A 275066-nucleotide genomic window follows, 5' to 3' on the forward strand; every position below is an offset into this window, starting at 1 on the left:
AAGCAAAAATAAAATCAACACTGGCTTATCGATAGCTCTATATCAAAGTCAATGCCAGCGAAATCATGACTTGCCAGCGCTTTCCATATGGCAAGGTAAGTTGAAGTCCTAAAACAAAGCAGAGCACTCGTCGAAGTCAATTAATTAAGTCAAAAGCCAAAGGACCTGCCGCTTCGTAGGGCTTTCCCCATTGTTTACCAGCTTTCCATTCAAATGTGAGCATAGGTGCTGCACTCCCCCGTTAAGCTTCGGCTTGTGCAAATGAAGGGTATGCAAAGATAGAAAAAATAATCTTTATTTGGAATGAGGACTTTCGAGTTGTTGAAAAATTGTGCATTGCGCATTTGCTCAAACACTTTCTTTTGCAGCTTGCTGACTGAGCCTCCGTCTGCTGTTCAGACCTATCCTCCTGTCAGGCACACTCTATTTAGTTATATCTACTCTCACTCTCACAAGCGTCCTACGAAAACTGCCATTGTACTGGGTTCTGCTGCTTCTGATGCTGCTGCCTTTTCCTGTAATGTGCTGCTGTGTATCATATGTGCATCGCAAAATGAGTTATAAAAAGAAAAAAGTATAAAATTGAAAATAAGTGTATTCAGAGCAGCTTCTTCTCCTGCGCGCATGCAAATGTGCCTTTGCCAGGGATTGGTATGCTGGATTCAAGGCATTGAAGACGTATTCTAAAAGGTACAGGCACACACACACACACACACACACACACATACACACACGGGAGTCCCTCCACTCATCCTGCAGGGCAACGGAAATGTAAGCGTTGTACACATATTGAATCCATAAATAAATCCTTAAGCAAAAATTGTAAATGTCGGATTAAGTGTATCTCGAGGGCAGATGACAGTATGGGTTATGTGTGTGTTCTCGCATAAATATATACAAAACGTACAAATATCAGAGAGTGGGGAATTACACTAAAAACTAAATGGCAAAAACAGTTTATATTTTCCCACTGCTCTCCTGTTAAGTCGGATTCAGACGTGATTAGATCGAAACAAAGTTAATTCCCCATAGAGCAGTTTTATGGAATCAGCAAACAAACTCACACCCATACACATACCCATACCCACACCCATACCCACACCCATACCCACACCCACACCCACACCCACACCCACACTTACACCGTTAGTAATTACTGGAAACATTGTAATCCTCTTAACACTAGGATTCACACGTCGTGGCGTACACAAAGCGTGGGGACCCCCGCCAGCCCGCAGAAAAATCATAAAGCAGCGGGGCAATAAATTGTCATACTTACATCTTTTAGCGTGGCTGGAAATTGAAACACTGAACCAGACAGAGCAGAGGCACAAAAAAAAAAAACCAGACAGAAACTTCGCCAAATATGATGGGTATTGGGTGTACACTCTACAGGAGACTCGAAACTCTAAGACTCTCTAAGCTGAACAGCACGAAATTCTTTACGTTAGACACGTGCACACACTGCCAAGTCCCCAAGAAGACTGAAGGAGTAGTCTCCGTGAAGCAGGAGCTGGAGCTGGAGCTGGAGAAAACGGTAGACTCACAAACGGAGTTCGGCGGCAGCACGAAGTTGCTCCCACCCTCCCCCCCCCCCCCCCCCCCCCCCCCCCCCCCCCCCCCCCCCCCCCCCCCCCCCCCCCCCCCCCCCCCAGAGCACCCAGCGGGAGGAGGTGGGATTGGGCGGAATAAAAAGACTGTTGCGCGCAGGGGAAATTCCCTCGATTCTTGTCTGTCTGCCTGTGAGCCTGGGGAAAATGTCCCTGGCGTGTACTAAAATACCATCCATATCCATCCACCCATTGCCTACCCTGGGAGCCTTCAGCGCAACAGTTTGTTGGGCCATCAGGGTCATCCTTGTACGCATCACTTGACATCTTGCGAAACATGAGTACGCACCACGTACACATGTATGTGCTTATCAATAGCCCAAAAAATATTTGCATGCAATGGGCGGCAGCTGTGGGACGAAAGTTCGTGCACACTGGAGGCGGGTTAGATGCGTTGAAGCGTATGAGGAGCAGAGCTGGAAGCAGCAGTCCTCCCTCCGCCTCTGTCACCGCCTCTGCCACCGCCACCACCACCGCACTTTTGTCAATGTCAAAGTTGGTGGAGGGTTGCGACGAATTGGGTATCCAATGGAATGGACTGCTGCGGAGTGGGCAGAGCAACTAGTGGTTCTCATATTTCCACAGTAACAAATTTGTTTACGCTTAATTGGTCTACGCTTACATTGGATCAGGGACACCGGCCGCGCTTCCATCATCATCATCCATGGTCCAATCCGCCCCCATGGTATCAAGGCTGCCAAACGGGCAGGCAGCAGTCAGGCTCTCGTTTATATACCCGTAAAAAGTTTTTCGTTATTCAAAAATTGACTCTCAGCAGCCCCCGAAATGTATGGTTTATGGTGCAGAGTATCATATAAAGTGAATTATGATTCAGTTTTGCATGAGGAGCGTCCTTGCTTTATACACTGAGAAGATCTAGATCTAAACACAGGGAGCAGGCTTTCATGACTAAGAAATATTGTAATATTTCCCTTATGAAATACAAATCATGGGAATAACAGCATGATTGAAGATTGCAGATATTATTTCCTAGAACTAGATCCAAAAACTACATTGAAGTTGCACATTTTACCTCGGCGTGTATTCAGTAAAAATGTCAGCATATCGATGCAAGATATTCTCCATCAATTGTCATGGCCTTTTGTACTGGAGAAATGAAACATTTGCATGATTTATATGATCCCCCAACTGGTGGGCATTAAGGGAACGAAACCCGAAACCAGGTCGAGCTGTAAAAATGGACCTCAGAGATTTCAAGAGCACAGGCGTACTATGTCATATTCGAGCCTGTTCCCTTTTTTGTGCATGTGTGTGTGTGTGTGGGAGCATAAATCAGAATGGGAGCCGCCGCAGACAATGGCCATTTGGCCATTTGGCTTACTCTAAACAGACGCAGAGAGCGGCACAAAGGTGTCATGCCATGCATGGATGGCAGGATGGGCGGGTGTATTCTTTGGGTACGCATCTCGACGGCGTCATAAAAAACAGTTTACACATGGGTTCTGGCACATTTCGCTGGCCATTTTATAAGGCCACAGACAGCAATTCATTCAGCGCAACAACGAAATATATATGTGCCTCATATGTACATATGTACATATCTACGAGTAGTGCACATCCAAGTGATGGAAGGTGAAGGTGAAGGTGGAACACAAAGGTGATTCAATTAATCTAAGTGCAGGCCACTCAAATGCACCATTTAGACATAGATCTAGAAGGAAACTTTCCATATTTATTATCTGCACCTAATTAAAAGTACATAAGCGCTGTTGGAACCAGACGCCACATCACAGAAGCAATCGGAAACCAAAGGGGATTCTATGCCATCAAACGAATCGAACGGCTAAAGGTCAATCGAATCCAATTCGAATCGATTTAATTAAATCTCTAAATGTGTCCTAATGATGTGCACTTGAGCTGCGGTCGGGGTCCGCAGATGGAGAAGAGGATGCGTGGAGGACCATACTCAGTGCTAATTAAAAGCGCAGCTGATTGATGATTCGGCTTCAGTGCAGCACACAGATCCCTTCCAGTGCAGTTCCTCGTACCTTGGGGGGGGGGGCTATCAGGGGATAATCAAGTGAATTTCATTACCGCTCACACTTCAAATCGAGACCAAATTATTTATAGCAAATGTTCAATATAATGGCAACCGGAAGATGGCAACAGGAAGACGGCTACGGCAACAGCAACAGCAACAGAAACAGCAACGACAGCGACGGGAAGACAGCTCCTAACAAGCATCGACACGACCCTTAGGACATTTGGCCAGAAGTATGTGTGTGCTTCCTTTCTGTACATATACATATACCATACATATTTATTCCTGTCTTGAAGCAAATTGTTGATTTTTCTATACCCTTACATTCCAAAATATTTTCTTTTGGGAATTGATCAGAATTTAACAAGAAAGCTTTGCTTAACCTTTTAGGAGACTAATTTACAGGCAGTAGATCTAAAAACTTAAAGAACGAATCCTGAAAAATCAAAGATCCTTTCGGTTTCCTTTCCTCCATTGTTATCTGGCCTTGGTGTTTATTCAAAGCTCATCCACAATTCAATCTCATAGCCAAAGATAGACAGACCATCTCCATCCGCTTACTGTTGCAGCCATCCAGGAGCTAGTGAAAGCCCCGGCAGGGTCCAGGTCCCTATTTGCTCATCCTCTGCAGATAGACAAACTCATTACTAAAAATGAGCCTCCTGCGGCGTTCAAACAAAGCAAGGACCAAACCTGTAAACGGGCCCCCTGGCTAGGTTTACGTACGTCTACTGCGAGTATGTGTGCGTCTGGTGGGGCCCCGCTTGTTGCTTGTTTATGCCAAAAATCATATACTCGCACACCACCCACCCACATATCGATTTTGTTTGATGTTTAGGCAGAGGACAGGACACACGGCCACACGGGAGCATGGCAGGACGGCCACGATAGTCATGGCCCTCGGACGCCCTCTTCAACCAAAGCAACAGAAACAAAGGCCTGTACACGCATACACACGCAAACACACACAGTCGAACAACACACACGCACACGCACACCTCATCATTATTTCCGTTTGTGGGCCATCCTACATTACGACGTCGCGCCGCGTATTTTAAATATTTAAAGAGCATAAATGCCGAAAATGCTGTGTGTTACGCGGTGGATACAGGGTCTAAAAGAGAGGGGAATTGGATTGCTTCTCAAATTAACTGAAAATGTACTCTAAAGAGTAGGCTCATATATAATTCCCTAGACAAATCGAATCAGAAATTATGCATTGCTTGCTTAATCAGAATAAATCGTATCTCCTAGGCTTAAATTACTGTAGTTACAGACTGAAATAATCCAGCATTTCAGTATTTTCTTCAGAAAGAGTCACTTACCCGAGCGAAAACTTTTAAAACTTTACGAGCACGTAGGTTCGTTCTCTCGTTTCACTTTCTCTTTCGTTTCAATCTTATTAGTATTCTTACTCATGATGGAGTACAGGTGCATGCTGCTGCGGTTGATCGTGTATCCTATATATCGCTTTCATATACCAGGGATGGCGTAACAATAGAAATGGGTATCGTCAAGAAAAGATCGATATTGATATTGAAAAAAATATCACAGAATATCGAAGATATCGTATCTTTATAAATATGGGATTGCCATGAATTACCATGAATATCAATCAGCTCTATATTAATAAGTACATATAGCGCTCAAAAGCAATCACCTGGACAAATAGAAGATGCTCAAATTTTCTCTCAGGGAAACCCATGTAGATGAGAAAATATTTGTTCAAATATCAGACAAAAATCGATGCATTCGACGAGTATCGTCATATCGTTTTTAATATACAATATCGATATCGCCATATTTATATTGATCACACAAATGGGCGCGAAACAGGCTCAAAAGGAAATCATTTAAATCGGGACGAGTACCAAAGTACACCCTGTTTCGTGGTCTTTCAAGAGCTTCCTCTTTAAGCCACTGTTTTGCTACAGTTTTTTACGAGCTCGTTCGCCCGCTTTATGGCAGAACAATGGCGTTTGTTTTCCGACCCGACTGAGTGGCTGTTTCGCGATGGTGTTTGACCCGCTTATTGCGATGCTTGTGTCGTGGTTCTGGTCTGATTGCTGTCTTTTGTGGAAGAGGCAGGTTTTATGCGCGTGACTAGCTAATTAGCTTCCAGGGATCGCCGCTCCCTGTGGGAGTCCTTCAAGCGACAGCGGCTGGTAAAAAAGAAGACGAACTCCTTAATTTGCTCTTGGAGAAACGCGCAACAGCAGGGACAGGACCACGACAGCCTTCAGCGCTCAGTCCCACACAAGCAACGCAGCGCAACGGTCTTGAAAAAGCGCGCAACAAAAGGGCCAGGACCACGACAGCCTTCAACGCTCACTCCTACGCAAGGAGCGCAGGGCAGCGCAATCCTGGCTTTGTGCCTGTTCACTTTTATTTCAAACAGCAATTGCATTGTGCCATTCCCAATCCGCTTACCCTGGGAATCCGCTCCCCCGACACTGCCCTATCCTGATCCAGGGCAAACAATGCACTCAGGCAGCAGCTCCTGTTGCTCCAACAACACTTGTCCGTGGCTGGTAAGTGCTGTGCGTGCGTATGATAAAAGCTTGTAATATTTTTTTTTGTTTTGCATCTGTTGTCTTCCCGCTAGTCGTCCGGCCCTCATCTCATCCGCAGCTCCGTTCTGCAGATTTCTCGACTCACTTAATACCAGCACTCGACGCTAACCCGTGCTTACTTATACAAACCAGAGCACTTTTATTAGCTTACCACTGACGGACCTTCCCGCCAGCAAGGTCGGCAAAGGATGCCCACACTCCGCTCACAGCATAATTTCCTGGGGTAAGGCTGCGCCAACCCGCACCAAAAATGTGTACTAAAATACCAATGGGTTATTTCCCCTGCAAAAGCTTTCTCTCTCTCTCTATCTCGTGGGGCAGCTTTCGTTTGTGGGAGCGGGCGCATCCGTTTGGCCTTGGCATAGGTATTGACGCACCGCTCCGTCCACCTTGCGATATGAACCAAAATTAATTAATTACACATGAGCATGGTGGAACAAGGCAATTAAAACTTTTGACAACGTTGACATTGACATTGAAATGCGCATAAAGGGAAATGCATCTGGCCATGGAACTTCTATTAAAACTAATTAGAATCATCTTTATTTGTGTACATTAGCATGTTCGTTGGATTTGTGGTTTGTGTATTGTTATTTTTATACATTTGCTTTTAACAGATTTTTGCCCCTTTACACATTTATATTCGCTCGTAAATATAAACAGAAAATAGCTCTGGGATAGATATAACTATAGTATAAGATAATTAATGTTTCGGCGACACAGCCAGGAACCAGAAGCAGCCGGGATGCTACCACAAGCAACGAAGCCGTGTCTAGTCAGAAGGGGGTAGTGGTTTGTCTTTTTTCCTAAGCGCTACGAGTATTTGTTGTTTCGGGTTTTTTTGTTATCGCTGTCCACATGAAGCATAATACTTGGACAGAGCTTCTTCTTCTTCGTGGGCCTGTGGGGATACCTTTCATCTTTCATCATCTTATTATCTAAACACATTGTATGCCATCGCGTGGAACACCAACTCAAAGAGGGAACCGAACCGGACCTAGCTTAAGTATACTGTTTACTCTTAATTCGTACTAAGGCATTCTATAGGTTGTTGGGCTTGAAAAGACAACATCAGTTGTTGTGTAATTTCGAATTTTTACAAGTCAAGTTATGTGAAATAAATAATAAACGAAGCGGCGGCAGCGGGTACAAAATAATTGCCAACGATAACATTAACGTAACGTAAACGTAAAGCCAACTGAACAATATATTTCCCACTAAACTCTGGACTGGAGGTGGATGGTGATATTCATCGGTGATTGTGATGCTCATGGTGGCTGCGACTATTCCGCATCGAGCGAGAGGCAGGCCAGACCAGCCATTCCCGGATGATTCGGCTGTTGGCGCGGCTGCATGGACGGTGCATGCTCGCGATATGTCTTCAGCTTCGTCTCCATCGCCTGCAAGACAACAGAATGGGCAGAGTGTTAGCCAATGTGGGACAATCACCAAGTAATTACAGTAACAACAAAACAAAAGATGTCCGTAAGGTAAAAAAAATAGTTTGTATTTATTAACCAAAGCAATTAATAAATGCAAGCGTGGAGCACTTAAAAGTAGCCTTAAATTCGATGCGCAATGTCAGAGCGGTAGCTCTGCGTCCGTAGAGTTGCGCATGCGCTCGGCAAAGCGTTTGAAAATGTTTGTGCCTAGGTTCAGACTGCTAGAGCTGCTGCTCGAACAGCCGCCATCGCTGACGGGCGTGGTCTGGGCGCTTGTCACAACGGAGCCGCTGCTGCCGCCAAAGGCACGACGAAACAGGCTCGAGTCGCTGGCCGATGGCGGCGGCGGCGACTGGAGCGTGGACGGGCGCTCGCAAATGCAGCGAAACTTTTCGCATTCAGGACATAACAAGGCCTTATCCCACTAAAAACATATGGAAAAACATTTAAACCAGGCGGGGAAAGAGTGCAGAGGATGGAAATAATAGAACAGAAAATGGAGAAGACTCTAAGGGCATGCTATATTAGTGTGATGTGTGATAGTGGTTGATATCAGTTATTGGTATTTGGTTTTGGAGGGACTTACGTTTAGTTTTCTTAACATGTCGGCCACAATGTTGAGCGCCGTTGTGCGGGAGCTGGCTTTAATGGAATTGCCATTGATAAGGTTCTCGGGATCTGCAAGAGGAAGCACACATACACAGCAGGTTAGTTAATAGTAATACAGCGGTTCGGTTAGTTGGTCAACTAGGAGCTACAGACGCACACAAAACGCACAATTTGCCTACAAGAAATGTCCCAAACTTTCGTTACATTTGATTGGAGTCTTAATTTTAATTATTTACTATACAATTACAAATAAAAAAGGAACTTAAACGTGCTAACAAAATAAACAAAATGTGTTTTTGTGTACGATTGGCAAATAAAAATGAAACAATAAATTATAATGTAATGGAACATAAAACGATAATCACAATTAAATGCAAAATGGAAGGCGTAACTATTTCATAAGCTTTATATGGCGACTCGATTTGGATAACTTGAAGACGCGTTTGGTACGCTTTAAGGAAAGAAGTATCTTACTTTTAAGCGAATTTTGCTGATTATATTCGTTTTTATTGTTAACTAAACTGCCGTTGAGAGCGCTAACACTGACGCTGGTGACTTTTGTAGCAGCGGTGTTGTCGACATGTGGCGGCGTCACATCGCCGTTGGCCAAAATGCCATTAGGTAAAGAGGCGGATGAGTTCATGGTGCTGTTGGCAGCGGTGGTGCCTACTGCTGCGGTGTTGCTCGTGCCATTCGCTGGCGTGTAGCGTGTCTTCACATTGAGCTCTTGTTTGAGATCTGTAACAGATGGAAATGTAGTCCAGAGCCTGCAGTCTGTCTGCGTTATGCCTCTGGTCTCACCTCGCGTCTCATCCATTAGCCGTTGCAGCTTCTCTTGCAGCAGACCCTTTTCATCCACCTCCAACTCGAGCAGAGCATTCTTCTCATATGCTTGATCCAACATCTTTTCAAAGTTCTCTATGCTTTCGTTGAGTATGCGGTGGGCACGCTCCAGGTCGTCGTTTTTCTGCTCCAGTTGCCGCAGGTATACCTTCATGGAGTCGCGCTCCTTTTTCACTGTGTCCAACTGCTTCTCCATATTGGACATATCAATGCAGTTTGAGTCCAGCTTCAGCTGCGTAAAGTGAATATTATTATTAAAGGTTATGGAGTCTACAGGATACAGTCGCCATTATACATTCAGTTATACTTTACCTTAAGGGAATCGTTTTGTTTCTCAAACATATTAAGCCTGGCTCTGAGATCTTTGATAATACTCTGTTTTTGCTCCAGAGTGGCGTCCATTTCTATTTCCATTTCGCGGGACTGTTCGACAAACTCATCGTACTCCTGTTTCACGTCTGTCCATCTATAATCGGTGGACATGTAATTGATTAATGTGGCTCCTACCGTGGACTAAATATGGATGTACTTACTCTTTATGGTATTGTTTGGAGCGTTCCTTCCAATATCTGCACTCATCCTCGACGCTGTTGAACATTGGTGGGGCGTCCATATCTCCTGATTTGTCTGCGAATTTTATGGTGTGTACTTGTCGGTGGCCAAAATCGGCTTGCAAATTCGTTCGTTCGAATAATTTTTACTTAAAAATTCTAATCAATACTAGGGCTATGGTTGGTCTAAGAGGGGAACATGTTTTGCAGCTAATTCCTTTTTAATTCATCTGATTAAAAATGCCAGAACACAGTTGTTGAATTTGAAGTCGGATGAAATGATCTGTAGGCAAACGGGAAAAATGTGAAAAATCAATTAGGAACAGGTGTTCTCGACGTTTTCGCTACCGCTGTGGCTCTGGCTACGACTGGCGCTGTGCTGTTTTAGTTGTTGGCTGGTGCCCTAAATGGCAGGCAGATAAACGCAAACGAACGAACCATGCTTTGCCCTCCACTAAACAAAAATTTTGAGCGTCGCTGTGTCTGTTGTCGTCGGCGCCCAGCAGTAGCAGCACAGCAGCCGTGGGTACAACAGCAACAACAATAGCAACAGCATCAAGCAAAGCTACGACGAAGTTTCCAATACAACAACGCGCAGTGTGAAAATGAAATCATCAAAGATTTTGGGAGGCCATTTAAGCCGTTGTTCGGACAGCATTTAATGATATCTTATATCCTATGGCAGCTGAGAGGCTTTACTTACACTTTGCACTTAATTTTCCTACGTTTAATTTATTTTATTTACATAAAATCGTGTAAATAGTTATGCTCGTAAAAATTGACCACTACTCCAAAATGCACCAACCAACCCTGGGCCTGAAGCAGTGCTGTGCAACGCACGACACACCTCATTTGTCAGCCCTGCGCGCACATTTCAGTTTCAAATGTGGTGGTTTCCTTTTGCGTTGCTTATTCTTTGTATATTTTCTTTTTTGGTCGTTTTTTACGTTTGTATTTCTTTTTGATAAAGTCCAAATCAGTTTTTCCCAGTGGACGACCAACAAATTTAATTGATTTGTTCGCCGGTTCTTCGTTGCTCGTGTCGGATATGTGGAACTCGGATTCCGAACTGTCGTCAATGATGTGAGCGGGGCCTAATGTTATATCCCGGGCAGAGCTTGAATATCCCGAAATGGAAGCAGACTGATCCCCCACAACACGCATGGGTAGAGCTTGATAGTGGTAGGAAAAGCTGCGCACGGATCTGCGACGTAGTTTCCCGTATCTACTATTTTCGATGTCACCGGAGCTGCTGGTCTCATCGCTGTTGCTGTTCACTGTTTCATTAAGTTGTTCTGCGTCTTTGCAGTGAATTATGTTTGATTTATTAGTATTTTCGGCCATTTGATTTATCAACGTGCAGCAGCCAGAGTTGTTTTGGTTCCGATCTGAGCTGGTGACGAACTAGTTTTTTGGTTATTGCATTTACCTTCCATATAATAATGCATTCCATACAGGGCAATGAGCCATTACGTGTAGAGTCTCTGTTTTGTTAGGCAATTAAGTACATATATTGATTGTAATAAAAAAAAAACACAATTCTTGGGACTGTTTTGTGTGCACCAGGGCTATAGAAAATGAATTCCTTTATGCAGCCCTGCACCGTGAGTGCTGCCAGATCAAAAGACGAGTGTGGCCAGATCGAGTCGACAGCAGTGCATTTTCAACAAAATAAGGTAAAATATAGCAGGAATATGGCCAACAATTATTAAACAATTAGACAAATTAAACGACTTTCGACTATAACAAATGTAATCGTTGCACCCGACCTATGGGGGTAGTGCAGTAAAGGTGCCGACAATTGATTATTGCGGCGCATGCCGAAGAGGGAGGATATTCAACAGAAACGAGTGTAAAAACCGAGGAAAACGAAAAACAAGTGACTGCAATCAAACAAAGAACAAATTGTGCACTGCACTTTGGTGCTGTGGTATATTTATTGCCTGCCTTCAGAGAATATGTGGGATATGTGATACTTTAATAAGCCGTGTACTCTTGTTTTTTTCCAGTTGTGGCGTTGCGTTACAGAAAAGAGTCAGCAACAACAAATACAACAGCGAGAACGGCAATTTGTGTCCAGCAGTAACGGGAGTTGTTCTTGTCACACGAAGAAAAAGTGCACCCTTCAGGAATCTCGATAATCCAGCATGGCCGACCCCGAAAGGCAGAGCTTGATCAACAAGGATGAATCGATCATGTACACCTCGTCCGCTGCCGTCGACGAGGGTGCCGAGAATCCTGGGAGCAGCACAGCCGCAGTCCCCAATGAGGATGGTGCGTACAAATGATTATTGACCCTGTGTAGGCCGCGAAGTACATTCAACTTGGTGTAAAATCCCCCCACAACCCGCATGTATCGATGCACTATACGGGTCTATTGGCGTGCGGGCTGTGTCGGTGCCGGTGTCGCTGTGCTCCGCTTCGCATTTGAAACCCAACAAGTGTGCGCTCTACTTATCCGCAACTGTGATTTGAAGTTGTCGCCGAAGCCTCCCAGTCTTGCATTTCATAGATTTTTCACACTTCCCCCAACTGAGTCATGGCCCTAGCCCACCGTGTCTATAAACGTAGACGTAGACGTGGGCGTGGGCGTGGGCATTGGTATCTGGTAGCATTTATTAGTAACACGACGCCAAAGCGCAGCCACTACTTTTGTTATTGTTTATGCTCCCCGTATCAGCAGAAAGCAGCGTTTCTCTACAGCTGTTTAATCAACATCGATTCGCGGGCAACTGCTTCGGGGGGCGCACTCCAGGCAGAAGCCAAATTTATGACTCATCGTCACTTGCGCTGCCTTATCGCTGAGCACAGCAAGGAAAAAGAGACACAGCCCTGCCTCAGTTTTGTTGTACGCCAAGGAACCTGATCATTGGCTCATTGAGCGCCCCATTCATATCATTAAAGTCTCGACTCTCTTTTGCATACTCTTTTAAACGCGTTCAATTACGACTTGGTTGCATGGATGCGCTCACAAGTATTCTGCTTGCCATAGAGTCCGGAGAAAACGAGTATTCATAATTTGACTTTGATTTTTGTTTATTTTCTCGCTTTGTACAAGTTCGAACTTGTTTGAGCCACCCAATGGCTCATCCCAAGAGTCTAGGATGGGCTAGTGATTGCGGACAGGAGCTTTGCATTCATAGCACCAAAACATTGACCCATTTGTCTTTATCGCATCTTCCTCAACCTACACACTATCACAAGACCAGTTCTCTCTTGCTCTGAGGCTGGGACTGGGGCTGGGGCTCTGGCTGACTGCAATGAAAGCAGAAAATGTAGCAGTTTAGCCTATAGGCCTCTGCTGGCGAGATGTATTTATTTTACACAAAAGGTCTAGGCTTTGTACGAGTATATAAATGTTAATTTGCTGATCTTTTGGGTTTCATTGGAATCGCAGGCAATGGAGCACCGACTGCAGTGCCTTGTATTGGACCCGATGAGCTGCCACCGCCCTATCAGCAGAGTAGCAACACTGGAGGGGTGCCAATGGTCACCTGTCGCGTGTGTCAGCACATGATTGACATTACTACGAAGAGGGAGCAGCATGTGGTCAAGTGCACCCATTGCAATGAGGCGACTGTAAGTGACTAATAATTATTGAATGGATTACTTAAGGTAATCGCTTACGCTATTGATCACAGCCCATTAGGAACGCTCCGCCGGGCAAGAAGTACGTACGCTGCCCGTGCAATTGTCTGTTAATCTGCAAGAGCTCTTCGCAGCGCATCGCTTGTCCCCGACCCAATTGCAAGCGAATCATTAACTTGGCCCCAAGTCCCGTCACCCCACCCGTGCCAACCATGCCGGGCATGTGTCGCGTCATCTGTGGTCACTGTTCGGACACGTTTTTGGTAAGCTGACAAGCAGCAATATCTCACATAGCAGAGAGTAATGCCTATAATGTTTCTACCTGCAGTTTAACACCTATCACAATGCCCTGGCTCGCTGTCCGCATTGCAGAAAGGTCTCCTCGGTGGGTTCGCGCTTCGCCAACAGCCGCGGCGTTATGTTTGCCATTGTGGCGTTGCTGTTCCTTGTGGCGGGCATTGCCGTGACCATAGGCACAATCTCGTATGCATCGGTAAGTAAACCGTCCCAGAATTCAAGTCGGGCGATTCTTTACATAAACTTAAATCTTTGTTTGTTGACAGGCTCACGGCGGCATGTATATTCTCTATGTGGCATTGTTTGTAATCGCGGTGAGCATGTTGGCCCGATCCGCGTACTATTTCCGCCTTAAAGTGAGCGCCATTGATGGGCCCATGTAAGAGTCGCGTTGCGGTGCAAGAACAGAAGTGCATTGTTTTATTTTTATATATGTATATACATATATATATATTATGCATATATATCATTCCTTTTGATATTAAATGTAACCCGCAATCTAAACAAACAGCCAATAGCAGACGAAACAATGAACATTTCCCCAGGAACAGCATCAGCAGAAGCAGCAGTCCACAATCCCAGCTCCAAAAGGATTCTAAATGTTGAACAAATTTAATGAAAAGCTAGCTAAATTATTCGAGACGAAGCCAGCCCCCATATAAAGTGATTTCTAAAACCATATTTTTAGGACATTAAGACCCGTAACTAACTACACACTAATGAATATACTAAAAGCGAAATATTTCCAAAGTAAAAGTCAAGTGCTAAAGGGAAACCCAGAACAGAACTGTAGGCAGTCATTAGCTAGTAGATCATTGGAACGAAAACAATCTTTTAAACTCGTAAAGCTCACTTTTTATAGTTCTCGCTACTAAAGCTGTTCTCGCTACTCAGTTTTTAAAGATTTCGCCACTTCTCAAGCGTTTTTTTTTTTGTGTACAGATGTGTTTTTTCAGTGTACATTTTTTTTCCTTTTCTGTTTTGTGCCTGTCCCCAGCAATTATTTGTTTCGGTATTTATTATCTAGAAATCATAAAACAAACGAAGCGCTTTGATCTATTTGTTGCCTCTTCTGCTAAGAATTTATCCAAAGCACTTTTTCTCGGTTTATGATAAATCAGAAGCAAAGAGTACTCTTTTTTTTGTTTTTAGGCCTAAAGATACTGCTAATGAAGGTACATGCAAACACCTACACCACACACCCCCACATTTATATACATACATAAATATAATTATAATAAACGAAACATAAATCTTCTTGGAAAAACAAAAAATACAAAACAAAAAGAACAAGCAACGCAACGTGCAGCAACAACAATTTAGACAGCAAAATGCTAAACTGCGAAATTATATATATATTATATACGATTATATGATAAAAAGGAACGGTTTACTTTTGAAAAACAACATTTATATTTAGTACATTATTAATTAGCGTACATACACTGTAAATAAAATGAAATAAAACACACAAAAAAAATCGAACTGTTAGTCGGGACCATATAGGGACCATTGCTTTCAAAAAGAGACTTCGACTATCATACTTTAATCCGGATCTCAATCTGTGACTCAACATTGGCTCTCCGGCACTCCAACTACAAGTCTCCGTACTCTGATTGACGCCACAGAGCAGAGGGGGACCCATGGCCCAGGCTCCATCTTTGTACTGCAGCACGTGATCACCGACCCACCCTATGGGATTGCCAATGTCAGTAGTCAGCAAGAGGCGCCGAAACCTATGCACCATGTCCAGCGGACTGTGCAGCACCTCCAAAATAATCACCATTGAAACACATTTCCATGGCAACAGAGATATTATAACACAAGTACGCACGCTCTCGCTGGAGCGTTGTTTATCAAAAAAACAAACGAAAAATTGAAATATGTACACTCGTAAATGTGAATCTAGTACACTCACATTGACTTTTCGCTATCTGCCTTAAGGGACAAAAATCTCTCACAAATAGACTTGTATGCTAGTACTTTCAACTTGTTCTTTCCACCCAAATTAACCATGGCTGATGACGATGATAAACCCAAGAAGCATACCCTGGACACGCTATTTATAGTGTACTGCAACTATAAGGTATACCCGAATTATATATTTTGTATTTTTGGCCTTTCTGCATTACTATTGTGACGCAGGTTATTGCAACGGAGCTGGAGAACGAGGAGTTTGACTGCATTCTTCTCTCGCAAATCGATGCCTGGATAGAGCAGGCCAAGCTAATGCCTAATCCCATAACTCGAACACAGACTGGTCTCATCTACATGCGCTATAAGTACGTATCCCCCACTCAATAATGGTATCCATCTTATGGAGGTCTCTCCTAGGAAGTGGCGGTTGGAATTCGAGGACTTTGTTGAGCTGCTTACGCAATTGGCCTCCGAAAACGACCTGGTCTTTGACGAGTTCAAGCAGCTCCTAGTCGAAGCTGGTCCTCCGACCGGTGCCACCGATATCGTCATGGTCAAGTAGTTGTAATCGCAAATCTGCAGTTTATTTAAAAAAAACATTAGCACACAACAACATCATTTAAAGACAATAACAATAAGATTACAAACAATATTTTTGGGTATTATTTTCGTTAGTTTGTTCGCAAGTTTCCAAAGGCTTAGCCTCTTTCGAAGTTAGTTTTACATTTATCAAAAATATTACACATAGAAAAAAGTTTACATTCGATAGTTTGACATTTTGAGATTTCTAATCGGATCATTAATACAACTTTTCTGATGATTTCATTGATTAAATTTAACGATACTGGGCATTGCTTATTCTCTTTAGGATTACAATGATTCGATGAGTAATTGAGTCGCTTTGGATTGCGCTCTCCAAACTCTTCCCAACTTTTATTCAAGTATGTACATATGTACATACATACATACGTAGTAACAAATAGGGAGCACTGTTCGTTTCAGTTTATCACCTGAACAAACACGGCGGTTGTCGGTTCAGCGATTGCAATAATATTAGAACAAATAAAAAAGTTACATATATGGATTTTATATGTAGTAAATATTGACTTAATTATAGAATATTTGATGGCTGTACGAGGATTTCGTAGCGTAAGTAATGGATTAGTAATGCACATTTCAGGTTCAGTTTGTACTGGCAAATTTCCGGCTTTAAATGAGGTGCATAAAATGCCTAGAAGAATTTTGTATGTTTACTCTTAGTCATCCCTCCAGCAGACGTATTAAAAGCGCTCTATAAAGCGTCTAGTATATACAGTTTTTAATATATGAACGACTGTCTGTGTTGTATACAAAGCACCATTGGGTTTTGTGGCGTTTATCGTGTATCGCCACCTCGAGCTATTCCAAGGTCACTTCAATTACCGCACATTATTTCCGGTTTTGGTCGTTTGATAAGATTCATTAGTTGGCATGGTGTATGACTGTATCTCAATCTGCAGGTTGTACAAGTAACGTCATGGTTCTGTATTTTCTCATGCAGCATCATGTGTAGAATGTGGATTAAGTAAATGTGGCACTTAGGATTAGATTAGTATCAATTGAAAGCGATTGTATTTGCAACTATTGTGGCCTGGCCTCCATTCGTCTATGAGTATATGGTGCGCTCGAGCCAATCGTCCAGGTTGAAGAAGGCCGTATCGGAATTGTCCGTGTCCCGTTCGCGGAACATCTCGATGAAGGTCCTCACTTTGATGGCACACATCAGGAAGTCATCGAACGGTATCTGTCCCTCATGGGAGCCGTAGCGATGCGCCAAGGCATTGAGTAGTCGGTTGTTCAGATGATAGCCAGCCGAATTGAGGGCTCCGCGCAAATGGAAGCCATCGATGCTGCCGGTACGCCGGGTGTCGTACAGCTTGAAGACGGCCCGCCACTTGGCAATGTCCGTCAGCAGAGCCTCGAACTCATCGAAACCCAGGCGGCCAGAGCGATCCTTGTCCAGCATGGCCACCATTGAACGCACAGCATCCTTGGAGAAGCCATCAGTGCCCATCATAACATCGCGCATTGAGTGGTCCAGAATGCGCTTAAGCTCCTGCCAGTCCACCTCCTCGTCGCTTCCGGCCACGCTGTCGAAGAGGCGTCGCAGGGCGATGCGCTGAGGATCATCCTCTTCCTTGGGGGTGGGTGGCGGCAAAGCGGGAGCAATGCGATCGTCTGTATCTCCGAAGCCGACCTCATCGTCATTCTCCTCCATGTTATTCATTGTCTCGGAGAAGACGCGAATGATAAACTCTCCCTCCTCGTTGGGGTCAAAGGTTGAGGGCACGATCAGATAGTGTCCAGGCGGCAGCTTGAAGCGGGCGCACACCTCACGCGTGTTGATGAAATGCGGAGAACGTGCCACCGAGGCGCGATACTTGAAGAAGTTTAGAGCCTGCGGCTTTACCTGAAGGTCGCGGTCCGTGAGATGGTAGATGGCAAAGCCAATGGTGAGGCAGTCGATGCCCACTTTGCGCTTGCTGCGACGATTCTTCTGCATCAGGGCCACAATGACTGTGCACTTGCCGTCGTCATCCCCGTCGTCGGGATCCTCTAGCGAAATTACGTACTGCGGATTGTGCCAGAACGTCTCCAAGAAGTTGCGGCATCCCCCGGCCGTCACTCCCGAGGTCCATTCGCCCTCAAACATCGACATCTCCCACTTCCGGCGCGAACTGTTTTGTTGATCTTCCGTCAGCGAGTCCGGGTTTAAGTTGCAGATCTCCACACGATCAAAGTGATTCAGGAAATCCTGGAAGGACATCCAAAACTCGCCGTCGCGATCAAAGTTCAGACCAATCTCTTCCTTTACATGCTCTGGAATGAAACGCCACTCGGGCGAACTGTCACTCCACGGACCGCTCCACTCAGCGTCGTTGCCCCATGGATTCCTCATTCGGATCATTGGCATCTTGCCCTGGCGATTCGGCGTCGATATATCCATGAGGCAGACTTTGGTGATGGAGTACGCGTGTCCACGAATCAGACCCTCGCGTGTCTCGGCCTCCAGGACATGGGGATCCGGCTCCAGGGAGCAGCCCATCATCGAGCCACGTTCGGCGGCCTTCATCATGATGCTGAATAGATTTGGTGGAGCCTCCTTGATGTCGTACCATTCGGTAACGCCGCCGGTGAAGTCCTCCATTGCCTCGCAAGTGGTGCCACCTAGAAGTAGATAGTTTTGATGAAATAAATCCATACAACAGGGAGTTCTATGACTAGATGTTACCCTTGAGAGCCTCGTAGGAGCCATGTAGCTTGGCGTAGGCCTTCTCTAACAGGGCACTCCAGAATTCGTTCCTCTCCGTGGAGTGCATGTAGATCAGCTCGCCGTTGTAGGTGGGCAAGCGATCATCGATGACCACCTCCACCCATTTGCCGTACTGCCAAAACTTGAAGTGGAATATGCCGGCATAGTTCTCCTGGAAGCTCTGGTCCGGTGGGATGACGCGGAAAAACAACGTGGAGTCCTGAGTGAGATTCGCCGCAGCGGCCAAAAGCCAGCAATCTCCAAGCTCGCCCTGCTGGACGTCGAAGCGTGAGTAGCCCTCTACAAAGAACTGTGGATCGCCCACAATGTCGCCCGGGCGAAGCCATTCAATGTAGCGATCGGGACGTTTGGAGAACATTAAGGAGGCATTGTTGGCCGGGAAGTCGGGATCCTCGAACATCGTCCCATTGATCACGCAAGAGTCGCGGAGCGAGGCAAAGTCATCGCCTCGAATGCTTGTCTGCCGGGTGCTGGTAGCCTTGCGGCCCATCCAAAACATATTCTGATTCTCCGGCACCTTGACGCTGGTGAAGCTCAGCTCGGCAATTCCCACAGACGGCTCCTCCTCTTGTGTGGGCGCACTGGCTGGTGGCGGCGCTGTCGGGTAAGGCAAGGACGGGAAACCGCCAGCCTGCTGGGGAGCTGGACTTGTTGGCAGGGGGGCGTAAGGCATTGGCATGCTCGGAAATACAGTATTCGCATTTGGATACGGGGCCAGTGGAGCGGATGGATACGGAAGTCCAGGTTGTGGCATGCTCGGATACGGCATCGACGAGGGATACGGTGCCAGGGGCGCAGATGGATACGGCAACGATGAAGATGCAGACGGTAAACTGGGATACAGACCGGCTCCTGGATATGGCGCGGCACCTGGATATGGTGCGGCACCTGGATATGGCGCGGCACTTGCATACGGGGCCGATGGTCCAGGCGTTGGCATGCTTATCCCGACGCTCATTCCCGGGTACGAGGCATTCTGTGAGTGACTCGCCTGCTGCTTTACAACATATGGCATGCCACCCACGGACTCGGATGAGGGGTATGGCAGCGAAGGGTAGAGCCCTGCCTTCGGCTTTGCGTTCTCCGAGTTCCCGCCGCTGACTTCATTCTTGCTGTAGCCCAAAGCTGCCAAATTGACAAGTCCAATGCCACTGGCATGATAATTCTTGGGGTAATTATCAATACCGTACATTATTTATTTTCAATGGGTTCTCTGGTTTTTTCCTAATTTTTTTATGCGTAGCACTCCTAGAAAACTACGAATTTGTGTCTCCAGGTGGTTAACTTCTCGTCGTCGAACTAAAACTGCTGACTCGGTTGGGAAATATACTTTTTGAATGGGGGAAAGATCCAAATTTAACTTTCTCGGTAAATGATTCATAATCTTTAACCCTTGAGCAAACTGATTGTTTTTAACCGCGCAATTGTTGTTTTTCGCGGTTTTCCCCATATAGGTAACGAAGAGATATATAGTCCAATTAAGTGCAATTAATAAGAGCTAAGGACGCCATTTTATTTCAAAAAAATTCGATTTTTTGTATTATATATTTTATAAAATACGTTAAAGTTTCGACGACGGACTTGATAAAATACATGAAACAGTATAAAGGTTAAACTGCACCTATTGGGCACCAAAAGCATCCGAACGATTAACCCATTGTCGACCAGTGGGTATTTAGATACATACACGAATATTTTGAAACTTCAAGAATTTTAGCTCAGTTAAGTTGAAAGATATGGTGGTTGTTTTTGCAAGTAAAGAGGAAAGATGGGATGGATCTACAAGAAGAATTTACAAACAGTATTATTTTACGCGATTTAGCTCAAGCTGTTATCCTACTTCAATAAAGAGGGGTTAAGTGGGCTGAGTTCGTTTTTTCATCGGTATGATTTTAAAATGAGACGGTATATTTTGGTATATTTCCGAGGGTCGGACCGTATATTTGATCGATAGGTCTGCGATAGCGATAAGTCATAAGAATGCTGTGTTTTTAATAACAAATGAAAGTTTTTTTTTGTTTTCGGTTGGAATAAACTAAGACTCTGCGATGGATGTGCAACCTGAGGTGCCTGAGGCACCGCTTCGCCCATTCAAATTATAAGTACCCTTTCAACGTTCCTCAAAATCAGCGTTTAATGTTTTTTCGTTCTACCGCAGCACGGCGCATCAGGTTGTGAGCCTCACGGGCATCAGTTTTGAGAGGCGCAATCTAATGGTAAGTACTAAACTTGCATTTATTTACAATATTTAATCAAATAATACGCTTATAGGGCATGGTGGAGCTGACCATAGTGCCGAACAGCGATAGCTTACGCCTTATTCGACTGAATGCCAAGCAGATGAGGATTTACAGTGTCGTCCTCAACGACGTGTGTCATGCCAAGTTCCATTACTTTGACCCCTTTATGAAAATTTGCGCAAGGGATCCCAAAACACGATCGCTCGAGCACTACCGCGAAGCACATTTGAACGCAGCCCAGCTTACCGATCCGGATATAAACAATGGCGAGCTGTTTATTGAAGTGCCACCTGATGGATTTTCCCTCATTCAAGAGGGACGTGGCCTGCGCATAAGCATTGAGTTCTCATTGGAGAACCCCAAGAGCGGCGTGCACTTTGTCATTCCACGTGCGGGCAAGGACGAGGAGAAGCTACTTAACTGCTCACACATGTTCACCAATTGCTATGAGAACTCCACTCGGTTGTGGTTTCCCTGCGTGGACAGCTTTGCCGATCCCTGCACTTGGAAACTGGAGTTCACGGTGGACAAGAATCTGACGGCTGTCTCGTGCGGAGAGCTGATAGAGGTCATAATGACGCCAGATTTGCGCAGGAAAACATTTCATTATACGGTGACAACGCCCGTGTGTGCTCCCAACATTGCCTTGGCTGTAGGCCCCTTCGAGATCTATGTCGATCCTCACATGCACGAGGTGACGCACTTCTGCCTGCCCGGAATGCTGCCCCTGCTGAAGAACACGGTGCGCTACTTGCACGAGGCGTTCGAGTTCTTCGAGGAGACCCTCTCCACTCGCTATCCCTTCTCCTGCTACAAACAGGTGTTTGTAGACGAGCTGGACACGGACATCAGTGCCTATGCGACGCTGAGCATAGCCTCAGTCAACCTTCTGCACTCCATAGCCATTATTGACCAGACGTACATCAGCCGCACATTCATGTCCCGCGCAGTGGCCGAACAGTTCTTCGGCTGCTTCATCACCTCCCACCATTGGTCGGACACCTGGCTGGCGAAGGGAATAGCCGAGTACCTCTGTGGCCTGTATTCCCGCAAATGCTTTGGCAACAACGAGTACCGCGAGTGGGTGCAAACGGAACTGGCCCGAGTGGTCAAGTATGAGGAAAAGTACGGAGGCATCATTCTTGACTGCAGCCAGCCGCCCGCCCCATTGCCCGTGTCGAGCACAAATCCCTCGGCAGCTGCCAGCAAGCAGCAGGAGATTGTTCACTACTTTCCTATCAAGAGTCTCCACACGGTGTCGCCCAAGTATGTGGAGGCTATGCGTCGCAAGGCTCATCTTGTCATTCGGATGCTGGAGCACCGCATTGGACAGCAGCTACTCATACAGGTGTTCAACAAGCAGCTGGCCTTGGCGACGAATGCTGCCTCGACCAAAATCGGGGCTGGTCTCTGGTCCCAGCTGCTCATCTCCACCAATATCTTCATCAAAGCCATCTTCACTGTCACTGGCAAGGACATGTCCGTCTTTATGGATCAGTCGGTGCGCACTGGCGGCCATGCCAAGTTCTCCCTGTCCTCGGTATTCAATCGCAAGCGAAACACCATCGAGCTGGAGATTCGTCAAGACTTTGTCAATCATCGCGGGGTCAGGAAGTACAACGGTCCGTTGCTGGTTCAACTGCAGGAGCTGGATGGAACCTTCAAGCACACGCTGCAGATCGAGAACACTCTAGTCAAGGCGGATATTACCTGTCACTCGAAGAGCAGGCGAAACAAGAAAAAGAAGATTCCCCTCTCCACGGGCGAAGAGGTGGACATGGATCTCTCTGCCATGGAGTAAGTCTCAGCTAGATTTCCATACAATATGTATGCCTTATGCTTTGTGTATTTAGCGATTCGCCTGTGCTTTGGATACGCCTTGATCCGGAAATGATTCTGCTGCGGGACCTGATTATCGAGCAACCCGACTTTCAGTGGCAATACCAGCTGCGCCATGAGCGCGATGTTACGGCTCAGTTCCAGGCCATCCAGGCGCTCCAGCAGTACCCGACAAACGCCACGCGACTTGCCCTCACCGACACCATTGAGAGCGATCGCTGCTTCTATAAGGTGCGGGTCCAGGCAGCGCACAGCCTTACCAAAGTTGCAAACCAGATGGTGGCCTCGTGGAGCGGTCCCCCCGCCATGCTGAATATATTCAGGAAGTTCTTTGGCTCCTTCAGTGCGCCGCACATTATCAAGCTGAACAACTTTTCCAATTTTCAATTGTACTTTCTGCAAAAGGCGATTCCTGTGGCTATGGCAGGTGAGTATTGAGTTCTTCTTTGATCCTTAACTGATTCGGTTCTCTGGCAGGCCTGCGCACCTCGCATGGCATTTGTCCGCCAGAAGTGATGCGCTTTCTCTTCGATCTCTTCAAGTACAACGAGAACTCGCGCAATCACTACACGGATGCGTACTACAGAGCTGCTCTGGTGGAGGCGTTGGGCGAAACGCTGACACCCGTGGTCTCAGTGTCAATGCACGGTACACAGATCACCACCGACAGCCTGTCCACTGATGCCAAGTAAGAATCAATGCCACTCTTTAAAGATTCCATATAATTTTTGTATTCTCTTTAGGCTGGTGCTGGATGAGATGACTCGATTGCTGAACATGGAGAAGAGTCTGCCGTCGTATAAGTATGTCGTGTCCGTCTCCTGTTTGAAGGTCATTCGAAAGCTGCAAAAGTTTGGACATCTCCCGTCGCTGCCTAACTTCTACCACAGATATGCGGCATACGGTGTCTTTCTTGATCTGCGAATCGCTGCCATGGAATGCCTGGTGGACTTTGTGAAAGTTGATGGACGCAGCGAGGATCTGGACCATTTGATCAACCTGTTAGAGACTGATCCCGACCCGGCTGCCCGGCATGCTTTGGCACAGCTGCTGATCGATAATCCACCCTTTACCCGTGAGATAAAAAAAAGCGCCTTGGACAACCCCAATCTGGTCGAACGCCTTTGGGAGAGAATAAACACCAAGGAGAATGGTAACACCAAACTGCGCTGCGATACCGTCGATCTATACTATGCGCTCTACGGCAGCAAGCGTCCCAACTGCCTTCAGGCCAGCGAGAATCAGAGCTTCTACAAAGACCTCCTCAAAGACGGTGCAAGCAGCGGACCTAGCTTTAAGAAGCACAGCGACTCCAAGCAATCCCAAGCGCTGACGGAGATCATTAAAACTGAGTCGCATGAACGGCATAAGCCCGCCATGGTCACCATCAAACGAACGGCCACAGAAGCGTTTGCGGTGGGCGATCAGATCATCAAGCTAGAGGTGGAGCATAGCGAGGTGGTGACAGTGGTAGACGATCCATCCCATACTCAGGCCTACGACAGTGAGACCAAAGTGAAAACCCTGCCAGCAGATGAGGGATCGGTTGACGGTCAAACGAGCAAGCGCATCAAGACGGAGATATACGCCGAGGATGAAAATTCGATGACGGTACTCGACATGGCCGAGTCGACACGATACGAGAGCAGCTACGACGAAGGCAAGTTCAAGCCTAGCGATGGCCTCGTCAAGAAAAAAAAGAAGAAGGACAAGAAGAAGCACAAGCATAAACACAAACACAAGCACAGCAAGGACAAGGAGCGAGAGCGCAAAGACAAGGAAAAAGATAAACGCGATCCACAAATTTCCCGCCTGCAGACCAAGGAGACGGCCACTCCGGACACGCTCAGTTCGGCGGACAGCAGCAACAGTAACAGCAATTCGGGATTCGGCCCAAACTAAGTGAGGGACCCCGATCCCAAAAATCAGAACCTTGAGTGTAAGAACAACTATTCTTGATCATGTTTGGAGTATCGAAAATAATATGTAATGTAATCGTCCTCGCGCTCTTTTGTTAGGTTTCCGTATTTTATTTTTTTTATAATTTAACATTGCGCAAGTGCTGAAACATTTTTACAATACTTATAAACTAGACAAGGACATTTTAACTAAAAAAAAAACAGGAAGCCGCTTGCCTCATTGAGCCTTCTGTGCTGTCTGCGGTCGCGCTTTCGCCTCTGGTGCGGCCGCCTTGGTCTCACTGCCCGCCACGGCCGTGTCCTGCTCATCTCTCGGACGTCGCTTCTGTAGGGCGTGGGCATGTGCATGCAGATGGGCTTGTTGTCCCTCGATGGGCTGCAAATAGGTGACGCTGCCGCCGCCAATGCCCGTTGCCGTCTGCTGCTGTAGATCGCTGGCCGTGGGCGAGGAGATGATCTTCACCGACGGCTCCGAGGGGGCGGCCAACGAGCGATGATGGTGATGCTGCTGTTGCTGCTGTTGGGTGGCCAACTGGCGCGTGGCCAGTCGCATGAGGTGGGCATAGTCCACTGGAGGGTGATTGCGATACTCGGGATGATCCTTGACGTATTGCTCGTATGGGACGGGCACTGGCACTGGCACCGCCTTCACCGGGTATCCGGCATCGACCAGCGCCTGGAACTCGGCCTGGGTGAGGGGCTTTCCGTTAGGGGGCGGCAGATTCAGTTGCTTCACTTCGTCCAGCGTCCGCAGCTTCTGGACCGGCGTGCCTGTGGGCGTAGCGCGGGATGGCGTCACGATTCCAGTGCCCTGCGAAACATAGATGCTGGACTGCGAAGGCGACGGCGAGGGATAGTCGGGCAGGGGAAGAGATGTGGGTGTCACTCCTAGGGTTCTCTGTGTGTGCTTTATCGGATCCGGCGGACTGGGATAGAAGCTGGACGAAGCCGACTGCGGTGGCGGTGGTCCCTGACTGCGATCGTAGTCGGCATAGAGCAGAGCCTTCGAGGGTGCGGCCAGTTTATAGTGCTTGGAGCGAAGGTAGGGCTTTGGGTGGGGGGATGGCTTGGGACCGGCAGTGGGTGCCGCCTCCTGGTAGTAGTATTGCGAGGGCTGTGGTTGGTTGGCGGTCTGCGTAGGGTACACCACGGGTCCTAGCCTCTTGGGCTCTGAAAGGGGAGCGGCCTGAGTGGGATAGATGGGCGTGGGCTGCTGGTAGTTGCTGAACTTGAAGAGTGACGGGACGAAGGGCTGGTTGTTAGCGTCCAACAGGGAGTTGGGGGTACTGGCCAGGTAGGCCTTGGGTTGGCGCAGTGCTGGATGCGAGGTGGGCGGCGGCGGATGCTGTAGAGGCAGCGGGTGGCGAGCCGATGGCTGCTGGTGGTTATAGGTCGGCTCATTACTGCTGTCGACATAGGCAAGGGCCGGTCCGGGCTTATTGGCAGCCAGCAGTTTCTCAATCTCACTTTCCAGCGAGGACTTGGCTAGCGGATGGTTGGGCAGGGTCTTGTAGCTGATCTGCGGTTGGTAGTAGGCAATCTGTGGGGGAAGACCGGAGATTAGTTGCTGCTGATGCGGTTGTCCCTGATGGTGGATGGGCTTGTGTAGATGACTGCGCTGGGCCTGCTGCTGTTGCTGCTGCTGGGCCACCTCCTCCTCCTCGAATTGCTGGGCCTGTGACAAGGGCAGATACTTGGGACCCCCTCGGGACTGGGATTGTGAATAGGCAGGCGACACAAGCTCCTGCTCGGCCACCAAACGATCGCGATAGCCGCCCAAGCCCAGAGACGGTTCCGCCTGCTGGAGCACCTTGTGGGTGGCCGCTGTGCTGTGGATGGACAATTGCTTGTGCTGCTGTTGTTGCGCCTGCTGCTGGGAATGCTGTTGCTGTTGCTGCTGTTGCTGCTGATGCTGCTGTTGCTGCTGATGCTGCTGCTGCTGCTGTTGTTGACGCAGTTGCTCGTGGTAGGCTCTCGCCTGCAACTCTTCCTCCAGCAGTTTCAGGAACTGCTCCTCGGGTATGACCTGATATGGCTGCTGGGATTGGTGCTGGTGTTGATGCTGTTGGGGATGACCCTGCTGATGCTGGGGAGCAGGCAATGGTAGTGGTAGCTGGTAGGGACCCACTCCGGGATAGGGACGAGGGCGTTGCTGCAGCTGCGGCTGCGGCTGAATGGAAACGGCATAGCGCTGCTCCGCCTCCTGCTCCTGTTCCTCTTCAGCGACCGGTGTGGACGACTTCTTCGGGTTGCTGGCCGCACCCTTGCCTTGACCTGAGGCCCCCAGGGCCTTGGGCTGGTGATGGCGCATAATATCTTGCAGGTAGACATAATGCTGCACCTACAGTGGCAAGAAGAGAGAGAGATCGAGAGACGTGTAATTATGGATTTCAACTGTGGGCTGCTGTGGGTGTGTGAACCACCAACTTTCAGCCAGCGGCGGCCAATGTCAGCAGCTGTTTAATGTGGAGCCCACTGCCACCAATAACAACAACAACAGAAACTGCGGTGGCAGCCACATGGCAGGTGCTTCGCAGTCACAGACGTTGTGAGAATGGCGTGGCATCTAAAAAATATGTTTATATAACACTTGTGGCAAGAGTTTGGCAACGCCAACAACAACCGCAGCACCATGGCTAAATGCTGCAACAATCTGTGACCAACATAGGACACCAATAATTACACTGTGCAAAAAAAGGTTGTCATACATATAACTTTATCTGTGCGAATCATAAACAACTTTTGGATTAAATTTTCCCCAATGAAAAAAACAAGGAGTTAAGCTTAAAACAGTTCGAATCTTTTGTAAACCTGCTGTACAGTGTTGCTAGCGTGTAATTCACATTATTGTGGCAAATAAAGCCGCACCGCCGGCAATTCAAGGCGCCACCACCACATTCAAGCCACAGAAAACTCAACTGGCGGAGCAGACCAAAAGTGGGGGTGATTATAACATTATGTCAACTTTCTTCCCACGACCACTCAAAGCTGCCGCGCCGCCATTGTTTCGCTGTCGCGAATGATGGAGCAGAAGAAACATAAGAAGAAGAAGAGGAAGAAGAAGAAGCCACAGCAGAAGCAAAAGAAGTAGACGGAAAGGTGGAAATGGTTGCGGGTGGGAAATGGAAAGGGAATGGAATGGAATTCGTTATTTAACGCGTAATACAAAAAAATACCATAATGTTGCAATTATGCATTTGTTACTGCGTTGCCTGTCGCCATGCCATGTCGTGACTTAGTTCTGCCGATTTCATTTATAATAATCATATTATTATTATTATTATATTTGCCAGGCCAGCGCATTTAATTTCTATACATTTTGTAATAGAAACATTGTCTTTGCCTAATTGTAATTGTCTTTGTCTATCGCAATTTGTTCCGAAAATAAACCTTTGGGCCACTGGGAGATATTGGTCAAGGTTTCTTGGCCTCGGCGAAAGGGAGAATTTGACAATTTATCTGGGGCTTGGGTCTTGGGGATTGTGACTGGGGGACTGGGGGACTGCGACAAGCTGTGGCTTGATGTTGAGATGTTTACATCCGGCATTTTGCAAAGAATCGTGTAACTGCAACCGATTCCCAGTCACGATGCCAGGTCGTCCGATCTCCGATGTCTGATGTCTGATGGCCGCGGGGCCAAGCAGCGACATGATGAAACGCCCCTCGATTTGCACAAAGCAAACAAACAAATGAACAGCGAAATCCCTCACAGCCAAAACCCCATCAATCAATCGATTGTGTTCCCCACTCACCTCTTGGCTCTGCTCCAGCAGTTGGGCGGCATGCGGCCGGGAGTTGGCCGCCGCAAAGTTCCGTAGCTGCGGCTCCTGGTGCCCCTCGTGCTGCTGATGCTGATGCGGGGCAATGGGTCGTATGATGAACTGATTCGGCTTCGTGCCGTAAATGGTCTCCTGCCCGTCCTCGGGATCGTCGGCTGCCGCTGGATCCGCACTGCGGTGATTGGGATAGAGGGGCGTCTCCTTGCTGCTCACCTGGCGCTTGTCCTTAGACGCCTCCGACTCCAGCGGCGTGGAGGCGGCGCTCTTGCTATCGCCGATGCTGCTGGTGCTGTCGCTCTTGGCGTTGGTTTCCAGTGCCTGGGCGCAGAGGAGGCCTGTGTGGGAGGAGACAGAGGATAGATAGGTGGAACAAGTGTGAATATCATGGGAATATTTAATATTATGGTTGATCTTTGACATTTACTGTGTGTTTAATGTGAATGAACGTGTTTTATTGGTGTGGTTATGGATGTCATTAATTCCAAGATTAGACAATAGTTAAAGATACGAGTGATAATTTAGGTATAGTAGAGCATTAAGCATGTTTCTTTCTATTTATGTGTATCTCACGACAAGATTTATAGCAATCCGTTTATTCTTTATTCTATATTTACATTTGTAGAATATTAATTTTGTAATTCTGCAAAGTTACAAGAACTTTCCATGGTTTGTCTTCAATCCTTATAAAAAAAACAGATAGTTTACTTATAACGGAGGTTCATTTAAAGAATCTAATTCATTTTTTTGTATAAACTTCAAAAATATTTCATTGCGTTGAAGAAATTGAGGGTCCTACACTGTCAAAAATATATTTCTTGAGCTTTCTTGTACAACTTTCTTCAGGCCGTATAATCATAAGTTTAAAAAAAATTGTATAATTTCGATACAATTTGTACTTTTTACAGTAATAAAAAACAAATAATGTATTACGATTTGATAAGAAGTTTTCATCATTAAAAAGAAACTCTAATCCCTGTAGCAGTATGTATGTATATATGTATGTACATGCCAACATTACTTATAGAATCCTTCAAGAATCTATTTCTATAATGCTCTAATTACAGGCAAGGGATATTTCGACTTCTACACCGATTCGTGGAAACGATCAATGGGGTACTCACCCAGCAAAAGTGTTAGGACCCATATTTGAATCCTCATGGTGTTGCAGCACTCCGACACAACTGCCACACCGCCAACAGCAACAAAAAAAAAACAACAACAACAAAAAATAACAGGCCCTAGGCAATGCCAAAGAGACTAGTAATTGAATATCTGTATCTGGATCTGTCCGTTGGTTACTTTCACAGTCACTGGGGATATTTTGTCAGTTGTTGTTTTTCGGTTGTTTCCTTGTCAGGCAGTCAGGGGGTTACGATGGCTGCATCTGCTGCATCTGCATTGAGCATTGCCGGCTGCAACAAAAAACAAAAATAGAAAAACACGACACAGAGACGGCGATTATTATTTTTTTAGTTATATAATTGAAGATTCGACACAATCCAACATTGGCACCGAAACATTGCGAAACCGAAAGCGAAACTGAATTTGAATTTGCATCTGAATTGGAGTCTTGCGAGTAGTCTCAATCCAAAACTCAATTGGCACTCGTATCCCGTAATCCTTGGATGCGTTTTGCAACAGATTTTCTTTGGCGCGAATTTAGTAACGCTCCAAAGATGACGGATGGATGGATCGATGCTTTACCGTGTCTTTCCTGCAAGGAGAGTGAATCGAGTCGAGTCGAGTCGAGTCGGATGGGATTTAATGGATCGCGCGCGCTGCACGTTCAGCAACGAATCTTTGCCGTTGTGCGGCCAACACTTGTATTTATAAAACCCGTGGCCGAGACTCGTCTTGGCCGAGAGCCGAACCGAGTACTGCGGCCGACCTTTGCGGCTCGTCGTGCCGGGCCAGGCCAGATCAGCAAGCCAACCAGCCAACCAGCCAGCCAGCCAGCCAGCCAACCATCCAGCACCAACACAAAGAGAAAGGTCTGTCTGCGGCCGCCACAACATCGTCTGCTGCTCCTCCACTTTGAATCGGAATCCGAAGCCGAGTCCAACTCCTATCCCAACTCCGACTGCGTCTGCGATTCCGTTTTCAGGGGGCCAATTGAACGTTGACGGCTCTGTCGGTGGCTAACCGCTAGTTAACCGCCCGCCTAATGGCAAGGCTCGGGCATTTGACTGCCGCCTGGAAGCGCCCCAAAATGCTAACGTGACACTAAATTGCCCGCCCACCCTCTCTGCCACAGAGTATGACTCTGCACACACTCGTACGCCCAGAAGACGACGGCTGCCGGCCATGGCTATTTGGGCTGGTCGAGGCTAAAGGGCACTTTTGTTTTGGCTTTGGTCTTTCCTTTATCTGTAGCTGTGGCTGTGGCTGTGGCTGTGGCTGTGGCTTTGGCTTCTAGTCGTATTGCCATTGCAAATTGGGCGCATTACTTTTAACAAGCGTTTTCGATTCGGATGCGAGTATCGATTTGCATTAGCATTGCATATTTAATATGCTTAAGCCCCAGCCCAGTCTTAGATCCAGCCCCTTCGAGCAAGTTCGCTGCTTAAGTCTTTCGTTTGACATTTGCAATTGCCGCACAGTGTGGCACAGTGTGCCAGAGACATGTGGAAAAGGGATCGATAGCGACCAACAAAAAGGGAAAAAGGAAACAAAATGTATTCCAGCACAAGCAGCAATCTACTTTCGCTCCCTTCTGAAGGAACATCCTCGAGTATGATGCCGTTTCTAGAGGTGGTCTGGAATTCTCTTTGTTTGTTGGCAGGACTCGTACCACTGTGGTGGCAGTGTCGGGTGAGGATTGAGAATTAACATTTCAGCGCATGCGTGGGCAGCTACACTTAACCCCTGGCAGAGAGCTGGCAGCATCAATTTCGATCTCCGGCTGACGGACGGAGTCAAGTCGGTGGCCAATTTGGGCAATTGCCGTGCGAGTTAATTGAGGAGCTTACCTAATGCTAATGCCAGGCCACATCCACATCCACATCCACGTCCATAGATTGGTCTCCTTTTGGGTTTGGGTTTGGGTTCGGTTTTGGTTTTGGTTTGGGTTCGGATCTGCGTTGGTGGTGTCAAAGTTAACACGGTAGCTGTGAAATTTGGCGCTGAGGAAATCCGTGGAAATTGGCGATGCTGATGCAAGCTCCCCGGCTGCCATTTCCTCATCCTTAGCAAATTGATTAGGACAGTTTGGCTGCAAACTAACCAAATAAATAAGTTTATAATTAAGTGGAAGATTTGCGGCTGCAGCTTTTGTTTTGTTTTGTCTTTTTTTTTGCGCAACATTGATCAGAGTTGGTGCAACAACAGCAGCAGCAGAAGCAGCAGCAGCAGCGGTGGCAGCAAGAGAGTTACTTATTATAAATTCTCCTGGTTGCCGCCGCTGCCACTGATGCTGCTTCTGTTGTTGTTATTTTGTTCACATTGTCATTTAGTTGTCTGCGTGCCGCTTGTGAAATTGTTGCATGGCATGGCAAGTCAACAACTTCAGCAGCAGCAGAAACAGCAGACGATGCCATCAGCAGCAGCAGCAGCAGCAGCAACAAATGCAGTGGCAACATCTTCTTTTCTTTTACTACTATTTATTATTGTATTAGTTTCTGTTTTTTTTTTTTGCTGTCTTCAGCTGCTTTTAATTTCAAGTGCTTGTTGCTGCTGCTGCTGCTGCTTTTTGTTGAAGTTGCAACCAGAAATGCAACAGTTTCCAGTTGACTCCACTTAAATCAATGCTGATCATGACGTGGATGCTGATGATGATGACGACGATGGTGATGCTCTCAAGCTCCACTGGCAGTTCAGTTCACATTTTGGCATTTGCATTCAGCAATTCTACATCCACATTCACATTCACATCCACATTCGCTGCTGCAATTTTTTCCCTCCGACAGTTTTATGCTCCAAATTTTATGTGTATCAATTTATCGACTCGGACAGAGTCAACCTTAACATTTAGTTTATGCTTTTGATATACTCGGGAACTTGCATTCGGACTCGCAGTTGACCGAAAACATTTGCTGAGGTCTTAATTGGCAACTCTGTGGATACATTTTGACGTTTTTTTACATGCCTCTACCTCATGTTGGTACCTCTGCCTCTGCCACTGCCACTGCCGCCGTTGTTAATGAAAAGTGGTTGGACAATGAAATTGCACAATCGAATCGTCTGTGGGGTGACCTGTGAAGATACCAAACCACACGCCACAGCAGAGCATTGCACAGCTACAAACAAAAAGAAAATGTATCGCCAGGTTGTAGTTAAAATTGCCATGGATAGCGCCATATGACAGGGTAAATGTTAATGCCAGTACTCAGTATAAATAATGTGTAATTTACCAGCGTCAGATGACAATTAAAATGCCATTCCGGTGAACTACACCACTCTTACGACTATGCGGTAGCTCTCAGCCATAAGCATTTCGGATACACATATCCCCAGTTGATCTTAACTGCAATGGGATAATCAATACTCTGTTGAAGCCAAAAATACACTGCAAAGGATCTTGGCTATTTTAACTGTGCCACAAAGCGGTACAGTATTTAAAGGATTTTTTTTGTTTGCACTCATACGTTTGACTGAGGTTTTTATGTAGCATGTACTTAATATAGTTGAGTGGACAAAAGTATAATATACCTCAAGTTGTATTCGTTATACGTTCTTTATATAGACATTCATATATAGTCTTATATAGTCTAAAGGACAAATTTATGGGACACCCATTAAGGTGGACACATACTAGCGATAACCCATGACTAAAAGCAATCTGCTTGCTGCCTAAAAAGTGCTCAGATGACAAGAGACATTCGCTACCATTAAACCAGGTTATGACTCCAAATTCTTTACCTTATGCCCAACATGGCTCATAAACATCTGCTTGCCGAGCGCAAATAAATGTCTTCAACTGAGATATCCTATCGTATCTGTCCGTCTAGACGGCAGACACAGATTTGTATCTATCAATTACGTTTCCAGACCTCCCCTCTAGACCAGACCAGACCAGACTAGACCGACTATAAACGTCAGAGTGAACAATTTATGAATCATAAAAAAAAAAAAAACTGTAGAGTAAATGGCGAAATGAAAATGAAAAGTGCATTCTAACTCATTTAAATACAATTAAACTGCTCCAAAATGGAAAACGCTTTTGGAACTACTCAAGCATAGGCCATACATATTTCGTGATCTGAACGAGCGACAATCCCTGTCCGTCTGGGGGTCCGTGTCCGGGTTGGGTCCCTCTCGGTTCCATTGAAGCGTGGCCCCCCCATGCAAACACCAAAATAATTTGCTAATGAGCTTGGCCAAAGTATAGCGTCCAGGACCACTCAACTGTAGAGGATTTCCATGAGATGGTAGATGGCAGAGGGGCTGGCTGAGATTACATGATCATGATGTCTGGGAGGGGGAATCTTTGGTTTGCCTGACTTTTGACTTGTATTGTTATATGATTTTCGGCCTTTTCCTGGTTTTTAATATTGGAGAGCAGTCTCAAGTGTTTCGTATAATCGCAGCAAATACCTGGGCAGCATTTAATGACCAGCTAAAGCACTTCATGTGGATTTTCACCACCCCAGCGAACGCTTGTGTGTTAATTTGGACCAGCTCTAAATCCATATATCGGCTATAATGTCTGCTATCTGCTGTCTGCGGAGTGGTGTCGGCGGGGCAATAACTTAATGCTTTCCATTCACGCCAAGCCAGATACGATAATGAGGCAGGGGGCCAGTCAATTGATGTGAGTATACGCGATCGTGTCTATGGTTATGATCATTTCTATGAGAGGCGGCATCTCTCTCCCGACTTGGCGACCTTGTGGGTATTTATGGACTCCTATATGTATACATATATCGAGTCAGTGAATACTCGATCCCATCGATTAGGCAATTGGAGGAGTCGTCAAATGTCAGAGATCAGAGGGTGAAGAAAAGCTTTCTTTGAAGTTTCGATTGTTACGCGCTGATCAGATGACTCGCTCATTGTTTTCCCCACCATTCCGATTGCACCATAAATCGCAGACTTTAATGAATGAAATCGGGAAAGCGTTGCAATCATCAAGGGCCCCCCTCTACCACCCTACAATGCTCACTCGTACCCAAATCTCTGGTCGCGAACAATGAGCACACACGGACAATGACAGACTTATGAATGAGTGTTGAAAAATATTCATAAAATAAGAAAAAGAAGGAGAAACAAGATTTTCACACTAGTACCAAATCGTCGGAGCTGTAGTCGCAGGCAGCGAGGCATGTAAACCCGTAGCTTTCGTCGTTGGCGGCTGACTTGGCTTGGCATTAGCCAAGTGGCTCTTGGCCCCCTGCCCCCTTCCGACTGACTCCACTGACACACCCGGATAACTTCATTTACATTTTGGGCGTGAGAAGAATATATATATGTATGTATACGGCAATACAGAAGATCTGCTTCATTGGCTCAGGCTCTGGCTCTGGCACACGGGTTGCCTTAATTAGATTATAACCTGCCGGCAGTTCCACATGCAGCGGTATCTGGTATCTGGCCCCAGAGATCTCCTCGTGGCTCATTTGAATTGCGTGCTAAAAATTGTTATCGCGCGGTTGCACAACACTACCGAAGCAAGGCGGAACTGGGTCCATCATCCATAAAGTGCATTTGCCTATTGTCCCAATTGGCCGCTTGGCCATGGCTACTGGCTTGGCCATAAGCAGCAGTAGCACAATTAACTTGTCTTGTAAATGCTTGCGGTTGCGGCCAAGAACTGTGTGAAATTTTCACACATTACATTTGATTATTAGCAGCCATTTGAATTCCACAACTTCGGTTTGATAAGTAGTTCGGTAGTATGTCGCGACATGTTGCATAGCGAGCCAATCGACAATCGACGTTAACAGTTATATTTTTTTCTACTTATAGTATTGCCAATTTCGCACAAAACACAAAGACAGCGACAAATCGCAGATTACTAATGCCCACAATCCACAATCAAATCATTACCAACATATATTTCTTTAATCTCGGCGCTTTTGTAAATGTATGCTAATTCCCGCGCCGGGTCTTTGAGTGCCAAGGCTCTTTACAAGAGAAAACAGACAGAAACAGAAACAGAAACAGAAATAATCCCTGGGCCAGGCAAAAGACAAATAAACATATATTTAACGATGTGAAAATGTTCACAACAAAGCATTTTGGCCAAAGACCAGCAATTAGCCACGCACCCGCACGGTTCTGCGATGGTTGGCCATGGGCAACATAAAATCCACTGGCATCCACTAGCATCCACTGACATTTCAATAGAACCGTCAAATGATTCCATTTAACACAATTTATGAGCTGCTTCTGATTCTTAGATTCCGCACACATAAGTATAACGAATGCGTCCAAGTGCTGGTGGCATTAACCAAATTGTGTGTCCGCTGATAACTGGATTCCGAGTCCCAGCGGCAAGCACACCACCTTGGCATTTAAAACCAAAGCAGTGGGCAAAAAAAGTGGCCAAGCAACAGGAAGATGGCAAAAAAAAAACACAAAATCAACCATTGCCGTTGAAAATTTCTTAATAGAAGCGCCGAAAAGCAAAAACGTAACTAAAAAGCTGCGGTCGGTCTCAGCATTGACTTGGAATCACAAATTAAATGTTAATAGTAATACCTAGGCAAAGGCTAAGGCAAAGGGGCAGAGGCAACAATGGATCGGAGCCTCGGCGCTTGAGGCAAAAACCGGATTTGTGGCAGACACAGACAGAACAATGTGCGCATAAATCTGGCGTCAAAACATGAATGCAATTTACCCGAACTGAATGAGCGATTGCCAGGGATTAGCTTCAGCTGGATAGAGGGGGCCTGATCTCACTTTAGCCAGTCCGGGATCTGGCAAAACCTGCTGCCGCTGTACCACTAACGTAATCGTAATCGTAATCAAATCAAAACTTGACATTGTCTGACTCTGAGCCCCACTTAAGAGTGTGGTAGGTAGAAAGGAAGCAGCTGGGATCATTGGGAAGACCAAGACCAAAGACCTCTCACACGAACACGCATATAAAATGACAGATTGCATAATAACCGAAGCCACTCGCGTACAGGGGGATCTCGTCTCGCGGTTTCAAAATCCACTTCCACACAATCCTACGGAGACATGCAGTGAAAGTTAATTTGGCAAAAATATGTAGAAAAATTATGAAATGAAATGTATTTTCCTTTCGTTTGCCACTGCATTGGCATTGTCTTTTGCCGCTGCCACACCGCCAAGTGGCAAGTAGCAAGTAGCAAGTAGCAAGCGGTTGGCGGTTACCGTTAGTGCGGCAAGCGGAAATGGTAACGAAAACGGCAAACGGCAGTGGGAGCAGACAGTGCAACGCTTGGGCCGCCCAATAGGTTAATAAATACATTTATACTCGTACATCCAATGGAATAAGGAAGAGGGCGAGCAGCATCACGCCAAGATCGACCACTCTCCGGACAAAGAGATAAGCGGTGGGTTATTCAATGTCAAGCCTCAGCTTAGCTTTTCGCTTACATTAAGAATGATTGGGGGAAACTAACACGGAATAGTTAAGCTACAGTAAACAGAAATGGGTCTCAATTACACTACAGTCCCTATATGCAACAAATCGTTAGGCGGCAAGGGCTCCCCAGGCAAGGTCTGCAGCCATCGCTTAATCACATTTAGCGTGCGCCATTTCACGTTTGTGGGGATATCTCTCAGCTGAGGCTGACAATTACATGTAACCACCTTGAAGGGGGCAGCAAATTGGCGACCGAAAGGCATTTCGCTGCCATTGTTCGGGCCAGGTGGCAGGCAGGCGCACTTGTCCGCGATGCTGCCAGTTTAGAAAGGCCCAGCGCGAAACGGTCGAGTGGCACAGCGAAAGGTACCCCAAAAGTACTCCACATGCATGCTCCAATCCAATCGTCGAATAAATACACACCAGATATGTACAACAAGTTGGTTGATTTAGGTCTAGACATTTATTACACAGGCCGGGCTCGATTATATGACGATAAGAGCTCTTTCTTGCTGCTGTGCTGTATGTAATTTTCGTGAGCTAAAGTTTAGTTATATTTTAAATATGTTTTTTGTTGCAACCAAATCACTGGATTTTGGTTGTTGTTGTTTTTGTTGGTACATTCATATTTTGTGTTACTATTGTTATTTTTGTTGGTGCTTGCTTCCAGCTTACTTGGAATCGGCTGCCGCATTGCTAGACTTGGTGGCAGCTTTGATGGCCGCCGCCGATGTGCGTTTCACATTGACCAAGACATTGCGCTTGGTTGAAGCCGGGCCTGGTTTGCCGACTTTGGCCGCAGCTGCCTTGGGCGGTGCTTTCTTGACCGGCTGTTTGACAGCAGGTGTCTTGGATGGTGTGGATGTAGCAGAGCCTGCTGCTGCGCCGGCAGTGGCAGCGGTGGTCTTTTTCTCTGCAGACTTGACGACTGCTGGAGCATTTTCTTTCGGAGCGGCGGCCTTCTTCTCCTCCTCCTCATCATCGCCATTTGCTTCCTCTTTGGCATCTTTAAGCTTGTTTTTTTCGCTGCAATTAGACAAGTTTTATATAATCTAGCAATTTAATTTAAAGACAACGGGAAAACATACCTTTCAATGTCAATGTTGAGGACAGATTCGTCCTCATCTTCCTCCTCCTCGTGGCTCATCGGATCCACTTCGGCGAGCAGGTCACCCAAGTCCTTATCGACCTCTTCCCATAGATTCTCATCTTGGGGTTCATCGCCAATTTCAGCATCTCCATAGTCTTCGTCATCCTCCTCATCGATTTTGGCGTCAGCATCCATTTCTTCATCGACATCTGCCTCGTCATCGCCAGCCTTTTTGTCATCCTCGTTCTCATCATCCTTACGGTTCTTCTTTTCGGTTTCCTCCTTTTGACGCAAGAACGCCTTGACGTGGGAATGCTGCAGACAATGCTTTTTGGTGTAATCCTCCAAAGAAACATCGTCCGTCTTATTGGAGTAATGATTGCAGAGGCCGCAATAGAAAGCCTCAATGGCCTTGATGGAGTCCGAGCCAATCATGCCACGCTTGCGCGTCTCCTCGTCAGTACTCTTCTGAGCGGTTTCAGCCTCCATTACCATAGCATCCACATCGGCATCCATCACGTCGACATCGGTCTCACCAACAGAGTCCACCGTAAGGAATTTATTTAAATCTATCTCACGCTCATCGACACTATCGTCCGAGCCGGACTCATCGTTTCTGGCCTTGTTCTGCAAACAAAATTAGAAGATTGATCAGTATTTATGCTTGAAAGGGTTTTGGGACTATAAACTTACGCGGATATGCTCCAGGGAGCAACGATGATTCTCATAGAGCATGGCGTTCTTGAATGCCAAGTGGCAGGAGCCGCAGTAGGGCATGAGGAACTTCTTGATGGTCTTGTGGTGCTCGGAGGCCTGATGCAGATTCTTTTGCTGGCGGTAGGCCAGGCGACAGAGGCGGCAATAGCGCGACTCATGCTCCTCCTTGCTGTTCTCCTCGATCTCGCGCTGAGTGGTGCGCTGACGGGCGCGCATACGCTGTAGATCGGCGCGCTGGTTGAGGGCCACCTGGCGCATCGCGTTCTTGTGAGTGCGCGAGTTCAAGTGGTAGTTGTACTCCTGTGGTTGAATATATAGGGAATACGTCAAGAAATGCTGGCAGCTGATCCACATTAGAATTTTTGGTGGAGACACCCACCTTGAAGGTCACACACTTGCAATTGCAGTGAACGCAAGTGAGCTTAATGAAACTGCGCTTGCGGTTGTTGTGGTCATCGTCGCGATGGCGCGAGCTGCGATGGTCCTTGCTGTTCTCATCGTCACTGTCGTCCTTGTCTTTGCGTGAGCGCTCCTTCTTGCTGGGCGTCTTCTTTGACTTGGAGTCCTTGGTGTCCTTGGTGGCGTCGCCATCTTTATCCTTTTTCTTACCTGTCTTATCGGCTGTGCTGGATTTGGCCTTGTCTTCAGACTTGTCACCATCGGCACTCTCATCTTCAGCCTTTACCTTGTCGTCGTCATCTGAGGCTTTGGCATTCTTGCTATCAGACTCATTCAAGGACTTCTCCTGATCATCATCGTCGCCGCCTTCGGCGTCACTCTTGTCCTCGTTTGCCGACTTGCTGTTGCGCTTTTTGCCAGGTGACTTCTTATTCTTTTCGCCCTTCTTCTCACCATCGACGGCATCCTTCTCATCATCATCATCGTCTTCGTCGACGTCTTCGTCATCGTCATTGTCTTTGCCTTTCTTCTTCTTGCTATTCTCAGCATCATCGTCGTCCTTGTCCTCATTGTCACTGGAATTATCGCTGCTATTCCCTCCCAGGCGTTGGCGGCGCAACGAGCTACATTGATTTGGGTGGAATGAATTCGAATTTGAAGTCATGTGCAGGTGGGAGGGAGGCGCAAATGCAAATTTTTGTGTTTAGTACAGAATAAGCTGGGAATAAGCTAACAAATTACTATTCTTGTCATAGTGTCTGGTGTTGGTTGGTTGGTTGAATTGGTTGGTTGGTTGGTTGGTTGGTTGGTTGGTTGGTCATTATTTTTGCATAGTACATTTCAATTTCAATTTCTACTAATCACACACAAACAATAATAATGTATACTTGTCTACGAAGAATGCGGGTGGCCCTCTTATCTCAATTGATCTCAATCTCAATCCAGCCAATAGCATCGCGTTATATTCAAATAGTTCTTTGGCTTTGGCATATTATTATCTTGGTCAATGGTCAATGATGCAAATTGGTACACACACAATTGATAAATTGAAGCTCCGTTTCCGGATAAACTTTATCGTATATAACTCGGTTTTTGTTTTCTATTTGTCTTTTGTCTATTTACCTTTTCAGCTGTTGAATCTTAAGCAGGCGAGCCCGATCTTTCTGCTGTGCATAGAGCAACTGGCGGCGCATGGTGCGCAGATCATTGGACTCGTTGACGTTGCGGGTACGCACAACGCGCATGGCTCCAACCCGCATATTTCCACGTGTCATGCCGCCTCCACGCATGGACATTGAGCCGCGTGGGCGCGATATATAATTGGTGCCGGCCACACTACGCATCATACGCTTTGGCGGTCCCATTGACGACTCGCGCTGATTCCGGCTACCAGAGTTCGAGTCATCGCGCGGGCGATACGAGCTCGAGCTAGCGCTTCCGCCGGTGTTGCTGCGCTGATGGTAGTTGGACGATGAGGAGCCAACGTTCTGCGATGATGACGATGGGCGATCGCTGCGATCGTTTGACGAGGACGTGCGACGATAATCCTATTGACGATTGACGAGTAGGAAGGAGTGTAGGAGCATATTTTGTTTGTTTTGTTTTTTTTTTTTTTGATGTGATATCGAATATAGGTAGATATTTATATAAACATTTATATACTTGTTGGATGATAAAGAACTGCTATTGTTATAGAAACTGTATTACTCTCTGATCTTATCTGATTTGTGGGTGGTTATCGCAACGATTATGCTGTTATATATCCTGCAGCGTGTAGGTGTGTGGTAGCATGATGAAGAAACCTTACACTCTTAGCTATTTTTTAGATTTGGATCGATACACAGACGCATATGCGTATATAGATAGATTATCTGTTGGCGGATTGATTATATTATTGATTATTTGGTATGGGGAGAGAATTAACTGCACTGCTGATGGTACGGTACAAGGCACAAGATAAAAGATTACAGATCAAAATCGCTTCAATCACATTTCTATACAGAAGTTTTTGCTTTCAGATCGACAGTTTAGTGAGTGACTGAGTGGTAGGCAATATTTATCTGCAGCCTTTTGGCTGCACTCTCAAATCGATCGGTCGCTGGCCAAATATTTGCCTATTTGCCATGCGTTGCCTCGACGCTGCTGACTCTATGGACAACACAGATATATTGTAATATATATTTGATATATATATATATATATAGTAAATAGAGCACTCGCTCTCGCGCTCCCAAAGTGCTTTTTCTGGCTACTTTGAGTTCCGTGCTGCTCGCTGTTTGGGATATGTTTTGCTTTAACGCTCGCTCAATAGAATCCCGCGTTTAAACTCCACAAACAGTGCTATAAATATTGGAAGAGTCATTAACATTACAGAGAACATGGCGGCGTACAACTTAATGCATAATGATAACCTCAGAAATTACGTGCGCTTAGCGTTTTGGAAATGTCAATATTTAACTTACGTCTATGCGCGGACGCTTGCTGCGATCATCGGTGCGATCGCGTGATGAATCCTAGACACAATAAAAATAGAATGCAGAAAATAAATAGAATTTTCATATGGAAATATGCTCGATAGCACTTCTGTTTCGTAACATACATTGTAGTTGCGCTTGTGGCTGGAGCTGGACTCGTAGCGCCCGCTGCTGCTCGAATTATGGTGGGTGAACTTGTCGCGACTGCGGTTTTCATAGTTGCTATTGTTGCCGCCACCGCCTCCTCCTCCTCCACCGCTGTAGCGGTTGTTGTTGTTGTTGTAGTTGTTCTCGTAGCGTCCCCCGTTGGGGCGGTAGTTTCCCTGGGTACGTGTGTTCACGTAATTGCTCGAGTTGCGATTATTGTAATAGCCACCGCGTGTGTTACCACTTCCACGTGGAATGAATCCGCCGCGTCCACGCATTTTTCTCTGCAAATATAAACCAACAAAAATTGAAGTCACTTTTTCCGGTTACGAACGTATGTATGTATGCACACATGCGTATGTAGAATTTGCCCAGCGCAGCACCCCATTCAGCAGTGCGCCGGCGGCGTCGCTTATGTGTGTGAACAAAAATCGATATTGCCGGTGCACTTTTTCTTGCGAAAATATTCAATTGATTTTGCGGGTCCTTACCTTTTCTTTGATATTTTTCACAAGAGAAAATTGACTATTTATTAGCTTACAACTTTTTCCCCACTGAAATTACACGTTTCCTTTGATTTATCTCAAAATTTTCTCAGACTAACAGACTGACTGACTGGAAAATGGCGAAAATAGTGTGACCCAGTAGATGGATGAAAAAACGAACATAACCCACTTAGCCCCCTCTGTTTAAACTGGTGAACAACTTGAGCTGACGGGCGGGATATGGCACTGCATGTAATTTCTTCTTGCAGATCCATCCTATCCTTTCTCTTTACTAACCAAAAAACACGATACCGTTCACCTGAACTGCGGAAAAATTCTTCAAAATTTATAATTTTCGTGGAGTGTATTTTGATACCCACTGGTCGACAATGGGTTAATGTAACCTTTGCACTGACGGAAATCTGTCTGTTACTAGCTAGCTAGGACCCTGAGCCCTGAACACATGACTTTATCCGATTGAATCAATTTCCCTACAAGACTGGCCAATTTTAACGAATTTTACTGGTTTGCTTATAAAACAGTTTTAAACAAAAAAGGGCAAGAAAAAATTGATTTTTTTACATGGTAACTACACGATAACTACATATTTGACGCAAAGGAATTACATATTTATGGAGTATGAACATTTTGATACCCTATTTCTTTTAAATTAATGTTTAAGGCTTTTTCCAATCTTATTTGAAACCTAAATAATAATGCATTTTTCTCAGATAGACATATTTAAGTTTCATTCATGCATTTAACTAGATTTCTTTATATATCTCGATCCCGATACATACTCTCGCTATCAGTAAGAAATACATTGGAAAATTTCTCTGAGATAGCTTTGAAAATTTAGAATTCATTGTTGGTTTTGCGGGTAGGGGGCTTGCATTTAGCTAATGCCCTTTTCAACAAATAACCTATTCTATTAAAATTTAAAAATATTTTATCTCTTTTCATTTTCCGCTACATCTGTCTCTATCTCTCTCACGCTTCTCACACCAACTTTAGCTGTGTTACTCTCTCGCTTCCCTCTACCATGGGAGGCGGTGCGCACTGCACGATTAAGAGCGAGAAAGAGAAAAAGAAAGATTGAAAACTAATATATCCCTAAACTCTTCGAGTACCGGGGAACAAAAATGAATTTAGTGGACATTTTTGTTGATCTTTTTCGTTTAAACCTTATTTTATAAATTTTGCAGAAAATGTATTAACTAATAGAATAATAGTATACAATTATTCTAAACCGCATATAAAAATCAATGAACACCATTTCAGATCATAAACAAAGAGGTTTTTTAATGGTGGGTTAAGGTGAACTTATTCAGGTCGACATTCCTTTTTATTCATTTAAAATAAATAGTCCGCAATAATTTTTCTAAGATTATTTGTAGAATTTAATACGATCAAACGTCCAGTTCACACACATGCATTTAGTTTACTCAAAGTAAAAGTAATAAAAGTTATAGTAAATTGCAGTATGGCTAAATTAAGTTATACAAATGTACACACACAGAGATACCATGCCAGGATAGTTCGTCTTGCAGTATGATAGCATCAAATTACTCTTTGGAATGCGCTGCAGCAAAAATTGGCAAGTTGACTTCAACGTAGCATTCTGTGCTTAAACTATGCCCGTTGGACGCACATTTGTGGGAGGCTGGGCGGTACTGGGCTTGGTCATTATGTCCATGGCATTCTTGAAGAGCTGCGTCTTGACAAAGTCTGTGGCGGCGCTGTTCAGATCCTTCCCAGCACCGTAGTTGCACTTGATGTAGCCATACAGGTTTGCAGCATTTAGGGCTATGGCAATCATGACCAGTAACAACCATTTGAATTTCAGTCCAAACAGGGCCATCAAAAAGAACAGGCCCCAGAAAACCGGGCAGAGTATCAATCCTAGCCAGAAAATGCGCTGCTCGTGCTTGTTGATGCGGCTCTGGTAAGATTCAGACTGCGTTTCATTAGCAAGTGGTCCGAATTTCACGGCTGCGTGACTCACATTTTTTGACTCGAACACCCAGTGGGACACTCCATCGTCATCAACGTAATTCCACCAGCGCAGCCCAACGAGAAGTCTTCCGGAGATATTCTTCACCGTCCAGAAGTCGGCGGAGAGAAACAGCACAACAAAGACGAAGCTAGTAATGAAGGAGTCACTGAACCATCCACAGAACATGTAGATCACGATGGCTGCACCCCGGAAGAACAGGTGAAAGAAGGTGACGTATGGGTGCCTAGGGGCCCAGACAGTTTAGGACATTTCAGATATACAGTGTTGCGGCAGTTATGCTTACGTGTATTTTTCCCCCGCGCGACTGGGATCGCGCATTTCATCCTCTTCGCCGAAGGGTATCGTGTCATCATCGAGAAGTGGCACCTGCGAACACGTTAATAAATTAGTTCTACTCTTTAAAAAGACACTTTTAAGTGTTATAGGCAGAATCTCAGTTTGTCTGACGTTGTCGTTGGCAGACCTGAAAGCTTCGTGTTAGGGGTTAGTGCGGCATACATACATTTCTTACCGTAGCGGATGCCATGATTATGTTAAGGATTGACTAAATTGAATTCAATTGTATCAAAGCGTGGTAAGTTAATAAGTTATACGAGTTTTAATGCATTTTCTTTGCTTTTTGTTGTTGCTTTTGTGCCTGCGTATCAGATTATCAGATCGGATTTATCGATAAAATATACCTCAGAAATATACCGAAATATACCGTCTCATTTTAAAAATATATCGTAAATATACTGACGAATTCAAGTTCTATTGTACATATTCCTCTTTTTTGATATTCCGTCGAATATTACTAGCTAGATAGATCTCTCAGACCTGCCCACATAATTTTATCCAATTGTTGAATCAATTTTTTACTTGACTGGCTTAATTTAAATACTTGATTATAAAAAAAAAAAGTTTAAGCAAAAACAGTCAGTTTTAAAAATTGTTGGACTTTTTTATATAAGCCCCATGGAAGCGCCAGTGTAAAAAACCTCCGTTAATCCATTTTTCGATGGTACTATTTTTTCTCGACATTTTTAAAAAAATATAGTTTTTGATGATCACGAATTAGTATTCTGTATTATTAGATCTGCTAGTATATGGTGATTAGTAGTGTGAGGTTACGTATAAAGGCGTATTTCCCGCGCAATCCCCCACACCAATCAATTACCCATGGGCAGGTTTGTGAACTTTGTCCTGATTATTCTTTAAAGAGACTCGTTTTACAAAATAATCAATGAGAGTCGACTATTCGAAAAGCGCATAGCAAATGTGTATGACTCGGCTTGTTGTACTCTGTGGGTGCGTTGCAAAACAAGAATAAGTGGAACGAACAGTGAATAAAACCGCAATGGGAGCAAAGCATCGTCAGAATAGGCCGACAAAAGTCAGCCACAGCTCGAAAAATCAATCAGTATCTTGTCGATCGTCTTGGTAGCTTGTTAAATCCTGTTTAAGCCATGCGTCAGAGCCGAGAAACCGTCCGAATTTTAGTTGTTGGAGCAGGAGCCTCTGGTATAGCTTCTGCCACTCGTCTCCTGGAGAAGGGCTTCAATAACGTGCAGATCCTGGAGGCTGAGAGCCGGATTGGCGGTCGCATACACACCATTCAATTTTCTGAAAATGTTGTCGACCTGGGAGCCCAGTGGTGCCATGGAGAGAAGGGGAATGCCGTTCACGAGCTGGTCAAGGATCTCTATCTCCTCGAGCGGACTGGAGACTTATATAGTACGGTGCGGTGCGTACGATCCAACAAAGAGGAAGTACCTCAGGAGCTGGCTATCACCTTAAGAGGAATCGCTTCGAGCTCAGTACCAGACGGATCCAATCCGTACAAGGGGTCTGTGGGAGATTATCTGACACAAAGATATTGGAAGGAGATTGACACGCAGCTGCCATCGGTCGACCGCGTCCTGGCCAACGAGATGCTGGAAAGCTTCAAGAGATCCGAAAGTTCTTTCGAGGGCTCTGACAACTTGCTTGAAGTTTCGGGACGCGGACATTTGGAATTCGCCGAGTCTGAAGGCGATCAGCTGCTGAATTGGCGCGATCAGGGCTTCGAGAGATTCCTTCGACTTCTGATGAGCGCCAGTGATCAGCCCGATGACCTTGGAGTGCTCAAGGGACGTGTACATTTCCAGAAGAAGGTTACTGAGATCAACTGCGATTGTCCTTGCAATTTGAATGTTCGGTGCTCGGATGGAGAAACCTTCAACGCAGACCATGTCATTTGCACCGTCTCCCTGGGAGTACTGCAAGAGCAGCATGAGACGTTGTTTGTGCCTGCCCTGCCGGCAGCCAAGGTTAATGCGATTAAAAGCCTAAAACTGGGCACAGTGGACAAATTCTATATGGAGTTTGCGGCACCGCCGTTTCCAACTGATTGTGCGGGATTCTACTGTCTGTGGATGGAGCAGGATCTGCAGGACCTACGCAGTTCGGAGCTCTTTTGGCTGGAGAGCATCAGCGGCTGTCATCGGGTCACCTATCAGCCTCGCCTGCTGGAGGCTTGGATTGCGGGTGAGCACGCCCGCCACATGGAGACTCTCAAGGAGGAAAAGGTGCTGGAGGGTCTGAGCTGGCTTTTCCGAAAATTTCTCAGCTTTGATGTGCCCCAACCTAACCGATTTGTGCGCACCCAATGGCATTCCAATCCCAACTTCCGTGGCAGTTATAGCTTTCGTACCACACTAGCCGATGAGCTGAATACTGGTCCCTGGGATCTGCAGACTCCTGTGATGAGTGACAATGGTCACCCAATATTGCTGTTTGCGGGCGAGGCCTCGAGCAAAACTCACTATTCCACAGTACATGGTGCCGTTGAAGCTGGTTGGCGGGAGGCGGAAAGATTAAATGATTTTTACCAAGATATTTCTTAAGTTCAATAAAATTATTTAACAGCGTGAAAGTCTTTTAAATACTCCATTAACGTACATTACATATTTGTTACAGTTTGTGCATTTGGTTGCCCAAAGATGGACGATAGCCGAGGTTGTCGAATGACAACGAAGTGTTCAAGAGATTCTTCTAATACATGTTGGATTAGATTACACGTTTCGTAAGATATAATTATAATTATATTATAATTCTCACGATTCGTTTTTGATTTTTATATTACATCGATATGAGCGATATATGGCAGTATCGCAACTGGTTTCGTGGACAGGTGTCTCCATTACCATTTCATCCCTGTGTAGTTGCCGTGTAGCAAAATTAACTCTATTTTATGTGGAAATTTTTTTGTTAAATAATGCAATGAAAGTGAGTACCTAAAAATTAGCCAGTCTCGTTAAAATCTTTGATGTATCGGATAAAATTCAGTGCTCTTATCTAAACCGAATATTAAAATCGAGGCATATCAAGATATCGAAAGATAGTTTCCGGTGTTCAACAGAACTCTTTCTCTGGCCGCATACAACAATGTAAACAACATTTGTTTCAATATACATATGTATATATATATTTTGGAATATATATATCCAACAGCCCTATTCTTGACTATTTCGACCCAAGAAAGATGAGGTAAATTGAGGAAATGACACTGGCACACCGGGCACTCTTTACGTGGTTCATAGTACTCGTCTTCCTCATCCTATTATGCCTGCGTCTTGATCCGCGCACCACCTGGAACTGGTTTGTTACCTTTACGCCGCTGTGGTTCTTCGACTGCATTCTCATCATCTACGTGATCATAAAATTCATACGCAAGTGGCGGAATCTGAACCGCCTGACAGACCTGCTGCTTCTGTACAAATGGAACATAGGCGGTGTGCTGCTGACCATCACATCGCAGGTAATGATCTGCCTGACGTTGGAATATCCCCAGCAGATTCCCATCTACGTGACCATCGCCCCTTTAATACTGCTGCTGAGCACCGCAATTTTCTATGTAGGCAGCAGGCTCGGAAAGCGGGAGGGCTGGTTGAATTAAAACCCGGATTAGTGTACCATTAAATGTATTTTTTAAGTTAGCTCGTAAATAAAATGGAAATTCAGAAACCATATTTGCTTTGTGTGGCCCGTCGAGTTTGCCGGTTGGCTGACCACATTGCCTGGAGCTCGGCTTCGTTGGCCTTGGCCTTGTGCGCCAGGTAAGTGATTTGATGCTTGCGTCTGGTGCCGGCCACAGGCTCTTCGTCCGTTAGCACGCCCGTAGGCTGAAAAGTGGTGGAAGAGGCCAAGGCGGTGCGCATCCATTCCTCGCGGTCGGGCAGCACCTGCGACCCAGATATATCAATCACTTGTATGTCCTTAGTCTCCTTTCGACGGCGCTTGGCATTCTTGCCCACCAACGCATCCATGGCTTCCGGATCAAGCTTTTGTTCATGATAGCGCTTTTGTGCGTGCTGCATCTGTTCGTCTTGGAGTCGAGCAGCCTCTGCTTCTGCTGCCTCGGCCGCATCACGAGCGGCCATCTCTTCCAGGTATTTGCCGCTTGCCTCCACCATTTTGGCAGCCCGCTTAGCTACCAAGGCGCTGATTTCGTTGCTGCTCACCTCCGGAAGTTTCTGTTCTGTGTTTAGCGAGAAAAAGTCCCCAGAACCTTCGTCATCATCCTCATCACTATCGCTTACATTCACCAGAGCGGCTGAAGGCTTCTTTTGCTGGTTTTGGGCGACACTAGCCCCTTGGGTATTGGGTAAAGGCTTCTTAGCAGATGATTTCACGCCATCAACTCCTTCTGTATTGTGGGCAGCGCGACGGTGCTTCACTGTATCCGGCACAAAGGCTGGAGCAGTAGCACGAGGCTGTGGCATTGTGCTCGTTGACTTTGGAGCAGTTGCGGTGTTCGTGGTAGGTTTTGCAGCCTCTGCTGATGAGGATTTTGCGAAATTACGCTCAGACTTTGCTTGTGGCAATAGACTTAACAGTCCACATCCTTTGGGCATGTTGGGCTTGGTGTCTTTGTTCTTTAATTTCTCTGCCTTTTCCTTGTCCACATCCGAAAAGTCTCTCAGCGATGGTATGCTAATCTTAACACGCTCTTTGACTGGTGGAGGTGGAGGCTTTTCCAACGCATCGCCCTCGATTGGCACGGGCTTTTTGTGCAGGAATTCATCGTCCTTTTCCTCTATAAAGACGTTGCCTACCGCTGCTGCGCGTGGCATGGGCAGCTTGGCAAACGGGAGTGTCACCTGTTCGTGTACATCTTCCTCTTGAATCTCCTCAAAAGCCACTTTTGGCTTGGGTAGTGCTAGCGACAGTCGACCACTGGTGATTTTTAGCTGCTGCAAGGACGCCTCTTGTGGTACAAAGTCATCATCCTCGTCACTAATATGACCATTAAATAGCTTTTCTTTCACGGGCAGCGCGGGTGTTCCTGTTGTATTCGTCGTAGACTGCGGTTTTATCAGTTCCACTTGTGGCCCAATGTTATCGTCTTCATTCTCGGACTCTTCATCGCTGCTGGCGGCATAAGCAACAAGAGACATGCTTATTTAATTTTTTAGTTTAATAACAAAATACAAAATGCAGCTGATTGCATAGAGCTGCCACCTGATGTGACATAAATCGTTGCCACTTAGTTTTACTGTGGCGCTAACCAGCACTGTTGTAAGGGCCGTTAAGCCATTTGTTTTCTTTAAAACTATATGTATAAGTGCCACAATTATCTGCGATCTAACGCGTTTACCTGTTTATATATTTACCTGTCGTATGCTTACCGCAGCTGCTCAATTGAATCATAAAACATTTCAGGTAGCGCACAACACAACCAAGTACCAAGCCATGGGCCTCTTATAGGGTATATATAATCACGAATATTTCCACAGAGTTCAGTCAATATTCTCTACTTGCAGAGTGCAGTAACAAGAAAATGCATCACCATCAAAATCTAGGAGACGCAGCTGCCATGCCGGGCATGCTTCCGCCATATGAAGCAATGGCGATGTACGAGCAACCCAAGCCCCGCTTCATCTTCAAAATGCCCCGAGTTGTGCCCGATCAGAAATCAAAGTACGATAGCGATGAGCTGTTCCGGCGTCTTTGTCGAGAGACCGAGGTTCGCTATACTGGATACAGGGAGCGTGCCATAGACGAGCGCCGCATGAGATTTGTCAACGACTGCCGGAAGGGCTATGCGGAGCTCTCCTTTGTCACATCGGGCACCAACGTCCAGCTCTACTTCAATGCCAACCACAATCCCTATGCCCAGGACCAGGAGTGCGACTTTGAGCGGGAGCGCGGAAAGGTGCATCTCCGCTCTCATTTCATTATGAACGGAGTTTGTGTGCGCTTCCGTGGCTGGGTGGATCTGGATCGATTGGACGGCGTCGCCACACTGGAGTTTGACGAGGGGCGCGCCCTGCAGGAAGATGTCCAGCTGCGGGAACAGATCGAGAGCTACAACCAACGCATGAACGAATCGAAGCGCATCTATCCCGTACCTCACACGCCTCCCGAGGACCACATTCGGCGTGGCGGACCAGGTATGCCGGGGGGACCGATGGGATGGTAGGGATGGTAGGGGTTTGACTTCGAAATGCAATATAGCAAAATCGTTGGATGACCGATTTGTAAAATCACCTTCATTACCAGTAGACTAAGTAAAAATTTAAGTACCTTCTGAATATACATATTTCTCATGTCATTTAATGATTGTTTTGCTTGTGCTCCTTAAGGGTTGTGTCGCTCTTACTGTGTCGGGGTAGCCGGGGTCTTCGGCCTTAATTACGACAGTTTTCCAACCAACCACCACCAGTGCCATTGCCACCACCCAACCTCCCAACCACCTAAACATACAGTCCAGCTGCCGTTCTCCCTGCTGCTGCTGCTGCTGCTGCTGCTGAGAGGCAGAATCGCGTCGCCCTACTACTTGCGAGCACCGACCGAGCATGTGAGCATATCTATGTACTATATTGATTTTCTGACATTTTGCTTCGGATGCTGCCGAAATAAACTTTGCAACTGGTCCGCGCCTCAGTCTCTTTTCGAACGCGAGCGCGCCGTGCCGTTTGGACGAGGAACAGCAGCCGAGAAAACGCTCAGGAACGCCGCAGAAAAGGAATTCATAAAATTATACATACTACAAAAAGCGGTTTGCAAAACATTCAAATTTCTGCTTGAAATTGCTGTTGCTGTTGTACTTTTCCGTTCGGCACGAAAAAGCTGCGACGTGGGCTAAATTTAGCGACCGGTGTATTTTTTTAGGGTGCTGTTTGTACGAGTATATGGGATCCCAGTGAACTACGCCCCCCAACCCCTTCGAGAGGTGCGCGCGCGCCCCACACTTGCTGCCCTGTCCCCCTTGTGAATAATATATATTCGGGATACATACCTATATAAATATATTAAAGATAGGAAAAGCCATACCATCCACCAAGGGTGTTTACCGATAAATCGTTGGAGAGCAGAAGCAGACCGCACAAGATGCCCACATCCAACACGATTGTGCTGAAGAGCCTCTCCGTACTGCTCGGACTGTTTTTCATATTTGTCGGAACCCTGAAGCTGACGCCAGCCATCAGCAAGGATCTCTACAAGGATTTGGTGAGTGGAAAATCGATTCTAACGGTCTTCAGGGGTTGGGGTTCCATTTCCCTTAGGCGGCATGTGCGCTGCGGCTCATCGATTTTTCATTATATGTGGATGTACTTCCACTGGCCCTACTCCAGATCAAGCGATGCACTATAAAGTGTATTCCTATGTCTCTAAAAGAGCTCTTATATAAATGGAAATGCACTGAGAAGAAACTCATAATAGAATTCTACTTATAAATACGATTATGACTGTCTAATGGGCATTGAACTCGACCCAAATCAATGCCAAACTTTGGCATTCAAATTTTCATAAACACAATGTTCTTCAAAGATATTTCAAGAAATCTGAAAATATATGATTTTATTATCCAAATAGCTTTGTGGTTTGAGTGAAGATCTAAGCGTAACGCCTAATGAGAAAGATATTTGGCAGATTTCACTCATGGAGGCCGAATAATATTTGAATTTTTGGAATTTAGAGGTTTGAGGAAATGCAAAATCTCTGTGAATATTTTCAATAATAACAATTCTCACCTTGCTATGTATACAATAATGTACATATATAAATCATAGACTTCTGAAAGATTTATGGTATAGCAGTTGTTGCTTATTTTTATTTGTTTACCTTCTGTAAAAAAGTAAGCCCCACCCCCATAGTTATAATTTTCATTACTAAATTCTTTGCATGCCACAATGCAAACAATGCCTCAGACAATGCCTTAGAACTTTTTACCTTCTGAAAAAAAGTAAGCCCCACCCCCATAGTTATAATTTTCATTACTAAATTCTTTGCATGCCACAATGCAAACAATGCCTCAGAACTACCCCAAATGACGTTCACTCCCAAATCAAATTTAGGTACGTACATATGTACATATATTCGGATTTTACTCATATATACTTAAATATGTTTGTATATCATGCATTTGTTTTTATACGAATGTTTTCGATTTGGCATTGCATTGGTCTCGCGCCATTTTACTTTCATTTCTCATGTCTTTTATCATTTTGTTTGGTAGGGTATGTTAATTTAGAAATATTTTCGTCTGAAGAATCTCTGTGGCAATTCCCAAACGTGTAATTACCTTCGTATTACCACAAACACTTGGCTTGGGGGGACAGCCGATGCCAAATAAAACACAATCATACATATTTACAAGCACACATGTTTCTATAAAAATTTGACAAAAAGAAAAGTTTGTTTTCATTTAAAAATAAACATGCTGCACTGCCTTCTGCTGGGCTGGTCGAAATATATGCCACTGAGGGGTTCGGTTCTAGGAATGATTAATTATATCCCCATGCTCATATTCTATTTCCCTCCCAATTTCAGCGCACAGAGTACGTTAAGTATGCGAAAGTATTTCCACTTACTGCCCTTTTTGGAGTGAAAATACCCTCGAAATGGTATCGACGCACAATTGGCATTTTGGAGATCGTTTGCGGACTGGCCATGGCGCTGATTCCCTATCGTAAGTAGAGCAAAGAATGACACTAGAGAATACCTCACTAATACTTGTGTTTTTACCACAGATAAAGTCAAGAACGTAGCCAATGTAACGCTGCTGGTGCTGATGCTGCTGGGAATCTACCAGCACTGGATGGTCAGTGACCCGTTCGAGCGCTCTGGACCGGCGCTGGTGTTCACCTTCATGCTGGGAGGCCGACTGGTGGTTTGGTATCAGACAGCCCGCCTGCAGGATGAAATGGCGGCGGCCACTCAAGCACCAGCGAACGGCGTCAAGCAAGATTAGAGGCTGCCAGCGATTATAGCAATCATAGTATCATAGTCATTCACTGATTCATTGATCCAATCCACACATTCATTGCCACACACCTGTAAACAGCTTTTTTTGTAGCACTTTAAGTTGGATTCTAAAACGATTGGCGCACAATCTTCGGGTTAGAAATTCATTCACATCATCATTCTAGGGAAATCGAAATTCATGTTCATGTTTCACTTTGGTGCCAAACAATTATCATATGCAGAAATATTATATATATAGAATGGAAAACGATATTAACTAATAACTATATGAGTAATAGTAGAGCTACATTATAAAGACAATGACAAAGACCAGACGAGACGACTAGTTACACATTCAAGCATAAATCAAATCAAAATCAAGTTGTACTCGCACTCAAACTCCAACTTCGTCTCGGGCACGGCAGCCAATATAGTCGAAATATAATTGAAATTACGGCGCATTCAATGGCGGCGCCATCCTTTTAGAAACAATTTTAATAAATTTGAACAACTCATATTTAAAATTAAATTTTCCAACGTCAGTCGTTTTAAATGTATTTGTAATTAATTAGCAACTCACAATTTCAGTGGAGATTATAGTTATGGGTATTATACTGGTCAAGAGTGCGTGCTCTAAGCTATAACATCAGTGCATTACATCTATTTATGTGAGGGTCCTCTTACTCGGAGCCAGTGCTGAGCAGCTTCAATGCCTTCTGCAGGTTTTCAATGGCCGTAGTCACGTCGTCGTAGTTGAGGGCACTGCCCGCGTATTTGCAATACTTCTGCGCTGTGATCATCTGATCTGGAGTGATGTGTACGCCAACAGCCGGTACAATGGGCTGGTAAATGGTGGCAGCGATGGCCGGATTTGGCTGCGCTGTGGGCACGTATGGCTCAAAACCTCCTGGCTTTTCCTCATCGACCGGGGGACTGGGCAATTTGTTCGGATTATTAAGCACCTCCTCGGCAGTGGGAGGCGTTATATTGGATGTCGGTGACGACGGAGTGGGCGGTTGCACCGGTTCGGGCTGGAAGGCTGCGGCTTCATTTTCGGGTGGCGTGATTGCAGAGCTACTAGCCCCGCCATTACCGCCACTACCTCCAGGGGATAGATTGTCTTCAGCAAATTCAGCTTCGTCGTCGTCATCGGGCAGGGGACCGGGTATGGGTGTCTCGCCGTTCTTCAGGCAGTTGTGTATGTAGGCGGCTTTCCATTTGGCGTACTTGCGATTTTGCATTGCCTCCTCGCTCAGTTCCCCAAAGGTTTGCAGTATATCATAGAGCACACCGCTGGAGTAGAAGGCCTTTACTACATTTCTGAAAACGGAGAACGTTATTTTCCGTAACCGGGGTCAATTATGTAGGACTTGAAACTCACTTGCCAAAGTTCTCCTCACGGTCCTGCTTATCGGCGTAAAGAAACAATTTCAGAGCATAGTTTTCGATGTGTGCCTGGGCAGGCACTTCGTGCGTCAAGGCCTCGTTGTCGGCATGCTGCTTCTTCATGAGCTCCAACCAATCCATAATAGCTGCGAGCCGTAGGGAAATCCAAAACAAATACGGATGAGTCATAATTGCAATTTGCGTATTTGTGTTTTTGCTTACCCAGCAGAAGCTTTGTCTCCTCCCCGGTTTGCGTGGAGGCCTTTAGGCCTACTTGCAGGGCACTGCACAGTAGATGAAACAATTAATATTCGTTTAGTAAAAAAAAAAACAAAGGTACTCACTAAATTCTTGCCCAGTAGGCGATCACAATGTCGCGATTGTCGTGCTCCTGGGCCAGCTTCAGGAAGTGCTGAATGGACTTTAGCGAAGGAGGACATGGTGGAAACTCCATCGCAATTTTAGCAGAGCAGACAATTAAACAAAGGATCGTACAAGTAAAGTTATTTAGTTACAGTGGATGTGACTGTGGATCGATCAAATATACTGACAATATATATACCTTAAAAATATACCAAAATATATCGTCTCAATTTAAAAATATACCGTAAATGTACTGACGAATTCAAGTTCTATTGTACATATTCCTCTTTTTTGATATTCCGTCGAATATTACTAGCTAGATAGATCTCTCAGCCTTGCCAACACAATTTTATCCAATTAGTGAACTTATTTTCTACTTGACTGGTTTATGTTAAATACTTGCTTTTATTGGATCGATATCGATAGGTATCGATGTTTCCTAGAACTTTTCTCATCGATTGGACACTATGCGATAGTTCCTACAGTTTTATTAAAATAATTAATGCTAATAAAAAATCCACAGGTGCTTATCGTGGATTGACAGTCGATTAGTTACGCTCCACCACTTTGGTCTCCTTGGGTAATTTCGGCTGGGGTCTTAAACCGGTTATTTTTGTTATCAGCTCTTCGAGTTGCACTTTGCACTTTAGCCCGCGAAATCTGCATTATATGGAACGACTTCATTCTCAATTACAGACATAAGCAATAGCAAGATGTCCCTCTCGAAGCCACTTTTTTCGCTCATTGGCACTTATCTGGAACAACTTTTCAATCATCCGGTTCGCACGAAGTCCATAACGGCGTGAGTACAACGCTTATCACCCTCCCACCCGCCCGTAAACCATAAAGCACTTGACGTCTAACGGGGTCGACATGTTTCAGGTGTATTTTGGCCACCTCGGCCAATGTGACCTCGCAGCGTCTGGCCGGAGCCAAGAAATTGAACCAGAACAGCGCCTTCGCGTATGGACTGTTTGGCCTGCTCTTCGGTGGAAGTGTCCCCCACTACTTCTACCAGACCGTGGAGCGTCTGTTCAGTCATGACTTGCGCTTCAGGAAGTTCTTTTTGTTCTTGTCTGAACGACTAGTCTACGCCCCCATCTACCAGGCGCTTTCGCTTTACTTCTTGACACTGTTCGAGGTGCGTACTCATCATTCTTTAAGGCGGTTTTCTTCATAACACCTGATATTTTGCAGGGCAACTCCCACGGCACCGCTGTTAAGAGTGTCGAAAAACTGTATTTGCCCCTGCTGAAGGCCAACTGGCAGTACTTGTCCTTGTTTGTGTACCTGAACTTTGCCTATGTGCCGCCCATGTTCCGTTCCATTAGTATGGCCATAATTTCCTTCATTTGGGTAGTTTACATTGCCAAGAAGCGTCGTCGCTTCGCGAATAAGCAGGCTGCTGACAAGTCGAAATAAACATTCCAGTGGGGACCCCAAGACTTTTCAACTATATTAATGTTGCTTTAGCTTTTTTTATGATTAAGTTACTTTCAACCGTGTTTACAAAGTCGAAAGTTTTATTTGACTTCCACGTCTTGCACTGGCTGTTGCTTTAATTTAATATTCAGATTACAAACTAGATTACGATTGGCTTTATCTTCGTTGCGTTTAAACGAAGAAAGGAATATTGCTCTAGATTGCAAAAACTATTGCGAGTCGGTACGTTTGCGCGATTCGTGTGTGGGCTTAAGATAAGCAATAGCTACTGGCACAGACAGCCTTATCGCCTGGATATAGTAAAGCCCTTAATTTTTGTATCTTTTACGTGCAAAAAATAAACGTATACATTTACACAGATCATTCGAGATGGCAACAAATAATATATTTATTTAAAACTCAGCTTAAAATTAGCAAATAATTCGATTAGAGGCTTATAAACGAGTATTATTGGCATAATATCGTGGCTACTATATAATTTCGCTAGTAAATTCCGGGCACATGACTGCGAAATTAAATATCTAACTAAGTGTCGGGGAAATGCGTGTAAAACAAATGTCCTTCGGCATAACAACTATCTTATCCTAGTGGTTTCAGGAGTATGGTGCATGTGGCGACTATGAGTCTGACTAGTGCGATTCACTAGGAGTTCCTTTTCGACTAAAAGTCTGACTAGTGCGATACACTAGGTGTTCCTTCGCTCACGACTCGCCGCACATTTTGCGCAGCGAATCGGTTAACACTCAAAAGGCGGCCATCGAGGGGCTCCGACTGTTCCGCAGCGGAGTGCAGATGGGCGTGGCCGGTGTGCTGGCCCGACTGAAGCAGCTCGAGCAGCAGCTGGAGGCCTCCTCTGCCTCAGCAGCACCCCCCTCAGTGCCACCGGCTGCCTTGTGGTGGTAGGGAATGGGTCGCTTGCGAGCACTGTGAATATAGATCGGGATATATTAAAGCAGGTATTTCCTCAACTGAGATTAGGGGACTACTATGCTGATAACTCACCAACTGAAAATTGTAATCAACACAATAAAAATACGCTAAAAATAAATTATAGAAATTATGTCCTAGGAAACAATAAGATGTAAGAGATGACATGTTTTATTGGCGTGTGTTCCACAAAATCAATGGATCTTGCGCTAAATACAAGAAATAATCAGAAAAAAAATTTTACAAGCACACACAAGTATATGTATTGCATTGAAAGGAAGAAATAAATTTGAAAATCAAACTATAAGTAGTTCCTGAGTCAGCTGAAAAAAAGAATAATCAAGATCAATTAAATAAAATCAGGTGCCGTGTTTAAACAAATTGGGAAATCAATGCAACACAAAGTTCAATGGAAACCAACTAGCGTCTGGTGCTGGGCGGCGGCCGACGGCTACGGGAAATTAAGTAAATCAATTAAAATAATATATTAATATAAAAAAATATCAAAAAATCAAAAGGGATTCTATAACAAATTTCGTGCTATTTTCATCTCAACTACCTCGTAATGCGACGTCTGTCTAGAAAGCTGGGTGAGCCCCGACGCCGTGGTATAGATGGGGAACGTGAGCCAGACTGTGATGTGCCTGAGCCGCTGCTGGAGGAGCTGCCCGAGCTGCTTTGGGATGAGCAGCTGGAACGAGATGATTGCGAGCCAGAGCGGGACCTAGAACTGCGCGAGCCGCTGGCACTGCTGCTGGAGCTGGAGCGTCTGTGGGGAAAGAAAAAGAGTGTAAATTCATTGTGTGCCAAAAAACAACAGAGAGGGGGACACTTACGATCTTGAGCGACTACTGGAGTGATGATGGTGATGACTGCCACTCGTGTGCCGATTGCTGCGGCTGTGACTGCTTCGGCGTGAACGGCTCCGACTTCGACGAGCTGCACTCTCCGCTGCAGCCACAGTGGCCGTGGACACCTTGGAGACGATGGCGTCTACCAGACTGCTGTCGGCGAGTGCCGCAACTAAGGGCTGTGGATCCAGAAGTTTGAATGGTTTTATTAAAATTTTCGGTTTCTGTTGCTGGTGATGATGATGATAGCTTATACTATTGGCTGCCACGGCCGCAGCCGCTGCAGCCGCGTTGAAACTAATGCTACCGGTCCTCGCATGCTGGGGATGACTAAGCAAGGCCAGGCCCGCAGCAGGTCCGCCACCACCGCCCAGGCCCAAAAGGCCCCCAACGGCATGACGTCCATGATGCTGGCCGCCAGCGGCCAGTAAAGCCTGCTGCTGCCCAAGGCCGAAGAGACTAGGGTTATAGACAAGACCATGCGCCAGATGCTGCTGCTGGTGGTCGCGTCGACCGAGCAGAGCTTGCTGTTGCATGCTGTTCTGATGGTTCTTGCATATATTGTAATGGGTGGCCGTCAGCAGCGGACCGTGATTAAGGCGGTTCGTTGTGCGGTTGTAGGTGCCCGGCGTGCCGGCCAGGAACGGCAGCATACCGGGATTGCTATTGGAATGAGGGACACCACCACCACATGCATGAATGTTGTTGTTGCTGTTGTTGTTGTTAGTATTATGTCTACTGTTAGGGTTATTGTTCAGCGTTCGGTTGTGAAAGATTCGCTTCGTCTGGTGTGGGTGCGAATGCTGTTGCTGGTGTGGATGCTGGTGTTGATGCGACTGCTGGTGGTGCTGGTGCTGCTGCTGCTGCTGCTGCTGTGGAGGCCTTTGATGGATCTTAGTTATCATGTTCGTTGCTGGTGGACTTTTAACGTCGCCATTGGCAGCCACTTGGGGCGCTTTGCAAATAGGCGGCGTCGTGGTGTCGTCTCTTTTTTGGTTTGGCTCCTCTACAGACTGATGCTGCTGCTGCGGCTTCTGCTCCTGTAGCTGCGGATGTGGCTGTGCCTGCGGTAGGATCACAGCCATGAGTGGCGGGGGTGTTGTCGTAGTCGTTGTCGTTGTCAATGGGTTAATCAAAGCTGTTACATTGTTAGCAACAAGGAATTCACTTAGCGAATTACGTTTAGTAGCCGTCACCAGTTCGTTGCCACTTACTTCACTGCCCTCCTTGGCAGAATCCTTGCTCGCGTCCCCGTTCTTCTCCATAGTCTTGATCTTCTGCTTTGCCTTGGCGGCGATCCCCGACTTGAGCTGCTCCAGCATACGCAGCTCCTGCAGTTCCTCGCGCTCTTGCTTGCTCTGCTGGAACTCGTCAAGTGCTGCTGCATCCACATTGGAGCCACTCGCATCGGCATCGCTGCCGTCATCGCTCTGGGCCCTCAGGCGCACCACGGGCGCGGGCTTCGTTGTGGAAAGGTCGCGTGCCTTCGATGGCCGCTTCTTGTCTTGTATGATGTCCTGATAGCGCTCTGGATGTCGTTCTGCTGGCGAGTAGCGCAGTTCCGAAGAGCTTGAGCTGTGCGAGCGTCGCTTTGCTGGCTTCGGACTGGGTGTGGTCGCCTTTCCCTTTGGCTTGGGCTTTTGTGGAGTGCTTGACCGTTCACGCTTCACGCTGGTCTGGCGCGGGGTACGACGATCTCGCTTGGGGCTCCTCTCCTTCTTGATCGGATCGGGTGTTTTGCTGCGTCGTCGCAGTTTGCCAGGCTTGGGCTTGGGCGAAGGTGTCCGGGATGCAGACGAGCTGCTACTGGAGCTACCCGATGCCGAGCTAGAGCTGGAGACTGCCCGCTTGCGCTTGGTCTTTTCCAGTTCCACAATCACCGACTTGGTGCCCAGTATATCGTTGACAGTGTCTTCTGCAGCCTTAAAGGGATTGAATGCCGGTGGCGCAGCCTTCTTGGGTGGAACCTCTGGGGAATGACTGCGTCGGCTGCTCCCGACAACTGCGGCCGGCGACTGCTGCTTGCGGGAACGGGAAAGTGATCTAGAACTGCGAGTAGGCTTGCGATTATCGGTTGAATTTTTGGCCGAGGTCGATGGCGATCTCTGGCGCCGGGTACGTTCCTTAGAGACGGCTAGGTTTGGCACTCCCTGTCGCTCCTTGGATCGTTGACGGTCTTTTGATCGTTGTCGCTCCTTGGAACGCTTTTTCTCATTCGATTGTTGACCGCGATCCTTAGAACGTCGTCTTTCTTTTGAGCGCTGTCTCTCCTTTGATCTTTGTCGACCTTTGGACATATCTCGCTCCTTCGAGGGTGCCTTATCCACCGATCGTTTCCTCTCCTTTGATCGCTGTCGATCCTTTGATCTGTCGCGCTTGATTTCAACTACTGGTTTATCCTTTGATCGCGCCCTCTCCTTGGATCGCAGTCTTTCTTTCGAATAAAGTCTCGCCTTTGATCGCTGCCTCTCCTTTGACCTCTGTCTCTCTTTTGACCTCTGCCTATCCTTAGATCTCTGTCTATCCTTAGACTTTTGCCTCTCTTTAGAGCGTGGCCTTTCCTTTGAACGCTGTCTTTCTTTGGAGCGGAGCCTCTCCTTCGATCGCTGTCTTTCCCTCGACCTCTGTCTCTCCTTCGATTTTGGTCGTTCCTTTGATCGCTGTCTTTCTTTCGAGCGTTGTCTTTCCTTCGAACGAAGTCTTTCCTTTGATCGCTGTCTTTCTTTTGATCGTTGCCTTTCTTTTGATCGAAGTCTCTCCTTAGAACTTTCGCGCTTTCTTTCCGGCTCTTTGCGAGGTGGAGTACGGGTGGTTGCCCCCCGTTCATTGGACTTGGGACGTCGACTGCGACTATCGCTACGCTCGCGCTTGTCCCTTCGACCGTCGGCCGATGATTCGTTGGGCCGCTTTAATTCCCTGCGACGTTCGCGGGACCTGCTCCGGAAGGGATTCTCCCGCGATGTGCCATTGTCTTCAGCTTTGGTAGCTGTTGGATCGCGGGATTTGCCCGACTTCTTGCCTTTGCGTTCATTACGCGACGGTGAGCTGAAAAATAAAATGTTCAAATTAGTTTAAAGTGATATGTTAGCACCTTTTTCAACATACTTGGAGGGCTCCGAGTCCGAGGAGCTGGCACGGGCACGTGACTTCTTTTTCAGCTTCTTGTCGCGCTTTTTCTGCATAATAGAAAAGATAAGATCATTAATAATCGTTCGCTTGGTATTCGATCTTGCTAAGAGTCTAACTTTTAGCAATATATATTTAAAAGATCGAACGATCATTCATTATGGCGCATGATAGACATATGAAGTTTCGGTTTGGTGCAAAACATTTTCGCTCTTTTTTCTTGAATTTGTACAAATGTATTCTTGTTCATTTATCATTTATCAACATTTATCACTTCACACTAGTTATCATATGATTGTTGGAGTATTAGTATCTTAAGGAAAACAGTCAAATGAAAGTACTTACAAAACTACAAGAGAGCCATTGAAAGCTATCCTATATCAATGAAGCGCCAAGGGTTTTTATAAACAAAATATAAATTTCTTTTTCGTTTCTTCAAAATTTACTTAAACTTATTGGATTTGGATTTTTGGTTAAAAAAAAAACACAAGCTACGAATTAATATTAAATACAAAAAAAAAAAACAGAGGCCATCCATAGTCTTGAAATTTCGAAGTTAAATATGAATAGTATTTAGAACATATTGGATTAAATCAGCGGTGGGCGGGCACTCTTTTGGAGTTTGGCAGTAGCGTTTCGCACACGGTGTGTATTTCGTTTTTGCATTCTCGGGAGCGAGTCTCAAACTCAACGCGCAAAGCATGTTGTTCACTTTTCGCTTTGTCGAAGAATAAATCTCGGCGCAATAGGAAGGAAGTGCAAGCTCACCGCTGCATTAGATCGTTATGAGGATAGCCCCTCTCAAATAATTTTCGTCTAGCAATAATTGGAACGAAAAGGAAAAGAAAGAGAATCCATTGATAAAATAAATCATAGGGTTATACTAGATTGTGAATGCGTTTGAAGCCTTTTTACCTTTCGAAAATATTTTGGGTGATATTTCTGATTTGTATTTTTCTTTGTTCGATTACTAATTAAGTTGTATGCTTTAGTATTTATAGGATATACAATGTTAACGTTTTGTATGCAGGATTTATATAGTTCAGTAAGCACTGAGTGGTTATTTTTTGTCAATCGTTATTATTGAATGTTTCATTTTGGTGGAAAAAGAAGTAAATAAGCAAGAGAAGAAATGGCGCATGTTTAATATTTTGGTGAACAATTGAAACAACGAAACGAAAAGTCAAACAAGAGTTATCATCATATACAGGTAATAAATATTTTAATAAATATATTGTATAGAGAGAGAGGCCAGTACTTCCATTTGGATTGTATTATTAATATTTTTTTTTTTTGGTGGTGAGTCAGAAGTAATGATTGCTTGATTAGTCGGTATAAATATATGTTACATCATTAATGGGTTTAATTTGATTTTGAATGGAGAAATAGTTGGAGAAACAGCGTTAGAGGTAAGAGTTCATTAGAAGTGTTCATGAGATAGACAGGTAGTATATTAATGTATGGGATATATTGTATATTCTGTGAATCACAGTGACACATGCACGCGCTTCTTTCCACAGTTCTCTTCGCTCTTCGCTCTCCGCTAGCTCTTTTTGATGTTAGTGGGTATCCTCATACGGAGCTTATGCATACCTTGTCCTTCTTGGCTTTCTTGCGTGCGCTCTTTAGCTCACGATCGCGTTCGCGCTCCTCATCGCTGCTGCCCGCCGCCTCCTCGTCACTGTCCTTGTCGGTTTCCTTGTCGGTGAAACTGGCGCTGTGCTTGCGCTTGCGGGACTTCTTCTTTTTGGACTTACTGCAAGTAGAATCGTAGTGGGGACAGGGGATTAGTAGATCTCCTGGGTTGGTGGTGGGAGTGTGTGTTTTTCTTTGATAGTGACATTTTGTGCTGGCTACAACACACATTTATTTGGACGAGGCGTTATGGGGGAACCGGTGCACACAGCACAGCTCCAAGATACTGGTTTTTAGCAGCAAATGTTAAGAAATAGGTTTTACTTGTGGTTTAGTGCTTTACCTTCATCGAAAACTGCTCAAATTGCATTGTCTTAACATTAAAGAAGGTAATCATAATAATAGAAAGAAAGATGAGAAAGTAATTGGCTTTTAATTGTTGCGACACACAAAAATATTTCTTTGCATTCCTTAACAGAGAGAGAGATAGAGATAGACCTCTTAGACTTTATGGTATCGTATCGTATCATATTTTTGTAATGTATAATATTGTATTCTAGTTTTCTTTTTTGTTCTTGTTTGTTCGCAATGCAGAGGTTGTTCTTTTGTCAACTAAAGTTTTGTTAAGAATTGTAGAATCGAATTATTACTTACCGCCGGGCAGTTTTTTTTTTTTTTTTTGGGAAAATGTGAATGATGCAAAGATTGTGTGGGATTGGAGATTAGTATGGATTGGATGGTATGATATGGTTTGTGTGTTAGAGTGGGAATCGTGTTGTTAGCTATTAGTCGACCCATCATACATACATCAATAGTAAATCAGATCCCTGATAAATCTACTCACTCCCCGCTGCACACAGATTCAAATAAAAGATTGTCTTGGCAAATGTTAGGATATCGAAAGTAGTATATATTGCAGAGAGGCGCATTTGAAACACATTTCATTTTCATTTAATTTCACTTCATTGATTGGATTGATTTAATTGGTTCTTATGGTTCTGTGTGTGGTTGTGTGTGTGTGTGTGTTTAAGTGTAGGATCTCGTTTATAACTAAGTGTGTATTTCATTTGTACATAACTTTTCGCTTTTTTTTACTTTCTTTCTCATATGAGTCCCTTTTGTGGTTTCAAATGCAATGTAAAAGAAGGAGTAGAGACGAAAAACACAAAATGTATTAAGCAATTTGATAGTTTGATAGTTACAAAAGATTCTTTGGTTTTATGTTTTTTTTTTTGTCACGCTCTAGGCACAAATTGTTTACAGTTTACTATGGACTATGTACGATAAGGATTAAAGGATAAACCGAAAAAGTTCATGACTGTAGAGTCCAACCAAGGAGCAACGAAAGAAACGACAAAACTAACACAGAGAGCTACAACTGTTTGAAGGCCGCAGGATCTGCAGGATCTGGGCTTCAGTCTATTGCTTACCTCTCTTTCTTGTGCTTCTTTGACTTCTTTTTCTTGTCCTTTTTGCGCTCAGGACTGGCAGAGCTAAGGAACAGAACAGAAAAAGGGAAAACCTGCCATTTAGTATCATCTTTTTTTTGGATAATCTCCATCCCTTACCTTTCTCTGGCGCGCTTCTTGCGCTTCTTCTTGTCCGACTTTGAGACATGCTCGCGCTCATCGCCACTGGCGGCGGCAACATGGCCCTCTCCATCCCGATCTCGCTCTCGGGATGGGGTACGGACCAGAGCATATCGCTTGCCCGTCTCCTTGTCCTTGCCTGCAGCAGCTGCTGCAGCCGCTGCCGCCGCTGCCAGGCTTTCGCGCTGTGCGTCCAGTTCCTTTTGTAGAGCCACGCTTTTGGCCAGATCCTCTTTTGCTTTGCGATCGTTGTCGAAGCTGCTGCCCTCCACAAAGTAGCTGGATATGTTGAAGGCCTCGCGCAGCCTTGCGTTCTTTTGCTGCTGTGCCTCGGCTATCTGATGGGTGTTGCGAGCACTGCAATAAGAAACAACATGAGATTGCGTTAGTAAAGTTCAGAGTAGGCTATCAAGGCTCAAATCATGGGTTTTAAGTAAAGCTGTGCAAATAAGGTGCTACCTCGATGACACAGCACTGCCAGCACCGAGCAGTGTCTCCAGCAATGTGTTCGAGGAGTGCTTCAGCAGCTCGAGCAGTATCTGGCCATCGATATTGATCTTTGATGCGTTCACGTTTGCGCTTCCGTTTCCCCACTGCGACGTGGACAGTGGCAAGTCCTGGTGCGTGGCAACAGCTGTTCGCTGGCTGGGTTCCGCGGCCGGCTCCGTCACTGCGGATTGGCAGGCGCAGGCGCAGTCAGGGTTCGACTTTCTGGGCATTCCTGGTCGCCTGGTTTTCTTGGCGCCGCTTGCTAACGCCGGCCGCAAGGGCTTGAACTTTTTCGCCACCGCCGCATAGTTCAGCGCAGCTGCGCCCGATGCCGTGTGGTGCGCCGTGAGTTGAAAGCTCTCGTACTTTGCCAAGTACTCCCGATTGTCGTGCTGGAAGTATTGGGCCTTACACTTCCTGCCACCGTTTGCTGTCGGTAGGGAAACGCTTCCTGCCTGGGGGTGTGTGTGGGTGTGGGGACTGCCGAGGTGGCTGGCTGTGGCGGCAGCAGCTGTGATGGTGGTGGTGGTGGAGGCGGCACCAATTGCGTGACCTGCGCGTTTCCGACGCTTGCGGCGTTTTCTCGCTTTCACCACTTGCAAAGTGGTGGCTGTTGTTGTTGTTGTGGTTGCCACTGAGGCAGCAGCAGAAGCAGAAGCAGCAGCAGCTGAAGTTATCCCCACTGCCGACATAGCCGTGGAGGTGGTCGTATTGGTGTAGATTTCCGAGGAGAGCATTTTGGGTTTGTTGTTAGTTCAATTTTTGTTTTTATATATTTTATTTATATTTTAACTTTTTTTAATGTTTATAAAATTTGAAAAAAATAGTTCTTTATAGTTTCTTTTTTATGATTATTCAAATATTAATTTCCACATTTAATTACGGAAGACAGTGGATTTTACCCGAATGTTAATTCGTCATATACGCGTTTAGTTTATTTAATATTTATATATATGATTACTTTTTTTATAAATCCATGTATTTGGAAGACAGTGGACTCTTTAAACACTTTGTATAGGTACAAAAATATATAACTTTTCATCGGTTATTGGAAGACGATGGATTAGCATTGGTTTGGCTTCACATTCGTTTGATTTGACTACATTATGCCCCGCATTATCCGAATGCAAGTTTAATATATTTTTTGTTGTTGCTTATCGTTATGGAAGACGTCGGGTAATTTGTAGGAGACATTGGATTAGCCTTAATATTATAAAACGATTCGCATACGAATTTTATGCCTTGTTGGTTTACTCCGTTTGCCGCAACTGTTGGCTCTCTGCGCACTTCTTGACTCCACTTCACGACTTAGACGACTAATTAATTACTGGCTAGGTTTGGAAGACTTATTTAGTGATTTGTTGCATTTAGTTTGGCATCAGTGTGGCCTGTGGCTGTGCTCTGTCTCTTCGCTGCTATCGCCGCTGCCTTAACACCATATTGTAATGGGGCTCCACCTAACACTTGCAACAACCACTAGAATAGTACACACACAACGACATCCAACGACTTGAGCCCTTAATCCACGGCTGGGCATGAACACCAGTGACAGTGGGTTGCACTGCTGCTTTAGGGGTGGAAGACGACACCACCACCACCACCATCTGGCTGCCTTTTAGTTGCTGCATTTTGTTCTCCTTTTTATTGTATTTTCGTTGCACTTGAAGGGCTGCCTCAGGGCATAGGAGGGGGTTCCCCAGTTTAGTGTCTCTATTGTATATTTTATATTTTGGTTTTTGCCTATGGCTGCATCTCCGGCCAGACGGCGGCTTGTGGGTGGCTGATTATTTTTATTGATTTTTCCAGAGCTTGGAGTGAAAATTTCGGGATCTTTTCGGGCACCCTGTGGCGGCCTCTCTGCAGCATTGCCATTGCATGGGACCCCTTGTCCTTGTGTTCTTGCCCAAGGACACTTGGTTGCTTGTCTTATTATTTATTCATTTAATAATATTTATCTATTTTAATTGGTATTTAATTATTCCTGAGCGGTGCAGCCATGTTGCTTTGGCTTTGGAAGACTCGAAGTGACTGAAAACGGGAGTGCGCATCCCCAAAATCTTTGCAGCAGCCTTTTCTCTATACCACTCCTCGAAGCCGATTGGCCAGCATGTCCCAGCAGCAGGGTTGAGTTGCTCATGTGGTGGGCGGCCGGCCACATGCTGTGCGCACCACCCAGCGGCGCAATGGCGGGGCGCACGTTGCCTGGCTGGGGGGGCCTACAGCTGTAGCTGGCCGAGATTGTGGCACGCGTTTTGTTTAACCGTTTATTGATTTGTCAACTAGGCCCACTTTTTGTTTAAATTACATAAGCCTGAATGGATATACTACTCACGCTACGCGTCCAAATTCATCCTTTGGAGCATCTGTCTTCCCTTGGCCCAACAACTTCTGACGGAACGAGTCCACTTGCGATTTGATGTCCTCCGGTGTGCGTCTGTTTGGATCATAAACCAATACGTTATTATTCAGAAACATTTCACGTGTTTAAATTCTTAAAAAAGTACCTTGGAGAATACCTTACACCCAGATTGATAGATTGGCAGAATTGTTCGATGAATAACAAGGCTTTTGGGTATGATTTCACTTATATTAGAGGCTGCACTACATTAAAAATTAAACTTTAATGGGAGTTCTCAGATTGTTTGAAACTTTTGTCCGTGCGGCACGCGACACGCGGATGTCTTCTATTGAAATAATCTCTACAACTGAAATGCACTTTTTTCACCACCAGGGCAGGCCAGTGCCAGGCCCAGGCCCAGGCCTTGGGTAGGGTGTCGGAGCGGTCACCGGAAGAGCGCCGCAGTGCTCATATGTGACGCATGGTAGGGGTTGGTGGTTGCGCGAGTGCGTATGCGCGCTCGTGGCGAGAAAAACGAGACGTCGACGCTGCTACCAGGCGCAATCCGTAAACAGAGAAAATATACAGAGGAAGCAGCGGACACATAAACAGAAGTAGCAGCACCACCAGCGGCGGTAGGTTGGTCGCTTGCAGCGCAGTAAATGCGTTGGGGTCACCGGCATTATATAACTAGGGATTGCATTTACAAGGCCCTTACATGGAATATGGATCATCTTACCCCTGCTTCTCGAGTATCTCCTCGAATTCCAAGCACTTGACTTCGATCTTGCGCTTGCGGTCATGGTCAAGAATTTCCTTGTTTGGCGGACGATTCAGCTGGGCGTCCAACTTTTTGATGTCATCTTCGCTGCGATAGTCCTTGTCCTTTTTGCCCGGCCGGACGAATGCACAATTGCGCTGCACATGTCCGTTGGTACCGGAGCCGCGGGCGGTTGTCAAGCCAATTCCGTTGTACATGATGCCTCCGGGTAGCTATTTATCAGTGCATCAATGTCCTCGAGGGGGGTACTTAGTGGTCCACCAATACTGCAGTTCGCAAAAAGACAAAATCGATTTTGGTTGCAATGTTGGCAATGACGTTGAGGCACACAGTCTATTGAAACAGCTACAAACCTCTCTTTTGTTCACTGCAACACATTCGGAAATACGTTCCGGCTTTATTAACTATTTTCTACAACTTGCGGCACAAAAAATAAAAATTATTCTTTGCGAAATTCCTTTGATAGATGCCGCTTTTTTTCGATATATGGAATGCACTGCAATGCTGCACGGTCTTATCGATAACATATACCCCGTCTGACCCTCGGAAATATACCGTCTCATTTTTAAAATATACCGTTAATATACTGACGAATTATCCGAGGACCATCATACATACTCCTCGTTTTTGATATTCCGAATATTACTAGCTAGATAGGTGCCCCAGCTCTGCCCATATAACTTTATCCGATTAATGAATCATCGATTGAAATACGGCATGCATTTTAATTTTGCATACGAATATCATCTTTAATTCGGACGATGGAAAATTTTGCTGATCTGGGATATACCCGTAAAAATCCCTTAAATATGGAGCAAATATCAATATTATATGCTGCAACTATACTATCGATAACTAAACATATCAACTCGATATATTGGTAGCGATTATCGCGCACGCGACGTCCAAGAAAATAAACAAATCGCATTTTCATAAAAATAAAACCATAAACAAATAAAAGAATGAGCGATGCGGCTGATGAAACGAAGACTGAGGGCGCGACGACAAAGGTCTTCTTCAAGAAGTCCTCACGCAAAAATCTGCGACAACGCAAGAACTCCGATGACGAGGAAAAGGAGGAAAAGTGAGTAAAATCAGCGAAAATGCTTTCATTTTTAATGGCAATTTCTCCACAGGCTAACGCTGGACGATATTAAGGAACGCCAACGTCTGCGTCATCGTCCAAATGGTGTCAGCCTTGTGGGTCTGGCCCTTGGCAAGAAAATCGCTCCGGAGGAGGAGTTGGCCATAAAGGATCCCTTCAATGTGAAATCTGGGGGCCTGGTCAACATGGCCACATTGAAATCTGGCAAAATGAAGGAAGCCGAGGATCCTTACGATGTGGGCATTGGCACACAGTTCTCTGCTGAGACGAACAAACGCGATGAAGACGAGGAGATGATGAAATATATTGAGCTAGAGCTGCAGAAGCGAAAGGGTGGTGGCACAGATGCCGCAGACAATGACGACGGTGATGTGAATAAATATCTAACACCCGAAGACGCGGCACTATATGCACTGCCTGACCACTTGCGGCAATCGTCCACGCACAGATCCGAGGAGATGTTGTCCAATCAAATGTTAAACGGCATTCCTGAAGTAGACCTGGGCATTCAGGCCAAGATCTGCAATATAGAGGCCACGGAGGATGCAAAACAGAAACTGCTGCAGGATGCCAAGAACAAGAAGGACGGGCCGTCACAGTTTGTGCCCACGAACATGGCTGTCAACTTTATGCAACACAATCGATGTAAGTACGACCCTTTCTCATCCCATATCTTATGTACATCTCGTTTTATTAAATGCAGTCAATATCGAGGAGAACAGCGAACAGCGAAGACGCAAACGGGAGGAAAGGGAGGGCAAAAAAACAGCACAGAACCACACAGGTCCCAATGGTGTGAAGCGTGCGACCGACGACTATCATTATGACAAGTTTAGGAAACAGTTCCGCAGATATTAAAAGTTCAATGGTTTTAATTATAAGAAAATAGCTTGTTTTATTGTCAAATTAACTACAACTATATTTATATAGGAATAGAAGTGGTGCGTGTTCCACCATCTGAAAAAAGAGAAAACAGCATTGATTAGTCATCAGATTTCTCGCAGGGTCTTTAAATAATTCACTAAACATATCAGTAAGAGACAAACTTATTTCAAAGCAACGAATGACTGAAGCTCAATGAGATTCCTACTCAAAAAATCATCACAATATACTAATTAACAGGATCATGAACTCTACACACCTTTTGGGAAATATTCCAAGCAACCACATATGGGTAATCTGTAATATGTAGAGAAAATTTTGATTAGATGGGATTTACAAAGAACAATTTAGTTTCAGTTTCGTATTACAAATAATATAATCAGTAAGAGATAAAGTTAATTTCATAGCAACGAATGACTGAAGCTCAGTGAGATTCCTACTCGAAAATCATCACAAGATACAAATTTGTATAGGATAATAAATTCTACACACCTTCGGGAAACGATGACCTCCAAGGCTCCATTTTGGGACAACTGAAACAAATATGGAGAATATTTTGATTAGATGGGTACATGAATAAAAGCAATTTGGTATAACTATTGGTATAATCAGAAAGATAAATTGATTTCAAAGCAACGAATGACTGAAGCTCAGTGAGATTCCTACGAAAAATCATCAGAAAAAAAAATATATAATCTGTTTCTAAAATCGCATATCCTTAGTAATTACCTTTTATGCTGGTGGTCCATCTTTTTCGCTCATAAGCAAAGAATCTGTAAAGAAATTAGATTGTTAAAAATGGTATGTTTTAGCTTATGCAAACTTACCTTTAATGATGTGGCTCTTGGATGAATTCTGAAAATAATCGCTAAAAAAAGAAGAAAACCCACCCAGAATCAAGCAAGTTAATGGTTTCTTTTTGAGTGGTTTTTATTATACCCAGTCGACAACTTAGAAACGTTCATCCTCGCGCTCTGTCAGCTTAGTTATTATGTTGTTTATAGAAAGAATTCTATATAGAAATGTAGAATGCGACGCACGTTCCCCACACTTTGCTTGTCTATATGATGCCGATCTTGTTGGCAATATCCAGAGCATCGTAGTCACGCGCCAGGCGCACATAAGCCTTCTTCTGACCATCGGGTCTGATCAGAACGTTCACCTTGGCCACCTTGATGTCATAGAGCTTGCGGACCGCAGCACGCACGTGGTTCTTGTTGGCGCGCAGGTGCGTGAGGAAGACCAGGGTGTTGTTGTCCTCAATCTTCTTCATGGCTGCTTCTGTGGTCAAGGGGTACTTGATGATATTGTAAGCATCCATGCGGTTCCTGGTGGGCACCGACTTCCTGGGGTACTTGGGGTTACGGGGCAGCTTCAAGGTCGTGGGACGACGGAAGTGCACGTTGGTGCGGACCTTGCGAGTGCGGGTACCGAAAGCGCCCTTGATGATCTACACGATTCAGGGACAAGCAGGGATTAGCCAAGAGTAGGGAAAATTGTTCACAGCGAACTCACCTTCTTCTGGACCTTCTTGGCGTTCAGCAGAGCAACAGCCTTGGCCTTAGCAGTGCCCTTGGCGGGCTTAGCACCAACCTTGACTGCCTTCTTAGCCTTAGCGGCAGCGCGAGCCTTAGCCGAGAGCTTGGCCAGCACCGAATGTGGCTTCTTGCCTGCAACCAGCTTCTTCTTGGCATCCTTGACCTTTGGCTTGGCCTTGGTTGCCACCTTCTTCACGGCTGTGGGCTTCTTGACAGCAGCGGTAGCTGGCTTCTTGGCAGGAGCAGCCGCCTTCTTGGGAGCAGCAGCCGCGGGCTTGGCAGCAGCTGGTGCCTCCTTCTTGGCAGCAGCCGGGGCCGCAGCCTTCTTCTGCTCTGGCTTCTTATCGCCAGGCTTGGCTGCAAGCGGAACACCAAATCATATTGATTAGTAAACATCACGGAATGTGATACACACAAAGTTAGGTTAAGCCTGATCTATCACCACCGAAGCAAGCGTCGTCGTGGTCTATATTAAATTTCAACTGGGAATTTCACTTGAAAATAATGGTAAAAAAAAATCGGCTTGATTGTAGCACTGGGCAAGCTCGCATATTGTTAGCCGTGGTTGGACGCAGCCACACCGCACGTGGCGAATACATTTAAACTATTTTCTGCCTTAAATTCGTGATTTAATGCAATTTCTTTATTTCTGATTATAGTCCATGCTTTAGCATTGCTTTGGTGATAAATCCACACATTTTTAGCTGATTTTTATATGAAAAATCCTTACCGGATTTCTCAGTTGGCTTTTTGGGTGGCATTTCTACGAGAAAAAGAAATGAAAAGAACAACCGAGGGGCAGTTGTCAAAAAGCGGAAGCGTAATGTGACAGTAGAGTGGCCAGACCACTAAATATTTGCACTTGACAGCACTGAATGTTGCGCCTAACAGCACTCAAGATAGCGCTTTTACATACCAAACTTTTTTATTAATTAGAATAAGCCAAATATCTCTTTGCTAAAAGTTGCTATACAAAATTAGAAGCATAGCTCCCAAATAAATAACTTGAAGTCGAAGAAAACGAGACAACACATTACGTTTGTGCGCGCAACAGCACTGAAGATAGCGCTTTACAGCACATTACGTTAATGTGTGCAATGACACTCAAGATAGCACTTTACAGCACATTACGTTTGTGCGCGCAACAGCCCTCAAGATAGTGCTTTACAGCACATTACGTTTGTGCGCGCAACAGCACCAAAACGATCGTGCTGTTAAAATGAATGGCAAGGCTATCCACAAACAACAGTTTTTCTTCAAATATCTTTTATTTATTGGCTCCTTAACTTAAAATTGTGAAGGCTAGCAAGCACATCCACTTTTTTGTCTTGAAAAGCGACTACTGAAATAGCTGCGTAAATCTGCAAGAACATTTTCGTAAGGCCAATGACTTGTGACTTCAATAAAAAATATTACCAAATGTTTGCGATTTCACAGATGCCAGCGTCGCCTGTTCCTGTGTTGTGCCTTTGAGGGATCCTAGCTGCTGCTTCACTGCCTCCTCAAAGGCCAATGCAGCTAGCCGTTGGAACAGCTCCGTCACCTTAAAGCCGGAACGCGCCGATACGGACCAATACTCCGCCTGAATTTCTGCGGCTGCGTTGCCCGCCAAGCGCTCCATACGCATGAATTCCTCCTTTGTCTTCGAGGTGAATGTGATTATTATTTATCTATAATTTTACATAGAAATGTAGTTCTCTCACCAAGAGATCTGCCTTTGTGCCCACTAGAAAGACCAATGGTCTCTGGCTTGTATTGTAGTTCAGTGCGCTGGCAAGCCATTTCTTGGCCGAATCCAGGGTATCGCGTCTCGACATGTCATAGGTCACGACAATCACTGAAGGATATTAGTTCTAAGAATCAATATATGATACTTTTCAGTACATACCTCTTGCATTGCGATAATAGGCGCCAGCAATACACTTGAAGCGCTCTTGTCCGGCCGTATCCCACCTGGAAACCAAGCAAAAATATAAATAAAGAAAGAGGAAGGCAGAGTACACCACACGTACATCTCCAGGCTGTAATTGTGGCCAAGTATATTAAAGTTCTCCAGCTCAAAGTCCACACCAATTGTTGCCTTGTAATTGGATTGAAACTTGTCATAGCAGAAGCTAAGGAAGAACGAACCGAACGATTATCATCTTCTACGGGATGGTCTGATCCTGCTCTCACCGATTGGCTATGGCCGTTTTGCCAACGGAGCAGTCGCCTACAAAGATGACCTTGCAGGGCCGGAACTTTGGCTTGCGTGGCAGCTCCAAATGATAGCGCACCTGTGGGGCAAAATCCTTCTCCCGGCTATGTGGCGTCTGTGCGGGACTGTAGGCCGGAGGAAGGTTTCGCAGTGTTGTCCGTGTATCGTGCATTGTGGCCGTGGGAGAAACGGGCAATTGCCGTAGTAGATGAGGCATTGTTAACGTTTCTATTTCAACTAAACAACGCGTCGACATCCGAAAGTCGGCGTCATCGACTGCGCCACAAAACCACAAACTTGGTCGTCGTTGTTGTCAGCGGGGGCGGCTTGAACTTGGTCGCTATGATATGCTCAAGGTACTCGGGGCTATCTTACACTCCGAGCTGTGTTTTGAATTGTAAATACAGGTGTCTGATAAGAGCAACTAAAACCAGGCTTACTTCATGGTTCAAGGTGGCAGGCAATGGAACATTTTCAATTGGAACGCTTCTTTATTCATTAATAATTAAACGCCTTTGGCTGTTTGTTGCCAGCGGGATAGCCAAAGTAGCCGACACTCTTCACCTGCTGATGGAGATCGGGTTCCATGGCCAGCGCCTTGAAGATGGCTCTCTTCAGCTGCTTGTACTGAAAGTGCGGGGGAAAAGGCATGTCCTCGAACGAAAGCATCAGCAGATTGCCGGCCTCGTTGCCCACCGCCAAAGAGTGACCACAGTGGGAAAACCTGAAAGATCATCAACAGATCAGCGAACAAATACGGACAAATCACTTCAAGCGCACCCACCGAAAGGTTGTGTAGTAGATGTTGGCATCTATCGTGGTCGAGGACACGGGCTTCAGGGTGCTGTTGCGCAAATCCCAAATGTCCACGGTGCTGCGGGTAAGCGATACCAGTATGGTAGAGTGGGTGCGACTCCAGCGGGCGCTGTGCACGGGCGAGAGATGGTGGCGCAATGTGATGACCGGCGAGAGAATGCCAGCCAGCCAAATCCTTATGCACCTGTGGGACAAACCAAATAAGTAGAGGTGGAGACTGTAGAGATTCAGGCCTCACCAGTCGCTGCCGCAGGTGAGGTACATCTTGGGGGACCAAGGAGAGAACTCCATGCCCACGGCCGGGCCATTGTGCACCTGCCGCTGCTCCAGATGCTGCAGCGGATAGTTGGTGGAGTACTTGTAGAGGGTGCCCTCGTCAGTGAGGACATAGTAGATGTCTGCCTGCACCGGATCCAGTACCAGTTCCAGGCACTGCGGATGCCGATTGGCCTGCAGCGAGGCCGCCGGCACCGGGCGATCGATCTTTAGGCCCTCCAGCTCGCCCTCGGCCCGCTGCAGACGCTGCTGTTCGAAGCCCAGCAGATGGGGACTGTTTATCAGGCGATACTTGGTGACGGCGCCAGCCCGGGTTATGGCCAGGAAGGGTGTGATAACGGCCGGGCCACCTACATCGCCTGCTATTCGAATCCACCTGATGGCTGTCACTGGCTCAAAGTGGGGCGATGTGCTGCGGTGAGAAATGGCTAGCGGCGGCTGCTCCGGCTGCGAAATATTACGGACCTCGACGCTGCCATTATGCAGGCCGATGGCCAGCAGTTGGGGAGCTGATGGGGAGAACTCCACGGTGACCACTGGCACCTCGTAGTTGAAGCAGCGTTCGGGGTTCACTGGATTCTTGATGTTCCACACGTAAACGTAGCCGCAACGCGGCAATCGGGACATATTGGCATGACTATATACGCCATAGGCCACGGCCATGATGTCGCCGTTGCTGGGGCAGAAGCTCACGTCGCTCACCGCTTGATGGACCCTAGGTAGCGGGGAGGGCGGACTCAGGCGCCACAGAAGACCCAACCGGTACTTGAACTTGACATCCTCAGCCAGCGGATCAGGCATGGCCATATTCCGGTATCGTCGCTGCTGCGGCTCGTACACATTGCTCGCCAGGATGCGCATGGTGAGCATTAGGGCCAGCTTGAAGTTGGGCATGCTGTTGATCGCTACAAACTGGTCCACGCCTCCCACGTGATATGTGGTGACCTCCATTTTCTGGGCGCCCTGCACCTGCACACTCGTGGTGGACGTTTCCAGGTCCTGGTACGTATCGAACATCTCAAAGTTGGACACATACGAGCCAATCTGCTCGGTTGTCAGGCGCTCCGTGTTCACCAGGCGCGACTTCTTCAGCGCCGTAATGGTTTGGGTGTCCGAGTCGACGGTGCGTCGCGACTTGTCCGTGCCCGCCAGCAGCTCCTCGTACCGCTGGTTATCCTCGAGCACCAGCCGGCCCTCTTCGGTGTCTGCTAGGGCCGTCATGCTGTGACGTTCGAACAGCACCACGGTGGGCGTCTTGCGCAGCAGTACCTTGATGAAGGGCGTGGCAGGAGATTTGGCCGACTTGGGGGGCCTGTGAACAGAGGCAGCAACAGAGCCAGGAGTAAAGGTCTCTGGGATGGATGGTTGCTGCGGTTGCTTCGCCTCGCCCAGATGCAGCTTGTAGAGATTGATCTGAAATAGAGCAGCCTATGAGGCTATCCATCAGCGATTGATCCACTCACCCCCAGGGCAATGTCATCCAACGAGGCCCGCATCACGCACTTGGTGCGATACTCGGCCGTCCGCAGTTTCTGCATCTGCTGCTGCTCCGCCGTGGAAGTCCTCATTATCGGATGGTTCCGGATCTCACGGCTCAGCTGCTCGAAATCCGCGGTGCGGTAATCCTTCTTCAGTGTGCGGGACATTTTTCGCTAATGCAGAGCTCGTGCCGCCGGTGGTGGCTCATCCAATTGTTTGTGTGGATGATGACATGGCAACGTTTCGTTGCCACAACCACCACGCGCATATTGCATTGTGCCTGTTGCAAGATGGAATTTCATTAGCCATATTACACATTACTGCATCTATCGGTGGTGCATCTATAAATATTTATAATACATATTTTCAAAAGCATGCAACAACGATGCATAATGGTAGGGAGGAAAGTGGCAGTGGGATGATTACCAAGACCGGAATACTCTAACCGAAACTCCATACAATATGATGTAGATATGCATTTAAGTGTGTGTCTAGATATCCATATTTAGGTATAGCAGATCATTCGACCCAATCCAATTCGAAATACATGTTTTTGTAAACAAACCGCCATTTTTAAGTGTGACCGTTTTGCACATTTCAGTCTTCCTCTTTCATAATCCATAGCGGCTGTTCCGCACGACTGCATTCGATCTATTGTGAATGGACACCTGAAAGCACATCAATCAAAAACTATTTTTGAATTGCAATTCCGCAACAGAAACGCATACTCTCACGGAAGGGGGACAGAAAATATATAGTACACTGTGGATCATAGGGAATACAAATTTGCAACAACCATCCAGCCAGTCTTTAACTAATACGTGAGTTTAAAATTGTTCTTTCAAAATGCCCGCTTCCTATCTTCTTGTTTCTTCCTTTTTTTCCTTTCCCCACTCGTTTCACATGGCTGCAGTCACTGTCTACTGTGAATGGACCACACAAATTTCCGCGCGAAGCTGAACGAAAAATTGTTAGTGCTATGACCTGTCGCAAGAAAAAACACACTCCACTCGAAAAAGAAGAGACCAAAAAGCAAGAAAAAACAATTCAAATGAAATTTGTATTCCAATTAGACGCGTTCCAAAGCAATTTGCCCGGACGAAGGCATTAGAAAAAGGGTCTTTAATTCCGCCACAGCGGCTGACAATGGCCAAAAGATGGAACAGAGGAAGAAGTACTCTGATGTGTGTCCAAATACACACATCCACACAGATCCGCACACTCATATCTGTAAGTAGAAGTCGAAAAAGAAGTTGTTTTATGTTAATTTGCTTTTATGCTTCGCTACGCTGATTCGCTTAATGAACAGACTGCGGCAGAAGCAGCGAACCGGCAGCGGTAAGCCAAGTGCAATATGTCAAATGGAGAGGAGAGGCAACCGTCCGCATGATGAGGAAGAAGTTTACTCCAGCATGGGGGCTCCGGGCTCCACTGTCCATTGCACGTTGATCAGCACAGCGGCAGCAGGCGGCAGGAACAACTCAGTCAACGCATCAAAGCGTTAAGCAATAAATGTGCAGGCGAACAAGAGCAACAAAAGCCAGAAACATTTCCCGACAGTCTTTCAGCTTTGCGTGCATTATGAACTTTGCACGAGCCAGCGATCACCTGTTGTTGTTACACATTTTTGGCCCACAGCCCAAGACGTCAGCAGAAGCAGAAGCAGCAGCAGCAGCAGCAACAATGCAGTCGGCGAAATTCACTGAACCGCCACCAACGCAACGCTGGCTTCGGTGTTGGTGCTGGTTTTGGCGTCGGCAGCGACTGCGACTTCTCTGTCGCCAGTGTGCACACACTGAATAAATCTGGAAATATTTGGATTGTGTTTTAATAATATTTGAGGTAAGTTTTAATTGGAAATAAGGTGAAAATAAAGAAAATTCCATTGTTTGACCCACAGCCAACCGACGCAGCACTTGTAGCAGCAAAAATGCAGATAGCCAGCAATGCAACGGCACCAGCGATGCTCTCTCTCTCTCTCTGCTACTTCACGGACAGAATCTTTAAGGAGGTACGTCCTATCATCAATTTTTATTGTCAATTGCTGGAAATAATTGACAAACTCCAACCATTCCAACGACATTTTGTGGTCACCCTCCTAAACACGTTCATAAAGTATCTTTTTACGAAGATCTAATTGTCCCCAGCACGCCCTTTAAACACATAAAACTTTATGTCCATTCAGTGGTTCATCTCGATCTGGCCTATCAAATGTTGCCAGGCCCTTAAATATCATTCTTGTTCATAGTTCATTCATTCATATCAGTTTTTACACCTGTTTTATGCCTCCACTGGCCCCAATGTGCGCTGGGCGACGTCGACAGTGACGCTGACGTGAACGCCAACGGCTACGCCGGCAGTCCGCAGTCGGCGCAACTGTTTGGTGTAACATATTTTCTTTTTATTTTTTTATTGTAGCACGGAGCTCCGCAGCAGAGCACGATAGTAGCAGGGCCCAGACGCGTTTAAGCCAAGCTCATATATATACTTTTTTTCGTAACAAAAACCGACTTTTTATTCGTTAATTAACCGTCGTGAGGGGCAGAAGTGTTTTGGCTTTGGCTCTGGCTCTGGGTCTACTCTGGCTCCGGGTGTTTGGGCGTGAAAATCGCTTAACGGAAGCTCTTGCGGAAACTTGCGGCGGGGACAGGTCCCACAATTGAGTCCACTGTCTCACCCGATGACACATGACACTTTGACTTTGACAAAAACAAATCGAAAACGCTGCTGCTAAAGAAGAAGTAGGGGAAAAACGAGAAACACCTGAGCTAATCGCTCCACATTGAGCATAACTTTCTTGAAACACCGGCCGCTCTGTCGCTGCCACTGTCCGTGTGTCTGTGTGTGAGTGAGCGCAGTCATAATTTGTGTCGCGCACCACTTTCGGACGCCCAAGCTCGGTCTTGGTCTCGGTCTCGGCTCTGCCCTCGTCGACTGCAGACTGCAGTTACAGTTGCATTTGAACCCGGCGCGTGCTTGTGCTTGGACGACTTGTCGCCCGCTCCATTCCGTCCCATTCCCAGGGTGTGCAACACTAACAGACGACTCCCGGCGCAGTTAGTTTTTTTGGTTTTGTTTTTGTTTTACTGCTTCCATCTGAAGGTGGCGCGTGCTCAGTGAATGACTCAAGAATGTGTCTAGTGCCGGTGGAACACTGAGTAATTCAAATTTTATGTTAATCAGTGCCGATCCGCGCTTCGATTTGCTTTCCATAATTAATGCGAGCTCTGTCAAATGTTAACAGCATTTCGCAATAATCAAAAACCAAAAAAAAAAGAAACACCCGCATAACCCTAAACGTGTTCACATAACGAAACTAATCAACGATCTTATCAATCGGACAACAAATTCAATCAGCAAAATGTTGTTTTGGAAGCGTCTTCGTCGTACCCCCAATGCTGCAACACTCACAGACGACTCTCGGCGCAGTAAGTTTTTTGTTTTTGTTTCAGTTTCTGTTTCTGTTTTTTCCGTTTCCATATGAATATGTAAGGCCACGCCCCCCGCCCACATGGCGCCCATCGGAAAGAATTGGGCAAGAAAGAAAAATTGATTTTTGGTTAGTCAGGTGGAATATCGGTTTTGGTTTCGAATATTTCTCGGCTTGGGCCACACGAAATCTCATCTCATTTGCATAATTTGCATCTTAAAAATTATTTCTGTTTCGGTTGCTGGTTTGTTGTTGCTTTTGACTGGTTTTTATTGATTTGATTTTGAGATTTTGTGATTCCCGTCTCCGTCTCCGAGCAGACCCATGTCCATGCCCCTGAATCTGAGCCCATCCTCATCTTGAGTGTCGCCGCATAATAAATAACCAAGCAACATTTTATCACCTACAAAATACCTCAAACCTTAGGCCTAAAGCCTGAAGCCTCCTCCAAGCCAGACAAATACAAATGAGAGCGAGAGCTAGAGCAAGACCTAGCCCTATCCATTCCATTCCATTCCATTCACTGGAATGAATAATATCTTCTATCTGCTCATTATTCGAATTCTCACAGAACTGGCGCACATCTCGTCTGCTGCTAAAAAGATTTATGAATGGATATAATGTGTTTAACATAATTATGCATATCGCAGAGACTGCCAGAAGATAATATCTTACTATTCCTTTGCTCAGTTATTGAAAGAGAAGTTTGGAAAGCTCCAGAGAGCTATCAAAGAATGAATATTCTTTGAATAATCCATGTTTAGATATCCTCCTATCATTGCGTACTCCTTTCTGTGATCTGTTTTCCAACTCAGACCGCAATCAGGTGTCACCACAGATTTGTCCCAATGGCCAACGAGGTGTAGCGCCCAAGTGCCAGCGCCATTCCATCAGCAGATTCCTTCATTTTTTCAGATGTGGTTGCGCCTGCGCTTCTCCCATTTCATTTCAGCTCCATAACTTTCCACCTAAGTGCCGCCGACTATCTGTCTGAGCCGATGATGACGGTGGAGACTCTGTCGCTGCCTCTCCTCTGTCACCCTGCGTCTGGCGATCACAGTTCTTGGGTTTTTATTTTGGTGAACATGACTTTGACTTGTGGTAATTTGATGTTAATGACAATCATCAGCCGAGGGACACAGACAGCACCAACAGCCAAAGTCGCAGCCGCAGCGGCAGCCGCAGCCACAGTCATAGCCAGAGCAGTGGTAAGACATCGACACCGCCAACAAGTAAACAAGTAGAAGAACCCCTCCCCCAACTCCTTGGACTCCAGAGCACGCTTAACACGATTCTGGAAGATCACCGAATCGTCTGCCTGCCTGCCTGCCTGGCTGACAGCCAGAGAGACATTTTTATGTGCGTTCCGTTCCCAAAAGTCGTGGCCCATAATCGGCTTAGACATAGGTCGTCTCTCTCTCTCTCCTCCCTCTCTCACTCCTGTTGCGGTCTGGCGTTGACACTTTTGGCTATTGAGTCCATTTAGGCGTTCGTGTTATTAGTTCGTGGCCAGGGTCTTCTGTTTTTCCACTATCCACAATCCACAATCCACTCTCCCCTATCCCCCATTTCCTATAAACTAGCTTGTTTTATAGCTTTTGGTTGCTGCCCAGTGCGATATCAAAAAATGAGTTCAGCGTTTTGTTGTGACACTTTAATGGGTTTCAGGGAGAGGGAGAGCAACAGAGAACGAGAAACTATCTTCTGACCCTTTTTCAGATGGTTATCAATGTTACAAAATAGTTTTCGATTGTCTAGCTGAAATTCGTAGAGGTCTTAGAGTTGTAAATCGATTAATGCCACAGTTTCGTTAACAAAATATTCAAATTCGCGAATGATTTAGATTTGTATGTACTTTGGCCTCTATTTTTGTCCATAGCAACCTACCTATGTTATGTGTCTGTTCGCTTATGGGAACTGTTCATCCAACGTTCGCGCTTGACTGGCAATTCACCATTCACTTAAAATAGAACAGGAGACTTTCTGGCTGGTAAAGAATTATTGAATTAACCCGAAAATCGGGATTAATACTAAGCGTTTTTGAATTATCGGTATCTCTTTGGTATTTCATTATAAAACAAATCACGAATCGCTCGGGGCGAATGGTCCATTCTCCTTGCCATTCGAAACGAACGTGTCTATTCGCTTAGCGGAAATTTCGAACAGCGAATCAGTTCGTAAATGTGACCTAGTGGACACAAGTGCCCCGCGCTCTTATGATTCATTCCATAAGTAAAAAACTATCTTTTATAAGTTGTTTAATTCCCATAAATTCCGTTTATAGATCTTTCACTTAACCCGCTCTCTCCCCCTCCCCATACACACACACAAACACTCCACCACTTGCTGTGATTCCTGCACTCTCTCCCTCTGTACATTCCGCATATTGTCTGAGGGGGGATTCGTGGTCGTCTTGAAAATCGTCTGCAAATTGCTCATAAATTACATGAAAAACCGTCGCAATGCCAAAAGCCTGCACCTACACCATCATTATCAGCTTGTAAATAAAAAGACTTTATCAATCGTTAAGCCCCAAGCGGAATATAACCGCCGCATGTCCAGGGCCAGGTTCCAGGGTCCAGGGTCCAGGGTCGTGGCAGACACAAGGGGCCGGACCGAGGAGCCGAGCAAAGATTTTGGCCCCGAAAGCCAACTCTCTCACCTAATAACATAAAAGTTATCTGCAAGGAAGAGAGCTCAAGGAGGTGGCAGAAGGCAGGACGAAGTGGGAGCTGGAGCTGAAGCCGGAGCTGGAGCTGGAGCTGAGGTTGAAGCTGGAAGATGAAGGTGGATCCCCCGAACCGAAGTACAAATATTTTTATTTATGATTTTACAGATCAGCATATTGCTCAATAATTTTACCGCAACACACAGCAACAAAATAACTTTAAAATTATGATTATCCCCCCCCACCCACCAACCCACCGAAAACCCTTCTTCTTCTTCTGGTTCAGTATCCAGGCAGATGGATCGAATCCTCTCGCTTAAGTGCACCAATTTTGAAATTATTATTGCCGGCTGCGTATGCAGATAATCGTGACCTGATAGAAGGGGGGGGGAGCCCCGTTCCGTCGCAATAATTCAACCCAAAACCGAAATTCCATTGCAAAAAGTTCTCAAAGCGCTCTGTGATATTCTTGTGTAGATGGTAGATGGCAGATGGTGCTTGTAGATTGCAGGATAACCGATGGAACATTTATTTAATTACTCTATTTGTGATAGTTTTGGGTCAAGATATCTGGGATAACTTGGTTGGGGCCCTAGGATCCATCTCTGGGTCGCCGGGTATTTGGGGCAGCGTTAATATTTTCCCATAAATTATTTGGGGGCTAAGAGAAAATTACTTTAAAATTTATGGGGCCCCGTGTGCCAGTGCTCGTACGGGGCAGCATCTTACACGCTGATTTGGCCCTTTTTTCGTTTTTGTTTTTGTTTTTTGGTTTCTTTTGCAATTTATGTGCCAGGCATGAGAACAGGTAAAGCGGCGACCTGGCGGTGGTGCTGTTGGTGCTTTATGCCTTTTATACGTGGACTGCAATGATATCCACAGAATAACGTGTTTACCCCCCGTCCGTCCTGCAAGTGGGCGGACCTTGGAAAGTTCGCACGATTGATGATCGACTGACTCTCCTACTCCGTCTCCGACTCCAACTCCAACTCGAACTCCGAGTGCGAGTCGAATTCAGACTTGAACTTGGGTGAGCGACTGTCGGTCGTCGTCTGGCAGTTCCGATGACGCCGTCCTGTCACCGCACTGACATCGCCGTTTATGTAATTACACGCTCGCCGATCTACCGATCCGCTGATCCGCCCGATCCGCCGCACCGCGCCTATCACAAAGCGATCGCGATCGCACACACAGCTGCGAGTATATGTACATGTACGTCTCCTGCTACGGCTCCCCAGCTTGTAATTATTTTCTACTTAATCTTCATCACATGTGAAACATGTCGAAAAGTTAAGCGTACGGTATGGGTGCGTGGCATCCACCACACACACCACACACACCCCACACACCCCACACACTCCACAGTCCACTCCCTCTCGCAGCGGGCGTTGCATTTCTTTGGATTTCACTTGCATTCGATTGGGATTGGTGGGCCTTGCATTTCTAATTGATAATAGCTTTCGGTAATTGCCTGTGAGCTGTGAAGAAAGATCTTGAAGAAGATGTTGTAGGGCAATCCAAAGAAATTTGAGATGGGCCAAGATCTGCGATAGAACCAATATGTTGCAATCGGATCATTATTTTAGCCAAGGGAATTCTTTCTCTAATTCTCTCTCTGAATAGGAGCCTAAGATCCCAAAGAGATCTTCCAACAAAAGTAAACGTTTTCTTTTTTGTTCGTTTAACAAAGAAATTTCAAGTTAATAAACATTCAGTGACTCCAACAAAGACCCCATTACACATTGAAGAAATCACGTAATCGTCTGTAAATCACATGGAACAATCCCCACATCTGGTTATCAACCGTTGCTGTTCCCCCCGCTGGGCTGCTGCCGGCACGTTCGTTTTGGCCCTGACTCTGACTCTGGCTCTGACTCTGACTCTGGCTCTGACTCGAGTGAAAATGAAATGGTCAATGTGCGTGCAAAAGATCTTTCCGCAAGAGTTCCCCCACTCACACTCGCAGTCTCTTCTCTTCTCCCGCATTCTCACACTCTGTTTTTGTGTGTTCTCTTTTGTGGCCGTCGTCGTCGTCGTCGTCGTACGTGTAGGTGCATTGCATATCAGGTGTTTTGGGGTCTGGCATGCAGATGAATCCTAAAGGAGATCTCGTTCGCGTTTTGGGGGAAGTCAACCTCTGACCGAATTTCAAGCGATAATTATCGGCTGGCGTGCAAATATGCGGAAAGAATTCCTCCCCTCTATTCCTGGGATTATTTTTGGGGCTGCGTTTTAAATGGAACTAATTAAATTTCGGTTCAGAAAGCGTTGAATTTCGTTGTGTTCGGGGAACACACACACACACAGATACATAATTGGGGGGCTTGTAAATCAGTTCGGCCGCTCGGCAACGCCCCCACAACACAACACACACACACACATACACACACACTCGAAGCCTCATTCGATGCTGCTCTAATATGCAGCCAAATTGGGGCACAAGCACTCGGCACTCGACACTCGACATTCGGCACTTGCCACTCGGCACTCCCCCCAGCACTCGCCTCACACACTTCGCACTGATTTAGTGTCATATAAAGTTGTAAGTGAAGATTATGTTACCAGAATTAATTGCAGCCAAGGTGGAGGTAACAAGGCACAGGAGAGAAAAGAGAGAGACTGTGCGTCCCTTTTCCAGTCTGGTTTTGTTCGGCCCTTCCTTCCGTTTGTCCCCTCGTTGACAGCACGTGCTAAAGTCTCCTCCGTCACCTTCTCAGAATATGCGGGGAGTGGAAAAGTGGAAGAGCAGAAGAGGGAAAGAGAGGAACAGAGGAAGAGAGGAAGAGGAGTTCCCCTTGGCTTGGTCTGGGATTTTGCTGGTAATTTTTATAATTTAATTGAAAAAATGACAGGTTTGCCCCGCAGTGGAGTGGTGGAGTGGTGGATTGGATCGTTGAAGCCTTAAAAATGCTGGAAATTGATGTGATATTGATTTTGTGCCCGCCGCCCATGCACCACACCAAGCACACCAAGCACACCAAGCACTTTACGTGTATAAGGATGTAACTTCCTATGCGTGTGTGTACTTCATTTAAGTGTCGTTTGGCCGGGGCCTAACCTCTGGGGGGATGGGCCGTAAATTGACTTTTTACTGCGACAGGAAGAGCAGGAGCAAACGGGGGACGGGGGGGGGAGCAGGCACAGGTGTGCGACGGGCTGGGATTTAATGTCATGGCCAAAGGAGTTCCGGGCTTACACTCTGTAAATTGCGAAATTTATCTTGTGTTCTGTTTCGAGGTTTGCTTACAGTTATGATTAGTCCATTCTACCGTTATCTATAATATCTATCACTGAAACATGTGGGGCCTTTGTTGGACATGCTCTAGAGTTCGATGTCATTGCTTGCTCTCCCGTTTTGGATTCTTCTTCTGTTTGGGGGGGATTCCGTTTGATGAACATTAGATAAATATTCCATATTTCTATGTATGCTGGCTGCCAAAGCAAACAGACTTTGGGTACATTTACATACATACATATATGTATGTACAGTGAATGATCGTACATCCGCACTAGGTAGGGGCTTAACAAAGGGTCTGCATAGAGGGGCTTTCACTGTACTAACATATGTACATACATACATATGTATGCATGTATTTGTGTGCATGCCTGCTCTTGCATATGTATGTATGTATGTATTTGCGAACAGTAACTAAACCCAATCAAACAAATATTTGAGTTGCGTTTCACTGTGCAACTCTGTGCCCCCCTCCCCTCCCCTCTACCACTCAAACTCCCACTTTAACCCCCCTCTCCACCCGCTCCACCCTCTCGTTCTCTTGTTCTTTTGCATTTCCTGCATGAGTTGATTTTATGAATATTTGCAGGAGCCACAACAACTAGAACCGCAGCAATTGCAGATTCAGAAGCAAGGTATATTTATTCCTACAGCTGCTGCTGCTCCTGCCGCTCCTGCTCCTGCTCCTCCACCTGCTGCGAGAAAGAGACTGTACTAGCCGCAACTTCAACATTGAATTAAATAATGCGGGGCGTTATTTAACCCACTGTGGATGAGTGAGAGTGTGTATGTGTGGTGAAAATGTTGCCATTTAAAGGGTCGCGTCGAGTGGCAAAAAGTGAAAAATAAACGGTACTTGGCTGACGGCTGCTTTCGCTCGACCTCTGCTACGCTACGCTCTCTCTCTCTCTCTCCCTGTCTCTCCCGTTCTCCCTGTTGCCATTTATCGTTCGTTTTGCTTCGCACGAATGTAGGCAGCTTTAATTCCAGTCGCTACCGATTCCCGTCTCCAACTCACCCGCAACGAAGTCAATTTGGTTTAAATGTAGCATAACTCTCGGCTCTCGCAATGTACTCGTACACCTTGAGTGCCCCTCCTCTCCCTCTCCCACTCCCTCACCCTCTCTCGCTTTCCATCATAATTATGTATGAACGCAATTACAACCGCCTGTGGGTTGGGCGGTGTGCGGTGTGCGGGGTGCGGTGTGCCTGCCCTTTCACTGCATGCAGCAGTGCAGCACAAACATTGCTCGGAACAGGAATAGCGAATGTTGCGGATTTCGGTTTCCAGCTACAACGTGATGTAACAAAACAAAACAAAAACAATTACCATATGGCAGCAACAGCAGCTGGTGTCTTCCCGATTCCAGGGCTCCTCCCCTCTGCACCCCACCACCCCACCACCTGCCGCCTTCCACTGTTATGTAATCCTTTTCGAGCCGTCAGCAAAGTTGTTGGCGAAATTGTTTAGATTTTTTTCATACATGCATTTCGTATGCACCTTCCCCCGCCACATTCTCTATTCTATTTGGCTCTTACTTCCTCTTGCACTATCTTCGTTTTATTTGAATACCCTCTCCGAGGAGGGTACTTCCATTTTGAGCAGCTCAGAGAAAGTTGAACGATGCACTTCTATGCACGAGTATGTGGATATATTCTGGATCAAGATCTGAATCGGTAATCGAATCGAATCGTAGGCCGCTCTTTTTGCTGCACGAATTATCCATAGAATTTGGAACATCTACCATTAAAGGGTAACAAAGTCTTGGACATGCGAAAGTACGTTTTGTTTCTTGTATTTTTGATAAGATTTTTGTTTTGTTTTGTTGCATTTCTGAGTGGTTCAGTGGAAGAGAAAGAAAGAAAGAATGAAAAGCGAATTTTGTAGAATATTTGATGCGAGGTAAATGTGCAGTTTGCACTGAAAGAAATACATACATGACAGTTGTTTTCAATGTATGTATGTATGTATATATCTATTTTTGCTGATAAATATTCGCCTTAACTGTGAACTCTGAGAGGGAGAGGGGGAGACGGAAAGGAAGAGCGATAGAGAACCATTGGAGTGGCTTCTAATCCCCTCCATTGAAAGAGCACTGGTAGAGCCCTGGAGCCGCACACACAGAGTAACCCTAACGAAAAGGAGTGAGAGAGATGGCCATATGACAGGGGAACTCAAAACAAAGGCAAAGGCGGAATCCAAAGAAGAGAAAATGCGAAACGCGTGCCTTGCTGGAGTTCCCTCGGTCTCTCTCTCTCTCTCTTTCTCTCTAGCGCTGAGGGGGAGGTAGCAATAACAGAAACAACAACGGAAAGGAGCAGAAGATGACGAGAAACTTGAGCGTCAAGCAGGCAGAAGCTTTAAGCCGCTAAATTGTATCGGATTACAGCAAATTCCAAGCCACGAAGCTGGAAATTCCTTACCCACAGGCGGCGGGCAATCCTCCCCAGCATGGATGTTACTACCTCGCTCCCTCCCCCACTCCCGCACTGCAGTTGGTATGTTAATGAAGGTGCTTCACTCGACGGAGGGTCGGCGGCTGGCTGGTGTGGGTGTCGTCCTCGACAACTAAAAAAAAATGGCTGCAGGGCAACTGCATAGAAACGGATCAGAGACGCGAGAGAGAAAGAGAAAGAGAGAGCGAGAGAGAGAGTGGAGGAAGGCAGGCAGGATGACACACAAGTGCGGCCCGCTGAACCCGTGAACCCGCTACGGGGCTGATGGGAAAGTGGATAGGGAATAGGAATTATGAAAACCAGAACAACAGAGAAATCTTAACACAGTTTCCCCGCAACACGAACATTTAAACAAAGACAATCGATGGCCAGTAATCTCTCGAGAGAGCCGAAAAAAAACACAAAACGTTGCAACGCGAAAGGGAGCCCACAGAAATTGCAGACAATTTGCCTAATTCGCGTTCATCGCTCTCTCACCCTCCCTCCCTCCCTGGCCCACCTTCTGCTTCTAAGAACAGGATGAGCATTCCGCATTCCGCATTCCGCACTCCGCACTCCGCATTCCCTTTCCCGTTTCAGGGGCAAAACAGCAACAAAAATTGCTGCGGTTTTGGCGGGGGCTTTGGCTTAGGTAACTGCAATTATTGTTTGCGGCTTTTCAATTGCCTCGCGAGCACCACTACCCCGTGCCACTCCCCGTTGGAGTCCCATCATCCATCCATCCATCCAACCCGAACCCAAACCCAAACCCAAACCCAATCCCAGTTTCGGGTCGAGTCTGGGGCTGGGGGCTGGGGCTGGGGCTGGGGCTGCCTTGCAGTCAGTCATCATAAGGTGAGAATATAATAGCGCAATCGTGAGATGCGTGACTGCAATTGCCCCTACGCCCGAGTCCGACTATGCACAGTGGGATGAATGCAAGCATTATCCAGTGATAATTTGTAGAAAATTATCCAGAATGATTAAAATGGGGAGATTTTGTCAAAAGGCTGATTTGTGGAAAAATAAAAAGAAATGCCCTTGCAGATCGCCTCTTTGGCAGCTTAATCTATTGACACCCACAGTGCCTGTGTGAGTGACTGGGAATTCAGATCTGAGTCTTCGGGGCTCCAGCTGATAAGCAGCCCCCGAACAAACAAATAATAATGCACGATTTGTGGGCTGGGTCAGGGGCAGGGGCTGCGGCTGCGGCAGAGGCAGAGGCAGGGGCAGGGGCAGGGGCAGCGGACTGAGCGGAAACCGTGTGCGCTCTTTGATTGAGCAGCGCGCGCTCGCCGTTAACTAATTGAGCTTTATTGTGGGAGGGCGGGACTGGAAGTGGAATTGGAAGTGGAACTGGAACTGGAGCTGTAACTGGAACGCTGGGCCTTTATTCTCTGCCTTTTGCTGTTGTTGCTGTTGCGGTGCTCTTTTGCCGCAGACAACTTTCCTGGACACCCGCTCACTATCCCACGCTCGCTCTCAACTCTCTCTGAAATGGAATGGCAAGGGGAGGGGTAGGAAAAGGGGAAGGGTCTCGTAGGACTGGGACCCTGTGTCTGCCATTTAATTAAAAATGAAAAGTTCTTGTTAAGAAAAGGTTCCGCAAAACATTTTGCGGAAAATTAAAAGTTTTCCCTTTTATTTGTTCCTGCCGTTTTTTTTTTTTTTTTTTTTGGTAAACGTCACATGTGAAGGAGCAGCACATTTGTGGTACAACACATATGTACATTCGGAATTTTCACCAGTTTTCAGCTGGGCAATTGTCTGAGAGGTTTTGTTTGTTTGTCAACTTTCGGAGGACGAGTGGGGGGCGGGGATAGGCCTTTAAGATTTATTTTTTTGATGAGATGAGTGTTCTTTTATTTTTGTAAAACAGAATTAACAGAATTTCAGTCTTATTAAGGGGAACCTTTCTTGAGAGTATCAGCGATATATGGTACTTACTTTCATTTATCTCCTCTGACCATTATCTATAGTTCCCCAGAGCTGCCCTCCTGCGAGTTCCTTTGAATTATTTGTACTATAATAATGTTGTACATACTCCCATTTTTAGGGCAGACAATTTGCATAGTCAATCATTTTTCCATCATAATAATCCCAGTGGGGGCTACCATAGTTTACTGCACAAAACTTTCCCCCTTTCAGGGTTCAGAGTTCAAGCCATGTCCTCATTGCGCAACAGCCAAAGTCATAAAATCAAAATAAAAACTTTTTGTTCAATCCGTAGCACAAAGAGAGAGAGAGAGGAGAGGAGAGAGCGAAAAATCTGAAATATTAAAGCCAGGTCTATTAAACTTTTTTTTCGCCCTGGCAGACTGTGGGCCAACTTTTGCCATGTATAAAACATATGATTTTTGCTTGATGGCCCCGCGGGCCAATTTATGTGTAGAACAAATGGCTCTGGCACACAAAAGCAGGAAAGCAGGAAGGAGTCGGGACTAGGGACTCGGGACTCGGGACTCGGGACTCCTTTGCCTGCACTGGCTGCTCTTGCTGCTGCGTTACTCTAATAAAATAAACCTGAAGCCCCGCCAGTTGCCTGTGGGCTGTAAATTTGAGCGCCTCTGCGCCTCTCGTGCAGACATAAATTGTGTGTTAAATACATTTTATGCGTTTGCCAAGGACAGACGTGGTCTCCAGCCACACGGCCTCGAAAAGGAGGAGTGTCTTGGTTCCTGCCTTGGAAGAAAGTCAGTCATGCTGCAAACCTAATCAAGGCCGCTTCTTGCTCTGACTGCTACGCCGACTCTGACTCCGACTCCTGCCTCCATTCTTCCTCCCTGTTGACATGGCTCCGGGCTACGTTTTCTCCCGTTTTTGATGTATGGCCACAGCCGAAGTCAGTGGCAGATTCAGAGTCCGTACAACGTGTCGTATGCGTATTATTAACGCACGTAAGTCGCTTGCCTTTCCCCGTTCGTTCTCCGGCTCTTGCTCCTGTTCCTGCTTCTGTCTGCCTGCCTGCCTGCTTGCCTGCCTGCCTGCCTGCTTGCTTGCCTGCCTCTTTGGTAATCCTTTTGCTGTTGCTAGCTTGCCTCCTTTGTTGTTGCCACGGCACCAGCTGAGCACATACACATGTTTGTGTCACATTTGGACCTACATACTCGCACACTCCTCGCACGCACTCCTCGTATTCCTCGGGAAATTCCCTCTAAATGGGACCCTTCTCGCCCACAAATGGTTGAGGGAGGGGAGGCGGCTGACGGTTTTGTGTTTGTGTTTGTCTGCTTGTTTGAGTCGCCTCCGTTTGGCATTTCCTTTGTATATTATAAAGAAATTTGTTGGGTCTTGCTGTTGCTGCTGCTGCTGCTGTTTCTGCTGCTGCTGCTGTTTCTGCTGCTGCGGCAGAGTGCTCCAGTATTGTGGGCGTGGTCGTGGTACCTTGTCGACTTTCAGCTACTCTACTAGAAAGCCTTTTCCTTGGCGTTTGCATACTTTTAGCGCATTCCATAGGTTCTGTTCTTGGCCGGAAATGCTTTAAGTTGTTGCTCCTTGCTTTTTGGGACTTGGAACTTGTTTGCTCTCAGTCCTGGCTGCTGGGTGCTGGCTGCTTCGTGATTCGTATTCTGCTCCTGCCACGCCTTCGTCGCTTCTTTATTCCCGTTTAAATTCCATTTTAATTTGTTGTGTTTCGTTTCATTTTTCATGTTTTTCCACAACGTATTTAAAACATTTCGTTTTTTCTTGTGTTTTTTTTTTTTTTTTGCCGGTGAGCTCAAGAGCGCTTAATTACCAGCATTTCTATGGCATCCTCTGGAAGGCACGGCGAGGAGTCCTTTGGATGTGGGGTCTTTGGGGCTGGCGCCAGGAGCTGTTGAAATGATTTTCGTTAATTTGGTTCGCTTTCGCCAGAGCGGAACTGCTTGCAACAGTCACAGTCGACTCTTCCGGGGCGACTCGATTGTATTCCATTTTATTGCAATTCATTTGATTTCGTTTCATTTAATTTGATGAGGAAATGGAAACCAATTGTGGGCCTGTGGGGGCGGTGCGGGCTGCGCTAGATCCGTTTTGTGGCCTGCGCTTCAATTTGTAAATTGTTGATTTTCATTTTTTTTTTTTGCCACCAAGAACATTTCCGTTTTCCTCTCTCAAAGCGAACTTAATAACTGCAGAGGTCTTTAATGGTGGTAAAAGATGATTAAAGTGTTCCATTAGGGAATGTTTTTTGGGGGGGGAGTAACGTAAGAATTGAACAGCAAATGAATACGGATATGGATACGTGGTTGGGTACACAGAATTTGGCACATATCTGGCAGAAACAGCAATTGATCTTAAACCTACTCGTATAATAGGCAAAACTCGATCTGATCCAAGCTCGATAAGGTCTATAATAGCGTATCTATTAAATAAATTCGATAATAACTGTATTGATTTCTTCTTGAAATACTCACGCGTCGTGCAGCAGCGCCTCTCGGTCTGTTGGATGCGATTCTGCCTGGAATCCGCGTGGATCTTCGCCTATGGCTCCTTGATGGTGCAGTCCAGTAATCCCATTGTAAGAGTCCATTAATATCAACTGCAAATAATGTTGCCATTGAAACAAACCCAAATTGTTTATATTTTTCTTTGGAATACGAAGTATGGACTAGTCAGCTTGAGCTCTTCTTTATTGATTGATAGATTTTAAAGCCTCGTCTTCAAGACACATAAGAGCCCTGCATGCTCTTGTCTGCGTATTACCTGGTTCTTCTTGATTTCCGCATTCAATTCCAGCAATTATCCAAGGCATCTATTATTCAATGAGAGCATGGAAATTATTGTTCGACTGTAGGACTGTAGGGCTGCATGCGTGGAAAATGTGTGGGAAAACAGCCATCAAGTGTGGTAACAATAAAATAGTTTTTAGTTGGTTAAGCACGAGCTACCGCAAAATGGATTCCATGGATGTCTGTGAGTTGGTGAGTGGGGGGGGTGGCGCCGGACAAAAGCCTGCCGTTTGCCTGCCGCTTCAAGGAGCAGAGAAGTGGAAATGGATTCTTGTTGGAAATATTTTAATTGATTTTAAATATATAAAATATGCGTGTATTTTATTAAATATTCATTTGCAATGGGTTTCTGCCTGTCTGCCTTTTATTTGTGCAAATGAAAATGATTTCATTTTGGAATTTTCCACACACACATTTACACTCATTTACACTCGCACTCTGTCCTTTTATTTTGTTGTTTTTGAGCATGGCAAAAACATTTGCATAATCGGCTTATTCCACTAATCAGCTAAGTAAATTATACAGAACCATTGATGCAATCAATACAGAGAGATTTATACAGATGTAGGTGTAGATGTAGATGTATCTCTGGCTGGCTATATCCATTACAAAGAGTGGAAACACGCTTTGATGTTGCTGCCACTCGATGCGGCATTCATGGGAATCAATTGAATGCCCCTCAAAGCGCTCTCTAAACAATCCGCAACTACTTAGGATCCCCCCTTTATCCCCTTTGAATCGCCTCCCCATCCTTTGTATGAACAAAAGACAACAACGAAATAATCGCCAAAGAAAGAGTAGAAGGAGGGGCTGGGACCCCGGCATTAGAGATAGATGCCATGCCTTTGTGTCACTGCAATTGACAAAATAATCACTGCTACATGGCTGGGTTGCTGCAGCTTACAACAGCGGCTTCTTCTGGCTCCTGGGTTCTGAGTTCTGGCTACCACAACACACATATTTTTCCCGCCTAAACGAACAAACGGGCAACACCAACAACAACATGTAGGAATTCTATAAATGAAATTCGGACTAAAAGATACCCCTCGAAGCGGTAGCTAAAGATAATCTAATTTCTTTGTTGATTTCTTTACAAAAAGAGAGCCATACTAGTATATGTTTGAAATTACATATATATTGATGATGGGATTACTTTAGAAGCACCATCAGTCGAAGATCGGCACGTAGTCCACGCAGAAGCTCATACCTCAAACCGAGGGGCGTTGCTGCACGAAGCGAGATTATTTTAAGTAGTACTTTTAGAACATAAAGTGGATGGTGAATTTCTATCATATTTGGGTTATTATGGACCTCATGTGGATGTATTAACGGTTAACAGTAGAATCTCCCCATATCCAGACAATCTCCAAACAATCGGCTATATCCCTGCTTATTTCGCTTACAGGGTATCCAAAACACAAACAACAACACTATTAAACGTTTAGCAACATTTTCTCATGCGCACGTTTGTGGCATCCAAGCAACATTTGCCGCTGAGATGATGCTGCTTGCAACATGTGTACACCACGAGCATCGTTTTGGAGCTCCAGCTTCGGCCCTGGCTCTGGGGCTCTGGCTCTGGCTCTGGCGGCACTGTGGCTTCGGCTTTGGCTTTGGCTCTACATCTGCTGCTGCTAGCTGTTGTTCTTGTTGCTGCTGCTGCTGCCTGCTGCCTCGTGGCCTCGTGTGGTCTTCGTGTGTGCGCTCGTGTGTGCGTTTCCACTACACATTTTCCGTGCGATTTTTCAACAGTTTGCAAAAAAGCAGTGTTTTTGCGCGCCGAACACGAGGCCTCAGCTCCAGCTTTCAGTCTGTGTTCGCTGTCTGTTGCTTGCGGTTCGACTTTAGACAGCAACCGGGGCTCCCCAACAGCAGCAGCAGAGGCAGAAGCAGAAGCATTCCGTTCCTCGATCCGTTGCATCCACACAGCGTGCGTTGAACATTTTTTTTGAGAATTGTTTTTAAATCAAAAGGAGCCACCTATCAGAGAAGAAGTTGGAAAAAAATATGAAATAAAACTACGAAAAAAATAAAATAAAACTTGTGAAAACAAAAAAAATCATACAAAAAAAAAACACGTAGAACCGTACTCCTGGTACGTATTCCGGGGTAATCCCCCAAGCGGCTTTTCTCTACATATGCATGTATGTGTGTGGGTGTTTGTTGTTTTTTGTTATTTTTTTGTTGTTTGTGTGTGTGTCTCAGAGCGGAAGTCGTTGCCGTCGCCATTGTTGTGGAGGGGAAAACCCCTTAAAAATAGAGCCGGGGCAGAGGCAACAACGGAAGTGTGTTATTAGTGGCGCCTCAAAATTATATTTACTTACACAAAAAGTACTCCATCCGATGCGCCATCAGATTTATGAAGTAACAAAAGTTGGCGGCGCTCTCCACTCGAATTAGATTCATTAAAATTTATGCAAAAGTTTGCCTCCAAATATTCCATATGTCTGTGGCTGTGTGTACGAGTGGAGTGTTCTGTTGTGTGTGTGTGTCTGTGTGTGTGTTTGTGTGTGTCTTTTGTGGCAAAAGTTTTAATTGAAGAAAACTTATCGCCGCATAAATGCTGGCTACGCTATGGAAATGCTATGCTAATTGAAATATAACGTTTGCAACACTGTAACAACGGTTTATTTATCGAGTGCTAAAGAAGGGACGGGGAAAAGGGACAGATAAGGAAATAGAGCAGAAAGGGCGAGAGATGGATGGAGGCAGGGAGCTTCCAAGTGAAACAGTGTGGGTATTCCGAGGGTTAAATGGGGGTTCAAGTTTCGACTTGATCTTCCGATCTGAGCATAATTTCTCTATCATACAATTAGTTTTACGCAAGCTCTTCTTGGTGGAAGATGATTCCAAAATGAAGAATTGAGGGACTCCCAAAAAGATCTATCAAAAATGAAGATCCCATTCCAAAGGAGTGTGCCATTACTGACCTCATAATTTGTTTAGCAAGATATCCCACAGGGAAGTGTAACCTGAGATATGACCTCAAGAAATTGAAATTAGTAGAGATACAACCCTCAGGTACAGGATCGTCCATAAATTCCTATTGGCCGGTTAAAAAGAAGCAAGTCCTTGTACATATAAATAATCCTAGAATATTTTGTGGGATATGTAGAAACGGATTAGCGGGTAAACCACAACCACAGCGTTCTCTAGTAATTCTGGCTGTAGTTCTAGTAGTTTAAGATGGTTAAAATACAGATGAATGCACTAGAACTGCGGTACAGTGGAAATGTTGGCAATAAACACATTATCCCTTAATCCTGTCCCTATTTACGATTAATCCAGCAATTACATGATTATTTAGTAGAGACCCCCTTTTGAACCATACCCCACCCACAATCCTTTTATACAATATTTGCTTTCAGAGACTGATGCTCTTGAATAAACATTCCTCTCGACGTGTATTACCATTCGATCCACCCCCTTGACAGTCAGTTTTATTCGAAAACCAAAAAAACCAAAAAAACCTTCCCTCGTTAATCATTGAAGCCCATAAAACACATGGGGCTATAAAAGCGTCCGTTCGGTCTTTCGTTAATCTGAGCGCCTTTTAAACTTTTCTAACTCGTTATTAAAAACTTTTTTAATATCCTTGCGAAAAAGAAAAGCAGAAACTTCCGCATTGAGCGACGGCCCGACCGCATATCAAATTCAATAATCACTTAAAACTCATAAATATTTTGTTGGCTCTCTGACAGAGAAAAATTCCACTTGCCACAGTTTGGGAAAAAAAGCGAGTCGCCCTCTGTGGCTGCGGCATGGCCCTGACATCACGGGGGAGTGTGGAGTCTGCTGCTGTCAATGTCACTTCAATGATTAAAACTTCAACACAAATAAAAACGGGCAAAAGGATAGCGCGCGGACAGGCCAGGACCAAACCGAAACGAAACGAGCTGTACCGAGCCGAGCCCAAAGCACAACCCAATCATCCACCGACGCACTGACCCCCATACCACCTATACCACCCGTCAACCCATCAGCCCATCAGCCATCCCACCCATGATTCGGATTCTCCTTTTTTTTTTTTTTTTTTTTAATGAAAACATAAACATCTCCTTTACCCCGAAGTACCTCCTGCAATTTACTCTTCGCGCACTTCCTGTTTTCCTGCCGCCTGCCGCCTGGCGCCTTTGTTTTCTTTCTGCTGTGGTTCGTAATAAATTTTTAATTTTGCTTAATTGAAAATGGCCCCGCCTTCAGCAGCGGATTCAGCGAAAAGAAGGAACAAGAATAATGGGAAATAAAGAAAATATCGGAACTTAATATTGGAAAGTAAATTTAACAACTTGATTTCCATGCTGCCCCCAGAAAAGAGACTCCTGGAATGGGTTCTGGGTGATGGCTATGGCTATGGCTGGGTATACTGTAACCTCTCATTGTCTGGTGGCTCGGTGGCTCGCACGTGCTCCGAGGGATCAGTAGAGAGCCACTGAGACACGTTCAAATGTCGCTTCATGGCAGCTCTGGAGTGTGTGTTTGTGTGTGTGTGTGTGCCACTCAAGTGTGGCGGGGGCAAGGTGCTAAAAGCTGTTCACATATTTATATAGCTGACTGTACCATATATGGGCAAACATTTAAACAAACAACAGCAGCAGACACTCCGCTTAGATGGGAGGGGCGGCGGGGGAGACTCTATGGGGGGGGAAAAAGAGCCACTGTACGGGTGCTAAAAATGGGTCACATTCTTGTCTCGTGCACGTTGCCCCATGAATGGCGTTCATTTTGTGGCGCCAAGGCATTGCAACTTGCACTGAGAGAAAGGAAAGGTTCTGCAAATAATGCAGAACGGGGTCTGATAACAATTGCCAGCCGGTTCGAGGAAGAGAAATGCAAGGAAACTAAATAAAAAGGCATGTGCTTTCAGAAGAAGTAGAAACAGTAAAGCTATGATAAATCCACAGGAAATCCTCTCTTGTTCGTAGCGACAGTAGATCTTTACGCTCATGGGAATGGGGGCCATGTCATAAACAGCTATCTTTCTCTCTCTCCTAAATCATCGAAATTCCCTCTTTTTATTGTTAGATGTTTTTGCTTTTCTCTAAGTGTCTGCGTCCGACACACAAAAGTAGCTCTCTCTCTCTAGGGGCCCTCTACAGAGGCTTCTCCCTCTCCATTGGCCCTCTCCCGCTGCAGGCTCGTTAACACTTTTCCCAGCAGCAGCAGCAGAAGCAGCTTATTTATTGCATATCAAGTGACGCCTCAATCCCAGGGCAGTCCATGCAACACCGCCACCAAAAGAAGAAGCAGAAGAAGGGGGCGCTGGTAGCCAACTGTCCGATGGGTCTGTCCGTCTCCATTCTCCATCGTTTCTGCCAGGCCAAATGATGTCGTCAACGTCGCTTCAGAAATGTTTTGGCATAAATTAAACAAGGCCGCCGCACTCTCGGCTCCATTCCTCGGGCCTGGTTCCCGGGCATTGTCCAGATGGAGATGCAGGAGGAGAAGGAGGAAAACGAGGAGAAGGAGGGTGTTGCCCCATTGGGGGACCGTTCTCGTTCTCCTCCCTTCCCTTCCCTTTCCTTCCGCTGTTTGCATTGCATTTTGTCACACGTGGAGAGCTCAAAAAGCGACGCCAATTTGTCTGAAATGTTTTGAATTCTAAGCGCTTCTGAAGAGGAGAACAGGACGATGACAGGGGGAGAAGGGAACTGCAGGAGGGGGAGGGTGAGGGGGAGGTGGAGTATATATCAGGATGGGGGACTGGCTGATGATGGCCAGATCTTGATGGGGCATGCGGATGTGTTGCTGGCGTTGAATGCGGGATTCTGTGTGCCCTTTGTGTCGTCTGCCATATTTACCTAGTGGAGCGTACTCCTGGCTGAATGTGTGGCAGGTTGCAGGTTCCCTGAAGAGTCCCCAGGCTATTTGGCCAGCTCCAGCTCCACCGCATCCTCCGCTCTGACGTTTGATTTTTCCATTTTGGTACCACTACCCACCCTCCCCCACGGCGAGAGTCAATCAATCCATGCCCCCCCAGTTCCACTCTCACTCCCACTCCCACTCCCCGTCTCTCTCCCTCTCCCTCTTCCGTGTGAATTATGTGGCGATAAAGTTGGTGCAGAACGGTGCAGGATTGGTGCACGGTGCAACTTGTTACCCATATTGTGTGGCAGCAGCATCAGCAGCAGCAGCAGCAGCAGCCTGAAAGCGAAACACCTGCTGCAGATGCCACAGTCTGTCCAGGGTCCAGGGCCAGCTCCAGGGTCTGTCGTCTCTCTGCGGACCACAGGACCCATAGCCATAGCCATAGCCATAGCCATAGCCAGGGCCAGGGCCACGGCCAGGCCAGGCGGCTGGTCTCTTCCCTCACACACGCTGATCTTATCGCCGCTGCACTGCACACACCCAAAACGAAAGAGTTCGCCCCAAAAAAAAGAGAACAAAACTTGAGTGTCTGGGGTGGGTGGTGCGAGGGGGAGACAAGAAGAACAGAAGAATTGCGCGGCTTCTTCACTCCCCCTCAATTTCGTGGGCTGCTGTGCTACACCAACACCAATACCAACACCAACACCAACAACAACACCAACAACAACACCAACACCAATGGCCCGCGATTATCTCTTCGCTGACTTCGGGAATGATGATGACGATGATGTTGCTGTGCTTCTCTCACTAGCTGCGAGAATGACGATTATGATGATGATGAAGATGCTTTTATGCTCTCACTGACCATCACAACGATTATGGTGCTCTTATGCTCTTGAGCAGGGGCCCAATGAGCAGGATTTGCTATTTGAATAAGGTGGGGCAGAGTTGCCTTTCGCTCTTGTGTGTAACGAGGAAAGGAAACAGAATTTACGAGTTATTTCTGGCCATTCCTCACCCTATTTAAATACATCTTGCACGTGAGAATGATCATTATGATTTTGAGCTCCTCGCGCTGCCTTGGCCTTGGGCATTATTCTGACTGTCTCCACTTGCACCTCCTCCTTCTCCTCTATCTCCTCGCTCTATCTTTCTCTTGGCGTTTCTGTTTTTGTCGCTGATTCGTTGCCCATTACCTCTAGCACCAGTTCTTATGTTTTTTTTCCTTCGCTTTTGCTTTTGCTTTGGCCATTTGCTCCTGGCTCTCCTGCTTCGTGGGCCTCTCCTGGTTCTCCTCTCCCCCTTTGCCTGGGACTGGCAATGGGACTCGGCCAAGTCAAGGGCCTCGGCTCGCCTCATTGTCTGGCCACGATGCGGCTGGCCAAGAAGCCGGTGGATGTTGGCCCCGCTAATTTCACCTTTTCACAGATCTCCCTGCCTCCGTCGTCCCTCCACCTCTGTCGGGTTGCTCCTTTTGCAATGTTCGCTGTGGAGTTTGTGTGTGGGTTGCAGCTCAGGCGCATTCCTGGGCCACAGTTTCAACGTCTTCTGGCTCTTGAGAATTGAATTTTAACGATGGCATATGCCCTATGACGTTACGTTTGAGCTGAATTGATATTTTATACGTCCGATTAATCATATCACCGCACTGTTTTACTCTTAAATTGTTTTTGTAGTGGAAATTTATGATAATTCTAAAAATACTTGCTATAAGAAACGCTCTAAGCCTTCAAAATGCAAAATACTTCTCTAGAGTGTATTCAAAAGTCCACATTAAGCCTCACTTCACTTCCTCACTTTTGCTGCTGTCTTGGCTTGTGGGAGGCTCATGAAAAATTGAGCAAGTGCCGCACTTGCAATTTCAACAGCTCATCTGCCGCAGCGCCGACCAATTTCTTGCCCCAAACTCCAGTCTTCAGACTTCGACTCTCAGCTTCATCTTCAGCTTCGGCAGTGGGCTGCTGACAGACCTCGGAAATTGTGAAATCCTTGGGCTTTTGGATGGGTTCTGGGCCTTTGGCCCCTTGGTAGTTTTTTCAACCGGGGAGTGTCTTAAATTTTAGTTTTATTTTGCAGCAGAACAAACCAAAAGGAAACACTTTCCATTGCGGTTGGAATCACAACAGCAAGGCAATTCCCCCTTGATTGTATTTTTGGGTGTGAATTATGCATAAATGAAAATTGGCAAACGAAACTGATTTAAAGTGTGGAAGAAAAACCATGGGAATCTGAAAGTTAATTGTGGAATTGAAAAAAGAGAGAAGCTCCGCACTTCCCCAATTGGTGGCTCAAGTTCCTCCACAGCTCACGATAGCCGTCGATACCTCCAAATATCGTTGACATTTGATCAGTCCAATTACTGGGGAATTGTCATCTCCAATAGGGAGATTCCTTCTTCCTTTGAGGGCTCTTATACCAAGATCGATTAGAACATTTGCAGTTCTGTCAATGACAAAAGCCACCTTCCTTCCTCTCTTCCTTCCTTCGTCAAATGGTAGTCCTCCAAAAGTACGAATTCAATTACGTAGCTCAGCAGGAGACATCTCTCCATCCATCTGCATTTCTCTGTACGAAGAGAAATACCTCTTCTATGTCATGTCAATGACCAGGTTCTCAGAGCTCATCGCTTACTCACCTGGCGACCTGTCACCACCGACAGGAGCAGGAACGGGAATGGGAAGGGGAGCAGGGACTAGGACAGAGATAGGGACATCGACAACAGGGAGGAAAATGGGGCACAAAGACATAGTTCGAAAGATAAAGCTCTCTCCGGCATGAATATGCAGCTGATGTGCACTTTCCTCTCCTTTCCTTTCCATTCCTTTCCTTTCCCTCCCATCCATCCATCTGTTCCATCCTTTGGCTTAGTCTATGCTATGGGTGCGCTTGCCTTAAGCTCCTGCTGCTCACATTCCTCACAGACGACAGTCTTTTGCACTTGCCCGTGCAGTTTGAATGCCCTACAAGAAGGCAGGCTATTATTGGTTTAGAGAGTAGTTTGTTAGATAAGGTGCTGCTTTTGAAAGTACTTCCATAAACTTAACCGAAAACTACTTCGAAGGCAAACTACTGGGCAAGGAATAGGTACTTTAACCCATCTGAAAGAGCTGGGAAAATGTCCTAGATCTGAAGAAAATTCAACGAATCTCTACAGCTTAGGGTCTAACAAGAATCTGCCTATTTCGGATTGAATTTCATATTGAAAATACTTTTATGTTTTAACAAAGGAAACTAAAAAACTTAAATCTTATCTGCATAATTCTACCAACATCTATATTATATAGCTCTCATAGGAATGAGATCCCCGATGAGTCATTTAAGGAATCTACAAACCTCTGCACGCGACGTGTATTTTGTTTTTTCACTCTCGGGACCGAGCTTCGGTCCTGCTTGTGCACCCTGGCGCCGGTGGCCAATGAATAATTTTCGTAGGGTATCGAAACCTTCGTCACTCCTTCCCCGATAGTTACTTCCGTTCTTGGCGTTGTTTTTGTTTTGGTTTTTGTTGAAGGAGGGAGTAAAAACATTGTAAAGCGAGTCATAGATTTCCGTTTGTGTGTGCCTCGGAAACAATGGCATTTTCATGTTGCACGTAAAACGAGAGAAAAATAAACCAAAACGGTGGCAGGAACAACAATTGATAACGACGCGTCGCTGCAAGAGACAAACGGAGGGCAGAGGACGATAGACACTCGCACAATATACTTTTAAGTGCAATTTCAATTCTACCATCGATATTCCACTGCCACTGGCACTGGCCCTGGCGCCTTCTGCTAAGTGAACACAAAAAACGAATCACCACAGCGATACGAGTGGGAATATGGAAGCCAAAGTGCCCCTAAAGATTGGGAATTTCGATGGACTTCCTGTCAGAGATAAGCAGAGGAAAAGGTTCCGTTCCTCCCAGATCTGTATAAATAGTCGGGCAAACCTGAGGGAAAGACACAGTTCAACTGAAACCCTCAACATGGTAAGTAATCCACGAGAAAGAAAAGGTCTCTCCGGGTCTAACCATGGACTCTCTCCCCGACTTCTCATCAAGCAATCTCTGCGTCTACTGGTTATACTTGCTCTTCTGATGGCAACGGCTCGGGCCAGGATCATAGAGAGTGGAGCGGCGACTGGGCAGGAGCTTAGTGCTTCCCCGGAAGCAGTCAAACCTGTGGAAGCAGTCAAACCCGTGGAGAAGCTAAAGGAAAACCAAGACATTCAGGAGAGCCAAGTGCCTGTCCAGGCAAACCAAGTGGTACAGGAGCGAAGCAAAGTGATCGAAGAGAACCAAGTGATCCAGGAAACTCCAGAAGTAAAGCCTGAAACCCACCAATCAGCTGGCAATGAAATACCCAAGGATCAGGCACCCATCGAGAAAGTGGAAGGCCAAAGCCACCAACAGGCAGAGCAACAGAAGGAACAGCCACAGCAGGGAGAGGCAGTGCAGCCGAAGGGACAGGTAGAGCAACAGAAGGGACAAATTAAAGGTCGCGAGATCGAACTGGTCTTCGAGCAGCCCGGACAAACCCTGCTGCAGTACGAGAATGTGGGCCAGCTCCAAGGACAGCTACCCAATCTGGACAAGATCTTCAAGTATCCGGGAGCCCAGCTGCTGAATGCCAGCGATGTACAGTACTCGCATCTCTTCAACAAGTTCCAGACGGCCCCCAGGGTGGAGTACGTACCCACACTGAACACGACGGGCGCCAATGTCACACAGCACATACACAACCACACGCACTACTACCAGAACCAGAACCAGAAGAAGCCATTCCCCTTCCTGCCCAATCCCTTCGAGAAGCAGGAGACGACCTATGTGAACCGCACCTCTCCCTCGGGCAACGTGACCTACGTGTACGAGGAGGGAAAGCCGTCGGGAGGAGGCGCCTTCCCATTCCCTGCACTGCCCAATCCCTTTACCGATTTCCCCAAGGTCGTGGGCCTCAGTCTGGTGCTGCTGCCGAATCCCTTCTACAAGGGACAGTCGTCCAGTGCCAATGATTCTTCTGTAAGTCCCATCGAACCTACGAAAGCACATCACTACTTTGAGAAGTTCCGCGGCTTTGCCGATGAGCCATCCTCCAATCAGCAGCAGAATCAGCAGCAAAAGGCCGGAAACCGTTTCTACTTGATCTCCAATCCCCTGCTGAACCACGGCTCCGAGGAAGGTCGCGGCGAGAAGGTCCAGAGCACGAATGTCCTGCTGCCAGTGAATCTGGCTGCCTTGCCGCTTCTGGTGCCTGCCCCAGAGGCCAACCAGGAGACTGCACCCAAGCAGGAACCGACTGTGGGCCACATAAAGATCGAGGATCTGCTCAAGACATCCAAGTTCTATGTGGGACAGCCACTGCAGTTCCAGCCGGTCAATGGCAATGGCATCGGCGTCGGCAACGGTCAGAAGCAGAGCCAGGATGCAGCCTTTCGGCAGTTGATTCTCACACAATTCAACCAGCAACAGCAGCAGCTGCAACAACAGCTGAAGCTGCCCCTTAAGGACGAACGTCGCTCACAGTCTGCTGCCGTCCCTGTGGAGGAGGGCGAGGAGAGCTCTGTCCTGTTTGCAGTGGAGATACCCAAACCCATCTATCGCTTCTTCAAGGGGATCTTCGGCGGATTCTCGGGCTAACTAAAAGAACTTCCAATGACCCACAGAAAACACCAACCAACGACTAAGGAACCCTTCTAATACCTAGATTTAATTATTTTTTTTTTTTACTAAAAACTAAACCCCGCTCCGCATGGTATCCTTATGATTACCATCTCATCTTCATGCAATATATTAAAAAATACTACTCAAAAAAATCAATAATCATTCCTTTAGAGAATTCTAACCTTAAACAATGCAAAGATTCTCCTTAAGAAGTGTCCCAGCCATGTGTCTAATTAAATTGGAGAAATTAGATTTCCACCTGCTCTAAAGGAAACATCTTTAATTCAGGGACACATTAATGAGGTTTCCCCCCCAGAAGAAAACTCATGCAAATATGATAAATGTGTGCATTTAGGAATCATTTTCCAGGCATCACTCTCCCCCCTCGTTCAGCTCCCCTCTTGTGGGGTGGGAGCGCACATATTAGGTTATCATCATAATCAAAATGTGAGAAAACCCATCCACAGATGGAGAGATGGAGCCATTATGCAAAATATATAAACACACTCGTACGTATGTATATTCCACACAAATGCATTCATGACTCCTGGAGCAGACCTTGTCCCTGCTCTGCCCTGCCCTGTCCTATCCCTTCGGATGTCAGTATTTTCATTTCATTTCGTTTGCTGAAAGAGAAGGACGCTCGGAAGGCGGACGTATGTATCTGTGTGCATATGTACGTATATCCTTTTGCCGTTTGCCATTTTAATGAATACATAATTAGTCTTTTTGCCAAGTTTCCTTCCACTCGTTCCCTCTATCCTAGTATTGCTGCTGTTGCTATTGCTGCCACTGCTCCTGCTCCTTCTCCACCTCCTTCTAGAGCTTCTGCTGCTGCTGTTGCACCTGTTCAAATCATTTCACATTTCTCTGAATTTAATGCTCATGCAGCGTCACGTTCTGACCATGGATGCTGCATGTGGCAGTGGTTCTCCTCCTCCTACTCCTCCTGCTCCTGCTCCTGCTCATGCTCCTCCTTCTCCACATATTGGTTCACTTTATACTTTCATGCAATATGGAGATAATGTTTGCTCTTCGGGAGTGAGAACAGCAGCAGCAGCAGCAGGCACATAATTGCCAGGATTACGCTGGCTCATAAAGTTTTCGCCGAGCATTGTGCAATTGTGTTTGCCTTTCACTTCAATATCCTGGGGGAAAATCATAGAGAGAGAGAGAGAGAGAGAGATGTTTGGTTTATTTAATATTTAATTGATTTCATGGGCTGTTTTTTCCATTAGCCATGGCAAGATCCATTCTCCATTCCCCATTCCCCATTCTCCATTCTCAGGTGCTCCACAGTGGTCATTGTCCTGTGCAGCTTTTTGGAGCAGTATCCCCAACCTAATTCCACCACGGATTGGTTCAGTATTCAGTATTCAGTATTTAAATAAATTCTCCATCGATTGGTACGTGCCACAGGACCGCAATAGCCGCGGTTTGCGGATCAGCCCCAACTTATCAGCATCATTTTCCTGCGGCTCCCACGCGGCGTATAGTTAATAATCTTCTCTCGATATAAAAGCCGACTTTAAACTGTGCGAAAGGGAAGCTGTGGAAAAAAGGGAAATAAATTAATAACTCAAGTTCAAGTTGTAAGCCGCATCCCTTGCTGGGCAGGCAGGCAGGGCAGGCAGGGCAGGACTTGTGCCGAGGCCCCCAAGTTTATTACTCAAAGGAATTGGACAGCGCCCCAAAAGTAGCAGCGGCAGCGGATGCCCATAAATATATCATGAAATCAAAAACTTTGCCACAACTTCTGCCACTGCTACTGCGTCTGCTTCTTCTTCTGCTGCCTGCCACTTTGTTGGCTGTTCTTTTTGATTGGGGCGCCACTTCGAACCACACTTTCTGACCCCCACCCGTAAGCTTGCGTGTAAACGTGTGGGCCAAAGTGCTGGCCACACGAACAGCACAGAACAGAACAGAACAGAACACAGGAACAACATCCCTCTCTTCAGCTGAAAAGCAGAGGAGTAATGCGTTTCCGTTTCCGGCCCCCAGCTCCTTCCTGCTGCTCCGTGGTGCTCCTTGCTTGCCACTCAATTCAATAAAACTTGTGTCCATTTCATTTAAAATTCTCTATTCTATCTCCTCGGTGAAGGAGCAGCCAGGACTCTTTTGGACTCCTCTGCTCCTTCCTCCTCTGTGTTCTGGGCTCTGTGGGCTGTGGGCTGTGGGTTGCCTGCTGCTCCATGGTCTCGCCTCGCAAATTAATGGTGTTAAAATTAGTGCCGTAGACGGAGCCCAGCCCGCATCATCCTTCTGGCCCCTGGCGGTAGAGGGAAACTTTGCCATTTGGCACTCTCTTCTATTTATTTAGTTGTCACTTTGTTGAAAATTATGCCTGCTGCCTGCCTGGTTGTTGCTTCTTCGCGCGACACGTGTAACTGGGGAGCAGGTTCTGCCCAGAAAACTCACCTTAAAGTTTTCATTCTGCCCAGAACTTTTGACTAACTTTTTTACACCCAACTTCTTACCTTCCTTCTTTCCTTCACTCTTTCAGGCTCGACTCAGGAACGTCGCTTTTTTGGTATCCTACGTTCGACCAAACGGAAAGAAGGTAAGTGGGGACTTCTGCCGGGAGGCAAGGGGCAAAGAGATACCCGAAAAATCGTAAACCGTAAACCGAGAACGGAAAACCGAACATTTCCCTAATGAAACCAATTAGGCAAACAGCAAAATGGCCAAAAATTGTGGCTGTCAAAAAATGGAATGAAAATGAAAAATCAAAGGCCAGACAAAGGGTAAACAAGCCGGCAGCCGCTGTGTGAGAAAAAGGGAGAGTGAAAATGGTGCAAATGTGAGGCAAAAGTGGGGATTGGCTCAATTACGGAATGAACACACAACAGAACGAGAAACAGACACAGAATCACCGGAAAAGTTTGCATTGATTGATGGATGATTTTGCATACACGAGTGTGTAAATGTTTTGTGGTACTCCCAACAAATGAGATATGTAGAAGATAAAACATTTACAATATTGTCCCATAATTGCAACAATTGATGGCCTTTGAAGTTGTATAGTTATTTAATGAAATACCCAGGAAGGGTATCCAGATTTAGAGTAGATCATTCAGATGTGCCAATTCTGACGAGGATGGAGGATAGAATAGGCTGGAGTGTGGAGCGTGGAGTTTGTGCCATGCAGAAAGCCATTTGCCAAAATCAATACATTTATTTAGACCGCAGGCCAGAGAGCAGGCAGGCAGGCCAAAAGCCAAAGCGAAAAGCAAATCAAATACTCGTACACAAGAACACGAGAACGAGAACGAATGCGAGAACAAGCGACCCACAAATGTATTTAGCATTTGGTGGAGCATTTTCTAGTGCAGCCAAATATTGTAAAGGTAACTTGACCACCGGTTACTCCATCCTCCATCCCCCATCCCCCATCCTCCACTCTGCACTCCAGTCTCCATCTGCATCTCTGTGCCTACATTCGTGGCGACTGTAGCGACTGCCTATTTGGTTTTGGCCAAATCGTTTTACGCTTTGTTGCCGCCAGGCATTCGGGCCCCAGCCAGGATGCAAATATGTGCAAAGGCTTAACGTATCCAATAATGCCAGAGTAGGAGTGGGAGTAGCAGTAGGAGTAGGAGATGGAGCAGAATGCCAGGAGATGGAGCCACAGCCGGAGCTGATGGACAAAGCTCTGTGGAGCTCAACCCGTCATCATTGGACACTGGTGGACGTAAGCAGCTCAGTCGCTCAGTTGTTTAGCTGCTCATCTATACGGTTGAATTTGATACCCTGCATAAGGCCTGTTCTTGGGGATATAAGAGGCACGAGGAACGCAGCTGAGAGAAGGAATCTATTGGTTTTGGCCTTTTCTTCTTAGAATCCATTTGGGGGAGTTAATAAATAGGAATGAAAAGATTAACTATGAGAAATGAGCTACAATCGATAATAACAATAGATATATGTAGATGGAAATTACACTTCAAAATAACTGATTCAATCAGAAATCGGTCAAAAACTAGACATAATCGATACAAATTTGAGACGATGTATGAGACATATATATGAGAAATGGGAGGCAATCAATCCGAAGAAATAATCGAGGGTATCCAGTAGTCGTAATGGCATTCTATGGCATCATTGATGATGGAACTTTACCACGTGCCGGGTGGATTAGGTGCGGCTTAAAGCCTAACAACTTCATTTGATCTCTGAGGGCCATACAACTCTCTCTCTCTCTCTGTCTCTCTCTCTCTCTCTCTCTCTCTCTCTCTCTCTCTCTCTCTCTCTGCTCTGTCCCCCTTTGCTGTCTGAGTGCAACAATGTTGCTGCTGCTGCTGCTGCTGCTGCTGGTGGGTCTCTGTGGTGGTGCGATTTATATCGCTGGACTTAAATGTCATTACCAGCTAAATGCCTTTAAATAGCCCACATCCATATCCACTGACCAGTTGGCGCCAGTCAAAAGTGCCATGCGGCCCACCCGTCGAGCAGCCGTCGAGGCCCAAGCGGCAGCCGGATCGGGTTCGGATTCAGATTCAGATTCGGATTCGGTTCTCAATTGTGGCCCAGAGCCATGGACCGAGCACGGGCCCGGGCCCGGCCCGGGTAGACGCATTTATCATTTCGACCCGTGACGCGCTGTCGCCTTCAATTACACGCAAATTATTTTGCGCTCAGCGAGCGGCACCTGTGTTTGGGGCTGGCAGTTTGCCTGCAACTGTGGGGCGGATGGAAGGGGGCGAGGCAGGGGTGGGGAGGTGCGTCTTCCCAGAAGAGTGATCAATCTGCCTTATGTCAAACGGTGGCTAACTGATGCCAGTGATGCTCCAGTTCAAACGGCATCCCAGGCAGCGATTAAAATTGATTGATCAATGGCCTAATACTCATCCTAATACAAGTACTAGTACTAACACGAAACGAGCACGCATGGAACGATCTATCAGAAGTGGACAACCAACTGGCAAGGTGTTATCTTCATCTTGATACCAGTTCTAAGAGCTACAGATAGAGCTAAAGATGGACAGAGATGAGCAGTGAAAAATGCAGGAAGAGTATCGCCAGAATGCTGGCTTGGGTAGAGGCTACACGTTCAGAGCCCAAAGAAGAAATTCCTCAACTGCTCTTGCAGTATGTCTAAAGGTGTACACTCAGGATACCATACCCACTCTAGGGCTAAGTCATGGAGCATGTTTTTTGGCTTTAGAACGGTTGAACAGATCAAATGAATCAAACCTAAAGGACACCTGTCTCTCCGTAGCAAAAACTATTCTTTGCCACTCGTTCTCGTACTTATATCGCATTCATTCATTCATTCATTCGGTCGTTCGTTCGCTCGCTCATTGGGGAATCGTTTCACTTAATTGTCCACTAAAATATGCGCCCGGGGCCGCGCCGCTCTCGAGTCGAGAGCTATGCAAATACTTGACGTTGGCCTCGAGTGCCCGACGGACTGCAGTCCTCTCTTTGCACTCGCCCCTGCGACTCCTTCTGCTTCTCTAATTAAACAATACAAATGCGGATTCAAAGTGGGATTCGGCGGGCAGTCGGAGACAAAGACACAAATTGCGAGCTTCATGGCTGAGGCGGCAAGTTTTTGGGATTGGAATTCGGGGAACTTGGGGGCTGCTTCGTCAACAATTTTGTAATTACTTTGGAGCCGCATGCAAATACAGGAGCTGCTGCTGCTGCAGGAAGAGGAATCATTCGGGAGGAATTTTATAATTAATCGGCAATGTTTTCCCACACGTAACTTTATTCACAACCAGCCATCCCGAACATCTATGAACTCGTCCTGCTCCTCGTCAAAGTCCGCCGCCATGGCATCCAAGGCATCCTCCCGTTCGTCGTGGCGCGAGTAATGATTGAAAATCATGTCCCGATGCGCCGGCACCACCTTGCCGCTCTCGCATCCGTGCATATCCTCGTACGTGATTTCGCCATGACCCATGCCCCCCAAGCCGCCCATGTCATAGCTGCCATAGCCACCGCCAGTTCCGCCGCCGACGATTCCTCCCTTTCCGTGTGTGGAGTAGCCGAGCACTTTGTAGACGGTTTGCTTGATCCCTCCGCCGCCGCCGCCGCCGCCGCCGCCACCGCCACCGTGGGAGCCGTGGAGCGCCTTGTAGACCGTGTGGGTGTGATGGTGGGTCTTCACCTTGACGGGCACATGGATGATGAGGCGCCGGTGAGCGATGCGGCGTGCCTCGAGCCCTGTGGCCGCCAGCAGCAGCAGCATCAGAGCCAAGATGTTCCCGACTAACGGAGGTCGCTGCGGTGTTGGCTGTTCCGACAGAGAAAGGAGCTTTAAGAGTGTGTTCTAAACCTGTCGTTATGAGTACAGGAGTACAGTGTACAGTGAAGGGTCAACGGCCATGGTCAACCCATGCAACCCATGGTTCCAGCAAGTGCTCCTGTACTCCCTGTACAAGCAACGATTTCGCTTTAAAAGTTGACTCACTTTGGCCATTCTGTATTTGCTTAGTGGGTCCTTTAGTTGGTCCTTTAATTAATCCTGCAAGCTTATCCCACTATCTGACCACCGATTGGAGCGCGTTCGCTTTTCACACTGTGTGGGCCGTCGGGGATCCATGGGGCTTTTATACGAAATGTTCATGTAATCAGGTTCAGTGCACCATGGCCGCGGCATGTGGCGTACTTTGCGGTCTCCATCCATCCATCATTATCATCACCGTCGGGCAGCAGCAGCAGCAGCAGCAGCAGCAGCAGCAGCAGGAGTGTCGATTTCCATGCAGCTTCCATGGGCCGCCGACATTTGCATGTGCACCACATTACAGCAGCACAGTCGCGTCCAGAGTTACGTGTGTCTAATTATTGCTTACATGAGGTGGCAGAGGGGGCGCGGCTACTGCTGCTGCTGCTGCTGTTCATTCGTGCGCTCCGAAAAAGCCGGCAAAACAATTTTCGCCACAGCTTCTTCTGTGCATCAGTGTCGTACACCCTGCTGCCTAAACGGAAGCCGCAATTGGTGACTGGCGCTGTAAGCCGATGCAATGGTAATGCTCGACGCTGGAATCTCACATGCCATACATCGGAATCCACTCGAATTCAATCCAATCCAATCCAATCCAATCCAATTTGATCCGATCCACCCTCCAATTCATTTTGTTCAACATTTTATGCAATGCCGCGAAATGCGGAAAAGACATAGATTCGCGCTCGCCTTTGTTTTCCACTTAACCATGATTACGTTAATTAGCTGCCAAGCCTGTGAGCGCTGCACAGCGGGGGCATACATATATGTATATGTATGTATTTAAAAGTATATTGCGTATTAACATATGCATTTCATTACGCTGCGATCGATTACATTTGCATTAATATGTTGGACAAGCGTTCACCTACTTCGTTATGGTTGCTAAATGGATGAACGTGGCTGTTAGATCGTAGCTGTCAACGTATTATGTGACCAGCAGTGTTTGTTCTCTTTCTATTCTGTTATTCTTTGAAAGAGAGCAGAGCCGTTCTGTTATCCGTTCGAGAGAAGGAGACAACTGTAGACGGCGAGCAACACAGTAAAGGGCTGAGTATTGTGCCTAGGCTATGATCTTCGTTAATTTGTTGGTTCCACTTAATATTCTTGCCAATTAAGTAATCCCCCGGATAACTGGCTATAACTACAGTTATAGCGAGATTATATGCACTTCACATGCCTCAACCCTCCATTATATGAATTTAATATCGCGCACACAATGTGCAGTCGTAAAAAGTACAGGCAAACACACGAAAACTTACGCAAAATACTGCATGAATCTGCAGAAGAGGGCCCAGGGAGGGCATACGTAGGCCAGCCATATGCCGTAGCTAATAAAATGTGGCCCCCCTCCGAAAGTTTATCCTTTGCCACCACTCCGGCTGGACAGATAAACTGCAGTAATAAGTAAACTCCGAAATGCGTTGTGGAAAACGTGCGCCATGAATCCCATAACTTTATGGCAATGGGCCACACACTCTAATTGTCCCAGAACATGGCCACGCTTCCAGTGAGCAGGCAGGAGAGAGTGCGGCCTGGACTTGTACAACAGCAAGAGCGTTGAGCCCTTTACTCTTTCTCCACCCACGCTTCCGCTGCTCCTTCCTCCTCTTCTATGCAAGGTTTTCTCTGGGTGGAGTAATAATTTTGATCAACTTTTATAAGCGGCATCGTCCTCAACGTGTGCGAAGTGGGCTGGGGCTGTGGCTGGGGCTGGGGATGGGGTGTGGCGAAGGACGTCTAACAGCTGCATGAGCCCCTGACTTGTTGTTGTTTTAGTTGTTATGCCTAGCCATAAACTGCATGCGAAATTACCAAAAGAGAACACACACATACACACCCACTCTCTCTCTCTCTCTATCTCGCTCTGTCTTATGTTCAAGGGGAGATACAGTCAAGGGCACAAAAAGTTGCCTCATTTACAGCAATCTGGTTGAGCAGGATTCATGGCGGAATGGTTGGTGTAGATTTCCAGGGTTCAGGGAGGAGGATGCTGCTAATAAAATGAGGCGCCCCAAAAACAGAGTCGAGGCGCTAACAATCCACAGCGGACAGGACCATGACCGGGAACAGGGACAGGGACAGAACCTTGCTCCGGAAAGTCCCATGCCCGGCAGTGAAACTACGAGTAACCCAACCCCAACGCAAGCCAAGTCGTAAATCCTGCCTCCTCGGCACGGCTATTGCCAAAACACCATCCCCCCACCCACCATCGGCAACCGGATGACCCCACCCCACTACTCTGTGCACTATCCCGAACCCGTATCCGGGGCTAAGCAAACTCGTAAATTTGAGGAAATTACAACATGAAAGTCCTGCCTGGCATAGCGCGACTCTAAATTAAATAAAAATACGCTGGGGTGAGGCTGTGGAAATAGGTAGAGCATGGCATGGCATAGGATGGGCTAGAAGGGCCAGGGACAAGGGCTCTGGTCGGTCAAAACTTTCTGCACCTGTTGGCCAAACTCTGTGCATGTGGCAGGAGCAGGAGGAGGAGCAGCAGCAGGACGAGGCTCAGCAATCCCAAAAACCCGGCGTTAATTAAAGCTGCAACATAAGCTCCCACTGGACGCGCTGATCCTAGGGCGCGTCGAGTGTGTGGAAGGGAATCATGGGCATGGAGGGGCATGGAGGGGTAAGCATGGGCTGGGGGCACTTGGGAGTGCGCGAGGCACAGATTTGTGTGGCGAAAGCAAAACTTTTGCCATCCGCTCGAGATTTATGTCAAACTAAAGCACTTGATGGCAGAATAGTTGGCATTTAATGGCTGCATTATTGGAGTTTGTTTGGAAAGTGCCGTAACTAATGGGTCACGGATCTATGCGCTTGGCGGAGAGCAAATTCGGATGCGGAATGGGGCTTAATGCGAACAAATCGCCATTTATCAGAACGGGAACTTTTGAAGCCACTTGCCAGCTGCTAAGCACAGGTGAGAGTCCAGGTGTCTCCTGGAGTCAATCGGATTTATCTTGTGGTGGCAGTTGTTCTCTTTAGTGATGGTAAGGACTTACCATCCCATTTTCCATCTGTTTATTTCATTCCCTGATCATTTCCAAGCTCAGATCAAGCGATTGTTATAGGGAAAAATCCGCAAGCTCCGAAGGAATCTAATCTCTGTCTGAAAATTAACATTCTCCCGCATCTGCCATTTCGTTCGTCTTAGCCTCCTTCTCGCTTTGGTTATGGCTCTGGCTCTGACTCTGACTCTGACTCTGGCTCTGCCTTTGGCCCCAAGTCAAATGTTGCGCACATCAAACGGTTGCCCATCAAAGCCACCTGTGCATATCGAAGTATCCCTACTTCCTACTCCCCAAAGAGTAGGCCTCCTCCACAGCCGCTCGTCTAAACTAACGACGTGGCCGGGCCTGTGTGTGGTGTGCTCCCGATAGAATGAGAATGGAGCCAAGCCCTAAGGAGAGGCTCTTTCAGCTCTCTGGCAGCAGCTATGCAAGGCAATAAATTTCGATTACATAATTTGTAAATTGTTATAACCCGGCGATGAAATTACCATGAAATCTTTCACAAAGCATTAAAAAATCTGCCACTTCTGGCTGGCGGTGGATTCTGCTCTGTTCTGCTCTGTTCTGGCCTGTTCGGTTCTCTTCTGTTCATAAACTTTTATGGTGTTTGACTGTGGAGCATCTGACAAAAACAATGAGCGTTTTGGGCGCGTTCAGCATGTTAGCCATGAAACGAGGCCTCCTCCTCCTCCTTCGTTTGGGCCTACATTTTGGCGGGGGCCTTGCACTTCCTGCTTGGGTGGCCGGTTACGCATCAGTGAGCGCAATTTCATAGATGATTTCTGTAAGGCTGCGATTAGTTTTTATGCCCCAGCCACCCATTTGAATCTGAATCTGAATCTCTGTGGCAGGAGGGGCGGGAGGTCCAGGACCAGCCTTGAAATATGTAAGAGTCTCCTCCTTCCTCTTTAATTAATGGCAAATTGAAAGAGAATCGTTTATCTAGCACTTGTTATCAGCCCGAGAGCCCGAGATTCTTTTGGAGGCTGTCGGGCTATAGCGGCAATGTCGGCTATGGGCCATAAATCAACAGCCAATTACAATAAAAATTTATCATGCACAATAAAAGCGTGGCATGGCGGAAAAAATGACGCAGAAATAATTTACATGGCGCATTTTTCACATTTTTCACAATTTTCAGCAAAGGAATTTATAACAATGTCCCCAAAGGGACAACCCCCGATAGAAGCTCCCCGTTCTTTTTGGCGGAAAGAAAGAAATTTTAATAAAGCACGCGGGCGGCATGTCAAAGGGAGACAAAGGACCCTGATGCCGAAAAGCAAAAGCGAAAGCAAAACCAAAACCAAAACCAAAACCCGACTCTGGCTACGATTCCGGTTCCTGCAACGACTTCTTGTCCTGGCCTCCCCCTCCCGCTTGGAGATCTGCGATTTGCGTTTGAGCTCCCACTGGATGACACTCGAAGACATATTTGCTGGAGGGGCCAAAGTGCACTTGCGCTCCATCTGCGGCGCTCCTTAAAGCCCTTCGTTCGGAGCGCGCGGTTCATCAACATCTTGGCCAGCAAATCAAAGTGCGTTGCGCGTATTTTCCTTTCCGGCCATGTTGGTGTAGGTCCGGATTTGGCAACGGCTTTGGCTTTGGGTTCGGGCTGTGGCTCGGAGTTCAAGGTTCGGTTCTTCGGTTGAGATATTCTACTCTCTCCCCCGTTTCTTTCGTTCCCCGGCATTCGCGTATTTCAATTTACATTCCGCCCCCAGGACTTATTGCTTTTTTGCTTTGATGTTTCCCCCGTCCTTGTGCCTTCCAGCAGCTAGTGGCTTTTAATGGAGCTCTTATTTGGGGGTAGCCCATGTCCTTTGACGCTTATCTTGACGCCAGTACAGGACGAAGCGGCATTTGTCTTTTGTTAACTCGATTTCGCCTTGGCCCGAACCGAGAACAGCAGAGGCAGAGGCAGAAGCACAAGCAGAAGTCCAGCCACTTGGCCATATGTTGGAGTGGCTAGAAGTGCTCCTAGTTGGTCAATGAGGCATAAATACGCACTTGCCCAACAATTCCTTGACTGTCCTTGGCCATGCGGCTGCCCTCCCTACCTCTCTATCTCTCTATCTCACTATCTGTCTGCTTTTTGAAATCCAGTCTAAGGAACAGGAGTCTTGCAAAGAAAAAAGCTGTCTCCGGCTCCAAGTTTTCCCTAAGAAATGGAAAATAACTGGCTTTTGTTTGGAACTTATGGAATCTAAGAGATAAACACATTTTGAAGCCTGAATTGGGGACTGAAAAGGGGCGAAAAGACATGGATTGAGGCATGTGGCATGGCGAATGAAGTCCAACGAACAAACTTCATGAATTCTTTGCAAAATAAATCACACAAAATTAATGTCCTGTGTCGTGTGCTGTGCCTCGATGAAACCAACTTTTGATTCCTGGCACCTTGTCAATTGTGTGGCCACACCTTTTGCACAGCTTTCCACGTGGGTCGTCCAACCACATCATTTAAATTTATTAAGGCCATAAAATGATATTTTTGTGGGGCTATGGGGCTATGGGGCTGTGAGCAAACGATGCTACAAATGGGCTCATAAATATTTAAAACCGCTTAAGACACACGCACCAAAACCGAAACGAACCGAGCCGAGCCGAACCGAACCCCACATCAACAGCCGAAAAGCTAACAAACGTTTAATTTTATTGCCATGGCCAGAAACCGCAACCCCCCCCATCCATAGAAACAGCCCACAGACACACAGATACACAGACAACAACAACAAAAAGGGCTGCTCCTTTGGGCAGTCATGAGCATAAAAAAAGTTAATTCATTTTTGATCGCGTTCGGGAATCGCACCTATTGAAATCTTTGAAATGTCTTGACCACCCAAAGCCGAACAGGGCATTAAAAAGTCATAAAAATAGGCTTAATAGACCCCACATCACTCGACACTCCACACTCCACACACAGTCGAGACTCCATGGCGATCCCAGAGGAACATCCACACCACCTGAAACCCTGGCTAATTGAAAAGCTAAAAAACTGAAATTTGTGTAAATTATTTGTGGCATAAATTTTCCTATTTGATGGGCCAGTGCCAGTGCGCCCATCCCATCCCATCCCATCCCAGTGCCCAGTGCCCAGTGGTTGCAGTGGCAAGGCATGTGTTGGCACCTGGTGAAGCTCTCTGCCTCCAACTCCAACTCCAATCTTCGACTTGTCAACAAGGATTGGGAGTTGCCTTGGACACTGTGGACACTGGTGGGGATAGCTGACAGTCATGGAAGTTTATGCTGGATTTTATGATTTCTGGCGGGACAGAGTCGTCGGTGGTTTGGTTTGGTGGTCGATTTGATGGGCCTGATCATGCGACTGGCACTGGCTGTGATGGTCATTAAAGATTTGATGATCCTGCAGAAGCATTTTAATTTGTTTTGGCACCTCAGCAAGGTCCCATTCGATTTGAAGCGAATCGAAGTTCAATTTTAATTAAATCTCAACGAAATCAGAGTTTTATTTATTTGTCTGCCTGACTGCCGGACTGTCCGTGGCGTTTTGTTAACCCATTAGCAGGCAGGCTGGAAGGCAGGCAGCAGCGGCAGCCGCAGCCGCCGCAGCCGCCGCGGCATATGGCTGCCATAGCCATGGTCATAGCCGTTTTACAGTTGTTTGGCCTAAAGCAAAGACAGAGATAGACAGAGATCAAGTGAAAGAGAGAGGGAGAGGGAGGAGGAGGGAGAGCTGTATGTCTGTGGCGCTGCCATGTTTAGTGGCAATTAAAATGTTTTTATCTTATTAGTGCGTCTTATCTGCTGCTGCCATTTAAGATATATATGCGAGGGACGTGCGCGAAACGCCGTCCGAAAACAGTTATCGATTGTGCGGCATGCAGCATCTAGTATGTTGCAGCCACAGCAGCAGAAAGAAAGAAACAAAGAAAGAGCGAATGAAAAGAGAGTGATGGAAGGCGAGGGGAGCAGTCTGTGCATTAGAGATCATCCTGGAGATCGAAGCTTCCCACACTTGGAGCTATTTTCAGGTTAACTTTTCACTTAATCGCAGAATTATCGCGGAATTTATCGATAGACATAGACATAGATAGGAAAAAACTGTTGTACGTCAGAACAGAGAGTGCGGAAACACAGAGAGCGTATAATATAAGAGTGTGACCCAAATACTCGCATGTGACGTCAACCAAGAAACTCTTCAAAATTGGAAAGGCTTGCCACGCTGGGAAGAACAGTACTCTACCCCGAACAGTATATATATGGGTACATACGGGATTTGGTACGCAAATCCCAACCAAATGATGAGCAGATCCCTAGACAAAACGAGCGGCAACGATGATACGATACGATCCCTAAAGAAACGACGAGCAACGAAGGGAAAGTGAGTGTGTTCACAACACATTTATTCACTTTATTCATTTACTGAACACTATTAAAACTAAAACTATTAAACCTTAAATAAATAGAGCCTTAAGAGCCCCTTATATATTCTGGATCAGCACCCAATTACGTCTCAATTACGTTTCTTCTCATTCAGTTATGTGGATGCCTTCTTTGCATGCCGCTCTGCGATGAGATGAGTGTTCCTGTGGCATCTCTTGACGCTCGTCATGTGGCACTTAATCACATGCAGCTCCAATCAATTCCGAGCGCCTTTTAAGCCAGCGGGGCACACACAAATCAAACAAAGTGATTTGCACGCCTCGACATTTCTCGATTGAATTATTATCACCAAAGTCGCATTGGGGACCCAGGCCTGAACTGGTGTCCAGGGGCCAGAAACAAGCGTCCAGTCAGCGAGTGACAGCTGTCGCTTCGACTGGTCCCCGGTCCCCGGTCCCCATCCCGAGTCTCTGGTCTCTGGTCTCTGGTCTCGACTTGGCCCGGCCACAATGCCCCAGTGGCCATGTTCATGTTGCAGCCAGCGACCAAACGACAGACCGGCCATATTTGCAACGGGCGGACCAACAAGTTGCAAAACAAATTTGTCAGAGTTTTATCCATTTTTGGGCAGGCGTTGCAACTTTGGATTTGTGATTTGTGATTTGTGCAATGGGTTGTCGTTGTTGCAGTTGCCATTGCAGTTGTTATTGCTATTCCTATTGCTATTGCTGTTGCTGTTGCTGTTGCAGTTGTTGGAGTCGCTGGTTCCGGCGCAATGTTGTCATTAGCTAATTTGGCAGCCGTCTGCGTTTAATTAGAGGGCAGCCACAGAGCAGCACAGATGGAGCGCTGTAACTAAAACACTTTCGTTTTCTTTGCCTGCCACCCGGCCCCACCACTGTGCCATGCCCTCGCTGCGGCCACAGGTCTCCGCATGCCCATCCCGCTGCCTGCCAGAGATCACGTCTCACGTAGAGGCCATTAAAGGCCACAGCATCACGATCGAGTCGAAGCTGGAGCTGTGGCTGTGGCTGGAGTCGGAGTCGGAGTAGGAGTAGGAGTCGACGGACTGAATGACTTTGAGCCGGCCTGTCGTCACACCCCCATGTAATCCTCGCACGATCTCTGCGCTTGAACCTTTTTGATTAGGCTCGTGGTGGCGGTAGGCGAGAGGAACCAAGAACTGGCCAACTGACTGACAAACCCCTCAGCCCCTCAACTTCACCACTCTGCCACTCGTTCCACTGTTCCGTTGTGGAGGTCGTTAAAGTCGCTGCATCGCTGTTGCTGCTGTTGCTGCTGGGCCCGCAGATTTTGCCTGGTTTCCAGGGCTCAGGGCCTTGTCCTTTCTGCGCTTCATCAGGCCTTAGTTATGGATATGGGAGTCTACTCTATCCTTTCGAAGCGTGTTCACTACTTTGTAGGAGTTTCTCTAGACTTTAGAGGGGTTTTCGGATGAATTTCTGATCCCAGAATGGACCAGCATTACCTAAGAACAGACTCCATGATTAGCACCTTGAAGTAATGCCAGAAGTCAGAATGGACGTAATAGTAGGGCCACATTGTCTGAATTCCAGCCACCTTTTGTTATCGTTGCCATTAGTTTTGGGTGTGAAAATGGGACCCATGAAGGCGTCACATACGGCGTCCAGTTCGCCACTTGAATAAATCCGATTTGAAAATGTGTTTGTAGCATTCCTTTAATATTTATTACATTCCCCGCAAATCATAATTATTTATTGGACTTCCACTTTGTCCATGTTTTAATTTGTGACAATTTGTTGGGCTTTGAATTCCATTTGCAATTTCTCTGGCCATATTGGTGTGTGATTGGTGTGTGATATAAATTTAACAGAATTCTATATATGGATAGGGTGTACGCTAGTGTCTTATGCGACGAGTATCCTGGCCTAAAAGTCGAGGTTTTCTCTTTCCATTGAACGTTGTGCGAATGGGCCGAAACAGAGCCAGGCAGAGAGCGAGAGAAGGGAAAGGGGTAGACTGGATGCTGCTCCAATCCAATATTTGGTATTTTTGAAATACCGTCACGTTTCCACATTTTACTACTCACTTGTGGCACGTTGTTGCCATTGAGCATATCAGTTTGGAATTTTATTGGCCACGCTTCTTCCTGCACCTTCCTTTCGGCCTTCTCCTTCTCCTCCTCCTCTCTCCTTCGTCTTGGCCATTTGGAGAGCCTCTCGCTGATCTTGGCCTTGATAGCCAGGCGGCCACAAACTATTGGCGTAGTCAGAAAGCGGCTTCCATTCCACTCTCCCGCCGGCTCCTGACATTTATATTGGCAAATATTTTAAATATTCCCCTCCCCCATATTCCACTGTTCTCCCCTTTGCCCTTCACTGCTCTGCTGTGCTCTGCTCCCACGTGTGGGTGTTGTCCTCCCATGCCGCCGCTTCAGGCGTCGTCGTTATCGCCTCACAATGGTCTTTATGACTGGAATGAGATGTGGGAATAGTCGGACGGACAGGGCACATCATTGTTTTTTTGAATCGAAAGAATCTTTAATATAATTGGAATTTTTATTGTCATGTGAAGTCTTGAAAGAAGGAGGATGGACAGGGAGGAGGATGATGAGGAGAGACAACACCAAGTGGCTGCTGCTTGTGGGCCCCGGATCACTCTCCATCTCTAGCGCGTGTCCAATCAACCCTTTTGCGGATATAACTATGGAAAACAGGTCTTAAACTAGGTACAAGGAGGGGGAGCGTTGTGAGCCGCGGCAAAGCCCGCTGCTCTACTTGTTTACCTGGTACTCAGTCAATAAACAGTGCCGTACTCAAGTGTTGGCACAGCAATTTTATTGTAATGTTTTGTACAACATCGTAAGCGAAAGAAGGCGAACAAACGTTTAGCATTTAGCATTTAGCACTTGTTAATGAGCCATGTTCTTGTAATTTAACCATATGGTAATTTATTTGGCTAAGGCCAAAGAGAGATAAGGAAACCACATAATCTGAGAATACAATCATTCTGCATTTTCCTAACCAGGGCCAATCGCAGACTGAAAGTATGGAAATTACAAATAGAGCTACCGACTTTCATAAGGTGTATAGTTCAACAATTCAAAAGCGACAGACGGACGGACAGACAGACATGGCTATATCGACTTTGTTATCGATGCTGATCAAGAATATATGTACTTTAAGGGGTCGGAAACGCCTCCTTCTGGGTGTTACACACATCACCTTCCATCACAAATCCAATATACCCCTATTTTCTGTGCATTCCCGGTATACAGACAAAGGTATATTCCAACTTTCTGGGACTGAAAATGACACTGATTATTCTCCATTTAACTTTCGCCCCACAGTTGCCACACCACCGCCGACCTACCGCCCGAATGGCGGCGATCCAATCGCTACGGATGCCCCGTCTGGGGATGGACATGGACACCCACTGGGCTATGAAGATGCCGTTACTATAGAGCTGCAGACGCAGGAGAACGACTACGTTTTGGAAGAGTCCAGCCGTCGAGTGCATTCCACGCCGCCGCCATTCTACTGCCCCCTGCCGCTGACACCGCCGCCCAGCTACACAGAGTGGCAGGGAACGGGACCGGGAACAGGAGCAAGGTCAGGTCCGCCGCAGCTGGCGGAGAATGCAGCGTCGCCCACGCGAGCAACAGCCAACGAAGCAGCAGCGCGACAGCAGCAGGCAAGACGTCGCCGACGACTGCGGGAATTGCAGCAGCAGGAATTGCGATTCGCCTCTAGTACCGACAGCTCCAGCAGCAGCGGATCCAGCAGCGACTGCGCGTTGGGCAGCGGCGGCAGCGCAGTTAGACGCCAGCGCCGACGCAGACGCAGCCGCGGGCTGAGGGGTAAGCAGAGAAGAAAAGAGCCGCGGAGCTCCATCTAATACAAAATTTAATCCTTCAAACCCTGCAGATGCCTATTGTCCGGACCTTTTGCACGCCTGCGCCCTGATTCTCCAGCAGCCCGGAAGCAGCGACAGTTCTGTGGGCAACTTTACGGCCACGCCTCCACCGCCACCACCAGCACCAACGCCCGGGCAGGAAGTGGGTGAGGAGGACGAGGAGGGACTCGAGTACAGCTCAGACTATGTGGAGATCGACGAGCTGCTGCCACTAGTCGCTGCTGCCGTAGTGCCGAGAGCCAAAAGCACACCCCAACTGCAGCATGCTGTAGGACTAGGTCTCGACGACGACGCTATGGGTCAGAATCTGAGCCTGCGACGGCCTCGAATCTCACTCACCTGGGTCCTCCGGGAGCAGCAGCAGCCGCAGCCGGCGGCGCCAGAGCAGACCCCGAACCAGGACTCCAACGAGGTCAAGTCCTCGGATCTGGGTGGCGACCAGAAAGAGAACGAACCGCTGCAGACATCCATCAGCAATGGAAATGGTTGTCAGACGAGAACGGAGCCAGTGCCCACGCAGCTGGATGTCACCAAGAAGCGGTACAGGGTCAAGCAGCTGCCGGGCGGAGCGGAGCCGCTCAATGGGTACGCCACCACGCCTACGGGGCACCAGGCACCGGGCAACGGTCATCTGGGCCAGCAAAAGTTCTTCAGCAACCAGAATCTGCTGGACTACAAGGAAAGGGCGGTTCCACGTAGCCAGAGCCATGCGCAGGCCGGCGCTCCGGTGTCCGGCGCCTCCACCAAAGAGTTGCTCTTCGTGTGCACGCCCCAACGGGCGCCCAAGAGCGATGCGCACAGCGAGGCCCTGCTGCTGGCCCGGAAGCGGAACGAGATCCGCAAGAAGCTGGCCAGCCGGCTGCAGCAGGCGCGTTCCATGGGCGCTGGCGCCGCCTCCACCAACGCGGGAGAATCGTCCAACGGCCAGGCGAGGGCTTCGACAGTCACGACAGCGGACTCGCTGAAGTGCACCTACTCGGAGCCCAGCCTTGTGGCAGCCTCGGAAGGGGGCTGCGGAGTGGCAGGAGGAGCGATCCCTCAGCAGCAGCGACGTCATCGTCACCGCAAGCGAAGGGACCGGAATCGGGTCCAGCGCTTCGGCTATGAGATTCACAACGTGGACGAGTTCCTGTCGCGCTGTTCGCTAGCCACACCGGGAAACATACCCGTGGTCCTGGCCACGGCCAGCACCCTCTACCAGACGCGGCCGGGTGGGTATCAGCTGGAGATTCCCCTGCCGTTGGGCATGGTCGTGAATGCTGTCTTCAAGAACCAGAACTGGCTGTACGTGCAGACACCGCATGCGGAGGAGGGCTACGTGGGCTATGCCTGCTGCCTGCCGCTGGGAATCCTCCCGCAGGCGGCTCGAAGCGGCTCCCGGCACACTCCATGCTGGGAATCCAACGCCGACGTCTTTCCCCGTCCCTGCGGCAATATGACCGACTCGGAGAAGGAGATTCGGATGCGCGGCGGCACCCGCTCCGATGGCGCCCGCACTCCACGCAGTTCAAAGCCCGTCGAGGAGCTGCTGCCCCTGAGCATCAACAACAACAACAACAGCATTAGCCAACATCAGGTGACCAAAGGCGGCAGCACGACCAGCTCCCTGTACGGGGAGCAGCATGTGGACAAGCTATATTTGCGTGCCGCCTCGCAGCCAAAGCTCGTGGAGAAGGCCTACGCTCAGCTGCGCTCCACCAAGCAGGTGGGCTTGGCCTCCGGCTCAGCCTCGGTGCGGAGCGGAGCCTCTAACGACGAGTACGTCACGCTGCAGCAGCAGCAGAAGAACATCAAGAAGCAGCCGCATCTGCATGTGTCCCAGGCTCAGTCGCAGGCAGCGCGACGCGTCTCGAACGTCTCGTACATCACCAATGGCCACAACGGCCAGCATCTGCATCCAAAGACCCTTCCCCAGCAGCCGCCTCAGCAGCCGCAGCAGCAGCCAGCGGTGGCAACAGCACTGAGCGTGCTACGAAAGCAGCAGCACAACGGGCTACGTCAAACTCTAGTCGCCATCAACTCGGACTACGTCACGGAGAGCATCGCGGTGCACAAGGGGGAGATTGTGACGCTGTGCGAGTGCCGCGAATCTAAGGATCAGCGCCAGTGGTTCTATGTGAAGACGCGCGACGGTCGCGAGGGCTTCATACCGGCTGAGGTGGCCGGCCATGGCTACCTGTAGACCTCCCCAGCCCTTAGTTCACACCCAACCCACCTGTCAGCTCCCCCCAAAACAAGTCAAGCTCTACGTGTAACTCAATTAGCATTATATCCATCTTAAGAACATTAATCCACTACATTCGCGCTCCTTAGTACGCTTCTAGTTTGTACGAGTATCTTGTATGTGAATCGGCATTTGTATATGGTATTGTATATGTATGTTCGTGTGTATCCAGTGGGTTACGTGTCCACGAGTATCTCTAGCCCTAGCCTAACGAGTAGACTATGTAATAGAAAACTTGCTAAACGAAAATCAAAGACGAGAGCGCAGAAGGAAACTATTTATATGATTATTGTACTTGATGCTTCTACTAAATAACATTAACACTGATATTTAAATATATTAATTCCAAAATCGTATGTTTTTCTGTCCCTGATTCTTGGTCTGTATGTTCTTGGTCTGTATTCTCTGCAAAGTACTGTATGCATTGTTATACCCGATACTCAAAATGAGTATGTATATTGAGGGGTATATTAGATTTGTGGTGAAAGTGAATGTGTGTTACGTCCAGAAGGAAGCTTTTCCGACCCTATAAAGTATAAATATCCTTGATCAGCATCAATAGCCGAGTCGATAGAGCTATGTTTGTCTGTCCGTCTGTCCGTCCCCCATTCGATTGGCAGGACTCGCCCCATCACGAAAAGACAAAATCTCGACCACGAAAATGAGGCCGATTTTTGGCAAATTTAATGATGTAACCATCATGATTTTTTGCGAAAATCGTGATGGAATGGATGTACTTTTTTCTGGTGCCAATCGGTTGGCAGGACTCTCGCGGTCACGAAATGACATGCCGCGCCCCGATCGGCCGCTATGTCGCAGAGATATAGAGTGCAGAAGAAACCAGTATTTGCATGATGTGCAGATACAAATCTTCGGAAGGCTATATCTCAGGCGAATAGGGCCAGATCGGTGAAGGACCTACTTTGCAAGGACAGTGGGGATGTAGCCTGTCGAATGGCGTCAAAAGATTGGCTACGAAAATGAGGCCGATTTTTGGCAAATTTAATGATGTAACCATCATGATATTTTGCGAAAATCGTGATGGAATATGGATGTCCTTTTTTCTGGTGCCAATCGGTTGGCAGGACTCTCGCGGTCACGAAATAACATGCCGCGCCCCGATCGGCCGCTATGTCGCAGAGATATAGCGTGCAGAAGAAACCAGTATTTGAATGATGTGCAGATACAAATCTTCGGAAGGCTATATCTCAGGCAAATAGGGCCAGATCGGGGAAGGACCTAATTTGCCAGGACCGCGGGGATGTAGCCTGTCGAATGGCGTCACAATCTCGACCACGAAAATGAGGCCGATTTTTGGCAAATTTAATGGCATCATTTTGGCATCATGATTTTTTGCGAAAATCGTGATGGAATGGATGTCCTTTTTTCTGGTGCCAATCGGTTGGCAGGACTCTCGCGATCACGAAATGACATGCTCGCCCCGATCGGCCGCTATGTCGCAGAGATATAGCGTGCAGAAGAAACCAGTATTTGCATGATGTGCAGATACAAATCTTCGGAAGGCTATATCTCAGGCGAATAGGGCCAGATCGGTGAAGGACCTACTTTGCAAGGACTGTGTGGATGTAGCCTGTCGAATGGCGTCAAAAGATTGGCTACGAAAATGAGGCCGATTTTTTGCAAATTTAATGATGTAACCATCATAATTTTTTGCGAAAATCGTGATGGAATGGATGTCCTTTTTTCTGGTGCCAATCGGTTGGCAGGACTCTCGCGGTCACGAAATGACATGCCGCGCCCCGATCGGCCGCTATGTCGCAGAGATATAGCGTGCAGAAGAAACCAGTATTTGCATGATGTGCAGATACAAATCTTCGGAAGGCTATATCTCAGGGAAATAGGGCCAGATCGGTGAAGGACCTACTATGCCAGGACCGTGGGGATGTAGCCTGTCGAATGGCGTCAAAAGATTGGCTACGAAAATGAGGCCGATTTTTTGCAAATTTAATGATGTAACCATCATTTTTTGCGAAAATCGTGATGGAATGGATGTCCTTTTTTCTGGTGCCAATCGGTTGGCAGGACTCTCGCGGTCACGAAATGACATGCCGCGCCCCGATCGGCCGCTATGTCGCAGAGATATAGCGTGCAGAAGAAACCAGTATTTGCATGATGTGCAGATACAAATCTTCGGAAGGCTATATCTCAGGGAAATAGGGCCAGATCGGCGAAGGACCTACTTTCCCAGGACCGTGGGGATGTAGCCTGTCGAACGGCGTCAAAATCTCGACTACGAAAATGAGGCCGATTTTTGGCAAATTTAATGATGTAACCATCATGATTTTTTGCGAAAATCGTGATGGAATGGATGTCCTTTTTTCTGGTGCCAATCGGTTGGCAGGACTCTCGCGGTCACGAAATGACATGCCACGTCCCGATCGGCTGCCGCATTGCAGAGATATAGCGTGCAGAAGAAACCAGTATTTGCATGATGTGCAGATACAAATCTTCGGAAGGCTATATCTCAGGGAAATAGGGCCAGATCGGCGAAGGACCTACTTTCCCAGGACCGTGGGGATGTAGCCTGTCGAACGGCGTCAAAATCTCGACTACGAAAATGAGGCCGATTTTTTGCAAATTTAATGATGTAACCATCATGATTTTTTGCGAAAATCGTGATGGAATGGATGTCCTTTTTTCTGGTGCCAATCGGTTGGCAGGACTCTCGCGGTCACGAAATGACATGCCTCGCCCAGATCAGTCCATATATAGTCATGATATAGCCAAAGAAAATATGAAAAAATCGGCCATTATGGTCGCAAGATAAGAATTGTTGTAGCACAACAAAAAAAATCCGTTTTTTTCTAATTTTTGTTGTAGAACAATTAACAACAACAACAGACTACAACAAGCCTGTTTTGGTTTATTGTTTTCTCAGCTATTTGTGGCCCGATCAGTTTGATGGCTTCCTGTGAGCCCTTATCAAGAATCCAAAATATTTTTCCCAATCAAACATTTTAGTATTTATTTATTTATTTTATTATTCGACAACGGAATCAAAATAATCCTTAACTAACTTATTACTATCTTAAATAATAACAAATAATTACAAAATCATACATGAAATAAGAAAAAATCTATAATCAACAGTCTGATGGCTCCTTTCCCCTCGCAAAGGTCAAATCGCATCCCAGCCGACAAAACATTGTGCTGGCGAAGAGGCCAACAGATGGGCTTATTATTGCCATAGTTGGTCCGTTGGAGCTCAACCACAAAGGGTGCATGGGTCCTTAGGCTCCTTGCAGGCGGTCTCAAGCCAATCCTACTAAGCAAGTCAGGGCAATCTATGTTACCCACTACGAGGTTATAGATATATATGTGAGCAGAAATGGTCCTTCGATACTCGAGGGAGGAGAGATGCACGAGGCGAAATCTGCGCACTTTCTGGATAAGATCCCAGGCTTTTCGGCTCTGGCGTTCGGCTACCGCCGCATCATCATGAGCCAGCCATGACACCGAATCAAACGATGGGCTACAGCTTCAAAACGCGTAAGTGAATCAGTATATAATTGTGGACATATTTTAAAATTTATCTTCCTTCACAGAGGACTTATGTACCCTTCGCTTTGCCATTAACCGAGTCGTTTCCGACTTCCCACTGCCAAAAGTCGTCCTATTCAAGCATTACCGAGGCTGGTTCGAGACAGACCGAGTCCAATCCCAGCCAGACAGAATCGTATCCCAGCAGGGCAGAAGCGCACCCCTTGCAAGATCCGAACCCAACAAGCCATCGTCATCCTTCGACCTGGCCATCGACAACAAGGACTTTCCCTATGGCAACCAAGGGAGGGGCTACGCGGGCTACTAGACTCTAGATAGATCTCGTTTTTCTTAAGTTTAAGGATATACGCGTACATATATTTAAATAGTAGATACATATCTTTTCCACTTGTTTTTTTATTTATACTAAGCTAAGGTTTTATCAATAAAACTATTAAAAAATACTCCTTGCTGTGTCCTTTATCCTGGAAACTATCCCGATTATCCCGATCGGTTCACAAATAGCGGAGAAAACTAAATAGTTTGTATTGCGGAAAATGTCCTTGATCCTTGATAAGGACTCCATCAAATCAGGGACATTTTTTCGATCACAGAAAACAGGATATATATTTATGGAGAAAATATCCTTGATCCTTGGTCCTTGATAAGGACTCCATTAAATCAGGGACATTTTTTCGATCACAGAAAGCCGTCGCACGTCCCGATCGGGCCACAAATAACCGAGAAAACTAAATATGTATGATTGGAGTCCTTACCGAAGGATCAAGGACATTTTTCTGGTCACGGCGGTACATGGCACGCCCCGATCGGGCCAGAAATAAAAGAAAAAACAAGATATTATATGTCTGGAGAAAATATCCTTGATCCTTGGTCCTTGATAAGGACTTCAATAGATCAAGGATGTTATTCCGAACGCAGGAAGCCATCGCACGTCCCGATCGGGCCACAAGTAAGGAAGAAACCAAGATATATATGTCTGGAGAAAATATCCTTGATCCTTGGTCCTTGACAAGGACTCCATCAGATCAGAAAAAACTTTCCAAGCACAGGAAGTCATCGCACGCCCAGATCGGGCCATAAATAACGGAGAAAATTAGTATTTTTGATCCTTGATATCCTTGGTCCTTGAAAAGGACTTAATTAGATCAGGGACATTTTTCCGAGTACAGGAAGCCGTCGCACGCCCAGATCGGCCCACAAATAACGGACAAAACGAAACTGGCCTGTAATTTATTTTTGATAATGTAGTTCAAGAAATGGCCAATAGGGGCGACACCGTACAAAAAAAAAACTCGCGTCAAATGGCCAAAATCTGGATGGGATACCAGGCGAACAGAATCAGCAGCAAGCAAATTTAGAAAATGCAAAAAAGTGGTGCATACTTATGGGGGCTACAAAATTTAAAAAAAAATTCAGCGACCTTCTGCTGATTTCTGTTCGCCTGGTATCCCATCCAGATTTTGGCCATTTGACGCGAGTTTTTATTTTTGTACGGTGGCGCCCCTATTGGCCATTTCTTGAACTACATTTTCAAAAATAAATTACAGGCCAGTTTCGTTTTCTCCGTTATTTGTGGGCCGATCTGGGCGTGCGACAGCTTCCTGTGCTCGCAAAAGTGTCCCTGATTTAATTAAGTCCTTTTCAAGGACCAAGGATATCAAGGATCAAAAATACTCACTTTCTCCGTTATTTATGGCCCGATCTGGGCGTGCGATGGCTTCCTGTGCTTGGAAAGATTTTCCTGAACTGATGGAGTCCTTGTCAAGGACCAAGGATCAGGGATATTTTCTCCAGACATATATATCTTGGTTTCTTCCTTATTTGTGGCCCGATTGGGACGAACGATGGCTCCCTTTATTCGAAATAGCATCCTTGATCTAATGCAGTCCTTTTCAAGGACCAAGGATCAAGGATATTTTTTCCATACATATATATCTTGTTTCCTAAGATTGAAAAAATGTTTCCGATTTGATGAAGTCCTTATAAAGGATCAAGGACATTTTACCCAATCAGAAATATTTAGTTTTCTCCGCTATTTGTTAACCGATCTGGACGTGCCACGCCTTTTTGTAATCGGGATACAGGATAAAACAAGGATGATTTGTGAATGGTTTTATTCATCGAAACTTAACTTAGTATATATAAATAAACAAGTGGGAAACATTTGTATCTATCTTAAACCTAACAACAACGATATCTATCTTGGTTGCCATAGGGAAAGTCCTTGTTGTCGATGGCCAGGTCTAAGGTTGACGATGGCTTTTTAGGCTTCTATCCTGCAGGGATGCGATTCAGTTTGGCTGGGAGAGAACTCGGTCTGTCTCGAATACACCTCGGTCATGCTTGGATAGGACTCTGGTCTGGCGGGGGAAATAGGATACTACTCGGCTTGTTTCAAAGCGTAGGGTACATAAATTCTCTGTGAAGGAAGATATATTTTAAAATTTATTCACAATTATATACTGATTTACTTACGCGTCTCGAAGCTGAAGCCCACCGTTTGATTCGGCGACGAGTGAGTGGGTGGGTTGCTGAAATTTTTCCAGTGGTCATGAACCAACAATTACTCCGTCGACCACTGGTCCATGCTGCAGCCGACGGAACACCACATTGCCGACTCAGCAACACAGCAGTGGCATCAGCCAGTGGCTGCCACAGTCCAACCAAGAGCACATCCCTTGAACATCCCGAGAGGACGAGGAACTACGGCGGAATCACCCAGCCCAAAGACCACACCCTCGCGCGACAGAAAACATGTCCCGTGGGGCACATAGTCAGGCGTCTAGAAGGACAGTCGTCATCGAGATCACACTGGCTTATATGAACTGGAAGACCAAAAGGGCTACGTCGCCGGTAAATGATGTTGGCAATATCGGTGTCTGCGGGCACGCAAGAGGTATTCCATGCCACCGGACGGTCCGACCTGATAAAATGAAAGGAAGAGCTTAATAAAGTATATGGATAAATAATACCTTATTAACTTTACCTGGCGGTTGTAAGAGGAGGCTATCGCGGCATAGCAGTTGGTGGCCAGAGAGGGTCTCGGACAATAGAGCTGGAGGGAATACAAAAATAAGAGAAGAACAACGAAAAAAAAACACAAGAAAAACTTACCCAGTCAAAGCCGATGAGATAAAGCATGGTGCTTTACACGGAAAAGGGAAGGTTGAAGCTTCTGGCCGCTAAAAACACGCAAAATACGCGAGAATGCGTGTGCACACCTGCCTGCCTGACTGAATATCTAAATTTGAGTAAAAATTTGTATCTTACATTAGATATGACAAAATATTTAGCTGCATTTCGGGTATGCTGCCAACAAATTGCGCAAATCCCAACATTTTACATTCCACACTGACGCCTCCAGCCGGAGAGCGGCAAACGCTGGAAAGCTCTTAAACTAAATTTTACATTTCACGTTCTGCAGACTAAACATGTTTAACAACATCTACAGCTGATACATCTGAGTATCGTACTGACTGTAGAATTGCGGACGTAGAGGCGAATAACAGCGTTCCGCCTCGTCTTATATTTATAGCCTGCTCAACAGCTATCAATGCGCAACTTTCGCCGCTTTCCGGTTGTGGGCGCTAGTGAATAAGGACTCCATCAAATTAAGGATTTTCTTTCCAATACACGCATTGATTTGACAGAGTCGTTATTACAATTTCGTTTTTATTATTTCCATAGTTATGCATACATACTTACCTATCGTTATCATGCGCTATACAAATGTAACTCGGTTATTTCTCCAGGTCTTCGATGTCCTTAGCAAGGCGCTTTACCTTTGGTACAATATTTTAAATCTAAGGCAAACAGCCTCATATCGACGAAGGACCAACTTTGCCAACATGAGGAAACGGCTACTCTCAAAAGGTTTGAATTAAAAAAAGGCATCGGAATTTGGTATCGTTTTTAAATTTCACATTTTATTTTCTTTTGTTTTTCACTTCAAAAGGATTCGTAATTTAATCATTTGTCACACATTTTCACTATCCTTATTTCGAGTGTTAAGTTGCATTTGCAATTGTATAATCATTGTGTATTTTCTTTTTATTTTTCTTTTGCTGTTGCATATTTTTTTCTTATCTTTGTTTTTCTTGTTCAAAAAAAATTATTAACATCCATTGCACGTTTTTTGTTCTTGCTCTTGTTGCAGCTGCTAATTATGTTTTTTGTTCTTTGTTTTTTTGTTTAATAAAAATTGAATTTGTATGCTGTTCATTGTTCATTTTGTTAATAACTACAATTTTTTTCAATGCTATTAAGTTCTTTTTCTTTGTATTGAATTTGGATTTCGTTTCGTGTCGTGTTGCTGACTTATAAATCGTAATAAATATGCAATTGTTACCCTCGTGTATCCCGCTGCCCTTGCACTTGGACTTGCCAAAAGTAAAGTGTGATAAGAGATAACTAACAATTATGCTCAAACAAGACAAATACCCGATAACAATTTTTTAAAAGAGATTCAGCGCATCGGCGTGCACGTGAACTTAATTAAATGAGTACATTGTTTGGCTGTCAAACATTCGTATAATAGAGACTATGTATATATATTTAAAAAAATGCTTTAAAAATAGTCAAATGCGTACAAAAAGTTTCACGCCATTTCGAATGTTGCCATCGCTCATCATTCGCCATCAAATGAGTTTCATAATTTTACTATTTCATTTCGCTAAAGTCTTCCAACCGACTGCCACGCGTCCTGCCGAGTTTTGTTCATTATCATTAATTGTATTATTTATCATTTAACCTCTGTCAAACTTATACAAACTGTAAAAATTATGTTAAAATGTTGTGATTTTGGTATTTGGTAATGTTCTCTTTGTTTGTCCTCTGTGTTCGACTGACACGCACCGATCGGTAGATCGATCAACGATGCACATTTATCAATTAGACTGTTGTATACGTTTTAGAATTTCTATTTACTCGACATCTTCTTATAGCTTTCTATGGTCTGTAGTTTCAATTATCATTATTATTATTCTTCAATCATCGTTTAATTAAAGATTACATTTGTATATTTACTCGTAATTCAATTTGATTGGAAACCTAAAAAATGTTTTGATTATGTTTCGATTTGTTGCTACATGGTTCAATGGGGCTTGGGGTTTTCAAAATATGAATGAATTAACCTGTGAATGAGTGTGAGCAATGCCTGCAAGTACACTGAAAAACAAGACCATTGACAATCGCCACTTGTACGAATAGTGTACGTGTACCGGAGGAATAAACAAATGTTCAGCAATTGGGGAATTTCATTATATTCCTGAATCGAATTAACATCCAAGCTGCATTCACAACCAATTAATTATTATTTCCCATTTTTTGGTAGAATTTTCATTGAGTTTTGTATTACTTGTATTGTATGTTTTGTTAGTTATTCCTCTAAAATTCCTCCTACGAAAATTGAAAACCATATTGAGAGATAGAGAAATCAAACAAATGTTCAATTTAGATCTCGAAAATTGTGCATTTGTCTATGGAGTTTTTTTTTTGGATTCGGGGTTTGCTTCTTTGCTTATCTATAACTCGGTTGTCATCGATACCCATTTTTCTCAAAGTGTTCGAAGTGAAGTTCTTAATTATTATTGTAATTCTGCTAGAGAGTGTCGTCTTCTTTTGGTTTGTGTTCGTTTTCTTGCTTTATGCTTATATATTCTTGTGGTATTATTCATGCTTTTGTATAGTTTATAATTTATTTTTTAATGCTTGCCCGCCTTAACGTGTTAGGTTGTAGTCTGCTTTGAGTTATTTTTGCTGCAATTAACGTTTGGTTTTCTTGTACGAGTACTGTGTCGATTGGGGTCGGGTCGGGTCTGTTGAGGGGCCTTGAGCGTAATTTGGGTGTTTGGAATTGTGTTGTGTCGCTTCGTGTTGTTATTAGTTTTCTTTTGTTAGTTTACCATTTAACATTTTGACTAAATTGTTGCTATTTTCTTTTCTTTCGTTACGTTTCGTTTTGTTTCGTTTACGTGTAGTATGCGGTTTTTGTATGGTATCTTTTGTGTTTTTTTCAGTGTACTTCCTACAGACTAAACATTTGCATCGCTGCTGTCATTTTCATTTTCATTTTCATTTTTAATTTTCCATTTACGATTACGAGTGTGTTGATTTGCTTCAGTGTGTGAGTGTGGGTGTTGCTTAATTGGCTAAAATTTCCATCTTTCTTTTATGCTTTTTAGCTTTTTGCTTTTGTTTAAGTTTGCCTTTGACTTTGTTTTCTTGCTGCAATTCTCTTGCTTTTTATGTTTTTCGTTTGTGTTTGTGTTTAAGTTTTATAATTTAAATTCTCTAATCCTAAATACAATGTTTGCAATTGGTTTACGGTTTACTTCATCTTCATCTTCCTCAATAAATGTATTTAAATCGAAATTTACGTTCAAGTCTTTTTCAGCGACAAATGCATTTGAATTTGTTCTCATATTTCTTAATCATTTTTATTCTTAATTCTTATTAAATCTGCTCAAAATCCTTTGCTTTAATTATGCTTTTATTATATGTTTTGCACTTTAAATACAATCAATATAAATCAAAGTCTTCTTCATTTTGGTTTTACTTCTAAAAAAGATCTCTAAGTATCTTTTATGTGTGTGATTTCTATTCTTTTCTTTTCTTCTCTTCGTTAAAAACGTAAACGTAAAAATGACACAAAACTTCTTCGATGTTTTATCCTTTAAAAAAGAGAGGACACACAGAAACACAGAAACCGAAACCCAAGCATTTCTCAAGAGCCAACTTCCACTTCCACTTCCATTCAATTTATGGTCGCAATGCATCTTCATTTGGCGGAGGTACAGTTGTACTTGAGAAATTCTTTGGGCTTGGGGTCTGCTCTGCTCTGTTCTGTTCTGTTCTGCTTTGAACTTTGAACTGCTGCCTCTGCTGTTGCTGTTGCTGGCTGTTGCCTCACACTTGATTAGTTACTCGTAAAATTGAGAAATCGAACAAAGGAATTGAAGCTGTGAAGGCTTACGAGCTCTTATGTTTGCTTAGCTTGATACTAAAGGTTTTGTTTTGCTTTTTCTGACTTAGTTTTTCACATCGTCTTTGCGGGTTGTTGACTGTGGATCTGTGCCTAAATTTATCATGTCTCGTGGTTTCCACACCGGGGACCCTACAATTAAATGAAAGAAAGGAAAAGATACAATGGAAACCATACATATATGAAAAATTATGAAATATTTTCGTTTTGGTTTTGGTTTTTGCAGAACTTAATTTGTAGTTTCGTTTTCGGTTTTCGGTTTTAGTTTTAGTTTTAAGTTTCTTTTTATATAGAAAATATAGAGAGAAAGAGTTAGAAACAGAGAGTGAGAGAAAGACAGACAGAGAGAGCGAGTGGGAGGAGGGGCATCTCCATTTGGTTATATACAATCGTGTCGAACACATTTTAATTAATAAATTTGCAGCCAATTAGTATTCGGGGGTTATTCGTTTACTTCAAAAAAGCATGCAAGCAGCGCGACCAAAATACTCGACTTTGGGCGCACTTTTGGTTAGAAAAAATATAAGCAAAACTAATTATTGTTTAATGTAATGAGCACTACTTATAAACGGGGTTTCGCTACTCAATATAGTTAGGGCGGACTGTTTTGGACTGGGCTGGGGCTGGGGCTGGGGTTGGGTCTGTGGGGGGATCAACACTAAGTTCAACAACTAATATTTGTGGGGTTAGGCTTAGTTTGAGTACAGTTGTGTTGGCTAAAATGTTGACATCGCTTGGTCTGGTATTTCCATTCATTTCGATTCTTTCTTTATTGTTTTTGTTTTGTTTTGGTTCTTTTTTTGCTTCTATAGATATAAACTAGGTAAATTTTTCGAATTTCTGATCAACAGTTTTGCATTTTATGCCAACATTTTCCTTTCTGTCTCTGAAGTTTTGTGTGTGTCTTGCTTGCGCGGGCGGGGGGCGGGGACTCCAATTCGTGATACAAATGAAGTAGAGAGATATACATATACACAGATATACATATGAAGGTGGAAAGGCGGAAGGGGGGAATGGGGGTAGTAATAATTTTGAAAATTGTGTTGGGATGAGCGGCCAAGCATTTCCCTAATTTCGAGATGAGTTTTTCAAATGCAAAAGTCAAAGAGAGCGTGATTCAAAATGATGAAAAAGATTGTGCAATGCGAATAGATGGGAGTTTCACAAAATTCAATTTATGTATATTTTATTATATTTTGTTTAGTGGCACACAAAAAGTTCCGTTGGTACAGCAAACAGAAAATAAAATTTCTGGGCAAAAACTTTGTGTGGGTGGAGAAGGGGAGGACGAGGGTGTGGAATAATGCCGAATAAATTGAGGAAAATAGTGATTTAATTGAAGGAGTAGTGGTGGAAGTGGTGGTAGTGGTGGAAGTTGTGGCAGGTCGAGTTGTGGGGGCACGTGTGTGTAACCATAAGACATATATATATAGTTGTATAAATATATAATTCGATTATAATGTACTTTTGCATTAGATATTAGCGCTCTTTCGGCAGTACAAGATTTGGTTTCAGATCTGTGGCACACTCTCGATACTTCGATGTCTATTTTGTTATTTGATTTTGTTAGTTTGTGATTTTTCTTTTGAGAAAATGCAAAACGTTCAAATTGGAAAAATAAAACTTGCAAAGTTCTTTTGTTGGTTTCAGTTTCAGTTTTAGTTTCAGTTCTGTTTCTGGTTTGTTAGTTTGTTAATTAGTTAATCAAGCGATGCCAACTAATAATATCAAGTGTTTTGTAACAGACACAACAGATACACAGATACACTATATGGATATATATTGTATGGATAAGAGATGCATCCACATCGAAATAGGCGGGAAAAGAAAACCTAGTACTAACTTAACATGCCTTCGCCTCGTCCTCGTCCTCGTTCCGACCTTGACTTCGACTTATATATAGTATGTATATATATGTATTTATGTATGTATCTAACTCAATTCAACTTTATTCAAACTTGTGTGTCATTAGATATCTGGGATTTTAGTTATCTTTGAGATAATTTGTGTGTGTGTCTGTGTGTATGTGTAAACAAAATGGAATATCACCCGATTAATTGTTTAAGGACTAATTCAATTCGACATTTCGACCGCTTTACTGCTTTCTGTCTTCTGTCGCCTAATTACAAATGAATATTGTTGCACTTACCTGCTAAGCAACTACAAAATAAATTTAAATGCATAACTAATTGAGGGAGAGGGGACTATCTCACTGTCTCAGTATCTCAGGGGGTGACGAGTATCGAGTATATTTATGAGGGGGGATAGGCCAGGTAATCGCTGCATGAACTCGATTCGATTTCTGTCTCTCTGTCCTTCAAGGGTTGTACGGGTGTCTGTACGGGTACAGGGTACAGGGTACAGGGTACGGGTGTACGTATAAGAGTATTGTATTTGTATTCATATAGTTAGTACTGTATGTTATGTATAGTATGTTGTATATTTCCCATATCTCGTTTCGTTTAATTGCATTTCAATTGCTTTAGTTGGAGTTGGAGTTTAGTTTAGTTACGAGTTTTCCCATTATTATTAGTTATATTTATATTTGTTTTTCGTTTTAGTGTTAGTTTTTATGCATTTGATTTTGAAGTTGTAGCTCGTTCGCTCGCTCGTTTGTTGTTTATTTTTTGATTATTTGTTTTGTGGATTTCGGTGTTTGAACACCAACATTTCGCTGTCCGTTCGACAGTTTGTCTGTTTGTGTGTGCACACATGTATTACCGATTACCGATTACATTTGATATTTGTTTTAGCTTTTACTGTGGTACTGTCGCACACTGTTAAATGTCCTCCCGTTTGCGGTCTCCGCTTATTTCTATTTAGTTGCATTTACTTTTGTATTCTTATATACTCGTATTTCTGAGGATTCCCATTTAAACTGCTGTATATGCTGCTGTATATATGTATGTATATATATATGCCATATTCATGGTGTATATTTTTGATTTTTGAAAATGATTTTTCCCTTTTGATTTTGCTGCTGTGAAGCCCAGTGTAAACTGTAAACTGTAAACGTTTCTTGAAGCTTAAAACTATTTTGACTATGACTTTCATTAGTTTAGTAATTTTCTCCCTTTGAATTCTTGTGTTACAACAACCTGAAATTTGATCGTAATCATTTTGCTAGTAGAGTGTTTGTTTCGGGGGTTCGGGCAGGCAGGTTTAGAAAAGGTTATTCCTTTCACCTGGCCCCTGGAGATGGGCGGAAGGGAGTGTTTCGGATATACAATATAGTATGTTTGAGTATTTTCTGTAGCTACCTTTTGTATACATATACATATATAATACTGAACATTGAGGTACGACTTACGATTATCATTCTTGGAATACACATCGATTGCCTGGTATTCTGTTTATTGTATTTTCTGATTTAGTGAAATGTTAAAATGGAAATGCTGGAAAACAAACGAGTTCGAGTACGAGTACGAGTTGTACGGGCTGTACGAGTTGTACAAGTAGGAAAATGTGATTTGGTTTCGATTTGTATATGCATGTATATTTTTTTATATACTCTATAAAAAACCTATAAAAATCATACAAAAACCATATGCATATATGCAAATTATTTGTCACAACATTATTCTCACACACACTCGAAAATTTGTCTAACTAATTTTATTTTTTGTTTTCCGTGTAAATATTCCCGCTTTAGGTATACGTTTTGTTAGGTATTTATTCTGTTAACCCTATAGAATGTTGGCCAAAACCCCCGCATTGGGCCAGCTCAGTTGCAGTTGCAGTTTTGCAGTTTCCTTTCCTTTGCTTTCATTTAATTTTATTTCATTTCGCTTGAAGGGTAATTAAAATTTGTTGATTTCATTCGCAGATTCCACTCCTGGCTGCCGCAGGGCATCCTCTGCGGAAATGTTGCCAGTGACATAGTTTTCCCATCTATGTTCTCTCAGCTCTCTCTCTCTCTCTCTCTCTGCTCAACTAATAGTTTGTTGGTCGGCGACTTCCCTTTTCTTTCTTTTTTTTACCCCTGTGTGGTACGTACATATATGTATGTGTGGGTGTGCGAGTGCATATAGTTTTATTTTTCTTGCTTTCTGCTTCTTGTAATTTTCCCCCCATCTATGTTTCAAGTTGAGTTCAGTTTCAGTTTGCCAGTAAGTTGGGGATGCATGTCTCTTGGTAGTTTACTTGAGTGCGAGTATGAATATCAACTTTAGTTTTAGTTTCTTTTCTCTGCTGTTGCGTTCTCTGCGTTGTTTTGTTTTGTTCTGTTCTGTTGTTGTTTTCCTTCGTAATTACGGCACTTGAGTATTGTGTGTGCAACGCGGCGTATACGTAATATTTCTTCACGGCACCCCTTCGTGTGCCACATGGCGGAACTCCCGCCATTTTCTGTGTAAATCATGGTGAAATGCTCGGCGACTGCAGCTTAAATAATTAACTAGAAATGGTGGTGGCGCACACATTATGCAACCACCACCTCACCTGCATCATCCTCGGGCCTCCGGCCTCCAGCCTCCATGCTTCATCCTCCTTGGGTTTTGATTAGTTTTCGGTATGAACTACGGTACTCTAAAGAGTCAAAAAATTTGCGTTCGGATTGGGGTGACTTACATGCTAAACACTTACACAACGAGTACGAGTAGCGAGTAACGAGTGAATTTTGAGTTTTCTTTGTGAGTGTTTTTGGGTTATGCTTTCTTCGGTTATGCTTTGTAGATTGTATTTACTGTTGTATACTGTATATTGTATACTGTATGCTAGGTCTTTGATTTCAATCCCTTGTGTTGTTGAAGTTCGAGTACGAATACGAGTATTTCCGTTATTTGTTATGTTATGTTGCTTTTTGCATTGCTTTTACGTATATCTGAGCTGAGTTCGGTTAAAATTAGTTTTGTTGAGGCATTCGGGTTGTTGTTGCTGTTATCTTTGGTTGCATTCTGAGTGGATTCAAATAACTCTAGTCTAGATACGTTCCCTCCTCAGTCCTCTCTCTGTGCCAGCTCTGAGCGAGCTCTGTGCCTAGACGTGTATCTCGAAGTAGTCGTGACAGTCGACACATCCTCCGGACTCGCCGCCACCCATCTCTGGCACGAATCCTATCCCTCCCGTGGCCGTCGGCTGCGCACTGACAACCACCATGCCTCGGGGCGTTTTCTTCCGCGTGCGACTTTGCCGCACGCGGGACTTATGCTAGGAGGGTCGCTTCTGGTACAGACAGTCAATGCATGTGGTGTACTCGGGCGCCGAGGAGCTCAGCTGGTAGCCGCCACCTCCACCCGCCTGCTGCTGCGGATCGTGAGAGCAGCCTCCTGTATAGCCAGAGGGTGGTCCGTAGCCACCCATCTCGGGAACATAGCTGACGTACTGCTGCGGCTGGTGCGGCGACTGGTGCAGCGGCACCGGCTGCCTGGGCACCGGATCGTAAATGGGCTGTGAGAAGGTGTTCTCCGCCGACTGGGATCGCAGTGGTCCAGAGCTGTAGACCACGTAGTTGCGGTCCGGAGAGACCCCATACGCCCGTTGTCCATAGGAGCTGCTTGTCGTGGTGCTGTCACGGGATGTGGAGCGCTCCAGGGATTTGCTCAGGCGACTGCGTCCGCGCCCGCCTCCACCTCCACCTCCACCTCCACCTCCACCTCCACCTCCACCACCGCCTGCACTGGCATACCGTCCACTGGGCGCGGCGGCCACATAGTGATCGCTGCAGGTCTGGTTGTCGTAGACCGGATAGTACTGATATGTCTCCTGGGGACGCGGCTTGGTGCCCGTCTCGAAGCTGCCGTGGGCAGACATGCTGCGTTTGCGCCCGCCGTACGGCAAATCCAGATTGTGATCGGATCCGCCGTGGCTGTCGAAGCTGCTGCGAGGCGAGTGCCGGAGACAGGTGCTGCCCCGTTCCGGGGAGAGATGGTCCAGGCTGCTGCGTGGCGAGATGTGCGGCGAGAGAGTCTCCACGCTGCACACATGCGATGGTCCCCCCTTCTTCAGGCAGCTGCGATCGGGACTCTTTGACTTGGCCGGACTGGAGGGTGGCTTCAGTATGCCAGGAGCCGGACTGGTGTGCTTCAGAATGCCACCTCCCTCTGAGGATCGCCGGGGACTTGGAGTGCGCCGGCCGCCGGAAATACGATCTTGGGAGTTGTCCCGCGAAGAGCAGACACTCAGCCGCTTTCCCTGATCGCTGAGACTCGTGCGCGGCGACTTGATCTTGATGATGCGCACCGGGGAGCTGCCCTGGGACTTGCATCGGTCTGGCGATATGTAGATACTTTGCCGCTTGCCGCTCTTCGGCTTCGAGGAGACGGGACGCTCCGGGGACTTTGCCTTGAATATCTTGTCTACCTTCTTGTCAATCACCACGATGTGGGAGGCCAAGCCGGAACTGGTGGTGGCCTCCTCCTCGGTTTCATCGCCGGACCGCTCCGAGGGTCCTGTGGTGGTGCCCGTGCTGTCCGACTCGGTGGCAGGGCGCGAGGGCGACTCAATGTCCACGATCACCGTCTGCTGGGTGTTTTCCACGATGGTCTGCGGCTCTGGCGACAGACTGGAGTCATTTTGCTGCTGATCGGCCGCCTCTTCGCCCAGATCCTGCGGATCGAAGGCCTTCTCGCGCAGACCAGCCATGTAGGCCACGATGTCACAGGTACCATCCGCCAGATTCTCCTGCTCAAGGTCGCTGAGGTGCTTGTCCATGAAGCGAGCTGTGGCGTCCGTCTCGGTCGGTTCTCGGTCACGGTCACGGTCGCGTCGTTGCTTATGCAAGGACTCCCTGGCCTGGCCCGCTGAATGGTGCTGGTGAACCACTGCCACCTGCTGCGAGGCGGCGAGACGCTCCGCCTCGCTCTCAAATATCTCGATCACCTCGATGTCCTGCTTGGGCGACTGTCGGGGCGACTGACGGGGCGACTGACGCGGGGACAGGTGTAGGGTCTGGTTCTGTGTCTGATTCTGATTCTGTGATTGGGTCTGGTTGGGGTCGGAACTGGCAAACAAGCTACCACTACTGCCTAGACTTATATTAAAGGAGGCCGCCACCTGGGCGGCATGCACCTCGGACTCCGACCTCGAGTCCGTCTCCGACTCGTCGCTGGGCTTACCTAGGTCCTTCATCAGCACTGGCTGGTAGCTGGCCGGTGGATGCGATGATTGTATCAGACGCGCCTGGCTCCCAGTGCTGCCCACTGAGAGTGTCGATGTGGTGCTACAGGATTCAGATGGGATTCAGGGCGAGAAACGAAGAAATGCAGAGAGCGTAAGGCGTAAGGGTCGAGCAATAATCTCGAGGAGCATTGGCTCTTGGATCTACGGGATCTACCGGATCCTTTCACTTACCTCAGCGTCAGATGATTGGGCGTGCGGCCCAGTGTGGCCTTGGGTCTGATTGTGCCCTGCTGTGAGTCCTCCTCCCCCTCCGATTTAGTACCCGGATCGATCCGCTCGATGTCGCTACTGTGGTGATGCAAGTGCGGCTGCCTGATCGGCGGCGGTGGTGGCTCCCTGGGATGCGGGTGTGGATGGGGATGTGGATGCGGATGGGTCTGCTGCTGCTGCTGCTGTTGTTGCTGCTGTTGCTGCTGCTGCTGCTGGGGATCTATGGAGGAGTAAGCGATTTCTTTATGGCATGAATGTGTGAGATGAATCGGGGGATGGAGTGTAAGCGTAGTGACATTGTTAGCGAGCGAGTTAGAAAGCGGCCGGGAGTCCCATCGAACTGTCACACTCACCTGTCACATCGCCCACCGTCTTGCTGCGGCTGCGGAAGCCACTCGGCTGCATCGGCTGGCCGTGGCTGTGGCCAGGGCCAAAGTGCACGCTCGGCGGCAGATCGTCGGCCTCCTGGCTGCCCGAAAGGTTGTCATAGTCGATGTTGCCCGCCGAGTGCCGCTGAGAGCCGGACTTCTTCTTCGGTTTGCCCAGTGTGTGAGAGCCATGAACGATGGTAATCTGCGGAGTATAGTACGAGATCCCCTGGGAGATTAGAAGATCCATCCAGAGGAGTCTTCCCCCCCCCCTGAGTTTACCTGCTGCTTGGGCCGTTCCAGGGTCTGGGAGTTGCCCGCATAGCCGTGTCCGTGCCCGCTCATCCCCTGCGAGGAGTGGCCCGAAACGGAGCCGGAGCTCCCGCCAAAGTTCTTCATGGGAATTGACATGTTCCGCACGCTCTCGCGTATGATCTGGCGTATGGTCTTGAGGAAGGCGTTCCGGAAGTCCGCAGTGCTATTGGACAGCACGTAGACCTTCTCGGAGCGGCGCTGCAGCTGCGAGCGCAGATGGATGAGCTCCCACAGGAAGTGCGAGTCCATGTCCTTGGCCGAGCTGGCACGCACCTGAACCTCGGTAACAGGTATGAGCACTTGGTAGCGTATAATCTCTACCTCGTTGGTGGCATTCTTGCTCGAGACGCCCTATGAGAAAGATTGGTTATATCTGGAGGTTTTTTAACGGATTTTCGCTTCTCTTACCATCAATTTCTTCTTTTGTCGCAAGCGCTCCTTACAGAGGAACACAACCGCCGACTTGAACACAAAGCACATGGCATGCAGCTCAAGTCCCTTCTTAATCTTGCCCAGAAAATCGGAGATATTGAGCCACTCGACCCCGCCGTAGTACAGCAGGTCGCCTAAAAGAGCACAAAGATTTTCATATTACAGTCTATATTCGGAGGTAATTCTTGAAGTTTAAGATCTCACCTGGACTCAAATCAATGGGCTGCTTGCAGGACTTTTGATGCTGCCTGAACAAGTGATCAAATATGGCGCCGTATTCTTCGTGGATGCGCTGCATTTCATTGATGTGCTCGGCCACCTTCTCCATGCCTTTGAGGGCCTCTGTAGAATGGGAAATAAATTAACGATTTTCCATCTGTGTAAACGGTTTCATGTACATATTTACATACTCGTATGTACAAGGACTTACCGCACAGATGTACATGCTCGTCGGCCCGGGTATCGGTTAGATTGCGCATCTGCTGGAGCAGCAGCGGATACTTGAGAATGCGCTGAATGGGCTTGATCAGATATGACTCCAGGGTGCTGCTGTGCTGCTGCTTCGGATTGCGTGCCGCCAAGAACTCCTGCAGGGCATGATTGCCTTCATCTGGGTGTGGCACATGCGGATGCCGATTCAAGAAGGTTGATGGCGAATGGTGGATGGTAGATGGCAGATGGTAGGGTAAAGAGATGCAAAATGGAAATGTAAATTGAGACATTTGCCAAATGATTCGATTTCAATGGACGTTCGTTCGAGTCGGTGTAATTAATTGCGACGTTGGCCCATTAAGGGACCGACGAGAACGGGGGTACAGAGGCAGCACAAGGATATGCAGTTACAGGGATAACAGCCAGGCAGGGCAAAGCAAGGCAAGGCAAGGCAAGGCAAGGCATGGCATTGGCAACGTCACAACGTCGACAAGAAAATGTCATTAACTTGTTCTTATTGTCAGCCGAGCACTTTTTGATAAAGGCAACGTCAAAGCCCGTCTGTAACAGGAACAGGAGCAGGAGTAGGAGCCATAGTCGGAGCAGATTTACGTCTAATAGCGCCTGTCGCTGGCTGCTTGTCCTTCTGCCAGTCTGACAAGCCTCCTGCTGCTCCTGCTGCTCCAGCTGCACGTAACGAAGGCACTTAAGTGCACTTCTTGCTATAATTAATTATCCTTTCAACTTTTTGCATAAAATTTCATGCAACAGCCAGGCGCAGTACCACGTTCTCCCCGCCACTACTACTCCTCCTCCTCCTCCTCCTCATCCCCCACCCCTACGCCTCCCCCTCTCTTCTGTTAAGTGGATGATGGCGCTGCTGCCTCACCTTTCTGGTTACCTTGACAACGCTCTGGAGCTTAGCTCATTGATTGCAAATATTGTGCATACGTTTTTACCTCCAACGCTTTTGATTAGCTCTTTCCAACAGCAGCCAATGCCAATCCACGGACACGGATACGGATACCAGGGATCCCATTTGCCTTAATCAATGTTGCCAGGATAGTTTCGAGTATGTGTGCGTTGTGTGCGTGACGAGTGTGGAGAAAGAGAGGGGAAGAATTCGAGTAGGATGTGCTTACCACAGCCTGAAAGGCGTACCAGGTAGCGGGTGGGGTGTGGTGTGGAGTGGTGTTCTCTGTTTGCTTGGGTGTTTTTAAGCTTGGACTAAGTCTAATTTAATTATGACATGTTGCTGCCTGCCACAGCCTCTTTCTCTCAGCACAGAATAGCCTTTTATCCGCTTCACTGCAACAGCAGGCTTTCTCTGTCTGTCTCTCTCTCTCTCTCTCGCTCTCACTCTGGCTCTGTTCCTGCTCCTTTAACAAGCATCCTCTCTTTCTTTCTCCTGCCACACACACACACGCACACAGACACACACTGCCTCTGCTCCTGCTCTTGTGGCATAGTTTTGGGCCGCCATTTGTAAGCGTGTCATAATTCTACAAGTTTAATTAACAAAAGATACTTGACAGTTGCTGTTGCCGTTGCCGCTGCCGCTGCTGGTGCTGTTTGGTGACACTGCCTTGGCATGAATATGAATATGCTGCCGCCCCCCCAATCTGGCACCATGGAACCCGCCCTATGCCTTATTCTCCTTCTTCTGGTGGGCCGTTCCCCTCTCCCGCACATTTTTGTTGGTTGACATTTGCGGTTGTAATTATTCATTTAACTTGCAAATCATTTTAAAGTGAACGCCTCTCCGGGGCATGCCTCACAATTGAGGCGAATAGTTTGCCAATTGTTGCCGCTTTTGCGTTCAGGACTTCTGTTGTTTGACTTTTACAAGTTTCTTGCCTCAACTCCAACTCAAATAGACTTTGACGCTTGACGCTGATTGCAGTTGTTGGAGCTACAGTGCGTTTCGCCAGCATAAGACTCGGATATGCTTGAGAATGCTAATTTTCACCCCTATCTTGGCATACTTACACCCCCTTTGACCCTTTCGAAATACTATATATATCTAAGGATACGCTCGTATGTAAATGGAGTGCCCGTCGAGTGTACAGGAGCATTTGATTTGTCTGGGGATATACTCACTCGGATGCAGGACCTTCTGCGCCTTGCTGTGACTCGCACAGAACGAGGAATACAGCTTGAAGTGATTCACATAGTACAGGAAGGCCGAGCCAATCGCAAAGAGCACATTCTATTGGGGAAAATCTCAAAGATATAGGACAGAGGACAGAGATGGCTAGCAACGACTGTCAGTACTCACCCTGAACTGTCCGCAGTGCTCGAACTTATTGAATTCCGGCTCTAGATCCAGGGACTCCTCGAGATTCTGGAGAAACTGTCGCTGGAATGTGACGATCTCGTGTATGTTGCCGAACAGCGCATTGATCTCGGCATTCGAGAGGAATGTCTCCCGCTTCATGGGCTCCAGATAGTGCTCCAGTAGATTGTTCAAGTGCTGCGCAGATTGTGATTGTGGATTGTCCAAAAGTGGATTACTCTTCTCGTTCAATAAATTACAAATTATACAAATACTACGAGTAGGAGACGCGGGGCAAATACTTTTGGAGGGACAAACAAAAATGCATAAATTAAATTAAAAAAGCAACGACCGTTGTCTGCCCCCCGTGTCGGGATCCTTCTGGAATCTGAGTCTGAGTCTGAGTCTGAGTCTGCGTCCGAGTCCTGCAGGCCACAACAATTCCCAGCGGAGTTGGCCAGCGGTTCTGCTTGGTTTGGCGGATGAAACTTTTTAGTTTTGCAAACTGGCACAAAACATGAAACAAAAAAAAGCAGAAAAAAAAACCAAAAATGGAGGCTAGGACGGGCAGAAATACTGTAGCATCGCCACAGGCGCGCGCTTTCATTTGGAACAATACTTCCGGGCAGGCAACGAATGCGGAGGAGCAGCCACAGCCAGTGGCCAGTGGGCCATGAGGTTGGCTATGGACCAGTACCATTCCCAGTACCAGTAGCAGTCTATGCTCCGCAGATAAGACCCGGAGCCATCGCCATCGCCATCGCCATCGTCGTTGCCGTTGCCGCAGCGGCGCTTTACATAATTTCTAAATTATAATAATTATTTGTATGCTTCCTGGGCCCAGGACCCTGGCTTTGACGGTGGCTTAAAGCAAACAGTTGGTGGGCGCGGCATGGCAGCTCCGAATCAGGGAAACAAAGTCCGGGACACAGTTAAAGGATTAAAATTTGCATTTTTAATTGCAAGCGGGCTTTTGTTCCCCCTCCTATCCGCTCGCCTTTTGGCCTTCAGCCTTCAGACTCCTAATGAATACCCGACGACTGCGAACTGCGAACTGCGACTGCGACTGCGACTGCGACTACCGCCGACCGTGTGGTCGATGGCCAGGATTTGGTTGATTCCCGGGGTGGAGTGCTGGGTGGATGGGGGACTTACCTTCACATAGGTGCGCTCGGTGTCCACCAGTTCCATGACGACTTTGCGTAGCTTCTCCGCATCGGTTAGCTGCCGTGATGGGGTCAATGCCGTTGTCGACACCGATGAGGTGACAGAGCCTGTGGGGCTCGATTTGCGTGTTTCCTGGGGTGAACGACAAAATCCGGTAACCTTAACATGGGGTTCATGTTGTCAGGTTCATGTTGTTGTTGTTGTTGTTGTTGTTGTTATAGTTGTTGTGTTGTGTGGTGTTTATAGTGTTTGATTGTTGGTTGTTGGTTGTTGTTGTTGTTGCATGATGAGGAGAGAGTTGTTGTTGTCGTGAAACGAAAGGAGCAAACCCACACACAAAGAAAACACACAAAGGATTCGGAAAAAAGAAACGAAAAAGAGATGCGAGCGCATGAAAAAGGAGACACCAAATAAATGGCAATAAACAGAAAATGAAGTTAGCAAAATGACAGAAGATACAGATAGACAGACGATAGTTTATAATACCAGCAGCAGACTCGGGGCCAGGGCATTCGGGGCATTCAGGACATTCAAGGCATTCAGGGCATTCAGGGCATTCAAGGCGTTCAGGGCAGGGGTGGCAGGTTCGTGGTTCATTCTTTTAGACGGGGGGGTGTTCTATGTGGAGGGTGCCACTTTTCAAGGAGACCCTAACTCTGAGACATCTGCGGTTCTAAATGACTGTCACGTCCTTGTCCAAGTTGTCTGTGTTCTGTTCTGTTCTGTTCTGTGCTGTTCTGTGCTGCAGCAGAGCCCTGTCTCCCCTCCAACGCCTTTCCCCTTTCGGTTCTTGCAGCCTTTGGTGTGTGTTGCGGCTAAAGTGTTTTGTGGCCACTCTCTCGCTCCCTCCCTTTCCCCAGTTTGTGCTGGCTCTGCTCTCTGCTGTTGCGGTTACAAGCACATTTGGCACTGACAGTTGACGCTTGACGGTTGACATACAGAGGGTGTGGCACACACACATACACATATACACATATAGTACATCTCTCAGGGGAGGCGCTTCTGCCTCTACCTCTGCCTTCATCCTGCCACCCACCCACCTCCTGCTTTTGCATAAAGATGGAGATGGAGATGTAGATGTAGAGCTGGCAACAGCGTCTTCTTCCATCAGAGCAGCATCTTCTACTTAAGCCATTCCCCTCTCGGTTTCTCGGTTTCTCGGCTTCTCGTCCTCTCTGTATCTCTTGACTTTTTCTCATATTTGTTTAGCTCTTCTTCTTGTGCCCCTACTTGTGGCACACACTTGTACACACAGAAAAAGTGTTAAATGGAGCATTCCTGATAAATTGACTGAGCAGCAGTGTGGCAACAGTGGCAGCAATGGCAGCCAGGAGTGGCAGCAAAACGAATTTGCATTGTAAATGCCTAAACAAACAGAATTCTAACCGAAAAAAGGTCTTGAACTTGAGTCAACAATGGGAGACACAGAACAGAGCGAGACGGAAAGCGAAGCACTAGAAAGAGATGGCGGCACATATAAAGTGTCTATGAATTGTTGGAAATAACTCGGATTACGTCCGGGGCAAATGGCATGCCATTCAACTATTTATGGCCTGATCCTCTATGCAGTTTATCTTCCAGCCGGCAGCCGGGAGCCGGGAGCCGGGAGCCGGCATCCAGCAGCCGTGACAGCGTGCGAAATCCGTTTGTCACGCTGCCATCACTAGGATATTCCAGTAATCTCTCTCTTTCCATCTCTTTCTGTTGTCTCCATCTGTGTCTTTCTCTTTCTTTTGCTTGGGAATTGCAGTTGTCATTGTTTGGCCTCGCATTGTGGAGACATTTCACTTTTATGCAGTTGCACTTTGTGTATTATTACTTCTCTCACTGTCGCTGCCTGCCTGCCCCACTGTGTTGCCTCCTCGCTCTCCCCCTCTCCCTCTCCCTGCCTCTGTGTTGCAGTTGCAGCTTGTTCTTGTCTACTTTTAACTGTTTTATTGTTCTGCATTTTTGCGCTGCGATGCTGATTTGCATAAGCGACGCCGACCCAAAAGCCAACACAGACGACGACGAGGACGACGACGCCGAGGCCCCAAGGGTGGGCGGCCTGGCCTCCAGGTGGAAGCTTATGGACTCAGGTGGTAGGACACCACTGGTGTGGCAGTTGCAGCTGCTGCTGCGGCGGCTCTTGTTGCCGTTGGCCTGGCCCAAAGATGAAAAATTTGAAAATGTCTTGAATTTCAGTCTAGGCCTCTGCCTCTGCCTAGCTGCCTCTCCGCCACTCTTTTCTCTCTCTTTGGTCTTCTCTGTGTGAAATGTCAACTTGAATTAAAAGGATTCCTTACATAACACGCCACCCGCTACCCACTGGCCCCTCCCTCAGTTCCCTCGGTCCCCTCTGTTCCCACCGCGCCCCTCCGCTCCGCTCCTCTCCGCTCCTCTCCGCTCAGTGTGTTTGTGTGTCACAGTGTTCAAGTATCATTAAATGAAGTGGGTTTCTGCCAGTTTCGAGCACACTTGGGGAAAGCATATCCAGAAAACAAAGTGCATTCTGTGGCATCTTTGCTTGTTGTTCTATCTGTCGGCCCTGTCCCTCTAGCACCGTCTAGCGCCGTCTAGCACAGCCCTCACCCGCCCATTTGGCCACAGACATATTCGTTGTGTTGTTCAGTTGTACATATACTATATAGTAGATATCCTTGATATTTTTATGCCAGGCACATTTCTATTTGTGACGTTTATTGTTCTGGCCCAGGACCGAGCCTCTTGACTGCTGCGGCGGGCGGCGCTTGACGGGCTACCGACTCAATAGGCCAAATTTGCCATGACATCTTGAGATGTGTCGAGACGACACACACGCCTTGGCTCCACTCGGTCTTTTCTCTCTGTGGCTCGCCTTGGGGCCAACTCTGGTATCTCAGCTATCTCTGGTATCCCCATTACCATTCCCTTCGCCTGTCGTCCCTCTTCTTTCATTCTTCGAGTACACGAGAGTACATCTCTCTCCCTTTTTGTGCAAATTTCAATTTGTGCACATTTCAATCACAAGTGCTCATTGGGGAGTGGCGGCACACAGCAGGAGGAGGAAGTGGTTGGGTTAAGGCACCAACCGCCAAGCCACCATTCACCACTCACCATTCAGCACCTACCCCTACCCCTTCCCATCTCCATCTCCATTACCCTCCCAATCCCTTTGGTAAGAGCCCCCTACCCCGTTGCCTTCGTCATGTTTGGCGCTCGTTTTAATAGTTTCCGTTTCCGCTTTGCGAGTTCAAAGCAATTTGATTTGCCTTCCAAGTGGCAAGTTCCTGTGGGATGCTGCTACTGCTGCAAGTAAGACTGAGGAGGAGTGGGCGCTACTACTATGAGGGTGGTGGTTGGGTGGGTGGGTGCTAGGGTGGTGCCAAAAGGGGACTCAACTGTGGTGCGGGGCAGGGTTACAAAGAGGGGTGGTGACGGGGAGGGTGGGGTCATGGCATCGAGAGAATTGTGTTTGCGTTTTTCCTTTATCCATATTTTTCTTTTGGGCTCCTTTTGCTTTCCCCCTTTTCCCCCTACTTACTTGCTCCGCGGTCTTCAGCAGATTCTCAATCTCAAAGCTGCTCGTTCGCGACGTGGGCTTGGCCACACCCAGTCCGCCGACGACCACACCGCCACCAGACGCCATTTGGGCGGCCACCATCTGGGGGTCCACGAAGGAGGGCGCCGGCGAGCTCTCCGCCTCCGGCGAGTACAGATCCTTGCCATTGCCATCTGCGAAACAAAAGCCAAAGATAACAAAATGCGGCGATTAAGTATTAAGTATTATTATACTTATCGCTATTATTATTATTCTTGTTATTACTACGAGTACATATTGCTATTACTACTTTTTATCATTTTCATTTTGCTATTATTAGTTTTCCGCAGCCCATAATTAGTTGTGTGTCTCACCCCCCACCCCCCACCCCCCACTGCCACTGCCACTGGTCCTGGCTTTGCTATCGATTGAAATGTACATACAGGGTACATACATATGTATGTATGTACATACACATATACCCAGTAGAGTTTGTACACGAAACAGAGAATTATGTGCTCGGGTCAGCGAGAGCTTTGTATCTCTTCGATCGCGTTTGATGGGACTTTCTTCTGTTCAATGGAAAGCTCTCTCTATAGCCGATTACGTATTGAATGCCAACAGAGCACTGAACTTTAAAATGGAATGCTGGTAGCGCTATCCTCTCGGGCAGTATTCACCCTGGGACTCATTGTACATTGAACCTGCAATACAGAATACTAATAGGTATTCTCTGGGTCGCAATGAAGAACTATGGCATGATTTTTCCTCGATTTCCGTTCGGTTAGTTGTTGCTTGTTAATTTTAAATTCCATGTTTCTGCATTAAAAAGCGCACTAACGAATTTTAATACTGACGAAAATGGCACGCGTCCTGCTTCCGTCTCTACACCCCAGCCCCAGCCCCAGCCCCAGCCCGAGCCCCAGCCCATGCCAATGCCATTCCCTTACCATGGGACCGACCGGCTCAAAGCCAAAAGTAATAACGACAAAAAACAGCCAGAAGCAACAACCACAGCAGAAGCAACAGAAACAACAACAAGCTGTAATGATTATTGCTGCAATGTGTTTGCCACAACGTCCACACTCACACAGAGCAGAGAGCAGAGAGCGGGGGGAATGGGGAACGAGAGACGCTTTTAACCGAAAAAAATTTATGGCCCATACATACTGGTACTCGTACGGGGCCAAATCCCATATATGTATGTACATACGTACTATGTATTCCCCATCTATATATGTACATATAGGGGCTGCGAGTGAGTATATTTGTGTTTGTTCCATGTAGTTGGAAGTAGTTTTTGCCAGCGCCCAGGAAGCATTTAAGACCCATGTCCTTGAACACCCGCCTTGGTGTCTCGTTGTCGTCCTCTTCCTGCTGGAAGAGTGGTGTCTTGTCTTGTCTTTGTCTTCCGTGCATGCAAATTTTCGGTAGCAACAAATTTTATGAACATTTTCCTTACAAATTTGACACCACACCACGCCACACCACACCACACCACGGCACACACCACACACGTGTTTGTGTTCGTGTAGGATACGAGGAGTATTGGAAATTGCCGTCTTATAAATTTCAGTTTGCGGTCTCCTTTTGCCAAATTGCACGTAGTCTTGCTGCTCCGGGTGCTTCGGGTGCTCCTGGTGCTGTGTCCTGTTCTGTTCCCTTTTCTGTTCCTTGAGCTAGAGCTAATAACTTCTAGACGTGCCAGGCTGAATTTGTCGATGGCAAATAACTTTTTCAGTTTTAGTGGCTTTAAATAAAGAACGAGTACGAGTACGAGTAGGAGGACTCGGACTGGGACTGGGACTAAGACAAGGACCGTAGCTTGTTTATGGCAGGAGATACGCTTGAGGAGACCTCAAGTTGGGAAACTATTTTAACCCCTGACCCGTCAAGTGGAGGATACTGCATAAACAACTTGGCAAGAAGTCTCCTCTTGCATAGTTTCTTTCGGGGTTAATGATCCCTTGAACGGCTACCAACTTTTGCGGGATTTTTGATTCTGTTTCGAGGAGCAGTCCTGTGGCTCGTTCAGCGAGAAACTTTCATATTTTTGGTTATTCAATATTATTAATTGCTGCACTGACTTCAGGCTGGAATCAATGGATGTATTTTTGATTGGCAGAGAGAGGCGCGGAATGGTTGAGCGGGGTAGAAGAGGGAGAGCGTTGCCTATGTTGGTAATTCAATAGCATTATTTGATTCAGACAGTAAAATCCCTTTGGGATTCGAACATTTATGTTGAATATTCCTGTTGGTTTTGGTCATTCAATTCCATTGACTGATTTTCACTGAATCAAACGGGACAGAACGGAACGGGACGGGATAGGATGCCTGATCAATATTTACTATCAAAAATATGCTTAAAAATTGAATATTTGGAAATTGGAAAGGCTGCATATAGGCCCAATTATTTACTATTCTTTGTATAGGGTTCAGTTCATAAATTATTTTCATGGTACTAATGTTTCCCCAATGGTAACGAATCGACAATTATTTGGTGGCAAAATTAAAATAGAAAATCGCATTGAATTAAAGAGAGTCCCTATAACACTCCGTATAATTTTGATGGTTTAATAGTCAGGATGGGGCATGATTCTGATTGCACGCGTTGCAGTGGAATCAATCAACAATTTCGGTCGAGAATTTAAGTACTGGAAGTAGAGAAAGGCTCTCTGTAATCAGTTCTACGCCCAGTCCCCTTCTCTCCTACGCCCCCACTCTTTGATTGTTCCTTTTTATGTCCCCTTTAAGCTCTGTTCTCTGTTATTGCTTCTCCTCCTCATCTCATCTCCCGCTTTTCCCATATGTGTGTCAAAAAAAAAAGAAGGAATAAATATTAATACGCACACTCACACACACACACATGTATTCATATACATATATGTATGGAGTCGTTTAATTTCTGCTACAATTTTTGTTTTGTTGCATGATTTTGTTTTATTTTAATTTCTTTTTTTTTTTAGTGTTTCGCTATGTGCCTTTTAATTGTTTGCCGCAACAACAAAAGTTTCATTTTGTGTACAACACACACGCCTGTTCTTCCTGTTGTTGTTGTTGTTGTTGTTGTTGGTTCTCGTACTAGTTCCTGTTGTGGTTGTTGTTGTTGTTGTTGCTGGTCTCGTACTCGTTGTTGTGGTTTTTTTTTTCGCTATTGTTGCTGTTTTTTGTTCGGCATACCCTTTCATTCGAGAACCCACAAAAATGTTATCGTATCTTCACGAATGCAGCATATAAATCGGTACATACGTTACAATCGGCTGCCTATATCCTACGGTTGCTACAGTTCAAAATCTTTAGATCGAGATACAAGTCTTGTAAACTCAGCGAGTCTCTCGTCTCACTCTCGTCGTTCTATCGTTACAAATTGATCAAATATAGTTATTTACATATAGTTGAAATGGCATACCTTCGATCTGCTAGGGTATCAACCACTTCTATTCTATTATTGCTGTTGAATTTTGTTGTAGTTTCGCTACCACTACCACTACCGCTGCTGTTGCCGTTGCGTTTGTTGGTTTTTAATTGTTTTGTGTTCTTAGCCACTTCGGCTTTTTGAGTGCAGTGGCTGTGTATCTGTGTGCGTGTGCGTGTGCTTGTATGTGTGTGTGTGTGTGCGTGTGTGACTGCAGTTTGTAATCCTGTAATTATGTAGTTTTGTTGTTGCGAAACGACATGCCACCCACATCCTACAGCAGCCCCCCCTCCAGCAACCCTTTCACTTTCTCGCCGTCTCTGTCTCTCAGCCGGTTTACTTATTGATGTAATTGTTGTTGGTACTACTATTTCTCTCCCTTATGAGCCCTCTCTTTCACACACTCGCTCCCTCTCGTTCTCTCTTGTGCCAGTTGTATAAAGGCAGCATTAAATGTACAAAAAAAAATATATAAATTACTTTAATGAACTTTACAAATTCGCATGCGCACCCGGAAATGCGCTTTTTCGTTTCCGTTGCACAAACACACACACACACACAAAACCGGAGAATATGTGAAAAATAGAGAGAAAGAAAGAGAGGAGGGGAGGGGAGAGGAGGGGCATGCACCTTACGTCAAGGCTCATGGCACACCGCGACCCCAGACACAGACACGGACACGGACACGGACACGGAACCGTAACCATAGCCGTGATTAGTATGCTTTTGTTGTAGCCAACCAAGCTGATGAATGTTGCGTTGCGGTTCTTATTTTTGCCACGTTTTTCCCCGTTCTTGTTCCCGTTTAAATGTTTTAAAACGACCGAATATCCCCACGCTGGATCCCCTTATACATATAGCAATAATGCTCTCTCTCTCTCTCTCTCGATGTTTGTGTACTTACTCCAACCGGGCGCCGGAACAATCAATCCAGTTATCATCTCCTCGCTCATCACGGGCGGATCTGTCGGCGGCGGTGGACACACCAGCGAATCAATCATATCGTCCGTAACACGCATGATCCCCACTAGATCTGGTGGCTCTGTGCGGGAAGATCTAAAGGAATCGATGCGGAGAAGAAGAACAAGAAGAAACAAAGAATATTAAAGAAGGGACTTTTATTCTGGTATTTGAGTATTTGCATAATTTACGTTTTTTGACCCTCGAAATCAAACAACCGAAACGTATAGAAACACCTGAAGTCGGACTCGTGATTGGGGATTGGAGGATTGGGGATTGGGGATTGGGGATTGGCCGACGACGTGACCTTTTTCTGTGTCAGTGCGCGAAATTAGCAAAAGATGCGGAAAATGCTCGCAACGTGCATAATTTGAATGGAAAATGGTAGAAGAGGGAGGTGGGAGCTGAAGCGGTAGACTGGGAGACTGGGAGTCTGGCAGTCGGAGCCGGGGAACTGGGGGAGCAGCATTTGGTTCGGTTCCACAAACGCTTAGCACAAAAGCTTTCTGTTTTCGTTTTCCATAAAGAGAAGCTAATTAGGCTAGCTATCAAAATGCCGTTCGGCTGGGGCCAAAAGGTAGGTGATGCCTGCCAAGAGAGCTGTATATGGACCATGGACCAGGGACCATGTACCAGGGACCAGGAGCACGAGCACGAGCAGGAATGGTGGAGACGGGGACGGGGACGGGGACGGAGAGACCCGTGCTGGTCAACGAAACGGAACAAAGTGCCCCACGAACCAGAGAGAACGTGGCCTGGCAACGTGTTTGGGTTCGCCTCAACCCCATTTTCCTCGTCGTTTCCACAGTTTTCCAGCTGCGGCTTGAACTTGTTGTTGACTTTGCTGAAAAACTATAAAACCAAAAATGGTTCGAAAATGTACATGGAACATTTTTTGGGTTTAAACATCGTTGCTCCTCCCTTTTTTTCTATTCTTTTGCTCTTCCTCAGCGTTTTTTTTTTTCGTTCCTTTTTTCTCAACTTTGTTTTTTTTATTTTTTTTCCAATTGTTGCGAAACAATTTTTGCTTTTGGTTTAGTTTAAATTTTTTTTGTGTTCTCGGAAGGGAGGGACGGGGATGGGAACTTCTTTGGCTGTAACATCATCAAAAATTGGCAAAGCTTGTCGATTGTTGACATTTTGGGTGGGTTTTCCCCGGGGTGGGGCTTTGCCCCCGCCCGAAAAACTTGATGTGGTCTGTGGCAGAGCGGTTTGAGTGAGTGGTCCTCTGTGAGCAGAGGAAAAGATAGATACAACATAGATAGAAACCAGATTGCATGTAAAGGATGTGTTTTAATTAACATCAGCAGCATCGCTAAATGGGATATTTTTTTTAATTTGGAAATGGCTTTTAATGCAGATAATCCGTATGGCAGGTCGCGCCCCGTCTTTGTGTATAAATATAATTGAAATGAAATCAGCAGAGGCGTCGCCGTTCGCCCAGAGAGCATCCCACTATCCCACTTGATTGGCCATCAAAAAGGCCACAGCAGAGAGCAGACTCGTACAATGGGGAACAATGGCCGGGATATTACATTACCATTACACTCTGTCATGGCCCACGAGCATCATCAGACAGGCCAGCAGCCGCTGTCCCATCAAGCGAAAGGCCGTGGGCTAATTGACAGACAGAGCGGGAGGCAAAAGGACAAGCAACTAAAATAGTTAATTAATCCGTATAACGAAAATTTAAACAATGGAGGCCAGAAGCCAGAAGCCATCCTCCCATAGATAACACCGTACTCCAGGACAATATATTGTGTGTTCATGGACACTCGCTATATACTCGTTGATCCATTCAGGTCGAACGAAAAAGCGAACCGAACCGAACAGATGTTTAACAGACCATAAACAAGGACTCTGTCATAACTTACCGCATCATCATGCTGAGCGATTGTTCCTCCTGCAGGACGCTCTCCAAGTACATCATATCTAGATCGGATACAATTGCCCCATTGATGACCATTATTTCGTCTCCTTTGATAATGCCTGCAATTGGATAGACAGCATTAGTGGATGCTACACAGATACAGCGACAGCTACAGCTACAGCTACAGCTACAGCGACATCTGCAGCTACAGCTACAGCTACAATACGTGTATGAGTAGATGTTGCATGCAACTAGCGATTCTGTTGCAGGTATTGTTAGTTTTTGTCTCCGTTCTGTTCTCTGTTCTGTGTGGTTGAGGATACGCTTAGACAATAGAGAACCTGCGGAGGAGTTGGGGCTAGTCGGGGGCGACAGGTTCTAATGCCTCTGCAATCAAGGTGGGGTTCGGGCGGCAACGGGAATCAATGTCTGACAATTGTGTGGTTGCTGCTGCGGACCACTGACATCTTTTATATAACAAACGATAAGCGGAATGTCTTCAGCTGCTGCTCCTGCTGCTTCTACTTCTTTTTATAAAACAATAACAACAAGAGCATTGTGGTTTTTTGCATTGTTCATACGCCACGTTATCCCAGAGTCATCTCTCTCTCCCTGTCTCTCCCACACACATAGTCCTCTCTCTCTCTCTCTCGCTCTCGCTCTCTGGTGCTTTGCGTTCGTTAGCATTTTCTACTTTGTCTGCAGGACTCGTCTCTCATATGTGTGTGCATGTGTGTGAGTGTTTGTGTGAGTTTTCTACAACATTTATTTTACCCATGGATGTTGGTTATTCTCCGCCAGGCTTCGACCTGTCTCACTTTCCTCCTACGCTCCCCACCTGCCCCACCGGCAGCACCAGCAGCACCAGAGAGCCATCTTCTTCCTGTTGACGACATGCATTCAAGTTGCAGTTGCAACATTACTTGTGTCGCTTATCATTGTTGGTGCAGCACCCAGCACCCAGCACCCAGAACCCAGAACCCAGCACCAGCGACAACATTTTCTTAAGGCAAAGTTCGATAGACAGATATGTACATATATTGCATGTGTGGTGGTGCGGTGTGGAGTGGTGTGGGGTGGCATGCCCCGTGGCAGTATTTTATGCGTTACCTCTGGCTGGCTGGCTCACCTACGACGTCTACCATCTATATCTTCTCCCTTGAGACATCTCCTTCTGCATTTGTTACAATTTAAACGGATTTTTACATCTTAATGCTGCCATCGCATGACACATGCGATTTACCATATAGAATGCATACCATATATATATTTTATATATCTCTCTTGTACTTTTACTTGTATCTGAGGAATGGGGATTGGGGGGATTGGTAAATGGGGAACGGGGAACGGGGATTGTGGATTGTGGATGGGGATTATTTCTGGCTCTGGCAATAGACAAATTTTATTTATATTGCGGTGTTGCCTTATCCTTTGCGTTGCGCTCTGTTCCGTTCCGTTCCGTTCCGTTCCCTTGTGGCATGGCATATGCACGGGTTGTCAACACGTTCGGTCCCTTTTTGCGGTTCGCTGGCTCCAAGACTCCAGAGAAGCTTGAGAAAATTGTTATTCCGTGTTTGCCAAATGCTTTGCCACGCTTGTTTCAACGCCAAAGTTGCGCCACTCGAACGGCTCAACTTTTGTGCACATACTGGCCCCAGGAACGAGACCCAGGACCGAGGACCCAGGACCCAGGACCCAGGACCCAAGACCCAAGACCAGATGCATTTGGAAGCCAAGTCTTAAGACTTTAAGACTGCTGCTGCTGTTTGGAGTCCACACCACATTTTCATCAAAGCCATCGCCTCTCTCTTCCTCCCTCTCTGTCTCTGTCTCCCTCTCCCTCTCTTTCTCTATCTTCAGTTCGTTACCATTCCACAATTAGCTGGGCAAAAGTGGCCAGAATTTTCCGCTTCTGTGCCACATTTGCATTTGAATACTGCGGTCAGGATTTGTTTTTGTTTTGCTCCAGCGTGGGGGCCAGGCCCCAACTTTTGTGCAATTTACTCCTCGTAAATGTTGTCTGGGTCCAAGCTTCGGGGCTTTGTTCTGCGGTTGCTGCTTAAGAGCTGCGTCTTTCGACATGCTAATAGCCATTAAATTCAATTGTACTCAGCCACCGCTCTCCGCTCCTCTCCACCCCACCCCACTCCACTCCACTCCACTCCACTCACCCTTTCTCAACTCTGTCCCTTCTCCTCAATCATCTCTATCTCCGGAGTGGAGAAGAGGGGCAGAGAAAGTTTCGTATTGCGTTCTGCGTTTTGCAAATGTAAATGCGAGTCCTGAGTCCTTAATTTATGCATACACACGCCACTACAATGAGTGCGGGGATATCCTCCCAGTGCGAGGGGAACACACAGAGGGGGAGAGGGATAGGGACAAAGCCGGAGATGGCTTAAAGCTTCACTTAAAGCTTGTTCAACACGTCGTACACGTAATGTTGCCCAAATATGCTTTTTATGCAAAAACAAATTTCAGAAAGATCTGTATTTGATGCATGGGAAATCAGAGCTGAGACCTTCTGAAGGAAAGTTCCCAGGGAAAGCCGTCACCTATTAAGTTCCTAATCTTGCACAACCGTCGAACCGTCGTAATCCCAATGGGGAACCATTACGTTGGAACCATCTTAAACAAAGACCTCCCTCCGTGAACTTCTAGGAGTTCATTTTGGGGGAATCCCCCCACATTTAATTATGCAATTGTTTCAGGAAACGCCCCGTACCTGCCTCCCACGCCCCCCACACAGCTAATGCAACATTTGCTCAATCGGAAAACTCATTAGCACAAGTCTGCACCGACTGACGGCATTTCCCTTTCATTTTTTTTTGCCTCTCCCGCGGTTGTTTTTTCCTGTTCCTTCCAGCGAATTTCGTGTGCATTGTTTCATGGATTTTTGATTCGTTGTCGCCTTCAGACCCAACCAAATGAGCGCCACTCTCGCACTTGCACTCGACGTGCTTAATGAGTTTTCTGCTGCTGCTGCCACTGCCACTGCCACTGCCACTGCCACTGCTGATGCTGCTGCTGCTGCCACTGCTGCCACAGCCACTGCCACTGCTGGTGCTGCTGCAGCAGCAGGAGGAGCGAGAAATGTTCTTTCGGTTCATCACTTTGCCAAGTGCAGCATTGCAGTTTTCGTACCTGCCCCACAGCGAGTGGCGCGAGGGGGCAGGAAGGATGTCAGTTCCATAATTTAAGGCGCTGTTCTAGTGGCATTTCGACTACATCCACTTGACTCCATGTCCTCGGCGTCCTTCTCCTCGTGACGGCGAATGCAAATGCCAACTTAAGTTGATTTTAAGTGATAGAAAAACAACAGCAGGAGAAGGAACCTGGAGCTGAAGCTGCAGCAGGAACAGGAGCCAGCTAAGATGTCGCTCGCTGCTCGCTGCGTTCTCCCTGTGCAAAACCCTTTAAGGACCCGCCGCCGCCACCGCCACCGCCGTTACCGCCGCCGCAATGGCTTTCGGCTTCGGTGCTGGCTGCAGCCAAAGTACTAGTATCCCTGCCCACACCTGGCAAACATTTCGAGTGCGCTGCTCATCACCATCATCGTCATCGTGTCCTTTCTTTTCGCCGCCTTCTCCGCTTTCTCCCAGGCAAACAAGCGCTGACAGTTGACTTTTCGCATTGCACGCCCCGAAGAGCTGCCAGACAGGCTCTATACAATCCCGTCCCCTCCTCCTGCGCCTCCAGGTATCCAGGTATCCTCCTCCAGCCCGACTCAAACTCCACTTGACTCGACTCGACTCGACTCGGGCTCTGTTGTAGACCAAAGTGAGTTTGCTCAAGTTTCGCCTCCTCCTGCTGCTACTGCTCCTCCTCTTTTCTTCTCCACTCTTCTCTGGCGTTCTTTCTTTCGTTCTTTCTTTGCTATTTTTTTTTTCTTCTTTTTTTTTTTTTACATAAAAGTGAAAAGCATTTAAATATAAAAGAAGCATACAACTACAGAAAAGAGCAGGCAGGCGAACAGCAGCAGCAGCGGCAGGCAGACAGCAGTGGGAGTAGCAGGGCACTTTATAATTTTCTTGGCAACATTGGGCCACATTGTTTCGCTTTGGGCGACCAGGTGAGTGGAGTCTCCAGAGAGAAAAAGAGAAAGAGGGCGGGGGCGGGGGAGAGGGGAGTTGTCATAGAGCAAGACAAAGAATGAATTTCATTTCCTTCGCCCGTTGCGTCACCTCAATGGCATAAATTAAATGCACGATTTCATCAACTGAATGCGGATCGCATCCTCAAACTAAATTCCCATCTTGTTTCGTCTCGTTATGTCTTTAATACGTCTCGTTTCTTCTTTTTTCTTCTCGTTTTTTAGCGTCTCGTGCGATATTCATCTCTTTTCGTACAAATTTGTTTAAATGAAATGCACTTTTTCATCAAATGAGGGGATTCTTCATGCTTAAACTTAATTCCCATCCTGTTCCGTCCCGTTTTTTCTTTACTTCGTCTCGTTTCTATTTGTATTCATCTCGTTAATTATGGTCTCGTACGGTTTTCATCTCGTTTCGTCCAATATTTGTCTCGTTTTGTGGAATATTTTTGAAAATAAATAGTTCCGTACTTACCATTATGCATGGCTACACTCTTGTCCTCCACGCGACTAACATAGCAGCAGAGCTCGTCCTGACGCTCCGCATTTTCAATCAATTCCGCCTCCACGGAGAAGCCCCACATTTGCTCTAGGGTAGTACGCTGCAGCTCCACCTGGTACAAGATTTTCATGCAGACCTCTACGAATTCATGATTATGTAGCTGCAAAAGAGATGGCAAATGGAAAAAATGAGAAATAGGGACCGAAGTTGAGTACCAAATTAGCCGAGTTATGCAAGCAATCAGGATGCAGGATGCTGTATGAAGTACGGAGGATGAGGAGGAGAAGGAGGATGTGGAGGAGAAGGAGGAGGAGGACACCACTCCATTGATGGAGTGGAGTTGCTGCGAGTTCTGTTCAAGTTGTTGTCGAAAATTTATTGAACTGCCACCAAGGCAACGAGCGAGAGAGAAAGAAACTTTTTCGTTTTGCCAGTTGCACATTTTTGCCATTTGCCAATTGCCAATCGCCAGTTGCCATGGCCAATAGTATTTACTGGCTTGTTGTTGAGGTCGAAGTTCAGATGGAGATGCAACTTCAGCAGAGCGATGCAGGGAGAGAGTGAGAGAGAGAGAGAGCGGAAAGTTTTCACAGCCAGCGGCTGACTTGGCAGCTGGCTAAAGTCTCACCTAGCAGACGACTAATCGGGTGCCAAGTGGAGGGGAAAATGCCAACGGGAAAGTTTATAATTTATGGCATTATGCTTTCAGCATCGAAGCCCCCCACAGGGGGGCGTGGGTACGCGCTGAAAATATTTCGTACTTTGTAACAAGACAAAGTGCAGTCACACTTACTTCTCAGATGGAGCAATGGGTGTTTAATGATTACAGATGTTCCTTGAAAAGTAATAAGGGAACAGATTTCTGAGCAGTTGTCTGTTGTAAGTTGTATTCGAGGAACATATATGCCTAAATTTGGTATAGATTATGCCAAAATAAGGCATATTTTATCCCGAAATTAGGTATACAAAATCTACGATACTTTTGTACCAAAACGGTGTATATCTTGTGCCTAGGTTAGGTTTAGTTTCTACCTAAATTTCGTACAATTGATAAACTTTACATATCACTTATTAAAGATAGGGATAAATTGACCATTTCTGGTCATCAAGTGCTTTCACAAGATAAAGATATTCTCGCCGTTCGCTATAATCTTCGTAAATTATGGATTTATAGCGCCTCCTTGGCACTTTGCTTCAGTCGCATTAAATTGAACATCAATCTTGGATTAAATGCTTCACACACTGCCATTCCATTCCCTTTCCTACACGATGCAATTTCCCATCGTAATTCAATAAGTTGAATTGAACTTGAAGGCGGAGTCGCTGCTGGTAGCACCACAGACATCGCAAAGGACCCACCGCTGGCAATGTGTTCGTTATGGAGGGAGGAGCAGTTATGGTGAAGGAGAGGCAGAAGGAGACCTCCTTTCATGACTGCGACTGCGACTCTGTCTACCTGTCTGGTATTCCTGCCATTCTGGCATTCTGGCATTCTGGCATTCCTGGCATTCTGGCTTTGATTATACGTATGTGTACTTACATAATTTTCAATCAGATCGTTGCGATGCGGCACAAAGTAATTGTGATCCTCCATGTCACGTCGCTTCTTGACGCGCACAAAGTGCTCCATGGGATTGAGGTTGCGACGGGCGCAGGCGCTGGCGAGGAATTCCTCGACAGACATCGCATCACGTAGATAAACTGTCGAGTAAGCATTGTCGGGCATTGCAACTTTGAAAGTTTTTTCCGGTTCGTCACGTGAATTCATCTGGAAAAAGGCAGAAAATTCGATTGGATAAACAGGAGGTAACACACACACGGACACGGACACGGACACGGCCGCAGATACAAATACAGATGCAGAACGTAGACGTAGACGTAGACGTAGGGGACGGACACACGTACAATGTCATTAAGCAGTCAGGCACAGATATTTTGCAAGGGACATACACACACACACACACACACACCATTAAACACCCACACACAAACACACACAGATACAGATACAAATATATTCACACGGAAGTGAAAATTGAAAAATAGCAAACACACATTTTCACCCGCAGTTGACGCTGACGTTCGTCGCTGACGATGTTGCCTGTCCCACGCCTCCCCCAACCCCCGCACCACCCCTCAAACGTAATGAAAAATGTCGCCAGCAGCAGCATTACATCAGTCGAAGCTGTAGCAGTAGCAGTAGCAGCAGCAGGAGCCGCGAATTCTTCCTGCACCCGGACCACGGACCACGGCCTGGAGGAGGATCTGTCGTCCCTGGCCCCACTCCCCTCACACAATTTCGAAGAAAACTCAGTTAAAATGCTTAACAGTTTCCACAACGTCATCGTCATCCGCATCCGCATTCTCATCCTCGTCCTCATCCTCATCCTCGTCCTCGTCCAATGTTAACCCTATGATGGGGCTCCCATCTCCTGTTCCCATTCTGGCTCTGAGGCTCCGACTGCATCTGTAAACGAATCAGGTGGCCCAGCTGCCAGTTTTCGCCTGCTGGAAATTGCATTTGTATTGGCAGCCGCCATTGGCAATGGCCGCTCCGTTCCGTCCCGGTCTGGAGTTGGTAGTTGGCAGTTTCTCGTTGCAGCTGGTTTTTGGACCAGGTAATACACTCGCACACACGCACACCACTTGCCGGAGACAATCGAATTAGTTTTGGCAGTTGCCACATCCACGGCCATAGCTTCGAGACAAATAAGAGCTGCCGTCTGGCTGGCTGGCACATCCACCGTGCAAAAAGGACCAGCCATCGTATACAAATTTTGCATATCGATTACGGGATCATTATGCCAGGACCGAAAGTACATCAAATTTATATTCATGAAAGTAAAGACCAAGGATACTCGTATGTGGAATACTGACGCAGAAGCTGCGGATGCTATTCCTGTTGCATGAGAATGAAGGTCTTTTTTTGGGATATGCAAAGTACGAATATCGTTTAAGAAATTCACTGAACCCTAAGCCAATGGCTCAAATGGGAGCTAAAAATGTTATTGATAGGGTTTTCGTGGAAGCAATTGACCCCAAAATGTCTTGAGATTACAAATTTCCATTTATGATCTATTTCTGATCTATACAGTCATCATATATAGGATTTTTTGGATTTGGTACCCAAAGAAAATCGGTTAGGCCTTAGCATAGATATTGACCGATTGCACAGTTCTAAGGGCTTTTGTAATTTGCTTTTCGAATATCTAGGTTGAAGTCTTGAAACGAGTTTGGATTTCTTGAAATCACAATACAGTTTCGGAGAGTTTAAGCACTGTCACTCCTGCGTCTGTTGCCGCAAAGCGAGATCTCAGCGAAACGTTCCTGAGTCAAGTTAGGCTGTATTCCGTTTTCCTATAGTGTGTGTGTTTTTTTTTTGCTTAAAAATCACTCCTCCCTCTTAAAAATATGGACATTCGACACTTTTTGTTGGTGTCTGATTAAGTTTTGATTTACTGCCAGGAATACGGGATGGTTGCCAGGGCTAGGCACTTGATTCAATTTTAGTTGCAGTCGGTCGTTTTATATTTTTTATAGGTAAATACGAGCATGTATATTTTTGATATATTTATTGGGTGCTGACGCAGTCGTACGAGTCGCAGCAGTATAACTGCCGATGATAATTTGCTTTGGTAAAGCTTTAATTTTATTTTCAATTTTTGAATTGCTGGTTGCAATGCACTTTGTGCTGCATTGCAGTTGACATGTTCCGTAAAATGGCAAAAATGAAATGCAGTCACGGGCAGAACCACGTAGAGCGAGGAGTTGAGAGGGGAGACTAGGGGGAAACCAAATCAAATGCACATTTTTCAAATTCATTGAATTTTCAGCGCATTTACAACGAAATTTGCTGCTAGAAACGAATGGAAACCGAGTGGCAACAGCCATCATCGTGTGGGTGTGGGTGTGTGAGTCGCTCTGTCGCTCCTCTCATTTATGTTATTTCATTTCATTTGTTTTTACATGAATATATGTATCTGTATGGATATACATACATACATACATACATATGAATGGATGCCATGAAAGTAGTATTTTTCATCCTTTTTTCGTGAGTGGAAGGAAGGCAATTCTGCAGCGCTGGCAAATTTGATTGGAAATGAAGTGTGTGTGTGTGTGTGTGTGTGTGTGTGTGTGTGTGTGAGAGGTGGGAGGGGCACTCAGTCAGTCAGTCAGTCAGTCAGTCAGTGAGAGGGTCCATTTCCCATGAAATCCGAGCCGTGCACAAGATTATTTTGTCAATAATCGAAATAAATTGAATTTATGAAATGAATTTCATTATGAACACACGATATACATATAGTACGTACTATATACTCGCACGATATATGCACAAATTGGTTATACTAATTGAAGTTTATCAAATAAGTATCCCAAGGATGAAATCTGTTGTGGACTTTCTCTTTGAGTGATTTGCGGGGGAATTGAATCAGAGTAGAATCATTTGGAGTTGATTTCTTCCTGATTTCAATTTGATGATGAGGTCATTAGGGTGATTGGGGGGAGAGGAGAGTGCTAGATAGCCATTTGGCATTCCTTTCGCCTGGAATTATTTACTTAAAAATATGCAAATATTTTTCTTTGGCCAAGTTCCCTCACTTTTTCATAAATTCCATTTCTTTCTCTTCTTCTTTCTTTTGTAATTTTTGATGGCCATTAAATGCAAATTATAAAAGCCAAAAAAAAAAAATATATATGCAAAAACAACAAGTTCTAATGGACGATGACGCTCCATTCGTCCATTCTCTTTGCGAGAGGACACACAGCACAGCACACATATATTTTTTGGTGGCCATCCACCATCCACCATCCGCCATTCGCCACTCGAGGCATTAGCGCTCAATTTAGCTTTTAATGCCATTTCCGTTGCCTTAAATAAAAATTCAATTACTCAACCACACAGATACACAGAGACAAATGCACACGCACGCATACATATAAAAAGACGGCTATAAACACAGGCCCGCACGGACACAGATACAAAGTCCTGAGTAGCGCCATAAATGCGTTTAAAATTGAAATAATTTTATTACGCATCCACATATATTGAAACCCACATTGATACCCCCATAAACACACACACACACACACACACAGATCCACAGATACACAGATGGAAGGGCGGGACTCACCTGCATGGAGCGACGACTGGAGCCGCTATTCGATCGAGACAGCATTGGTGGCCGCCGCTTGGTGGCACCACGGCCCGCCAGCAGATTATTGAGCAGCGACGGGGAACGGGCGCAAATGAAGGCGTGGAACGAGGAGACCGTAAACACACCCAGTTTGTTAAGCGTATTCTTTGTTGGCCTGGACACGTGAGTGAGCAGCGACTGTGGATGGAAATAAATACAAGAATATTTCATATTAAAATACTTTGCGGCAAAATATACATATATAGAAAGAGGAGGATAGAAATTGAGTGTTTTAAATGCAAGTCAAAAGGTTGAGCTCTTAACGAGAGACCGACCACACGACTAATCTCATTTCCTCGGGCATCATCCTTGGACAGAAAAAGAGTCGGCACCTCCTACTACGCAAATAATCCTTTGAGCGAGAGCTGAAGTGAAGTTGTGCTCTCTTCACAGGTGCTGCTGGTCTGGTCTGGTCTGCTCTGCTCTGGTCTGAAGTTGTTTGCATTTTGTGGTTATTAATAATAAATAACGTTGCTTTTCACTGCACTTCCATTCACATGGGGGTTAGCACGTACCGCTATTCCTGCCATGGCTGCTCTTTTTCTAACCCTTTTCACTGAGTCAGCCAGTCAGGCACTGACTGTGTCTCAATCATCTCTCTCCATCTCTCTCTAAGCTTTCCCCCAGCTTTCCTTTAGTTGGGGGGGGGGGGCAAACTTCCCTTCCTCTAAGCTCATTTAAGATGCTTAAACTTTGTTATGGAGATTAATTGTGCATGTTCGGGGTTTGATTTGCCTTAGATTTGGGTGGGGTAGTGGCGGCAGTGGGGGGGAAAGGACAGCAGACAGACAGGACACTACAGGCTTTGTGCGAATAGGTAGAGGTAATTATAGACAACTTGAACACGTAAAGGGTCTAGAAGAAAATTGTAAACGGGTTTTCTCTGTGAATAGTGGGGAGTGCGGAGTGGGCATTATTGTTTTCGGGATTTTCGGCAGTTGGCTGTATTGTGCGGGTTTTAAGCCCTCAACGGGGCTGTGAAGCCTGGTTTTGATGTTTGCACGATGGTTGCTGCTAATTTTGGGGGCGGTGTCTGGAGCTTAGGCCTGGTGTTTTGTTCCCGGCATTAGGCATTGATTAAGCGGAGAAGGTTCTTTAAAGGTATTTTTCGGCGGAAATACTCGTAAAGGAATTACTCAACCGCTGCCAAACGAGGAAGCCTATCTCATTTCCCTCTGGTCCACTCCCTCTCCCTCTCTCACACGATTTTTGGCTAAGCTGTGACTATAAACGGGGGCCAAAACCATTAATTGCTTGGGTGGCCTGGTTGGCCTGGTTGGCCTGGTTGCCCAGGGCATGTGGTGGCATGTGGCAGGCAGGCAGACGGGCAGGCATGGGCCATAACTCACCTTTGGATTGGGCAACTCTCCGCTCTGCAGCGAGGCCATGTAGCAGCGCAAGCGGAACTGTTCGCAGTGCAGGCGCTCGAGATTCTCCTCCCACTGCAGTATCTGGCCCTGGATCTGATGACGTGTCTCCTGATCGGTGACAACTGATTGCTGCAACTCGGCCATGTGCTTCAGCTTGTGATCCTGCAAAGAGAACCAATGGAACGGTACAAAAGTGTTAGAGCAAGCATAGGCATATGGATATGGATATGTACGTGTATTTCTACCGTAAGAATGTGAGTGTGTGTGTGTGTGTGTGTGTGTGAGAATGTGAATGTGTGGTGTTGCAGTGCGGCACTCGTGTTGGGTTATGAAAGGCATTCGAGGCATGGGGCATCATTAGCATTTCATGGCAGCTTTGTTCCACTGCTGCAGGATCCACTGCTGCCTGCTGCTGCCTTTGCTTCTGCTGCTGCCTCTGCTGCGGTGGCTGCCATTTGACGAAAATACATAAATCACGCGTCATGTGCAGCAAAAAATTTCCCCATTTTCCCTTTTGCTGGTGTTGCTGCTGCTGCTGCTGTTGGCGCAATTCAAATATCTCTTGGATGCCCTGCTCCTATCCCCTGGCCCTTCTATCAGCACGAGGACTGAAGTGCGTTGGCAATGCACCAAAAAACAAAAAAAAAAAAAGGAAAAAGGGTTAGGAGCCATAGATCCACACAGAGGGAGATGCATATACATGGCCCTGTTTTCATTACAAATACCGTTTGACTTCCGCAGCAGCAGCAGTACTCGCTGGCTCTCTCTCTCTCACTCTCTCTCTCTCTCTCTCGCCCATCAAAACCCATCGCACTGTTTGAACCCCACTTTCACGTGCATAGATTTCATGGAGCACGTGATTGTTTCATTTTGGGTTCCCCTTTCTCTTGCCACTCTTTCTCTCTCTCTCTCTCTTTCTCGCTCATTTGGTGGCAGCATCAACAATGCCACATTGAATGTGAGCCAGTAAGCTGACAATTATTTGCAGATGCAGTTGGATGTTGCAGTTGCAGCTACCATTGCACCGTGTGCCGTGGGCGTGGCAACAACCTGAATAGGCACTTTCGATGTTCGACATTTTAATGAATCTGTACACATAAACAGGGACCTGGGATCCCTGCAGGAACGCACTGCTATAAAGGGGGTGGGGGGGAAACGCGAGTTTTGTACCTGTCTCTCTCTCTCTCTATCTCTAGCCATCTCTTTCTATTTGAGCTTCCGTGTGCGTGTGTGTGTGCGGTGTGGACTTTGAGCCTTTCCAATGTTTGTTTTACGTGGAAATAAATCAAAAGTTTTGTGCAATTTATTTGCACGTATTTCGTACGTATACTTGATACTACAATAGCCGTACGTGAGGGGCTACACAGTAGAGTGCAGGGTACAGAGTACAGAGTACAGTGTGCAAAGTACTATAAGTCCACAATCGATACTCGTGTCGCCCGACTTAATTCAATGACCATAATTTCAAGCTGAGAAGCATCCCATCTATCTATCCCCCGTTCGGTTGGGGGCTCTCAGAGTTGGGTAATTAATAAACCAAAATCCCATTATACACTACTCCGAAGTGGGGTCGACGGTGGAGGAGGAGCTGAGCGGAGCGGAGCGGTGCGGAGGCCTACTGCTGCTGTCAATGGCATTTGGCACTTGAGGAAAGCTGCTTATTTGACAAACACAAACCGGAAGGAAGGAAGGAACGGAAAGGAGGCAGAGGCAGAGTCAGAGGCAGAGGCAGCCTCAGACTCAGAGGCAGCGGCAGCCAGTGATGTGGAGGCTACTTGTAATGGAGAAGGGTAATGCCACTACAGGACGAGGACGAGAGAGTATCTCCTTCCAGCACAGTTTTCTGATTATTTACAACACTAAACAGTGTGACAGTGTGTCTGGAAGGCTAGAAGCAGCAGCAGGCAGCCAGGCAGCCAGGCAACCAGTCAGGCAGCAGGCAGGCAACAGTTTGTCCTTGTCAAAGTAATATGCGGGGGCAGAGTTTGTCTGTCTGTCTGTCTGTCTCTGGTCTTTCTGGTGTCTCTGTGTCCCATAAATAGCTCTCTCTTTCTCTCTCACTCGTTGTCTCCGTTTCTGTCGCTCCCCTGCTTGACCATTAATCGCCTCGACCATTCTGTGTCCCTTGTTGTGTCGAGAGTCCTCTGGCAACGCATTTCGGGGGAGCTTCACTCCTAGGGTTAATGGCAATGTTAATGGACTTGTAATTGCCATGCAATTGGGAATGTAAATCACGCACAATAACTCCTGGTCAGTGATCCATAACCTGTGGCCAAGCCTTTCCCTTTACGTAGCGAAATGTCCGCTGCACATGCATATGGGAATGGAAATGGAAAAGCGCTTGAACGCTTCGAGACCCTCTCGATTTGGTGTGTAGTCTGGGATTATACTTTTCCATTGAGTTGTATCTGTGAGGGTATCCTGCTCTCCTGCTTTCCTTGGTGTCTGTTTGCCTTTAATGCTTTCTATGAACTAAAGTTTGAGGTCTTTCTACATGGGGTGCTCGCTCTCCTTCTCAACGTTGATTGCTATACTCTTGTTTAGCGGTGCAAAAACCACCATTCCATAGGCATTTTGGTTGGCTGCACTTCAGTCTTTGGCCTGGTCACGGTCTCTCGCTGCTGCTGCGGTTTCTGCTTGTTTTGACACATGTCACACGCTAAGTGACAGCCCCAGTCGCAGTCGCAGAATCATTCCCATTCCCCAGCCTTGAGTCCTCAGTCCCCAGTCACCAGTCCCCATTCCCAATCCCCAGTCACAGTTCGAAGAGTAGCTATGGCTCTGTCTCTGTCTCTCTGTCTTTGGTTCTGGTGTCGTCTCCGGCTTGAGGTCTTCAGGCCACTCCACTCCGCTCCAGTCCAGTCCACTCCTATGCTGTCATCTCAATTCCCGTGAATTTTATTATTGGTCCACATAGTTGGATCCTCCGTATTACCCACTCTCCACTCCCACACTCTCTCCCACTCTCTCCCTCCTGCCCTGTTCCTGTCTCTTCCTGGCGATGGGTTTTTGCGGTTCGCCCATTTAGTTGTCCTGTCCTCTTCTTTTCCCCCCACTGATTCTCGCTCTGTTCTTGTTCTTGTTTCTGCTTCTGTGTTTGTGTGTTTGTGTGCTTCTGTGTACTGTCCCCCTGTTGTCGTGTGGTCGTGTTCCTGCGGTCCTGCCGTTGTCTGTTGCGCTTTCATTAAGCGCCACTTGAGGATGCCTCCTCCTCGTGCTCCTCTTCCACCGATGACGACTCCCCGTGCGACAATTTCTCTCTCTATCTCTCAGCAGAAACAGAAGCTCGAACTAGAGCTTCAGCTCCAGAGCTCCAGAGCTCCAGCTGCCATTGCCATTTGTTGCTGTGTTGATGTGCTGCTGTGCTGCTGATTCTACTGTTGTTGGTCTGCCATTTCCGCTTCCGCTGTGCAGAGTGTACACTGTGCTACCACAGTAGATTTCTATTCGGTTCGGTTCGGTTCGGTTCATAGTTGAGAGTCTGGAGAGTTCATGGCTCTTTGGTTTCTCTATTTTCTCTCTAGTTTCTATGTGTGTGTGTGTTTGTGTGTGTTTACTCTCTGGAGTACAATTAAAAAATACATTTTATCATTGTTTTAGAGTTGTCTCGTTGTCATTCGCTTCGTGCATGACAGGCCAAAGATGCCTCAAATGTGGCAGCCACCACACAGCCAAACAAAACAACATGGAACAAACAACGTGGAAACAATGACTGAAATAATAATCATGCGCTGGCAGGCAGGAAAGGACTCCGCTCCTTTGCTCCGTTACTCCCTTACTCCTTTACTCGTGGCTGGTATGATATCAGTTTATTTTGTTTGCTGCTGCTAATGGCTTCAGTGTCCTTGCCTCCATCCCAGCACCGCACCGCACCGCACCGCTCCAGCCTTCCTTCGTAGAAGCACTGCCCCAGAGACACAATAACAATCAATTAACACAAGGCGTAAGCCACGGGGGCTGGGGGGGCGGCATGGGAGTGGGCGTCCTGCCCCAAAGGATATTGAGGTATTCAATGGAGTCGCCTTGGCTGAAATGACTTTTGACATGGCTTGTGCATTAAATGGCTGCTCTCCATTGCAGTTCAAAAGTCAAAGAGAGAGAGAGAGACACACAGAGAGAAAGGGCGGGGTCGGGTCAAAATCTCCCGTCACCCCTCATAACCACAGATGAGCATCAGCAGCAGCAGCAGCAGCAGCAAGGCAGAGTAGGGGTGGTAGCTTTAGGCCATGTCCACAAAAGGCCTTCTGCTAAATTGTAGGGAGTACTCGCATGTATCTGGGCCTGCATAAATGCTGACCACAAAATGATGCCACATTATATAACGTGCGAGTGTGCTGCAGAGTGGCACCAAAAAAGGGTGAGGCAGGAGGGGGGCGAAGGGAGAAAAGGGAAGCTAAACCCCAAAAACCCCAGACCCCTAAACTGGCGCCTATATCTGTGGCCACAACCAGAACGGAGAGGATGAACCGTAGGCAGACGGATGGAACGGAGCGGACGGACGGAGCGACCGACCGGTCGGCTGTTGACAATTGAATTGAATTTTCCGCCCATGACCACACAGACCACGCCCCCCTTTTGTCAGTGCCTACATAAAGCATATTTTTGCATCTGCATGCAGCAGGCATGAAGCAGCAACAACAGAAGACCGCCTCTGCCTCTGCCTCCTCCTAACCCAGCAAAAACAAATCAAAAACCAAAGCAAACGCATGCTGCAAGAGGCACAGTCGGAGGGGTGAGGTGCAAGGGGTATTAAGGGCTGGGTCCCCGGTTCCTGGTTCCATGTCCTGACCAGAGAGTCAGGACAGTGCCTGCAACCATATGCCAGACCCATTTCCTGTGCAACTTTCGGACCAAAAGTGGCAAAAATATTCGCACGTTTGGCCAAAAACAAAGCTTTGCCCCGCTAGTCTCTCTCTGCGATGGTGTGGAAGCGGAAGAGGGGGGATCTCGTAGGTGCTGGGCCATAGGTCATCACACACATACATATGTGGGTGTCCCCCCAGCACCCCCTTATGGCCCCTTGTGCGTGCCTTTTGTGCCGGACTTCGGAGTTCAAACTCGTTTCTCATATTTCTTGCCATAAATTTTTACCATTTTGGCATTAGTTTATGAAATGCCACGCCCACGCCCATGCCCACACCTAACCCCTCTACCCTCTTTCAATGTGAGTGTGTGTGTGTGTGTCAGGTCAAAGTTTAGTCTTTTTTATTTTTGCCATTTCCCAAGGAAAACTCTACACAAAAAAAAAACAGAGAGAAAGGGAGAAGGAGAGAGAGAGAAAGAGGGTGTTCGAGAACAAGTAAATTTGATGGTAATTATAAACTTTATGGTTTCATTAAAAAATATTTGAAACGAAGAAAATTCAACACAATACTAGGAATGTGATAAGGGAGGGAGCTGAGCTGGGGAGGTGGGAAAACAATGGCTTTTCCCCTCCAACACACAGTGACGGAACTTTCTTGCCGGCTACATTTTGTGTGGCTTTAAGTTGGGGTCTAATTAAGTAAAGTTTTTGGCTCAAGTTTAAATTAACTAAATATGCATTTCATTATAATTTCGGGGTTTACACACATTTTCGGTTTATGGTTTATGGTTTATGGGCCATGGGTTATGGGTTATGTAACGTTATGGCAGCGAGAAAGAGTGAAACATGAGAGAATGTGTACACACTCGTCGTAAGAGATTGGAGTGCGATTGAGAGGGGTGGGGATTCAGATTGAGATTGAGAAATTGAGGAATTGAGGAGGGGGGAAAAACCCTAGTAGTTGTGGCTGAATTTCAGTTTAATTATTATAAAATTAATTGCACACTTTAGGGCTTTCGCTGTAAGGGTGCTGTAAGGATGCTGAAAGATGTACGTAAGAGAGTTCTTCGGCTTGCACGTGCGTTTGCGTGTGTGTGTGTGTGTGTGTGCTGCGTGTTCGTATGCGTGAGTGCGTTTTGCCCTCAAGAGTAGGCAACGGAAAAGTTTAAAGGGAATTTTAATCTTAAATCACTGCCAGGCAAGGCAGCCTGCCTCTGCTGCTGCTGCTGCTGCTGCTTTCCAGCTGAGCAGTCAAGAAAAACAATTTTCATTTAGTCGAATGCTTTCATAAAGCGCAATTAAAATATTTGTACTGCACTCCCCCCTCCCCGCTACTATTCGCCCCTTTTTTTATGCAGTTTTCCCCCCACAAAATTGCATTAAGCTTTCAATTCACGAACGATGCATCATTTAATTAGTGCAATTATTTAAAATCGATGGCTCTGCCACAACAAAAACGTTCTTGCCACACACAAAAAAACTGCGGTAGTTGAGCACAAAAAAATGTTGAAAAAACTGCATAGAGAGTTGGAAAGTTTGGCAAAAAATAAAACAAAACCTTATACAAACAACGTAGAATGTTAAAGCAAACAGCAATTTAACAGCAAGTAGGAAATGCTGATTTCCAGAGATCGAAGATTGTGATACTCTTACACGAAAAATATGCCTAGTATATTCCTAGTTCATTCCTGGCGAATCCACGCCCTGCCTATAGTTTCTATCAGATATGTGGCCTTAACTTGATTTGATCGATCCCGATCGGGAATATGATACTGTCTATGGTCAAAAACGCTTACTTCTCTTCGTGGCAAGCATCTTCTAGCAGTATTAATACTCTCTTGTTTGAGGGCATAGGAAAAACATCAGTTCAGTAGGAGAGCGCAACAGGGGATTGGAGATAGCGGGGCCTACAGTAGAGTTAGTTGGAATTGGTAGGCGTGACGGGTAGAGAGGTGGAGCAGAGTAGAGTAAAGTAGAGAGGCAACGACAGAGAGGGAGAAGAGGGAGGAGGGGGAGAGAGAGCTGCTATTGAGCTGAAATGACAGCCGCCATTGCAAATTGAAAGCAGCAGAAGGCACGGACAGGGGCCCGTGGGGGGGCGAGGGCAGAGGCAGCAAGTGAGCCTTGTTTAGACAGCGCCGCTATGGCAATTGCACACCAGGTGGTGAGGGTGATAGCGAGGGCGAGGGTATGGGGCATGAATAGGGGGAGGAGTGGGGAGGGTGTCAGTGGAGGAACGTGCCTGTCGTAGGAGTCGTAATTAGAGCGTAAAAACCAGAGCGTACGAAAAACCAAACGCGCTCGGCCAGCTACTACTATTTTTTTTTTTTCTGTTATTTTTTTACGGCTCTGCATTGTGTAAATGTGTCTGTGTAGCTGTGTGTGCAGATACGTATACACATATCTAAATGGATGTGTGTGTGTGTGTGTGACTGGTTTATGCGAAAAGAAAAATAGATAGCTAGAAAAAGAAAAAGCAGCAGCAGTAGAGATGAGTAGAGACAGAGAGGAGGGGAGGAGAGGAGAGGCGAGGTGGGGCGACAAGCTAGAGAAAAGCTAAAGCAAACGAAGCGAAGTGCTGCCAAAACCTTCACCCTAGCACCCCCCTCGTGGCATACACTCTGCAACACCCCTGCGCCCATGCCCCTCGTGACACATATATGATTATTTCCGAAAGGTGACAGCTATAAAAAAAACAACAACAACAGCACCACCACCAGCACCAACAACTACAGTAACGGGGAGATCCCGTACAGGAGGGCCCATGAAGGCGGCAGTCAAGCATGTGGGCGGGGCATATCATACACAAAAGGAGAAGGCAAGAGAAGACAAGAGAAATAAAACGGAGAGAGGAGGCAGAAGGCAAAAAAAACGCCCGTATAGGGGGACAGATGGGACAGACAGAGGAGAAACAACACTGTTGCTCTTTTCACACACACACGCACACACATAGAAAGAGAACGGGAACGGGAAGGAGGAGAGGGCACACACCCACAAATGGCGAAAGGGTAGTGTGGGAGGGCGGCATCCTCACATGGCGTCATAAAAGGCGCAAACAACAACCGAGAAGCTCGTTGCTGTGACACCTTTTCCCTGATGCCTCTCAGTCACCACAGTCTCCTCTTTTTTTTATCTTATTTTCTTTTAATTCCATTCAGGGCACTTCCTCCCCCCTCTGCCACTCCTTTCCCTCTTCGGGTTTTAGTTTTTTGCGTATTTTTCTAGCAAATTAATTAACAACAAATGCCGAATGCAAAATGCAGAATGCAAAACAGCATTTTATGGGACCACTCCTTAAACCTCTCATTTAATTAATATTCATCCAACAAGTTTTTTCGGCTAACTGTGGACCCCGCCTCTTTCAGAGTGGGAGACAGAGACAGTGAGAGGGAGTGGGGCAGGGGCAGGGGCAGGGGCACCCTCTTATGGCAATCTCGGACTTCCGCTCAATGGTTTTTTCCGCTCTGTTTTTGGCTTACTTTCTTTCTTCCTCTCGGTTATTCTTTTTGCCCGGCAGTTGCGGAGGAGACAGCGTAAAAAAAAACGCAGCAGTTCAAGGAAGTAATTATGGTTTATCCAAAGGGACAGATAGTGGCAGACGAATGGGGGGGGGGGGGGGGAGGGGAAGTCGAGGACTCGCTCAAACTTCAACTTTGAGAGAAAATGAGAAAAGAAAAACTAAATTAAAAAAGGGCTCCAAGAAGTCAGCGGGCAGAGAGCGAGTGAGAGTGCGGGAAAGGAAGATGAAGAAGGATAAGGAAAAGCAGGACGAAAGCAGCCACAGAAAAAACTATCAACATAAATAGGAGCAAGATTTCCTTAGATAAGGTAGGGCATTCTCCTGCGAACTCTCCAGTTTGCAACTGAAACAAAATGGACAAATCATCAAGCCTCATGTCCCATGCCTCATCCTGTGCTAAGACTCCTCCGGGGCAGCAGTAGCACTAGTAATCCACACAATGGTGGCATCAGCAGATTAAGAGATATGCACTATAGCAACATCGGAAGAGGGAAATTTTCGCTTGCATATTTCGAGCGCTTTCTAAAAAGGCAAGGATTCACCCTACTCCATAGACACCTTGGATGGCACCAGTAGTAGAAGAAGAAATGAAAGCCAGAGCAACAACACCACAGCGAAGAAAGATAAGCCGAGACAGTGGGCAGAGACAAATAGCAGCAAGGTATATTTAATGTAAGGTATGGGCTATGCACTCGACTTTACTTGACACTAAGTCTCTCTCTTTATCTCTCTCTCTCCTTCCTATTGGTATCCAGTATGCGGATAATCAGAGACAGTTTAAGGTTCCCTTAGACTGCCTCACCTTCGCCGGCATATATCTTGCACAGATATCAGCTTCATCTGAAACAGCAGCCGCGATAGTAATGAAAGCAGCGATGCTGACAGCAGCAGCAGCAGCAGGCAGCAGGCGGCAGGCGGGAGCAGTAGCAGCGGGAGAGGAGAGCGATGGCAGCGACAGAGACATAGACAGAGACGAATGAATCAAGTTTCAGTGAAGGACAGGGACGACGGACAACATAATTGTCTTTTGGAGTCCCTGCTAACTAACTAGCAACAACAGCATCAACATCAGCAGCAGCATCAGGAGCAGCAGAAGAGTGGAGTGGGGGAAAGAGAAAGAGGCAAAAAAAGAGTAGCAAGACGAAGCGGGAGAAGGAAGAGTGAGTCAAAGCGAGACAACAACTGAAAATGACATGATGAAAAATAAATATACAAATAAAGTTTACTTTCTTCAAAACAAGAGTTGGCAGCGCTTTCGTTGGGTTTCCTACTCCATTTCCCTTACGCGCCCGCAGAGCGTTTCTGGACTATATCCATCTTCAATCTTCAATCCCCACCCACCATAGCCCTCCACAGTCCTCCACAGCCCATCGTAACCCACCAGAGACTTCAGCCAGAGAGCATTTATCGTGGGGCAAGTGCAATTTCTTGTAGTTTCAGTTCGAGTTCAATTCTGTTTGCTTTTGCAATCTCGTATTCTTCTCTTTTTCTGCGTGGCCCTCTTTCGTCGTTGTTTTGCGTTTCCCTCACTTTGATTTGTTCGCCGTCTCTCTTCCTGGTAGGTATATACATATGTCCACCCCGCTCTCCCGCCACCATCCTTTTTCCAGCAAAGAAAAGTTTCCCTGTCGTCGTTGGGGAAGAGAAAATAAATTGCAGTGCAGGAAATTTTACGCTGTTTGCCGCGAAATTGATGGGGAATTGATTTGAAAGCAAATACATAAATAGTTGCAAGTGGTAGCACACACCCACACCGACACCCGCCCTGCCCCTCCTGTACCCTATACCCTATATCCTACCACCCCCTCCCGACCCTTGTTCCCTAACAATGGCACAAATCTCGCGAGGAATCGCCTGAGACTGAGAAATTGGTTGGGAATGTTGACGGAAAATGCGATTGTTGTGTTCCATCTCTCTCTCTCTCTCTCTTTTTCTCTGACTCTGTCAATTTCATTCTCCGTCTCTTTCGGTATTGACTTCCGCGATATTGAGAAATTGTTGTTGTCTCTAACGAAGATATCTATCTATCCGCGGGAATTTGTTTTTCCACTTGATTGCCTTAACCAATGAGTGGGAAAGTGGGGTCAGAAGGGAGCTCTGGAATCAGACGTGGTAGTATTCGTAAGGACAGGAGAATAACTGCTACTGATTTCCAAGCGAATTAATGGTGGAGTTTTCATTCAATTCGAATGAAACTAAGTCATCGGTACGTCCCTGCTCCCAACTGCTCGGCGATTTTTGTTCTACATGCGAATCCCCGAGAATGCAAAAACAAAGTACACGACGTGTGCGATCTTGAGCCTCGCTCATAAGGATTGTCTTTTTCTGATGGTTGGTTGGACTGTTCCCAAGAACATGTCAGTAATGATGCAAAAAGATGCTCCAGGGCTTTGCAGGGTTTAAGGAAAGTTTGAACTTTGTATTTGTATCCCCCTTCCAGAAGCTACACCTCTCACCCAACTGAATGGCTATCATTCGCTGAAATCCGGCCCAAATTCAATTTAAAATTCAACATTTACAAGAATTTAATTTGATTACTCAGCCAAAGTGCAGTGCGTTGCATTGCTGAATGCCCCGTTAGCATTCAAGTTCTTGTCAAATTGAATTTTGTATCTATATATGTATGTACATATGTATGTATGTTTGTGTGTACATACATATAAATCAATAAATACCTGTTCCTATTGAATGCATTTTCAATATGCAATTCAGATGAAAAATTCCTTAAAACCACGATTGCGATTACTTTTTCCATTACACAAGACAGTGCGTTTCTTTATTGTAGGCGGGAGGGCAGGGCTGTATGCTTGGCTACTCCTTTAGTCAACAAAAGGCATTCTTTGGCTGTCGCTCCCCTTTGTCACCTTATCCCAATCAATAAATAACTATACACTCGTACTCGTACTCGAAGTCGAGGTCGATCTCGTGTGGTATTTCACTTGGAAAATTCCACTGACATGCAAATAAATTACAGGACGTTTCAAGGCTATGCCACAGATTTGAAATAATCGCAATTCAATAAGTGGCTTCCATTCATATCTCGCATCCATTCATCCGCTGACTGCATTAATAAGACGATTATCCTCGTGCCACAATCGTCAATGGAAATGTTCATACATGTTTGGCTGCCTTGCATTACTGAAACGCAGCTTCGGCAGCCTGCCCGACCGACTGCATATCGCTTTTGACATGCCATGTTCTATTCATTCGCCGTTTCAGCCACTTGGCAAAATTGACTTAACTCTCAAGCAGCAACAAAGCCACAAGCCATGCCCCAGTCCCCAGTCCCCACCCATCAGCCTCAGCCTCAGCCTCATCCTCAGGATGGGAATCCGTCTCACATCTCACATCTCACATCTGGAATCCAATCCAATCCCGAGCATATCTTTTAAACTACAACAAAATGCAACCGCAATCCAAACTTGTACTCGTGGCATGCCTCATCCACACATTCTCCAGGTGCTCCTGCGGCACTAACCGCAACGCATACTTTCGCACGCCGCCTTCTGCCTTCTGCATCCTGCATCCTGCCACAACAGCTCGAGCTGGAGCTCGGCGAGGAATCGCATAGTGTGTGTCTGTGTTGTTGAATGTATTTTGGGTTTTTGGAAATCCACTTACAAGTGGCACATAAATATATGCATGTATCCGTATGGTATTCGGTAGATGGTGTGTTGTGTGTTGTTTGTTACGGGGGTATTTACTTACCGATTCAATGGCCTTCTCCAGTCGAAAGATCTCCTCCTGGAGGAGATGTAGTGTTCCCGTTTTGCCGCGATGACGTGCAAAGGCGGCAGCACAGGCGCTATGTATGCTGTTCACCCAGTTCTCGAGCTCCACCTGCGGAAAGGAAACGAAACGAATGGAAAGGAAACGGGGATTGGTTAAAGAGGAAACATTGTAACAAATTGCAGGACCAAATGCACCGCAAGCAATTTGACGTTGCTCCCCAGCGCCAAACGTCGAACTTCTGCCGTGGTTGCCCGTGGCCCCCGTGGCTCCCGTGGCTCCCGTGGTACCCGGTACCACCCGGGTGTGTCACCCCCGTCATTGCTGTCGTTGGCTGACTATCAGTTATGCAAATTTAATGACAAATCACGTTGGCCCAGAGAGAGAGAGCGAGAGAGAGTGGGGAGTGGGGAGTGGGGAGGGGTAGAAAGAACGGAGGAGAGTTGGCAACCTGACAAACTGCCACAGAGAAAGAGAAAGAGAGATGTTAAGAGAGAAAGAGATGATGGGGTGGATGGAGCGTATGCCTTTGAGACATGTAACAGTTTAGGGCACAAGGATGCGGCTGCAACTGCGGCTGCTGCTGCTGCAGCTGCAGCTGCAGCTCCTGTTCAAGGCAATCTGCCAGTTGGCAGTCAGTCAACGCCGAGAGTTGCCTCATCCACACCTCAATCACATCTCACCCTCACCCTCCACTGACCATTTTGTGAGCCTTTTGCGGCTTGCGTCAGTTAACGCCTGCGTCAGCGTCGTTCGTCCTCGTCGTCGTCGTCGTCCATGCCCATGTCCTCGTCCTGTATCTGTAGCTGTATCTGTATCTGTGAGCCATGTATATCCATGTATATCTGGGGGCAGGGCATCTGTATGCATCTTCTGCTTCTGCTTTATGTGGCATACATTTTAGACTGGCGATTATGAGGAGACTGCGTCTGAGGCCTGTGTGGAAAGGCCGCGAGCGCTGAACTCGGGCTTGGGTCCGGGCCCGGGCCCGGGCCTTCCATCCATCTTTCCATCCTTGCACATCCTTGCGCAAACAAATTTCAGTTGCCAGTTGCCTTGCCGTTGCCTGGCCTTGCCTCATAGTTTTCCTTGAAGGACTTGTGTGCGCCATGGATATTGACTGCTCAAAATGAGAGCCTCAGGCGGTGGCATCCTCATCGTCATCCTCATCCCCATCCCCATCCCCATCCCCACCGTCACCATCATCGTCATCCTCCCAACACCCATTCAGCAACACCCTCTTCCTTCCCCCATCCCCCTTCCCCTTCCTAGAAAGACTCACCTGACAGGGCGCCTGGAAGAGATAGGCATCTCCGAATGCCGTGCTCAGACAGAAGATGTAGTCACGCTTGGGATGCTCGGGTATCGGTTGCATAATTGCACCATCCACAATAATTAAATGCTTGGGCGCCGCCTCCACGCTCCGCCCCTCACGGGAGTCGCACGGATAGAATAGCAGGGTGGTGCCCTTCAGGCACACCCAATATCCCTTCCAGCCCCGCTTTCGTGCCAGTTCGATCTGATGCTTCTTGCGTAGTAACCATTTCTTCACCGATAGGAAGCTGTACTCATGGACGGAGAGAAGAGCGGTAATAGAGAGAGAGAGAGAAAGAGAGTTAGAGATTGGTTAAGTTGGGTAACAGCTTCAGCCTCAGCCTCAGCTTCAGCTTGAGCTTCCCCCCTCCCGTTTGGGGAATTGTAATCCTAGAGAGTGGCAGGGGCAGTGGGGGCAAAACTTCAACAGCTTCCAGCAGGGAATCTCCTTCATAACTCTTCGCACACTTTATCATAATAATGTTAATCCTCAGACTCATCTTTGTGCCCCTCCTCCCTCTACGGCTACCTTAATCACTGCGAAATTATATTCCTTGGTGACCCCCAAGGGATACCACACACACCCACACATATACACAGAAAGAGACCTAGAGACCGAGGCAGGACTCCATCCTGGGGGTTATTTATGATGACTTGTTGGACGTGCTCTCCTGCTGCTGCTGCTGCTCATGCTCCTGCTCCTCCTTTTGGTGGCTGCCACAAAGATTACATCAACTGGAGAAATAAGCACTGAAGGGAGGACTACACTAAGGGAAAGACTGGTATCTGGAAAGAGGTTTCTTTGAGGATTTCAGATATCTTGAAAGATTTCTTTCTACTTCTTTTTACTTCCAATTTATGTATTCCCCAAGATAACTTTAATTGCAGTTGAAATAAGAATTTTTAGCTTAATATCACACTTATTTAGTGGAGGCACACGTGACTCGACATTATGATACCCCAAGGAAGGCCTACAATCTTGAAAAATATGCTTCAAAGCTCTATTACAGAATTCGAAATAAATCTTCCTCCAAGACTAACTGAGAATCTATTCCTGACTTTTCAGATCCCTTTTCTTTGTTTCCGTTTAAATTCACTCACCCAGCTTTTCGTACAGCTCCCGTACAGTTGAAGGACGAGGCAGCGGTGCCAGTGGCCTTTGCTTTATATGGTGACGCCATGACACTTTCCCCATCATCTTCATCCGAAACGGCAGTAGTTAGGCTCATTCGATCATCGTCCGAAATCTGCAGAGGGGAGAAACATCAAAAGAAATAGCACATCAGTGACGACATGGAACACAGAATGAAGAAGAATGTCGACCAATTCGATTTTAATTAAGGCAAAGGCAAGGGCAAACTCAAAGGAGTGTCAGGAGAGACACCTCCACATCCATGACACATGTACGGGGTTTCCATTCGGCTCGGTAAGGTTCGTTTCGTTTCGGTTCGAGAAAATTCAATAAATCCAAGAAAAAATAATTGAAATAATTAAGTCATAATTAGCAGGCAGGCAGGCAGGCAGGCAGCCAGGCAGGCCGGCAGCCAGGCAGGCAGGCAGGCAGCCAACGCCAGACACAGAGCCCCGAAGAACAGCGAAGGATTCAGCTGTAAGTCCTGCAACGAAGCCATTTGAAACCAATAATGGCGGCTGCCCTGGGATCCATGTCTCTCACCCGTTGTTCTGGGTTGTTGCCTCTGGATGTGGCACTGGTTGTTGCTGTTGGCCGCTGGCTGTTGCTGTTGCTATTGCTGTTGTCAGTGCCGACAGCAACATTTGTTACGTATGTCGTCGATAAAGCAATTTGTCTTCTCTTCTCGCCTGCATTTTTAGTGGGAGAAGGAAAGAAGGCAAAAACAGCCAGGGACAGCGCCCCACCAGCCAGGACTCATAGCCAAAGATGGAGATAGGGCAGGACGAACAATTGACAAAATGGCAGACAGAAAGAGGAGGAAAAGCGAGTATCACAGATAGAGAGAATGAGGGGGAAATAAATGGCGAATGGCGAATGGCAAACTGTTACTTGGCAATGTTATTTCATCAAAAGCCGGGGTCGGACTGCTCGGCTCACTAACTGACTGAATGACTGAATGAATGACTCACCGACTGAATGACAGACGGACCGACTCACTGACTGACTGACTGACTCTTGTTTGCCTTTAGCCTCTGCCAGTCCATCTCATTCTGCTCCTTCTCCTTCTCCCCGACTTCCTTCCGCTCTTCTCACAGCAGCAATTTTCCTGCCTTTGCAACAGGATGGAGACCTCTCACCCAAGCCTCGTCCTCACCCCCGTCCTCGTTGTCGTCCCCGGTCCATGTGGGAATTCCAGACCAAGACTCCCGGCTACGTGTCCCGCGTGGCAATAAAAATTGGTTTGCCCATTCATTCGTTTCAATCGAAAGGAGAAATGTGGAATAAGGGCGGGGCAGGGGCAGGGGCAGGCCACATACCACCCAGCCACCAGGGAGGAGGAGGAGGAGGAGGAAGAGGAGTAGGAGGAGGAGTAGGAGTAGGGCCAACTGTCGCTCACTTGCTTTTCATGCCACTTTTTATTTGAGTTCCCAAGGAAATCAATTTACAATGTGTTTATTCGTTTCGTCTCTCCTTTCCTGGTGCTGGTCCTCTTAGTCCTGAAAACTGGTTCCCCTCTTCGACCTGCTGCTGCTGCTGGTCCTCCTTCTGGCCTGGCCTGGTTACTACGATACTTCATACCTCCCCCGCAAAAGCCCCTCTTCTACATCTTCTCCGCTTACGTTTTTGGCAATTTTCAAACATTTTTGCTCATATGCATGTTTTACAAGTTATTTATTTGACTGCCTGCTCCCCAGGACACCCCGGGACACCCCAGAACACAGCAGGAGGGGCAGCAGTCAAGTGGCTTTTGCGTTCTGTGTTTGCATACACTCCGGACTCAGTCCCACCCGGGGTGCTCTCGCTCTTGCTCTTGCTCCTTGCGTCTTTTGCCAGCCATGGGGTCATGTGTACTTAACCCACAATCAGACGACAAGGATGACGACGACGACGACGAGGACGACGAGGACGACGAGGACGAGGACGAGCACGAGAAGGACGGAGACGTTGGCCAAGTTTAATCAAATTTTATATTAATCGAAGGAGTGCAAAGGCATGCAAATAACCAAAAAGAAAACCTGGATACTTGGGCAGCGGGGATGGCTTAGTGGGGGAGCCACGAGACAGATCAAAGTGGTTACATTTCGGATGGAGTCCGGAAGGGGGGGAGAAGAGACTAACCAATCGATATCTGTGCGTGTCACTTTAAAAGGTTGGAGGATTTTCCACTCACCCCTACCCTCAGCTCGCCTCCCCCTCCCCCTCCCTCGATTTTCCCCAATTTAAAAGGAAACTTTTAATATTGAAAACTTCAAAAACAGAGGGATGTTCGCTCTATGCTCTCTCAAGGCAACAACCTGCCACAGGAGGGGGCACAGGCACAGGCACAGGCCCAGGCCCAGGCCCTGGCATTGGCACTCCACCAAAATGAAATAGTTTCCGCTTGCTCAATGAAGTTTTCCATGAAAATCATCATCAGCCAAGCGGAAGCTGTCGAGCGGAACTGTTCAACTGTTTCAGGATGAGGCTGAGGAGGGGGGAAAATGTGGAATTTTCCTGTGGCATGTGGCATGCGGCATGTGGGAAAGGGAATCGAATCGAATGGAATCGAACGAATCGAATCGAATGTGTGTCTGTGTGTGTGTGAAGGCAGGAAGAGAAGGTGGGATTGGAGTAAGGATTGCAGTACTCGTAGATATTCATTTGATTTAAAGACTGACCCAGTAAAAGGCACTCGTACTCGACCATTACTCCTTTCAGAGAGCGAGAAAGAGAATCCAACAGAGAAACCTCTTTAGTAAATCAAATTTTGTGACTTTAACGTCATTTATCCCGAAAATGAATCCCTTAAGGAAGGAAATGGGAATCAAGGAACAGGGGGAGCAGTGGGAACAGTGGGCAACAGGGGGAGCCAAATGTAAGCAGTGTCCATGGACGGGGATGAGGATGGACCGGGGGCCTAGGGTCTAAACTATGGGAATTATGTACCCTTTCACAACAGATTACTCTGCATACGAAATGCTGGCTGTCGCAATGCCTGAATCCTTTTGGTCGCCGTTGTCCCAAAAGAACCTGGTGAACGAGCGACCGAACGAACCCTCTACCGAAAAGTGATTGCGTCCTGTGACCGTCCAAAGAGTTTGTCAAATGATTCATGAATTTTTAATTGGCCTCGCCCCCGTTCCCGGAGTAGTGTTTCTTGAATTTCATCAGTACCCAAAAGCTGACAATGAGATTTACGGGGCCTACAACTCTCCCTAGCCGCTGCTCTCTCTTCGCTTCCCTTCCATTACTGGCAAGAGCCGCACGAATGGCACGAATGGCAGGCACTCACATGGGTCTAAGCCTAAATGGGCAGCCCAAAACACGAACGAGAAAGCGGCCCAAACAACAATCACACAAAAGATTAAATGCCAGCCAGTCAGTCATTCGTCCCTCCACCTCCACCTCCTCGTGCGCTCCATCTGATTACTTTGGGGCCTAATACGCCATATCTCAGCATCAGTGCAAAATCAAAATTCAATTTACGCACAGACGAACCCTGAACGAGGCAGCACACAGCAGACACGCCCACTTAGGCAGCGGATGGGATGTGTTTCTGCTGCTGCTTCTGCTTCTCGAAAAAGCAGGTGGGACGGTGGTGTGGGGGGATTCCCAGGTGCTTTTCTCCTTTTCGGGGGAGGCCTTTCGTTACGATTTCTAATCAAGAATTGATTGTGATCCCTCGATGCGGCTGTCGTTCACGTTTCACCCATAATTATCAATGACTTTTGAATGTCAAATGTGAGAGAGCATCAGAGATGTCGTTGGCACAGCCATTGTCACCCCCCTCCACCCATCCACCCATCCACCCAAACACCCATTCACCGTTGATGTTTTTCCTTTTCTGCTGAAGCGAAAAATCTTTGTCATATGTCGCCTGTCGTCAAAAATTACAATATTTGATAGAGTGTTTATGCAGCGCGTCCTCCTTGTGTCCCCGTAAGGTTAAGCACGGCTCCTCCCGGCTGGCTCATGTGGTATTCGTGGTGTTCTGTATCTGTGGCACGTCTTCGGCATTGCGATTAAGTGAGGCATTAAGGCAGCTCAAGCAAAGGAGACCGGCTGCCTCTGTGTCAGGGCAAAAGAAAGCTGTTTTTCTCCCCAAAATGAAATTGATTCAAAGACAAATCTGGAATGCAGTCGATTGAGACTACTCCTTCGTTAAGGATAACGAGGGGGCAAGGCTCTCAACGATAGATAGATACGAGTGGGGTTCTGTCTTTTTAAGTTTCTTCTTTGCAGATGCTTTTGCCGTTGCACTGAGAGAAAATCAATTTGGAATTATCCTGCAAAGCATCATCCGCAGAGGGATGTCATTTGCAATTCGATTAAATCTGCAAAACTAATTGTCTGAAGGTGAAACCAGTTTAGCATTGAATCAATCAAAACTGACAGGCATAGAAACGCGCTGGAGGTTTAGGGGATGTCGGGGATAATTGCCACCCCCAAATGGGAGGCTTGTTTTATATTCAGTTCGTGTGGCTACATAATAAGCTTTAATTTGATCAAAAGAATGAATGAGTCGTTAAATGAGCCTTTCACACACCCACACCCACACCCGCACCCGCACACATTCGACTCCGCAGATACTTTTGTATCTTTAATCCAACGAATTTTATTCACGGACATACTTTCCCTTTATCTGCTTTCTATCTACTTCTATCGATCCTTAGCCATTAATTAATATGCAGTTGGCCATTCCCCTAATCCTTGATTCCATTCAGGCTCCTCCACTCATTTGAATATCTGCTTCTGTTTGTAGTACGAGTATCTGTATCTCTTGACCATCGTATCTTTTGTTTGTCAAGTCTAACCAAACGAAAGATACATGTAAACATGTATCTCTGTCGCTCTCTCAATGTATCTCTGGGCATTTCAATTAAGCTGTGGAGTTGTGTTACTCACAGTTTATACGCATAAAGACAGACCATCGGCAGGAGGATACCTGCTATCTCTATTGAACTATCTATCCGTCTATCTATTTTTCCATGTATCTATCTATCTGTACTCTTTTCCCAATGGTTTCTCTTCTTTATTCATCGCACAAATGGCCTTTTATCACTTTGAAGCACTGTCTGTGATTCATGCGTATTGCAATCAATGCCATTCATTACCCAAAAACTAAATACAGCACTTCAAAAGGATGGGTACGGCCATTTCTCTCTGTATCTGTGTATCTGAGTATATATGTATCTATGTATCTGTGCCTGTGTGTTTGTGTGTGCTAAGAGCTTTTCTTTTGGGAGATTGGGGTGGGGCTAATGCTTTAATTTATTGCTCCTTTTGTGGAAGGAGCCGCTGTGGAAGAACAGCTCGAGCGTGAAAAGGATGGGCTTTGGCTTTGATCAACGTTTTGTTAAGCAACCAAAAAATTAAGGAAGAAGGAAGAAGGAGTACCAAAGATTAGATGGTACTCTCATTCACAGCACGAAACAAATCTGAAAGTCTTGAAAGATAATACTCTTTCCGATATGATGGATGGGTTTTTACCTTGCGAAGGAACATTTCGTTGCACTGCTTGGCCGTGCTGCGCCAATGGCGATGCCTGTATCGGGAGTTCCCCAGCTTGAGGGTCCCTTGCAGATCGGCCGCCTCCTCGACCACCCGACGGATGCACTGGTAGCGCAGGCGATTGCATCGATGGATAGGCTGCAGGGCCACCACACCGCCATGCTCTGGCTCCGATTCGGCGCCAGAGCGCACCTGATCCTCGTCATCGTCCACCCAGGCACTGAGGACACCCTCCACAAAGTTGTACAGCATCTGTATGTTGGCCTTCATCGGTGCCGAACCGGATGGCACTTGCTCCGTTTTGATGAGCTTCCGGTTCTGGCATACTTCCCGCAGAAGGTTCTCCCCAAAGTGCACCGTCTTGTGGCGCCTCCGACGCGAGTTGAGCGACGCCGCCGAGGCGGATTTCATCAGCTTCCCATTGATCGTCGCCCCATGATGGTGCACATAGGCCGTGGGCAGCGGCTGCACGAGACTAGTCATCGGCTCCAGCCATCCCAGATTCATGCCCATGGATAATGCCCCATGGCTTGCCCCCGAACTGGCAGAGTCCCCGCGCTGTAGGGTGTTCGGCTGCGAGTTGCTGCGGTAGTGATGATGCGAAGGCGGCGATGGCAGTGGCCGCATCTCCAGGTCCTCGATGTGGTCCATCATCACAATAGGCGGCGCCGGTTCGATGTCGTCCAGGGTGGTCGGAGGCTGGGCGAGCTGTGTCCGCAGACGGTTGAAGTCGGCGGCACAGCGAGGCAGTGAGTTGCACTTGGCGGCATTGAGGCATTTGCGATTCTGGCAGCTGAGGAGCGGGGCGCAGCAGGAGCGGCATTCGTGGCAGATGACCAGTCGCCGCTCGACCCCTCCTGCTGATGCTGCTGTTGCTGCTGCTGCTGCCTGTGGCGGTGGCGGCGGCGGCGGTGTGGCCGTCGTCGATGGCGTTGTGGGCACATCGGAGCCCATTCCTCCTGCTCCCATCAGATGGGCGGGCACCGCATGGAGCTGCACTTGGGCCAGCTGCTGGTGGCGGGCAAGGTTCACCGAACTAGCGGACGAAGTGAGGCAGCGGCTGGACGGCGCCTGCGCCTGGGCCTGGGACTGGGACTGACACTCCAGGTAGCGGCAGTGGGGATCCGTGCAGATGGGCAGCAGCGGACAGTCGGGATCTGTGCAGGGGCCGGGCGATGGGGAGCGTGGCGCCCGCTCGGCGCTAGAGGACTTGCGTTTGTAGCCGCCTGAACGCTGGGCGGACATGTCCGAGACGGTGGCCGATCTCTGGGTCTGATGGCGACGCGATCGCTCTCTCTTCGAGCCGGAGAAGGCGGGGTCCTTGGCCTTGGGCACATACTGATACCGCTCCTTGTGTGGCTTCGCGTAGAGGCGTTCCAGATGGGCGATGGATGGACCAGGACCGCCTCCTCCCACCACTTCGCTGGCGGAGTGTCGCAGCCGGCGCTCCCTGGACCGCTCCTCCCTTCGCTGGCAGAGAGGTGTGTGGGCCAGGGCCAGGCCACTGGGCACCGCATAGCCACTGGGAATGTTCGGGGCCGGAAGCGGCGGTGGCGGCTGTTTGCCGAGCGACTGCAGCTTGTGCAGGGGATAGGCTATCCAGTCGGGGGGCTGCGAGAGCTGCTGGTGCGCCTCCTCCTCGCTGACCGCTCCACTGTGGCCCAGGGAGTGCCGCTTGCGATGGGAGCTGGCCGGAGCCATGGGCTCCTCCTGGGAATTGGACCTCGGGGCATCGCCCCCACTCCCGTTGCGACGATGATGGGAACGCCGCGGCTTGGCTGCACCGCTGGCCTGCATCTTCGTGAGCCACTCCACAATGTCCGTCTTCAGGAGAGAGAACTCGCACGGTCCAGAGCTCTGGCGGGACAGGGGCTTCTTCAGCAGCTCGGACAGAGCCTTGGCGTAGGCGGAGGAGGAGCTCTGGCCCTTGGCCGCATCCGAGGGCAGGCGCTCCCGTTTCCTGGGCAGGTGATCCAGCAGCCAGTCGGGCAGCTCGTCCTTCAGGACGGTGATCTCGCTGGGTCCGGAAGAGGTGCGGGCCGGTGCCGCCGCCGCTGGCGAGGCCGTCTTCTGCAGCTTCAGCCACTCCATGGTCTCCTCTCGCACCTGTCCCCCTTCCGCGGAGCGGGCGGAGTGACGCTGCTGGGCCTTGCGGTCGAACCACTCAAGCTGTTCGGGCGCCTGCCGCAGGGCGCTCTTCGGCATGGTGGCCACCTCTTCGGCGCTCTTCTGGCGTCGCGGCGGCAACTGCGGCTTCTGCTGCTCCATCCGCACGTGACTGTGACCGGAGGAAGGGGGTTCGGTAAGGCGCACCGAACCCTTGCGACGGATGCATTTCTGCTCCATGGTCTCCTCGTCGCGGGCACGCACTCTCCGCGTGATCTCGAAGATGTCGCCGTTGATCTGGTGATAGAACTTCTCCACCTCCACGCCCCGATCGAACTCCTCCTTGGCCGTGGGCTTCTGAGAGCGTGACGGGGGCCTGGGCGGCAGTGCGGACCCCGCCTCCTCCATCTTCTTCTTCTCATCGCTCTCGTCGGAGGAGGCATTGAGCAGGGCCCCGGTCCCAGCCGCACCACCATCCACCACCCAACTTATCGAGCGCTCAGCAGTGACGGGAGGTGCTGCTCCCCCAGCTGCCGTCGTCTTTTCCGATTGCTTAAGCAGTCGATCCAGGGATCCGTGATGGGGCTTGATGGTCGGCCCCAGGGATCCTTCGCCGAGCGACTGGAGCCGACACTGGGCATTGCAGATGCAGACGCCGCGCTTCTTGCTGCCAAAGCGGAAGAGCTGGCTGGCCAGTTGCGAGACATTCTCGCCGAGACCCAGCCCCAAGCCGCCGCCGGTGCTTTGCTGCTGTCCCGCGGCGGCTCCACCCGCATCCCTTCCCGAGGCCGTTGTTGCGGATGTCAGGCGTCCTGGGTGCGTGACGGGTGTGATGTCGACGATCACGCAACAGCAGTGCAGCGAGAAGGTTTTCTTGGGATCGCCGTCGCTGTCCGCGCCGCCAGCACTGCCACCTGCACTTCCACTTCCACCTCCGCCTCCTCCGTTTCCGTTTCCTGTTCCGACTCCACCGCTGGCACCGACTCTGACGATTCCTCCTCCTCCTCCCTGTCCCTGTCCTTGTCCTCCTCCTCCTCCCCCGCTTCCGCCTCCTCCGCCAGGCCCCCCGCTGAGGGCCGCACCGACCGCTCCGTTGTTGTTGTCGCCGCTGTGTTCCCGCTCGTTGTTGTTTTGTTGGGCGGCCAGAATGAATCACAGGAGGAGCAGCAACAGCAACAGCAACGGCAACGGTAGCGGTAACGGTAATCGGTATGCACAAACGGGCGGATAATGCGGCTCGGATGGGTGGGGCTGCTGTTTCGTTTCTGCTACTCGTTGTCCCGACTCGCTGCTCTTCGATTCGTTACTCGTTACTCGTTACGGGGCTACTACTCCCGTTGTGGCCATGCAATGGAGGACGACGACACTCTCGCTCCATGGATGATGCACTACTCGCTCTCGCTATTATTTATGCACTTCTCTATTCATTTGGCGATTATTATTCATTTGATTAATTAAACTAAAAGCTCATTTTGTGGCAGAGTCATTTATTACAAACTGCTTTTCGGTAATTTATCTCTCCGCCGGACTCGCTCTATCCCTCTCATTCGCTCGCTCGCTCGCTCTCTCTCTCTCTCTCTCTGTCTCGGGGGACGCACACGGTACGGGGGACGCACACGGTACGGGGACTATGCGCGTCACACACACATTTATCTATAATTAATTATTTTTACTTGTTGCCTTTTTGCGGGCAGCAAAAAAGAAATCGTTTTACTATCAGTCCGTCGTCTATCTGTCTGTCTGTCTGTCTATCTGCGTGTGTGTGTGTGTGTGTGTGTGTGTGTGCATGAGTGTTTAAGTGTTTAAGTGAGTGTGTGCTTCTGTGTGTATTTATTCGAGGATTTATTTAATTATATTTGTTTTGCTCTATAAATCACAAAGCGTTTTGCAGTGCCGTTCCCCCTATCACTGCCACTGCCACTGCCCTGTCATGTTACCATGTTTCTGTGGGGCAAACAAGTTGTAGTTTGTTCGCTTTTTTTGGTTTCCTGACTTTTATTATTCCCTTTACGAGGGTACTCTACAGGATTTAAATTTCAGGAAACACTAAACGAGCGAATCGATAGTGGCACTCTGAGTGCAGTGGCTACTCCATGATTTGAAATCGAACAAAGAACGAGGTAGCTATATTTGGCAAGGAAACAGAGTTCACTAATATCTGCCTCCAAAAAAATTAATATACAAAAAGAAAAAGCTAATTATATTTCATTTAATTTTTTGGTGAATTGAGGAAGTTTTTTTTATCTTTTTATTCGTAATGGAGGGTCGTATTATGAGAAAATACATCATAAGTAGTGGGGCAGATACTTGTTAGTTTTTCAAGTCTCAAAAGGTTTAGGAAAAGGTGATTTTTGCAGGACTTAAATTGGAGAGTCCTTTTATGGGAGTCTTTAGCACGAGGCAGAGAGTCCCAGAGTCTTTCTCGAAAAAACACTCAATAAAGAAAGTCCCACTCAAGATTTAACTTTAAATAAATGTCATGAAATATATTCGCAGATTCCCCGGATATTTGTTGACTCCCTCGAAATCCTCATAGTTCGTTTACACAAGCCAAGTCCCAAGTCCCAAATCCCAGACAAATCCCGGACTGTCATCTGCTCTGCACATCTCTCCCTATCTATGCCTGTATCCATTTGCTTATCTATCCATCTGTCTATGCCTCGTACGAACACACACCGTACGTGTCTCCTAGGCGTAGGCGCTTTAATTAGCATATACGTATTTATATATGTATGTATAAAGGCCATCCGAAAACATTGTTTCATGTTAAACAAGTCAGTTTTTTCCTTATTTTTTTTGTGATACGGGAAGCTGCCTCTTCTGCTGCTGTCTTCGGTGTTATTTTAAAGTTGCTCTGCGAAAAGTTTTGCAGCTCGTGCGCAAATATTTTGTTTGTTATATTGCTAGCATAAATTTGTTGGCTATCTGCACGGACACAGACACGGACACGGACACAGATACAGACATGCAGAGAGGCAGAAGCAGGAGATGTGCATATATTTATAAGCGCATACATAAATACTTTTTGGGGGCTGGTGGCAGCAAATGCATAAATTTCATGTCTACATCTACATGGGGAGATATGACTCGGAAACAGGCTATGGCTATGAGTATGGGCATGGCTCTGGCTCTGGCTCTGGCGCTGTCTCTTTCTCTCGCTCTGAGGATACCCCTACTGTTCCATGCCTCTGCTCTATGGAGATACCAATACTGTTCTTACTACTCTGCTCCTGCTCTACGGATGTCCCTACTATTCCAGCTACGGTCATGTTTGTGTTTATGCAAAGGAGTTTACGAAAGTTTTCTTCCTTCTTTTTTTGTTCCGTTTCATTCGGCTCCTGCCAAAAAGTTTGCTTGTTAAGTGAAAGGATTATATGATCCAGTTCTTCCATGGGGCCATGGGCCATGGGGTATGAGGCATGAGGCATGAGGCAAGGGGGTGGAAAAACTTAAAAATACACAAAAAAATAAAACAACAAAAGTTTTCTTATTTTCCTATTTTTATGCTCATGCTGCTGCTGCTGCTGCTGCTGCATGCACCTAAGATGATGGCATACCCCATACATAGCTCACAGCACACAACACAGAACTTGCCACAAACTTGAGTTGTGTTGATAGTTTTTATAGCCTACTTTTCTGGGACTTGCCACACAACACCCAGAGGAGGCATGGGCCGGGGCCGGGGCCGGGGCAGGGGCCTGGGCAGGGGCATGTGGCAGCGAGAGAGTTGCGAATTAGTGTGTCTTAGAGACGGAGGCAGCACAAAACTTTTCGGGGCAGCTTGTCCCGTTTAGATTAGAGCCGTCGATAAGTTTCAAGTTTGCCGCATTGGCCATGTGTTTAGTTGCCAAAATGTGTGTGCGTGCCTGCAACACTCTCTGTGTGTGTGTGTGTGTGTGTGTGTGTGTGTGTGCGTGAGCGTGTGGCAAGGCTCAACTAGTTGGCAACTGATGGGCGGGGGGGAACGGCCTCCTGATCCACCACTTGAAAAGGTGCTTGGGCGCATTTGTTTAGCGATTTTCGCTTGATTCGGCCAATAAAGTTAATTTCCTTCTCCCAGAAGGGAAAACTTTTTCCAACCCCCAGCCCCCACACCCCACCCTCGAAATCTCGTGCTAAATGACATTTTTATATCGTTTCGATTGTTGTTTTCTGGGGGGGTTTGTGGGTCGGGGTCGGTGGTCCAAAAAGTTTCCCAAAATTGCAAAAGTCCCCGGGATTCCCAACTCAAAAATCTTGCACGTGGATTTCTATGCAGAGAGGGTCCTTAAGATGGGATCAGTGAGATAGTCGTAGCGCGGAACAGGTAGCGCGTTTATAAAGATATATATATCTGTTTTGGAACTTATGTGTACTTAAGATTCCTCTGCCTCTTTTGCTGATTTTATATCTTCGTTGCCCCCAAAAAGTAGGCAACAGTTTTCGGCTTTAAAAGCTCTTTAAAAAGTTTTAACTTTTCTTTGTGTGCGTGTGAGTGTGTGTGTACTTGATGGCTTATAAAGTATGTTTTTTGAAGGAGGATGAAGAATGTGGGAGGCGCACTCCGGAGTCAAAGATTTTATGGAGGATGTGGCTCAAATAAATTAGATTGCCTCTTAATACGAGGGTCAGCCACAGGCCACTTGGGATCCTCTCTCTCTCTCTCTCTCTCTGACTTTTAGTTGAAATTATTTTTAATAGATTTATCCGAGCATCGGCTTGGAGTTTAATGTATTTAACACAGATACACACCCACATCGAAAAGGGAGAGGCACTGGCCAGTAGCACCTATGGCCATAAATATAAATACGTTTAATGGTTACACCAAATGCTGTCCCTGTCCTGGGCTCTCTCTCTCTCCACCTGTCTCTTTCCGTCCCTTTCTCTCTACCTCTCCCTGTCTCTCTGTTGTGTGTGTGTGTTTTAGTATCTGTGTGAACTTCGACAGGCATGACGTTGATAATATCCTTGCACACGTATGACGTTGATTCTGCTGCTGCTTCGGCTGGTTATCCTTGGTGGACAGAAGGCGCTGCCTGCCTGCCTCTGCCTTTGCCTCTGCATCTGCCACATGCAACAAAAACAACAACAACAACCATTGCTTGTTGATATTTTATTAGCCAGAAAAAAGGTCTCAAACACAACTAACGTTTGTTTTTGTTTTTTTCTGTTTGCGTGTTTTTGGCCCTCTGTGTTTCTTTGTTCGATTGCGATTTAAAAATGCTAAAAATATCCGGGCAATGTTGTTGCTGGTGGAGGCATGGGCACGGGCACGGGCACGGGCACGGGCACGGGCATGGGCATGGGCAGGGGCATGCCACACTGGCAACAGCAAAAACAGAAAACAGGGCCAAAACAGGAGCAAAATAAGTCAACAATATAACATGGAATCTCGACACGACTCTCGCTCGCGTTTCAAGTTTTTCCATATATTTTTCTCGTTCTTTCTCTCTCCCAGTCCCCCTCTCTCTCGCTCTTTCCCTTTGTGTGTGTTTCTGTTGTTTTTGTTTCATGGTTTTTCCATTTTTTTTCCTAGTATATGTTTTCGTTTTTTATTCGCGCCTCCACCTACGCCGCTCTTTGTACCACTCCTGCTCCTGCCTCTAAATACTGCCCTGGCTTCGCCTGTCTGTGTCTGTGTCTGTGACTGTGTCTGTGCGTGTCTCTGTGTGTGTTGTTATTGCTGTTGTGTGGGTAAATATGTGTTAAGTGCGTTGGTATTTGCTTCGTCCTTTCCCCACAATGCTGCACACCCAACCGAAAGGGTCGCCTCCGCCTCCCCCCTTCAGACACACACACACACACATTCCTTTAGCGCCCATCATCACAGCTGCTCGGGGATTTTTTAGCACTTTTTTTTGGGTGTTGTGGCGTCTCCGCTATGTTTTGTTTCTGCAACGCTGTGGCAAGTTTCTTAATTTTATTTTGACTGGTGGTTAATTTTGCATTTAATGCCACAAACGACAAAAGAATCACATCCAAAAAAAGATACAACAAATATATCTCTATTTAGAGGCTTCACTTGGCATCGGCATCGGCATCGGCTGCGTTTTAGTTGAGAGATGGAGATGGGAATTTCCATCTATTTTTGGGCGGTTTTCCGCTTTTCTCATAATTTTCCTCGCGTATCTTTATTCCTATTTTTCGCCTTTTTTTGCGTTTAACTTGTGTGCTAAATTATATAGCCTGCGTCAATTTCAGCCTCTGCGTGTGCCACAGCGTCTCCTCTCTGCAAGTGTGTGTTCGGTTGTGCGTGTGTGTGTGTGTGCCACAATCTTGTACAAGCGTATATGCGTGCCCCTATCTATGTGTTTGTGTATGTGTGTGTGTTGCTGTTTTGTAATTTGATTTCTTTTTGCCGCCCGCCTCCTGCTGAGGCATCAGCCACACAGCTTCAACATCAGCCTTAGCCTCAGCCTCAGCCTCAGCTTCAGCTTGAGCTTCAATTCCTTTGCTTCGATGATGATGGTGATGATGATGCTGATACTGATGCTGACGCACTTTTCTTTTTTTCCTATCTTTCTTTCTTGTTTCTCTCTTTTTGTTGGTTACTTGTGTTCTGTGTTGTTGTTTTTGTTTTTGTTTTTGTTTTTGATTTTATTTGGATTTTGATTTGTTGGATTATTTTATTATTTTATTATTTATTATTTTTTTGGCTGGTTTTTGTTATTTGCTTTTCACTTGGCGCGGCACAGAAAAAATCACACAAAAATACAATACACAGTAGATGGCTGCGTAGATTTTCCTTTTCGCGGACTTGTGGAAAACTATCTGCGTCTGACTATTGCTGGACTGCGACTGTTCTGGCTGGACTCGTTCCTCGCATTACAGGAATCTCTATGGGCTGAAGGCGCTACCATGCACAGCTCGCAGCGACGTTCCCGTTCTGACTGATTTTCACCACGGACCAGCAGAGGAGCAGCATCAGCAGCAGCAGCAGCCAGAAGCCAGAAGCAGAGGCAGCAGCGGCAGCAGCGGCAGCAGAAGGAGCAGCACACACAGAGAGAGCCAAAGCTCAGACTTCGGCTCTCTCTCACTCCCTCACTCCCGCACTCTCTCTTTTGTCGTGCTTCCAGCAGAGCCTGGCTCTGCTCTCTCGCCCCATTTCGGGTGTACAGCACAGCACTGACACGAAATAGGGTCACTTCGGGCCTGCCTCCCTTCGGATGAGCTTCAGCCTCGGCTTCAAGATTCGCCTTCGCGTGCTCTTTGGCGCTGCTTCCAACGCGAAATTGTTTATAACAGTTTCGTTACAATTCGTAAATTGTAATGCTTTTGGCCCTGGCTTCGCCTTTATTTACGTAATCAGCAAAAGCTTTTGCAGCATCACAGTTGTTCCCTCTCTCTCTGTCTCTAGGTCTATCTCTCTTTTTTTGGCGGGAGTCACATGGGCTGGTTGTGCGGTGAAAAGCTACGGCCCAAAGCTTTCAGCTCTTTGGGTCAGCTTTAAGAGAGCGAGCGACAGGGAGAGAGACGGCCGAGAGAGCACGAGAGGGAGAGAGTAAGAGAGAGAGAGAGAGAGAGAGAGAGCTGTGAAATCTGTGGGATGCCCAAGCATAATTTACAAATCAGACGACGACAACGATGACGACGTCATCAAAACCAAAATGCAGTTATAATGCACTCAGCGGTTGGAGAGGGACAAGAGATATATCAGGAGAGAGGAGAGATATATAGAGCAGGAGGGAGACAGAAAGCTGGATAGTGGCTAGAGGATAGAGAGGGGCAGAGTGAGAGAGAGCAGAGGATGGAGAATGCTGGAGGTATACAACCCGTGTGACAGCTGCCAGAGGGCGAGGCACAATCTCAAAGGTGTTTAGTCAACATGAACAGCAAGCAAGCAGCAAGCAAGCAGCAAGCAAGCAGCAAGCAAGCAAGCAGCAAGCAGCAGCAACGACAGCAACGACAACCGACAGCAACAGCAACAGCAACCTGGAGTTATGTGCGGTAGGTCGGCCGCAGCTAAAATTAAATTTATTCATTGTTGTCTTTGGGAGAGAGAGAGCCGTAGAGACCGACCCCCGAAGAACCAAAGAACCGAACGAACACTTACAGCAGATGCTTTAGCAGGCAGCTGTTTGTTGTTGCTGCTGCGGGCTGCGGGCTGCTGGCTGCTACTTCTGTGTGCACTCAGGATTTGGCTCTGGGGCGTATTAAAGCTTTTACAAATCGTAAGCATAATTTATTTTGTTACAACTTTCGAGGCAGAGCCTGTCCTGCCCGCCCCTGCCCCCGCCCCTGCCCCTGCCCATGCCTGGAGGGGAGGCTGCTGGCTGCTGCCGGCTGGCGGCTTGCGACATTGTTGGGCTCTATTGTTGGGGAAAGAAGGATAATGGCATGGTTTTCCAGAGTACTTCTTGTAGAGTTTTTGGGTTTAATTTGTAACAGCTTTTGTGGGCTGTGTCTGGGTGCTGCTGCTGCAGTTGATTGAATGAGATAAAAAGCTTAAATATTTGATTATCATGAGGTAAACTTAATTATGTGGTTTATCTGTTGTCCTGCCAGCCCATAAGTTGACTATAGTTTCTGTGCATTCCCCATTTAATGGCCCAGCCAACGCTCTGTTACTCTGTTGCTCTGGTGGCAGGGTCATAAATCCACAGACAGGCGTTAAATCGTACCCCCAAATGGCTCGCCATAAAGTCAACACCTCAAAAACTCAAATGTCACCCCAGACAACACCATCCAACATCCTCTCCGCCCATTCCCCTCACCCTCTTTATAGAGGCAATCACAACAGCACAAAATGCTTAAACACGCTCAAATAAGTCACATGGCCTGTGCCACGCCCACACACACACACACACACACACAGGCAGAAACACAGACACACACAGCCATAGACACACACGAACGAATCGTAAAATATAACGCATACGCAGCGTTGGCCCAGTCCTAGTCGCAGTCCCCAGTCCCCTGTCCCATGGATGCCACACAGCAATAAGAAAATGGCTGTGGAAATATGTTAATAATGAGATGTGAGAAGAGCCGCTGCCTGGCTAAATATTATACAAATACACATGCAACACACAGAGCGAGAGAGCGCGAGGCAGGCAGGAGGATGCAGCCAGCGGAAAAGTCGGAGCAGCACAAAAAAAAAAAAGAAAGCAGAAAGCAGTGTAAAGCCTTGCAAATCTACATAAACTCGGTCAAGGACACTGCAGCTGATGCTGAACACTGAACACTGAATCCGACGGGCCTCTATGAGAAGATGGCAAGTACAGGGGGTTTTTGTGGATAGAGAGATGTGGATGTGGCATGCCACCCAAATTGCCTTTAAATTTAATTATTTTTCCTTTATGCGACGTCAGTGACAGGGACACTGAAGGATTGCTGTTTGGGCCAGGCATCACAGGCATCAGAGCCATCGCATGGGCATCCTTCTGCCAGCGACATTTAAATTTAGACGCACACACACACAAATACACAGATACAGTGGGCACAAAGGACGACCCAAAACATTCGGCTGCCGCAGCAGCATCCTTCGTTTCGCATCCATTTCGCTTGTAGATACGCAACCAGATAAGAAAAGTCACTTTTATGACGTCAGTAAACCATTTTAGACCGTTTTTCCTCCCCTCCCACCGCCCATCATCCCCCCGCCCAGCATTCTCGCATGCTGTTTCGGAACGCGCGCAAATGTCGGCCAAGCATCGGAACGAACAACAATAACAGAGCGCACGTCGAAAGGTCTTTCTCTTAGATTCCGACCAAACAAAAAAAAGCTCGCAATCTTTCAATTGCTCTCCATCTCTCTCTCTTCAGCCACTACTTATCTCTCTTTCTCTATCTCTCCAGCCACTATCTGTCTCCATCTCTGTCTCTGTCTCTGTCTATCTTTCTCTCACTCTCTGTACGTGTGCCTGTTTGTGTGTTCGTTTCGTACCATCTATTACCATAAAATCAAATCACAACAATAACCATAACCATATAGCCCAAAGATTTAATAACTGTGATTGGGATTTGAAAAATGAATTTTCTTTCTCTCTGGGATTTTCGTTTCGCCGCAGTTTTAGGTGAGATTATTTAATGGTTTTTTCTCCAACCCCTCCCCTGCTTCGCTTGTAAATGTAATTGAAGTGGAGGTAAACACAATCTTTTACGATTTTTTTTTCTTTGTTGTTTTTGGGTTGAAAATATTGAAAATTGTGTCTGGATTTGTGGTGTGAAGAAATGTTTATAGCGTACAAATCGAATGGAATGGCAGATGATAAAAGATTCAGATTCTCCATTCTCCATCCTGCATCCACCATCCAGCATCCACCATTCACCATCCCATCCATCCTATTCCAATTTGTTCGATGAAATTCAGTTACCGCAGGAAATCGGCATTTTCGAGCATTTTTATAATTTCCGGTCTTAAGACTCTCTCTCTCCCTTTCTGTTTCTCTCTCGCTCTCTCTCTCTCTCTCTCTCATCGTTTGTTGCTTAATTTCCGTCACCTACAAAAATAAATCAATTTGGTTGTCGGGTCCAGATGGATGGATGGATGGATGGATGGATGGATGGATGGATGGATGCCCTATGGGGGGCATGGCATTCTTCCTCCCTTATTACAGAGCAGGGTGGTACAGAGCACCCTCTCTGCCTATACACCTCTCATAATTATCCCCAAAAAACTGTTGACATTGCCGCTTCAATTTGGTTTGATGTCAGTTCATTTTTGTTTACGGGGATACGCCGCCGCTCCTTTGGACGGACTGCTTCTGGGCCTGGCAGTTTCTAGGCCAAAGCTCTCCTGCGCCTGAAATGTGAGTGAGGGCCGAATGCCGAAAGCAAAAAAACTGACAGCCTCCTGTCCAGCTTTCTCTCTCTTTCTCTTTCTCTTTTGTATGTGTGTGTGGGGGATTTGGGTTTTTAATGGGGCTGGGGGGAAAAGCTTCTCTTGCGGCTGTTGGCGGCATTAAATACAGCCCAAAGTCTGTGTCGCGTCGCGTTGCGTCGCGTCTCTCTCGCTCTGTCTCTCTGTGCGGGTCTGGGAGAAGTGTTTTGAAATCCAATTACCAGCGCAAATTTAATTTGTTGCTGCACTCGAGGAAAAAGTTGCCAACTTTCTCCCAGCAGCACCCGCCGCTGATAGGCTATGAAAATTGTTTAGCTGCAATTCCCTCCGTAAAGCCGTCTACGGGCGGGGGCGGTATATCAGTGCCGCCGACACCAGAGATTCCGGCTGGCCCGAGGGAGGCAGTGGCAGCACTGGCCATCGCATCATCAAGTGGTCACAGAAGAGAGCGGGCGAAACAGAAAGCTGGAGAAAGTCGGACGCAGAGAGAGATAGAGATAGAAAGAGAACAGGAACGGGAACGGGAAAGCGGGAGAGCCAGCGCGGGTGCAAAAGTTTAATTTGAAAAAGGTTTTTCATTTGTTTTTTTTTTTTCGTTTTCGTTGAACTTTTGTTTTCCCTTTCTGGTTATATTTTGTTGTACTTTTTTTTGTAGGTTTGTTTTATTTTTATTAATTTTGTTTTCCCTGTTGTTTTGGGGGCCTGCCCCTACCCGCGTTTCGGAGGTGTTGAATTATGAGGAAAGTTCATGAGACTGGGTCCTGGGAATGAAAATGGAAATGGGAGTCTGCCTAGGTCTGCCCCAGGTTCTGATTCCCAACAATTTTATAAGCCAAATAAAGCCATGTTATGGCCGTAGGCGGTCTCAAGTCGCGCCTCGGTCGACCAGCACGTGGATTGTGCATGTCTGTGCATGCCTCTCGCTATATTTGTAGCGTGTAACGTTTACACTGTTTAGGTGTTTTTTTTAGGGCATTTTCCCCCAACACTTGTTGTGATTCCTGGTTATTGCAGCTAATTGCCTAGAAATTGGCCTGAATAGGTTTTGAAGACGCTACTCGCTCGTCTAGCACATGGACTGGCATGTATATTTTACAACTCGCTATATTTGTAGCGTGTAGCGAGTACGGTTTGCTCCGTTTTTGAATTTTGTGGGGGGTTTTTAGCCCAGCGCTTGTTATCCCAGCTAATTGCCTAGAAATTGGCCTGAATGATGGCGCAAAAGGCGGAATCACAAAATATGACTTGCCACATTTTTTTCGGGAGCATGGCCTGCTCTTTCGATTAACCTTTTTAATGCTCTTTGGTTCTGTGGCTCTTTGTCTCTTTTGGAGAGGGAGAAAGGGTGGGGCAGGGTCTTCCATTTGGTATGCAATATTCATAAAAAGGTCGCAATTTCATTTCGATAAATTTTTGCTGCTGGGGAATGGAATGGAACTATGAAGCACAGCGTCCTAGTCCTAGGTCCTAGGTCCCAGGTCCCAGGTCCCTTTTTCCTTCTTCTTTCCATTTCCATTGGGCCAACAATTTAGTCTGGCCAACAATTTTCTTTTTCCTTTTTTATTGTTGTCGATTATTGTTGAGTTTGCTGCTGCTTCTGCCGCTGCTGCTGCTGCTCCTCGTGCTCGTATTTGCCCAGTGCCCCGGCCTTCTATTGGCCTTTCACTCCACTCCTATCTGGGATCTCTCCTATCCATCCCCCAACCGACACTGAGAGAAATCCCTGACTTTTAATTCTAATCGAACTTGATTGGTGGGCTCAGTTCTGTCTCTGGCGTTTCTGCGACTGTAGCCTTGTGGCATCTCCAGCTCCAGCTACGGCCACGGCTCTGGCTCCGGCTCCGGCTCCAGCTGCTGCCACCTAATTGTTGGCAATGCGAAAACTGAGAACTTGTCTATGTAACTGGAGCGGGGTGCCTCTACCGCCGCCACTAGCTCTGCCCCGCTGCCACATTGCCTCTGGCTCTGCAGGCAAATAACAATTGCTCCACTGACAGGGGGCCTTATGGCCAGAAGGCTCTCCATTCTCCACGACCATGCGATTATAGGAGGCTGCCTGCCTCCCTGCCGCGTTTTGACCGGCAGCTTCGTGCAACTTGAAACTATCCTGGGCACTGAGAGGCGTGACTGCTGGCTGGCCACTGACTGCACAATGGGGCCATAATTTCAGAGGGAGAATCGTAGTCCGATTCTGAAACCAAATCCGAGTCAGAGTCCGAGACTGGACGCTTAAGCACAATGCCCCACTAAATTACAGTTAATGTTTATTTCTTTCTCCTTCCCATTGCCTCCTCTTTCTCTATGGAGATCCTCCTCTTGGAGACTCGTTCTATTTCGCTCTCTCCTTGGCTTTGTTTACACTTCTAATCTCTCTCTGTCTCTCTCACTCGCTGTTTGCACAGAGCGACAGGGAGAATCCTTAGAATAGACTGCTAGTTACTGCATTTCGATTGTATCTTTGACTGGCTCTCCTGTCCTGTCCTGTCCTGGTCTGTCCTGGCCTGTCCTGTCCTGGCCGTGCTCCATGATGCTGCTCCTGCTCCTTCTCCTACTTCCCCATAGTCCTAGTCCTAGCTCTGGTTTTAGTTTTCCTTTTGTTTTATACCATTTTTCCTCTCGTTGCGTCCTTCCTCTTTTCGCTTTGGCTGTGGACAATGGTTTATTGAGTTATGGCTTGCATGCGGATATCCGCTCTTCTCTCTCTCCAATACACACACACACATACACACACACTTACAGCAAGAGACATGGTGTCTGCCACATTTATGTAACTTTGCTTATTGGCTCCCCATTGAGGTGTCGCCCCGAGATTTCGTTGCGGCATGGATTTCCCCTCCCAAAAACTATAAATTAGCAACATTTTCATGTTCCAACTCATAAACTATATAACATTTTCCATTGGAAATTTATGGTTTTCTTTACTTACCACCAACTACCGCACACTGCCCCGGAAAAGATTGGAAAATTGTGGAAAATGCTTACCTGCAAAGGAAAAACAAAAAGAAATTGATTGAGATTCTAGTGTGTTTGCTTATATAGTAAATATTGATGGGTATCAATGCATATTTTATTGGAATTAACACAATCACACACACAAACACACACACAGAGATGCATACTACATGCCACATATAAGTTATTCAAGATATAAATATTTCAGATGAATTGCAATTTGATTCAAGCTACCAAAAGTTATGCAAATTTAATTTGCTGACCAAAAATCTGTGCCACAGCTGTGACAAAATTAAATTGCCACAAAATAAAGGCGAAACCAAAGTGCGAAATTTTAAATTTATTTTGCCCCTAAAGGATCTAAGGGATTCCTAGCATTTTTTAGCTAGACGGAATAAAGTAATTTCTTAACCATTTTTCGAACCTCTCAAGTGTCTAGAACGAATTATATTTTAATTAAAAATTATGCCGACAAGTCTCCTTCCTTCTCCTTGGAAAATCAAGAAAAAATCATCACATTCTTGAAGAAAATTCCTTAAGAACATAACACAGTCAATCTCCCAAAGCCTTCTCCTATTTACTTACATATATTTTGTTCTTTTATATATTTTTTCTTCTTCATTATTATTTTTATATATACATATATATTTTTTTTATATTATTTTGTCGCCAAGTTTGCCTTTTCTTATTCAATTCTCGCACCCAGCCCAATCAGCGCCTTCACTGAACATTTTCCATAGTTTTTATTTGAGTTTTCTTTAGTTATTTTTCCCGTTTCTCTTCGACCCGGCCTGGTGCAGCTCTCCCTCATTACGAACTTTTTTTCGGGGCTAACTCAATCTCGGGGCATTTCAATTTCAACTTAATTTCTCAACTTAAGGACCTAATCTGCCGCTGTCATTGTCCTTAATTGTTGGCCCAACAACAAAGCAAAAGCCAAGCAGCTAAATGGAATTCAAGTTTTTCGACGGAGGCGACTACTACTGGGTTTGGGGGCCAATTTAGTTGATGGCTTTATGCCGTCGCTGTGCCAGTCGTTGCTTTTCCTGCCATTTTCATAAACACCTCAAAGGACGTTTCCTTCCTGTCCTCAAAACCAACCGCTTGGAATCAGAGACAGAGAGAACATCGCTTTACTTATAAAAAATGCACAAAATGTAGTTGTAACATTTAATTATATTCATATCTTTAGCCCCATAACCCCCGCCCGTAATTCGAGCGGGGTACGCGGCAGTCGGCGGGAGGCTCCACGTACCAAGGGGCGCGGCATTTCTGCCAACTGTGCGAAAATTTACAAAATGCTGAACACATGCCAATTAAGGGGGAAAAACGAACGGAACGGAATGGAAAAGCCCAGAGAGAGAGAGAGAGAGAGAGAGAGAGGGGGGAGAAAGAGAGAAGAAAGGTGCCAAAATGAGGCCTGAGAAACTGCCGAAGCTGCCGCATGCCGCATGCCGCTGCTGCTTCTGCTTCTGCTTCAGCTTCAGCTTCTGTCGAGAGGTGAAGAAGGTCGAACCACCCTTTAGCCCGCTTCAACCCGCTCCCAGTTTGCACCCCTTTTGGGGTCACACCTGTTCCGCGGCGGGAGGTTGTGGGGAATTCTGGCAGCCTTAAAATGCGCGAATGCCAAAACGACATTTACATGTTACACACAAAGAAATGCGTGGCAGGTTCTCTGCGTTCTCTGTGGCAGGTTCTAGGGGTGTGTGCACTCATGTGAGCTCCACCCACTACCCCACTTTGCACTCCCACCCCCAAACCATGTAGTTGTGCGTTTTTTGCACATTTTATTATTTTTTATGAGTGCGCGAGCATAATCTTTTGACATGGGAGGCAAACGGCAACGAAACGAAACGACAACGACATCGTTTGCCATTTCAGGAAGGAAGAAATCAAGGAGCGCGCGTGGAAAATCCAGGAAAAACCCCAGGAACCAAAAAAAAATATATATATATATACTAAAATGGAAAAAAAGGAAAGGGGAAAGGAGAAGGGAAAGAACCTGCCAAAACACAGGGCAAATGGCTGCCAGGAAGCGGCTTTTTATTCGGTTAACTTGATTTGCACTTGAGAGCGAGACTCCTGCTACTGCCTTCTGCCTTCTGCTCCTTCTCCTGCCTCGAGTGTGTGTAGTGCCATATATCCTGACTGATTCACCCAGGTAACCCTCATCCGGCCTCCCAATTGTTCATTGATGTTTCTTTTTAACTTTTGGGTATGATATCATCTTACGTGGTTTAGTTGGGGGATTTGTGCAATTGAAATGAATTCAGACCCCAACAGATATTGTACGAGTACATATACATTTTTCGTTTAATGTTTGGTGTTTTGTTTTTTGTTTCTTATAATTTGCAAATCGCAAGAAAAACAAGCATTAAAGGGACAGGGAAAACTCCTTTTGCTGAAGTATGTGGGAGGAAAGTTTACATTTACTTTTCCTCCATTTTCAAGGCTTGAAACTTCTGTCGAGTCCTTAAGAGTCCTGGAGCAAAGTCCTGTAGGAGAGTGAAAAGTTGTGTAAGTGTTTTTAAATCCCTTTCAACGGAGCCCAGGCGGCGGCAGTCAGGCGTCGAGTGCATCGTTCACCAAGAGTCCTTGAAAGGCTCTAAACTGTGCTCCAAAATAGCTTTCTCTCTATCTGGATATCATCTGGTGTAGCCATGGACAATTAATGAGTCCTACACTCGACAGGATAATCAGGCACCAGTGCTGTCTGGGGAAACTTTAAACCATTCAACCGGTCCTGGGGCTGCCTCGGGGAATATGCGCTTAAATTTCATAAGCCTGCTCGTGGAATCAGCTTTTGGCCACCGCAAAAAAAAAACCAAACACACACACACACACTCACAGAAAAAGGGGACACTCCCTCAGCTTTTGGCCATGTGTCGACGGCCACATATGCGGCACAGGGGCAGCAGCAGCCAAAAGAATTATCGAAAAATGAAAATGAATTCAAGGCAGCATCGCCATGGCCCTTCCCTCTCCCACTCATCTCCCCATCTAACGTATCTGTGGGATAGGATTCTCCCCGCCCTCTCTTTGAACTCGGTATTTTTTTCTGTGCGGGTGCGGCTTTTGTGACTTGGACAACTTTTGGCTCAAGGCTTTTAGCATTTCATAATGTCATTTGGCAGAGAAGATGGCAGCAGCAGCAGCAGCAGCAGCAGCAGCAGCAGCAGCAGCAAAAAATGGGGAATGAAATGGCACTGAAGACAGGCGTTGCCTGCAGTTTATACCTATACTTCATGGCAGATACGAACGAGTACCAATGTGGAAGGTGGGTATGGGCGGGATGTGTGGGCGATGCTCTGAATTTTAACCTGAAATCAAGAATATCAAGAAATCATTTCGGAAATACTATGCATTCATGGCTCCATTTCAATAGAATGAATGGTGGTCATATTTGTAAGGAATTCCCCACTCCTCCGACTTGTATCACTTATTACGACTCCATCGAATGAAGTTGCATCCAGAAATGGTACGCAGTTGTAGACGCCTAATGATTGCAATCTGCCATAAGCTTCATTCAATTTTCAGGCACACAAAACAAATTCCATTCAGATGAAGCTATTTTAATGGAGCATGGAAGCCACTAACGAGTCGAAGCTTAGGCTTTGCAAATATTGAAGAACACATACATAGATGATAGGTTGGTGTTACACGATTTTGATTTTGATTTTGATTTTCGGTAGCCATTGGTAGCACATATTTATTAAAATAGCAGAATGCGTATCTTTTAGTTTGATAGAATTTAGGCAATACTCAGAAAGCCAGGGAACAATCAAGTAAGTAACAGTAGGAGTAGAAGTAGCAGTAGAAATAGTAGTAGAAGTAGTACTAAGCGCATCATTACTCGAGTTCTACCAACCAAATCGAGAAGTGTAATATTGTTGATTATTTTGCATAATTGTCTCTCTTTTTACAGCTAAGAAGAGCTTCACTGCAAGTCCAATCTATAACCAATAAAGGGAGCAATTCCCATCTATAACTCCACCATCCATCATCTAGATAAACTCAAGACCCATACGATCTCATATGTTTCCCACTGACTGCCAAGTCGGGAGCAAAGTTCTGATGACAGTTCCTCCTCGCCTTTGGCCAGAGTATCAAAGCTGTCCAACTATTCGCAGAAGCAGCAGCAGAGGAGCAGAAGATGAAACTTAGTTCCAAAACTTTGTACTAGAAATACGTGGCAAGAAAAGAATAAAAACTGAGACTTAAACTGTTGGAGAAAGAACTCTCGGAGCGGGAGGCGGAAGCGGTGGCGAGAGGGTTTTGGAAAAGAACTCAGTTCGTTGGTCAGCGGCAAATAAGAAAACTGTTATTTTTGTGTCAAATACTTTGGCCAACTGTCCAACGTCCAACTTTCGCTGACAGCAGCAGACCTTCCGCGCCCCCTCCAAGTACGATTGCCAGTCGCTCTCCTCCTACTGCTGCTGCTGCTGCTGGTGTGGCATCCACCTCCTGTGCCCCACTCCAATCTTAATGCACTCGCTGCAAATTAATATTGAAGTTTTTCTTAGCCTCCGCTTTTTGCCCCCCTTTCCATAGTTTGAAGATGGAAAACTTTTTGCCGGAGAGAAGCTTGTAATACAAAAATTAGTTTCTTCACTTATTGAAATGTCAATGGAATGTCAAGCGTCCTCCTCCTCATCCTAATCCTTATCCTCTTGCTCCTTCTCTTTGGCCAAATTGTAATTTCCACGTCTGGAGCATCTCTTGAGTTGAACCTTTTTCAATTTTTTTTTTTGTTTTTTGTCCGCTGGCAGCTTTTCCTTTTCCATCATGGTCTCATGGTTTTTTTTTTTTGCCCCTGCTGTGCGTCAATTTGCTTGAAATGTTCTCGGTGCCAAATGATTTAGCGTTCCACTTGCCCCACACCTGAGGGAGGGGAGGAGCAGGAGTCACACGAAAAAAGTTTGCAGCTTTTGTTTTTTGCCCCAGCCCCCCCCCCGGCCACCAGGCCGTCCAGTTCTTGCCCCAGTCTCAATCGCAGCCTCAGAGTCTCAGCTGTTTGGCAGTGCGCTCATCAATTTGCCCTAATGATATCAGCGGAAAAAACAGGGCAAAAAAGGTGCGAAAATGAAAATTAAACAAAATTAAAAAAGGGAATTCCCCGTTGGCTTTTGAAAGGAACGCAACGGAACGGCGAACGGAACCGTCTATGATAAGAAAATAAAGCTAATGAGCAAAACAGGATGAAAAAAAAGGAAAACGAAAAGGGAGAAAAAGTGGAAGTGAAAGTGGAAGTGGTGGCCAAAGTGGCTTATGTGTTTACACAGTTTTTCTTTCCTAATCTCCCCCTGTTTCCTGTTCTTAGCCCCTAATGAATGTCAGCTTTTCTTACTTTGTTTTTCCTTTACCATCTTTCTGTTTTTTTTTTGGATCCCTTTTGGTGTCAGTTGGGGAAAAACCACAAAGTCGCATAAATTAATGTCTTGCCACGCATTTAAAATGTGTTCAATGTTTTTCCTCCCTTCCGTTTGCCCCATGTCTCCGCTGCTCTTCTGCTTGTGGGGCGGTAATTAATCAATTTGATTGATCATTCGAATGGCCCCCCAAGCGGACGCCATTCTCTTGAAACAACATCCTCTTGAATGTCAATATTGTAAATATTTAAAGTACTTAAATTATGCAAGCTCATTAAGGCAATTGAGTTTGAATTCGAAATGCAAAAGTTGTAATCGATAGGTGGTGCGGTGCCCCTTAGGAGGAGAGGACAGGAGGGGAGGTGAGCGGAGCGCAGCCCAGCGTAAAAAAGTTTTCCATTCAACTGGGGGGGGAAAAAAAATGGGGCAAAAATGGAGAAAACTTTTGCCTGCCAAAGTGTCAGAAAAAGTTAGCATTGTGGAATGCACACACACAATGAGTGGAGTGGATGACAGTTTAGTCAAATTATATTATCAGCAGAAATTGTTTGGCCAGAAACTATGTGCATGCCAGTATTTTTTGGCGTTCAATTTTTCCGCCACAGATTTTTGCATATTTTCGTGCGACTAACGAGCGTCCATGGGGTGGTGTCCATGTCAATGATGACCTGCCTGCCCAATTTGTATCAAAAATGCACACAATTAAAAGAGGAAACACACACACACACACACTGTAGCCCTCTGCCCACAGCCCGTACAAGACTCTCCCATTACAGGGGGGCGCTGGAGTGATGGCGCGCAAGGAGCTTAACAGCCGCCTCTTGCCTCATTTCCACATTTCCACATCCTGTGAACAGCGCAAAGCTTTTAAATCCCCTGGCTGTACGTTCTTCAACAACGCAACTCTTGTGGCAAAGTGTTACTTAACAGAAGAGCTTTCACGAAGCTTTCAGCGGCATGTTAGTGCAGCAGGCAACCAGGCGGCAGCCAGGCATCAGCAGGGCGATTTACATTATTTAAACACTGTCCAGCGCTCTTAGCACTCGTCTTGTTTGCTCACAGCGCACAGAAAATACGGTGAAGACTGGCGGGGGAGGGCCCAAAGCTAATGGCAAAAGCCTTTGGTTGGGAGCTTGGGATTAGCGCTCTGCCAGCTCTCTACCTCTTTTCCTAGATATTTACGTTAGCAAATGCATCTATCATCATTATAATCATTATTATTTATCAATGGCTGTGTGGCTGGTGGCATGGTTTCCCTCTTTTGGGGGCAGGCAGGCAGCCATAGAAGCGACGCTGCTTCTGCTTCTGCTTCTGCTGCTGCTGCTGCTGCTGGCGGCACCACCAAACACATTTGTAATACAAAACTTGTATCTGTCTGTGTGGCTTATCAAAACACAACATCTACGCACACACAGACACTCAAACACAAACACAAACAAAAAAAAACACGCGAGAGACACTTTCTCTGAGGCACAGTTTCTTTGAGGGGCACACAAACACACACACACACACACACTCGTGGCAGGGAAAAGAAAACGTGGTTTCCTCTTAATCGCACTTTCCACTATTTTGTGTGTGTTTTTCTCTGGTTTTCCCTTAGTTTTTCTATAATTGAAAGATTTGTTCGCATGTCACGCATACGCCATGTTGTTGTCGTCGCTTCATTGCTTGTGGCATTCGACAACACAAAATTACGCATACGCACTGTGTGCGTAGAGATTTTGCACTCAGCCATGGAGATGGGAAGTGGGGGTGAAGCGGGTCTTATTGGGGGGATTAACAAAGCGTTTAATCGCAGCTTGACACACACACACACGCACACACAAGGCGGGGGAGGGTTTCCTGTTTGTTTTTGGGCCATTTTTATGGACATTTACTTGCTTAACGTGCCTCTGGCTCTCCTCGTTGTTGTTTTTTCTTTTATGGTTATTATTATGGCTGTTGCTGTTGCTGTTTCTGTTGTTGCTACAAATTTGTTGTTTCTGCTGCTGCTTCTGCTGCTAAGGATGCTGTTGAGGCTTTTGCTGCTGTCTTTCACGTTCTACAAAATTGCAATAAAGCGAAATTTTTTCACACGTTGCATACTTTTAAGCGTCACACACACACACACACACACACACACCGCTTACAAACATACATAAGGTTACACAGATTAGAGAGAGAGAGAAAATTGCAGTTACTGCCGCTACCGCTGCTGCTGCTGCCGCCGCTCTGTGGGTAGCTAGCTTCTGACTGTTCCTCGCTGGCTGGCTGGATGGCTGGCTGGTTGGCTGGCTGGTTGGCTGGTTGCCTGGCTGACTGAATTTTAAAACAATTTTTTATACAGAATTTTTCATTGTGGCCTCCTGTGCGGCGGGGGTGGGCGGCATTCGGCAGGATGCGGCTGCGGGTGCGGATTCTCGTTCGGAAACTTCTTGCTGCTGCAGTTCTCTGTTCCTCTTCTTTACATTATTTTTTGTGCAGGAGGTAGCAAGTTTTCCCACTGAACGAAACTTTATTTATTGCAATATTTTCGTAAGTTGCAAATCTGGCACGCACACACACAAACACACACATACGCACACGCTACGCACACACACACACACAAACGTCAATCGACGAGGCACATGGAATTTCGAGTTGATTATAAAACGACAGAGCAAAAGTTGGCGCAACACTAGCAACACAGAGACAGCAGCGCAGCAATGACACACAGCAACCAAGCGGTGGCAAGCGGAGCGGAGCGCAGACGAAGCCGAAGCTGAATCCACAAGCACAGAAACAGAAGCAGAAGCAGTGACAACAGCAGTCGCAGCAGAGGCACGAAACAGAAGCAGCAGCGAGCAGCAGCAGGCAGCAGTACCAGCAGCCGAGTCCGAAGCTTTCGCAGCTGGAAGCCAGCCTGGAAATGCATTGCCGAAGCTGATGCGGAGAGGCTGCGAAGCTTAAAGCGCATGCGCCGCCGCAAGAGAGCTGTAAAAGTCGACTGGGATGGGAGAGAGTTTTCAAGCGTTACAGAGAGAGAGATGGAGAGAGAGAGTGTAAGAGTGTGAGAGTGCGAGAGTGCTAGGCTCTCTGGTTTATGTGTCAGTGTAACAATGGAACGAAGTCCATTACAATTAACAAATGAGCGAGCGAGCGACACTCCATCTCTCTTTCTCTCTCTGTCCATTTCCTAGACTCCTGTCAGAGTCGCATTCGGACTCCCAGAGACACGAAGAAGGATGTGTAGGCTGCGGCTCATTAGTGTCAAGGCGATATATAAATTTGGCATTAACAAGACAAGATTTCTCAAGTATGCAATTAATATGCATATGCATATGCATGTGCCACTCTCGCCACTTGCCACGCCCCACCTTTTGCATGCAACGCTTAGCGGCCATCATCATCATTATCATCTTGATTCTAAGGGACTCTTCATCATCGAATGAACCTCTGGCTAAGGATGGCTTTTGTGTTACAAAAAGAGAAAGTTTTTCTTTTCCGCCCATCATCCTGTTGTTTGCTTAGGAGTGTACGAGAATGCCGCCTCTGCTGCCTACTGGATACTGGATACTGGATGCTGGATGCTGGATACTGGATACTGGAGTGGGGTGGGCTATGGACTGTGAGTTGAACTCTGTGTGGCAGTTTGTTTTTAATCAACGTGCAACTGGGTCAGCTTTGGGGCTGCAACTAAAAATATCATTTATGTTGCAGACAAATGCGCCAGTTGACTTTCCCTTCTTACGTTTTTTCGGCTTTGGATATATTTATACACTCGTACTCGTATAGGTATAGGATATATATATATGTAAGAATATATATATATATATATTTACGTTCAGAACTAACAGGGGCTCTTCTGTTAACAGTTCCAGGTAGAGGAGTTGCTGCTGCTGTTAGTCATGTTATGGCTTTGATGCTGTTGACCCAATTCCCTTGCCGCCTCGCTCTCTTTCTCTCTCTCTCTATAAATAGCAAAGATTGAAGGGTGGAGCCTCCCCCCATATCCAGCATTGCGGCTTATGATGAATGTTCAGCATTTTGCAAGAGAAATTGCATTTTCAAAGTAAGGTAAATTACATTCAAGAGGCATGCAGTAGCAGCCCTCGGTTGCATTTCATTTCTGCGTCTCACACTCAAAAAAAAAAAGAGTATCCTCTCTGTAGCATCTTATAGAGAACAGTCACTCACCTCTGATGATGTTAAATAGCACATCCTCGAATCGGTGCTCTCAATCGAGGCCTGTTGTACAATTCCATAGCGTGACTCGCGATCGCTCAAATACTCCGATCGCAGACTATCCTGACGTATAAACTCGGCCCTATAACGCACAAATTTTCATTATAAATATTGATTTAATGCAAAGGAGATCTAGTAGAACACCCACCGTTGCTCTAGGGAATCGGCACGTGCACTCTTGTAGCCCGAATCGTTTAGACTGCTGTCCTGACGCAGCGATGGCAACGAGTCCCAGGGCGAACGCTTGTGTCCCCCAGTGCCTGGCATCTGCTGGGACATCATGCCATGGCCCGAACCAGACCCGATTGTGGAGCTGCCCGAACGCCAGCCATCCGAGTGGCGGAACCATTGGGCACGAGCCGACTCGCCAATGCAAGAGGCGCACCGCGAATTGGAGAAACTAAAGAACAAAGGAGAGTTAGAGAGGGTTCCGATTATATATAAATGTTACAGCATACCTGGCATTATGATCCGATAGATAGCCACGATCGCGTTCGCGCTCTCTCTCGCGTATCAATTCATTTCGGTCGCTGTAGTAACCATCACGATCGCGATCACGCTCCTTGTCGCGTATCGAAGACAAGGGTCGGTGTGGCGGCAATGGCAAGGTCGAAGATTTGGCATTGGCTGTAGATCGAAAGATATAGCAAACGATTAAACGGATTAATTGGATTCAAAGACCAAACTCGCAAGGATAAATCCTAATTGAAGGGCATTCAAAAATCTAAAGCTTTTTGGAACAGTTCGAGGAATGATAATAAGCTGTAGATATAGAGATCTCATCGTGCAAGAGTTGGAATGGAACTACTTACGCCTACGTAGTGGATATGGGCTGCGCTGGTTCGATCCGGGTAGGCTTTCAGCGAATTCTGATGATGGTTGTTTGGTTGTTTGATTGGTTTTTGATTGTTGTGGATGTTTGTGAGTAGAGGAGGCAATGAATGAGAGCATTTTTGTTTGTGTTATGGCAAGGGATAGCATTAGGTTTAGACATAGGTTTGAAAAGATTAAATTAACATGAATAAATTGATTATCAATAATAGAAAATGGAAAATAGCATGTAGAAACGATTCGCATGGCAAAAAAAAACAATATGGTTCTATATTCGAAATTCTATAATTCTCTAAGGGAGATTCCCACACTAACACACGCACACACACACCATCAACCACCTTTGGTAAAGCCCTCCCTTCTAAAACATTCTGCAACTAATTCTCTTTCCCCTTTTGTAATCAGATTATCCGGACAAACCCTTCTCCATCGAAAACACCTGACTTGATTAGGCCACTGACATGGGTTCTTCGAATTGGGAATTGTCGGCAAACAAACAGACAGATGGATTGACTGACTGACAGACAGACAGACAGACAGGCAGACGGGCAGACAGAAAATTTCGATTCAAAAGCTAATTAAGAGAGGAAATTCAATTAGAAAAACAAAACACAAACAGAATCGAACGTCAGCTACAGACAACAACAAGAACGAACAGAGGTAATGGTAATGTAAACCAAAACGAAGAAGAACGATGGAGAACACTACTACGAAACCCTACTCACCAAGATTCTCCATGCTCTGGGAAAGCAGAGCCTCAAAGGTGTGCAGGCTATAGGACTCGGCGTCCATGCCCTTGGCCAGAGTATTCCTCAGATGCATCTCGTACTCCAGGAGCAGTCGCGAGGTGGGACTGCCCGGTGTGGGCGTCACATTGGGCGCCTGCTGATGATGATGCTGATGCCGTGAGGCACGCTGATGGGCAATCGCCTGCTGCAGCTGCTGATGATGCGCCTGCTGCTGCTGTTGCTGCTGCTGCTGCTGCTGTTGCTGCTGTTGTCCCGAGGACTGCTGCTGACCGTAAGACTGATCCTGATCGGAATTGCCATTACTGGAACTAGGAGTCGTGGCATAGCACTGATTATCGAACATCACGTTATCCGAGGGCGGCGAGCCCTCGATGCAGCTGCGCTCTCGCTCCAGCTCCAAATAGAGATTACGCGGCGGATAGCCGCGTCCAATTTCATGCGAAGATCTGTTGTGTACAAAGAATGTGTTTCAGTTAGCATTCGAAGAGAGCATTTTCGGAGAACGGACACCCACCTTGAGCCGGAGAAGCGCGACGACTGACTGCTGGCCCGACCCATCGTGTTGTTGTTCATGACGTGATGACCACCGCCAACGCCCCCGCCCATTCCCATGCCCATGCCCATTCCCATGCTCATGCCGTGCTGGTGCATGTGCTGCGGTCCCAATGTCTGGGCCGCATTGGCATTATAGTAGTTGTAGCGGCGTCGGCCCATCTCGGGCGAGGTGACGGGCGACTCGGTGCTGGGCATCGGCTTCAGCATGCGCTTCAATGTGCTGGTGTCCACGTTCATGTCCTCGGTGCTCTTGGTCTTGCGACGTGTATTGTTGTTTATTACATTGTGCTGGTGCATGTCGTGCGAGTGTGCGTCGCGTGTCTGCAACTAGAGAAACAGGGGGAGAGAGGAGACCAATGAGTGGGTGAATAATGGCCAGATTTTGCGACAGAACATACCATATCATCACCAAAGTCCTTGCTGCGTGTGCCCGTCGACTTGGAGGACGAGGTGCATGTGCCCACATTCTGATGGAGGCCGCCGCCCGCTTGGGTGCCCTCGCTCTTGGACATATCCATGTCCATCTGGCAGGCGGCCGTATCGTCGCTGCCCACCTGAGAGCCCACATGATTCTGGGTGCACATATCCGCATTGCCACCCGCATTGCCCACCCCGGTGACAATCACTCCCGGGGTATTGGTGTTGACCCCAGCATTGGCCACATCCAGTCGTTCCTGCTGTCCTTTCATCTGACGCTGCAAAGTGTCTGTGTGAAGGGAGAGAGGAAATCGTTGATATTAGAAAGAATTCTTTGGCATTCTTTGGCTTTGGTTGGCTTACCGCCTTGGCTTACTCCCGGCCCACCGCTGGCCACATTGTCGTACAGCGAGGTGCTGCTTACAGCACTGACCACCTTGCCGCTGCCACCCACCTGCTGCTGCTGCTGGCCATCGACATCGGTGATGCGGTGCGAGCCAACGTTGCGCGGCAATGTGGATGAACCTGCAATGAGGATGGCGGATGAGTTTTGATGGGTGTGGGGATGCGTGGTGGGAGGACAGGACTTGTCGCCTAATTGCTAAAGCTCTGAGTGTTCATTCATTGATCTTGATCTTCAGATCTTACAGGTTTTGTTTGCAGGGAAATCAAAAGAACAAACAGAGGAAATGAAACGTAAACTTTCGGGGGCCGGAAGAGAGAGGGAGAGCTGTTCATCATCGTGGTACACAGATGGTGCGGATGATGGATGTATTTGCTCTCTGGTGGACCTATCCCAGTATTTTTTGGAGGGCGGGGGGTTTTATAGTTTGTTTTTTTGTTTGTTTGTTGGTTGTGTTTGTTGTTTTGCTCTCACCTCTAACACGTGGATCGGTTCTCAGGCGCGCATACTGTTCGGCGGACATGCAGGTGCATTGGGGCTCCTGGCGGACGCGCGACGGCGACGCCGGTGTGCTGAGAGGCTTTCGCTTGGCCTTCACCTTGCCCTTGCCCGGCGGATCCAATTTCAGCGAGTACGACGACGAGGCCTTTCGTGAAAATTTGAAAGAAGGCGACTGTAAAACGTCGCACTATCATTAGGTTAGTTGATTGGGGATTACAAGGTTCTGTGTGTGCGGTTTTCTCTCTTCTCTTCGCTATCTCTCACTCTTTTTCTGTCTCTAATACCTCTCACTTTCTCTTCCTCAGATCTTTGTGGAGATCTTTGTGGGCACAAGCTGGCGCCTGGCGAAACTTTCACTTTCTTGAGGTGTGTTTCTGTGTTTGTGTTCTTTTAGAAAACATATCTTACGAGATCTACTTGAAGAAGAATTATTTTTGGGGTGCAGAAAGAAGGTTTCGAAGCTTGAGCTTTGGGTGCTTAAAGCCTTGATCTACGGTTTAGGCATACAATATATATCTAGATAGTGAAAGCAGTTTTAGTAGTAATAGTAATAGTTTTAGTAGTAGTAGTAGTTGTAGTAGTACGAGTAGTAGAGTGTAGGACACAAACGAGCATTATATATGTACATATATTATATACTATAGATAGTTTATATAGTTCTGAAATTTGCTCCTAGAAGCTGTTGTTCGTCTCTTCTCCTCCTCTCGATGTTCAGCGCTCAGCGCCGCCTTAGTAACTGATTCGATAACTTTTGATCTAAACATTGACTTAGCCTAACATTGTTAACATTTGCTTTTGATTATTGGATACTCTTCAGAACTTCAAAATTGAACTTTGCTTTTTAGATTTCGTAATTTCTGTATTAACTTTAACATTTTATTGTAAGCCATGTGCGTGGTGTTGCTTGAATATTCGTATTCGTATTCGATTCGTTTTTGTTTCGTTTTTGTTGGGTTTCAGAAACCTCCATGGAAGCGGTGCGCCTTCAAGGCGATAAATGATGCTCCAAGAATATACTATATATGTATATATCTAAATATATAACTCTGATTCTGTTACTGTTACTGTTTCTATGTTTGCTGCTGCTTCTAGTATTTCTGATACTCATTCAAATCCTCACTGGAGTAAGATTGTTTTTGATTTTTGAAAATTGCATCGATTCGTAGTAAACCGCCCACTTGCATGGGATCTTCGGATCGGGAGGAGCGGAGGATGCGGATTGGCTGGACACGGGAGGACGACTCGGGATGGGGTTTCGGTTCGGATTAGGGCTCGTCGGAAACGGATTGTAGGGGATAGGTAACGGTATTGTAGTAGAGGATACGTGCGATTGTTTTAAAGCGTTTTGCGTTTTTCTTTTGCATTTTCCATTCCATGTACAAATTCCACAAAATTATTTACATTTCAATCATTGATCGTCAATCAATTTGTATGGGTTTCGTTTTCATTTACATTTTTTGTTTCGTTTTTTTTTGTTTTTTTGCAGAAATTTTGGTTTTTTGGTTTATGGGCACACGTGAAATGCAAACGAATCGTGTTGAAAAATATATTTATACATACATAAATATATATTTAGAGATAGTTAAATAAAATTATTTGTTAGAGATAATAAAAGCATTTCGAAGGGGTGGGGCACGGGTAAAGAACGGATATATCATATCACATATATATATAGATATATATATATATATAGAATATAGATTTATCAGAGACACAGTCGGTGGGGTGTACATTCGGGGGTTTATTATAGAGGGTATTGTTGTTGTTGTTGTTATTGTTATTGTTGTAGTTGTTGTTGAGTTTTGTTTGGAGTTTTTTGTTGTTGGTTGGAGGTGTTGCGTGTTTTATTTTTTATATATATTTGTTAACATTTTATCGATATTGATTTTCGGGACAGAAATATCCGTCGGTATTCATTTTAGGGTATCGTTTTGTGGTTTTTTTTTTTTTTGAAAATGTTTTCGAATTGGATGTTTCGTACGAAAATGAAATGCATCAAAAATGAAACATTTTTATTTGTATTTTGTTTTTTTTTTTTGGTTGGACATTATATATTTTTAGGGGGATATATTGTTTTGTTTTTTGGCGTGTTTCGAGAATGATTTCGAAAAATGATTAGAAGAGAGAAAAAGAAATGAAAGAATATATAATATAAATACATTTAACAAATTTTAGTGTGTGTGTGTGTGTGTGTGTGTGTATGGCCGTGTGTGAGTGTGGTGTGTGTGTGTGTTTTGTGTCTGTCTGCGTTACATGTTCTCCGGATCGGATCGTTTCCGCTGTTGCATCTTCTTCATCGTATCTTGCACATGAATGAGGCACATACATATACACAAATGGTCCCAAAAAGTCGAACGACTTTTGGTCGGAATCCCCCACAAACATCGAAAGAAACAACAACAAACAAAAATCATTGAGAGTGAAAAACGAGAGTGGAATCTGGGGTTGGGGTGGGTAGAGTGGGTTGGTGGGTGGGTAGACACATAGAGCAATAAAAGTTTACAACAAATACAACACTCAATATGTGTGTGTTTGGGTGTGATTCTGTGGTGTGATCTTATAGGTACATGCCCGACAAATGGGGTTTTCCTTGTGGATCTACTACGATAAACATATATCTTTAGCTGCGATCAAAAGACACATTGGGTGACAGAAAAAGAATTACGATATGTGTGTCTGTTTGTGTGCGTGTGTATGTGTGCGGTGGTGTGGGTGTGACACAGTGGAAAAGAAATAATATGAAGCGATACTAACGTATTTTTTTACAATGTAAGATACCTGCAACATATGATGCGCAAAGTAAGAAAAGAAAATGAAATCATTATTTAGACGCTAGTCCAGATAGTTTATGTTTGACTACTATTATATTATAGAATCTATTAATATTTATAGGCATATGTTGTATGTCGTGTATACATGTGTGTGTATAGAGATGTTGCTGGAGGTTCGTGTATGAACAGGAGTATGAATAATGACAATGGCTATTCCACGAGTCAGAAATTAAGTTTTCGAGTCAATAAGATATAAACTTTTTCCATCTTAGACATTTGTCAAGCCAGCATTTCTCCCTGTCTATCTCCTCAAGTGGGGCTTTTACTCAAAGAGAGTGATCTCTCCCAGTCAGTCTGCAAGTCAGGCTTGTAGTCATGGTGACGTCGTCACCACATCTACTCTCTTTCGAGTTCCATCCGTTTGGCAGTATGTATGCAAACGTGCAGAACTTTGCACTCTCTGAGAGCCGGGAGAGCATGGATGGTCCTCAGCACAACGGACGATGTCACCTTATCACTAATTTCATCTTGCTCATGTAGAGCGCTCCACTTCTTGTTCTCTTTCTCACTTTTCAGTGAACCTCTCTCACAGCGTGACTTAGGGAGTTTTATTTTTTTCTTTGGGAGAACGAATCCATTCAAAAAATGTGATATGTTAATCTGTTATTTTCTAAAAGTTTGAAGATTTAGTTTAGTTCAGCTTTAACTAACGGACAGTCGTAACGGACAGTATTACATAGAATTTATTCCTAATTTGATGAACAAGTTAATTTCCTTCTATTTATTTTCTCTCTCTCAATTTCTGACAATCAAAGTGAGTGCATTTCTCAGTCTATGTGTTGTGTGTGTGTGTGTGTGGGTTGTGCGTGTTCTTGTATGCATGTGTGTGTGAGTGTATCTCTACAATTTCTACTTTACTTTTGGCCAAATTCTTCAACGATTTCAACTAGAAACTAAGTAATTTTCAATTGGGGAATACCAAAAAAAGAAAACCATTAACAAAACTCAATAAAAAAGGTGTTCGAATATTTTCCTCGCGTTGAAATTTGTTCTAATTATCGGAGTACAAGGAAATAGTTATGGTTTGTTTTTTGTGCGTGTGTGTCACAGAGGGAGAGATGGACAGTGACTGCTGCTGAGCGAATGAAGAGCTTGATTGTGATTAATTCTTTAGATTTATCGAGTGTCGTGTGGCACTGTGGAACCTTGAGTTTGATTATGGGATAAATTTATGTAAGCACGATTATAGACAGACAGATGTATGTATATGCAAAGCAAACATCATTATCATTATCAGCATCATTATCAGCATCATCATCATCATATCATATCATCTTCAACGTAGTCAATATCTTGGGCCGGCTGCCATCGCCATTCTCTCTGCTGTACGAGTAGTACGAGTACTGTATGTGTGTTTCATTGTCTGTGTAAGTTCGTTGGGTGTTCTCGGTTCTTTAGTTCTTTGGATTGATGGGTGAGTGGTTCAGATGGGGGGAGGGGGGTTCGATGACAGTGGTGGTTGGTGGCTGGTGGTTGGGGAGATGCTTTGGTTGTAGTTTTAGTTAGTACGAGTAGTAGAGTGCTTGAGCTGGCGGGGGCATGATTAGCCAGAGACGAAGGGTGGGTGGCCACGGGGACCCTGCCCCAGGCCATTGTTTTAGTGTTGTATTTAGTGGGGTGGTGGCTGAGGTTTTTCGGTATATTTCGGTATCGGTATCAGTTGAGGTTTTGATTTTTTTAATTCAATTTTTCTTATTTTTTTTCTCTTTTTTTGTATTTTTTTTTTCTTTTTTTTTGCGCTTTTGTTGTCGTTGCTATGCAAAATGGTTTTGCTCGCTTTTTTGTTGTTTGTTTGTTGGCAGACTGTAAGAGAATACTTACACAGCACTCTCGGAACTGTTTGGCATCGATGGGCGATGTAAAGTTCAAGCCCCAAGTGTCATTTGTCATGGGATCCTTCCAGTAAACGAAGCACTCTGATGCCTGGCCAATGCGTGTACCTGTGTTTGTAGGGAGGAGCAAGCGGGAATTAGATGCTCATTCGGAGAGGGGAGGGCGGATGATGTGCACTCACCTGGCTGCACAAGTCTCACATCGAGTATCTTGTCCACCTGACTGTTGTACGCGGTGATGTGAAAGATGCACTCGGGCGAGTCCTGAATGCAGGTGATGTTCACAGGAACCAAATCTTCTGACACTTGTTGCCACTTAACGGTGCCGGCTCCACTGGCTGATACATGGAAGACCTCTGCCCACAACCTGAACGAACTATTGTTGGTTAGAAATACAATTATCAAAGATTGATCAAGATTGATTGTAGAATTAATCCAATTTTAATTGTTTGGTAAGAGGAAAGTTTTTCAAAACAAAGAATCGCATTTGTTGTTGTTTGTTGTTTTAGTTATAGTTGTTGTAGTTATAGTTGTTGTTTTTGCAGTTGTTGTTGTTGTTGTCGTTGGAGGGAAGGAAGAGTTGAAGCAGGAGAACATTTGTTGTTGAGTTTTCGAAGTGGGTTTTTGTTTTTGGCCGCATTTTGTGTGTGTTTTGTTGTTGGATTATTGGATTAAGGTCGTAAGTTAGTTTGTTAGTAATTGTTTTTTTTTTGTTTTGTTTTGTTTTTTTTTTGAGAAAGAAAGAAAAACCAGAAGAGAAACACAATTAGTTGGATTGGAAAAAAGTTGATCGAAAGAGCGGATTCAATTGTGGTTCTAGCTAATTGTTCAGTTTGTTGTTTGGTGTTTTGTTGTTTGATAGGCCCACATTCGGCAGTCAGAGAACTTAAACAGATTCAAAGGAGAGTGGAGGGTACTCAGAGAGGAGGGGAGAGAGCCTCTATTAGAACGCACCTCAGTAGATGACCGTCGCGTCGTCGGGAACTCTGCCAGGGTGAATCCTCATAGCGATAAGCCTTGCGCATAAGCGGGGCACAGGAGCAGCTCAATTTGTTGCCCATGGCGCAGTTGGCGCAGCTACCCGCAGATCCTACACAACAATATAGAAGATTATATTTGTTAAGAGATAGAATAATGGCTATTTAAGAGTACTTACCTTTACCAGAGGCACCCCGATGTCACCACATTCCGCTCACGTCCGCCTGCGAGAGCGCCTGTCCGCGATTTAACGACTGCGATCGCTGATTGTGCCGATGGCCGTGGTAGCGACTTCCTCGCTGGAAAGATTAAACACATGAAACATGAGTAAATCAATCAAATATCTGTTATGTTTCTTCGGCTGTAATATTCGAAAAAACAGGTCTTTAAAGCAAGCCACACGCCAACGCTTATTATTATCATCATCCACACAACCGAGCGACCGCAGAGGCCGAGAGGTGCGAACGCCGCCGGTGCAGTCCACTCCCCCATCACTCCACTCGGCGGCCGCTGCAGAGCTAAAAAGCTGTTGTGTAGGTGTCAAAAACAAAAGAAAATCCACAACGCAAACGGAACGATGTAAAGCGGAAAATGTGCTTTGAAGTTTTTGCTTTTGATTTCGTTCTCTGAAGTGCACATTGCAGATGCAAAATCTCTTTTTATGGGGGGATATAATTTCCACATATGTCTGCCACATGGGGGAGATAATCACAGATAGCTGTGATTATAAATACATATATAGCCGTATAAATGTGTATATCTATTTATGTTTACATCATTGAAACGGGCGCGGAGACAGAGACACCTGTTTTATCGAATGGATGTTGGCCATTCAGTTGCCGGCTTCGCTTCCTATGTGGATTGGCTTACTCGGATTGCGGTTCACAGATTGCGGCTAAAAGAGATCTTGAAAACGCCAAAACAACATCACAAATGCACGCCACAAACTCAACTAAAAGACGCCGAAGAAAAATCAAAATCAAATCGTTTTCCATTCACACTCTCGCGGCGGCCCCAGTCGGCGGCTCTCGGGGCTCTCTCTTTTGGCGTCTCGTGAGCGCCTCTAACGCCCACACAGCCCGCATTCTGCTCAAGAGATCTCTCAGATCTCACAGATCTCTGCTGGGAGATATGTTCGGGGGCCCACAGAGTGATCATCAAGTGGACCACTAGACAACGACGACGACGACAATGGGAATGGGAATGCGAATGGGCATGGGCATGGGAATGAGAATGGGGAAAATGGTACCACATCTCTCTCTGTGTTTTCCCTCTCTGCGTGCCACTGGATGCACGTGTTGTTGTCAGAATGTATTTTTACAGTCAATCAAAAGGCGAAAACAAGAGCGAAGCTCTCAGCTCTCGTAGCACTCTCATGGGGAAATGCAATTGGGATTGAAGGTGACACACATTTCGGGGCGATGAGCGACACATCGAATTGGTTCATCAAACTGTTGACAATATTTGGCAAGTGATGGATATTTTTATAGGTGGGAGGGGGGGACATTCGCGTTAATTTAAGAATGGATAGTGAATGGGTAGTAAAATTCTTTGAAGAATAATTTTTAGGGAATAAGATGAACATACTTGAACATTTGTGTATATTTCCATGGGTTATGCTGAACTCTTAGAAAACTAACAATAAATGAACACTTCCACCATTTCTATGAAGCTATATTATGTTATGTATCTATACCCCTCGAGGTTCTAAAGATGCGTTCTTGAGTAGCTGTAAAAATAAGATTTTCAGCACACTTCCGAAAACCTCACAGCCGCCCTTGTACACATCATCATCTCGTATAACCCACTGGATTTTGACTGAAACTGTCTTTGATTTTTAAGGGGTTTTTTCAATGGACTAGTAATTGCTATTTATTTGTCTGGAAACATATACACACCTCCACATGACCCCAGCCATCGGCGTTTAGTTTGGCGGCTGCCTCGACACTTTCCTTGGCGCCCATTGCTTTGTTTTAGTTTTGCTTTTTTTAGTTCACGTTTGGTTGGTTTTATGTTTTTTGTATGGAAATTGTTTCGCTTTTCGTTAAGTTTCGTTTGTTGGGGGGCTTTCTTTATGGTTAAGTGCTTTCTCGATGCAGAGAAAGACCGGGGGGAAGGAGGAGGATGGGGGGCGACTCGAGGGTCGGGCAGATGTCAGATGTTATTTATTTTGAGGCCCAGCGAGAGCCAGGGAGCGTTTGCTTTTTGGGGTCCTGGCTCTGGTACTGGATTCTGGCCAAGAGACTCCGCTCAATGTATAAATATTGAGCGGATTGACGTTGACGTCGTTCCTGCCGTCACACTCTCTCGCACAGACTCTATCTTTTGCTCTCTCTCTCTCTCTCTCTCACTTTGTCTCTCTGTGTTGATTGAACGGGAGAGAGAAAGGGATGCTGGTGGCTGGATGCCGTTGAAGGCGGCTTTCAATCGACTTTCGTCAAGTTGAACACGCTAACGTTGAAAGCAGTTAAATAATAGAACAGGAGCACCGCATCCAGCACCTTCCCCTGCGCCTTCTGCATGCGTGTGTTTGCTTCCAGAGTCCGCTTCTCTGGCTCTTTCAGCCTGGTATGTGGTTCCTCCTATATGACGCGTGTGGTCCTTCCTTTCGTGCGTCTCGTCTCGTCCCTCTGTGTGTGGCGTGTATTATTTATGCAGCAGAATGTTCTTGCTGCCGATGATTCTGCTGCTTCTGTTCCTTCTCTAGAGAGTTTTAGCTTTTTGTTTGCTTTTTATGGTTCGGCTTTTTTTCCTTTATTTTTTTTTTTGTGAATTTTTCACTTTTTTTTGTGCTTTTAAACGGTGCGTATGGTTAATGTAGATTTCGCTTTAGTTTTTGGTAATTCTTTTGAGTGTTCTTTCAAGGGTTGTGCCTGCATGGGATCTGGAGGTTATAGTTAGGGTTTTGTTGTTTTATCCATCAGAGCTTTTCGATTTGGCAACGCCTTTCGGGGAGCACGACCACAAAAAAAAATGGTTACGTTTTTCGGTAATTTCGAGTTATTTCCGAATCAAAATTCAGCTTTAATTAAAATCACTATTCGCGGTTTAGTTCGAAATACATTTTTGTTTGATTTTTGTTATTTTATGCAAGAATTTAAGCTTTTTTCTTTTATTTTTTCTTTAGTTTTGGCCACAACGACAGGGAGCAGGTTCGGTTCAGATGATGGCTCTGTGTATTTTTGTGCTCTGCCAAAATACCTACAAAACTTGACGAAACTCGAATGTTTTCACTTGACGAAACAGGAGGCTGGCAGAGCACAGCAGCAGCAAAACATAAGGGAGAGGAGCAGAGCAGAGAGATGGGAGAGCAAAGTAGAGCAGAGATGAGCGTCGAATTACAGCGACCGCCGAAAATTGCTCCCTCTCTTCCCCCTTTCTCTCTCTCTTCCCCGCTCTGCTGCTGCTGCTACTGCTGCTGCTGATCCCGTTGTTGTTGCTGTACAACATATATTTTAATTTCGATTTCTTTCTTGCTTATCCTTTACTTAGTATTCCTCTTCCTCTTTGCGCTTCTCTTCTTCTCATCGCTAGGTATATGTGTGTACATGTCTGTGTGTGTGTGTGTGTGGTCTTAGCTTAGAGGTATGTGTAGTTTTCCCATCCCATTCCGTCCCGTCCCCACACCAAACCTCATCCTCCATGTCTTTCGGTCTTTGCCGTCTGTCTGTTCCGTCTTTTCTGTCCCTATGCGACTGTGTGTGTGTGTGCCTCTAAAAAAGTTGCATAAATCACCACACCTTAATTTACTTAAATGCCATTTCTTGCACTCCCCCACAGCCCTCGTCGTTGTGACTTTAATTATGTTTGTTTTCATGCATTTCGGTTAAACTTTTATTTCATTCGGAAAATGCCTCGTGGGCGTTTTTTCCACCACAGTCCACAGTCCAAATGTGTGTGCTACACTTTTTTTGGTTTGGTTTCTTGTTTTCTATTCCATGTTCACTTCCTTACAATTTCGTTATTATTTGAAATTTGATTTTAGGTTAGAATTTAAGTTTGTTTTGTGCGTTGCGTTTGGATTCTCGGTTTTTTCTATGAGGGGGGGTTTCGTTTTTAAAGCCTAAATAGTATTTTTCAAGCAGAGGCGCAGTGGAGAAAAAACGACCAGCGCCAGCCACAACCGTCGACTTCGAAATTCGTTTTGACTTTGCCAGGAGCAGCAGCAGCAGAACCGAAAGGAGCAGAGCAGAGCAGTGGCAGAGCAGCAAAGATGCTGTGACGTTAACAGCGACGCCAGCTGCGCTGCCTTGCTGCAACTGTTGGAATGTGTGCCACACATTTTTTCGGGGTGGCTTTGCTTTTGTTGTTGCTGCTCCTGCGGCGCTGCCCCTTCTCTGCTTTGCTTCGTGTTAGAACGCATTTTGTTACATTATTTTACATGCCGCTTCCGCTGCCACTGCCGCTGCTGGATGCTGTGAAAGTTTTAGCCATTTTGCCTCGCTTTTAATGTCTCCCCAATGCATATGCATGTGTGGCATCTGAGCTTGTGTGTGTGTGTGTCTGTGTACTCGCCGTTCTCTCTTCGTGTGTGGGTGTGTGGGTGTGTGTGTGTGTGTGTGTGTGGGAGTGTGGGAGTGTGTGTTAATGTAATATTAATGTTATAATTTGCTAGGCGGAAACGACAAAGTACGTGCCAGGCTTAAGGCCCATCAATAATGCAGCAAATTTAAAGGGTGGAGGGGTGGTGGCAAAAGGCGATGGGGCAAGAGGTGGTTAGAGGGTGGAGTAGAGTAGTAAGTGCGTGGTGCATGCCAATTTCCAATTAGACACAAACAAATTACAACACCAATAAGAACATCTGACTGGGGGGGTGGGTGGACCCCATCCACACTAACCCCCCTCTATGCAGGCCTTGCCCAACACTGGTTGGATGGCAGGTCGCAGCACGTTCAACATGCCACAAAGTAAAAGTGAAAAGCAACATCAAAATTAATAAGTAGAAAGGATGCTGAGTGGCGCTGCTGCGGGCTGCTGCCTCAGCGCCAGCGCTGGCCGAACAAAGTAGCAAGTGGGAGGAAGAGCGAGAGAGAGCGTAAGGATGATGAGAGAGCATCGCTTGTGCGTCGGCGCTGTTTCAATCACTCAACGAAAGCTTCGTCAAGTTGAGAAACAGCGGACCAGCTGCACAGCCTCCTCCAAGCATCCCCGACTCCATCCCACTCTACCCCACCTACCAATAACTGTTAATCCCGCTTGCATTAGAATATTATCAAATATTTAAACAATTTTCTAGCTAACGGTTCCATAGGGGAGGGGCGTAGTGCAGGACCAGAAGGGGAAGGGGATTGGTGGAGCAGGGTATGCGTGCACCCACTTGCAGCGGCAGCCAGCCCACGCGCCGAAAACGCAGCCCACGCCAACGTGCCGTTATCTCTCACGAAAGACGTCATTACAAACTGCAGTTGGCAGCGACGCGACTGCAGTAGCAGCAGCATCAGCAGACCAAAAGGCGCGTCACGACATGCATTATAGGAACAACAAGAACAAGAACAGTCATGCCATAGCATAACGGAACACGGAATAAGAAGAAGAGCGGTAGCAAAACGGAACATCTAAAAGTTAAACGGTAAATGGCCGAAAGATGCTCCCGCTGCTGCTACTGCTGTTGTTGTTGGGTTTTCCTGCAATAATTGGCAATCTCTCTATTCCAGTGTGTGTGTGTGCGTGTGTGGCCTTTTTTGTTGTTGCGTAAGGCTTTATAGGGCAACCGGAGGGTGTGGTTGATGCGCAGTTTTCCTGCTCCAAAATTGTAATTCACCTTCTGCTCCCCCGTTGGAGTGTTGGCAACCCTAACATCTGTTCGTTTGCCACCTGCAATCTCTTCTGCACCTTGCTTTTTTATGAATGAACGCACGAGGCCCCACAGCAAGAACAACACCAACACCAATAACACGCAGAAGAGGGGAACCCAAGCACCAAGGCTTGTTACATGCGCAAAACTATATGTTAATTGATCAACAATTACCTGTAAACAACAGCAGCTACACCAGTCACACATATTTTAACGAAATCAATGCTTAATCAACAAATAATTTACATTTTCCGTAAATCTGTGTAGCACAGCACGATTTCGCGCGGCGGCTTGAAAAATGTTCTAAAAAATACCACTAGAATGTACAGGAGCTTTTGGTATTTTTAAGTGTTGCAAGGCGTTGCAGAAGCAGCCGCCTTACAACACTCACACTATGTCTACTATCGCAACTATCGTAACTATCTCAACAGTCGCGGTGTCAATCGAAGTCAAGTATTTAAAATAAGCCAGTCAAGTAGAGAAAAGATTAATTAATTGGATACAATTTTGTGGACATGGGTGAGAGATCTATCTAGCTAGTAATATTCCACAGAATATCAAAATCGAGGAATATGTATAATAGAACTTGAATTCGTAAGTATATTTACGGTATATTTTTTAAATAAGATGGCATATTTCTGGGGGTCGGACGATATATGTTATCGATCGTGGTCCGTGGTCACACTGATCGCGGTGCAACTTGTGGAATTCAGATGCCGAACGCCGCCAAACAAATTTAAATAAACAATCCAATAAATACAAATTCCATTAATATGACTGAGACGGAGGCGGACGAGCACATGCTGCGAGGCATCACCAGCGCAGATGTGGGGCCCGAGGCGAAAGGTGAGTAAAGCAGAAGTTTTTATTTTTACAGACTTTCATGCCTTTTCTTTTGGGATGTTTTTTCCGCGCAGAATACAATCTGCTGCGAGCGGACGAGGATTACAGCAATGGAAATGTGGAGCACTCCATCTACTACCAGGTGAAGGCGCAGTTCCAATCCACGGACCTGAGATACATTACGGAGGCGGAGGATCTGGAGAATCAGCGGCCCAGCACCCACGATCTGCTGCGTGAGGCCAGTGACAAGGAGAGAAAGGACTATAAAAGGTGGGGATCCACTAAAGGACACTTAATAAAAGCTATTGGCTAATCCATTTCCTAAACAGCAACCGATTCTTGCAGAACATTTATCAAAAATCTGCAGAAAAAGGAGAGCCAAAAACCTAAAACACTGCCTTCGATAGAGCCCATCGAGCATCTGGACTTCCTAGAGGATGTGGATGATCCAGTGGCTGGCCTGGCGCGCATCACCGACATCTGCAATAGCCTGCCCAGCGAATGGTGTGTCCTGCATCTCTGCAAGAGCTTCAATCCGGACACCACTTACTCGGTTTTCAACGAGATCTTTGCCTCCGATGGTTCCATCTACTTGTCCCTGCTACGACACTGCCGGAGCCCCGAACTGGGACCAATTTGTTTGCGATTCCACAACAGCGGCCTGGCGGAGGTCTTCAAGCAGTACAGCACCCTGGTGGACCGTTTCAGACGAGTGGTCACCGTGGATCCGCTGAATGTGAAGAGCAAGGAGGCCAAGCAGAAGTATTGGGAGGAGCTAAACGGCTTTGATGCTTTTCTACAGGTGAGTCTACAGGCAGGCAGAGAACGGATGCGGTAACATTTATATTTTACAGAATCTTCTCTCGGAATTTCGGGATATCATGTTGCCCTATTCCTTTGTATTCCTGGGCAAACGCTACGACTGCAGCGCAGTTGCAAAGCAATCTAAAGCTGTCTTCGACCGCGTGGACGAGTTCTGCGTGAACCGTCAGTGGAGCAATCATCAGCGCGTGCTGTCAAGTATTTAAAATAAGCCAGTCAAGTAGAGAATAGATTAATTAATTGGATAAAATTTTGTGGACATGGGTGAGAGATCTATCTAGCTAGTAATATTCCACAGAATATCAAAATCGAGGAATATGTATAATAGAACTTGAATTCGTAAGTATATTCACGGTATATTTTTAAAATAAGATGGCATATTTCTGGGGGTCGGACGATATATGTTATCGATCGTGGTCCGTGGTCACACTGATCGCGGTGCAACTTGTGGAATTCAGATGCCGAACGCCGCCAAAAAAATTTAAATAAACAATCCAATAAATACAAATTCCATTAATATGACTGAGACGGAGGCGGACGAGCACATGCTGCGAGGCATCACCATGGTAGATTTTGGGCCCGGGGGGAAAGGTGAGTAAAGCAGTAGTTTTTATTTTTACAGACTTTCATGCCTTTTCTTTTGGGATGTTTTTTCCGCGCAGAATACAATCTGCTGCGAGCGGACGAGGAGTACAGCAATGGAAATGTGGAGCACTCCATCTACTACCAGGTGAAGGCGCAGTTCCAAAAAACGGACCTGAGATACATTAAGGAGGTGGAGGATCTGGTGAATCAGCGGCCCAGCGCCCACGATCTGCTGCGTGAGGCCAGTGACAAGGAGAGCAAGGACTATAAAAGGTGGGGATCCACTATAGGACACTTAATAAAAGCTATTGGCTAATCCATTTCCTAAACAGCAACCGATTCTTGCAGAACATTTTCAAAAATCTGCAGAAAAAGGACAGCCCTTCGATAGAGCCCATCGAGCATATGGACTTCCTAGAGGATGTGGATGATCCAGTGGCTGGCCTGGCGCGCATCACCGACATCTGCAATAGCCTGCCCAGCGAATGGTGTGTCCTGCATCTCTGCAAGAGCTTCAATCCGGACGCCACTTACTCGGTTTTCAACGAGATCTTTGCCTCCGATGGTTCCATCTACTTGTCCCTGCTACGACACTGCCGGAGCCCCGAACTGGGACCAATTTGTTTGCGATTCCACAACAACGGCCTGGCGGAGGTCTTAAAGCAGTACAGCACCCTGGTGAACCGTTTCAGACGAGTGGTCACCGTGGATCCGCTGAATGTGAAGAGCAAGGAGGCCAAGCAGAAGTATTGGGAGAAGCTAAACGGCTTTGATGCTTTTCTACAGGTGAGTCTACAGGCAGGCAGAGAACGGATGCGGTAACATTTATATTTTACAGAATCTTCTCTCGGAATTTCGGGATATCATGTTGCCCTATTCCTTTGTATTCCTGGGCAAACGCTACGACTGCAGCGCAGTTGCAAAGCAATCTAAAGCTGTCTTCGACCGCGTGGACGAGTTCTGCGTGAACCGTCAGTGGAGCAATCATCAGCGCGTGCTGCTCTCCCAGGCGTCGCTGCATGCCAACCGACTGACCTCCACGGACATGAAACTGATTCCCTACGTAATAACCAGCAACGAGAATGAAATCCACATGGTCTACGATATGCTCAGGGTATTCGCCAGCGAATGGCAGCCGCTGGAAGATCGCCAAGTGCAAGTGGCCAAGAGTTTTCCCATCATTCTGGTGGTCGATGAGGTTTGTCTGTGTCCCCATCTAATCTGGGTTGCAATTAATTGTTTTGTCTGTTCTGTCTGTCTGTTCCCGCAGCGACTGGATCATCTGCATTGGGAGCAGCTGGCAACGACCCAGGAGTTTTCCCGCGTCAAATCGTTGCACTGCCTGTGGCGGCTATATCAATACCACAAGAAGAGCATCCGCCATGGCTACTACACCAGCAGCATTAAGCGTGGCATGTGCGTAATCAATCCCGGAGCGGACTTACCCAACTCTGGAAGGAGACTGAGGACCTTCTTCGAATACTGGCTCTCCCACTGGAGGCATCTGTTCGAGACGGTGCCCACCGAGCAGGTGATGCTCCAACAGGCCTACCAGGCCGATTGTTTTGTGTGAGAATCAACAAAGTCCTGAGCCTTTATGTCGCCCTCATTCTAATCCTCTCCCCATAGTTATGCTGGTCATGGCTCTGGGTTGCAGTACATCAATGCACGTGCCATTTGTCGTGCCCATGTCCGCAGTGTGGTATTTCTCTTTGGCTGCGATTCCACACGGGTGCTGGGCACGGGTCTGTACAGCGCCCTTTATGGAGCCCATGATTATTACCAAAGCGCCCTTTGTCCCACCGTTGTGGGCACCCTGATGCCCGCACTTGATGGCAATATGGACAACGTCTCTGTGACGGTGCTCAGCCTTTGGCTGAGTCCCGGAAATAGCCAATTGATGCCCTGGACCCACATCCACAAAATGTCCTGGAACAAAAAGGGGATTATCAAAGGTTTGACGAGACACTTCTCCACTTCCACTGATATGGACATTGATTGACAAACATATTATTTGGTTTCGCAGCTTGCGGCGATAGTGAGGTGCCGCCGCCCACCATGGCAGAGCAGCCCAACTACCATTTGGGAAGCTTGAGCTCCATTCTGTCCCTGGTGCAACAGCGCAAGGTCGAGCCGCATGTCTACAATTGCTGCATTTACGTGTGTAGGGGTCTGCCCGCCTGGAATCTGGCCGTGGAACCGATGCCCTTCTAAATCCCTTCTAGTTTCAATTCGTATGGCAATCAATTAGAAAATTATCAAAAAATGATGTACGAGTATGTAAAAGAATCGTTGCTCAAGCCACTACTTCAGACGGTGCTCATTAGATTGCATAAAACATTATTTATAACACACTCAGAGAAATTATTTTAAGAATAAACCAAGTACAAGTATATTTATATTTTTAGACGAAATTCTTACCTTTCCTGCGGTCGGGTCGATTCCCGGTAGATTTGTGTGATGTCTGAGGTCTGCTTTTAGCACTTGAAACTTGAAGTTGTTCTTTTGCTTTTAAGTTAAGTTTGTAACTTTGTTTAGACTTTGTACATTGTGTGTTTTAGTTTGTTGGAACTTTAGACCGCTTAGAGATGTAGTATTTGTTTTTAATTTTGTATTTTAAAAATTAATTTCCATTCCATAGAGACAGAGAGTGGGTGAATCTTATGCCTGTGCAGGAGTAAAGGATTATTCAAACAAATGTTAAGTGAAAGTGAGGGGTGCATAAAACAGAGAGATAGTTAAACGACGTGGAACATTGAGATTCGATAGAAAAAAAATATAGAATATGAGAAAAGATTTGCCCACACCCAAAGGGAAAAGGCTACTGAAACGCCCATCTATTTATTTACTCGCATTCGCACTCGCACTCGCACTCGCACTCGTGTGCTCTCTTTGCGACTCATCTCTGCTCATCGCGTGGCATCGCACCTCGTCCTCGTCCTCGGTTGCCTCGTGTTGCCCTTTTGGCACAGAGCTTTCTTTCAGGCGAAAGAGTTTCGCCCTCAACCTCCAGCATCGAATCTACTTGACCTACTAAAGCTTGTCGCATTATGACACACATTCGTTAATTAGACCCAGGCCCAGGACCAGGCCCAGCCCCAGTTCCAGCCCATCCCTAAAAGGTACCCACCTCTCCTCCCCTCTACACCCCTCATCCCGGCACAAATAGATATCCCTGCAAATCATTGCTCATCGAATATGCGGCGTATGCGTAATATTTTTGTGTGGCCCCGATTTGCATGCCACACAACATTCCATTCCAATCCCCCGCCCCCCAATGCCAGCTAGCCACACAGCGCAGGCATGCCGTGCCCCTATTTATGGGGCTACTACAACATCTATCGATGTGGAGTGGAGTGGAGGTGAAGTGTGGAGTGTCCTTCATGTTAATGTCTCAATGCCGTGCCCATGCAACGTGTCCCGATTTGTGTGTGTGTGTGTATGTGTGTGTGTTAAATCAAATTAGCAGCGGGAGCCAAGGTGCATGCCACACCTCCCCACCTCCAGGTTAGAGAGAGAAAACGAGAACTTGTAACATGACAGGAGACAGCGTCAGAATGAGGATATTACATAACAGGCGCTCCCCCAATGTAAATCTTGTTGTATATTCTCTGCTGTGTGTGTGTGTGCGATTGTGTGGCATGCCCCAAATGAATATGCGATGACGTTGACGTTGCTTTTGTTATTGTTTGGATGCTGTTTCCCTTTTGTTTTCTCTCTCTTTCTCTTATGCTGCTATTTCCTCTCTGTGTTTTGCTTTTTTTTTTGCCGTTTTTCATTCTATTGTTATTGTTCTTTTCATTGCGTTTTAGTGGCTTTTTTTGGATCCTTAAAACAATTATAATTACAAAATCATTATCCAAATCGTTTCTTTTGTTTGATTCTTAACCTTCAAGTCTTTGCTTTTTTGTTGAGATTTCCCTTTTAGTTTTCCATTTTTTCATCTTTAGTTGAGATGATTTCCTTTTCGTTTTCCACTTTTTCTAGCATTTTAGCTATTCCTTTTATGCAAAAAAAAAATGTTACAAATTGTTTTTCATATATGTATTTTGGGGATTTTTGTTGTTGTTTTTTTAAAGGGGTTTTGTTGAAAATTTGTTGCTGAAACGCTTTGTTAACTTTTGTTGAAATTCTTTTAGTTGTCGAAGTTATTGTTTTTGTTTTTGTAATTTGTTTTTTGTTTGCAGCAGGAGCTTTGATTGCCTGCTCCTGTTTTTTTGTATATTTAAATATATATTTTTATTATTTGTATAGTTTTATCCGCCGCGTTGCACACAACAATTCTCGGCCAGAGATCAACTGAGACTGGGCCACAAAAATCCCAGAGACCAGAGCCCTCGCACAAGCAGTTGCATCCTTTTTTGGGGGGGTCCTGGCTTCCGCCTCTGCTGCTGCCTTCGAAGGACGCGCGGCCCAACAATGTTGCAAACTGATTTTGCGGCAACAACAACCGTTCAAGCCTCAACAAAAACAGCCAAAGGGCCCCCGCACACGAGAGAGAGCGAGAGAGAGCTTCAGTGAGAGAAAAAACTTTCACCTCTCGCGTGCGTGTCCCTGTCCATGTCCTCGCCTAATCTTTTTGTTGTTGTTGCCTCCCTTCCTCCCTCTGTTTCACTTTCAGTGACAGGGAGAGCGAGAGGGAGGGAGAGATAGAGAGAGAGGGAGTGTCATAAGGGATTGGGATATATGGAAGCTTACAATGATTCTGCGTTTTCATGGAGATTTTGTTGCTGCCGGAAAAGCTTCAATGTTGCCGCCCGTCCACGTGACGACTTGGAGGACGTCCCCATCCTGCGAGAGCGAGAGAGCTTTCTTATCACAGCCCGCATAGAGCTTTTGGGGTTGAGGGAAGAAGAAAGCAGAAAAGAATAGCAGGGAGTAGACTGACGAATGCCCTATCTTTATAGATCTAGAATTCGTTTAATGGAAAACCTCATAGAACTAAAAACTTACAGGATAATTAGAGGTAGATACAGTTACGTTTAGGATTAGGTTTAGGCTTAGGATTGGGGGGGAAGGATTCCTTCGTTCCCCGTCTCTTGTATAATATCTAAATTCGCATATGAAAAAAAAATTACTGCACTTAAACGTGTAGATAGATTTCCTTGTGTTGTGTGTGTTGTACGTTGGGTTTCTTTGATTTGATGCGTTTCTCCGTTCTGTCTCCTTTCCTTCCGTTTCTCGCTCAATTTTGCATTTTTTGTACTCTTCAAAGAAGTTTGTAACTTCCTGTGACACCCCACTAGGCCCTACCTAGCTCTCTCTCACCCTTCGGGGGCTTGCTCCGTGTCCTCCAGGCTTTTGCTGCTGCTGGTTTGTGTCTGCGACAAGAGAGATGTGGATGTGGCGTGAGCTTCGAGCGGGGCAGGACTCCCTTTTGGGGCAGGACTCACCACATTCCGATGGGGGCAATCGGCGTGGAGATGGTCCTCGCCGCGGCACCGATGGCAGCGCTTCGGCTGCGGCCCCAGAGCGCACTCGGAGGCGATATGATTGGCGAATTCGCCGCAATTATAGCAGCGCATGCGGCGAGTTCGACGATTGCTGAAAGAACCGGAACGTAACGAAATATGATTATGGTAACATATGTACATTTATGGCAAAGAAAAGTCGTCCGTAACCATACATGCGTGGTCGGTAGGTGCTGCCGTGGCACTCGTCCCCCGAGCGACCCGACACCCTGGTGGCCTCCAGGCCGCGGGCCGTGCGATGGCACTCGAACTCCACCTCCTCTTGCTCGCCAAGCGAACGAAATCCAGACATCTTGATGACACTCTAAAAAAACGGAATAACAGAGAGTCAGAGGTATGGATTATGTTAGAGAGAGAACACCCACCTGATGCACGAAGACCTCTTGGCCCCCATCGTTGGGGGTTAGGAAGCCCCAGCCCTTGGCCACATTGAACCATTTGCATTTGCCCAGGCGCACACAGCCGCATTCCTCGCCAGGATTCGCTAAGGATAGAAACGGAACGTATATTATGGGATTAGGTAACTTGAGTTCTTCTGCTCTCGCATTCGATATCCTGTCTGGGAATCCTTCGCAAAGGGTCTTTGTTATTCAAATGAGCCGCAGAGCAAAGAGGCAGCTGAAGAACTTGGGACCGAACCCGTGTGTGGTGTGTGGTGTCTGTGTGTCCTTGCCCCATTTGCCGCGAGGCAAGTTCAGCTTAGATCTGTGTCTCTGTGCCTCTGCCTCTCACAAAACCTGTTTCGTTCGGAATATTTGGAAGCGACAGCGCGCGTATTCATTTCATTATCTAAGGCATGCCCTCATCTCGCTCGCACACGCATTCACGCACTCACGCACTCGCACACCCATTCATTTGAGTTCATTCATTCATTCATAAATGGTATTTACTTCGTTGTGTTCCCATTTCGTGTTGTGCTGCTTATCTTCTGGATAGGGATAGGGGGGGCCCCTTCTTTAGATACAGATACGCATTCTAATGCACATTCTCGTGGTAGCTCTATCTCTCTATCCCTCTATGTCTCTCTCTCTCTCTCTCTTTCTCTTCCTACATTTCTGGGGTTATTGTTGTTGGCTTTTCTTGAGAGATTTTCCCTCACATTTCAATGGAATTCTTTGGTTATTCGAAATTATTTTGCCTCTGATAAGAAACCGTGGAGAAATCCTTGGGAAACCACCACCACATGGCTGATTATCCTTTTTATGGATTCCCATTCCTTTTCTTATAGGCAAAGATCCCACAAACTGGTTTTTTTTGTGTTCAATTCGGAGTAGAGTAGAGTAAATCTTCAGAAATCTATCCTCAAAGCAGGGAATCCCATCCTCAGGGCAGAGATCTATCTTCGGAGCAGATCTATGTATCCTTCCAGTTCAGTCAAGCATATAGGCTAAGCCTGTAGAAAGGGTGGGGGGGTAGGAGAGAGGGATGGAGGAGGGTTAGTATTTGTCCTTGATTGCCGTGGGCTGCGGACGGGGGGTGTTGCTGCGGCAGAAGTCGGTCATCGTTCGATCTGCCGAGGGGTTGAATGACACTTTCCCCCGTACCCCGTACCACGTACATTCCGTACATAGAGTTTCCGCATTTGCCAATAAAAAATCGAAATCCGCGAATGGCAAAATCACAACAAAAACGTAAAAACACGAATCGACGAATAAAGAAACTGCGCAGTACATAAAAAACACAAAGAGCAACAGAGAGGAGAGTGGAGAGAGAGAGGGTACCACGAGTGGGAGAATGAGAGCGAGCGATCATAGCCAATCAGCGAGGCGTTTGATAAGATTTCGTATTGAATTTTGGCTTTGGTTTTATTTTGGAAACAGACGAAAAATCTAAAAACAACGAAACTAGTTGGGTAGGGCGGGTGGTGGGGCTGGGTAGGTGGCATGGGTGAGGGGAGGGGGGTGACGGGTGGTCGGACATTCTGTAAATCGGGGGCACAGACCTGGCTGGGATGATGTTGTGGAGCTGTTGCTGCTGCTGCTGCTGCTGCTGTTCGGGTCTCCTCCTGCATCGGGTTTCTGCTCGTCTGCCACTTGAATGTTTTCCATTTTAGTTTTCCTTCAGTTATTCCTTGGGGTTTTCTTGGTTTGTTGTTTTCTTTTGTGTTTCGTTTTACTCTTCTTAATTAGACTCTTGAAATTTTCACTTTAAATGCATGTTTTTTCCCCTGCATGTGTAGATACAGTTGTACGAGGTATCTGTCTTTGTAGTTGTTGCTTCAAATGTATCTGTATCTGTATCTGTATCTTTTACCGAGCACGCACACTCACTTACACAGTTACACGGGTTTTCTTCTACGTTTCGTCTGTGTAATTATTTTCCAAGGGGGGGAAACGCTGCCGCTGCGCACGACGCACTTCGTCACACTGACTCCGCGTTGCCTTTCGACTATTTCTAGGAAGGTCGCGTCGCCGTTGCCGTTGCCGTTGCCGTTGCTGTCGCCGTCGCTGCGACCGCTGCCGCCGCAGGCCCGAAAAATGTTTAGGCTGTATCTTCAAAATACGTGTTCATGATTGTGTGTGTGTGCATATGGGTATGTGTGCGAGTGTGAGCGAGGAAAAACATCGAGCCGAGTCGAGTCGGGTCGGGTTGAGCGTGCGAGCATGGAACGTAAGCAAATGTATCTGCCAGATACTCTTACTCTATACAAAGCGATCCACAGAGGTGAGGGAAGCAAGCCAGAGAGGGGGAAAGAGAGAGAGAGAGAGAGAGAGAGGGAGTGAGCACGAGTATAAGAGATAGTGCGTGAGAGAGCGTGTAAAACTTGTGGATTTATGCGGAACCCCTAGCCGTATTTCATTTAGATGTATCTGTCTCTATGACTCAAACACGCGTATAAGTGCGTAGATCAAGCGCTGACTTGAGGATCTTTTAGCGTGCTTTTGATAGGCTCACGCTGGAACCCCATTCCCCTCAGGATTTCCATAAAAAACAGCTCCTGATTGGTGAAAAATTGCATTAAAAAACTGCACAACCCTCGTTGTGCTGTTCCTGGCGCGTGCCAGGCAGCCAGGCAGCCAGCCAGCCAGCCAGCCAGCCGTAAGGGATTCGGTTGCATTTCCACCACCAGGCTCACCCCCAAAGGATCCTTGCAATGTGCAACATATTTGCGAATGCTGAGCCTGCCCCTGCCCAGCCCTGCTCTTTCTCTCCCCTCCCTTTCCTGCGATGATGTGTTATGCACGCAATTTATTGCGACACGTGCCTCGTGCCTCTGGCATGCCGAATCGAACCAATGCCATTGATGACAGCGGCAGCCCGAGAGGGCGGAAACTGTATTGTGAGTCCGAATACACATTTATGTGCACATATCTCGAACGGTTAAGGGAGGTGCCGCCTGGAAACCCCCCGCCTCCCACATCCATCCATCTATCCATCGGTTTATGAATTTCGCAAAAATTAAACTGAAATTTCAGTAAAATTTGTGTTTCGAATTAAGAATTCGTTTTGGAAGTAATTCTGGAAACAATTTGGTAGCTCTTAACTAATAGAAAAGGTAATTTTTCTACCTAATAATCAAGTATTAAGCGGCAAATACATATCTTCTACGTGTAATTTACAATGACTTAAATTCTTAAAAAAATCCCTTGAATCCATTAGTTTTTTGTTCATATTTTTTAGAACTCTTTAATGTCTTCAATCGGAACTGAGAAAGTTGAAAATCTGTGCAGATTTTCTCCAGGTATTACGGGTATGACTTTCCAGGGAGACACTTAAAAAAAAAAAAAAATCAAACTCAACAACTTTTAAAGGTCATTTATTCTAACGAATAAGAAAATAAAAACTCAAGTTATGATCCCTGAAGTAAGATCCAGACAAATAAAAGGTAATGCTTCAGCTTCAAAGGGAGCTCCAGCTCCCACTTTTGACTCTTAAAGATCCATTTATTACAAAAATACTCCCCTCCACTTATGAGAATTTTCCGCATTTCACATCTGATGAAGCATTCCCCCAAAAAAAAGAAACACATTGAGACCCAATTCGCATTCAAACTAGATCGAACACAACGCGAATGCCCAGCGAGGGGTCACCGAGGGTCAGTTAAATTTTTTTATCAGCGATAAATACATGGAAAAGAACCCAAACAAAGAGTCGAGAACAAGCCGTTGCACAGTCTGTAATCAATATTTTGCCACTGCTATTCTATCCGGTGCCATGCTGTGGTCCAATCTCTAGGTCCAGTGGCCGGCCAGTGGTCTTCAATGCCGAGCTCGGACAAAGGGCCGCAACGAGAGCGAAAGTGCCCATTAGGGATGGCAGCAGAGCCACTCACATGCGCATAATTGGAACAGGATTAACAAGGCCAGGGCATCAGAATGAATGCATCAGAAGTTGGGGAAGTGCCGCAAGCCAGGCGGCCATTGTCCGAGGAGGGTCCGAGGATCGGCTCGAGGCATTTCCGGACAGGCAACGGGCAGCGGGCAGCAGGCACCAGTCAGCAGGCAGTCGGGGAGCAACACACAATGGCCATGAAAATAATCCGCTTTAAATGGAAAACGTTGCCAAACAGTAATCAAAAGGTTTTGGTCATGGAAAATGAGGAAAATTCGTACCCAAATTCTATGCAAAATCATAGAAATGAAAGTGCGGCATAATGAGAGGGAGGCGGGGAGCCACAGCAAGGGAAGAGGGTAGGGTGGCTGCATATCCATGTGGCAGATCCACACAGCACGCGTTTGACCTAACCTGGCACCTCGTCTCCCTCCCTTAACCTCCCTCCCTACACATCAATTTTTCCCTTTTTTTCCCAGCGATAATCAGGGCATAGTTTTTTTGTTGCAAAAACTTTTCTTTTTTATCCATAAAACGTATACAATTTGCATGTTTCAGAGAGGGGGAGGGGGCTTTGACATGTATGCATACCCATTGAAGTGCCCTACTTTCATCATTGATTGACATGTGATTGATGTTTCCATTTGCAGTGACAGCGTCAAAGAGAGGTCCTTTAGCCAGGATAAGCTCTGTTCGAAAAGAGCGAGATAGACAGGGTAGATTTGAGTCCTCATTTTAGTGGCACAATATTTTGCCAGCCTTAATTTTTTCTTATAGATTAAATCATACTAAATACGAGAATGTTCTTATAAATATGATTTCATCATTTTACTAACGTAACGTAGGAGATATTTATAGCTATCTTACAGGATCTCATTGCAAAGAAATCGAAGACCTGGGAGATAGAGAGTCCCACAAAGATATAATATCTGCCCGTCTTCTGTCTTGTCTAATGTTAGTCTTAGTCTTTAATAGAAGACAGCTCCAAAGATCTTAAAACTGAAGATATATGGTTCAAAATATCTTAATTAGACGAGCTTACCTTTATATATGCATCTCCCCAGATTCCTTAGTATTTAAAATCGTCAGATCGTAGCTGAAAAAAACAGAGGAAGGGGAAACAGTTGTAGATATTTTGTCCAAAGAAAACTACTCCTGAAAGTATGCCTTTATTTTATGGTAGCCGCAAAAACGTATCGTTTAGAATAGAAGAAATTCGAATAAATTGTTTTTTTTTAGTATGAAATATTTTGTTTTTTTTTTTTATTATTATTTATTCATTCTTTTCGTACGTTTTTATTAATTGTGATTCTTTAGCGATATTTTATAGAGATATTTTATATAATTAATAGGAATTTAAGTTGCATTCAAATAATTAGATAATTCATTCGCTTTTTTGCATTTGCGTTTTGTTTTTTGTTTTAGATGATGCGCAGCATATAATCGGCGTATAATTATGCATATAGTCAATTATTTCATTTATTGTGGTATTAGAGGGGATTGATATATATGTAGATAGATATACATATATCTTGAGGCTCTTTTAAATCAACATTTCCCAAAAATAGGGACTTGTAACAGGAAACTAATCTTTTAATCTTCATCTGGAATATTAAATTAACTTTCAATTTCTTCTAGGGGTTTTTACTTTTTGGAAATTCTTCTTTTGCTTTTTAATTGTTTATGAGAACCAATTTTGTACATTTTTTGTGTGTGGATGTTTTCGAGGGATAAGAGAGAGAGAAGAATATAGAATATAGAACATATAACAAAGGATCTACACGATAGATCTATATAGAGAGGGGCTGAATTATAGATAATTGTTAATTATATAGATACAATATTGAAATATTGATTTGCAATAAAGGTATACGATAGACTTATTGAATATATAATTGAATATATATTTGGATTTCGATTTCTAGAATTGAATCATTGAATCATTTGTGTGTGTCAGTGGGTGTTTGTGTGTGTGTGAGTGAGTTTTTGGGTGTTTGTGTGTGTGTGAGTGTGTATTCGACCTAAATCAGAGTCACTTATAACACTAAGAAGCAGTCATTTATTCTCCATTTAAATTTACGTTGTGTCGTCACGTTTTTCTTGAATCCTGAAACAGATTTCAATTACTGTACAATGTTTTGGGCGCTTAAACCATAGGCCATGGGTTCTCTATATGATAGTATATGTACGTACATACTGTATGTATATATGTATCTACGGCTACGTTTATGTATATCTAAATGTATGTATATGTGTGCCTCGTATATAAATATATATATCGTACTATATATTACAATGCTTGATCAAAAAAAGGTTCGGCTAAGTATATATCTATTTCGAAATGTCCTGGGGGTCCTGTCAGTTATATGTTTAAAGAGTATTTCTTGTATATATAGTAATTCATTCAGTCTCACAAATAGGAAAGTATTATGTATCGTCGCTCATTACTATAAGAACTTGTTTCTGCAAAAAAAAAAAAAAAAAAGAAGGAAATAAACCAAAAAAATAGTCGCTTTTTTGTGGAAAAAATTGTTTCTGTAAAAAAATGTGAAACTTTCAAGCTGAATATTGCACAAAATGGATTAAATGATTGCACAACCAACAACAAGAATGTTTGATAAAAAAAAAACCAAAGTAGAAATAAAAAATCAATTTTGTTTGTTTTTGTTTTTGTTTTTTTGTATAATTTTGATTATCTTCTTTTATATTTTCCATGTATGTAGGCTCTTCTCATATTTTCCGTGTTCTTTCAGTTTTCTTTAGAAATATATGTATGTATGCGTATATGTATATGCTTAGAAATCTTATAGATAGACTTATTGGCTAGTCTTATAACTATAGCTAGAACATCCTCATTTTCCTCATCTAACGGTCCCACTGTCGGAACGCTCTTCTTCCTTCTGTATCAAATACAAAAAAAAATACAAAAAACTTTTGCATAGTCTTAGTCTCAAATCCGCGGATGAATCCGCAAACATCTCCCCATAGCCCCATAATCCCCATAAGCCCCATAAACCCCCAAAACGTACCACGTCCACACATCCGTAGCACTTTACACTAGAAATACTTATTGCCTACGAATTGGTGTCTTTCCTTACAAATCGAAGCTTGGGTTCAGCTCGTTTATGTACAGTTCCTTAGCCACTACGTTAAGATATAGTTAGCCTAGGTATTTATACTTAATGCTAGTCAGCCTCATTAATATTATAAGCTTAGATTAGCTACAGATTTTATTCAGACAAAAAAAAAGACTAATTGAGAGTGTAATACGAGCGAATATTTGGAATTTGTCTTTCACTTTCCGTTTTTAGGGGGGATTTTGGAAGAAAGTGGAGAGTGTGTTCAAGGCGCAAAGTAGTGGGAAGGGGAAATATCTCTAGATTTTTGTTGTACGCTAATAATGTGTATATATAGTGTATGTTATATATATAGTATATGTTTAATGTGGTCTACAATATAATTCATGTGTGTTTCAAAATACAAATACAATACAGTAAATGTAAATGTAAGTGTGGACAAATGGAAACAGTCAAAAGCACCGATTTTTCAGCTAAGTTTTCATATTTTTTCTTTGTTTTTTTTTTTGTTTTGTTTTTTAGTTTTTTGTTTTGTATAATCATAATAATGATAATGATAATGGATAATGGATAATGGTTAAATCCCCTAGTGGTCTAAGTAATTATGGGCTTTACTTATTTAGCAGATCTCCGAAATAGGGTTTCACTCCTTCTATATACAGTTTTTGTTGCTTTTTTTCTGTTGCTGTTTGTATATTTAATAAAATACATATAAATATATAGGTATATATATTTATATATTTAATAATGATATATTCATATATAAAATACGTATATATATTTAAGCTTTTTCAGATCTGTTCTGAATGGTTTTCTATCGCGGGTTTTTCTCAGTGCTAACGAAATTCAAATAAGGCAACTTGAATCTATGTGTATATTATGTGTATGTATGTATATGTTATGTATGTATGATTATGCTTCTATATCTATGTATCTGGTATCTATGTACGTTTAATGATCCATATGTATATCTATATAGTTTATAAGGTGCGCGCCTCAACAAACAATCAAAACAGAGAGATAAACAAAAGTGTATCCAATGGGAAATCAAATGAAAATTAAAATTCTGTAAATGCATTTCTCATTTAAAGTATTTTCTTTTTCTTTTTCTTTGCTTTGGGACCGATCTTTCTTTAGCTCCATTTATTCTCTCGATTAACAATCCAATTGAATGTATGTATATATATTGTGTTTGTGTGTGTGTGTGTTCTTTTTATGTATATAAAATATTTATCAAAAATAATATGCCTTTAGTTCTCTGAGAGGAGAAGAATTCATGGGGAAGGACGAGACTACACGATGTTTTTTCTTTTTTCTTTTTATGCCAATTGGTGAGATCTGGTTTTCATAGCGCGAAATGAGTTTTCAATTTCCAATTTTCAGGGCGGGAAAGGTGGGAGGGGCAAAGGGAGGATCATCTATATATAGTATATACAACTTATATAATAATACCATTACGTTTACATTGTGCTGCTCTGTCGCTTTATGTTCTCATGTTCTTCTGTTCTGTTCTGTTTTCTTTTTTTTTTTGTTTCTGTTAGATGTGGGGATGCTCTTAACTCTATTTGATTCTACATAGAAACCAAATAAATAGCTTCTAAAAAAAAACAAAAAAAAATTTGATTTTATTGCACTTGGATTCCATCACTTCTCCTCTGCTCCCTTGGGGGGTGGGGACTCTCCCCCCTACGTGCACTCAATGATCATGGGCTGATTGGAGGACTCTATGACCGAGGGGCGGTTCTCCTGGGCCTGCACATGGGGCGCATGCATGTAGACTCCTCCGTTGTCCGGCAGCGGCTTCAGTCCCTTCAGGCTGCCTGCCTGAGGCGAGTGCTGCTGCTGCTGCTGATGCGGATGTGGATGCGAGTGCGGATGCGGATGCTGATGCAGGTGTGGGGGCGTGGGACGTTGGTTGGGGGAGGCCTGCTGCTGCCCCTGCTGCGCCTGCTGTTGCTGCAGATGATGGGGTGGCGGTGGTGGCAGCTGGCTGGCCGTGGTCAATAGCATTGGGGCAGGCCCCAGCATCATGTGCGGCGGTGGTGGCTGCTGCTGATGCTGTCCGGGTCCCTGCATGTGATTCCCCAAAGGAATAAGACGCGGTGGGGAGTGCCTCAGACTGGGATGGACCATATGCTGCTGCAGCTGCTCGTAGGCCTCACGGCTGTCCGGCTCGGGATGATCCTTGTCTGCAGATGATGAAGAAAACTATAGTTAGAGACGGTTCAAGGGGGACTCTCTTATGCAGAACATACCCAAACACTCTGATGTGGCTGCCGCTGCCATGGCCAGCTCTTCCTCCAGATTGTTGGGCTTGCAGCTGGTGGTCTTCCAGTGGGTGCGCAGCCCCGAGGCACTGATGTACTTCTTGTCACAGCCCTGGCATACGTACGGCCGATCGTTGGTGTGCAGCCGCTTGTGCAGCTTCAGATGCACGAATTGCGTGAACTTCTGCGGACAGAGATCGCAGGCGTAGGGCTTCTGGCCGCTGTGGAGCCGGAGATGGGTCTTCAGGTTGGAGGTGCTCGAGAAGCGCTTCTTGCAGATGTCGCACTGGTGCGGCTTCTCGCCCGTGTGCACCAGATGGTGCTTCTGCAGGTGCGCCAGCTGCGTGAAGCTCTTCGTGCAGACGTTGCACTTGAACGGCCGCTCCCCCGAGTGGGTGCGCAGGTGCACCTTCAGGTTGCTCAGCTGGCCGAAGGTCTTGCAGCACACGTTGCACTCGTAGTGCATCTTGCCGTCCTTCTTCTTCAGGGGATACGGCAGCGAGCGGTAGCCGCGCGAGGCCAGGGAATTGGGACTCAGGGGGGAGCCGCTCCGGGGACAGGAGTTGCCGTCGGGACTGAGGCTGCTGGGCGGGGAGATGCGCAGCGGGGAGAGGCGCTGCAGCGGTGTCAGTGGCTGCATCAGCGGGTGGTTCAGCATCTGGGTGCTGCTCTGCAGGAGATGCAGATTCGAGGCGGATCCTCCGCCGCTCGAGGCATTCGACTGGCGGTCGAAGGGCGAATGGGAGCTGTGTGGCGGCGAGTGGAAGGTGGAGGTGGCCGCACTCCCGTAATGGTGCGGGTACCCCGGATAGCTGGGACTCGGCGAGTGGTCTCCGTGACCTCCGCCCTCGCCCTGACCCATGTAGGAGACGTGTCGCGAGGGCGAGAAGATCACGTTGTGGTGATGGTGCGAAGGCGGCGGCGGCGAGCACTCCCCCTTGATGAGGGCACCCCGCGTCACTAGCTCCTGCTCTGCCACACCCACTCCAGCGGCTGACAGCTGCTCCTGTGGCTGGCCCAGGTTGGAGCTGGAGTCCGGACTCACTGCGTTTCCGTATCGCTGCGATTTCTTGTAGCTGTACGCCATCTCAGTGGGCGACGTGGGGGGCGGTGTGGCAGCGTTCGCCTGGCGGCAGGCATTGGCCGCTGCGGCAGCCGCCTCCAGGCGGTGCTGGCTCGTCAAGATCGTCTCGAGGATGCTGGAGGAGGGCTGTCCAAAGCGCACATACCGCTCGCCCGGGGGATCTGCCTCGTAGTAGGGCTTGCTCAGGGGCACAATGGTACGGGTCTGTCCGTCAGAGTTGTGCTCGAGGACAATGACCGTGGAGGAGGCGGGCTGCTGATTGGATTGCTCTCTATCCCGTTCCCGTTCCCTCTCCCTCTCGCGCTCCCTTTCCAAATGCAACAAATGCTCATCCCCCAGGTGGGTGGTGGTGCTCGGGGGACAGGCCGAGTCCTCCGAGTGGGCCACGTTGGCGCGCAGGTGGGCGTGCAGCTCCTCCTCCTCGTCCACGCCATGGGGCAGGGCATGCGACATCTGCTCGTCCACATCCTTGTGGATGGGCTCCTGTTTGACGCAGCTCTTGTTCTTGAACTCGTACTTCAGCGGCATCTTCACCTTGAACTTCCTGTACTCGTTCTTGTCCGTCTCGCAGGACATGGGCGTGGCAGCCATGCCAGCCATGGCCTGGGGACTGTGGATGATGCTCGCGGTGACGCCCACAGTGGGCGGGGAGGTGCTCTGTGGCTTCTGGGCCTGGGCAATCACCGTCTCCTTGGGGGCAATGGCCTTCTTGGAGCAGTCGAGGACATAGTTGTGCTCACTCTCGCTGTCGCTGGAGTCCTCTGGTGGCGTGAGGCCATCCTCGTGGCACTCGTTGCTGTGGTAGCCCTCATCCGAACGCACCGATCGCACGCTGCCATCCTGAGGCGTCAGCTGGTGGTCCAGGCCAGACAGAGGCGAGCCGGCGGTGTCCTTGTCGCTGCTGCTGGCCAGCGGTGAACGGTCCTGGCCAATGATCACGGACGCATGTCGTCCGTGTTGAATGATGTGCGGATGGTGGGCGCCGCCACAGGATGTGGTGGACACGTGGGCGGGGGGACTGGCGCGACGACAGCAGGCACCGGAGCCGGAACCAGTTGGCGGTGGGGCAGGCGGCAGGGCTTCCTGCGCGGAGGTGGCTCCCTGGGGTCCTGGCGCCGCCGGCAGATGGAGACCCATCACATAGGTGATGTGGCTGACGGCCACCTCGGCGGGTATTTCGGGTGCGGGCATAGAGTAGTGCGGTTTCTTGTGCGGCGGCATCTCATCGTGGTCCTGGTCCTGGTTCTGGTCCTCGAGTTCCGCCTCCACATCCTCCTCGAGATCCTCCTCGACGCTGGCCTGCTTGCAGGCCCCAAAAATGGTCCTCTCCGGGTCCACATCGTAGCCGAGGCGACTGGCGAAGTCCTTGCAGTACCAGACCATCAGCTCCTCATTCGGCAGGATGTCGCGGGTGGTGTAGAAGTAGATGTTCTCCTGATGCTGGCACGCGACCAGATTCATCACGGACAAACTGTACGCAGAGGCCACATAGCGCATCCAATTGGACTGCGAACGATCCGACCCATCCAGATAGTAGTAGTCGTCGTCCTTGAAGATCTACAGAAGCATAAAGAATAGATACAGGAGAGAAGGCGGGTTAGAAAAGGATTTAGCAGGATCTAAACATGAAAGAAAGGACAAGACACAAGAGAGACACACAGAACACACAGAGAACAAAACAAACTACAAAAGGAGACACAGAACGAGGAATACAGAGTGAAAGAGTGATAGAGAGAGTGAGAGAGAGAGAGAGTGCAGGCAGGATAGTAGATAGTTCTCGTGTTAGATAGAAAGAGAAAGTGCTCGGGAAAGGGGGCTGTTAGGGGGCAAGAAAGTAAGAAAAGAAAAGCATAAATCATGATTGGTGGTACCTTAATAATCCCATAGGTTATGTGGCGTGTTCCCTGCACCTGATTTTTTCGAACCACGAACCAAATTTTGTTCCATAAATGCCAACAAAATTAATTTTGATTTAATTTTTAGTTTTCGGTTTTTGTGTGTGTTTTTTTTTTTTTGTGGGATGGTAATTTTTGCATATGAAATAAAAGTAAATTAAAGAGAAACGAAATGTTTTGGTTAGTCGCATATTTGATTCAATGGATTGGATGGAAATTTCGTTTGGTGATCGAGGGGTGTGTGGGTGGTGTGGAGTGGGTGGGTAAAGCATATGTTTATGATGATAGTCTTAAGGGGAAACCCATCGCAGAAAATGCAACTCAAGATCCAAAACCAAAGATCCAGTGTTTCCCAAGGATTGTGTAATGCTTACCCTCCAAAAATATCGCGCCTTATTCTTATCATTGGGATAGTTTGAGGTTGGAATGCCTTCGAAGGGGCCAAAGCGTGTGCCGCGTGGTATGACCCCACTGCTCCAAACTCCTTCAGTCTGCAAAAAGGAAACAGATCCCGAAACGGGAGGTTAGTTTTCACACTCTTCCGGGGAATTCCTTCTTTGCCGGATCCTACCTTAACATTTGGCGTTGAGTAGACCATCGATGACTTGAGTGTCAGACTCCGCGGCAGCGTCTTGTCCGCCCGATTGGGCAGTCCTCGCTCCGCCTGCACATCCGGCACTAGGTAGACGGCCAGACGCTCAAAGTCCTCCTCCCGCATACGCGTCACATCGTAGTCTTGGCTGCCATCGGGCGTTGGACTGCGACTACGACTGCGACTGCGCGCAGTCCTTCGCGTCGACAGTTTGTGGTGCGGATGGGGATGTGGGTGTGGATGTGGATGTGGATGGGGATGGACATGAGGATGATGATGTGACGCTGCCTTCATATTGTTGACAGCTCCTGCTCCTGTCTGTGGTTGGTGCTGCTGTTGCTGTCCCTGCTGCTGCTGCTGCTGTTGCTGCTGCTGCTGTTGCTGCTGCTGCTGCTGATGATTGTGATGATGTCCATGCATTTTGACTACAGCTAAAATTGTTGCTCTCCTTTTTGTAAGGATTTATAGTAGATGGTCTAGTGGTTGTGTGTCTGTGTGTGGTGTGGCTGCTTATCCTGATAGTTTTACTTGATCTGCAAAGAAGAGAAGAGCAAAGGAAAAGCCATTTAGTTGGACTCGCAGTGGCATGATGTTTTATTTCCCGCCTATAAATAAATACTGCAACCTTTTGAGAGGCACCGGCACCCCCCTGAAAGCTCTCTCCACTCAAAAGTCTCTCACTCGATTTTGCAGTGTTGCATTCTGGCTGTGTTATCGGTAGAAAATGAAAAGCTAAAGCGTTCGTCGAGTGCCGAGTGGCAGGGAAATGGGTATGGTACGGGTGTGGAAGCGGGGTGTTTGCACAGTTCAAGATTACGGCCTTAATGGAGGTTACACGTTCACGTTCAGGGGCAGTTCTTACCCCTCCACCTGCTGCTGCCCTTCTTTTTGGCTTAGCAAATTCTTTCTTTACTTTCAACGAATATTATTCTGAAAATTCCTTGGAACGACACTCACTTCAAGGGATTTTCCTCATTTGGCTGCCATTGCTGTTGCTTTTGTTTTGTACTCTCGTTTCTTGAATATTCTTTTTATTACTTTTCAGGCATTTTATTTTATTTTATTTATTTTTGTTTAATTATTATTAATCTGCTAATTGGAAAGGGGTTGGTGTGTTTGGTTTATTGCTGCATTCTCTCACATTAATCCAGTTTTAATTCTTGATTTTTGTGTTGGACCCGCAAATTACGCGTCACTTTCGGTTTTTTTCCCCGTCTGTCTCTCTCTCGTTACGCATACGCCGTGTGGACGCCGCCGTTGCCGCAGCTGCTGCTGCTGCCGCGTGGGCCCGCTCCTTTGGGGGTATATTCTATGGCTATTCTCCTGCGTTCTCCAAGCATTTCTCATTGGCAACGCGGCATTCTAAATCCTATTTTGTTTTTTTTGCCAACAAAATAAATGCAAACGCTCACGGAAAATGCGGCAACAATACGGAAATGAATGGCAAACGAACAACCAACAGCCAGAAGAACGGAAAGTACAAAAAAAAAAAATTACAGGCAAATATGTAGTTTTGATTTTTTCTTCTTCTATTTTTCCTGTTTTTTTTTTCTTTGTTTTTTTTTTTTTTTGCTAAGAAGAGAACGATGGGAAACGTTGACGCCGCCGACCGAGAGTTGTTCCTACTACTGACCCACATACAACCGGCATAGACCCCAAAAAAGCTCACATTAGCGGGCAGGCAGAAAGTGCACACACACAGGGATACATGCACTCACACTGTGACAACCGCCGCACCGGCATATTGCACTCACTCGAACTGCAGTGCACGACGAGCCGAACGCATCTCAAAGATTCTCTCGCTCGGAAAGTTGTTGTTTTTTTCTTCTTTCGCCGAGGAAAAGCTTTTTCGCTCTGCGCTGCTCTGCTCCCTAGGCTGCCTAACGCGGGTAGGTAGTGGTTGCTCGTCGGGTGGCTCGATATTTGGTGGTTGGGTGGTTGCTGCTGCGTCGATAATTCAAAAATGTTATGTCTCTTTTATTTCTGTCTATAAATTTTCAGCTGCGCAATCAGGAACTTATTGTGCAAGGCTATTGCCCTGCCCACCGCCCACTGCCGACTGCCCACTGCCCACTGGCCCTGACTCTGCCTCCCCTAGGAGTTATTTCTGGCTAAAATATGTTGCAAGATGTCTCTGACCTGAAGATGAGATAGTCGGTAAGGCATGATTGAATTTCAGTTGTTTACAGCATTTGATAAATGGATAGATTTTTTTTAACTAAATTCTGACTTGATTTCAACCTAATTGAATAGAAAAAATCCAGGAAGTAGGATCTCCCAATTATATAATGCACAAAAGATATGGACAGATCTTTGGAATGATCTGAATGGAAAGATCTCCGCCTGCTTTAAGAAACCAGGAAGTTTAACATCACAACAATGAAACCTTGAAATTTCCCTTGAATGAATCATAGAATCAACAAACTTTAGGGAGAACTATTGAAAGTGGGCGATTTTCCCACCTATAGATCCTTGAGTGCACTAAATCCACGTCTATTTACCAGGAAATTCCAGGGAATCTAATCAGAGAACTCTCTTATCGGTCTACCTTCCACTAAGTAGCGGTTCAATCACATAACCAGGAAGTCCCATGTGATGGTCGCTTCAGTACGAGTACACGAGTATACGAGTATGTGGCGTGAAGGGTACAGTAGTGCAGTACTTGTAATTGTTGCAAAACTCACCCAGAAATATTCCCGTAAATATATATTCCCGTATATATGGTTCAACTCCCCCGTTAAGATCGTTAGGGAGCCCCGTATCTGTATCCCGTCCGCTCGTAGAACTGTACGCACGTAGAATGCGGTGCAACATAGCCGAGCCCCAGGCGATTGGCCAACGCTGCTCAACGATGGGCGACACGGATGCAAAAAAATTTTGCCACAGAACTACGGGAGGAATCTCATGGGTGCATCTGTCGTTGCATCTGTATCTGTGTGTCTGTGCTGTTTTATTGTTTATAGATGCACTTGCACTTGCGAATAGCTGGCGAGTGCGGAAATGTGCGAAAACGATATTCGGAAAGTGTTTTTCTGTGGCACCTTTTGTGTGTGGGTTGGTTTTGTTGCCAGTTGCCCGTTGCCAGTTGGCGCCGTCAAAGCGAATGAAATATGCAGACAAGATGAGGAAGACTCGTCGAACGATGGTCTCGAGATACTTTCGATTTTAGACCAGAGATCTCGCTGGCAAAGGGTTTTGCACTGGGCACTGGGCGGGCAGTGTAAAGGGGTGGAAGGGTGGAGCAGAGGCAGATGCAGATACAGATGCGTTTTGCCCCACTAGGAAGTCGACAAAAATCAACAAAATTCTCACTAGAATCAACAATTTCAGGGTGTCTCAGTGTGTGTGTGTGTGTGTGTGTTTGTGTGTAGATAGCGCGCCAAAAAGCTTTTCGCTATCGCTGTGAAAATGAAAATAAACAGCTGCACATACACACAGATACACAGATATTAAGATACAGATACAGAGACACTGATACATACGAGTGTGGCGCTGCATTAGAAACAAAAAGTAAAAATCGCAGTGCGCTTTGCGTTTCTAATCATCGCACAATTGCATTTGAAGGACACACTCGGCCAGAGATACGTTACGAGAAGATAGAGAGAGACAGCCAGCGACAGGTTGTAACGAGCCGAAAGAGAGGGCACTAGTCGCGTCAAATTAAAAATAAATAACATAAAAATGTAAGCGAGCGAGAAAGAGGAAGAGCCAGAGGGAGAGGGAGAGCATTTGTCAACATTCAACTTGAACGCCGACGACCCATGCACCGCCCGAGCGCCTCGTCTCCTCTGTTCCGCTTCCAAGTGCATTTTTGATAAGCGATTCTCCACATTGCGCATACGCCCTGAATGACCGTCCGTTCGTCGGTGTGCGCGCCTCTTCCCTCTCTGCCAGTGCCATTGCCACGGCCACTGCCACTGCCTCTGCCTCTGCCTGATGCTACTGCTAATAATTCTAGCAGTTGGAAAAAACTTCCGCCCTGTCGCTTCTATGCTCCGTCTAATGCATCGAATGCATGCACGATCTTTATCAAATTGCAATGCGGGAAGCGTTGCAAAAGCGAACAGAACCGAACCCCAAATGAGGTCTGATTGGAATCGCATTCAAGGACAAACCGAACACTGCACTGCAACCGCATATGTATATACTCGTATGCATATAGTATGCACGAGTATATATGGCACATACATATACATAGATGCATATATAACTGATAACTGCCGTCATAAATTAAATGTGTGCTCGTATGACCATCTCTTTCTGGCCAACTAGGAAATAAACATACGGACGGCTGCTAAGTAGTTTCAATGCATAAACAAATTTAACGATGTTTTTTCTTCAAGTGTAATGTAAATATTTATCATGGACCTGCTCGGACGTGGTTTCTACTCATAAATACTATTCCAAAGTGGGGGTTTCTAATCCAAAATGGGTTTCTAGGTGGTGTTTTAGTTGGTATCTTCTCATAAATAGTGCTTCTAGGGGCTGTTATATTTATAAATAGTGTTCATCTATATGATATCAAAAGAGGAAACTAAATAGATGTTAAAAGCATTCTTGGATTATATTGCATTCATTAATGGATTATAATCGTAAATGGGGTTTCTAGGAATCAAATCTTTTGCTGGCTATGAAAGACGGAACCCAATATTGTATCATTAGCCTTGATTTCAAGGGGCTTTTCTTAAAGGAATTCTTTTCCTGGTTGAACCTAAATATTGTCTTTTATATGGTTTATTTTTGTTGTTTTCGAAGGCATTCTTTTCCTAAATATAGTTGAGGTGGAACCTGATCATTCCTGAAAGATTGGCAATGCCCTGCTATATGAAATGTTATGAAACCCCCCATTCGCTACACTTTCCTAACTGTCATTCCGAGATTCGTTTCACTTACATTTGGAGTACAAGTACATCTCTCTATAAGATGACTTTTCAGACATTCATTCACTCAATCAATCACTCTCGGTTATAGAGAAAGAGACAGGGACAGACACAGCCACAGAGACATAGAGTGGGAGAGCGAGAGAAACAGAGAGAGAGAGAGAGAGAGAAAAGAACCCGGAAATGTAAAGTGTAAACGTAGAACAAGTCAAATACGAGGGGGAGGTGCAGCACAGGCAGCGGAGGGGAAGGTGCAAAAGGGGGGAAAGGGGAGGAATTCGCATTTAGTTTTATGTGCATGCAAAACGAAACGAAAAGCGAAAAACGAAACGAAAATTGCCAACGCAGTGGAGGAGGAGGAGGAGGGCAGGGCGAAGACGGGAGGGGCAGCTGATAAAATAAAATTGTGTGCTATTTTGCTTGTGTGTATCTGTCCCTCTCTTGCTCGCTCGGTTGCAGTTCGTCTACTTCTTCCCCCCCCCCCCCCCCCCCCACGCCCTCTCTCTGTCGCTCTGTCTGCTGTAATAATAATTTGTGCGAGCTTTTTTTTTGCTGAAAGGGAATGGAAGGAAACGGGAACAGACCGCAGGAGGGAGGCGGTATGGCAGTAAGAGCATCATCGGCATCGTCATCATCATGTTGATGATAATCATTATGATCATCATAACCTTGAGTCACAAGACGAGAATGTGCATGCGAATTGAATGCAAAAAACTAACAAAAACACTCACTGTGTTACGCCGCACTCATCCGCATAGCAAACGTAACGTGTGAGGAGACGGGGGGAATGGGAAGAGGCACCGACACAGTGGGTGTATTCCACTGATTATCTAATCATACAAAATGTGCATTGAAATTAATATCCACATTTCAAGGACAATGGACAAAAGGTATGCCACATGCAGCAAGGCAGGCAGGCAGGCGGGCAGTCGGGGGCAGACATGTTTTTATGCTCAAAATCAAAACCGAGACAAATGTATCTATAACCATTACAAACAACCCCATCACCCATCACCCGTCACCCGTCCACCCACAACGCTCAACACCACCCACAGTGCCAGGCAGTCAACCCTTCTTCTGTAAAAGCTGTAAAAGTATTGTGTTGCGGTTTCGTTGCACTTTAACCTTGAAAATCTTTGTTACTTCAATTTGCGCATGTGCACGCCGAGTGCACTCTCCCATACAGAGAGGTGTAGAGAAAGAGAGAGAGTGATAGTGATAGAGATAGAATGAGAGAGAAAGGGGGGCTGACAGAATGCAGGAGAGAGTGTGTAGAAAAGTACAGGAGGAGTAGAAGTCTAGGGTCTACTGTCTATGGTATGGGATGCCTTTCAATACTATCGATGCCTCACTGTACATACATACTTCTACGGTGCAGTACAGTCAGTACACAAATTTCAGCGCAATTAAAAATCAACAAAAAAGCAACGATAAAAGCGAAAGTATATTACACTTTTGACAGCAAGAAAACCGCAATCAAAAATAATTAAAATAAATCTTAAAATATGCATTAATTTTTTGTTTTTTACTTGGAATTGAAAATAAAAGTAAAATTTCGATGAATTTTGTGTGGTATATTTTTTGCGGTTCTGTATCTGCCCTTTGATATATGCCCTTTCCGAGGGTATCACTGTTTTTAGTAGAAGTTTGCACAGCAAATAATATAATATATTATATAGAATACTTGGTATGGCTTTTTTGTTGGGTTCACAAGGGAATGTGCTTGTGCTTCTTTTTTGTAAGTGCCAATAAATTAATAAGAACTTGTTGTTTTTTTTGACGTTACGTTAAAATATATATATTTTATAGTTCCGCTATGTCCGTTTTTTGTTGAAGCTTTGGTTTTGCCCTTGATTTAATCGTGGCACTGGGTAATGCGCTTTGACGTAGGTCTAAGTAATCATAAACCATAAATTAAGTGCCTATTCCTGGTACCTAGACCTTGGAATACCCCTCTGCTGCTAACACCCTCTCTCTATCTCTCTCTATCTCTCTCTCTCTCTCTCTCTCTCTCTCTCTCTCTCTCTCTCCGTCTCTGCATTCTTATCAATGCACTTTTATTTCGCATTTACTTTAAACTTTGCTTCGTTATCAGTTCTGCTGTCTTATTGCGCAGTGAAAGTTTTCCATTTGCATTCTTTGTTTATTTTACGTTTGTTCTTGTTTTTTTTGCTGCTATAATTAGTGTTTTTTTTTTTTAATGGTTTTAGTTGGTTTTTTCCGTTTTTGTTTGGTTGATTGTAAAATTTGTTTGTTTGCTTTGCTGTTTAATTGAAAATGATTAAAAATTTATATAGATGTATAATCGCGAATGGAACCTGAATGAGGGAAAAAGGGTGGGGATTGTATAAGAAAAAGATTGCCTGCTTTGGGGGTACCTCTATATCGATATCTGTATCTGTATCGATAGTCTACAATCTAATCTACTATTTGTACTCCTGGGAGGCCTTTCAGAATCAGAAAACTTTTATTTTATTCAGAAAACTCCCCAACTAGATCTAAAATTTAATAGAAACAACAAATTAAGCTCAAGCGCCTCCACCATTGGGAGAAAGGCCAGAGTTCAACCCGTTGGGAGATTCTGCCATAGATTGCATCATCTGCATCGTCAGGGTTAACGAACCCAAAGGTCAAATGCTTTTTACCCAGACTCAGTCGCAGTCGACGCCGACAGCGACGGGGGGCAGGGGCAGGGGCAGACGAAGGCAGTGGCAGTGGCAGAGTACGATGAGGCAATGCAAATTCAAATGCAGCCAGAAATGAAAAATGGAGAAATGGAAAAATGTTCCTTCGCGATGATGATGTCATGGCAACAAATGGGCGAAAAAGAAGAATGCATTTATCCTGCGGCAGGATATTCCTACCCGAAACCCCAGCGAAACTCCAGCCAAAAAGGCAGGAAGAGCAATTAAAAACCATAAAGAGCGAAAGAGAGATACCTATAGGAGATCAGATCGCCAGCCACCAAATGGCCGTTGCAAGCGGCTTAAAGGTATAATCCTGTGGGCGACACATTACCTTGACGACGACAGCGACAACGACAACGACAACGCAACGGCAACAACAAACACGACCTACGACAAAGCGATTGAAAATGCGCATAAATTCGACAAAGGACCAGACCGTGTCTGCTCGGGTGGAGTAGGAGTAGGAGTAGGAGTTGGAGGCGTATGAGTTGCAGGGGCATACAGATTGCCTGCCAGACCATGACAACAAAAAAAGTCAAAGTTGCAAAAAAAAAAAAAAAAAAGAAGAAAGAACTTTCCGAGCGAGAGATGGAAAGAGACGGGGAGTGAAAGAGAGAAAAAATAAGGGCCAGACAACAGAAAAGGCGAACGACCCTTTTCAGGCATTTTTCAGACGCCAGACGACGCCATCGATGGGAGCCCTGGCTGTGGCTCTGCTGCTGTTACCTCCTATGTTGGGGCAGGGCCCTGCCACTGGCACTGCTGCTGCTCTGCTCTGCTCTGCTCTGCTCCTTTCAGCTCATTATCCTTTTCGCTTTTCATACATAAATCGTACTGGCGATAACTGCTGCTGGCACTGGCGTTCAATGAACTCCACTCTGCCGGGCACGTACGGTCGTCGGCTTTTCCTTGCAACAACAACAGGGGAAATCCGGGCGTATACACACCCAATACGGAAAGCGAAACACACACAGGACAACGACAGCAAAAGCTCTGCCGCTGCCACATGCAGCTGCAGCAGCAGCGTCAGCAGCAACAGCGACGCCAGCACCAGGCAGCAGACAGACGCAAAGCGAAGGTCCTGCCCAGCTTCGGGTTGGGCTCTGGGTTCCTTGGTCTTGACAGTGTGCAGAGTGGCAGTGGCAGCAGCAGCAGCAGCAGCAGCCGGAGCAGCAACGTCGGAAAACTCGCAACGGCTGCGCTGCCACCGAGGGCAAGGACCCGGCGGTCGACTGCAGTCGAGACTCTTGTGCGCCGACGTCATCGCTGTCGTCTGCCCAGGCGCAGCGCAAGTTTCACTTTTAATTTTTTCCACCCATTCAGCATTCAGCAAAAGCCCAAAAGCGCCAGACAAGGCCATGCGAGCGAGCGAGACGACGGGCTGCTGTTTGTGTCTGGGGCCCAGGACAACGTTTTTCGGGAAGGGGTGCCAACAGGCGGGGGTACTGTTCCAAGGGTGGAGTGCATTACTGAACTCTCGAATGTGTGTGTGTGTGTGTTTGGCGAGAAGGTTGTTGAACTGCGTCGGCAGCGGCGTTGCAAACTTTCACAATGTTGCCGCAGCAGCAGCGGCAGCAGCAGCAGCAGGACTCGTCCGTTGGGTTCGTGGTGGCCTAGGACATGGTCTCGGTCTCGGTGTCGGTGTCGGGCTGGGTCCGATTCGGGTTCGGGCCATTGGTCAAAAGCAAAAGTAGATTTTATGCAAAAGGATTTCTAATGCACTTTACCTTTTCTTTTCGTTTCTTTTCTGTTATTTCCTTTGTTTATTGCACAATCACAGTGCAGAGAATACTCGTAATCGTATTTCCGTTTCCGTTGCCTTTTCCTTTTCCTTCTCTCAGTCTCAGTGTGGTTTTTGGTGTCTCAGTCTTAGGTGTTGGCTCCCATGGGGCTGCTGCATTTTAAGCGCGACTTGAAGAAACTGACGATCGCAAAGTTATCCCGAAAATAGATGCGGTTAAAGTATAGAGGTCTACGCCAATGGACGTATGAACACATTGCACAGAACTGCATTGGTGGCATCGCACTGCGGCACTGCGGCCCTGAACTATATGGATACATGTGCTGGAGCTTATCTAGGAGCGCCTATTCTCTTAACTACACTTAAGCACTCTCCTCCTACTGTAAAAAAACATTTCCTTATTCTTCTTATTTTCTTGTTGCTGAACACATTTTGTGGTATGAATTTTCCTGCTACTTCTACTTCTATATGCACAGTGGGTGTTGTTGTTGTTGTTTTAGTCGTTTGGTCCACGGAACTGCGCCACGGCTGTGCCAGACATGACCTGCCCAACGCGTTAACATCCCGAGTCAGGACTGAATCGAGCTCCGTGCGATGGTCGAGGCAACAGCAGTAGCAGCAGCGGCAGCAGCAGCAGCCAGTCGCTGCTGCAGTCAACGCAAGCAGAGACTGCGACGCCTGCAGAGTGCAGAGACAGTAAGCAGTGGGCAAGAGGGGGGGTGTGTGCGGAAACGGGTCGAGGTATTGGCACTTGCACTTGGCACGGCCTGAACTCGCGCATTCGAAAACAATAGCAACAACCGAAGGGTGACAGCAGCAGCAGCAGCCCCAGCAGCCCCAGCAAGGGCGGCACTCGGCTTCGTGCTGCTTTCGTGCTCGTGCCGAAGCTTTGGTTCGATTCGATTCGGGTGCAAGTGCAGCCTTGCAGGGTTGGCTTTGTGCATGTTCAGGCACACCGGGGCGGGAGTAGAGAAGCTCTTGAAAGTAGCATAAAATATTGGGATAGGTCATAAAAAGGAGTTGTGTCTCTAACTAATTTACTTTTACAAGTAAATATACCCTAATCCAATAGGTATACCCTTTGAGATCCTTATTATTTGTTGTGGAAATTTTGAAGTAATTTCTTTCAGTGCATTGCAGACTAACGAAAAGCTCTCCCTTGCACTTGCACTCTCTCCCATAACGCATGCTCCCTGACTCTCTCCCATTGAGTCAAGGGATATCTTGCATTCTCGCTCACAAATTGACCATTGACAATGAACTAGAGCAAAAGCCGGAAATGTCTGGGCCATGGACATTAGGAGTATGCCAAAGCCAAGTCTTAAGAACCTCTTCGGAGTTAAAATCTTTGCTTAGAACTAGCCGAACCGACGACCGGGGGAGCAAATTAGTTGAGTTTTCCAGGCACGTTTTTAATGGCCAGCGACAAAGCACACACAAAATGAACTGTAAAACCAAAAAGTAATAGCAAAAGTACAGCCCGAGAATGTACCGTTAGTTAATAAAAAGCCATTTTGTCATAGTCAAATTACGACTGGGGGCCCATAACCTCTCGGATGGAGCTGGGTGGAGCACGTATTACGTATGCAAGGCGCGTAAATGAGCATAATTTGATATCCAACAATCAAAAGAGAGGGGGACAGAGAGAGAGAGAGGGAGAGAGAGGTAACTCCCCCCCCCCCCCCACCAAACACCATATTCAATGGGCATCAATGATCGGGCCGACGGTCTTTTATCGGCTCCGCAATGTCACAGTCAATGCACAGAAAAACAACAAAAATGTAAGAATTTACAGCTAAATACGATAGTGTGAAGCCAGCAACAGCAACAACAACAATGACACAGAACCTGTCGCCTGCAGCAACAACAACAGCAACAGCAACAAAGTTCAACGTCAAGGGGACGGACTCTTCAAAACACGGCTTTGACTTCGGCTTCCAACTCGAACTCGCACTCGAACTCGAATTCGAGCTCGGCCGCATGCGCTTGTGCTCTTCGTGTTCGTTCGTGTCTTGCATGTTGCGCTAGCTCGCTCTCTCTCGCTCGCCGACTGTCTCCCTCTCTCACTCTCTTCTCAGGTGTACGAGTATGTATGTGTGTGTGTGTGTATGCTTTGGTTATAACGCGCTTGAGTAGGTCGGTCATTGAACTTGTTTTCTTTTCATCTGCGTCTGTGCCGTCGCTGCTGCTGCTGCTGCTTCTACTTCTTTCATTCTTTTGGACTGGCCACACTTTCTTCCTGGTTTCGTGCGCTCTCTTTGCTGCTTGCCACCTGTGCGTGCGTTGGCGTGTTGGCGCGCACTCTTTTGAGAGACAGCGATCTCTCTCTTGCACGCTCTCTTAAGCTGGTTTCTTGGGAGGCTGGCGGCTGCTGCTGGCTGCTGGCTGCTCGGATGACTTGGCAGGTCTTGTGCCTGTGCGTGGCAGCAGCAGCAGCAGCAGCAGCAGCAGTGGAAGCAAGTGGCAAGCAGCAGCAACAATTCTAATTGCAGGCAACAGGCAGAAAGCAAAAGGCAAGGCAGAGCTGGAGCCGGGGATGGGGCCCAAGGTAAGACCAATGTCAATAACCCTGAGCTGGCCAAGAGTAAGAGTGATTTGATTCCCTTTTCATCGGGGGTCTTTGAGGAGGAAGAAGAACCAGTGACTGCAGCAGAACCACAAGAAGAACACACTGCAACATCAGAAGAGTGGGAGGGGGAAGCAGAACACGTTGAGAGCAAGAACCTCTGGAGCTGGAGCTGGAGCTGTAGATGGAGCTGGAGCTGGAGGCACGCCATGTGCCCATCCATGAGCATTTGCCAGTTGAACGCCCTTTTCACGGCAAATGATTCCCGATTCGCGATGCCTGTACCCCCATAGAGAGTGAGTGAGAGGGAAAGAGAGAGAGACAGAGAGAGGTGGAGGTGGAGGAAGGGGGGGGGGGGGGGGGGCTGTGTTGTTGCAACTTCAACCTGCCCCAAACCCAGCCCCTTGCCCAAGGATGATGCCCACAGAACAGAATATGTGGAAACTGAACTGGTTTCCCTCTCTCCTGTTCGTTGGTCTTTGGCGCTTTTGCTGCCACGGGATGGATGTCTCTTTCGCTGGCGTTGCGGCAGCGGCAGATTCACTTTTTGTTGGAGCTGCACCTCCAAAGGGGGATTCTCTAATTCTTAGCCTAGGTCCTTGGCCTCTGTCTCTCTCTCTCTCTCTCTCGCTCTCCCTGGCAGAAATAACTCCTTCTCTGAAATGAAAACGAAAACCCAAAGGAAGGCAAGTTTGTTGCCTAAGTCTTTTGTTTTGTGTGTGTGTGTGTGTGGGAAGAGCACGGAGGTGATGGGGAATAGAGAATGTGGCAGTCAATGAACTCTCGGCATGCGTGCCAAATAATAAAAAAGAGGAACAACAAAAAGAATTACAGCGGAAGAAAGATGAGGAATAGACAGCCGACCGCCCCACGCCCCACGCCCGACGCCCGACCGCCCCACGAGTGTCATAGCTCATAGAATGTTAGAGCTTACGCCCCAACAACCGTCTCAAAAGCTCATTTAAATTGCAAAAATCCATCTGAACCGAGAGCTATAGAAGATAGCTCATAGCCGTCGATATATAACTCATTTGGTATTCGCCATTCGGAATCGGATTCAACAGATTGACGACTCGGCTACTCGGCTACTCGGCCCCCGAGCAGGTGGTGGGCCCCTCAACAGCTGCAACAACAGAAGCCGCAGCCGCAGCAGCAGCAGCAGCAGCAGCAGCAGCTAATGACCTTGATATTGAAAGTATCTTTGAATTACAAATTCTAAACGAAATGAGGGGGTTAATGGTTTTTGGGGTGGGGGATCTGTTCATTCATCTCGTTTCGTTTCGTTTCGATTTCATTTGCAATTTATTTGTTTATACAATATTTTATAGCTTTTATTTGTTATTGTTATTGTTGTTGTTGGTGTTGTTGCTGCTATTGCTGTTGCTTCTGTTGGAGCGTGTTAGCGTGCCGATCGTCGGCTGTCGAGAGTCATTTAAAGTCAAAGTCAAGGTTTTTCTGCCTTACGTCGCCAATTATCTCTCTGTCTCTCCTATATAAACCTCTCTCTCTCCCTTTTGCTCTACTCATACTATATATATATATATATATATATATACTATATATCTCTTTCTCTCTCTCTCTCACCTACTCATATATGTCTCGTTGTGTAGCTCCTCTTCACTCTTTACCCCCCCATTTGTTGTTGTTTGTTTAAGCCCAAACTGGTTTTGTCTAATTATTTTTGTTTTTGCTGATGTGATTATTAAAAAACCTTATATATTCTCGTATGGAAAGACAGGAGGGGGATGGATATACGTTTGTGTCTGTATAAAAGTTTTCTAATGAAATGCCAGTTCCCATCATCATCCCATTTCGAGCATTCTCTTCGTCGACGGACCCAAGAACCCACCAGCCGTCTGCTGCTTATGCCATTTTTCTAGCCTGTCTGTAATTAATCACTATTCTTCGGCATCGGCTTCGCCGTCGCCTTAGCCTTCGCCTTGTTTTTTGGGGCTTTTTGTTTGGAAACGTGTTTGCGCCCCCCAATGCGGTGTGGCGGATTATTATATAACATTTCTATCGAAATTTTCTGATTAACATAAATCGCAGTAACCGAAGACTTTCTTTGACGAACATCATGGTTAAAATTAAACACAAGTCATAAATTATGATTGTTCTAAGAGAGATGGTTCTCCAAGGGGCAGAGGGTCCCAGGGGTTTCAGTAGAAAATCAGGAATACAGCTCAACAGTAAATGAAGTGATTAAGATGTCAATAAAAAATGATGAATAAAGAAAAATTATCTAAGCATAAATTATAGGTGAAGTTTTTTGTGAGTAAAAAGTTCTAGCTGGAAATTAGAAATTACCTAAGAATCACCTTTGCGAATATATTAGGTAAAAGATATAAAAGATGATATCCCAATCAATTTCTATAGAAAAGGAACTTTGGAAATGCATAAATTATAGACACATATTCCAGAAGATGCACTCACTTCTTATGTCATTTCTATAGGCTATGCATAGGCTATACCCACCCACAAATACCTCAAAGAGAAGAAAAGTACTTAAGTTTTTCCCCAAGCCCTGGCCAGTTATCCCATAAGAAAGCTTTTCTTTACAGAACTTTCGGGAAGCCTCTTGGTCTTTCTATCCTTAGCTATCTTTTGGTTCAAACTTTATCCGATACAATCTAGTCATTAAAAGCCATATTTTTATGGAATCTGTAAGAACAGAACCTAAACATTGACTAGACCATAAATGTGCTGGGCTTTGCAGAACTTTCGGAAGATGTTTCATAAAGTTATTCATTTCGTTTCTTGGATCAAGGAACCAACCCAGCATCTATAGTATCTATGTTCCATAAAATAGACCCATAAAAACCTCTCGCTCAGCCATCGTTACCTTGTCAACCATATAGCTGGGAATATAACTTATGGATATGGAAAAGTGTGGCAAAAAACAAAGCAAAACATTGGCAATAAATCAATTAGATGTCGAAGTCTAAGTAGTAGTACTCACCATTTTCATTGTTTAATTGCATATCCGTTCCGTGATGCTGAAGCTGAAGCTGAGGCTGAGGCTGAAGCTGCTTGTGGATAGGGTGTCTGTTGCTGTTGTTGTGGATGCTGTTGGTGTGGCGGCTAAATTTAAATCCATTACGCAATAAATCCAATCCAATCCAAAAAGCGGTTCAAGTGTCAATTATGATCGACGCTTTGTAATCCTCATGATACCGATAAACATGGTTTGGATGTTTTGTTTGTGGGTGGGAATTGAACTAACTTAAAGATGTATGTAGATGGATATTTTTTGGGGCAGTCTTATGTTTGGATGTCACTTGTTCTTAACTCTTTCTTCTTCCCTTTGATTGCACCGGGGAGAATTTCTTCAGGGTTTCACTTTGTTTCACTTGTAAAAATAAGTATCTTTCGACAGTTTTAGAACGTTATTGAAATTGTATCTTCTGTCTTTAAAAAAAAATAAAGCGTGCGGGTCTTACGAAACCATGTCTCGATCGTTTTGTTGCTTACGGGAAACTGAAACTACGGATGAGTCGCGGTGCGACTTCAATGTCGATGTCGTTAGAGGCTTCTGAGTGGCAGTGGCAGTGGCAGTGGCAGCGACTGAGGCAGCACCAGCGACAGCGGTCGAGCAGACAGATAGACTTTTCAGACATTTCATTACACGATACACGCACACACACATTCACCACATACAAATACACTCTCTTTCTTCTTTCTCTTCTCAAACAGAAACACGCACACATGGAGGCAGAGGCAGAGGTAGAGAGAGATAGAGAGAGACAGAGAGACAGAGAGGTAACAGCAGCCGCTCAGGTGTCTCAGGTTCTTGATCACCCATACAATTGCCCGAGAGAAGAGATCTCTCTTTGACTGGCTCGGCTCGGCACGGCACGGCACGGCTCTCTCTGTCTGCCTGTCTCTCTATCTCCTCTCTTTCTTTGTGTGTGAGCGCGCAACAGGCCAGAACTTTCATTCAAGGTGAGCGCGCGCGCGCAGGTATCTCTTTGGCATTGGAACCAGCAGCAGCAGCAGCAGCAGCAGCAGCAGAAGCAGCAGCACCACTACAGCCACAGCACTGCCGCTTGCTGCTCTTTTTCTTTTTCGCACAAAATAGTTCTAAACGTCTCTAACACACACAAGGGAATGGGGGATGGGGGAGGGCGGATGGGGGGGTAGCAGTAAATTGAGCATGGGAGCGTAAAATTACAACAAGGCAGCGCCAGAGCAGAGCAGAGCAGAGCAGAGCACGGCCAGAGCAGAGCCTGGGGTCTCGGACGGTCGGACTATTCTAACAAGTTTAGAATTCTGCGCAAGCCAAGCGCAACCGACCGACCCGCACACCGATCGGCCACTTGTTCTCGATTCTCTTAACCCGTTTCCAAAGCACTCTCCTGCTGTCCGCTCTCTCTCTCCCGCTCACTCTTTCACTCTCTTGGCCAGAAGTCAGCGGTGGTCAGTGGTCGATGGCAGCGGCTGTTGCATGTAATTGGTTTGTTTTTTTTTTTTTTTTTTGGCATATCAAATTTCATTAGGCTGGCTATATAATTGCATCCGAACAATTGGCCGCTTAAAAAGGGGAAGTGACAAGGCGACAACGAGAGATTTACAAGGTGCTTTTATGATGACTTTTTGTTCCTTTTATTTACTGCCACAAATCATGAAAGCCTATGCCATCCCCCAGGCATCTCGTTTTGAAGTTGGGTGTAAGACGGAGAATAATTAAGAATTATTTTATCTGTGTATCAGATTGTAGCATCTGCTACTGATCGGTTCATTTTGTATGATTTTTTATATCCGAATTCTCTGCCGACTCAAAAAATGATCTCAGTCGTTAACCCAACACCAAAGTTCATGCACGAAGTACATACTATTTATGTCTCTAGTAAAAGTAAAAGCAAAAGCTTAACTTCAAACAAATCTCCAAAATAAACGGGATATGCTAGTCATGCAGTGACTCACTGCCGATTCATGATCTAATCGAAATCAATAAAATTGCGCTATAAATAATGTGTAAAGCACTTACCCAACGATCCAAACTTCTTCACAATCCCCATTCCCCAATAGTAATAAAACCTGCAAAGGAACAAACAAATACAAATACAAATACAAATGGAAATAGAAATAGAAACAATCTATTGGATGGATAATAAATGCCAAATCATGATAATACGCGCCGCACAAAAGACATTAACGAAAACTAATTGAAAAACGAGCATTTACATAACTAAAATGTAATTAACATGGACGCTGGTGAGGGGTGACGGGTGAGGGGGGTGCGATCAATAATAAGACACGACGTCGAATCAACCTTGAACTTTACGCTTGAGAGGGAAAGACAAAGGGTGGCCACAGAGCCATAAGGCTTTAAGACAAAAGATACAGGTAGAGTGGAGAGTGGAGAGGCCTCCATGCGAATTAAGAGACAAATCCGCATCCGTTTTGGGGTGAAAAAAGGCCTACAGACGGCCAGACGGATAGACAGACAGGCAGACGATCATTAGCTTTGGCCACACTCCGTTTGGCACTACCATCATTCTCTATAAATAACAATTGAAGCATTCAACAAAGTTCTCTTACAAAAACAAAACCCGAAAGAAACTTTGTAGCAACTGGGATTAGAACTTTTTGTTTTCGGTCATTAGAACCCAATTTTTTTTTTTTTTTCGTTGGTTCTTGCGGCTGAAAGCAAAAACTGTGAGCGATGGGGTCAATAAATTCTTAAATACCACACGAGCATCAGCATGAGCATGAGCATGAGCATAATTTTAATATTTAATATATCATCATTAATTTTGAGCTCTGTCCAAGAAAGGAGAGAACTTGAAAGTTTAAATAAAAGTGTTTTTTTTTTGTTTTGCAAGAATATATTATATCATCATTAATTTGGAAAAAAGTATCCAAAGATGGAAAGAACTTTCAAGAGGAAAGAATCAATAAAAGTAGTTTTTGTAAGTATCTATTATCTCATCATTCAGGGGCTGTCTAAGGAAGGAACAAACTGGAAATCTTCCACAGTTTCAGGGATCTCCAAATAGAACTGACATTTCAGCATGATTATGCCATTCATTATATCATCCGCTCTAATCACGAAAGGAAAGAACTTTCAGAATAAATAAAAGTGTTTTTGCGTCTCGAAATTCCCCAAATCCATAACAAGTTCTAGTATATCGCATCTCTCCCCCAAAAAACTTCGACCATAATGGAAAGTAAATGGCGGGGGGGGAGGGGGAAATAAAATGGTAGGCATAATTTTTAAATAAATATAGAGTCGTTTAGGCCGAAAGCAGAAGACAGTCAACAACAAGTGCGTTTTAGGCCTGGCCAAAAACACAAATATATTTTTTTGGGGCCTCTGCCCCTGTGTTATTTAACACCCAAACACAGGCACAGACACACAATCGGAGATACACACGGATACGCCGGGGCCTACGCAGGGGCCCAAAAGCCGGCATCGACGCACACACAGCTGTCCCCCGGCCCGGCCCGGCCTAATGGTGTCTTGGCCAACTCATCATCCATCCAGAGTCACAGTCAGAGCCACGGCCAGTGTCAGAGCCCGCGCTGTGCCCGCTTTTGATGGCTCTTTCTGGTGGCTCTCTCACATTTTTTGTTGTTTTTTGTTTTTTTGGGCGCTACAATCATTTCTTTTCTTTACATTTCATTTCGTTTTTTTCGGTTAGCCAAGTTTATTTCAAGCTCACGCACACACGCACCGGCAGAACAAGTTCATTGACTTCTTACCAAAAAAAAAAAACAAAAATTAAACAAAAAAAAAAAAGAAAAAGGGAAAGAAATGAGAAAAAAAAAACAACATTTCGGTTGTATCTCTTTTTTGGGTTCTGCCGCCGCGGCTCTTTTTTTGTTGGTTCTTCTTCGTGGCTGCTTTTGAGTTCTTGTTGTTTTCGTTTTTTATACATTTCGTTTTCATTGCTGGAGTTCATTGGCCAGGCCAGAACCACCAGCAGCAGCAGCGAAAGAGCCAAAGAAGCTGCTGGCTATACACTTCCAACAAATAAATGATGGTTGAAATGAAAAGGCAGTCCCCAGTTCTTTAAATGTATTTTATTTATTACATTTTAGCTTGTTCTTTGTTTCATTTTTTAGCCAAAAAAGAAATTCTGATTTTTAACGATTTTATTTATGGATTTTCTGTTCCGTTGGCTTTGGTCTTCGCCTCAAGTTTGTCGCCTGAGTCTTTTGTCTTTTGTGTGTGGACTGTGGAGTGGAGTGGAGTGGCGGCGTGATTGATTACCGGGGGATTAGGCAATCATAGTTCGTAAATTATTTTGCATGACACCACAAGAAAACGACTAGTTAATTTACGAGTGTATACATGTACGATACATATGTATTGGCTTTATCGGCACGCAAATCAAATTTCGGGAAAGATATCTGATCAAAGGTGGTTAAGAATAATTGGACAGTGGTCTGAGGGTGGCGTAACTTCAATTTGATTTGCATTTGGCAGACTTCTAATGATATTTATTTGTATCTAATTGTTGGTAATTATGTTTCACTGAGGCAAGAGGTGGGGGGTTCTGAAGATCACTGACTAAAATTAGTTGCAACTAGTTTTGACTAGATTTGTTTGATTAAATAGCTATATTCAGAGAGAGACGATTTGCTTGCAATGGCTTGACTTTAATTTAAGGAACTGCTGATCATTCCTGCTAAGAATAAAACAAATCTCTTCAATCAATCTTCAATCAAATGCTTTCGAAAGCAAAGTTCTTTCGAATGTCTCGGAAAGGATTGATCCTTGATCTTGACTTGAGTCAAGGAGCCCCGAAATCAATCTTAACCCAAATCTTGGCTAAGAATCTGATTGTTTGTTTGTTCGGCTGGTCACTCAACAAATTAAGGAGCTTTGCCACAGCACTCGTATTCGTATTCGTATCTCTGCCACTTGCCACTTGTTGTCAGCTGCAGCAGCCGCCACAAAAAAACTCAGATCTGGCCATCAATTACCGCCAGTTTTTGGCCTCCCCAGTGGGTAAGTAGTTCAGCAGTTGCTGTTGATTATGTGTTGCAGCAGCTGCCACTCTGCCACTCTGCCACTCTGCCACCGATCTCTGCCACTGCCACTGTGAGAACTTGACTCTGGGCCCACGCCAGAGCAGAGCAGAACCAAACCGTGTGGCGGCACCAACTATTTAACTGTTCGACGAGAGGCGGCCGCTCCAGAGAGTAAGGGGGCGCGAAAGGTGTTAAACACACGCGCGAATTTTGCGGTAAAAGCTCTCACCACACACCACACAACACACACACATACATGCATAGATGCAGACAGACACAGATACTCATTGATAGACTCTGCCATTTGGCTCTGACTCTGGTCTGTCTCAGCTTCAGTCTCCGCCACAGTCTCCGTCTCCATCTCCATCTCTCCGTCTCTCTGGCTGACTGTTGTTGACTGTTGCTGTTGTTATCTATGTGCCAAACCTGATTTACTTCATGATTATGTTTGAAAAATTAGGTTAGGAGCAATGAACTTGCCATTCGTCAGAGGCTGGAATGGCAACCGGCCAACGGGAGACGGCACGGGAGACGGCACGGGAGGCGGCACGGGAGACGTGCACTGGAGGAGAATCGGAGACGGCGACAAAGTGAATGCTTTTCTCTGTTCACCCGTCAGTCTCTGTTCGTCTGTCCGTCTGTTTGTCTTAGCAATAGACACCTGTACAGGTCAAATTGCGGGCTGTCGCTCTCCAGAATCATTGCACTGGCCAGCAGAATGGACTTTGATTGGACTGATGCCCGTTTGGTCCGCCGGTGAATGCCATGCCAGCAAAAGGAAGCAATGGGAATCTGGAGAGGAGGGAATCTATTTGTAGTTGTAGCAAAAAGAAGCAAAAACGAAGATCTCGTTTGCGAATTAAACAGGATTTTTTTGTAGAAATTGTAATCGAAATTTTGAGGATTTCCAAACTCATCAAATCGAATAAATTCATTTATAATTTAATAAATTGTAACCCATGTTTAGAAGGATCACAAATGATATTTGTAGAACATGGAGAAAAATCGAATTGATTTCCATTCATCTTTATTAATTCTAATAAAAATTGTTGTCCATTCCAATCCGCATCTTAAGGCCCCAAAAAGTATCTCAAGCAAAAGCAAAAAAAACACCCGCCGAAGCGACATCGAAGACTGTGAGAATCAATAACCAACTCCGCGACTCTGGCAGCTCCAGCTTTTGGCCAGGTCTCGGTCTTGGAGCCAGCGACTGCTGAAGGAATTCACTCTTTTTCCGCAACGAAATGAAAAATGTGTGCTAAGCCAATGACCGACCGACAGAAGCAGCAGCAGCAGCGGCAGCGACAGCGGCGGCAGCAGCGGCGGCAGCAGCAGCGGCAGCGGCAGCGCACACAAAGGCAAAGCTAACTGTTAACATAAATACGTGTGTACGTGGGGCATATTCGCAAATCGCGAAAAAGAAGCAAGGGGGCAGAATCAGAGGAAGGCGAAAGAGAAAGAGGAGGAGAAGGCGGCAGAAGAAAGGGGAAGAAAAGGGGAAGCGGGAAGCGGGAAGAACAAGCTGAAGAAAGAGGTGGGATGGAAGTGGAAAGAATCGTGAATCGAGCACCAGCTACCTCTCTCTCTCTCTCTCTCTCTTTCTGGTTTCAAGTGTTTGTGTCAATTCCCCCCTCCCCATACACTCCCCCCCCCACTGGCATTACACTCCTTCCTGCAGCCTACGCCAGAGATCTTTGCTGCCGCTGCCACTGCCGCTGTCTTTGCTCTGTAGTTTGAGGCGGTATTTGGAGGCATGATTATGATTACTCCACCACCAACGACATTCGAGGCAGAACTCCGGCAAAAAGCAAAGCAAAGCAGAGGCAAAAGCAAAAGCAAAAACCAGACAATAGACAAAAATTCTTGAAATGTTCTACATTTTACTTAATACCAATTAAAAATTGTACGAGAGTTTATTTCTGCCATGCCACATATTGTACTGCCAACGGTAAACGATGGGAGGCAGAGCCCCCTTCCCTTCAAAAAGGGAACTACTACACTAGAAAGATATAAGAGCTATGTTTTTCCAGGGATACCTCTGGATTTTCAATGCAATCTTCTCGGCTAATCCAATCGAAAAGTGACAAAGACGTGTAAGATCACTCTCTTGTTCCCTTAGATCACTTTCCAGCTCCTTTCTTATTTCATACACCACTCCCATTCCTTTCTATCCACACTCATTCAAATGTCGCCGAACATCCCACAAAATAATTCGAAATTATGCATATATCCCACTTGACTTAAGATCTTCATCTGTTAACAGATCTCATTGTTGTAGGCCATTTGTTATAGGGTATAATTTGCTCTGCATTGTCTGGCCATTGTACGAGAGTACACACATATCTCTGTAGCGCTGTATCTCTGTATCTCTGTATCTTTGTATCTTTGTATCTCTTCAAAGTTGTTTACTGACCAATTCCGTTCTGCTGCTGGTGCTGCTACCGATACCGCCTCTGGCATCGAAAAAGTTTAAAAAATTGTAACAATGAACTCTTAAGCTGATGTCGCTCTTGTTTTCCGTTTGTGGACCTAATGCTGATTGATGGTCGGAACATATGCGAAATACGATTCGTATCTGTGTTTATGAGTGTGTGTGTGTGAGAGTGAGACGCCACTTGCATAATTATGAACCGTTAGAGCGGATTCGTAAGCACTTCTTGGGGTATCTGGTGTATCCTGTAAAAGGAGCGCTCCCACGATCCACGGATCCACGGATTCAAGTCGTAATTGCCACAGCCGCTGTTGCCGCTGTTGCCGCTGCCGCATGGAGTAACAGTAAACACGCAACAAAAGGATTTCCTACCCCTAGCAGCAGCAGCAACACCACCACCACCACCACCAGAAGGAGCCTGCCCCAGGACCAGGATCACACCTGACGAAATCAAAAGCGTTCACAGTTATAAGGATGAGACATACGTATGAGGATCCCCCGATGCCGATGATGCTGATGATGATAATCAGTGAATCAATGCCCTCGCATCTGTCAGGTTTTCCATTTCGATGGGGGTTGGAACAATGCATTTTCCCATTCCGCGCGAAAATTCTCGAGTTTTTTATGTTTTTTTATGTGTGTTCCCTCTGGCGTTCGTTTTTTAAGGGTTTCCTTTATGGTTCCTCTACCCAATAATTATGTAATTTTAGATTTGGGATAATAGACAAAAATACCGAAAGGAAAATGCCAATGGAAAGGTAAGGGAAGTGTCAGTGTTGTGGGTTCTTCGAGGAGCCTTTTCGGTGAGCGTGTGGTGCTCTTTTCATTGAGAGATCACTTCGATTGCCATTTGAACGGAAACGATGACCTGGAAAAGCGCGCAGGACGCGGAAAAGGATGTACACTGACCCACTTAGTACAACACAAATGGAACGGAACTACTGATCCACTTTTACATCCAAAATGGGAACACCAATACCCAAATCAAAATCAAAAACAAAAACAAATGAGGAAGAAATCTCTCCAGCTTTATGGCATTTCCTCTGCTCATTTCCTTGAGTGTGGAAAATCTGTTTATGGTCCTGTCACAGAAAAAAAAAAATGAAATTTCCACAAAAAATAAACACAATTTTTTATGCTTGCTTATGCCAGGACTCATAAAGATGATGGATTGTTGGGTCTTTACGAGGAAGGCGCATTTTCCACGGATCACAGTTTGCCACAAAAATGATGCAACATCTTGTCATGCGGACCAGGTACGACCCTGGACCCTAACCGTGACCCAGAGTCCGCGTTCCATTGTCCATTTCGAGCCCGAAAGAATCGAGAAAGACACGCGCATTTTTGGCATAAAGAACAGTTCAAGGACTTTGACTGCCTATAACTTTCTCTCCCTATGCCTCTGCCTCTCCCTCTCCCTCTCTCTGGTTGCTTTTTTTTAAAGGCGGTGTTGCGGTCATAATTTTGCCCAAAAATCCCAGGTAGAAACTGTTTTGCGAAGGGACTTCATTTGAGGGTTCCTCTGTTTGTGTGGAAACTGTTGTCAAATTTACTTGAAATATTCCAATATAATCTTCAAAGATAAACAAGATTATAATTGCTAATTTGTGTCTGCATTCATCCTCGCATGTTTCATCAGGTATTTGCACACAAATGATGTACAGCCTTATTCATCCACTGACGACACTCAGCGATGATTACTCATTCGAGTGGTTTCGACTCTCAAATAAGTTGTCAAAAGAAAAAGAGCCGATCCCCAATCCGCAATCCCACTCCCACTCTCGACTCTTTCCCCGAGTTCCGCATGCGCAATGATAATCCGCATTTGATTCCGTATAGGAGTCCGAATGAAGCACAAAAGAAAGCAAGACCGGGAGCAGCTCCCTCCAGACGCAACAGAAAAAAACCCCAAACACCCTCCAAGTGAATATATACATAAATGTGTACATATATATGTATATTCATATAGCCGACACACCTTCTCAATCGAAATCAGCAGGTGGGCGGCTGGCTGCTACCGAAAGGGGGAGCTTCGTGGTCCGCCATTTCTGTTTGCTCAACTCATTCGATCAATTCGACGTACGAGTACGTATAATTTAACAAATGCGAAAATAAGTAATTTGTAGCCTCATTGCCTCTCCATCGCGTCGGACCGAACCGAACCGAACTGAACCGAGCGCTGCTGACGTTCGTTCCCTGGCGATCGTCGCGACGACCGTGGAGCTTCATTCACCGTTCATTCGTTTTCCGTTTCTGTTCGCCACCCCCTCGCCCCACCGTTGAAGTACGCCTCGTTTGGGGCGCCAAATTCTTTCGCGCCATTTTGTCGATTATTGATTTTCAATCTATTAGTTCTTATCAATCGATCTTCATCATCGTTTATCTTCTTCCTGTTTGGGCCTACACTCTACAATCTACTGGTCCATATATGCTACTGATCTTCACTAGATGTTTCACCTGTTCCTTGTCTGTAAATCGTTCCCTACCCCACAGTTGCAGGGCTCCAACAAGTTTTAACACCAGAATTTTCCCTCACCAATAGTAGTTCTTCCCTTTAAGCCTTCATTAATGCAGCTCCTCGTTTAATCATCATCTAATCATTGTTCTTTCCTTTTCATATGAAGATCGTATCCTCGGCTCCATATCGTTGATCCTCCCCATACGTGTCGCGCGTCATGCCGCTGCACTCCTCGGCGGGTTAGACGGTAGGAGAACTACAGATCTCCCCACTTGTTCATCCTATACTCATCCTTTGCTAATTCACCGGCTGCTATGCAGATCACTGAACATCACTTGACAACCTTTATCCAAGATCTCTTTGATCTTTCCTCATATCGTTTTACTTGCCTCCTTCATTGATCCTTTGCTCCACTTGACCATTCTGCCTTCCCAACTGTGTTGCGCATGGCCCTGCCCCATGGCTGTTGCCAAAGTTGCAGCTTCCCCAAAAATGAGCCCAAAGGAGCCCAAATGCCATGCGTTTGAGCTGGGGTGATTGGGGGAGCTGTGGGGAGGGAATCAAAGTGATTCACTTCACTTTTCAACAGTAACGAAAACCAAGTCAAGAAGAGACAGTGCCCCAAAGAGAGATGAGAGCGAAAGAGAAAGAGAAACAGAAACAGAAACAGAGAGAGAGAGTGACCAAGAGAAGCGGCTAACAAAATCTGGACAATGAGTGGAGGAGGGGAATACTCATAAAAAAGCGCGTGCACGGGGCGGCGAGAGTGTTTCGGGCT

The 275066-nt window shown here is 46.2% G+C and overlaps 31 protein-coding genes, 1 long non-coding RNA gene and 3 other non-coding genes across 72 annotated transcripts; 13 read left to right on the top strand and 22 right to left on the bottom strand.

The window, feature by feature from the left end:
• Positions 1-6711: 6711 nt before the first annotated feature.
• Positions 6712-9712, bottom strand: LOC108151829 (nuclear distribution protein nudE homolog). 2 transcript variants are annotated; one of them, XM_033387614.1, is made up of 6 exons: positions 9613-9712; positions 9392-9545; positions 9038-9311; positions 8711-8974; positions 8214-8305; positions 6712-7585 (listed from the first exon to the last, which is right to left on the bottom strand). In XM_033387614.1, the coding sequence occupies exons 1-6, from the start codon at positions 9690-9692 to the stop codon at positions 7469-7471; spliced, it is 981 nt and encodes a 326-aa protein (XP_033243505.1). In that variant the 5' UTR covers positions 9693-9712; the 3' UTR covers positions 6712-7468. The 2 variants fall into 2 exon arrangements, with proteins under 2 accessions (XP_033243505.1, XP_033243504.1); XM_033387613.1 differs by lacking the exon at positions 6712-7585 and adding an exon at positions 7668-8051.
• Positions 9699-11053, bottom strand: LOC117186610. The gene is made up of 2 exons (XM_033387615.1): positions 10334-11053; positions 9699-9913 (listed from the first exon to the last, which is right to left on the bottom strand). Exon 1 carries the CDS (start codon positions 10972-10974, stop codon positions 10540-10542), a length of 435 nt encoding a protein of 144 aa, XP_033243506.1. The 5' UTR covers positions 10975-11053; the 3' UTR covers positions 9699-9913; positions 10334-10539.
• A 146-nt stretch (positions 11054-11199) lies between these two features.
• LOC108151830 (type 1 phosphatidylinositol 4,5-bisphosphate 4-phosphatase) lies at positions 11200-14934 on the top strand. Of its 3 annotated transcripts, none has more exons than XM_017280700.2 (6): positions 11200-11306; positions 11640-11904; positions 13028-13209; positions 13272-13481; positions 13547-13711; positions 13782-14934. In XM_017280700.2, exons 2-6 carry the CDS (start codon positions 11778-11780, stop codon positions 13896-13898), a joined length of 801 nt encoding a protein of 266 aa, XP_017136189.1. In that variant the 5' UTR covers positions 11200-11306; positions 11640-11777; the 3' UTR covers positions 13899-14934. The 3 variants fall into 3 exon arrangements, with proteins under 3 accessions (XP_017136189.1, XP_017136190.1, XP_017136191.1); XM_017280701.2 differs by lacking the exon at positions 11200-11306 and adding an exon at positions 11404-11482; XM_017280702.2 differs by lacking the exon at positions 11200-11306 and adding an exon at positions 11542-11560.
• A 442-nt stretch (positions 14935-15376) lies between these two features.
• LOC108151831 lies at positions 15377-16020 on the top strand. Its single transcript, XM_017280703.2, has 3 exons — positions 15377-15601; positions 15661-15797; positions 15850-16020. The coding sequence occupies exons 1-3, from the start codon at positions 15530-15532 to the stop codon at positions 15992-15994; spliced, it is 354 nt and encodes a 117-aa protein (XP_017136192.1). The 5' UTR covers positions 15377-15529; the 3' UTR covers positions 15995-16020.
• Positions 15998-20135, bottom strand: LOC108151828 (calpain-B). Its single transcript, XM_017280697.2, has 2 exons — positions 18704-20135; positions 15998-18639 (listed from the first exon to the last, which is right to left on the bottom strand). The coding sequence occupies exons 1-2, from the start codon at positions 19935-19937 to the stop codon at positions 17078-17080; spliced, it is 2796 nt and encodes a 931-aa protein (XP_017136186.1). The 5' UTR covers positions 19938-20135; the 3' UTR covers positions 15998-17077.
• A 555-nt stretch (positions 20136-20690) lies between these two features.
• LOC108152435 (transcription initiation factor TFIID subunit 2) lies at positions 20691-24905 on the top strand. The gene is made up of 6 exons (XM_017281767.2): positions 20691-20843; positions 20907-20961; positions 21017-22782; positions 22839-23251; positions 23302-23512; positions 23568-24905. The coding sequence occupies exons 1-6, from the start codon at positions 20794-20796 to the stop codon at positions 24724-24726; spliced, it is 3654 nt and encodes a 1217-aa protein (XP_017137256.1). The 5' UTR covers positions 20691-20793; the 3' UTR covers positions 24727-24905.
• Positions 24906-24936: 31 nt separating this feature from the next.
• On the bottom strand, positions 24937-30738 carry LOC108152437 (ataxin-2 homolog). The gene is made up of 4 exons (XM_017281769.2): positions 30227-30738; positions 29644-29934; positions 28496-28857; positions 24937-27084 (listed from the first exon to the last, which is right to left on the bottom strand). Exons 2-4 carry the CDS (start codon positions 29678-29680, stop codon positions 24961-24963), a joined length of 2523 nt encoding a protein of 840 aa, XP_017137258.1. The 5' UTR covers positions 29681-29934; positions 30227-30738; the 3' UTR covers positions 24937-24960.
• Positions 30739-37457: 6719 nt separating this feature from the next.
• Positions 37458-42477, bottom strand: LOC108152593 (glutamic acid-rich protein). The gene is made up of 8 exons (XM_017282049.2): positions 42332-42477; positions 41819-42124; positions 41682-41732; positions 40342-40766; positions 39200-39842; positions 38797-39120; positions 38102-38730; positions 37458-38039 (listed from the first exon to the last, which is right to left on the bottom strand). The coding sequence occupies exons 2-8, from the start codon at positions 42116-42118 to the stop codon at positions 37685-37687; spliced, it is 2727 nt and encodes a 908-aa protein (XP_017137538.1). The 5' UTR covers positions 42119-42124; positions 42332-42477; the 3' UTR covers positions 37458-37684.
• A 1224-nt stretch (positions 42478-43701) lies between these two features.
• On the bottom strand, positions 43702-45001 carry LOC108153390 (uncharacterized Golgi apparatus membrane protein-like protein CG5021). Of its 4 annotated transcripts, none has more exons than XM_017283366.2 (4): positions 44854-45001; positions 44626-44708; positions 44331-44565; positions 43702-44282 (listed from the first exon to the last, which is right to left on the bottom strand). In XM_017283366.2, the coding sequence occupies exons 1-4, from the start codon at positions 44866-44868 to the stop codon at positions 43953-43955; spliced, it is 663 nt and encodes a 220-aa protein (XP_017138855.1). In that variant the 5' UTR covers positions 44869-45001; the 3' UTR covers positions 43702-43952. The 4 variants fall into 4 exon arrangements, with proteins under 4 accessions (XP_017138855.1, XP_017138856.1, XP_017138854.1 ...); XM_017283367.2 differs by having other exon boundaries at positions 43702-44267; positions 44845-45001; XM_017283365.2 differs by having other exon boundaries at positions 44845-45001.
• A 239-nt stretch (positions 45002-45240) lies between these two features.
• LOC108151915 (spermine oxidase) lies at positions 45241-47235 on the top strand. Its single transcript, XM_017280828.2, has one exon. It carries the CDS (start codon positions 45788-45790, stop codon positions 47204-47206), a length of 1419 nt encoding a protein of 472 aa, XP_017136317.1. The 5' UTR covers positions 45241-45787; the 3' UTR covers positions 47207-47235.
• A 255-nt stretch (positions 47236-47490) lies between these two features.
• On the top strand, positions 47491-48330 carry LOC108151920 (transmembrane protein 60). 2 transcript variants are annotated; one of them, XM_017280838.2, is made up of 2 exons: positions 47491-47588; positions 47814-48330. In XM_017280838.2, the coding sequence occupies exon 2, from the start codon at positions 47863-47865 to the stop codon at positions 48256-48258; it is 396 nt and encodes a 131-aa protein (XP_017136327.1). In that variant the 5' UTR covers positions 47491-47588; positions 47814-47862; the 3' UTR covers positions 48259-48330. The 2 variants fall into 2 exon arrangements, with proteins under 2 accessions (XP_017136327.1, XP_017136326.1); XM_017280837.2 differs by having other exon boundaries at positions 47518-47749.
• LOC108151914 (proline-rich protein PRCC) lies at positions 48267-49839 on the bottom strand. Its single transcript, XM_017280827.2, has one exon. It carries the CDS (start codon positions 49757-49759, stop codon positions 48320-48322), a length of 1440 nt encoding a protein of 479 aa, XP_017136316.1. The 5' UTR covers positions 49760-49839; the 3' UTR covers positions 48267-48319.
• Positions 49840-50052: 213 nt separating this feature from the next.
• On the top strand, positions 50053-51710 carry LOC108151917 (protein brother). Of its 3 annotated transcripts, none has more exons than XM_017280832.2 (4): positions 50053-50070; positions 50126-50755; positions 50948-51162; positions 51623-51710. In XM_017280832.2, exons 2-4 carry the CDS (start codon positions 50143-50145, stop codon positions 51662-51664), a joined length of 870 nt encoding a protein of 289 aa, XP_017136321.1. In that variant the 5' UTR covers positions 50053-50070; positions 50126-50142; the 3' UTR covers positions 51665-51710. The 3 variants fall into 3 exon arrangements, with proteins under 3 accessions (XP_017136321.1, XP_017136320.1, XP_033242940.1); XM_017280831.2 differs by having other exon boundaries at positions 51477-51631; XM_033387049.1 differs by lacking the exons at positions 50948-51162; positions 51623-51710 and having other exon boundaries at positions 50055-50070; positions 50126-50921.
• On the top strand, positions 51670-54081 carry LOC108151919 (transmembrane protein 35A). The gene is made up of 3 exons (XM_017280836.2): positions 51670-51815; positions 53139-53277; positions 53339-54081. The coding sequence occupies exons 1-3, from the start codon at positions 51696-51698 to the stop codon at positions 53557-53559; spliced, it is 480 nt and encodes a 159-aa protein (XP_017136325.1). The 5' UTR covers positions 51670-51695; the 3' UTR covers positions 53560-54081.
• On the bottom strand, positions 54077-55474 carry LOC108151918 (vacuolar protein sorting-associated protein VTA1 homolog). Its single transcript, XM_017280835.2, has 4 exons — positions 55283-55474; positions 55161-55222; positions 54934-55084; positions 54077-54872 (listed from the first exon to the last, which is right to left on the bottom strand). The coding sequence occupies exons 1-4, from the start codon at positions 55390-55392 to the stop codon at positions 54233-54235; spliced, it is 963 nt and encodes a 320-aa protein (XP_017136324.1). The 5' UTR covers positions 55393-55474; the 3' UTR covers positions 54077-54232.
• Positions 55475-55756: 282 nt separating this feature from the next.
• Positions 55757-56759, top strand: LOC108151543 (peroxisomal membrane protein 2). The gene is made up of 4 exons (XM_017280204.2): positions 55757-55881; positions 55998-56103; positions 56184-56442; positions 56499-56759. Exons 2-4 carry the CDS (start codon positions 56015-56017, stop codon positions 56721-56723), a joined length of 573 nt encoding a protein of 190 aa, XP_017135693.1. The 5' UTR covers positions 55757-55881; positions 55998-56014; the 3' UTR covers positions 56724-56759.
• A 348-nt stretch (positions 56760-57107) lies between these two features.
• Positions 57108-68993, bottom strand: LOC108151540 (serine/arginine repetitive matrix protein 2). 7 transcript variants are annotated; one of them, XM_033387052.1, is made up of 11 exons: positions 68834-68993; positions 68439-68746; positions 67695-67795; positions 65332-66076; positions 64852-65229; positions 64714-64776; positions 63242-63404; positions 61628-61698; positions 58508-61567; positions 58231-58440; positions 57108-57668 (listed from the first exon to the last, which is right to left on the bottom strand). In XM_033387052.1, the coding sequence occupies exons 2-11, from the start codon at positions 68675-68677 to the stop codon at positions 57488-57490; spliced, it is 5211 nt and encodes a 1736-aa protein (XP_033242943.1). In that variant the 5' UTR covers positions 68678-68746; positions 68834-68993; the 3' UTR covers positions 57108-57487. The 7 variants fall into 7 exon arrangements, with proteins under 7 accessions (XP_033242943.1, XP_017135686.1, XP_017135684.1 ...); XM_017280197.2 differs by lacking the exon at positions 65332-66076 and having other exon boundaries at positions 58508-58701; positions 59737-61567; positions 67694-67795; positions 68834-68990; XM_017280198.2 differs by lacking the exons at positions 57108-57668; positions 65332-66076 and adding an exon at positions 57827-58122 and having other exon boundaries at positions 58508-58701; positions 59737-61567; positions 67694-67795; positions 68834-68990.
• Positions 68994-69346: 353 nt separating this feature from the next.
• LOC108151541 (telomere length and silencing protein 1 homolog) lies at positions 69347-70471 on the top strand. Its single transcript, XM_017280201.2, has 3 exons — positions 69347-69564; positions 69617-70230; positions 70289-70471. The coding sequence occupies exons 1-3, from the start codon at positions 69443-69445 to the stop codon at positions 70441-70443; spliced, it is 891 nt and encodes a 296-aa protein (XP_017135690.1). The 5' UTR covers positions 69347-69442; the 3' UTR covers positions 70444-70471.
• LOC108151544 lies at positions 70440-71190 on the bottom strand. 2 transcript variants are annotated; one of them, XR_001774735.2, is made up of 3 exons: positions 70960-71187; positions 70727-70764; positions 70440-70542 (listed from the first exon to the last, which is right to left on the bottom strand). It is a non-coding gene; the product is annotated as an uncharacterized LOC108151544 (long non-coding RNA). The 2 variants fall into 2 exon arrangements; XR_001774734.2 differs by having other exon boundaries at positions 70440-70764; positions 70960-71190.
• On the bottom strand, positions 70606-70701 carry LOC117186856. Its single transcript, XR_004471729.1, has one exon. It is a non-coding gene; the product is annotated as a small nucleolar RNA Me28S-Am2634 (small nucleolar RNA).
• Positions 70837-70932, bottom strand: LOC117186855. Its single transcript, XR_004471728.1, has one exon. It is a non-coding gene; the product is annotated as a small nucleolar RNA Me28S-Am2634 (small nucleolar RNA).
• LOC117186858 lies at positions 71063-71157 on the bottom strand. The gene has a single exon (XR_004471731.1). It is a non-coding gene; the product is annotated as a small nucleolar RNA Me28S-Am2634 (small nucleolar RNA).
• Positions 71191-71379: 189 nt separating the features above from the next.
• Positions 71380-72844, bottom strand: LOC108151542 (60S ribosomal protein L23a). The gene is made up of 3 exons (XM_017280202.2): positions 72736-72844; positions 71983-72362; positions 71380-71917 (listed from the first exon to the last, which is right to left on the bottom strand). Exons 1-3 carry the CDS (start codon positions 72764-72766, stop codon positions 71528-71530), a joined length of 801 nt encoding a protein of 266 aa, XP_017135691.1. The 5' UTR covers positions 72767-72844; the 3' UTR covers positions 71380-71527.
• A 430-nt stretch (positions 72845-73274) lies between these two features.
• Positions 73275-74602, bottom strand: LOC108165575 (ras-related protein Rab-34). Its single transcript, XM_017301648.2, has 6 exons — positions 74181-74602; positions 74018-74119; positions 73894-73958; positions 73709-73842; positions 73422-73647; positions 73275-73366 (listed from the first exon to the last, which is right to left on the bottom strand). The coding sequence occupies exons 1-6, from the start codon at positions 74456-74458 to the stop codon at positions 73308-73310; spliced, it is 864 nt and encodes a 287-aa protein (XP_017157137.1). The 5' UTR covers positions 74459-74602; the 3' UTR covers positions 73275-73307.
• Positions 74603-74654: 52 nt separating this feature from the next.
• On the bottom strand, positions 74655-77477 carry LOC108153211 (WD repeat-containing protein 78). The gene is made up of 5 exons (XM_017283034.2): positions 77200-77477; positions 76758-77053; positions 75257-76707; positions 74987-75202; positions 74655-74926 (listed from the first exon to the last, which is right to left on the bottom strand). Exons 2-5 carry the CDS (start codon positions 76938-76940, stop codon positions 74701-74703), a joined length of 2076 nt encoding a protein of 691 aa, XP_017138523.1. The 5' UTR covers positions 76941-77053; positions 77200-77477; the 3' UTR covers positions 74655-74700.
• A 2445-nt stretch (positions 77478-79922) lies between these two features.
• LOC108153210 lies at positions 79923-124992 on the top strand. 2 transcript variants are annotated; one of them, XM_017283032.2, is made up of 4 exons: positions 79923-80201; positions 107207-107263; positions 121847-122356; positions 122424-124992. In XM_017283032.2, exons 1-4 carry the CDS (start codon positions 80135-80137, stop codon positions 124592-124594), a joined length of 2805 nt encoding a protein of 934 aa, XP_017138521.1. In that variant the 5' UTR covers positions 79923-80134; the 3' UTR covers positions 124595-124992. The 2 variants fall into 2 exon arrangements, 1 of the variants encoding a protein (XP_017138521.1); XR_004471453.1 differs by lacking the exons at positions 79923-80201; positions 122424-124992 and adding an exon at positions 94911-95349 and having other exon boundaries at positions 121847-121882.
• LOC108153212 lies at positions 102868-104915 on the top strand. Its single transcript, XM_017283035.1, has 2 exons — positions 102868-103032; positions 103105-104915. Exons 1-2 carry the CDS (start codon positions 102883-102885, stop codon positions 104677-104679), a joined length of 1725 nt encoding a protein of 574 aa, XP_017138524.1. The 5' UTR covers positions 102868-102882; the 3' UTR covers positions 104680-104915.
• Positions 110377-111348, bottom strand: LOC108153214 (glycine-rich cell wall structural protein). The gene is made up of 2 exons (XM_017283036.2): positions 111119-111348; positions 110377-110941 (listed from the first exon to the last, which is right to left on the bottom strand). Exons 1-2 carry the CDS (start codon positions 111125-111127, stop codon positions 110417-110419), a joined length of 534 nt encoding a protein of 177 aa, XP_017138525.1. The 5' UTR covers positions 111128-111348; the 3' UTR covers positions 110377-110416.
• Positions 124993-127644: 2652 nt separating the features above from the next.
• Positions 127645-128550, top strand: LOC117186737. Its single transcript, XM_033387902.1, has 2 exons — positions 127645-128146; positions 128203-128550. Exons 1-2 carry the CDS (start codon positions 128107-128109, stop codon positions 128463-128465), a joined length of 303 nt encoding a protein of 100 aa, XP_033243793.1. The 5' UTR covers positions 127645-128106; the 3' UTR covers positions 128466-128550.
• A 3512-nt stretch (positions 128551-132062) lies between these two features.
• LOC108151736 lies at positions 132063-222949 on the bottom strand. Of its 17 annotated transcripts, XM_033387763.1 has the most exons (34): positions 222820-222949; positions 222048-222241; positions 221855-221973; positions 219957-219980; positions 217176-217374; positions 216662-216823; positions 216280-216587; positions 215841-216208; positions 215303-215772; positions 214559-214615; positions 214205-214373; positions 213895-214146; positions 213699-213828; positions 182831-182976; positions 181698-181977; positions 180395-180526; positions 168342-168524; positions 166930-167130; positions 163335-163562; positions 161768-161954; positions 157207-157321; positions 155277-155428; positions 150961-151151; positions 147447-147617; positions 146295-146489; positions 146117-146225; positions 144015-144194; positions 143789-143926; positions 143561-143718; positions 143120-143503; positions 142823-143042; positions 142431-142710; positions 142196-142299; positions 135187-135272 (listed from the first exon to the last, which is right to left on the bottom strand). In XM_033387763.1, the coding sequence occupies exons 1-34, from the start codon at positions 222924-222926 to the stop codon at positions 135187-135189; spliced, it is 6399 nt and encodes a 2132-aa protein (XP_033243654.1). In that variant the 5' UTR covers positions 222927-222949. The 17 variants fall into 17 exon arrangements, with proteins under 17 accessions (XP_033243659.1, XP_033243658.1, XP_033243661.1 ...); XM_033387768.1 differs by lacking the exon at positions 219957-219980 and having other exon boundaries at positions 132063-135272; positions 217176-217347; positions 222048-222232; XM_033387767.1 differs by lacking the exon at positions 219957-219980 and having other exon boundaries at positions 132063-135272; positions 217176-217347.
• On the bottom strand, positions 171245-171584 carry LOC117186443. Its single transcript, XM_033387259.1, is given in 3 exon segments — positions 171245-171328; positions 171331-171399; positions 171401-171584. Coding segments are annotated over 3 exon segments (300 nt in total). The 5' UTR covers positions 171548-171584.
• Positions 222950-223026: 77 nt separating the features above from the next.
• Positions 223027-226027, bottom strand: LOC117186690. Its single transcript, XM_033387771.1, has 2 exons — positions 224742-226027; positions 223027-223142 (listed from the first exon to the last, which is right to left on the bottom strand). Exons 1-2 carry the CDS (start codon positions 224805-224807, stop codon positions 223044-223046), a joined length of 165 nt encoding a protein of 54 aa, XP_033243662.1. The 5' UTR covers positions 224808-226027; the 3' UTR covers positions 223027-223043.
• A 3238-nt stretch (positions 226028-229265) lies between these two features.
• LOC108151739 (separin) lies at positions 229266-233294 on the top strand. Its single transcript, XM_017280557.2, is given in 8 exon segments — positions 229266-229483; positions 229555-229750; positions 229810-229831; positions 229833-230282; positions 231726-232085; positions 232158-232456; positions 232517-232842; positions 232914-233294. Coding segments are annotated over 8 exon segments (1914 nt in total). The 5' UTR covers positions 229266-229410; the 3' UTR covers positions 233102-233294.
• Positions 233295-235766: 2472 nt separating this feature from the next.
• Positions 235767-238742, bottom strand: LOC108153507 (protein lin-28 homolog). 2 transcript variants are annotated; one of them, XM_017283560.2, is made up of 5 exons: positions 238301-238741; positions 236724-236842; positions 236514-236662; positions 236281-236431; positions 235767-236208 (listed from the first exon to the last, which is right to left on the bottom strand). In XM_017283560.2, exons 1-5 carry the CDS (start codon positions 238404-238406, stop codon positions 236152-236154), a joined length of 582 nt encoding a protein of 193 aa, XP_017139049.1. In that variant the 5' UTR covers positions 238407-238741; the 3' UTR covers positions 235767-236151. The 2 variants fall into 2 exon arrangements, with proteins under 2 accessions (XP_017139049.1, XP_017139048.1); XM_017283559.2 differs by having other exon boundaries at positions 235767-236431; positions 238301-238742.
• Positions 238743-244614: 5872 nt separating this feature from the next.
• On the bottom strand, positions 244615-264945 carry LOC108150904. Of its 4 annotated transcripts, none has more exons than XM_017279215.2 (6): positions 264379-264945; positions 249525-250078; positions 249328-249444; positions 248930-248968; positions 245963-248615; positions 244615-245896 (listed from the first exon to the last, which is right to left on the bottom strand). In XM_017279215.2, exons 2-6 carry the CDS (start codon positions 249963-249965, stop codon positions 245394-245396), a joined length of 3753 nt encoding a protein of 1250 aa, XP_017134704.1. In that variant the 5' UTR covers positions 249966-250078; positions 264379-264945; the 3' UTR covers positions 244615-245393. The 4 variants fall into 4 exon arrangements, with proteins under 4 accessions (XP_017134704.1, XP_017134705.1, XP_033242709.1 ...); XM_017279216.2 differs by lacking the exon at positions 264379-264945 and adding an exon at positions 250503-251339; XM_033386818.1 differs by lacking the exon at positions 264379-264945 and adding an exon at positions 250408-250425.
• Between the last annotated feature and the right edge of the window lie 10121 nt (positions 264946-275066).

The sequence above is a fragment of the Drosophila miranda genome, chromosome XR, assembly GCF_003369915.1.
Source record: "Drosophila miranda strain MSH22 chromosome XR, D.miranda_PacBio2.1, whole genome shotgun sequence".
Taxonomy (NCBI): Eukaryota; Metazoa; Arthropoda; class Insecta; order Diptera; family Drosophilidae; genus Drosophila; species Drosophila miranda.

What these genes read in the sequence shown, in the direction of transcription:
- LOC108151918 (XM_017280835.2), bottom strand. Translation starts at nt 55,392, where the DNA reads ATGGAGTTTCCACCATGTCCTCCTTCGCTAAAGTCCATTCAGCACTTC. An exon ending in GGAGACAAAGCTTCTGCTGG is followed by an intron (nt 55,085 to 55,160) that starts GTAAGCAAAAAC and finishes TACGGCTCGCAG; the next exon opens with CTATTATGGATTGGTTGGAG. An exon ending in CGTGAGGAGAACTTTGGCAA is followed by an intron (nt 54,873 to 54,933) that starts GTGAGTTTCAAG and finishes CTCCGTTTTCAG; the next exon opens with AAATGTAGTAAAGGCCTTCT.
- LOC108153210 (XM_017283032.2), top strand. Translation starts at nt 80,135, where the DNA reads ATGTTGTTTTGGAAGCGTCTTCGTCGTACCCCCAATGCTGCAACACTC. An exon ending in CACAGACGACTCTCGGCGCA is followed by an intron (nt 80,202 to 107,206) that starts GTAAGTTTTTTG and finishes TCACTCTTTCAG; the next exon opens with GCTCGACTCAGGAACGTCGC. An exon ending in ACGCAGCCGCGGGCTGAGGG is followed by an intron (nt 122,357 to 122,423) that starts GTAAGCAGAGAA and finishes CAAACCCTGCAG; the next exon opens with ATGCCTATTGTCCGGACCTT.
- LOC108152437 (XM_017281769.2), bottom strand. Translation starts at nt 29,680, where the DNA reads ATGAGGATTCAAATATGGGTCCTAACACTTTTGCTGG. An exon ending in GGTCCTAACACTTTTGCTGG is followed by an intron (nt 28,858 to 29,643) that starts GTGAGTACCCCA and finishes CCTCCCACACAG; the next exon opens with GCCTCCTCTGCGCCCAGGCA. An exon ending in TGCTGGAGCAGAGCCAAGAG is followed by an intron (nt 27,085 to 28,495) that starts GTGAGTGGGGAA and finishes TTGCCACTGTAG; the next exon opens with GTGCAGCATTATGTCTACCT.
- LOC108151917 (XM_017280831.2), top strand. Translation starts at nt 50,143, where the DNA reads ATGCATCACCATCAAAATCTAGGAGACGCAGCTGCCATGCCGGGCATG. An exon ending in CATTCGGCGTGGCGGACCAG is followed by an intron (nt 50,756 to 50,947) that starts GTATGCCGGGGG and finishes GTGCTCCTTAAG; the next exon opens with GGTTGTGTCGCTCTTACTGT. An exon ending in TGCGAGCACCGACCGAGCAT is followed by an intron (nt 51,163 to 51,476) that starts GTGAGCATATCT and finishes GTATTTTTTTAG; the next exon opens with GGTGCTGTTTGTACGAGTAT.
- LOC108151828 (XM_017280697.2), bottom strand. Translation starts at nt 19,937, where the DNA reads ATGTACGGTATTGATAATTACCCCAAGAATTATCATGCCAGTGGCATT. An exon ending in CTCCTACGAGGCTCTCAAGG is followed by an intron (nt 18,640 to 18,703) that starts GTAACATCTAGT and finishes ATCTACTTCTAG; the next exon opens with GTGGCACCACTTGCGAGGCA.
- LOC108153211 (XM_017283034.2), bottom strand. Translation starts at nt 76,940, where the DNA reads ATGTCCCGCACACTGAAGAAGGATTACCGCACCGCGGATTTCGAGCAG. An exon ending in TGGATGACATTGCCCTGGGG is followed by an intron (nt 76,708 to 76,757) that starts GTGAGTGGATCA and finishes GCTCTATTTCAG; the next exon opens with ATCAATCTCTACAAGCTGCA. An exon ending in CTCACCTGCGGCAGCGACTG is followed by an intron (nt 75,203 to 75,256) that starts GTGAGGCCTGAA and finishes TTTGTCCCACAG; the next exon opens with GTGCATAAGGATTTGGCTGG.
- LOC108151829 (XM_033387613.1), bottom strand. Translation starts at nt 9,692, where the DNA reads ATGGACGCCCCACCAATGTTCAACAGCGTCGAGGATGAGTGCAGATAT. An exon ending in AACAAAACGATTCCCTTAAG is followed by an intron (nt 9,312 to 9,391) that starts GTAAAGTATAAC and finishes CACTTTACGCAG; the next exon opens with CTGAAGCTGGACTCAAACTG. An exon ending in TCAGCAAAATTCGCTTAAAA is followed by an intron (nt 8,306 to 8,710) that starts GTAAGATACTTC and finishes TTCCTCTTGCAG; the next exon opens with ATCCCGAGAACCTTATCAAT.
- LOC108153212 (XM_017283035.1), top strand. Translation starts at nt 102,883, where the DNA reads ATGGAAGCCAAAGTGCCCCTAAAGATTGGGAATTTCGATGGACTTCCT. An exon ending in CAACTGAAACCCTCAACATG is followed by an intron (nt 103,033 to 103,104) that starts GTAAGTAATCCA and finishes CTTCTCATCAAG; the next exon opens with CAATCTCTGCGTCTACTGGT.
- LOC108151543 (XM_017280204.2), top strand. Translation starts at nt 56,015, where the DNA reads ATGTCCCTCTCGAAGCCACTTTTTTCGCTCATTGGCACTTATCTGGAA. An exon ending in CGCACGAAGTCCATAACGGC is followed by an intron (nt 56,104 to 56,183) that starts GTGAGTACAACG and finishes GACATGTTTCAG; the next exon opens with GTGTATTTTGGCCACCTCGG. An exon ending in ACTTCTTGACACTGTTCGAG is followed by an intron (nt 56,443 to 56,498) that starts GTGCGTACTCAT and finishes GATATTTTGCAG; the next exon opens with GGCAACTCCCACGGCACCGC.
- LOC108151915 (XM_017280828.2), top strand. Translation starts at nt 45,788, where the DNA reads ATGCGTCAGAGCCGAGAAACCGTCCGAATTTTAGTTGTTGGAGCAGGA.
- LOC108152593 (XM_017282049.2), bottom strand. Translation starts at nt 42,118, where the DNA reads ATGCGTGGACGCGGCGGATTCATTCCACGTGGAAGTGGTAACACACGC. An exon ending in AAGATTCAACAGCTGAAAAG is followed by an intron (nt 39,843 to 40,341) that starts GTAAATAGACAA and finishes AAATCAATGTAG; the next exon opens with CTCGTTGCGCCGCCAACGCC. An exon ending in GCAAGTGTGTGACCTTCAAG is followed by an intron (nt 39,121 to 39,199) that starts GTGGGTGTCTCC and finishes ATTCAACCACAG; the next exon opens with GAGTACAACTACCACTTGAA.
- LOC108152435 (XM_017281767.2), top strand. Translation starts at nt 20,794, where the DNA reads ATGGATGTGCAACCTGAGGTGCCTGAGGCACCGCTTCGCCCATTCAAA. An exon ending in ATGGATCTCTCTGCCATGGA is followed by an intron (nt 22,783 to 22,838) that starts GTAAGTCTCAGC and finishes TTGTGTATTTAG; the next exon opens with CGATTCGCCTGTGCTTTGGA. An exon ending in AGCCTGTCCACTGATGCCAA is followed by an intron (nt 23,513 to 23,567) that starts GTAAGAATCAAT and finishes TATTCTCTTTAG; the next exon opens with GCTGGTGCTGGATGAGATGA.
- LOC117186737 (XM_033387902.1), top strand. Translation starts at nt 128,107, where the DNA reads ATGACACCGAATCAAACGATGGGCTACAGCTTCAAAACGC. An exon ending in GGGCTACAGCTTCAAAACGC is followed by an intron (nt 128,147 to 128,202) that starts GTAAGTGAATCA and finishes CTTCCTTCACAG; the next exon opens with AGGACTTATGTACCCTTCGC.
- LOC108151540 (XM_033387052.1), bottom strand. Translation starts at nt 68,677, where the DNA reads ATGTACAACGGAATTGGCTTGACAACCGCCCGCGGCTCCGGTACCAAC. An exon ending in TCCAGTAGTCGCTCAAGATC is followed by an intron (nt 58,441 to 58,507) that starts GTAAGTGTCCCC and finishes CTTTCCCCACAG; the next exon opens with ACGCTCCAGCTCCAGCAGCA. An exon ending in GACAGACGTCGCATTACGAG is followed by an intron (nt 57,669 to 58,230) that starts GTAGTTGAGATG and finishes CTATATTCACAG; the next exon opens with TGCTCGCAAGCGACCCATTC.
- LOC108151919 (XM_017280836.2), top strand. Translation starts at nt 51,696, where the DNA reads ATGCCCACATCCAACACGATTGTGCTGAAGAGCCTCTCCGTACTGCTC. An exon ending in AGGATCTCTACAAGGATTTG is followed by an intron (nt 51,816 to 53,138) that starts GTGAGTGGAAAA and finishes TCCCAATTTCAG; the next exon opens with CGCACAGAGTACGTTAAGTA. An exon ending in CATGGCGCTGATTCCCTATC is followed by an intron (nt 53,278 to 53,338) that starts GTAAGTAGAGCA and finishes TTTTTACCACAG; the next exon opens with ATAAAGTCAAGAACGTAGCC.
- LOC108151542 (XM_017280202.2), bottom strand. Translation starts at nt 72,766, where the DNA reads ATGCCACCCAAAAAGCCAACTGAGAAATCCG. An exon ending in AAAGCCAACTGAGAAATCCG is followed by an intron (nt 72,363 to 72,735) that starts GTAAGGATTTTT and finishes TTCCGCTTGCAG; the next exon opens with CCAAGCCTGGCGATAAGAAG. An exon ending in CCAAGAAGGTCCAGAAGAAG is followed by an intron (nt 71,918 to 71,982) that starts GTGAGTTCGCTG and finishes TGAATCGTGTAG; the next exon opens with ATCATCAAGGGCGCTTTCGG.
- LOC108153507 (XM_017283559.2), bottom strand. Translation starts at nt 238,406, where the DNA reads ATGGAAAACATTCAAGTGGCAGACGAGCAGAAACCCGATGCAGGAGGA. An exon ending in CACAACATCATCCCAGCCAG is followed by an intron (nt 236,843 to 238,300) that starts GTCTGTGCCCCC and finishes TTCTATCCTTAG; the next exon opens with CGAATCCTGGCGAGGAATGC. An exon ending in AAGAGGTCTTCGTGCATCAG is followed by an intron (nt 236,663 to 236,723) that starts GTGGGTGTTCTC and finishes CCGTTTTTTTAG; the next exon opens with AGTGTCATCAAGATGTCTGG.
- LOC108151830 (XM_017280700.2), top strand. Translation starts at nt 11,778, where the DNA reads ATGGCCGACCCCGAAAGGCAGAGCTTGATCAACAAGGATGAATCGATC. An exon ending in CCCATTGCAATGAGGCGACT is followed by an intron (nt 13,210 to 13,271) that starts GTAAGTGACTAA and finishes TATTGATCACAG; the next exon opens with CCCATTAGGAACGCTCCGCC. An exon ending in ACTGTTCGGACACGTTTTTG is followed by an intron (nt 13,482 to 13,546) that starts GTAAGCTGACAA and finishes TTCTACCTGCAG; the next exon opens with TTTAACACCTATCACAATGC.
- LOC108151831 (XM_017280703.2), top strand. Translation starts at nt 15,530, where the DNA reads ATGGCTGATGACGATGATAAACCCAAGAAGCATACCCTGGACACGCTA. An exon ending in TAGTGTACTGCAACTATAAG is followed by an intron (nt 15,602 to 15,660) that starts GTATACCCGAAT and finishes ATTGTGACGCAG; the next exon opens with GTTATTGCAACGGAGCTGGA. An exon ending in CTCATCTACATGCGCTATAA is followed by an intron (nt 15,798 to 15,849) that starts GTACGTATCCCC and finishes GGTCTCTCCTAG; the next exon opens with GAAGTGGCGGTTGGAATTCG.
- LOC108165575 (XM_017301648.2), bottom strand. Translation starts at nt 74,458, where the DNA reads ATGTCGACGCGTTGTTTAGTTGAAATAGAAACGTTAACAATGCCTCAT. An exon ending in CTATTATCGCAATGCAAGAG is followed by an intron (nt 73,843 to 73,893) that starts GTATGTACTGAA and finishes AATATCCTTCAG; the next exon opens with TGATTGTCGTGACCTATGAC. An exon ending in GCACAAAGGCAGATCTCTTG is followed by an intron (nt 73,648 to 73,708) that starts GTGAGAGAACTA and finishes TTCACCTCGAAG; the next exon opens with ACAAAGGAGGAATTCATGCG.
- LOC108153390 (XM_017283365.2), bottom strand. Translation starts at nt 44,868, where the DNA reads ATGGCATCCGCTACGGTAAGAAAT. An exon ending in CATCCGCTACGGTAAGAAAT is followed by an intron (nt 44,709 to 44,844) that starts GTATGTATGCCG and finishes ACGTGTTCGCAG; the next exon opens with GTGCCACTTCTCGATGATGA. An exon ending in GGGTGTTCGAGTCAAAAAAT is followed by an intron (nt 44,283 to 44,330) that starts GTGAGTCACGCA and finishes AATGAAACGCAG; the next exon opens with TCTGAATCTTACCAGAGCCG.
- LOC108151541 (XM_017280201.2), top strand. Translation starts at nt 69,443, where the DNA reads ATGAGCGATGCGGCTGATGAAACGAAGACTGAGGGCGCGACGACAAAG. An exon ending in GACGAGGAAAAGGAGGAAAA is followed by an intron (nt 69,565 to 69,616) that starts GTGAGTAAAATC and finishes ATTTCTCCACAG; the next exon opens with GCTAACGCTGGACGATATTA. An exon ending in CTTTATGCAACACAATCGAT is followed by an intron (nt 70,231 to 70,288) that starts GTAAGTACGACC and finishes TATTAAATGCAG; the next exon opens with TCAATATCGAGGAGAACAGC.
- LOC108151914 (XM_017280827.2), bottom strand. Translation starts at nt 49,759, where the DNA reads ATGTCTCTTGTTGCTTATGCCGCCAGCAGCGATGAAGAGTCCGAGAAT.
- LOC108151920 (XM_017280838.2), top strand. Translation starts at nt 47,863, where the DNA reads ATGACACTGGCACACCGGGCACTCTTTACGTGGTTCATAGTACTCGTC.
- LOC108150904 (XM_017279215.2), bottom strand. Translation starts at nt 249,965, where the DNA reads ATGCATGGACATCATCACAATCATCAGCAGCAGCAGCAGCAACAGCAG. An exon ending in ACTCAACGCCAAATGTTAAG is followed by an intron (nt 249,445 to 249,524) that starts GTAGGATCCGGC and finishes TCCTTTTTGCAG; the next exon opens with ACTGAAGGAGTTTGGAGCAG. An exon ending in AGGCGCGATATTTTTGGAGG is followed by an intron (nt 248,969 to 249,327) that starts GTAAGCATTACA and finishes CGAAAAAATCAG; the next exon opens with GTGCAGGGAACACGCCACAT.
- LOC108151736 (XM_033387757.1), bottom strand. Translation starts at nt 190,868, where the DNA reads ATGGAGGAGGCGGGGTCCGCACTGCCGCCCAGGCCCCCGTCACGCTCT. An exon ending in GGAGCTGTACGAAAAGCTGG is followed by an intron (nt 181,978 to 182,830) that starts GTGAGTGAATTT and finishes CCATGAGTACAG; the next exon opens with CTTCCTATCGGTGAAGAAAT. An exon ending in AGCACTGCGGACAGTTCAGG is followed by an intron (nt 146,226 to 146,294) that starts GTGAGTACTGAC and finishes TTTCCCCAATAG; the next exon opens with AATGTGCTCTTTGCGATTGG.
- LOC117186610 (XM_033387615.1), bottom strand. Translation starts at nt 10,974, where the DNA reads ATGGCCGAAAATACTAATAAATCAAACATAATTCACTGCAAAGACGCA.
- LOC117186690 (XM_033387771.1), bottom strand. Translation starts at nt 224,807, where the DNA reads ATGGGCGCCAAGGAAAGTGTCGAGGCAGCCGCCAAACTAAACGCCGAT. An exon ending in ATGGCTGGGGTCATGTGGAG is followed by an intron (nt 223,143 to 224,741) that starts GTGTGTATATGT and finishes TAATCTTTCCAG; the next exon opens with CGAGGAAGTCGCTACCACGG.